Source organism: Ammospiza caudacuta, chromosome Z (genome assembly GCF_027887145.1).
Source record: "Ammospiza caudacuta isolate bAmmCau1 chromosome Z, bAmmCau1.pri, whole genome shotgun sequence".
NCBI classification, from domain to species: Eukaryota; Metazoa; Chordata; class Aves; order Passeriformes; family Passerellidae; genus Ammospiza; species Ammospiza caudacuta.
The window spans coordinates 53,801,349-54,089,706 of record NC_080632.1 but is presented as its reverse complement, the minus strand read 5'-3'; the positions used below and the strand labels follow the sequence as shown (position 1 = coordinate 54,089,706).

The 288,358-nt window shown below is 40.1% G+C and overlaps 1 protein-coding gene across 2 annotated transcripts; it reads left to right on the top strand.

The window, feature by feature from the left end:
• Positions 1-102,217: 102,217 nt before the first annotated feature.
• On the top strand, positions 102,218-218,715 carry PARP8 (poly(ADP-ribose) polymerase family member 8). 2 transcript variants are annotated; one of them, XM_058823769.1, is made up of 27 exons: positions 102,218-102,433; positions 103,135-103,189; positions 156,977-157,014; positions 162,017-162,106; positions 163,477-163,547; positions 165,921-165,998; positions 170,576-170,670; positions 173,932-173,992; positions 175,041-175,131; positions 177,979-178,045; positions 179,425-179,550; positions 180,076-180,180; positions 181,762-182,326; positions 184,651-184,704; positions 184,808-184,903; positions 197,063-197,155; positions 203,075-203,200; positions 204,835-204,900; positions 206,189-206,256; positions 206,560-206,608; positions 207,309-207,421; positions 207,591-207,663; positions 208,593-208,662; positions 210,674-210,750; positions 211,707-211,776; positions 215,284-215,368; positions 215,986-218,715. In XM_058823769.1, exons 1-27 carry the CDS (start codon positions 102,343-102,345, stop codon positions 216,086-216,088), a joined length of 2,676 nt encoding a protein of 891 aa, XP_058679752.1. In that variant the 5' UTR covers positions 102,218-102,342; the 3' UTR covers positions 216,089-218,715. The 2 variants fall into 2 exon arrangements, with proteins under 2 accessions (XP_058679752.1, XP_058679753.1); XM_058823770.1 differs by lacking the exon at positions 180,076-180,180.
• Positions 218,716-288,358: the final 69,643 nt, after the last annotated feature.

The window sequence follows — 288,358 nt, the reverse complement described above, 5'->3', positions numbered from 1 at the left end:
TCCTTCCTTCCTTCCTTCCGACACTTCCTTCCTTCCTTCCGACACTTCCTTCCTTCCTTCCTTCCGACACTTCCTTCCGACACTTCCTTCCGACACTTCCTTCCGACACTTCCTTCCTTCCTTTCTTTTAAAGGGTCTCCCTATTTGTAGGCTGTTATAAGATCTTTGGATTTTACCTGAGGAAATGTGTGTGTTTCTGAACCTGCAAGGGTTGTGGAATTAGAGAAAAGACCCATTTCATCACCTGCCTGACTCTGGCAGAGTGAAATTTTGAGTGATCTCTTTCAGCAGGAGCCATATGCTGGAGGCAGAAATCTGGAACTGACTCAGCGGACATAATTTGCCACAAGTCTCTCTGATGGCAGCTAAAAAATAGCCTTTTTATCTTGCTACAGCTCTCTGTACAGTTAAGAACTGAATTCCTGCCCAAGTTTGACATGCCTGTGGATCAACTCTGTAGCTTGATGGTTACTGCTATTCCTACCTACTTACTGTTCTGCTTAAAGACAGTGGAGCAAAGGGAGGAAAACTGCCCCTAATTAATATCAGAAAAGTCTGACTATGAAAATATTTTAGTTATTTTTCCTTAAATGGTTATATAAAACTGTATATGTGGATAACAAAGTTTTTCAAGACTGAAACCTACATGTTGCAATCAATTTTGATGTCTGTCACTTTTAAGGAGGTGGTAGAGTGACAATGTTATTGAGGGAAATTAGTCTATTGGAGCACTTTGATTTCAGTCATCTTGTTTTCTTCAGGCTGCTTTCATGAGTATGTCCTATCACTATCACCAGGTCCTGATCTTCTTGCCAGAATTATTTTGTTACTGATCTCATTCAGATTTCCTGGCATCTTGAAATATATAATTAATTCTGTAGGTATGAAAACTAAAAGAAACCCCAATATAGATAAACATGAATACACCAAAATAAATGTAATTCAACAAAAACTTAATTTCAGACCACTATAAAGTGCCAAAATGGGCTAAAATGGGCATGTATTTGAAATTGGCACGATATAATTAGCAGGGCACGTCAACATAATTGGTGTCCTTATGATTTTTGCTGATTTCATCAGAATATTTTAAATTTTTATAATCACCAAGAGTAAATAGAAAATTAATCCTAAAAATTATGATGAAATGCCTCTTTTCTATTCTTGACCTTCAAAATGTTAAAGAGAGAAAGAAGTTATAAATTATTTTAAGGAGGCTCTAGAAGACCACGGATCTGAACACTTCCATTATTTTTGCAGAAACCTTTTTATAAGATGCTCTTTCTCACTCTCTCTCTGTATACTTGCCTATGTGTTTCTCATATTCAGGGATTATTCAGAATTAATCCCATAGAGAAATTAGTGCTCTGGAAACTGGGTTTGTGCAGATCAACTTTCAATTTTAAAGAAATTCAGACAGCAACTAATTGTGACAGTACAGTAGCATGTACTTGGGGCATTACTAAGCCCTCTTGATAACCTTTTCAAAAGTACCATGTGATTTCTCCTGAATGCATGATGAGCTTATCCTAATTATGTGAGAAATTACTGAACTACTCAAAAATATTTAAAATATTGTCCTGAAATTGACTGCAGAAAATGCTGATGGGCCCAATACTCTGATCCAATGTAAAAAAAAAAAAAAAAAAAAAAAAAAAAACACAGAAATAAAGCTTTTGAAGTTGTTGCTTTAAGAGTAGAGAAATTTGAAAGAAAATAAACCCCCTTGTAGGTTGCTTGACCTAATTCTCTTAGAGTGCATTTTTTCTAGAGATTCTTAACCAAAAAAAGATTTCCAAATTAAGATAGCTTATTCAGTACAAGGAGGTAGCGTGCCCGCTGAAAAACTGAAGGCTGAGAAAACCAAACATTTTTTGATGAGGTATGGAAATAAGTCACCTCTAACTGAAAGCACTCTACTGTATTCTAATTTTACAGAAAAATCTGTTATTTCTTAAAATTTCTCATAAAACTGAATTTTAAAAAATCACATTAAAACATTTGAGATATTTAAGTGTAATTTGTTTAAATAATCACTTTTGGTATTACATAAAAGAATCCCTTTCTTTAAAGGAGGCCTGAAATTCTAACAGGAATTTTCCTATAAAACTAAGAAACATCAGATTCATTGAAGGGATCTTGACTTACTTTACCACTTTTAAGTTTTGATGGAGATAGTAATGTGTCGAAGGAAGGGGACCAGGACACCAGCTGGTTCATCACAGGTCCAGTTTACTGAAGAAAACATCAAACACTTATACAGCAAATAATAAGCTTATGAATATTCTGTAAGCCAAGCAATCCATTGGTTAAACTATACCATCAACTCTTCCTCATTCCTTAGGGGTTACATCTCTCTTTTCTCATGTCTCTTTCACTATTTGTTATCGTACTACAGCTAGGCCCAAGGACACGCTATCTAGCAGGTGCAGGACTTGGAATTAGCCACGGCTTTGTACTTTTCCAGTCTCTAGTCAGCTAAAATCCCAACAGTAATGTGTTTGCAAACAAAGTATTTCAGCCTGAAAACTTTAATCCAGTTCTTCTGCAGTTTTTGTTTATATTTCCCCTTCTACCTGCTCTTAATATTGTTTTGAGATTTGCATAACTTTTCACAGCAGCATTGAATGATAAGTGATTTTATTTTTTTTCCCAGTGATAAGAAATGAGTTAGCAAAACTTCTGTGCTGCTTTGAAATAATATTCCATTATATTTTGCTTTGCTACTAATTACAACTGATTGTAATTTCAACTGTATTGAAAAACAGACGTAAAACATTTATTTTTCAATTCTCAGTTTTCTGTAATTACTCTTATTTGAAGCAAAGAAATGTAAATTCATTAATCTATATTTTGTTCTTCACAGACTACAAAGCGTAGATAATACATGCTTTGTGCGTATATAGATGTGCAAATGAGAAGAACTCTGTAGACATTTGGAAAGATTACCTGTCCTTCCAATGAAATTTGCATTTACTCAGTAGTCTTGCCTGTGTGGTATGCAGCTTAGCCTTTCTTATGGCTTTATGGTTTAGATATTCAAGAAATAGTATGAAAACGTTTACACAAATGCACATATGCAATCTTTTGTTCTGCCTTTTTTTTTTTTTAATCCTACAGCTCTGGGAATAGTTTCACAAAGGACATGTGAAGAGGTGATGTTCTTCCAAGTGATGTCATAGAATCACTCAGGTTGGAAAAGAACTTTAAGATCATTCAAATCTGTAATTAATACTTTGAATTTGAGCACAGATTTTAGGCTTTCCCTTGAATCTAATTTTCTTCACTAGAAAACTGCATTGGTATCTAACATATTTCTAATGTGTGTCTGAGTGGAAACTGTATCATGAAACCATGGATCTGAATAAATTTAATTACTGATTTTAATTTGTTGTATTCCAACACCCTATTTATGTATTCCTTTTCAGATGAACACCTATCTTGTTCATCTTGGGAAGAACATAAGCCTTACAAGATACTGTGGCAAGCAATAATAGCAGTTTCTTACATTTATTCATGTGCAGATAATCTGTTCCTCAGCCCCTAAGCTTTTCCATGTTAGACCTGACATTTATGGTGAAAGGTTCCCCTTTCTTGTTGTCAGCTTTCTCTAGAACTGCTTTTCCTCTTAGGAATGCTTATACTCTGGTGACGTCACTTCTGCTATCTGCCATGCAATCTTTCACAGACATTTTTTAAATGCAGAAAACATGGAAAGATTCTTTTTCTAACTTGGATGAGCATATTATACAAACAACCACACTAGGAATCTCAATAGGGTTTTAAATTATCTCATTGTTTCAGCAGACTTACTGTGAATCTTACAAAACTGTCACTTCAAAAACAAAGGTTTCCATGTCTATTTACACTGTTGCAGAATAATATTGACAAAAGTGAAGCTCAATGTACTCCAATGCTATCTATCTCTCTGGTGATGTGAACAGACAGCCACCTTCTTTGTCTTCTGCATTGCAAGGTGATGGTTTATTCACAGAGAAGTGCTTTTTCCCAACAGTCTGATGGAGATTGAAGTTCCTGAGCTGGTAGATTAGACTGGAGAGAGCTGCAAACTCCAATGCTGCATGTCTTCTAAGAGGACATGGCACAAAATCTGTGATACTTATTTAACATTTAGTTCAAAATTTCATTACTCTTTCTGTTCTGAGATTATAACATTTGTTTAGTCTATCAGCCAGGCTAACCAATTTTCTTTATATTATCTCTCTGAAAATAGTTCCAGATTATTCCAGAAGGTACCAGAGAAGCTTTGTCTTTAAGCACTGGGTAAAAATACACGTACAGATTGCTAAGACTGTTTTTCAGGCACTTAAGGAAATGTCTGGCATGGGTTGTTAAAAGTACTATGTGAAAAACACCTTGGTATTTAAATGTGTATGTGTGAACTTGTTAAATAAAACATGGATCTGAAAAATGACGGATTCTCTACATTAATGGAGCTAGAAGATGAAATTATCCTACATCAGTGTAGAAATAAAGGAAGACCAACTATGGCCCATAGAGAATGAGATAGAGAATAAGATAAGATTTTGTTTAAAAGTTCAGTGAAATGACCTTCAAAAAGTATGAAATCAAAACCAAAGACATTCCTTCCACCAAAAAAAAAAAAAAAAGAAAAAAAAGGAGAGAGAGGGAAAAAAGGGTCAAATCTATTTCCAACAAAACAGTGGTGCTATGTAGAATTGGTGCACAGCATCTTCTATCCCCCAAAAATATAATTTAGGTGAGAAAAAGACTGAAGGAAACAACCTATCCTACTAATCTACAGTGCATTCAAGGAAGAAAATTCTTTTTTACTTCTTTGGAATATTCTATTTGCAACATCTGCTTGGATAAAATCTGAGTTTGAGTGTAAAAACTTTTATTTTAAGGTTTAAATAATCTTCATTACTCTCAAGATGCTTTGAAAAAGGATAGAGGCACATCTGTCTCTAAGTTCTAGCTTGGACTTCTGACACTACTGTCATGCCTAAGAAATTGAGTGAAAAACAATACATGACCCCCCCAAGACAAGAGCAGGGGAGAAAACATTCTGTTCTTGCTTTCCTGGTATCTCTGTATGTTTTCTGTCACTATGAGAAATAGTATAAGAATCGCCTCAGACTTTCTAATCCCACTTCCTGAGACAGGTTATTGTCTGTTTCATAATAAACTGGTTCTGACCTGAAATGTGGCTTACATTTATACTGAATGTCTTTTTTCCTTCAAACTTGACAAGATTTCAGGACAACAGTACAGACACTGAGAATCTGGTTCTATATGCCACCTTGTTTGAGAAAATGGATTGTTTCAGCTCCCACAGTTAGAGAGACATAAGGTAGAGGAGGTGGAGTCCTCCTAAAAATGAAAGTACCCGAAGAGAGCACAGATGAGACCATGAAGCTCTCTCTTTCCCCCACCCCCAAAAAAAACAAAAAAAAACAAAAAAAAAAAAAGAAAAAAAAGAAAAAAAAAGAAAAAAAAGAGAAATCAAAAGTACTGTCTTTAGTATGTGTTGATGACTTGAATACATTTGAAACTTGCTTTACAGCTGGCAGAGAAAGACGTGTTGCACTGAAGTTCACATTCTGTTTTGTGCAAATATGCATTTACTCCAAAGGTGATCCTTTAGAAGAGACTGCTCCCAGACTGCTGAGCTGCCAAATTAGAAACAGGTCTCATTGAATAGTATGCAATATTAAACAGTACAAGGTTCTATATTAATATAACTGAATTGAAGGTGACATAAACAACAGTGATAGCAACATCCATGTGCAAGTAGAGAGCAAAAAATAAACTATGTCCTAACAGAAGACTTATGTTCAGCTCATAAAGGTATACATCAGCTATCACACACAAGAAATAGATAAAAGCTTCAGAAATTGCATGGTTATTTGATGACAAAAGGAGGATAATGCCAAGAAATTCAGGATAGAGTCTGGAAAAAAAAATAAGATGGCTTCTATTTGGAAATGTGGTACTGATGTCAGTTTGAAGCCCTTGGCGAGTTGCCAAGGAGAATGACCCAGGACAGAAGACACTGAGAAAGGAATTCAAATTTCCTGGAAACATGAGAGACATACAAGTTGATCTATATGCTGTTGCTACATAGCAAATTGGAATATTTTTATATGCTTTCTTTCTCAAAACCCTCCTGGGGTTAAGTTCATAAAAAATTAACAATATAAAAGGAAATAGATCAGCTCCTTGGTCTGTGTGTGTATATGTAATGTGAAATATTGTATTTCTGGCAGTTCTTATTAATGAAGCAACACCATGTAATGGTGCCACAAAGAACAGTCCTGCTCACTGAAGGAAGCAACTCATCTATACAGTTGTCTGACATGCAGCATCAGGACACAATAATTTTGCACCTTTCAAATTGCATTGCAGAAACATCATCTTTTCTTTGAGTGCTTTCTAAGTTGTCCATTGAATATTATCTGATTGCCTTACAATAAACTAATAGATTTTTCTTCCTAATCTGACAAAACAATGGGAAAGTGCCATTAATTTCCAGACGAAACCAAAGGTTAAAATGAGTTAATTGACTATATCACAAAGTATCTATGAAAATGAGCAGACAATTCTCTGAACTGCTGAATCTCAGTCCAGTGCCTTAGTCATTTTCTTTTCCAGAAGAAATTTAAATCTTAGAAAATCTGAGAAATTCTTGTAGATTCTGCAGTCGAGGGAGTTTTCAATGTTACAGAAAAGTCACTTTTCTTTTTCATGGGAAATTAAAAAAAAAAAAAGGACAGACCGGCCCTTTATAAAAAATTCAGAAAATTCTCACTAAAGCAACTTTAAATCCTAATGTGACTGGATTTGGAGATGCCAGAAAAATCCATAGTTTATCTAAAAATTACCAGGTGCTTGAGCTGAGATAGCAACATCTGAGAAAACTGGCCTAAATATATTTGCACATTGTGTCCAATCTCCCGCAGTCAACAGTGCTACGAGCTAGATCTGCCTCTGTGTTCTTCCAATGACCTCCCCAAAGAAAATGAACAGGCATAGAAGAGCAGACAGTCTTTATTAGATCATAAATTAAATTCATTAGCTTTTGTTATAGAGATGGCATAAAGAAAATTCAAAGGGAGTAAATGAGAAAAGAAATCAAAAGAGGTTATAAATAACTTCGCACTGCCCATTCCGTCCTTGCAGGGCAAATACTTGATTTCTGTCAAGGTTTTAAAAACTCAGTGGCTTTCTTTTTTTTCCAAGCTCTGCTCTTTTCTCTCTGGTTGTGGACAACTTCCTCCCATGAGGTCTGGCTATTTGCAGTCTACTCCATAGCCCATAGGGTCTGCATCAGTGCAGGCTGACAGGACTTTACAGATGTTCTTGTTTTACTTCTTCTCTTTCAGATGGTTCTATTACCATCTGAAAAAGAACCATTTCCCTCCCTCCTTTAGGAGGCTTCTAAACTGACCAACTCTGTGATAAATGGCCAACATTAGTTCTGTGTAAGAGGAATGAAAACCTCTCTTCTTCATACTGGTGGCAATGCTGGACAGAGATTTGAATGAACCTTTTCAGAGAAATTTCTTACAGAGATGATAACATCCTGGTCCCTTCTGGGGCAAAACACACTCATGAGGGCTGCTAATCAAACCTAACTATTCCATGCATTAGGCCTGTGAAAAAAAAATGTGCTTTGCTTAAACAGCATCCAAGACAATTGAAAAAGACTGAAGCTGTCCTTCTTTGACAGGGTAAAGGGCTCAATCAAAAGGGACTCATGGAATGGATTTTAGGAGCCAGTGATGAGACTTGGGGTTTGAGGAATGGGGCCTGCTGTTGTAGAGAAGTGTCACAGAAAAGCTCACAGTGGTGTGCATGGAGGATGGCAGGGACTGTTTGAGTTCAAGGAATCAGCAGGATGACCCAGCAGGGTGAGGGCAATCAGCTGGACAGTCTTGCGGTCTCTGGATAAGCAGGATTTCAGGACCATCAGCCCAGCTGCTGTTCAAAGGGCTTGGATTATGTGGCCCTGGTACAGAGAAAGGGGAGGATGAAAGCAGAAATGCCTGCTCTCCTTGACCCCTTACTTTGAAGAACATGAAAAAACACCCTGTGAAGAGCTACAGTGTATTTATAAGGCTCTCAGAAAGAAGGCCTGGATGTGCAGTGGGGGCAGTGCCAACATACAACATGTGGAGATGTGCTCTACCCCCAGGGCTGACCAGATTCCCCTGTGCTTAGGGGGTTTGCGCCAGGAAATCCCAGGCACAGATGCCTGCTGAGCAGAGGAGCTTGAGAGGCCTGCACTTCTGGCTCCACTCATTGCTTGGTTGTTCCTCCCAGGCCTCCTCCCCCAAGCTGGGATGCTGTTCCTCGTGACATACCTGGACAGGACCTAGTGCTGCTGAGGGGATCTGCTCTGGGACCTCTCCCTGGCCTCATTTCTCTGGTGGCAGGTGGAAGAGCAAGCTCTGTCCTCTTCTTCCCTGGCATCTGCCAGATATGATTGAAGGGCAGCCTGCAGAGAGGGCATGCAGCTCTCACCATGGGCCATCAATGGACACAGCCAAGGCAGGAGTGATCGAAGCACAAGGCCAAGCAGGCTGTGTTGGCCCTTTCTCCCAGACAGATGGGGCATGGGGCATCTTCTAATGCCTCTGGCTGCCCTGCCTGCTCCAGCTGGCTCCTGCTGGCCACCATGGCAGAGCACACTCCTCCAGAGCTTCCTCAGCAACAGACACCATAGCTTGCAAAGACAGACATGCCATATACTAGGCTTACATGATACTGAAGGGGAAAGTAGGAAGAACCAAAGCAAGAGGTGGGACAGGGGAGTTCCAGGTCTCCCAAAGGCTCCTTCCTTGAGAGTTGACAAGCAGCCACAGCAGCAGCAGCCCTGTGGGGCAGACAGCGCCAAGGGCTGCTTCCCTCATCTGCTCCCCCAGACATGCTGAAAACCAATCCCAGTTCACCAGCCTCATTCCACAGCTTCCAGACACACACCCATCAGGAGCCTTCCTGAAAGAGGAGGTGCTCTGTGAAGACAGAGAAATTTGCTGTCTGCCTTCAATAGGGCTTGTATCTGTGGGACAGCAGCTGGGTGGGACCCACAGCAGGAAGGGGTGGCCTTAGCACCCAGAGCTGCTGATCTCCACACACGACTCAAGCCCAAGACCAGGGTGTTGCTCAGGTGTGCCCACAGGTGCCCTGAGGACAATGTGCCAGGATGGTGGTGGGGGCTGCTAAAGAGCTGAGAGGCCACAGGCAGTCACAAGTGTGACATTCCACAGGGGCTGCCTCCCAGCTGCTGCCCTTTGCTGGTCACAATGGCTCCACGGGAAATAAGTCCTTGCTTCCCATGACTTCTGCTATTGTCACATGGCACTCATCACCTTGTCTCATGTGAGAGACTTAAAACCTGAAAGGGTTATTGTAGTCTCAGACACTTGTCAGGGGAGAACAGGAATGTTACTATGCCAGTGAGGGGAAAGTGCAGTTAAAAAGATGGGGTTGCAGAAGCAGGGTAGCACTTTTCTGGGAAAAATTCCTTATCCTGGGTAACTATCTCAAAAAACAAGTTTGAAACAGCATTGCACTTGTGTATCTGACCAGGAGAAGGGAACTGAAACCAAGAAACTCCCCAGCCTCCTTTTGAAATGTTCCAGAATATCAAAATGTGTGTGGGTAAGGACTGTTCTACAAATAGCACAACTGGGAGGGGCTGTGTGTGCACCCACCATCCATGCACCTATCATCCAGATGAACCACGCCAGAGATGATGCTGGAACCCTGGGTGGTGACCTGGGTCTTATCTCTGTTTTCCCTATCTTTCCTTCTTCCTCTCCTTAGAGTTTAAATCACTGAATCATGGGCTGTTCAGCCTGATTCACATAAAGTTCAAACTCTGAATTGCTGCTGCTACAGGCTCTTCTAAAATCATTGTTGCCACATGTTGTTCAAAAAAGTTTAAACCTCTGCTGCCGCAGGCTGTTCGAAAATGTAAATCATTGCTGCCAGAGGCTGTTCAACCTATCATAAGGTTTAAAAGTTGAAATCATTGTGGCCATAAATAAAACTTTCTAAGTATTGTTTGGCATGGTTCTGTCATAACTTCACCCAAAAGGTATCCTGAAGGTCAGCTATATCAGAGAATGCAGCCCTGGACTCTGCTCTCCAGACGGAACGTTTTGGATTGGCATCAGGGACAGGATACCATTTTTTGTGCTAAAAACAGTCGAGAGCACCAGGTTCCTTAGCACAACCCCTTCTCTGAGAAGACCCATATCCCAGGGAGCAAGAGTACTTGTAGGTTTTGTTAGTGCCTCCCCAGAAGTTCCCTACAGTGACAGGCTTTGCACTCCCCTGCTGCAGAGATTAGAGGCTCACCGTGCCCAGCCTTCTCCCCTTGTCACGACTCTGGCCCGTAGCTACACTACCATGATTCACAGGCAGTGGCTGAATTTCCATCTACTGAGTGAAGGCTGAGATGGGGAATGGGAAAACCTTCAGTCTCTGTGGTATTGGAGACTGCCTTAGTCACCACCCAGCAGAAAAAGCTCATGAGCAGACAGAACAGGCAGAACGTGGAATGGTTGAGTCATCACCAGACATGGCTAAAGCTTTACGGGAATTACTTGGAACTGAGACAGCCTTTCCCATTGGTTTGCTGGTGAACTGATATGTAGGGACTGCTGGCCACCTTTGTGGAATCATTGGACAGGTAAAAAAAAATAAAGGAATAGCTGGAGAGGGCTCATTTCCTCCTTGAGGAGGAGAGAAGAGGGTGTCTAACTTAGCATATCCATCCAATGACTCACAAAATATGAAAGAATTGCACTCCACGGTGGAAGAGGGCGCCATGTGAGGCCTGACCGAGACAGCGACTGTCACGATCAGCTCGGGAGATGTTCAGGAGGCCACCACATGCACCATCCCTTATTCCCCTAGAGATCTAGGTAAAATATTAGGAATATATAGGAAAAATATTCCCAGGGCTTCTCACAAACCTGAAACCGAATACGCGTGGATGATGTCTCTCACGGTAGGAGATAACATCCCAGCGAGGCAGGGCTGGGCAGGATGATTAGACCCCGTGGAGAAGGTCAATCCAAACACCCGCGGCGGGCCATACCCTGAGAAGCGCGCAGAGAGCAGGTGCCTGAGCTGACGGTGACCGAGCGTGCGTCCCGCAACAAGGCTCTTTCGGAGCGGGCCCGCAGGCTCCGTCCCGCGGGCAGGCCCTGACCGCCGCCTCCGCGCCGCTCGCAGGGCCGCTTCAAGCCGGCGGCGGCGCTGCTCCGCCAGGGGCCCCGGGAGCTCCGCGCTCGCCCCGCCCGGACCACGGCTGGGCCGGTGTAGGCAGCCCCGAGCGGGGCCGGCGCTCCTGGGCAGCCCCGCCTGAGGCCGGCGCTCCTGGATACCCCGAGCGGGGCCGGCGCTCCCGGGCAGCCCCGAGTGGTGCTGCTGCTCCCGGGCAGCCCCGGCTGGGGTGTCCGGCAGCCCCTCGGCAGCCCCAGTCCGGGCAGGGGTAGCGGCCGCGGGAGAGAGCGGGGACGGGAGCGCACGGCGGGCAGAGCGAATTGAAAATGCCGAGCTTCCCGTCCAAAGGTCGCCACAGCCTCTTCGGAAGCATCTGCTCGATGATAATTAATTCGTGGAAGAAGCAGTTTCTGATTTGAAAGCACCCACAATACCTTTTGCTGATTCACTTCCACAAATCAGAATAAATTGCCGTGAAAACCTATTGCTTGATGAGTGTTAGTTTCTTTAGTGGTGAAAAACAAGTCACGTAGTGTATGTACATTATTCCCCAGAGAAATGGAGGCTTTTTGATTCAAATCCATACAAATCAATTGTATCAAGCATACACATATTCCTGCATCTCCCAAAGGATATGTGTAAAATGAAACAAAGATAGATAATAAATTCACATTCAATATCTGGATGCAGTCACTATAACATATTGTTTTAAACCAAGTATTTTGATGGAGGCTTCAAACACATCTGATTCAGTCCATAAACACCAGCTAGGGATCCCAGACCTGGGAAACTTGTGTTCCCAGAATTCATTCATCTCATCAGGAGATATTTCAGCTCTGTGCTGCACTTCCAACTCATCTCTGTCTCCTGATTTCTGCCATGGCTGTGACCTTCGCCTTCCCCCATCCTGGTATTCCCCATAATGCAGGTTTTAGACACACAGCTCCACAAAGTTCTCTCTTCCTTACTATTTTTCTTGCAGGTGAATGTGGAAGGAAGTCAGAAGGAAGTTAAGTCGGAGTTCCATAATGCTGAACACCATTAATGAATGCCATCCATCAGCCATCGTCTCTATAAATCAGAAACACTTCTCTGTCCCTCATTGCCCTGATTTTTCAGTGTCTGAAACACTCTCTGAAGTCCGAGAATCAATCAGATGACACATTCAGCAGTCATTGCACTGTTCATACATGTAAGGATATCATTACTCCAGCCCACAAAAGGGACTCTGTGACAGGCTCAGGTATGATCTGATCTTTACTGTCTAGCAGTACTTCGAGGAGTCACAGCCCTAACTAAAGCTGCAAGCAAAATATAAAAGATGGAGCAACTATGGGGAAGGAGAGAGAGAGAGAGCATGTCTGGTTCTGAGAGACATCTCTGAATAACGTCAGAGGTCTGTGTTTCCTCAAATACGGGATCAAGGAATCACAAAACGGTTGAGATCAAATGGGCTGGACAGTTTACATCTCATTATGATGGTTTGTAAGGAAAACATGTTTGGATAGTTTGTGGATTGATTTTTTTTTGAAACTGCCAAGAGAATTTATGCTTAGGGCAACTCAGTAGCTCTACAGCTGTGTGCAAGTCCTAGCGATGACATGACTACTACAGCTGCTTCCTCTGAATTTGCCACTAAATACACTTTCAAAATTGGTTTTCAGGCTTCCCCTTGAACACAAGATTACAGGTGCTGCACCTGTGTTCCTTCACAGCTCCAGCCCATGGCACAAAGCTGTTATGCTTCCATGGCAGTCTTATTCCAGCATACAGTCCAGTTTCTGGGATCTGAAGCTTTGCTACACAGAGTGGACAAGATAAGTTTGGAAGCCATCAAGTCTAGTCTCCCTGCTCAAGCAGGATCCCCTAGAATGTGTAATTCAGGATTCTCACTTGTTTGATGGATTTATGATATCATGATATCATCTTGTTCTCACTTGCCCTCCCTGAGGCCTTGATTCTTAGTTCCTGCCGGCAATCCTGCAGAGATAGGGTCAGAAAAAAATATTTCCTTCTGTTTGGAGAAACCTCCTGTGTTTCAGTTTGTGTCCTATACATCTTAGCACACAGCAAGGGAAAGAGTCTGGATCTGTTGTCTTTCCACCCTCCTTTCAGTTCTGTGGAATTCTCCTAAAACTTATATGTTGAGCAGTCTGAGCTCTCTCAGCCTTTTCTATTACGAGAGATTTTCCATTCCTTTTATCATCTTAGTGGCCCTCCTTCAGACTCCATCTTCAAAATGTACATTTCTTTCTTGCACTGAATTTCCCAAAACTGAGGTGCCCTCACCAATGCCAAAGAAAGGGGAAACATCATCTCCTTCAGTCTGCTGGCAACAATCCTCCCAGTCCATTCCAGGACTCTGCTAGCCTTGTTTGAAGCAAGAGCACATTGCTGGCTTATGCTCAACTTTGTTTCCACCAGGATCTCAACATTCTTTTCTTCAGAGCCAGAATGAGTCAGCCACAAAACCTCTGTGCAGGGCTATTGTAGGCTGACAGGGGTCACTGCCTCCAGATCTGGGAGAGACTTTGCAGGATGTGAAGCAAGAGTGTTTGTAGTTGCACAAAAGTGATGGAGGGATGTTGTGAAAATGAGTGACACTCATCCACAAAAATGATTTGGGAAAGAACTAAAGGTGAGAGGAATGGGATGGGGCAGTCTGGATAGGAGAGAAAACAGTGTTGGAAGAGAGGAGTAATCGTAGATTCATAGGAAGTTTCAGACTGGAAATGACACCGGGAGGTTGCACCCTGTGCAACTATCTGCTCAAAGCAGCATCACTGAGGAGGCCACACCATGTGGCTCAGGGATTTTTCAAGTCTGGCACTGAAAATCTCCAGGGAGGCAGATTGCACAGCCTCTGGGCAGCCTGCACCACTCTGGGCTGTCCCCAGGGGAAAAATTAGTTTTCCTTTATGTCCATTCTGAAGCTGTGCTTTTTTCAATGTTTGCCAGCTGTCTCTTGTGCTGAGAGTTTGGCCTTGCCTTCGCAGCATGCAAGGTTATAGGTAGGAGATGGCTAATCTGAATTTCCCCCAAAGCCCTTCATCTCCGGGCACCCTTCAGCTCCAGTCCTTTGGCTCTCCTTGCAGAGCAGGTGCTCTAGTTCCTTCAGCATCCTGGTGGACCTCTGCTGGGCTCCCTTAATCCTGGCACTGTCTGTCCTGAACTGGAGACCCCAGCTCAGAGGACACGGTATCTACATCTGCCTTAAGTTGTGTGGAATTGAGGGGGATCATCATGTTCCTCCTGGAAGCTGTGCTCCTGTTCCTCCAGTGCTGGATACTGCTAGCCCTTCCTGCTGGCAGTTTCACAGTGGCTCCTCTGCCACTCACTGTCTCCAGGGTTCTGCCACCATTTGCAGAACTGTTATCCAGACTGACAGTGGTCAGTGCTTTACACAGAATAAGCTTATATTGTTGAACTGTTTGAGGAGTTACTTCAAGACCTGGCAATCTTCTCAACAATGTCTTTTAATAAAGCTTTGACCAGATCTTAACATTTTTTTTAATGTGTATCTGTACTATGATATATGCTCACCTTAAAATGATCAGATAACTGAGGGATCATTCACAGCCATTTAATCCAGCCCTGGCTTACAGCAAGATGTACTTCCTCATGTTAGTATCTATCTTACTAAGAGCCTTGTTCAGATGTGTTTCAGCTATCTCCAATGATGGATTGTCTTTAGTCTTTCCTCTTTTTTAAATTTTTTTTTTCTAGGTTTCATCCATCATTGTCTGTTCAGGGCTGCATCAGAAGCAGCATGGCCCAAAGGTTGAGGGAGGTAATTCTGCCCCTCTCCTCTGCTCTCATGACGCATCACCTGGATTAATGTAGCCAGCTCTTGGCCCTCCAACATAGGAAGGATGTGGAGCTTTAGAGTGGGTCCAGAGGAGGCCAGAAATCCCCAGAGGGATGGCACACCTCTCCTTTGAGGAAAGGCTGAGAAAGTTGGGATTTTCAGCCTGGAAAGGAGAAGACTCCAGGGAAACTTCACTGTGGCCTTTCAGTACTTAAAGGGGGCTGATAAGAAAGATGAGGACACATATTTCATCAGGGCCTGTTTAAATAGGACAAAGAATAGTGGTTTTAGTTAAAGGTTCACCTCCTTTCCCCTGATAGCCATGCTCCTTTTGATGTAGCCCAGAAGCACCTTGCAAGCTCACAGTGAGTTTTTCATCAACCATCACTGCCAAATCTTTCTCTGCAGGGTGGCTCTCAATCACCTCTCCTTCCAACCTTTAGATATGTCTGGGATTGCTGCAAACTCTTTATCCTGTTTGAAAAATGACTGTTGGAAACTTATTCATTTCTTTTATGAGGTTTTTTTCCCTTATTTTTCTTGCTTTGAGAAAATAAGAAGCGTAAGTTAGAAAGACAGCCAGTGAAGACTTACTGCCCCCAGGTGTCCATATGAGGATTCATTTGGTCAGGAGGCAGCAGCAATATCCTTTACCAAAATATCTTTCTTTTTCTGCCCAAGAAATAAGATTCTGTGCTTTTATCATAGATGTCTGAAGACTTTCACTTTATTTTAGGATGTAAGGTATCACCACAAGGACTAGAAAGAGATAAGATCAGGTTTTGGGCACTGATCAAATACATAAGCTGATTTTTCTCAGGAAAATTTTACTTTCTGTTTTAATTTGGAACAGGCAATTTTTTAATAAATAATTTGCTTACAGGTAATGATTTTGGACACAACAAATTAGAATCTTACCTACTAGCTTACTTTCAGTAACTAAGACAACAAAACTGAGGGTTATTTGCAGAGGAGAGACAGGGTTAAACATAAAAGCAGCAATGAAGGTTTCCATCCCTTGAAGAACCATAGGACAAAAAAAAAAAAAAAAAACCAAAAGAACAAACTAACTGACTAACTAACTGACTAAACCCCACTAAACCCCACAGAAATACAGAAAATAAGATATTCTCTAAAGGCTAGAAGGGTGATGTTCCTTAATCTGCATATCCATTGACTTAATTCTCTGGACATGACACTTCACACATTTCCTCTGAGGCACATTGGTCACTGAGTAAGGAAATACTACTGTGTGACTGGAGCAGGTCAACTCCTGGTGGGATCCTGTGCTCCTTGGAAAGCTCATATAAGTTTGATTTTAATGGCAGCTGCCTGTTAGTACCTCAGGACTCTTTCATCTTCCTGATGTGTGTCCTGTTACAATTCAGTACGCTGATGTGCCTTTGCTTGGTCTCATGCAAACTTTCAAAAACTGCTTGAATATTTATGGCTTCTGTTCAACTTTGTGCCCACCAGGATCCCCAGGCAGTCTCCTGAAAAGTAATTTTCCAGCCACTAGGTCCCTATCATATAGGAGTGTAGGGAAAGAAAACAAAGAGCTTTTAATTAGAAAGGAAAAGACTATTCAGTCAAGGCAGGAAAGATGTAATAATATTTCTAAAATGTAACAAGTAGCAGAAGCACAGTAGTTTTGCAGAAGAAATTGTCATACAAGCACTTGTCTTAGGGAAAAAAGCTGATGTTGCCATTAGGGAATCAATCATGTATATTATTGGTTAGCAGACAGCTGAACATACCAAACCATTTCTCCTTGGTATCTTTCCATCAGGAAGCTTGGAAAATGCCCAGTATGCAGTGCATGATTGATATTTTTGCCCTCTGTACAGAGGTAATAAATTTTTACATTTGGCATGTGTCTTCTACATTGTTATGAGAAAATCAGCATAGATTTTCTGACTGAATTTGAGATTTGCTGGTGATTTTTATGTCTGTGTTTGTGTGTGCACTCGCATGTGACTTTTTCATAACCTGTACATGCAAAAGTTAAAAATTATTCTCTGTGGTTTGGCAATTGCTTGGATATGTTAAGGAATCTTGATGTCAGAATTACATAATCTATTGATGCTTTTGTGAAATGGTTTAGAGAGCAAACTTGTTCCCAGCAAGATAGCCAAGTAGATTATCAAAATCTTTTTTCAGTGATACAGAAAAATGTAGATAGATTTAAAAATATATATTTAATTATATTTTTACATATTAAATTTATATTGTTTTTGTTGTAAAAAAATAGGTTATTCAGTTATGAAAAGGGAGTTAGGGATGAAACAGATAAATATACTTATAAAGCAATTCATACACCTATGAAATACATGATCTTAACTTGATCATTCTATTGTTTAACACAATTATGTTTGCAATTAATACTTCTCTTACACAGTTTGCCTTCAGTACCAATTGCTTGTTGCAATATGTAACACTTTTGGCATAGTTTTGTAAGATTTTTTCTTTTCCTTCAAAATTACTTAAAAATACCTGTATCCTTAGAAAATATGATTGTGAGATAAAGATGAGTATTATCTAGAAACTATGTGAATTTGTGACAAAAGCTCTGTTAATACTTAAGGTGAATATTTCAGAATATTCATGAGACTATGTAAAACCTTTTTTTTTCCTTTTTTTTTTTTTTAAATAAGGCCATGCCTCCTTATTTCTCTTGAGTGAATCTAACCTGGATTATTCAGAGTTGATCTCTGGCTTTTCTATAGCTTTTTTGTCACCTGACATCTTTCCTTCACTTTCTTACATATTTTAGTCCCTGTGTGTTCATCTTCACACTTAATATTATAGTTATAACGTTACTGCATTTCTAAAGTTCATGCAGTTTTTCTGTATTTCAGAAATATTTTTAGTTATGCTGTCTTTCCACAGAAAGCCTTCAGCCTTTACAGTCTATTTCAGTATTGCTTCTTTTAGCAGAAGCTTCAGCCGTTTATGTTTGACCATTAATCTGTTCAGTGTAAATCATGGTAATTCTATTTCAGTCTATTAAGGGGATAAATTGAAAATTAATTATATTGTTATTATATTTTTTCCTATCAGATAGACCTTTTCAATATAAATTGCATTGTATGTTATTTATTTTACTTCAAATAAATAAACAATGGCAGTGGTCACACCTAGATTATTTACCTGTTGCTGACCCCTGCGAAACTATGGGAGAAAAATTCTTAATTTGATATGAAAAATAATTGATATTTTGATATTTTATTTGTCATTTAGACAAATTTTTTTCTGAAGTGGCATTCTCTTCTTTGCATTTTTTTTTTATGGTAAGACTATACATGTCTTTGCAAGGACAAGTAATCATCAATAGTCTTCCCCTCAGATTTCTTACCTCATAATCTTATACTTCCAAATAAAAGAGAACATAACAGTACAGTCTTATTAAAATACTTAGTTCTGAAGAATTATTAGATGTGTTTGTAGTACATTCTATCTGTTTCTCAAAAACAAGACAAAAAATATGACTCAGTTTCTATAAATCATCATTCTTTAAACAGGTCTTTCATTTGAAGAAGCTTGCTTCTGCTTTTGAGTTTGAGTCACACAGTAATGTTAAAAGAAAGACAGAAAAAATGTACCTGTCTAGACAATTTGCTGCCCTAGTTGCAGAACTGTAAGGAAAGATAAAATTAAGATTTACCCTTTCTTTGTTTTGTTTTGCAAATAACATCAAAATACTGTCTGCCCCTCAAAGTGTGTAAGTCTAACCTTCATGCTGAAAGGAATTAAAATTGAAAGAAAGAAATTGAAAAGAAGACTTAAGGGTTATGTTTACAATCCTTATTATATAACTTCTCCACTACCTTTCAATCTGTAAGAACTATCTGGTCACCCAATGATTCAGTAGCGATATATAAAAAGAAAGCTCTGGCATAAACCTTTCGAGGGAGGAAAGATCTCCCTCCTACTGAGATAAACTTTATAAGACAGAATGTACACTGTAGATAGAACTTAATTTTCAACTTATTTGCTTTATTATTTTTCAACTTTATTGATTTTTTGCCTAGCATTCTCAAAAATGAGCAAGAAGATTATGATGCATTAGGCCCTGACCTTTATGACCCTTGATAAGTTAATCAGTGCTTTTGCTCCATGCCTGTCTTGGTTTACCATACTTTAGTAATGGAAGGCAAGAGAAAATCAGTCAAAATTAATTGCTGTTTACTAAACTCATATGAATTGTTCAAAATTATTTGAGGGCCCGAAGAGCCCATAACTCTGAAACACAGGTTATCAAAAGGTTTTTCTTTCTCGAAAGAAATGACTGTTTGAGAGAATTTGCCTGACTGACAGGCAAACAACCACAGAACATACAAGTTTATCTTTCTGTCTCAGAAACTTCCATCTTTTGACAAAGTAATAAATCCTGGCAAATACAGAGCAGAGTGAAGGAGAAGGGAATGAAGACTGTGTAGCAATTCTCCAGGGTGTAGTCCAAGTGTTCATAACTAAAGGTCCATCTGTTTCAGATATACCATCTTCATGTATTTTTCTTGGACGAATGTTTGTTCACTTCTTACAGATCCTGCATAAGCTTTTAACATCTGCAGTATTCTGAATCAAGAAATCTGAAAGCTCAACTGCAATTGCCTAAAGTGACCCTGGAAGAAACTACAAACAGTTGTTCTGTATTTGCCTTCTTTGTGCCACTCATAATTCAACTTTCACGTATAGGTTGCCAGCAAATCCTATACCAGCCACTTGTGGGCTGAAGTGTAAATACCTCTCCTGAAAATACTTTCTTAGTTGTAGAAATCCAGAATGGGTGTACCAAGAAACAGCTAAGTAGCCTGAAATTCTCCAGCCTATGGAGAGCATGTGGTGAACTTGTGAAATCAGGAGAGAGGGTGAATTGTGTGAAAATATAGTACATGTTTTCCAATGTACATGCTAGAAAGCATTGGATGAAGCTATTGTGCAAAGGCTGAGAACAAACCAAAGGTGGAGGTATTTCTCATGATGTTCAGTTAAACTATGGGACTTTGCTGCCATGAGCTGCTATGGAGAGAGAAAATTTGCATGGATTCAATAAGTTTATGATCAAATGATGGGAAGAAAATCGTCTGCAAGTTATTAGTACAGAGGTATTGCATTCAGTCAGTAAGCCCAAGACCTGCATGGTTTTGAAGATTACAAGGGCATTTGAAAAACCTACAGTATGCTCATTCTGTTCTAATTTTTCTACTTAAGCATCCGCTGCAACCAGGTATTAGAGCGTGCATAATGCGTTGGATGGGCCACGATCTATGCAGCCCTTGGGATCTGCACTCTTGTGGGCTTGCTTTGTCACTTCAGTTTGTCTGCCTTTACTTTCTCTAAGATATTGCAAAAATGAAGAAAACATAAAAACTGAGATTAGCATCATAGTCCTTTATCAGGGAGATCTTGGATGATGATTGCCTTCTAAAGGCTGCAGAATTTTTTGGACTGTTGACCCCTAAAGTGGGCATATTCCTCCAGCTGATTTAGGAGCTGCCAGCACAGTTAATTTGAGTTCTCTTAACTGAAAAATCCCTTTAGCAACATGTGCTCCTCTCTCTGCCAGGTCACTTGCTTGTGAAGCATAGATGCTGACAGTAATGTCTTTGAAAAAAACCTGCCCTTTGGAATTACTGCAGCAAACGTTGCCTTTTCTTAAAATGAGAATTTTCCACAGTAGAATGTCTCATCTGGCAAATACAGTTTGCCATTAGTATTATTTCTACCATGATTTTGAAGCAAATGGTAACATTTTAACCTATCTAGCAAGAACTAGAATATGTACAAATCTAGATACAAATGCTGTTTCTCAATATACAGAAAAATCCCTTTTCTTTCTACCCACCTAATAGTATTATTTCTTAGGTTTTGCTAGATATTTTTGTAGGTATTTGTCCCTTTTTTCACCTTTAGCTTTCTAGAGAATTATTTGCCTGGCATTTACAATTCCAGCTGAAATTTTCAGGTAGAAATTTACATTTGTAAAATGCTGTGAAGCCATGAAGCAGATTTTTACCTTATTATGTCTTCTGCAGTTTGTATGGTGATTCCTTCAGTCCAATTATTAAACATAACTCAAGAGAATAACATCTGTAAGCATTGTAAGCATTGTATCATTGTCCATTTAAAATCAGATCTCTGATCCTGTAACTACAGTCACCCTAAGTGTAGTAGATCCAGGCCAGAGAGGAGAGAATGATAATGTGTAATCACATAGGTGCATGTGATCTGAAGCCTGAAAGCTTTAAACAAACATCATGTTTTTAGAAATAAAGGTGCATTTGAAAGCCTTGGAGTTTTTGGACTTTTTTTTTTTGTTGTCTTTTATTTTTTTTAATTCTGCTGACCTCACTGAGAAGAGGATGTCGTGGGTGACTGTCACAATTGAGGACTGATTTTACCAGCTGCTGTTAAGAGGGGTGCCAGCACTTCCACATGGGTTTTACCCTCATTGCTCAGATTTTTCATCAACTGATTCTGTAATGCAGCAGTCTTCAAAATGTTTTGATCACACACTCCATCATTAAAATGATTTTCAGCGCACTTCCTATATATTTTTAATGTTATACATATTTACTGTTGAGCTATTATGCACACTATAAAGCATGCACAAAACCAGAGATTAACAAAGATGAGATTAAGTTAAATTTTGAGGTGGTTTTCTAAAATCTCTTTTATTGACAACATAAAAAATCTGAAAACCAGGACTTTCCTGTGCATGCACCACACCTTGGAGACCAGTGAATCATTTCAGACACTTTAGAAAAGAAATGCTGCAAAAAAAAAAAAAAAAGATTGCTGTATGAACTCTCTGAATAATCTTTCTGAGAGCTCACAGAACACCTGGGAGATCAGGAGGTGACACAGGGAGGTGTGACTATCCCAGTTGTAGCAGCTGGATCATCAGAGCCAGAGCTTCATCTCCTGCCTTACTGCAGTAGCCCAGAGTGTCAGGCTCCCTTCCATGTTTTTCTCATTTGCAAACTGGTTGAGTTAACCCTTCTCAGAACAAAATTACCTGTTAGGCACCCTGTGTTGTGATTATTGCAGCCTTAGTCCTTGAACCCTTACTTCAAGGAAGCTTGAATGCAGATTTTTTCAGCCACTTAAAAAAAAATTTACCCTGAGAATAATAAAAGATAACTTTATGTACTGAGCTCCCTAGGAAAAAAAAAGTGTGCATTACAGACTAGTTTTAAAAGCATATAATAAATATTTTCTATCAAGGTAAAGGTTAAGAACATCATTACTCATTGTAGAACTAGAGTGTAGGCAGACTCATTTGACTTGTTTCTATCATCTTTATTTTCATCTTCCTGCACAGAGAAGCAGACAGCTCTATATATCATCGTGTAAGCCAGAGCTCCTCTTTCCCTTCTCCCTGTACTTGCATGAGCTTTCTGCCCTGCCCCAGCAGTCAGGGACAGAGACATCACAAACAAATGACCAGGACATGGCATCTCCTCACAGGATCACATCATGTCTCAGCATCCCTCCACGGCAGCACGTCCTGGTGTCACAGCTCCTGCTGCCTTCACAGACAGACGTGCAGGCAGCTTGGGCCTGCAGGAGGGTTTAGCACTCACAGCACTGGATACTGCAATGGCTCCTTTTTTGTTACATGCCTCAAAGAAACTTACAGAAAAATTCATTGTGATGTGCTGGGAACCACCAATACTTCCATAGGGCACATTAAGGTTTCTGCTAGGAATTACTGAAGAGTGATGCCTGTAAACTTGCTGCTATCATATTCAAAATGCGTAACTGCAAGAGCTGTCAATGAGATGAGCTCAGACATCCATTTAAACTAAGTTAATCTGTTTAATTTGGGCAGAAGCAAATAAGGGAAAAGAAGCCTCTGCCTTTGGGAACTGATACTATCCACAGTCTAATTCTTCTTCCTGACCTGTAATAAGACATACCTGTTCTTACTGCCCTATCTACACTGAGATAATATGATGTTTCTCATGGAGACAAAGCTTCATTTTTCATGGACTAGAAAATATAATGGTGAAATGGAAGTACAAACAGCAAAAATACAGACAGATAACTTGATCTGGACATTTAGAAGTATTCTAACTGAACTCTTTTTGATGAAATGTATCTCTCTCGGCTGATCATACTTCTTTGATTCGGCAGTCATAAAATAATGTCCTTGTCCCGATATTTCAACTTCCTGTCACAGCTCATGCTTTTCAGATTCATTTGGATTGAGGAAGTTATCAATCCTGTGGTGTAATCAATGTACCCTCCTCCTTGCAGCTGTCAGTGCTACCTGAAGGGAGTCTCATGCATATTAATGCTGAAATTTTATTAAAGCTTTTGTACAGAGAATATGATACCTGGTGGGACACTAAGGAAGAGAATACAAGACATCAGGACTTATAACTGAGAGTGGTGCAAATGACAGAATGCTGGTGAAAGTCCTTTATTCGTTGCTCAATTTCTGTTTCTTGATGGAGAGACAACTGAACCAAAAAAACCCAAAAAACCAAAACCCAAAAAACCCCAAAACCTCAAGTCTGTGAATAACTTCAGTTTCTCTTCAATAAATGATTACTAATTTGATATTTCCCTCTTTAATTTCTAATGAATCATATAAAATATTAATTGCCCCTCTTGTATATTAGGCTGGACATCTGTGAGTCAGTTACAAACACACTGCTGCAATATTTGATACTGCTGTAAGATCAGGGTCATTTTGAAAAGCGGTCTCTGGGGATGAGGAGGAGTTTTTCTGAACTGCTGGTAAATTGGAGAAGACAGCAGAAATTAGAGTGATTTCATTGGTTAGGTCAGCAGAGAGAGGTGGCTTGCAGGCTGCACTCTAATGTCTATGCTGCCTTCAGGTCTGTCAGCTAAAATTAATGATTCACTGCAAACTAGAAAGGACTGCTTTCTGTGAGCTGCTGGGGGATAAAACAGCTTTGCAAGGTCACATTCTGTGCACACTGTTCCTCATTAACCTCCGCCTGGCCTAATCACCAGTGAAAAACAAAATCCTCGTGTAGACATATGATAAAAGGCAGTAATATCTGATTATATTTGGGAGACCAACAGGAGGTCGGAGAGCTTATTCTGTGAACAATGTATTTAGCAAGATAAGACCTGGCAGAGCAAACCTGGGTTTTAGTGGAACTAATGGAAACAAAATATTAATATATTTTATATCTAAGAACAGAGTATGGTCCTACAATATTCACTTTATAATATGCATTTCTTTATTTAAAAATGCATTTCAGCTTGCTTTCTCAATTTTCCACTATTCATCAATATTAGCTACAAATAAATATTTTCTGTATCTAAAGTGATAGACATCTAAATTATCTAAATGTCTGAAACTACCATTTTTTAAATTCCACTGAGGTTACTACAAGAGAGTTTGTAATAGGAGGGAGGAAAGGAAAAGGTGGAGACTATCAATTCTTAGCTAGAAAACAGTATATTTTGCCTTCTATCCAGGATACTCTTCCCAAACAAAATCAAAATCTGGATTAAAAAAAATAGACACATTTTGCTTTCATTTCTTCCAGAAATTTAGAGATGGTGTTAAAGATCTTCAGATAGGAAGGGAATTGTGTATCCCTCAAGGGACTGAGAAGAAAGCACATAAAGCAAACTTTAGAAAAAAGTCCATAAATACTTTAGAACTAGAGATCTTGAAGCCTTAAAAAAGCCCAAATAAAGCTAAAATAATCAAGAATTATTTCAAATACACATGCTTAGTAGAAAATATATTCTGTTCACACGCTATAGATTGACATAATGGTATTTCAAATACCACATTCTTAGCCAACAAATTAGAAAATGTATACAGTTCACATGACATACATTGGTATAATGATGTTGCCCAGTTGTCAGCAAATTAAGCCAGGCACTGAACACACAGTAACAGCCCATTTTCCAGTGAACTCAGACTGCTGCCACTTTTTTTTTTTTTTTTTTTTTTTTTTTTTTTTTTTTTTTTTTTTTTTTTTGGCAGCCCCTTGGAGCTGCTATCTTTCCCAGAAAGGAGGAACTTCCTGAGTGCTCATCAGGAACTTCTGGCTTTCTCAGTTTACAGCCTCCCTAGTCAGATGCTCTAGGCTCTAAATACATTTTTAGTATGCTGATGGGAATTTTTTATTTGACCTATTGTACCTTATAAAATAGATGACCTCATTGTCCCCAGAAAAGTAACAAGAATCTGGTATTTAGTATGATGTGTAAGAGCAATGCCTTCCTTTTATTTTTTACACACTTTTTAAGATTTCCATAAAACATTATTTAAGATAAATAGTGAATTACAAGAGGTTCCTGATATGTTTTTAATATAGGTATGAATTAGAGAAATAATCTGCCACTCTTTCTATCACAGTGGAAAGGATCAAACATACTAAATGAACTTTATTGTTATCTCTAAAATGAAATATAGGGAGCCATTTTGTTGTGATGTATCGCAAGTGAAAACATACCACGCAGTGATTTTCTGCATATATTATACTTGTTACATATTTCTGCTTTTATAGAATTACTGTGCTTGCCTAATGCTTCATTAACTCCATTCTGGAAGGTCATGTCTTTTGTACTGGCACAGCACGTTGTGAACTAACATGGTTGACAACAGTGAGTTATGATGTTGGAATAACACAGCAGTGTTATTCACAATGATTCTAATAGGCTCTGACAGGGAGAGTGTGTGAAGGCTGTGCAGAAGGTGATTATCTAAAAACTGCTACTCCACAGAACATTTGCAAGGATGTTTGCATAGATCTGCTACTCACAGAGTGTTTCTTTTGAATAAAATCTGTGATGCTGAAAAACAGTTGTGGAAACAAGTAGAGCCTTGCCAGGGAAAAAGAGATCTATACCTTTTACTGCTGATATAAATCAATGCTTCAAGCATTGCATCCTTGTCCTTCCTTGTTGGAAAAAGCCAGTGAAGAAGAGGTGGCCCAGACTCATCCTGGTGCTATCTTCCAGCATTTTACTGTGATGCTGAGCTAGGGGGAGTCCTTTAGCTCAGAAAGCTTTTCAGATAGAGGGCAGCTTTATGGCTACATTAACTCTGAGTTGCTACTGGACCCATCTTCTCTGTGTCTTCATGAAATCCAGATGGACTGTGATAAATAGAGCTGGGAGGCTGATTGAAGTGCCCAGCATTAGGAAAGAAAACATCAGGTCTGAGAATCCACTGCTGTTCTTCCCTCCCCTCCCACTCACTTCTCAGTAACATTGCTGCCTTTGGTCTCATGCTCCCCCATCATCTGTTAGTTGTCAGAAGCAGTACTGGCTCTGGTAGTTTAAAACAAAACAAAATAGTTCAGAAACTTAATTCTTTGAACAGAAGGCAGTCGTGTCTCCTGTGATGAACATGTTGCCAAATGCTGGCAGAAAGAAAACTAATTAAATGGGTGCAGAAATTCAGGGATGTTACCGAATTTGGGGATAGAAAACAGTAACACTCCTTAAAAGCACCAGGAATAAGAATGCTGGGCACACTTGTGGTATGAGTGCCATTTTGTCTTTGCTGTCAGGAGGCCCAGCTGAGAGCCTTGGCTTGGTGGCTGCAGCCACAGTGCTCAGCACATCCCTGTGTTCAGGCCATCCCTGTGTCCAGGCCATCCCTGTGTCCAGGCCATCCCTGTGCTCAGCACATCCCTGTGCTCAGGCCATCCCTGTGCTCAGCACATCCCTGTGCTCAGACATCCCTGTGCTCAGCACATCCCTGTGCTCAGGCCATCCCTGTGTCCAGCACATCCCTGTGCTCAGACATCCTTGTGCTCAGCACATCCCTGTACTCAGCACATCCCTGTGCTCAGCACATCCCTGTGCTCAGGCCATCCCTGTGTCCAGCACATCCCTGTGCTCAGCACATCCCTGTGCTCAGGCCATCCCTGTGCTCAGGCCATCCCTGTGCTCAGACATCCCTGTGCTCAGCACATCCCTGTGCTCAGACATCCCTGTGCTCAGCACATCCTGTGCTCAGGCCATCCCTGTGTCCAGCACATCCCTGTGCTCAGACATCCTTGTGCTCAGCACATCCCTGTACTCAGCACATCCCTGTGCTCAGGCCATCCCTGTGTGCAGGCCATCCCTGTGCTCAGGCCATCCCTGTGCTCAGCACATCCCTTTGCTCAGGCCATCCCTGTGCTCAGCACATCCCTGTGCTCAGGCCATCCCTGTGCTCAGACATCCCTGTGCTCAGGCCATCCCTGTGCTCAGCACATCCCTGTGCTCAGCACATCCCTGTGCTCAGGCCATCCCTGTGTCCAGGCCATCCCTGTGCTCAGCACATCCCTGTGCTCAGGCCATCCCTGTGCTCAGGCCATCCCTGTGTCCAGGCCATCCCTGTGCTCAGACATCCCTTTGTTCAGGCCATCCCTGTGTCCAGGCCATCCCTGTGCGGCCGCGGCTCTCCATTCGCGGGGCTCTGGGCACTGCGGCGCTCTGCGCACCGACAGCAGTTCGTCCCAAACCTTCAAACGACGGTGACAAAGTGACACCTTCCGGCCAAAGGGAAGATTTGCAAACGCCCCAAACACTTCCGTAGCTCGGGTAGGGCAGGCGTGGAGAGAGACCAATTATTGTCTCTCCCGCAGCCTCTGTTTTCTTTTAAAATATTGGTAGCTAATTGCTTTCTGCCGATACCATTCAACCGCCTAATGCTGGTAATCGAAATACCCTACGGCTGGTATTTGACCAGTGATGTTTTCGAATTGGGCTGAACTAAATAAATCAACGCCAATCAATTTTTTAAATTCTTATGAATATTCATTCAAAACCTAGTGAATATTCATTACTCAAGGGAACGAAGAATGTGACGATCTCTGGAGATATGTGGTAATGTGTCATCATTCCCTTGTCCTAACGCTGTGAGGCAGGCACAGAAGCGTTCCATGGGACACACACTGAACTTCTCAAGCAATGTGGGGCTCCACAGATTGTGACACAGCTGCCAAACAACAGCATGCAGTTTCTTTCACAGTCTGAAAATGGAAGGACAGGTAAGGCTGCTGAGTGTCTGAAGCATTCCAGGATTAACTAGTTAATAAAATCCTTATATTATTCCTTCTATGTACTGAATTTGCTAGAAGTCTTCAGAAAGTCTGCCCTTGATTGAAACGCTGCCTATCATAATGGCCATTGATGAACAGGATTGGTGGTGAGAGCAGGGGGATTAGCACAAGAAGGGGTTTTGGCTGGTGGACTCAACCGTGCCAGTTCTGTACCTTTAGACCAACTGAGAGCTTATGAACTACCATAACATAAAAATACTATTCTTTTAAGCATGACCTGGAACTTAGTATCTCAGCCAAATTACTTCAACTTGACTTGTAATAAGTCAAGGGGTGAAGTGAAATAGACTAGAACCTCATTTTCTCCTAATTTTTGTGCTCGGGCTGGTCAGTAGTTAAAAATATTCCCCAAAAGAAAGCAATCAATGTTAGTAGCATATGGAGAACCAAGTAAGAGACTATGGTCATGTTCTGATTGAATATGTTGATGCTTTGCTATTGCCCATAATTTTAACCAGGCATACCTTATAGATCTTCCCCTTTGGGAATCTTCAATTATTTAACAAACCACTGTATGGAAACCTCACTTCCACTTATGATTTTTTTCAAATGCTATGTTAATATTTCTGCTTGCAGAAATCTTTTCTGTTGTATTCTTTTCAGCAACAATCTCTGTCTGTAGTTGTTCAGTAAAACTACTCCACCATGTCTCATCATAGGCTGCATTTTTGCCTTCTAATCATATTTATGTGATCCCTTCCATTCAGTGATGATAATCAGTAATGATAATCAGTAACTCATTGTAACTAAGTGATACTGGACAGTTTCAATAAGAAATTGAATGACAGCATGTGCTATTTCTTCATTGTCATTAGAGCTATAGCAATGAGAAGGAAGCAGTATTTTAATTTCAGTTATCAAGTTTTGATAAACAGGACATAGACTTTCTTTCATTGTTACTTTTTGTTTAATTGACCAGTAGTTTAAATAAATAATTTCCTGACAAATTCACATCAAGTGTCATATAATGTTTCCTGCCTGGCTTTCCACTGTTAAAATAACTTTACAGCCTCACCGTGTCCCTTCTTTTGGGGTACAGATTTTACCATGTAAACTTTTTGTAGCTTTCAGTATTTTGCTGCAAGAATTTTCTTTTCAGAGTCTGGGAGTCACTGGTTACTCAGGCTCCTGGTGAGCAGGGGAAAGGAATTTTTGTGAACTTCTAACTACTGCAGAAACAGTTCTTCCATTTCTCCGTAAGAACAATATCAAGATATTTTTTCTGGGTAAAAAAATTTAAAAATAGGCAACATTGGTCTGTGAAATCATTGGATTGACAAATGAGTCAACAGAATTACACCACCAAATTCAAGCCTGAATCAGTTTTTTGATGTCTAGGTATTTTTTGATGTCAGCAATGACCAAACACGTTGCACCAAAGCCTTCAGGTGCCTTTACTCTGATCCAACTCTATCAGATAGGGCATAAATATATACCTAGTTACAAGGTATGCCTTCAGAGCACTGTGCAATGTGAGGTAATTTGCTTTTACGAATAATTTTATTAAAGGAAATTATAATCTTGAATTTCCATTTGTGAAGTACAAAAATATGAGAAGTTTATTTTGCTTTATTTCCTCCCACATATATAGATAATTATTTAGCTCTTTTTGTGCAAATTTAGCTCTTTTTTGATTGATAGAGAGGCAGTCATGAAATTTTGCACTATATGATGGATCAAGGATCAATCTCCCAGCTTGACCTTAAAGTAAAAGATTAGATTTCATCTTCTGCTAAGATTTGTGGAAGAGAGATGAAAAGTAAATAATCTAGCATCTGACAATCTTGAAACTGACTATATTGCTGCTTCATCTTGCATGAAAAGTACTTACTTCCAGGAACACCCCAAATCTTGAAAATTACCAGTGGCAAATAAGGATTATTTGAAAAAATATATAATCCCCAAAGAAGTACATTTACCTTACCTATTGCCAACTATTGAAGGATATATGCTTTAAAGAATTATATAGTTTCCATTCAATGTTTTCAGCAAAGGTGGAGGAATTGCATTGCTTAAACAGTTGTTCTCATTATATGGCCTTTGCCTTTTTGACTCCTGCTAGAAATTTAAAGTCAATTAACTCAGTGGGAAAGAAGCTTGATAAGTTTATGAGTTATATAGAAAAAAAGATATTTTTGGACATTTTTTTTCCAGCCAGTGTTGGAAAGGAGACTCAACCTGGCAAAGTGTTGTTGTACTGGGTCTGGATGGGATGAGTCAATGTCCTTCACTGCAGCCCAAACAGTGATTGCTTCAAAATTGTGGCCAAGTGGCAGAACAGTGTTGATAACACAGCAGTGTTTTGGGCACAGGTGAACAAAACTTGCACAGTGTCAAGGGTTTATCTTCTATGCTCTGACTCCGCAGAGTAAATCCAGCATGGACAGGCATTAGAATACCAGCTAATCAGAACAACCCCCTAATTGACCAAAGGAATTTTCCACCCCAGAGAGCATCCTTATCTCAAAAAAGACTCAGAGAAAATATATGAGATATGACAGAGGACATGATATTTGCCCTCTCAAGCAGCTGTTACACAAGCTGAGGCCTTGGTTCCCAGGAAGAATTTAGACATCTGCCTACCAAAGGCAGGCTTCCCCTGTCAGAGTGTCATGTCCTGATGCTCGAGTGGCTTTGCCTGCCTTCCATTTCCTCCGTGTCTCACTGGGAAGCAGAGCGAGTGAGCAGCTCTGTGGGTTTTTGGCTGTTGGCCAGGGTCAAACCGCCCCCACAGCCAGCTACCCAACAACAGGAAAAGCACAGGGGCATGCGCCCCTAATACAGCTCTTCCAACCTAAAAAATATTATTGAGGAAAAGATAATTAATAGCCTTTCAGTTGTCTCTTCTGAAATATTTATTAACTCTCCTCATATGAAAAAGCCCAAAGTACAAAGTGACATGGGTGAAGAACAATACTTACACCAGTAAAAACATTGGTGCCTTTTGAAGGTATATAAATGGTTTCTAGATAGCATTTTTCACTAGGAAAAATTAAAAAATGGACAAACTGTACCTCAGCTTTTCTCGATCTAAATAGTCTTTTAGTCTTGAGTGGTGACTATCAATCTTGGAAAAATAAAATCTGTATTGTGAAGTTCTTTTATAATTATTGTAGCATTAATCCTGAAGTAAGGGGACAAGCAAAAACTCATATTTCTGCTCCCTTTAGCATATGAAAGGGTTTGAGAGTATGGCAGGCATACAGTGATATGCTTCAGGGATATCTGCACGATTTGACCCATCCTTGGATTAGACTATCCTTCAGACAAAGGCTCTAATCAGTACTTAATATTGGCAGACTTTTCATTTGTGAATTTACATAATTACTTTTTAAGCTTGTCTAAGCTTTGATATTCATAATATGCTGCACCAGTTAGTTCTCAGTTTAATGACATCTCATGGGAAAACTACAACCTAACAATCTCTACATAAACCAGCTATTGTTTTGTTTTTATCAACTTATCTTGCTTAAAATGTTTTTCTCCTACAACTCTGAGCACTCATTTACAGATTCATAACTATCAGTGGTCTATCAGCTAAGCACCCTTGATTTTATTACTATGTTGAACATCATGGATCTCAGTGTTGGTCCCTGCACTTTATTCAAATATTTCTGTTTCTTGTTAAATCAACTGTTGTTCTATAACAGGTCTGTTGCTTTTCCCCCATATATTTTCAGACACTGCTAGTATGGGACCTTGTAAAAAAATTTTTGGAAGTCAAATACACCATTTCACTCTTTCCATGAGTTATTTCACTCTTTCCATGAGTTTATGGTTTCCTTGGAATAACTCTTATACATTTGTGTGGTGACACTACTCCTCCTATACTGACTCTTGCTCAGTGAACCATCTATACTCTTATCTGCTGATTTTAGTTTTTACTGATGTATCAACAAGTGATAGAAAAAGCAAACTTGATCTAGAAACCATTTATATACCTTAATAAGGCACCAAAGTTTTTACTAAAGTAAGTTTGGTTTTTCACCCATGTCACTTTGTACTTTGGGCTTTTTCATATGAGGAGAGTTAATAAATATTTCAGAAGAGACAACTGAAAGGCTATTAATTATCTTTTCCTCAATAATATTTTTTAGGTTGGAAGAGCTGTATTAGGGGCGCATGCCCCTGTGCTTTTCCTGTTGTTGGGTAGCTGGCTGTGGGGGCGGTTTGACCCTGGCCAACAGCCAAAAACCCACAGAGCTGCTCACTCGCTCTGCTTCCCAGTGAGACACGGAGGAAATGGAAGGCAGGCAAAGCCACTCGAGCATCAGGACATGACACTCTGACAGGGGAAGCAAAGGCTGTTCATGTAAGCAAAGAAAAACCAGAAATTCATTCACTACCTGTTTTCAAAGCCTGCTCTTCTCTTCTTTGCACATTTTTCTTACAAGCAATGCCAGAAAGCGAGAAGCAATGTAAAACACTTCCAAAGGCAGGGAACTCTGAAGTGTTACAATATTCAGAATACTCACTAGTTCATATGTCTGCTCTGTCAAAATCTGAGGCATGGTAGAAGTGAAAATCACCTGAACAGCTTTTAAGTATCGTATCTTACTTCCTCATGATGACATCTCAGAGCATACAGACATGTGCAGATCCTTCTGTCTAGCCTGCTGGAACAAACTGATCCCACAGCTCCTTCTCCCAAGTTAACTGATCTGACAGAAATGCTTTTATTTACTTCTCCAAAAGCAGGCTTTGCTTTTGCATTGCATTGTCTAGGTAGTGTCTATATATACATGGATGCAAAAAGCCCAGTAAGAACTTTTTCATATGCTCAGTGTATGGGTTAAAAGGGTTAAACCCATAAGATTTGGTAAGGAAGAAGGAATGTCTTTCCTCAAAGTGACCTTGCAGCTGGGAATTCTAAAATTGACAGTGTGAGAAAACTCCCATTTCCTATGCCTACTGTTGCTCATCCTTTGAGAAGCAGAAATCACGGGGGATTTCTGACAGCCCCCCTGATGGGGGCTCTGTCCCTGGTGCGTCTCTGCTGCCTGCTCTTGCTACCAGGGTAATGAAATAAGTCTGCTCTCTGCTTTTTGTCAGCGGTTTAATGGTTGTCCTTGAGTATTTGTTTCTGTCAATTCACACACTCAGCTTTTCTGAATGTGTGGTTGTGTCTTCTGGGATTTGTATTTTTTTCTCACTGCTTCTTTCCTTCATTCCTGAGTCATAAAAGTTAGTGGTTGCAAAGATTTGAGTGAACTCTCTGAGCAGAACCACCTGAAACCCTAAGTTCTGACAAAACAATTGCATGCAAGGGCTGAACTATGTGGCAAATTGAGATCAGCTCACCGAGAGAAATACATCACTATAAAAAATGATCCTAATTCCCAAGTTTCAAAGAGTAACTGCATGACCTTATTTTGTCTGACAGTCTTAGAGGGACTTTAAGTAATGTAGAGGTTAATGTATTTAAAAATGTCAGACATGATTACCAGCTCTTTATCCACAGAAACAGAATTAAAGTCAGTAAATAGCAGATGTTCTGCAATACGGAAAGGCTATTGCTATTTTACCTGCACTGGGGAGATGTTTTCTTTCTAATCCAGAGTATATGTCTGAGCTGTCAAGTTGCTTGGCATTTTTAAACAATACTATTCTACATGTTTTCCTTTATGATTTTTGGAAGTAGTCATGCATTTAGAAGACTCATGATCCTTAACAGCAAAGGATACAAATTCCCTTATTCTCCTTAGTTGGAGGGACTCCAGATTTAATCTCCCTCTGCTATTATTCGTCAGTTTCTACATGATGCTTTTTAAATAGTAGACTTTTAAAAAAGAAAATAAAGAAGTATTTGGTACTTCAAACACATAGATTCACTTTTACTCTATTGCAATAACTTATCCACCAAATGCTCTTGGCTGCACATCTACCTCTGCTTAGGATTTGACCATTTTTTCACAGGGGTTAGCATTAGTCTTTCCTATTTTTGTACAGACTCGTTCTTCTGTACAGCGAACTCCCAGTGGCAGAAATGCAGGTAATGGTATTCCCTCCTCTTCCACAGGTCATCCTGCCTGGTACCTGTCTTCTGCTGGGGGGAACAAGCTCACAAACATTCAAAACAGCTGCCAAAAGAGGGACCAAATATACACATGCAATTTATCTCACTTGAGCTCTTCTGGGGAAGACAGCAATGAGCAAGGATGTGTTACTGAACACAGCACAAACAGTGCATGTACTTAACAAAATGTCATATTGTGCCTTGGAGATCATCAAAGATGACAACCTAAGAAATGCCCTTAGGTGTTCCTTCAACTGACAACTGGAATGAAAAAAACAGTGTTTAATTCAATTTCCAAGTGCAGAGATTTATGTTCATGGGAAGACAAAACCCCTGTAAATGTGTTTTGATATACTGTGCTTCATTAAAGAAACAGGACTGATACAGGGTGATACTCACCTTGCTTAATCCAGATTCTATTTAGGCTGCTATTTTCTGCTGGAAGATACCCTTTAGCACCACCTCCCATTAACAGTGAAACACTAGATATAATCAGTATGTCTAAGTTACAATCTAGGATGAATGTAGGCCACATACAGTGTGTGCATTTAAAAAGGAATTACTTGGATTTTATTTTATCTTTGGGAATTTCCATCTAGAAGGTTACAGATCTAAGTAAAGACAGTTGGGTAATCAAGAAAATGTGAAGTCTGGGTCTAAAGATCTGAGGGTATGGAGAAGTAAATAAATTTAAAAAAAAAATTACAAAAGAGGAGTTTGATTTTGTTACGGAGTTTTTGTTTCTCTATGACACCCAGGCATCAGATCACAATCACTTTATGGTCATACTTATTGAAATTATTTCAAAATACACATATCAATTCATACTATTCGTAACTATGATCCTCATTATGTGATATGTATCAAGCAAACAGGGTATTTCCATTTGCTTAAGTAATACAAGGGAACAGTCATGTGAGCACAGAATATGAAATCAGAATGTAAAATAAGGCAAGTGTGAAAGAAGCATTAGGCTTAGTAGTCCTTTACTAGACAAACAGATTTTGCTGTCAAGTTTCAGAGGAAAACTTTTAACAAACATATTGTGAAAAACAAAATTGACTATGGTAAACAAACAACTTCCTTCAAGGCACTGCTAACTTTTAGTATCTATCTGAAAATAATTCAGCAAATTAGTTGATAGAAATATACTAATTAATAAAAAACCACAAAATCTCTTTGGTTAAATATAAAGCTGAACACAAAAAAAAAGCAGATGAAGTTTCCGTAAGGAAGTTTTTGGGCAGAATTTTGGGTATGACAGAACAAACATTATACAACTACATAGGTGAACTCAATTGCCAACAGTAAATTTTGACAAATCAAGACCTCCCATTAGAAGCTGTAAAGTTTGGAACTTGGTGGTTTATTTTTTCACAAAGAATTATGCACATTCTAGCATATTGAAGTAACAAGACTACAAAACTGTTAAACTAGTAGAGAAGTATTTTCTAAGCATGTAACTTCTGGTTCTCTTTATGAGATATCTCATTTAGCTTTGTGCTTTCATCTGTCCAAGCGTTCAGCAATGGCAGATTGTTTTGAGCTGCTGTACAAAACTTCCTACACAGTCTGAGTGGTACAACTGAAAACATGTTTTCTCCTACAGATTTGCATTCAGTCTTCCCTGTACATGTCTAATTGTAAGTCACCTCAACTTCTGCTTTCTGTCCCTCAGGACCCTACACAACACCACAATGCCATTCCTTCCCATGTTCCTCAAATGTCCTCACATCTAGTTGCTTCCTCACTATCCACACCTTCCTGTTTCAGGGGAGCTTCCAGCTAGAACCGAATCATCATGCAGCTAATTGTGGTCAGACAACATGTGCTAGGTAGCTCAACACTTAGGGTGCCATGCATCTCAAAAACCTCCCCTGCCCCTAATGTACTAATCAGTTTCTTTTCAATTTTCATTGCTCAGCAATGTTTCATTGCTCAGTCAACTATTCAAAGGCTCTGAGGCACAATTTAAAGGCAGAATATAAACCTAAATTTCTGGCCGAAAAAGAGTCAGAGGCACACAGGTGCTGATTCCAGTAGCAACATCAGTACTGATGAGCTATCCCTCTCTTCCCCAGATTATGTGAATCAAAGGAACCACAGCTAATCAATTTTGCTGAACAACTGCAGGGTAATGCTTAGGTCTCCATACTAAAGAAATATTAATGCAGTTCTATTTGAACCCCCATCTTCACTAGGAATTTGGTCTCACAGCTATTTGTGTCTACTTTGGACTTAAGGGCAGGAAGAATTTGCAGTGTAGCAGCTTAAACTGTTAGAAAACAGGCCTTCAGGATTCTTTTGCAGATTTCAACCTTTTCTGCTATGAAACTGGTAAGGCTTTTGCTGGTCTAAAATCCAGTAAAATATCCCCTCTTGCAAGAAAAGGTTTTAATCCTGGAAGACAAAATTTGCCTAACAGTTGTAGTTAAGATTCAGTCTACCAATGTAAGCCTGTCAATGTTTTGTTATTAAAACCAATTCTGTGGATCCTTACACTTAGCTCCAACTGCTGTTTGAAAGAAATTTCACAATTTTTTTGGATCTTATTTGGTACCTTCTGGCTTGAATGAAGTAAAAAAAAAAAAACAACAAAAATCACTGCCTAGAGTTTTAAGGTTTTTTAAAGTTACGAAGTTTTGTTCTATTCAATGCTAAGATCATAAAGCAACTACACTGGGAATGTTTTGAACATACACAACACATACTTCTCAAAAGATAAATTTCAAGATTTCCAGAGCTTCTGGTGGTAACTGACTGGAGCAAGAAAGCAGAGGTTATGCCATTGAAGCTGATCATTAATTATGCCAATTACTTAATATTTACCATTTAATATTGTTTGTTCTTCCCCTCCACAGGGCAGCCCAGAAGGATTTAAACCTAGGAGAACATGCATAGAGTAAAACCTCTTATGAAGAAAAACTACTCACCAACCTAAAAATAAACACCAAACCTCTTAGAAAAAGCAAGGAGAACATGCTAGAGGCAGGTCAAGGCAAAGCCATAGTTTCAGCAGCCAGTCTGACCAAGCTTATATAGTCCTAAAAGATCTAAGATGTGCTGCTTCCAAAATCCACGCTTAATCCAGGTTTTCCCTGCTAATGCCAAAAAATTCTCTCTGTGTAAGTCGCCTATGTTAGCGAAAACTTTACAGCCCAACTGCAAGATCAGGTAGGAATGCTACATGAAGGCAGAAAGATTAACATTTTTGATTAACTGGCAGGTTTTTTTTCCAGACAGTATCTAGCCTCATTTCCATTGCAAAATATACTAATACTGCTTTATTCAGAATGTAATTCTTAGCTCTCTAAAGTAAAACTATCTTTTTTACTATTTAACTGCCTACAGGAAACATATTACTACAAACTCTGAAATGTGCCAAAAAATTTACAAATGTTTACCAGAAGTAAACATTTTAAAACTGCCCACACTTACTTGCTGCAATAAAAGTATCAATTATATCAATGAGAAATTAATATAAAAAACTGTAGATGCATTCTGGTTTTAATAGTGCATAGAAAGTCCAAGGCAAAATACAATAAACACAGTATCTAAGCAAGGGGAATCTTTATCAGTGTCCACTCCTTACAGTCAATCACCCCATGGTTTTATAATTCTCATTGTGCCTTATTTGGACCTTAACTTGTAGTTCTTGAAACTGGAAAATAAATTATGAAAACAAAAAAGCCTATGTCAGACTGGATTTTATCTCCTATTTCCAACACAACAGCCAATGCTAGGATTTCTGATATTTTTCAAACCCCTAAGAACAGTAAAATAGAAAAAAAAGCAAGGAAGGAAATTAAATTTGGTTTATCTATTTTTTTCTACATTCCTTTATGTTCAAAGAAAAATTACCAATACAAAGAAATACTGTGAATTTTTTTTTTCTTTCACTTTCTTATGGAGTTGCAAGTGCTGCCTTTTTCCTTACATTTTTATGGAGAAAAGATATTTTTCTGAAGACTTCCTCCTCTCAAAATTGAAGCTTCAATTACTTCAAGCAAAGACAACTGATGCAACCAACTGTCTTCTTATTAGCTAAACATTTTCAATTGCTGAATGTGTAATATAACTAAACAGTATTATGGCAACACACTCTTCTAAAGTGTGTAAGTCACATAAGATACTGTAAGTCATTAACAGCAGCGTTAAATTTTTTGTGTAAGAGTAGTAGTGGTATGTATTCATGCTGCTTCATCCTATTATCCTGAAAATTTTAGCTGCTCAAGACCCACTCTGTGCTTTGCAAGGAGTGTAAGAAACAACAGCTTGCTGAAAGAAGCAGAAGTACCAACTAGACAGTGTATGATCAGAAGCTTATACAGGTATATTCCTGAAAATTCAGCACTCCATATAAACTATAATAACCAAACTGATTTTGCAGACCCACAGAGTGCAGTTAAGTTTTTCAAGCATAAGGAATTATTCCAGTTTTAGTCTGAGAAGGTAGTTTCCTCAATACTTCTTTCATCAACTCTGAAATATCTGAGCTATATGGTACCTAAATGTTTAGCCTATTGAGGACTACAATATAGTAGAACTAAGAATAAAGCTAAGATAAATTAGAATGAACACATTTTACTGTTCACAGCAATTGCAACTCTCTCAATGTTTCATTTAAGTCCTGATAAAGATTCCCCTTTCACCATTTCTTTGGTAAAAACAGCTGCATCACATTTGCTTCATCAGCTAGTAAAAGGCATTTTCTTTGGTGGAATACTTTTTTGATTGTACATATCCAGTTTTATAACACTCAGATAATATAACCACTCTATATTAACCATTTTTCAATGAATACAACACTAGCTCAAATTTGGGAGATAAAAATCAAACAGATCAATCATAAACCAACAGCAAGCCTAATCACATAAAAAATGCCCTGCTAGTAGTAAAGTGTTACAGATAAACATCTAAATACAATACATTGTATTATCATCAGTACAAAATGAGTAGTTTCAGAGCTATTTTGAAAACATCTTGTTTCTCAAATGTAGAGGATTTTACTTCAAAATATACTGAATGTTTAAGTGGCTGCATACATCTTCTGTAACTTTATGATGATTTCTACTTCTATTGGCTTAAATCTCCTGCAATAAAAAAGAATAAATACATTTCATTATAATACAAATTCTGTTATTTTGCTGTTTAGCATTTTCCCGTATTGTTTGAAAGTAAACTTCATTCTAATCAATACATCCATTTTTTTTCAATGGTCCAATGGACCATTGCAAAATTGTTCAGGTTAGGAAAGACCTCCATGACATCAAGTCCAACCATTAACTCAGCACCACTGTATCTAACAGAAATCCATAACCCTAAGTGCCACATCCACACACCTTCTGAGCCTGGTTGAGGATTCCATCACTTCCCTGGGCAACCTTGTGCTCCCGTGCCTGACCACCCTGTCCGTGAATAAAGCTTTCCTAATACGAAACTAAACCTCCCCTGATACAACCTGGTATTTCCTCCTGTACCACCATGTGTTACTTGAACGAACAGACTCATCCCCACCTTGCTACAAGCTATTTTCAGGGAGTTACAGAGAGCAACTGGAATTTATCATTTGAAGACATTAAAACTTTTGACACGGAATAGGAAGACAAAGCAGGTGATTCTCAGAGAAGAACCATTATTTATTGACTCACTGCTATGTGTCAAAAGAACTTTGTAAGAATAGAACCTCAAATTCCAACATAAGAGAAATTCTTGTGAGCTGGTTTTGACTGGAATAATTTTTTTTCACAGCACATGCCATAGGGCTAGGTTTGGATTTGTGCTGGAAACACCATTGATAGCACAGTTATGTTTTAGGTATTGCTCTTAGGTGCTTACACTGTCACAAGGCCTTGTCCTCTCCCTCGCCAGCAAAGGAGGCTGGGGAATACAAGGAGTTGGGAAGTGATACAGCCAGAGCACCTGCCCCCAGCTGACCACAGGGATTCTCCCTCCCAGAGGGCATCATGCTCAGCAGGTAAAGCTGGGGGAAGAAAGAGAAATGGGAAGGGACACACATTCTGAGCCACAGCGCTAGTATCCCTGATTAACCCAAGCAGCTATTACACATATTCAAACATGATGAAGCCCTTCTTTCCTGGAGACAGATGAACACCTGCCTGCCCATAAGAAAGAGTGAATGAATTCTTTCCTTTGTTTCTGTGTTCAGCTTTTGTTTTCTTCTGTCAAGCTGTCTGTATCTCAGCCCCTAAGCTCACCCATTTTTACTCATCTGATTCTTCCCCCATTCCACCAGAGAGTAAAAGCAAGTGGCTACATGAGGCTGAGTTGCCAGCTGTGATTAAACCTAAGAGGAACAGAGACCATATAATCTTGGAAAACATTTGTTCTGGATAATTTTCTGAGCTTTAACTCTCTTTATGTGAACTCCACCTGACATGTTTCCTACTGTTCTTTGGTAGGGCAACAATCTTTACTCAGGTAGATGGCTTCTGGTAAGGATGAACCAGCAGCCACATGAATGAAAAGTCATTCACACCTCTCTTCTACAGATCAGAGGTTAAGGTACCAGATGCAGAAGAGAAACAACTGTGTGTAGGACTGGTCCTCAACTGACAGACTGCTCTGACAAGCACTTCCAGATGGTGGAAGCAGAAACAGTCTATAATCAGACTGTGAAGAGGGAAGAGAATCAGGAAATGCATTATATAGCTTTAGCACTACACATTGGAGGCCTGTGAGCTTACCAGGGCTGTGCCCTGGAAGGGTACCTCATAGGCTCCGGGAATTCCCCTTTAGTTAGGGTGAGAAGAAAGGAATGATGGGAGCAATTATGCAGACTAAGTTATTCCATATAAGGTTATGTTACAAAGCTTCCATATAAGGTTATGTTACAAATCTCTTACTTACCTTTAAAGGACCCTTCACTCTCTGCATAGAACTACTTGTCTTTCTCAGTTACGTTGTCTCCTGATTTACTACGAGAAAAAAAGGGTAAATTCCAAAACTGAACAGTAAGACAGCACAATCATTCCCAGTCTCCTTCTAGAATAACTGCAACTAGGTTTTATGCTGTGCATCACTAAAGAGACTTGAATTAAAAGTTCTCTTGCTAAAAAAAAGTTTGTGATTCACTAGGCTCCCATTTAAATACACTGCTGGATGTGACATTTAATTATAGCCTCATCAACCAAATACAGCTGTATTAGTCATCCCCTGATATAACAGACCAGACGTGTTCTTTAGGAGCCACTCTCTGGTACACAAATCCATCTTCTAAACAGCCATAGTTGAAATAGCTTTCATTTCTTGAGTCAGGGAAGTACATAGTTAAATAAATTTTCCTCATATATGTTTATCTAAGAATTACACAATAAAGATTAAGCAGCTGTAGAGAACTACATCCCACATTGACAAAAAAATTATTTTAGTGAACTATTCTGTTTTACCACCCTAGTATTTTCAGCATGTTTATGAGAAGAAGGCTATGCAATGAAAGCAATTTTTCAATTTTCAACTCAAGATATATCCCCAAACATTCAGCAGTATGATATAATACTATATTCCCAAGACATACTCCCACTTTATACTGTAATTTAATTAGAGCTTTAAGTCTGTTCAGATGAGTGAAAAATAACCCTAATATATTTTCAGCACTTAAAAAAGGAATGAGAAAGTGAATACAACACAGGAAAACAAAGATCGTTGCAGCAAAAAAAAAAAAAAAATCAAAGCAGGAAAGAAATTAAAGGGTCAGAAGAAAAGGGGAGACAAACACAGCAGGAGAAAAGGAAGCAAGATGACAAAAACTAGAGTAGACTGGACACATCTAAAATGACCTGTTGGGCAACTTTCCTCTTTTAAGAGGTAAACAGGTTAAATAAGGGGAACCTGGCTTCAGGGGACAGGCAGAGAGACAAGTATAGCATACTTAAGCAAGCAAGCCTGAAGAAATACATAATCCTAAGGACAGGGGAGCCAGCATGGGAGCACAGGCCCTGGAACTGCAGAACAGCAACAGAAGTGCCAACACCTGCTCATTTGGTTGCAGCAGCGCAGCCCAGGAAGCCCAAGATAGCACTGCAGTGTGAAATGTCCTGAGAGGTTGGAATTAGCCCCCAAAACAGCCAACCATGCCAGCTCCCAAGACGCCAGCAACTACAGGCTTAGATATGAGAGTTAGGGCTTTGACCACATGCAAAGTAGAGAAATGTATGTTAACATGGACAAATACACTTTGGGGGGAAAAAACCCCTGCCACAAACTGCCAAAACAAACAAACAAAAACAAAACAAAAACCAAAAACCCCAAAAAAACCAAAACCAGGACCACTTCTGATACACTTTCACCTGGAAATTATTTCCATGCAGTTACAGTCTTCTAGAATGAGCTTATAATGAGGACACATAGTGCTCTCACAAGAAGAAACAACAAAAATCCAAAACCAACACAAAACAAATAAACAAAAAACACCACCAAAAAAAAAAGTAATTTCAAAATCAACTTCCAGACAGAAAATAAGTGGAATTAGGAATTCCTAAGGAAAAGAATAAATCGTTCTTTCACATCGACCACCACCCCCCTTGCCAATGGGATCAACAACAATGTATAATTTTGTACAACACAAATACACGTAAGAACAAATACTGAACTACAGTATAGGAACTTTTTTGCTTACAGTTGTTCAATTTGGTCAAATTCTTTTTCACCTCCTGCAGAACAAAAAAAGTACTATATAGAAGTATCCATTTAATAAACAATAGAATTTTTTTTGTTTAGTACATTTAGTAATTGCTTAATCAGTACAAGATGTTATTTTTTAAATTTTCTTAGTTTTCTTAAACATTTATTTCAAATTATCTTTTTTATCTATTCAAGGGAATCACCTCCAAAGTGGTGAAGAAGCCTATTTTGATAAGGTTTTATGAGTCTGATTTTAATACAAACAATCTTTTTTATATACATAGGTTTATACATTTCAAAATACAGATAACATGCATTTATGTCTGTATTATTAGACACATGCATTTCTCCTTTTTACTAAATGTCTTTAAAGAAACTTCTCCCATCAAGGCTAGCAAGAATTTATTCCATTTCTAAGCATTCTCCTAAAAATTACAGCCTCAAAATTCTTATATTGTCAGGGAAAAAATCCCCCAGGACTTTCAAAATGTTTATGGATAAGTATTGCTTAGTGCAAGCTCTTTTCATTGCAGTGTTTTAGATGAAAGAATTTTCAGAAATACAGATGTGAAAATGACTTAACTTCATAAATGCTGCACTACAGGTCTTACTTTTCTACCTTTGGCTGTAATTTCAACAGAAAGCTAGAAATTAATTTAAAAACCCCAAATCGACCAACCAACCCCCCCCCCCCCCCCCCCCCCCCCAAACTTACCTTTTGCTTTCCTTTTCTTTGAATACACCTCATAGAGGCCAATAAGAGTTACAAGAATAGCAACTTCAGCCACAACTGCTATAAAGGGTTTGAGAGGTTCTGCGACGGACAGAACTCTAACTTCAAACCTCGCTTTACTGGGCCCTAATACAAAATCAGCTTCACACCAATATTCGCCAGTATCTGCCACAGTGAGCTTGTGTATCTCCAAACGGCTTTCACTGGCAGATCGGCTCAGAATTTCATACTTGTCTTTAGGCAAAATCTTATCAATGGAAGCCTAAAAAAAAAAATACATTGCAAGTATTAATAATGTAATGAGGAGGTATTTAATCAAACTATCATCAACATTCAGTTCTGTATAGATACATACAATGATTTAGGAACAAAAGGCACTCATGAAGCACGATTACCCCACATTAAAGGGAAGGGTTTATTTTAGCTGGACACCCGAATTCCTTCTAAACTCACTGGAAGAAAATACAAAGTTTCAGTGGGCAAATTGTCTGATCTGTTTTAGTTTATTTAAGATGAGATAAAAGGCACCTTTGGCTCTATTGACTCTCCAATGACAAAGGCATCCTTGGCTGCCAGATGTAATGCATGGGTTTCACCACAGCACAAAACATAACTTTCAAGAAGAGGGAGCTCTCCTTCGCCAGGAAATATACTGATACTCTTAAAAAGGTCAGTGCTAGTCCCCAGACATATTAAGGAGATAGATCTCTTCACCTTCTCTCAGTTGACAGTGCTCAGAAGAGGGCTAAAAGAAAGTGTTTTAGGAAACTGTGCTTTCTAGATAGGTCATAAGGCAAAGAAATAGAATTACTTGTATGTGGAGGAAGTAAAGGGTCCTACCATATCTTACATGTGAAAGCATGTTCTGCTGTAAGATGATTTTTGGATCCAGTAGCAAGATTTGAGTAGTACAACTAGTATAAATACAGTAAAAACAAGTCTCTCAAGACTCACCTTATTTGGGAGCATAGCAGGGCCTTTTTCAAAAAGAAACATACAAATCAGATCAAAAAACCACATCTCTGTAACAATGAATACTTGTAAATATTACAGACTTTTTTTTCCATTTCCATAAAGGTTTCTGCTAAAGTTAATGGAAATAGAATTTGTAGAGCTTGCAGTGAAGCATGAAGTAGCTGTACTTTTTTTTTTGGTCACACTGTTTTGCTTGCCCAACAGAGGGAGATCTTACCAGCTCGGTTCCATTGGTCATAAACCACTTCCAAGCCCTGGGATGATACTCGGTTTTACAAACCATTACACCTGTATCTCCTATATAAGCGATTACGGGTTTTTCTCTTCCATCAATAGGTGGTACTAAAAACAAGGAGAAAAAAAAAATCGAGTGAGATAAGGATTTTCATTAGTATTACAAAGAATATATTTAGGTATTCATTTATAGTACTCCACTCACTTTTTCTACTTAAAGCCCTCATGAGTCTATCATTTATGACATGAGAAGTTATTTTGGGCAGCTATTTCAGATATATCATCTGTGCAGAAGACAAGTGGAATCCTGTTTCCAGCTGCTGTGTGATCTTGTGAAGTTGCCAATCAATACCAAATGTCAAGTGAAACAAAATCATACTGTGATTTCTACTCTTGCCCATTTCCTCTTTCCCTTCCTTGGCAGCTGCAAGATACATGCTTCAGTTCTAGTACACTAGAAACAAACGTATAATTTTCCTGCAATTTCACTCTTTCTGCAGAAACTGCTGGAAGTCTATTTCAGCCACAATGAGACTACATAATGGTATCTGACAAGTTGTACATGCAGAGAATGCTTCTGTAACTGAGAAAAAAATGCAGATTGATAGAGATTTGTAGTTAAACATTTTCTGAGCTGAAGCAATGACTTTTGGGTGCATGCCAATAAAAAGGACTTTTGGTCCAGTCTTGCTGAGGACAGAATACAAGAAACAAGGCATCAGTCTAACTTCAGAGCTACTTGTCCTAGCCATTGTCACTGCTTGTGCCCCACAAACTTCCAAAAGCATGTGCCCAGAAAGGCTACTGAATATATTAAGACTATCCTACAGATACCATTAAGAGCTTAGCAAATGCATTATGCTGAAGTATTTCCACTTCCTTCCTCTCTTTATTAAGATGTTTACCAACAGACCTTCCACAGATCCACTCATTTGAAATTTTACTTCAAGTTTCTTTTGCTGTACTTTTTAAGTACAGATCCAGAACATACTTCAGATTTTATGGATCACACTAGACTAAACAGGCCAAGTATTTGCTTTCGGCAGTTATGATGAACAATCTGATACAAGCTAAGATTTTTCTTGTCCTCACCCCTTCTTGATTGGTGAACACAAATTATTTTTTCCCCAAAGAAGTCTGCTTCTCATGTGTATTCAAACTTATGCTTCCTATCCAGAAATAGCTATGAAACCAATTTGTTAGTAAGAACACTGTTTTCAGTCTCATAATTTGCTGCATCATACATCAAGACTCTTGACTAGCGAAGTTCTCTCAATGTGTATATTTTAATCATTAAACACTCTAATTTTAAAGAGTACTGGCAGTTATCTTCTCTGCTGCCATTAAAAGGGATGACCTCACCAATTACTGCTGCAATCTCCCTTGCAATTTAGAAGACATACAAGCAGGTCAGGATAAAAAAACCCTGTATACCCAGCACAACAACCTTATGTGGCAGTCAAAAAGATTTAGCCACACTGGTGAATGACAAAGGTCAGCTGTAAGCATGCCAGCAACATATGTGACCACATTAGCCATGATTAAGGATGTGAATATACATTTCAAATTCTGGGATCCGGCTCTGTAACAGCTAATCCCTGAATGCATGCAAGGCTTGTGACAGGTATTTTTGCAAGTAGATTACACACCAAATTTCATGACAAAATACTTCTGCTGCATACACAAAGCCAACTTTTGAAGAAACAAACATACAGGTAGGTGTCAGCAACAGCATGTACACAAGTCAGATTTCCACCCAGTGTTAAAAACCAGAGCTATTTCACGGTGCCCATAACTCAACTGCTGCTCTAAGGATCAAAAATTAATCTATTCTACCCTATAGATGCTAGCAGTACTTCACAATATTTTGTAACACCCATTAATGTCCTCTCTGTTTATTAACTTTAACTTTCTGTAAATATCTCATTGTTTTCTGCAAACTTGAGTAAAAACGTAACTCCTCAAAATCTGAGGGGTTATGCCAGGCCAGGAATCGGGGCGGGGGGAAGGAGAGGTAACATATGCAATAATCCCTGACTGCCTTGTGGGAAAGATATTGCTTAGTTACAGCAGTGATGACTTAAGCCACTGAGTCTAATACCAACACATTACTCATCTTTCAGTTTGAAAATTGTTCTCCCGGCATTACTGACTGGAAGATTCAAGGACTTCTCTTTCCCATTTCCTTCACTCTTGCCTTGATCTTAAAAGCATTAAGCCAGTACGTTTTATGGCATCAGAAGTGGCAGCATTCAACCATCAGGCAGCAATTCTCTCATCTTCTGATAATAAATCAACCAGTCCTATGCACTGGTCTGGAAAAGATGACTTTCCTATTGAGTCATTGCTGCCCTTACTGTAATAGTTATTTTGTACTTTAAAAAAAAATTCTGTAAAAAATTCTCCTTCAACTTCTTTCCATCTACACCAACTTGGTTAGCTATTTGATTAAACCTTACCCACATGCTGACAAGAAAAACACATAATTATTTTTTAGAGATTAAAAGGCCTGAATAAACTACAACCTCGTCCTTATTCAGCACTGCAATCTAGTCTCTCCTGGTTGAAGGTCTGAAAGCAGGTATCAATGTCTGATATTTGAACCCACGTGAGTTTCCTCAAGTCTTATTACTGGATATCCCACTGAACAAAGGCAGCTTGCAGCTTCAGAATTAGGGAGACCCACTGCTTAATTTAGCTAAGGTTAGGTAATGATTTGAATAGTTAGGTTTTCTCAGAGCCTGTTTAGTGAAAATGTCTCTGTATCTGCCTTTACAGATGCTTGCCTTGCCCTTTGCAAAATTTGGATGGTAGGAACAGAGAAAGGATTAACTCCTGTTAGAGATATTCATCAGCTCGGCAGCTTGTATTATCATTTCCACATATCTTGCATGCATCTAAATTTCACCTACTACTTCCAGGGTAGCATTATTGGAGAAGAAAACAAAACAGAAAAAAGGGCACTCATACTGCTCAATGAAGTACACTAATTGTTAATCTAAGTACTATTCTTATAGTATTACAGAATAAAAGCACTAAAGCAATAATGTAGTGTTTCAGAAATACAAATAAAATTTTAAAAATCCTGCCTCCATTTTACCAATCACTGCTTCACTTTTAACACCTAACCTCAGGCTCAAATTTCAAATTATTGGCTCTTTTTGAAGAAATTTATCTGAGACACCGTCTTGTAATCTCATGCCCCAGAAAGTGAAGTGCATTCACATCTGGAGAGGGAAGGGGAAACCAGTTAGTCAAGAAGGGTAAAAAACAGACTTGTATGCTCTTTTGGTTATTAGAATTTTTTTTAAAGCCTTTTAGTTTTTGGCTCAATATTCTTCAATCCATGCTAGAGAAATTACTTCGATAGTTACTCGCACTTAGCCTGACTGCATTAGCCATTACTTATCAAATTACATTGCCATTTTTACTGTCCAGAAAGAATATTAATACAGCTTTGCAGTAGTCAGCTGAACAAAAATGTTAAATAAACACAAATCAATTAAATTACCATTCAAATGAAACGTAGCACTGATTTCTTTTTCAGCCTTCAGAAAACAAGTGTAACTTCCCAGGTGACTGCTCTCTGAGATGGTCACTCTTAACAAAAAGGAAAAAAAAAAATCACAATTTTTTTATTGCACTACAAGTGACTGCTAATTAGCATTCCAGAAAAAAAAGTAAGAATTAGTAATGAAGCAGAGAAGATACCACCGCTGAGACACTAGGATTCAGATTTAGTGCAATGCAGAAATGGTGTAATGTGTTTAAGAAAATAGAAGAGCACAAGCACACTTTGGATCACAAACAAAATTTTCACCCTTCATGCTGACAGAAGGACACCTTTAAGCAGCATTATCTACAAATTACTGAGTTAGGATATGCTTCTTAGTTCACATGGTGAATCCACGTCTATGTAGGGCTTCAGGAAGAACAAACCATTTCAGCAATCTTTTCAACACAAAATAAATAAATACATAAATAAACAGTTTTAAAGAGCTTTCATCTAATGAAGTCCAGCATCTTCTCCACTAGCAAACTATACATTTTACTGTCACTTTGAAAAAGATTTAGGTGTCTGTATATGGATTATCAAAAAAGTGACAGTTATACTCTCATCATATTTTCTACAGAAAAAAATATAAACAAATAGATAACAATAGATGAAGATAGATAATAGATTATAATAGATAACTAATAGACAATAATAGATAAATAGAAATTTTATCTAAGTATTACTGCACTTAAAGCTATACAGAAATCAAATGGAGACCAGTCAGTTAAAATGTGTAACTGGCCTAATTCTAAAAAACAATAAATTGTACTGATTATAGAAAGGCTTCTACAACAGATTTTTGAGTTTCTGTACAAGTCTGAATGATTTAAGAAAACCTTCAAAATATCTTTACTGGAAATCTCACTTCTACCTTTTGTCACCTATGAAGGAAAGAAAATGACCATTTATGCCTCCCAGACTTGAAAAGAAGCAATGAGGAGGAAAAGAGCGTGTGGAAAATGAGGGAGTGGAAAGAGAAACTGCTACAATATTTTAATCTCAGACTGATTATTATTTCACTTACTAAACAGACTTACTAGACTTTAAGGAACTGCTTCGTTATTCTATGCTCTTTTTTAAAAACAAATTATGTGCACTAGAAGAAAAATAGGAGCTCATCTTCCAGGCTTGAGGTGCCTGCAATCTTTCTCCTTTCTGACAGGACATTATTCTCTGCATTTCTGATTAACCTCTGCATTTTTCCTTTTTCTAATATACATGTTACTAGTATTGGGCACTGTATATAAGATGATAACTCATTAGAATCTGCAAATCACAATGTCAAGAATGCTACTTACTTGATGGTCCAGCTGTTTGGAGCATTACTGGTGTGACTGATTGTTTCACTTCCCTTTTTCCATGTCACTTGAGGATTTTTCAAATTGGAATTCTCATCTAATTTGCATGTAAGATCAACTTCAGTTGGACTGGCCACAGAGATATTTTTTTCAGATGGACCTATAAGAAGTTTAAAAACATTTAATGAAAAAATGAATTTCCTCATCCTAGGTAAAGGAACTTTAGACACTGCATTTACATATGCAGGATTACAGGGGGACACAGGTGCTCTTTATACTCTCCAGGGCAAAAAAGCCCCTGCAAAATCAGAGTTTCACAGCAATTTTCTTAAGTAGTAACTGAGTTAAAATACATATCCCTTTACAAAATAACACACTCCAAATTTGTAGGTAAACTTCCTAGAGGGCTCTAACATAGAAGCACAAATACTCATTTCACTGAGAGCAAGACAGATTTAAGCTTTTACATTACTTAATCCAAACGAAAAAGATTAAATATTTAATATATATATATAAAACTATATTAATGTCAAGAAGAGTAAGACGTAAGTATCTGTAACTATTTGGATCTTAGCCAGATGTATATTTATATGATACTGTGAGATTACAGGTATATCCTATTGCTGGGGAAGCTACTGATAAAATCTGCACCCTTAACACAGCTCCTTAACACAGCTGGGTCAGGCCTTTCATGCCTATAGTTACCCAAGCTGACATCAAAACCTCTTCAAACCCCTTTAGGGCTACCTTTGCCTTCCTGGCAAGTCAGTAGAATCACAGTAGGAAAATATTACAGTACAAGAGAAAAATTTGTCAGTTTTTTGCTTTTTATGAGTATAGGCTCATAAGCATAAAATAAAGTATCAACAGCAAATATTTCTCTGATCCACAGAAACAGCCTCCTTTAAGAGAACACTTCGGATGTTTTACCCATTAGTACTGCCTTTTTTTTTCATAACTGGCCTTTTCATTCACCTATTCCTGGATAGAAGTGTGGTTTGTCATCTAAATACTCCAAGAAAATGCATGCATGCCTCACTTCAATTCTAGACATACCCTGTAGTATTTGGTGGTCAAAAACTACAGGTGCATTGCACAGCTCACACTCCTTCCAAGAGAAAATGAAGTTTCAAGGTACAGCTCACTGACCTAGTACTGAAAGTCATACATATGCAGCAGCAAAGTCTCACTGGAGTGATAGCACGAGATCCGGAGTAAGTGAACTTTACTGGGTCTGGCAGAGACATGTGCAACCTAAAGAACAGCATATTCAGAACTGCAAGTCCCAGCCAAAGTAATTCTAATCTGTTGAACTGGAGATAAACTTAGAAGCGCAACACCTCAGTCTTCCATTGCAGAGCAACATCTGTCACTGAAACTCATTTATTAGGGCAATTAGGCTGAATAAATATAAGCCAAGCATAACTCAGCTTGTTGAGGTTGTTTATTATCATAATTTCACAACTGGAATTGGTTCCACAGCAGCAGAAGTGTCACAGTCAGCCTAGTTAGACAAGCTGAAAACAGTATCTCTCCCTTATGAAATAATTTTAAAATATGAATAAGCAAAATACAGAAACGGATAATGTTGAAATCAACCAATAGCAAGACTGATGCCTGGGGCACCCCTGTACTAAGAGTGCAGATACAAGAACAGGTAACAGACAGTACTTTAAGTTTCCTGCTAGAAGAAAATGCAGCATAAATACTGCAAAATTACATCCTTAAAATATCACACCAGTACTTTGCAAATCTTCCAGAGATACTTCAGTTAGATCAGTTTCTTCAGCTATCCAAGAAATCAATTCTTGATTATTGTATGGCAACTGGGAACTTCATATGTACTTTAAGAACAGGTTTATCTTTGCTGTTCTTCACACTTCAACTCCTGCAATGTTGCTAAGCTACCACCTGCTGTTCACCAAGTACTCTAGCTTACGTGGTCTCTCCAAGTGGATAGATTCATTAGTGCAAAAAACCTATTGTTTCAATTGATTTGGAGGAAGAGTTATGAATTAGTTTTAGTTTTAATAAAAGTAGGAATCTAATTCTCCAATGCAAAATAGTTATTACCAGAACAGAGAAATTAATAGTAACATAAATGTACTTACCTTTCACTAGGCCCACTACATGCTCACTGTGAACATTTTCACTTTATCAAGAACTTGCCATTCTAGATGCTTCTACAGCTCATGTGAAAGTTTGTGTGTACTCACATTCAACAGAAAATAATTGGAAGACAAAAAGTAACACACTCACCAGGCAGGACTATCACATACTCTGAGAGATCAACGCTCAGCTTGTTTCCTGGCTTGAACTCCTGTGTGGCAGCATCTGGAGGTAACAAGGTTTGGGTGGAAACAAAGTTAAGTTATCCTATATAAATAATGACACAAGCACACAATATGGTATGGCAATTATTAGTTATAACAATCTTGAAAGGAGAAAACAGACCTTGTTTATAAGACAGGTTTATAACCTGTCTTAGCAGCCAGGACTGCGAGGTTGCTGTTATAGCAATTATGCTGTTAGATAAATGTTTCTAGCTTTATCGTAATGTTGCAGTTGTGAATGTCAGTATCTAAAACATCATCGCTGTTTTACAGCTTGACTCAAAAAGTCACTGATAGCTTACATACAGGACTACATCACCATTTAAATAGTTCTTGAAAAAGTAATAAGCTCTAGAAAGCTTTTAAAAACCCAGCCAACCAACCAACACAACTCACTCAACAAAAAAAGCCCAGAACAACAGAATGCTGCCATTCCCAAAGCTTCTACAATCTAACAACACAGCCAGGAAGTCAGAGGTAGACAATCTAATCTAAGTGCTAATTAATGAATTCAGGGGCAAGAACACCTTGTGGTCAACTACAAAATAGTAAAAGACTGCTTCTCAAAACTTCTCATGTAGAACGCAATGCCCTTCTACAAAGAAAGAATACCAATATTAACCATCATATGGCTGACCTTATAATATTCTTCTCCTTTTGTTAGGAAAACCTACATGAACGAGGTGTATGGTCACCAAACTTCCTTTTTGATGAGGCTGTGGATCACACACCCTTCAGAGAGTATGAGATCTTTTATAAGGATCTACAAAGCTTGATAAAGCAACTCTAAGTACAGTCTGTTCCCATCACTTGCTCTCATGCATTTCAAGAACACAGAAAGAAAGCAAATTAATAAGCTACAACTCTAACAGATGTAGCCCAGCTACGATAATATTCTTTTAAATAAGATGATGAAAAGAAAGAAATAGATTTCACCACCACCCCAAAAGATACACTAAATGCTTTATGCCACACATGCTTTTACATGCTTGGAAAGTATCTTTATTGTCAAGTATTTCATAATGCATTGCAGAAAAATATGAACAGTAGTTAGAGACTGATTCTGCCTAGTCACACAGCATTGTAAGAGAAAATTATTCTGGTTTTCGTAGAAGGAAAGGGGCTTGATTACATCTGCTGTTCATGGGTTGCAAAGATTCCCAATCACAATTGAGAAGATAGAGCAACTGGGCTACACTTTTAGCCTTGCCACTGAGAGATGCATTGGGTGGCAAAATTGATCACTGTAAAGTAGGAAAAGCATATCTGAAAGCCTACATCTCATCAGAATGACTCCTTCCCTTCCCTTGCATAAAACACTGAACTCTCAGGTAAAGATCTTAAATGCATGCCTCCGAGCTGCAGCTGAGAGGATCTGGCTGTGCTGAAGGAGGCCCCTGCTAGTGGTTTGCATCTAAAGGTTTAAGCAGAGGTACAGCTGCCTTTTCAAGTTGTTGGCCAGTTTCAGAAAACATCCTCTTCAGCTCACAGCACAAGGAATTCTGTGCCACTGGCAATCACCCTTCTCCTGGCTTGTTCCACCCGCATTTTCATATTTTCCCTCAAGCTTCAATCAGTTTAAGTAAAATAAACCTGTATATTAAAGTGTTTTGTATGGAAGAACAGAACTTCAGGCTATTTCATTTGGTGTTGTTAGCAGTAGGTTGTTGTCAATCTTAACTGATAGTACAAAATGGCCTTTTAAGCAGAGAAATCAAAGCTGTCTTTAGCAGTAGACAATAGTCCTGTTGGCTCTAGACAAGAACAAAACAAGCCTTGATCTCTGCCTCATGGAGAAGTAAACTAGTCCAAGTGTTTACCCAGGAAATGATATCAAGGCTGAAAAGTTCTGACAGATCTTAGCCTGCCTGCGTGCACAAACACTTGGACAGCATGCCAGGGCTGTCACAGAATAGCTGAGTTTATGTCAGTCCAGTACACACATCTTTTTCACAGAAATCCCTCGCAATGATACATTCAGAAGGCACAAGTGCTAGTTCATATGGCAGATCCAGCCAGAAAAGTGTCTTGCAACAAAGAGGATTTTCACAATGACTTTCTTCCTCAATTCATATATCAAATGAAAATATTCAGATGAGATCATACTGTATGAAACATTTTCTGTATTTCATGTATGTCTATGTGTGTTTATGTGTGTAGAGAGTTATTGAATCTATTAGCTATTGCACTCCTAGTTCTCACATTGTGCTAAAAAGCTCGGAAGATGAACACCAGAAAAATACCATTATTTCATAAAAAAACCCAACTTGTAGGTGAAATAACTTGCCAGAAATTGAGCTCACATACAAATATAACTTGGCTCATGTTTGACTTGCACTAATCAACATGAGCTTTGGCAGACAGTGCTGAAATTCTGATTCTCTGATCTTTATGGAGAAAGAAGCAGAACCCATAATCACTGGTTTCCTGTCCTGCCTGGAACTTATTCTCAGCTCCCAGTTAAAAATACAATTAATGTATAAGGGACAACAGACAGTTTTGACACAGCCATAACTAAGAAAGATGAAGCTAGCAGGCACAGTGATGCAAGAGTATTTTTTATACCTTTCACTAATACTCAGGCATAAGGAGCTCCCATATTAAAAACTTAAGGCTAGAACACAACCTCCCTGCAGTGGCACGAGCTGGGCACTGCCTGACCTCCAGGGTTATTGCCTGCTCTTAAAGCACATATTCCCAAGGGCAACAGGTCACAAAACTAGTAATTGCATAGCTTTTTCCAGTTCTGGAGATACTTATGACACTCAAGCTCTTGCAGTGGCTTGAAAAGACCTGTGCTGTATCTACTTCTGCTTCTTCCAAAAAGTCACAATCTTATCTCAAGAGACTTAAGTGTGAAAATGTTGGCTCTGTATGACAGATATCAATAGGAAAAAGGACTATAGTTTTAAGTGTACTGAAATAAGACAATTACCAGATGATTCATGTCCAGTCACGGACATCTTAGTCACAGAATTCACCTGAGTCTGATTGGAATCTTGTGTTGTCATAGCTGGATCTAAAAGAAACAAAACAAAACACCAGAAAAAGTTTAAAGAAACTTTGAGTTAGAAAAAGTTACTTCAGGAAAATAATCCCAGCAGAATGTCCTCACCTCAGCCTTTTTTCCCCAAGTTCTGAGCATACACATTAAAAAATTCACAAGAATTGTTTTTTGTTAGCTCACTTTAGGCAAGAGAAGATTAAAGAATGGAGGCAATATTTATTTGATCCCTAATTTCTGTATAGAGTTATTTTCTTGCAGTTAGCTTACCAGCTGGCAAAGCCACTCCTCAGAATGTTACAGCAACGTTTTAAGCTGTACTCATATCCTTTGTGTTCATAGGCTTAAAACACCACTTATGCCACTGACATTGGTCAATTACTTCTAATACAGATTAGCGGATTTTCCAATAGACTACAGACTTCCTTACAACTTTACAAATCTAGTGTGATGAACAAGCAATGAACACACCTCCGTTGGTTCCACTAGCACCACAGTAAACAAGAGAAAAGAAACAGTAACTTCAGCATCCCATACTAAGAATTATCTCCAGTTTACCTCAGTACCACATCAAATCTGATCCTCCACCTATAATACAGTTTTTACAAGAACCACTTAAGACTCTAGTCTGCTTTGTGTTCTTGACTGGAAAAAGAACAGCAATGGAAGAGGCAAAGGACCACTTGGTTAGTAGTTGTGTCATGCTTTTAAGAAAATCAAGATATCTAGATGTTTTACAAGAATGGAAGCATGCCCTCATTCCTTTATTCCCACCTTTCGGTGTGAGAGTTAGTGTTTATTTTGTTTATCTTCACTGACAAAGGTATTCCAAGACATATTTTAGTGCCACAGCACTCAGAGAGAGAGATTCAGCCACACACGGAAAAGACATGTATCTTGCATTTGTAATTAAAGTCTTTGGCAGGAGGGTGGAATTGGGATTATGAACTCTTCTGGATATCCAAGACAGCAAAGAACATGCACAGATCACAAAATCACAGAATATTCTGAATTGGAAGGCAAGGCTCAGTCTCAAGTGAACAGTGAAAAGCTGCGTCACATTTTAAGTGCATTCAAACTTGAGAACCACAGGCCTTCTGCAGAAGGTGAAGTCAGAACTGTGCCATTTCCTACAAATGAACATTACTAACAGTCCTACTCCATTTCAGCATCAACAGGCATAGACCAACCCATAGATGCTCCATTGGCACCTCCAGCACAGTCACTCCATCCCAGCCATGGCTGGTTTACACCATTTGCTGTCTCAATCTGCCCATACTTGATACTTCAACCACTTTGGACTACGAGTAAAACACAGTTGTCAAAAGATATTATAAGAATTAAACATTAGTGGCTCTTAACAGCAACCCACTTTTTTATCAGTCAACTGGTCCCACAGCCAGCTGCTCCTTCCCAGCCCTTCAGTTAAGAGAAGAATTTAAAAGATCTGTTCTGATGGTGTGCTGGCTTTTGAGCCAGGTGCTAAAAAGACTGAGTCTTATTCTTTGCCTGACAGAGGTACTGAGCAGAGACAGCTATTATTTTTCTGATATTCATAGTACAAAGCTTTGCACTAGATTTAATCAATAGTGTGGTAGCTTGTAGAGGTCTCTTTTCCTTGATTTTCATGCAGCAAGGAATAGGAAAGAGTACAATATAATGAATTTAGTTTTCTACACTACTTCTGCTTCATATGGCAGTTGGTATTTTGGGGCAAAAAAGTATGGAGGTGCCATGCTTACTGCTGCTAGAGTAGTTTCAGGCTTAATCTACTTGCTCTCTTCCAGCCAGAAAAGCAGCTGAGTAAGAAATGACTGAAATACAATTTGGTTTAATTTACCATCTTTATTTTACTATTTAATGTAATATCGATAATATACTTTTCAAGATCACATGCATTCAGTAGCACCCAAAACCATGCAGCAGAACCCTCCTCGTGCCCCAGAGACATCAGAGAATCAACATTAAGGTCTCCCAAATACCCTGATAAAAGCTGCACCCTCAGGTCAAACCTGAAAAACCCAACTTGGAAGCAAAGTCTGTAAGGAATGAGGTGTGTTCTGTGCTCATAGCTTCTTGAATTCTTCAGGAACAGAAACTGAGAGATGAAGGTGAGTGATGGGATGGTTTGTCCTAAATCAGTATGACAGCACTTGCTGCAACTACACTAAGACAACCACAAAGGTAACCCACACAATGCAGCAAGCTCTGAACAAGTGTTCTGACACTTGGTTAGAAGTTACCCTTAAATCAATACAAAATAAAAGCAATAGTTTAGATTCCTCCAAAACAAGCAACTAAACAGTTACATGACTAAGATAACAACATGAAGATACTATCTCAAAATAAAAATCTAATAGGGCTTTTGCAGCATCTGCATGACCAGCTTGCAGACCATGCAATTCACCTTTCCCCAACTCAGTCTGTGTGTGCAAGTGCTCCCTCTGCTTACTTTTACTATAAGCATTTCTTTTGGATGAAGCACCGTCACATCTCCAAAACAAACACAGTTTCTGGACTTCACTGGAAAACAGTTTTAAGTTTTTCTGCCTTCAGGTGTCATGAACTTCCCTTTGCTGCAGCTGTGTAGAGAGCTCCTGTGCTCAACTAGCTTCATACACATTTAGTTAATAACCGATGAAAGAGTAAACTACCGTTTTTTCACTTAAATCATCAAAGAAGTCACAGTATGATGCCTCCCTATCTAGTTCATACAGCTGTAAAAACATTTACTAGAAGTCTGGAAAACAACGCCTTCACTCTGTACAGATGAGAAGTACTAAAGCTAGTGGCTCATTTCTGAAGTCTGCTCTAAACCACAATACTCCCCACTTTAGGGAGATGGTAGATTTGCACAGTTTTTGGAAACACAAAGAAGGTTTTGCTGTTTGATCACTGGTTTATTTTGTTTCTTCCCACAAGAGGCTATAATTTCATTTCACCAATGGCTTTACATAAACTTAAAACTGCTTCAACCACCATCAGGTATGGATTTTGGCATTAACAGCTATCAAAAATAACTGTCTTATGGGAATTAGCCACATGCTAACTCACACATTTCTACAAATATCAGAGCACTTGCACTCAAAAAGCTCCTCAAGTAAACTGCTAAACTGCTAGAAATGATGTCAAGTTCTGTTTGTACATGTATTTTAAAGAAGACTTAAGAACTACTAAGTAGATTTTTGTCTGTGTACATACTTAAATACTCATTTCAAACAAGACTTGAGAAGTACAAAGTATGTTTCCTTTCACATTATGTGAAACTACTATAAATTTTAGAAAAAGTAACATCACTTAGGGAGCACTAGTGGTCTTCTCGGTACTAGGAAGTGCACCAGAGGCGGACGGAAACACACTGCTTCTATTTCACACACTGAAAATGCAGCTAAACCACAATGAGTTCAAGTCACATCATTGATGTTGACATACAAGTATGTATATGCCCACATACAGAGGACAGAACTCTTGGCCATGCCAAGACCTACTCCAAGAATCTCACCCTGGACAGCAAATACCAGCCATCTTGTAATTCCTGCTATAATAATTTTTTACTAATCTGAAATGCCTCAAAAAGAAGAAAAAAATGACAGACATCCACTAGTTTTAGGCATAAGATCGTATTTCCTGAGAAAGAACTGGCCTGCTGCTGAACTGCTGAAAGCCTCTAGAGGAGGAACAGGGCCCAGAAAGCTCAAGCCCGTCTTTCTTCATGATTTTAAATGCTATATTTAAAAACACAAAAACAAATCCAAAGGAGCACCCCTCATAATCCATGAGGCACACTGACACCCTAGTGCTTTGCGGGTTTTTTCATTTAAACACTTTACTCAGCAAGGACATAACAGAAATAAGACACAACACCACACCTTCTCAATCCTGCACCTGTGCCAAATAAACCCTTCTGTAAGTGAGGGAGAGGGTGCTGAGGCTAGGGGACGGCTGATCGCCGATACGGCTCTGCCCATCTGCGGCCGCCCACGGCCTCGGTGCTGGGGGACAGCGAGCGCGGATCGCCGCTGTCCCAAGAGAAAGAACCCCGATCTCCTGAGGGAGACGCCTCAGCCGCTCCCACAGGCAAGGCCGAGAGGCAGCTGCCGTGCTGAGGCTGCGCTACGTCCCCCGAGAACTGGGGGGATGCTGCGGAGCAAGGAGGACCTTTGCTCCCAGGCGGTGCTCCGGCGCTCCCGACACGGAGGGCGGAGGGGACCCAGCCCGGGGAGAGTTTACATTTACCTGCAGAGTTCCCGCCCGAGAGGCTGGTGCAGAGCAGCAACAGCAGCAGGCGCACCAGGCAGCGCCCGAAGAAGGTGGCAGGCATGGTGCCCCCGCCGCGCTCCCCTGCCTCGGCCCGGAGCCGCACCCCGCGGGCTGCGCTACCTGAGGAAGCCTCAAACGGGCCGGAGCGGCTCTGCAGGAGAGCCGGCTACTACAGCAGTGACGGGAGTCAAATGCAAAGCAAAGCTGCTCCAAATTCACTGGGACGAAAAAAACAGGCCAAAAAAAAAAAAAAAAAAACCCAAAAAAAACCGCCAGGAAGAGGCTGTTGCTAGAACCGCTGCTCTTCGCGTGAGGACGTGCTCCGAGGCGACCCCACCGCACTTTAAGTGACGGAGGAAGGGCGGGGGCTCCCACCGGTGGCTAATTGGACCGAGGCCCTGGGGCCTGAGCCGCCTCGGAGACCCCCAGGGCGGGGGGAGGCTGGCGGGGTGGGTAGGGACCCAGGATCGGGACTTATTTTTTGGTCTAGAGGGGCGGTGGCTGCAGGAGCAACTGGGCCGGGGTAACGCTCGGCGGCAAACGGCTCCGTTAGGGCTTGCGCGGGGAAGATCGCCTCGGGCAGAACGTGTGTGCCCCTGGCCTTTGCCTGGTGATCTTCTGCAGAGCCCAGCTTCGAGGGTCACTGCCTCCAGGACAGCTGGGTTACACTGTATGGGAGTTGCGACTATTTTGCATCCCTTTTTCTAAATCTCCCACCTTGTGCAATAGTGACCCGGGAGCACAGTTTCTGGCAAGCTCCTCAGGTTTTCGATTAGGGCTAAGTGAAATTGTTTACACGTTTTTCTATATGTGTGTGTGCTTACCTAATAAGCCCATTCACATGTGCGTGTATATATTTAGAGATGTGCTTTATATGCATTTCTGTTTATTGCTTGGTAAATAACAATACTGGTATTGTGAAATGAACTCCAGCAAGGTGGCATTCTCTGAAAGAATAACTTTGTGATGGGGTACTTCCTGCTTCTTCCTTCTTGCCAGCTTCAGCTAATGCAGAAGGTGAGTTGTGTAAGAGTTTTGTATCTATAAAAAAGGTCACTGCAAAAAAGCGTTGTTGTCATCTTAGCTCGCCATGCTGACAGAGCTGTCAGAGTTTATGCAGAGTAAATGCCCTGTATGTTGATTTTCCAGCACTAGACATGTTCATGCTTCCATCCATATTTTCCAATACCTGTACAGTAACCTTCAGAATAAAATTTTCTTTCATAAAGACTACCAGTAAACACAGCTAATGGCAAAAGACGGAACAGGACTGTTTCATTAGGCCCTTTGTTGTGTATTCAGGTGTACTCACAATGCAATGTGCTATGAGGAGAGATTGAACCCCCCATGACTGTTAATCTGCCAGTTTGCAAAAATGCACGGAGTGATGAGATTCAGAGAGAGAATCCAACTCAGATAAAGCTGTTTAGGAATGGTAGATGATCTTCAGCTTTTAATAGGAAAAAAACTGGCTAGCACTTGAAAGCTGTTTTATCTGAACCAGTTAGGACTGAAGAGACTTACCTCTTGGTAGTGGGGGAGGGTGAGGGAAAGGAGAGGAGAGAGACGGGAAGGAAAAGAGAGGGAGAGGCAGAGGAGAGGGGAGTGTCAACTGCCTAAAGATATGGAAGGACTGGCTTGTAGTTCCAGTTAGCTCTCCCTGGAATGGTGAAAAGAGAACTTTTTATTAACTTTCTTTACTGGTTGAGTATGCAGAACCTTTTGGTAAAACAGATTTTATCCACCTGGAATCAACATGGATTGGTTGGTGGAAATATATGACTAAACACTGGGGGCTGGCACAAATGGATCTGCTAGGGCAGTCCCATCTGGGACCCAGCTGTAGCTTTGTCAGCTCTTAATAAATGGAAACTGTGGAGGTTCAGATGGAGACAATTTGTTTTGAGTGACTTGGCGTTTAGTCTTGTACAGGACTGGACTGTTTTTTTCCACCAAGTTAACTTTGGTGAGCAGTCAGAAGACATGATGAACATCTTTGCAGGGTTTCATCTTAGCTCTTGTCATCTTATATCCCACACTTGCTGAATTGAAAGAAAACAATTATTAAACTGCTGCTGAGGGAGCTGGTTTTTTCTTTACTCATGGTATGAGGTACAGAAGCCATAAATGAAACAGTATGAGAATGGAACAGTAAAGAGAAAAGCAAAGGCAAGAGGAAGGATGGCAGAAGGAAGGCAAAAAAGAAGCAGAATTTAGAGGAACTGGTCAAGCAACCAAACAGCCCTCTGAGGGTTTCCATGCTCCAGTGGCTGCTTTAGCATTAGAATATGATTAGATTAGATTATCAGATTAGATTATTTACTAAGAACTACAGCTGTATTTGGTTAGATCATTGAAAAAACGAGAGGTTTCAGAAATTATAAGGTTAGTGATAACAATGGTAAAGTAGAATATTTGGGATATTAAAAAAAATCAACTATTAGCTTGCATTTGGAAACATTGTCTGGCCTGTAATTAGGAATTTCAGGAAAAGTATTTACATACCAAGTCTAATCTACTCCATTCATTCATCTGCAGTGTATTTTCCTCTTCTCTCACTTCCACAGAGAAAGTTTGATTTATTTTCACATGGTAGTTACTTGGCAAATGTGACAATTGTTTTGGAACAAGAGTTCATATGTTGCACCATACTCTGGCTTATAAAAAACCTTATATTTAATAAAATCTGTGATACAGGGAAATTGCTTGTTTATTTAGCTGATTCAGGAAGATCTTTGCTAAACATTTTCGTGGCAAAAGGAAAGTAAATTAAACTCTGAATACTGATATATGCTGATTCTTGGCTAAATAAAAATGCAGATTGTAATTTGTGCTTTGACAGTTTGTTTTCAGTAACAACCAAATCCTGTGTTCTCAAAGCCCAGTCTTTGGCATTCATTTATTTCTTTTAAAAACTGAAACAGCTAAATAACCAAAGGACATATGTGATCCAGCAGTTTTCTTGGTTGGAGGTTTGCTTTTTATAAAATCAACTCAGATTGTGCAAAGGTAACTGATGTGTATCTCAGAAGAACTGTGAAAAAAGAAGGAAACAAGCAAAATGGACTTAAAACCACTTCAGGTGGAAGTTGGCTTCAGGGACAGTGCTTAGCAGCTTTCAATGTCTAAAGCTGAATCATCAGGACCTTATTAGACTTTAGATAGACTTTTTGTTTGTTTTATGGGTATGACATTTTTAATCGTAAAACATGAGAATAAACATTAGTTAATAGGAGGCACAATTTAGAATTACTGTAGAAATAAGTCTTGCAAGCTCTCCAGGAAATAATTTTGCATGGCCAGGAGATAATGTGTTACTAAACTCTGGATTACTATCAAAAGGATGTGCTGAAATAGATGTTATGCAACACAAGCAGTGGGGAATTAGTTCTCCATTCTGTGGTAACAGTCAGATTATAATAAAATTTTTAGAAAACAGTGCAAAATGTGCATGCTTCTAAGAACCAAAGTAATATACTGAATGCAAGTACAAGACTACAAAGCAGAATTTTATTGTCTCCTTTAAACATTTATCTTTTGCTTGCTCTCTTTTAACTAAACAGAGGTCTTGTCTGGATTCAAAATTATAGTTTATGCAATCTGCATACTCTGCAGCTGCCTTCTCTGCACTGTCTGCATCCTGCTGAGTGGCTGTAAATCCAAATATCTCCTGCTACCTCTTTGAAGACAATTTGCAAGATTAAGCATATAATCTCTATTGAGAATTCTGCCATTTGTGAAATGTTTAATGTTGTGTTCTACAGTCAGAGCTGCATATGAAACAAAAATTGGTGCTATAGTGCTTTGGGATCGTATTTTTTGAAAATCCTAAGTTGCTGCCAGTACCTGATTGATATTTTTGATACTGATTATCGATTCTGTCAATACTCAGTTGTTACTGAGGCTAACAGGGTTACTGTGCAGGGTTGCAGATTAGGCAGTAGAGGCTTTGTCCACATGGTAAACCCACCATCATAAGGAACTGGCATCTAAAAATTCAAACCAGATTTTTGGCAAAGGATTCTTTCTGCCTACCAGTCCCCTGCTTTCTGATACCTGAAAAAATTTAATTTTTAAAATGGAAAATATAATGAAAAAAACAGTAATTTGTTGAAAGCACAATTTAAATTGCATCCATTATGTACAGACAAGAAATGTCCACAATCTGTTGGTTTAATGTAGAATTAAAGTTCCCTGTGATACGAATGGATGCCACCTCATCACAGGGTTTGCTCTGCAAGCTGTGCTTCAAAATTTGCAGAAGATATTTTAAGTGACTCAAACAGGATCAGACTTCAAAGGAGGAAGGGAGGCAGTATCCTTCATTGCAGTAAAAATGTCAAAAGTACATGTCAGAAGTATAAAAGCAGCCTTTAATCTGAATGCAAATTGAGAACAATTACTCTAATTGTAATTATGATGAAGGCACACAGGTGAGTCTCACCTACTGCTTTAATATCAGCATGAAGATCACCTTTGGTAAGTCTGTCTTTATCACAAACTCTCCATTTTCTAACCTTTCAGATTTATAAACAGCCTCTCTTTTATGGCAACAATAAAAAATCATGAGAATTTTACATATAATATAAATTATAACTAAAGGTATCCTCCATTCTGCTGCTCAATTATCACCAAGTATTTGCTCAATTATCACCAAGAAGCAGGAGCACTAAACTGCCTGAAGAATCAGGCCTTACTTGATTGAATTTGGGCTACGTGGGGCTCGGCTATGGGGTAGTCAATGTGTGAATGCTTTCTGTTTCTTGTGGGTATGGCGACAGAATGTAGACTTTTTCTCATCCAAATTACGTGTTTTATGGTTTTCCATTGCTGAGGAGGTTTTGTAATTTGTTTGGGGTTTTTTTGGGGTTTTGTTTTTTTAAGTTGACAGAAACTCAGTTCCAGCTTTTCTTTTTGTTTTCTTCTATTTTTTTTACTTTTTTTTTTAAATTTGGAAATATGTTTGTAATTCTGAAGATGAAACCTGAAGATAAGGCAGCATAAAATAAGTAACAAGTCAAGTGGCATAAGCCTTCCCTGGTGGGAAGTAATCAAGTTAAATGCCACTCCATTTATTTATGAACAAACTTCAGTAAACTTTAGAAAGTCTGACAGCATCCTTTTACTTAGAACATCTTTTCCTTTAGTTTTTATGTATTACTTTCGAAGGGGAAAAGAGGGCTTCAGTGAAAAAGGTGAAGAAAGCTATGTAGCTAGAAGTATTATTTGTAATTCCAAAGCCCTGAGACTTTAAGCAGCTTCTATTAGTCTTTTGCCATTTAATTATTTTGTCTACTAAATGAAAGGTAAGCATTTTGTTTTTTGCTCTAATGACAGGATTTCTGCTCTCAATAAGAGAGCAGAAATAAGAAAGATGAAAAAGGTTTGAAAACCATAAGACAATCTTCAGCACTTTTACTATGGAGCCATCATAACCAAAACCAAAGAACTGAAATTAAAACTTTGCAGAAGGCAGGTAAGAAATGCCCCTGTCCTCATCAGCACAGAGGCACAGCTCTCAGTCTGTGTGCATTGGACATATCTAAGAGTAGAGAATCTGAATGAATGTGCATATTCACTCTCCTAAATTTTAAGAATACATATACATGATGGTAGAAAAACACCATCCAAGACAGCGCAAGCAAATGTACCCTGGAATTTCCACGTTACAGGAATATATCCATGCTTATTGTACCATACTCTTCCTGTTAAAGAGAAAATTCAGTTTTGAGGCTTACTAGAATGATAATTCAGCCAGTTTTTAGTTCACCCAAACTCAACATTTATGTAACAGATACAGAACTATTGAAACACTCACTGAAATGATGCATACTTAGAACTGAACAGTAGTATTCTGTACAGTTCAGAGCTGTAGCAGTACTGTACAGTACAGAACTTAGTACTTTTAATAAAAAGAAGTATGTTAGAGGTGGTCTTGGATAATTATCTTCATATGAGAAGGAAAGCACGATTTTAATACAGAACTGTCTGCAAACATTTCTAGTTCTTTGCATATGGGCTGCTTTCCAGTCTGCAAATATTTTCTTTGGATAAGTGGAAAAATGCCATGCAATAGAGTTCAGACGAAGGCAAGCCATATGAGCCTCAATATTAAGGAAATTACTTGCCTGCTGCTGTAAGAGTGATTATCAGGACTCAGGTTTTGCATGCCAAGAATCTGTGGAATACTTATTTTTCCCTTGTTTGTTTTTGCAGGCTGAATATACATCACAATCCTACTGTTCTTCTGGTGCCTAAAGTGATATGTACTCTGTACTTCTGCAGGGGATTAATTTTCATCAAGAGGTGTAAACCACTTGATTAGAAGCATCCAGTGGGATCAATGACAGGAGCTCCTCCACTATGAGTTGTCTCATGTATCTTTTTAGTCCTCTAATTACATCAATTTTATTTGACACTGGTAATAATAGAGTTAAAAATGGATTTTTCAGCTGAGATTATGTCACACCAGAGGAGTTCAAAGATGAACTTCTGAGTGTGACTTTTTAACAGCAGATTTGTTCTGCAAGGCATTTCCGCAAAAGATTCATCAGGGTTATATTACAACTTGGGTAATATTTCCAGAGGCGAAACACATACATACATTTAGAAGTGAAAGTAGCTTAAAATATATTGGTGTATAGAATGAGAATTTCAAAGTGAAAAAGAATAATCATAAGTAGTTTTTAATTTTAGTTATGATTCAGCAATTGTTAATATATTTCCAAATACTTCTGGTCTTTGTAAACTGTGGGAGGATTATACAAAGATAACATTCTCTTATACAAAGATAACTTACTCTATACAAAGATAACTTATTTTACCTTTCAATATAAAAATAAATTTTAAATTATTAATGTATAGAAGAATGTGCACAGCATATCAGTAGTGAAAAATCTACAGAGCTAAAATAAAATTTTTCCAACAATAACTGATACCAACTTATCCTGATAAGTTGATCTATGAATTTTATTTCCAGTTTTGTAAACCTCAGAAATGCCGGCAGAAAAAATGGCATATCTTCATTTTTCATTGTTCCAGCTTCCTCTGTACTGTGTTTTGCCTTCTTTTGGTTGTGAGAGTTACTGGAACCAATGCTTAACTGTACTGCAGCATCTCAACTTCTAATGTAAGAATTAATTTAATTATTGAATTTTGATTGATTAAGCTACAAATTAGAGTTAGTGCCACTAAGACAGTCCTTTATAAGAAAAAGAAATTATTTGATGTTTAAATAACTCATATAAGAAGAACAATAAATTGTATCTGACAGTGGTAGGGCTTTAGACAACATTCTGCTAAGGTTTACATAGTTACTTACTGGAAAATTATGTTTCAGATAAAAATGTTGAACATTCTAATTTGAGGATATTGGATCATTCTGACTATTAAGTTTACTTGTATTCCTCACAGGGTTAAAACAAGTCTGTCAGACGGAAATGTGATCTCTCCACATGGAGCCTTTTCCCATGCTTGACAACATTTAATGTGTTTGTCTTACATCAGCCTCGTGGGTAGTGTGAAGTCCAGTGAAACACAAAGTGGCTCACCCGAGATAACCCAGGAAAAGGGTTACATTTAACTATTCTTTTTAGTTTTTTCTGCCCCGTGCCAGGTTATTTTTGATTCCAAGGATAAAGCTGAGTAGATAAAAAAGGCTACTTGGCGTGCACTGGAAAAGTCAGAGACATTCCCTGCTGACCTTTATTACTCTTCTTTCTTTCAGGAGAGAGCACACCATGCCCTTTGTACAGACAGCATGTTTGGACTTGTTTGGGAAGGATGAGAGCTGCAGTCTGCAGCACACAGCGCAGATTGCAGGTGAGCATCTGTGGCAGCAGATAGCTCTGTGAGCACAGCCATTTTGATGAAAACAAATGTTTAAGCACTTTTATACATTGGTACTGTTGGAAATTAGATTCCAAGTATGAGTGACCCAAAAATTGCTGTTCAATTTTTTTTATCTGCTAGGACTTCTGCAAAGAATTTTATTGTTTGTAGATCTCTAGGGGCTTTGTGGTTACAGATCTCGATTTGTAGATAGTCTGTCAACTACAAAAACTGCTTTCCTTTTAAGGAAAAACTTCTTACAGAGTTGTCTTTTCTAGGTTTACGAAAAATACCGTCCAGCTTTACTGTAAAAGTGGTGTGCTCACTTCTACATTTTAACTGTCTTGGGATTTTCAGACCAGAAATAAAATTTCAGTTATAGTTTCATATTGATACACACTTCTTTTAAATATGCTTGAAAGTTTCATAAAATTATTTCAAGCTTTTCATAAAGTTGTAAAGACAAAGCTTATTAATTCTAAATTACATTGAGTCTTTTTCGTCTCTCAGTTACACACTCTTGAGGATGGTGGAGCTTCACTAGTATGATGCATCAAGCCAGGGGCAGTGCAGGTGTTAATTACATTTTAAAAAGCAATAATTAAATAGTTTTTACTTCACACAGAGACCATGAACTCCATGAAATAAATTAATTGAATTAGGAGTAGGAAAATAAGGTAACAGTTCTGGATTGCAGAAGGCACTACCAGAAATCTGTGACTAGAGTGGTTGGAAAATAAATGATACTCTTTTCACACACCTTTTTTAATCACTGTTTCATTTAATTTTGATAAGGGAGGTTGGATTAGATGTCCTTTTATAATTCTCTTCCAAACCAACCCATTCTGTGATGATTCTGTATAGGCATGGACAAGCCTGCGTCATCTAGTACATATCAGCTTTATCAGTGCAGTATAATTCATCACTATTTCTACAGCTCCTCTGCAGCCGTATCCTTGAGCAGTGAAAGAGAAAACAGTTCTCAGGAAGTTCTCATGACAGTGCACTAATTTTTCCAGCTGTTGTGTACTGCAGAAGTTGTTCTGCCCACTGAAACTCTGTGAATCATCTATTTCCCTCCTAGTAGGAAAAAAAAGTGACCCATCCATGGCCCATGAAAACCTTTGCACTATTTAACAGACCCTCAAAGCATGTTGTGTAACACCTGAGTTAGAAGCAGTACAGGTGTTAAGTTACTACTGGAGAAACAGAGAACCTTGCAAGGAAAGGACATCTCTCTATGGGATTGTAACAAGGAATATAATGTGGTCCATAAGGCACTTAGTTTTATCCTACTGGCCAAATGAGTGATGAATATGCTGGTTTTCACTGTGATTAAGTTTTTTCACAGTAGCTGGTATGGGACTGTGTTTCAGATTTGCTGAAAACAGTACTGATAATACACAGATGTTTTAGTTATCACTGAACAGTTCTTATGCAGTATCAAGCCCTTTTCTGCACCTTACCTCATCCCACAAGCCATCCTAGGGATGTCTGAATGTCTGCTTGCCAATGGAAAGCCGTGAATGAATCCTTGTTTTGCTGTGCCTGTGTGTGTGGCTTTTGCTTTCCCTATTAAACTGCTTTTATCTTGAGTCACGAGTTTTCGCACTTGTTTTCCTCTGATTCACTCCCCTGTTCTGCTGTTGGGGGAGGAATGAGCAAGCAGCTCTGAAGCTGAGTTGCCAGCTGGGGTTACACCGTGACATAACCTTTCAGGTACCTTATTTCACTTCTTTTTTTTTTTTTTTAATGAAAAAAGTACTTTTTTCATTAAAAAAAATACCAGAATAAAGGGAGAGGGTATTACTATCTACGTTTTCCTAAAACATATACTATGTAACATTGTGAACACTCAAAAAATCCACACTTGGAGATTTTCAGAAGAGAAACTTTTCAAAAAGAGACAGGATCTTGTAATGGCAACCTGAAGCCAGAAGCATCACACTTTCCAATTCTTTGTCTGCCAAGTATGCAGCTTATCTGATTCACAGTATGACTGTCCACATTTAGTCCTAAACAGAAATCCTCTGTAGTTCAAAAAAATTAAAATTCTGGGCTTTTAAAAAAGGAAGTAAAGTACAAAAGGGAGATCTCTCACAAAAGGGCTGAATTTCTCTGGGAACTGAGCAAGCATTTCTTCAGAAAATTTCTACTGAGAACAGCAGGGCTATCAAATAGCACTTTTATGTCTCTTATTCAGATAAGGCCTTTGTTCACTGTTTGCTGCATTTTCCCTCTTAAAACAGAAACTAGAGAAGGTTTCTAAACTGTACATTTGTTTATTTCTGTCTTGGTGTTATCTATCTGCAATAGCTTTTGCCATTTTTTATGTGTGTGCATGTGAATATTATCTGAATGAATAAGTACAGTCATCAGTTGTAGTTCTTATTGGAAAATATGAGATAGGGAATGTGAATATCATCCATAATGCTAAGTTTATACTCTGCGTTTTTTTTTTTTTTAATCACTCTTCTTCCTTTACAGACCTAGAGGGAAAATGCTATCAGTAGAATACATTTAGAACGTGAACTACAGGCACAAAAAACTGTCTTGTTGGAAATGTGCACATTTTTTCACAGAGTGAGGTAGCAGTTTTACTGTCAGTAGGCACTGATTAGAGACCAGGCAGGATGTGCTTGGGGTCATACTGAACAGTGCTGTGTGATTTTCTGTCCTATTAGCAATGGTTGAGTCTTGCCCTAAGTCCATGTACTTTTGGCATGGATGAACTTGGACTTGTGTGCAGGTTTGGGTCTGTATCTGGAAAACAGTGTACACATATCTACACTAGTCATATTTATATAAACCCCAGCTAGCAATGAATATGCAAAATCAGGCTTAAATTGAAACAAAAATCCTTTATCCAATGCAAGATTAACTTTTTGAATGATAATGACAAATCATTACTTTACTTTCACAGATACCATTGACTGCCCTGGGGCACAACTCTGCAGGATAGAAAACCTCCTTTTTTCAGGTTCTAGATAACTTCACTGCTGATCGGGATATACTGACATGTGAGCATACAGGATTCAGGGACAGAAGAGAGTAGATGGGTGTTTAATTTTGGAAGGAAGGTGGTCTCAATTCATCTGGAAGATAAATTGGTTTTTTTCACAGTGGTCCAGTAAACATATTTTTAAATCAGTCTTTGTTTTTCAATTCAGTAAACTCTGTCAAGCTAACAATAAGTTTGCATAGCTGCAGTGAATCAGTGGTGGGTTAAATTTGTCTATAACAGAAATCACTGACACTTACTAAGAAAAAACTTTCTCTTTCAAAGATAAACAAAAATAATATATATCTTAAAATCATACTGAATTTGCCCTTCTGTGAGTTCCCACCAAATCTTGTTACAAATGTTTTATATTAGGAAATAATAAATTGGAGAATAAAATTGGAATTCTTTTGACTTTTTTTCCACTTTGGGCTGCATGTAATGTAGGGCACAGTTATGCTTTCTGGCTAAGTAAATGCATTTCTGAACCTCAGTTCTGTCTAATGAGCTAGCTGAATACCCTACTCATAGATTTAGGTTGGAAAAGACCTCTGAGATCATCAAGTCCAGTCCTTGACTGATCACTGCATTGTCAACTAAGCTGTGGCATTAAGTGACACTTCCAATCATTTGTTGAATGCCTCCAGGGATGATCACTCCACTACCTCCCTGAGCAGTCCATTCCAATGTATAACAGACCTCTCTGAGAAGAAATTTTTCCTAATGTCTCAATTCCTTTTGATGTCCAAAACTGGCACACCATCTTGCTTTCAATTTATGACACAAACCCATATTGGAAAAGAGTCAGCCCACTTGAGATAATTTGATCTTCCCCTGATACTTGTTGTAAATTGTGTCTCTCCTGAATTCCAGCTCCAAGCAACAGCACAGTGCCTGATTGCAAACATCCCTGCAGCCAGGCTGTGTTTGGACGCCACATACCAGCAGGTTAGGATCCTGGCACTCATAGCTGGTTGGATCATGCTTAGCAGGCACTGGGAACACCCTTTTAAACTGTAGTTCCCTTGTTTGTGGTTGTCTTTGAAACTGAGGAGAAATTCCTGAGACTACAATGTGTGGTACTATTTTAAACAGATGAGAATCTGATGGTGTTACAATAAATAATGTACTTTTGGTGTGTAGTTTTCAGCCAGGTTTGGAATCCTATTGTTATTACATTGGACATTCACATATTTACTTACTGCATCCTTTCATTCTAGAAGCTGTCTTCCTCCAGTAATAGATTTTAAAGGCATCCTTCTTCAAAAACAGATCAGCAGCCCAGGATAGCTTTATTTTTTCTGAGCTGTGCCTTCTTTTATGTGGGACCTGACTAAAAGTAAGTATTTCACTTGTTTTTAAAAGTGCTAAAATTATCCCTGTAGACTGCAATGTGCTTGCACTCCATATACTGCAATAAAGCTTTGGCAAAAGAGCTCAGAATGCAACAACAATTTGTAGTGCACTGTATAAAGTACTGAATACTTTCATAAAGGTAACAGCATTCACTTATGCTTAGACAAGCTTATTTTGACTGCTGACCTGTAAAATGAAAGGAGAGGTCCTCATTCTCTGTTGACACCTAAAGAATTGTATAGTTTCAAATGTAAAAAAGTGTTCTTGATCGTTGTTGGCAGATACTATATGTTTGGGTTTTTTTGAATATTTGGGTTTTTTGAGTGGAAGATTTACCACTGGTTGAGGTAAATCATACATTTAGTAAAATGCCATAGTCATAACATCAGTGTTCGCAGTAACTGAATTTTACTGACAGTATTGAATCATAGAATGATTTTGGTTGGAAGGGACCTTATACCTAGTTCCAAACCTGCCATGGGCAGGGACACCTTGCTCTAGACCAAAGTTCCATCCAACGTGTCCTTGAACACTTCCAGAGGTAGGCAGTCCACAACTTCTCTACCCAATCTGTTCCAGTACCTTCTCACCCTCACGGTAAAAAACTTTCTGATATCCAGTCTGAACCTATTCTGTTTCAGTTTGAAGCCATTTGCCCTTGTTCTGTCACTGCACACCCATGTCAAAAGTCCCTCACCAGTTCTCTTGGATTTCTTCACCAGGAACTGAAAGACCACAGTAAGGTTTCTGCAAAACTTTCCCTTCTCCAGGCTGAACAACCTCATCTCTTGGATTCCTTTGCCAGGAACGGAAAGACCACAGTAAGGTTTCTGCAAAAATTTCCCTTCTCCAGGCTGAGCAGCCTCATCTCTTGGATTCCTTCACCTGGAACTGAAGGACCACAGTAAGGTTTCTGCAAAACTTTCCTTTCTCCAGGCTGAACAACCTCACCTCTTGGCCTGCCTTCATAGGAAAAGGACTCCAGCACACTGATAACCTTGGTGGCTCTTCTCTGCTCACTCCAGCATGTCTGCATCCTTTGTGGGCTTTGGATCCCAGAGCAGATGCAGTGCTCCAGGTGGGCGCTTACAAGGGTAGAGCAGAGGGGCAGAATCACCTCCCAGCCTACTGCTACTTTTGATGCAGCCCAGGCTGGTTCTCTGGGCTGTGAATGGACATTTCCTCCTGACAGCAGGATGCAAGATGATGAACGACAGTTGCATGACTAGATTAAGAAGTGTGAATGTTGTAACATGATCTGTGTGATTTTTTGCTGTTATTTCTGATTATGGTTACATCAACTCAACATTATTCCTCTCTCATGCCTATTATAATAGTAGGTAGATGGTAACAGTATTAGGTGAATTTAAAGCACTTAGAAATCTGAGAGAATGCTGAATACTGAATGTGGCAAAGAGTTCTTTTTGTTGCAGTCAATACAAAATGAGATGGCCTTAAAAACAATGCCTTTATTCTTCCTTGTAAAGATTAAAGTGCATTATTTCAAACACTTGAGTGCTACAGTTAATCCTAGCATCCTATGTACTTAAATGCTACTGAGGATATTCCTGTAATCTAGTAATTAGTAAAGCAAAGCTTTAGTTATCTAATTGTAGTTGATAATTCCAGACTTCTAGTGATAGTGATAAATACATTGTGGAAAATGCAGTATGGGAGCTTTTGAGGGCTTTCATTTCTTTAAAGGAGGGAGAAAATGCAAATGTCTGGGTCAGATGTTTAAAGTTTGCTTGGGCACAGCATCTTGAAGTTCTGGATGCTTCATGTTGTATACAGCATCTAACAAAAAGGATATAATGGGAAAGGTAGGAAAACCATTTTTGGGGAAAAAAGTAGTTGTGTATCTCAGTATTTCTTGGTGTGCCTAATTATTTCTCTTTTATTTTTTTTCTCTTGCTGTGTCTGCCCAAACCACCCTGAATTAAATGTTTTCCACATATCTCTTCATGGTGAGAAAGGCTGAGACTTGATAAAATTGTTCCTTAAGATAAGAGTCATGTTTTCTCCTGTTTTTCTTTGACTATGTTCTCTCTCTGTTTACAATCCAATTGTTTTTCTAGATTTTGCCTCAGTTGTTTATTTTGTGGAAGCAAGGAATTTATGCACTCCCGCACATAAACATCTGCTCATCTATCATTATGCTGAATTCAGTACTACAGTCAGCACTTTGCATATGCTTTTATGCTTGTAGTCTCTCATAATTTTTATCTTCTCAGGTCTCACATTCCCTCTCTCAGGGATTGTCTTTATTCTTCCTTATTCCTCAGATTTGTCATGAGACTCTTCAGTTTTTTGTGTTTTTAATAGAGTTCTGGCTGTCCTAGGTTCAGAATGCTTTTATTTTTGTACTGTCTGGTTTTGTGGTTTTTTTTCATTGTTTTGGTAGCTATGCTTGTACAGACACTTTAGAATATTTTTCTTAAGGAAAAAGCTAAAACAAACCTGCCTTTGTCTCCCTTATATACTACTTAAAATACATAATCACATAATGCATGCTCAGGGTAGGAGTTATTGATACCAACATCACAACTAAATTGCACTTTCCATGTTTATAATTAGAGCAGATACAGAGATGTGTCCTAGGGATTGACCCTACCCTGAGTTGGTTGATGAGTAAGAAACTGGGAAATGATATCTTCTCAATGTCCAAAGTGGGATAAAATCCCAAAGTTGGATGGCACTGAAATAGTACTGGTTCTTGCACCATGTCAGGCTCCAACCCCACCCCTGTCTTTCAACCCCTTCTGAAGTAGTTTTCTTGTTTGTTACAGCATAATTGAAGATTAATTGTGTGGAAGAGGCAGACTGAAAAGGGGCATGAATCCGTGGCCACACGGTCACTGGAGAGTAACTGGAAATACTCTAAATCCTAATAATGTACTTTGTTCAGTAACAGTTCTTGAAACAGCACCAGGTATCAAATTTTTTATTTTATTTCATATTTCAAGTTTTATTTTTAGAATGAAACTGTTATCAGTGGCTGTCAACTCATGTGTTTCCTGTGGTGGAAACATTTTTCAGCCCTTTGATGGGAAGCAAAAGAAGCCCCATTAGCAGGGGAAGATGCTAAGCCCATGCACTGAGGTGTTCATGGCACTCTGGGTAATTCCAGCACCTTTGAGTGCTCCAGTCATTCCATAAGCATTTAATCTAATGACACTTTAATTAGTTACAGACCTTGAAACACAGACCAGAAGAAGGGCCTTGTGACATTAAATCCCTTTGATGTTCCTGCCAACCCCTGAATCTCAGGTGTTGAACAGGGACTTGGCAGTGGTGGGGAGCCCTCACCTGTGAGGTGAGACCCATGCTCGGGACCTTCACTGGGGGAGGAGAACCTGGAGCGGTGTCTGTGCCTCACAGGAAGGTCCTACCTGCTGATCCTTACCTCTGGCTCCTGGGACTCACTGCAGGGCTGTCCTGCGTGGAGCTGGTGTTAGCAGACTGGCTGCCCTCGGCAAGGGAGCTGGTTCTTAGCAGTGCTAAAATACCACCCTGGCACACAGAGGCACATGCAGGAGGATTACGGTGCAGTGTGAACTGGGGACACTGAGCACCTCAGTGCCAACAGAACGAACGTGTGATGCACAGAGCCCTTTTGAGTGATGCCTATCAAATGCACAGCCCGTGGCACTTTGTGCATTTGGCTGACTGCAAGGTAAGGTGCCTGCTAAATACTGTTTTCAGGCTGAGTAGATAATTCCTCTCTGAACACCTACACAAAGGACCTCTCTCTTCCCTGGATCGGGCCCAGGTTTGTATTAGCTGTTGTTTGATGGCTACGTACCTCCTAAGGGTTACATTTTCTCTAAAGGAGACACACACTAATTTATTCAGAAAAAGTAATCTTCCATTGCCTCAATACAGGCACACTCTTTTATTATTGTCCCTGTGAATCTCCTCAAAACTAAAGCGCTTTTAAGTAGCTCAGTCTTTAAATATCCTCTTTTAGTCTCATTCAAGAAATTCTGGTTTTGATAACAGTCAAGGATTTTAGTTTTTCATTTCAGCTAAAAAAAAAAAGGTCAAAGTAGAAATATGGTAGTTTTTATTCCTTTAATTATGGGGGTATTTCCTGACATGGAACAGTGAAATCTGGTTAACAACAAATAATCAAAGAAAAATAATTTTATCTTTGATTTTACCTTTTTAGTGATTCTTGAAGTAAAAATACACCTCTGTGTATGATTTTGCTCACCCACTACTTTTAAGCCTCATTAGGAGCCGCCCATGTTGTACAGTCATCAGCATTTTGCTTGTATTTTTATGCATGCAATTTGTCATCAGTTTATGCCTCTTTAAGGCTTGGCAGTGATTTCTTAAAAAGTCTCTTCTAATTGCAGTGTTCAAAGACTACTTTTTTCTTCCTGAGGCTCCTTGGTAAAAGACAGAAGAAAGCATAGTGGCAGAAGTATTATAAACTGAAGCAGATGGGATTTTGGTTTTGTAGAATATAATGAAGCTTGCACATAAAGTTAATTGTCCCATAACCAAGTACATTTCTTGAACTATGATGAAAATCAACCAGATATTTCCAGGAAGAAGGATTTTCACATAATTTAGCAAAGTGTCAGTAAATAACATGCAAATAAATAGAATCATTCCAAGCTGGGAAGAATTGGAGCGGTCAGCAAATAAGCTAATGCAAGGAGTTTGGCTGGCTGATGCTTTTAAAGACGTCTAGTCCTTTCTGATGACCATGTTTAAAATACTCATGTAAGTCAGAAACTTAAGTGAGTAATGCCAAGTACTTAAACATCAAGATTAAGAGAAGCATTGAATGGACTCATCCCCAATCACTTCTTTTGGGAGCTGTCAGTAGCTCAGATTTGACAAATATATCATGTAAATCAGATTTGAAAAATATATCATGGTCATTTGAGATTTCTCCATTGAAGGTGAAATAAGCTTTATCAGTGCAAAAATGTAAATGCCTTTTCAGATCAAAAAGTAGTTTGAGCAGGGTTTTTTAAATGATATCTAGTGTAGTGTTCTGTTCTATTTGAACAGAGAAAACTGTTTATAGTTCATTATGGAGAAGTAATAAAATATGTGCTACTGTGACAGACTAAACGGTGGTAAACTTAGTACTTACCATAATTGGCTGTAATTTTAGGGATTAAAAAGATGCTATTAGATCTGAGAACTTCTGAACAGGCATCAGAGAATATTAATATAAACTGCAGAGGCAAAATCAGTGTCTTTGGTGTAAAAAACAATAAGCATGCAAGACCTTTCTTGCTTGTTTTTATTTTTTTTTTTAATGTTCTTACTAGTCTCTGGACTGTCTTACCTCTTGCAGTCTTTCCCTTTTTTTTTTTCTGTCAACATGTTCTTGGATTATAACTCTTTGCCATGATATATATTTAAAACCTAATAATTTTTTATTCATACTTTAAGTGTGTGCTGTAAAATTGTATGCAAAATATACCATGAACCTTTTATAAAATATAGAAAGAGTTGCCAGCCATAAGTCTTGCATGTGCAAGAAGACAAAGTGTTCATATCTGATTACGCTGCCCTTCATCAATATTGGTGGAACTCTTATTATAACCCAGTAGTCTACAGTCTGTTTATACAGACGGCTCTCTTTATTAACCACAAAACAGTAGTTTACAACAAATTCACCTGCTTGGTTTTGCTTAAAATACAAGTGGTCATGTTTATGTTTTTTTTCAAATACTCAGGAGTGGTTTTTCCCCAATACAGAAAATAACACTGAGTAGTTATGATCTAATTCTGTGGAAAGAATTTTTTGAAAGAGGAAATCTCTTGTGCATATGGGATGGTAAAGTAATATCTGGAAGATATGTACATGATCTGGAACCTATATGGGGGGAAGAGGGCAGTTCCCACAGGTGCTTCCCTAAATTGAGATATGCAGTCATACTGTTTTTGAAAGGTAATATCCTTTTATCAAGGAAATACTATCAAACTAGAGGAGATTCAGATTCCATATGGTCCTCCATTGTCTATAGGAGGCTTTGCTTCCTTAATCTCAAAGCACAGATTTAGGCTGTAGCCATACAGAGTATTTGTAGGTTCTTTCTGCAACAATTCATCCAATATATTTTCTACCAGCCTGGACATTGTGTAACTGAATTTTCTAGGCCCTTGTTTCACTGTCTACTTCAGCTGTATGAACTTCATGCCTTTCAAAGGAAATCTGTCATTGCTTTTTGTTCCCTGCTCCCCATCCCTACTCCCACTGTTGAGGAAAATCTCTGCACGATGGAGTCCAAGTCTTCTGTGTGACTGGTGCAGAGCTCACAGCCTGGCTGACAGCAGCAACAGAAGAATGCATGGAACTGAAGGAGTGGCAGCCAGAAACAAACACCTCCAGCCCACAGCAGTGAAGGAAGCCCTGGGTACCTCATGACTTTTGCAACTAGTCAGAAAGGGGGGATTGGGTTTCAGAACATAGGCATGCACTTTAGCACGACAGGCAGCTTGCCTCCAGCTATAGAGAGAGTAGCCATGGGAGTCTACAGGAGCCTTATCTCTACAGTTGCTTACCCCCAGTTTTTGTCATATGGTATTACCTATAGGAGTGAGCAGAAAACTGTTGAAGAGACTAGGGGAGTGCTTCTTGTCAGAAATTATCTAGAACTCAGGCTTCTGCTATAAAAATATAGTTGCTTAGGGAAAAAAAAAAAGTGAGGCAACTTATAAATTAAATCACCAGCTTCTGCTGTCTACTTGGCTTATGTACCTGCCCCATTTCCTTTCTTGTTCACCTGTTGTGTTGAACCCCAAACACATACTTCCCAAAGCCCTCAAGTCCTCCCATGTCTTAGAAGACTCCAAGAAAAACAAAATTGTACCAATCAACCTGATGCGCAGTCCTAGAACTGAAAGAAGATGTACAGCCCAAAAGCAATTTTTAGCTTTCAAAAATAATGAATGTAAAAGGCCTCAGATATCTAACTGAAAAGTTCTGAATACATACAATTGAAGGGCTTACTCAGATGTATGTTATTTGCTATGATCTCAGAGACAGATAGGTGGGATTTAGCAAATCTTTTAGTAATGGGATAAAGTTATGAAGCACAAACTTTTCTACCAGCTATGTCTGGATGTAAATGAGAAAGTAAACACAGGGAATAATTAGAGAAAGCTGCAAACAGCTACATAAAGAGCTTTATTCTTTGTACTCACAGTGTGAAGCTTGATGCCAGTACACTGTCTTTACTATTAAAAAATATTTCAGGATAATGTAGATAAATTGACTAAATTCTATAGCTGAATACTGCAGCAGCTAAAGAATGAATACAAGTGCACAGGTCTCCACACTCATTTATTCCTGAAGAATTAGGAATGCTACATTACTTTCTTAAAACGTAATAAGGCCATAGGGCAATACATAATTTTTAAAATGTGAAGAATTTAATGGGGCATTTGCTGCTAAAGAAATTTAGTTTCTGAACTTGTGATAAAATGCTTGTAGAGCAAGTAACTATGCCTCTTTTCCCCTGCAATATTTCTTCTGAAATATATTCTTAACAAATGGTGTTTAGAACAATTTAATTGAGTAGTGTTGCCACTCCTCTGTAGATAGGAAGACAAGTGAGTGAGGGTCTTAACAATGTTTGCTTCTATGGATCATCCAGTGGGAAGCTCACATAATCAAAACTGCTGGTACCTCTTTAGATGAGACAGTGATATTTGTTATTCCAGACTGAAAGGAGGCTTGACTCAAGGATCTGTGCCCTCATAAACTGGAACATACGGATCTGTTCCCAGACTATCTGAAAAACAGAGACTGATGTTTGCATTATGAGGACCATTCCTTCCTGGGTAGTTTGTGTCCTTTCCCACTCGGCTGCCTACCCATCTCCAGAGTCCAGGTGTTCTAATCACCTGTATGTTAAGGAGGTAACTGAGACAAGTGCACCATGTTACATGGGCCGCTGTTTTCTAAAACCTCACTTTGTGATGAGTTACTTTGTCATCACATCAAATGTTTCAGCAGTACAGCTCAGCTGGCGTTTTTTAGGACTGAGGTGAAGTGACATATTCTGTACTTCTGTAGAAGGTTTATATTTTAGACCATAATGTTTATGTTCTTGTGCAAGGGGTAAGTAGACTGCTTGGCTCTTATCAGTGTTTGCACGATGACATTTGGACTTGGGAAGTGTTGTGGTTTGACACTGGCCCAGCGCCAGGCACCCACAAGAGCTGCTCATTCACCTTCCCCTCCTACAGCTGGGCAAAGGAGGGAGAAGGGAAAAAAAATTATTGAAGGCTTCATGAGTGAGACAAGGACTGGAAGAAATATTTCAAGGGCAAAACAGGCTCAACTTTAGTTGCAAAGTGAAATTTATTACTAACAGATTCAGGGGAGGATAATGAGAAGTAAAATAAGCCCATAAAACACCATTTCCCCCCAGCTCCTTCCTCCTTCTCACTGCCAGGGATATAGGGCAGGGGAATTTTGGTCAGTTCATCACCAAGACTTTCTTCCACTGCTGCGGGAGAGGAATCCTTCCCCTGTGAGGCCATGGAGTCCCTCCCATGGGAACAGTTCTCTATGAACTTGCCCAGCGTGGGTTTACTCCCACGAGCAGCAGCCAAACCACACCTGCTGCACTGTGAATCCCTCCCACGGGCAGAAACTCCTCCCAAAACTGCTGTGGTGTGGTCACTCTTCTACAGGGTGCAGGCCTGCAAGGACAGGCTGCTCCAGCCTGGAAGCTGGGCCCTTTCTCTCTGTTGGCTCTCCCACTGGATCACAGCCTCCTCCAGGCATCCACCTGCTCCTGCATGGTCACCTCCCCCATGGGCTGCAGGTGGATCTCTGCATCCCCCTTGGATCCCCACGGGCTGTGCATGGATCTCTGCATCCCTTATGGATCCCCATGGGCTGAGGGTGGATCTCTGCATCCTTAGTGGATCCCCACAGGCTGCAGAGGCACAGCTGCTTTGCCATGGTCTCATCACGGCCTGCAGAGGAATCTTGGCACCTCCTCCTCCTCCTTCTTCTTCAAAGACCTTGGTGTTTTCCAAGTTGTTTCCCTCACATGTTCTCACCTCCTCCTTTTCGCTGACTAGAAGCTGTAACCTTATGACTTTGTTTTGATTTTCTTGACATCAAGGTTTGGCTCTGCTGGACACAGTGAAAGCTTCCAACAGCTTCTCACAGGAACCACCTTTGTGGTCCCCCCACTACAAAAAACCAGGCTGTGCCAAACCAATACAGGAAACTTCTCAGGGTAGCTACAACTGGTCCGTGTGGTTTGCTCCATCCAGTCCTGTCCCCTCTCTTGAATCAGCATGTCACTTTGTGTACAGCTTTGCAAAACCCCGTTTCAAGAGTTGATCTAGCTGAAAATCACTTTTTATGTATATTTGATTTTTAGTTTCATTCTCTGCTTCAGCTCACTCTTTGCACAAGGTCAAATGGTGCACATAGGCAAAGGTAGAAGATAAGTGGACAGTGGAAGCTTGAACTGAACCGGTGAAATTTCATCATCATTTCAGGGGAGGAAGTGGGGAGGGGAAGGAAGAAACTGCTTTCTATACTATGCTGTAGTGGCTCTTGTTGACATTCACATTGAAAGTTTATTCTGGATTGTGTTTTTTTTTTTCCTTTTATCTCTTTATTATATTTTTGCAATTGCTTAAAAATAATGCTTAAAAATTTTGCATTTTACAGTGATTTTGATTGATCATATTTTGCCCTGCTGGTTGTTCTACTTCAAGGAACATGGCCTTGAGAATACTAATGACTATGTCAATCAACAAGTTTCTGAAAATTAAGGACTTCCAAATTCCAAAGGTGCTCAAATTATGCCTAATTTTCCTGGACATTCTTCTTACTTATTCCTTCTTAGTAGAAGGAATAAGAATACCACTTATTCTTGAGAGTGGGATATGAACAATTGCTCTTTTTATCAAGTAACAGAAATGCCTTCTAAGGGAGACTTAAATTTTTTTATTCTGGTTAAATGCATGAATAGGTTATTTTTTTCCCAGTAGAACATAATCTTCTCCTTCATTGAATAATGTGGCTTGTGCATTCACTCCACATATGGGAAAGTAGAACTGAGTTCCTTCCTCTTCAGGAGACAGATTTAGGGTCCTGAAAAGAGTGCCATAAATACACAGCTCTCAGATGAGTGCATTTGCTCTGAGCTTGTAAAGTTGTCTCTGTCTAAACCAAAACACTGAGCAAGGGCCTGGGGTCCTCCTGGGGGATTTCAAAACAGTGGAGCTGAAGGTTCACTGCTCCTCTGTTCCAATCAAGGCAGAAAGAAAACCAAACCTGGATTCTGCCAAGTATTCCAGCTAGGAGCTGATAGAGTTTTCTAGAGCTAGGGTCCTTTGTTGAAGCTATTTCATTTTCTGTAAAATATTTACACACATGCCAATAGGCATTCCATAAATGTGAGGCATTGACATGAGGTCTCCTCAGGCCTTGTAACCCTGTATAAAATGATGTTTCTTCATAGGGCAATTTTATGAAATTTAGTTTTTCCTCAAATGAGTGTCCCAAAACAAAACTTTTTGTTTCAGGCTTAAAAGATCAATATTTTGTTAAATGGACCAGAACTTCTCTATATCCTTTTTCAATCTCCAGAAGGGTTGACAAAAATAAGTTTAGCTTTATAAAAACCAAATATGATTTACTGTTTTTGTTGATTCAACAGCCAAGGTGTCAGATGAAATGACTTCAGAATACCAAAAACCATTGCCCTGCCATTTTCATGAATATATGTATCACTTCTTAATTTAATCACCTTTCTGTGGACATCTGTTGAGTACTATATTGCTTCAAAATAGTTCACTTTAATATTCTTAATAATTTATTTATGGTATTTTTTGTGATTATGTTACATAATACTGTGTCTTTCTAGACTATATAAACAGAAAGGAATAATTTGCTGTCTCAATGTAAATCCTAATACTGGTACCAGAATTATCATGTCTGCCTAGTCAAGGGAGGAATTTGTAAATGTCTCCATGAAGATTTTTTCCCACTATTTACTCAGTGCTGCTCTTGTGACCATGCTTAATGAAATACAGAAATCAGACCTGAATATTTTAGAAGTCTATCCATCTGTATTTCTCTTTTAGCATTCTCTTTTCAGTATGAAATACTGTGGCAAGAGCTACATCTGTGTAGCTTACAGAATTCAGATTATGTAGGAAGATGAAAATCTAATCTAATAAGGGAAAAAAAAACCCCAAAAAGCTGAGAGTATGGAAGTGTCTATAGTGGCATAAAATAAATTCACAAAGATAAGAAAACCAAGGTAAATCTCCTTTTGTAACATTTTATCAATATTTTGCCCACCCTACCTCATACAGCATATGTAAAAAACTAAAATAAAGACAACGATGAGCATATTAGTAATTAATGCAGGCAGATGCAAATGCAAAAAGAAAATTTGTTGACACATTATCAACTGATTGTTTTACCCTTGAAATATTTCACAAATGTATATGTTTTCAAGATTTGGAAGAAAAAGAAAACAAATAAGAAAAAAATGTATTTTTATATAAAAATATAAAACCCCTGAAGTTTACACCTGGAAATCATTAATAATGACCTAGTACCAATTTTGCTGCTTTTCTGTACTACTCCCACATAGCAAGAATAGTATAATTCAGTTAGACTGTTTAGACAACTAGATACTTTATGTTGTGAATGTTAAAATAAATCGGTCTTATTCTATGCAAGCTTTAGAAAAACACACTGTAAGCTTTGTAAAAGAACCTTATCAGTCACAAGACACCTCATCTGCATTTTATAATATATTTAATTAGTACTTATGGGTTTTAGATGGGACAAAGTAAAGACAAAGTTCAACCAAAACAGATGGAGCTACAGCAGGATTTGTAAAATGGGTTACTTCACTGCTGGCAGCCTAGATCTCATTTAAGAGAAAGAATCAAAGCAGAGCTGAGAAAGAAAAGGAAAGCTGAAAAGGTCATATAGAAAATCTGAAAACACACTTAATCAGAAACTTTTTTTGCATGTTTTTCCTCAATATTTTTGTGGTTTTGAATTAATATGACACCCCTCTCTATGAGCTAAGGTAGAGAAACTGCCTACAAGAGTGTATCTTTAATTTCAGGATATAACCATGGTCTTACTGCATGTTTTGTGTATCAGGGAAGAAATGGAGAAGGTAGGTAATACATACACTGCTGTAGGCTTTGCTTCATTAGTCGTTGTGCCATAGAATCAGAATCATAGAATGGTTTGGGTTGGTAGAGACCTTAAAGTTAATCCAGTTTCAGCCTGCCTGCTATGGGACATCTTCCACCAGAGCAGGTAGCTCAGAGCCCATTCCAGCCTGGCCTTAAACACTTTCAGGGATGGGGCATCCACAGCTTCTCTTGGTAAACTGGGCCACTGCCTCACCACCCTTACAGTAAAGAATTTCTTTATGAAATCTAATATAAACAAACTCTCTTTTTCCTGTCACTACATGCTGTTGTAAGTTGTCTCTCTCCATCTTTCTTGTAGGCTCTCTTCAGGTAGGTACTGGAAGGACACAAGTCACCTTCTTATCTTCAGGCTGAATATTCCCAGTTCTCTCAGCTCTTCCTCACAGGAAAGGAGCTCAATCTCTTCAACCATCTTTGTGTTCCTCCTCTGGACTGTCTCCAGAGGTCCCTGTGCCTCCTGTGCTGGGAGCCCAGCTCTGTGTGCAGTGCTCCAGGTGGGTCTCAGCAGAGCAGAGCAGAGCAGAGGGGCAGAATCCCCTCCCTGCCCTGCTGCCCACGGGGCTCTGGGTGCAGCCCAGGACACGTTTGGCTCTCTGGGCTGGGAGTGCCATGGCTGGGCCATGTGCAGCCTCTCACCCACAGCACCCCCAAGCCCTTCATATCCCAACTTCTTTTCTAAAGATATTAATGAATCTTTACAATAAGCACACTAAATTATCTTGGAATCCTTTTCAAGACTATATTGTATTTATGAGGGCTTGCTTTTAATATTAATTTAAATTAGATAGATAGATAGATAGATAGATAGATAGATAGATAGATAGATAGATACTATTACTGGAACAGATTTACAGAAAATGCCACCTTTTTTAATACACTCTTTCTTAAAAAAAAATCCAACAAAGTATGGATGTGGCACAACTATGACTTGTTAAAAACCTAATTAATAATTTCATTTTAATTCATAACTTATCTTGCTTGCATCAGTGGGACTACTCATACTGGAAGCTTAGATATGCTTTGCAAAAGCATGGTCTTCATTAATAGTTAATACCCATGGACATTAATTTATTTAATCAGAAGCTAAAGTACTGACTTTACGATCTTTAAAAAACCTGAATTACCTAAATATTTCTTTTCTTCCAAGTAAAAGCCATCTCATTTTCTTCCAGTTATTTCATGAATTTTTATTAATTTCAGTTTTTACCTCCCCTTCTTCTCTTTCCCCTGCAACATTGTACATTTCCCTGGGACAGATATTTTTGTTTTACATATTCCACATTTTCTTTTTATATTTGCTATACTTGTGGCAATCATGAGCATGGCTTGCAAACAAATTGTTTGCATAACTACCAAAAGACATGGCCAATGTGATGAATACTTTACATGTTTGCCTGTGTTTCCTAACAGCTACAGAAATAAGCAAAACCCCACACAATACACTCTCTTCCATGATTTTAATGTTAAATACAATGGCTAAGCTATTCTTTATAAAGGAGGAAAAGCTACCTTAGCTCCTGCCACATGACACAACTGTTCTTCCAGATGAGAAACAGCCATAAAAGATGGCCTGTAAACGGTTAAAAAGATAAAACCCTTAGCTGTTGAGGCACTGGATGGAGGACTGTGGGAAAGTGACCAAGGAAGACACCCTTACGGAGTCTGAAAGTTTGGCTGTTGTATACAAGCTTGGGATGCCTTTGGTAAGAGTTAGAGGAGACAGTTGCATACGCTCATTAATTATTGTAAATGTCACTTTCTTTTATGTTTAGTTCCTTAAGATTAAAGAGAGCCTTGGTTTAAGAAGACTGACTGAACATTGCATTAACTCCCGGTTCCAGTCTTCTGAAGGGAACAAATGCAGGCACCCAAATCTAATTATCTCTGTGAAGTTGTGCAGCAGTGGTCGAGCAAACACTATATGACTTTGCTTGGCTACAGGAAAGAGTATAGCTGCAGCAGCACAGAGGCTCATCTTCCCCCTTCTTCAGCCTCTCATTTAGGGTTTGGTCAGAGATCAGTACCCCACAGCCTGCAGTGTAAATGTGACATGGTCTACTGATGGAATTAGTCCTCGGTTTTTAAGGGTTAATCTTACAAGGTGCTGAATGCTTCCCACCCTATCAATTCCATCTAAATAGGAAATACTTGACAATCCCTTTCAATTTGGGGTTACAGATTCCTAGTTAAGGTGAGGCACAGGCTGGCTGCAATGGAGGTTGAAGGAAAGCATCAGCACCTGATAATAGATGGTGACTTGGTGAATGATATTTACTATAGCAGAAAATGGACTTAACTGGTTATTTTTAGCAAGGTAAGTATTATTTATGGTTTCAGTACTTTCTGGCATGACTATTTGCTATTAAGAAATTGCAATCTGGATAAGAGAACAGAGTAGATTGTTTTAAGGTTTTTAACCATGTATTTGCTCAGAAACTGAGAAATTTAACATGTAGTAAATGCTTAATGCTGCACTTAATGACCCCAGAAATAGTACAAATTTCAGGAATTGTGTACTCTTGAGCCATTCACTAAACTTTTGGGACCAGTGTGTCCCTGGGAGCAGTGTGTGAACTGGGAGCAGTGTTTACAGGTCTCAGGGTCATAAATTCAGCTATCCTGTGTGCATAGCAAAGCCATCCAGGTTCCCTGTGAAGTGACTGGAAAAAGTAAAGCCCTTGGGAAGTTTATTTGGAAGAGTTGTAAAGAGGCACAGCCTGTGGCCAGGTAAGGGAGGGACCTGAAATTCTGCCTCTCCCCTGGGCTTATCTGCACCCCTGGAGACAGGTGCCTCAGATTGATGGGGAGGCTTTGTTATGCTCAGGCAGGAGGGTGGACCTTCGGCACTGATCACTGCTTGGCCTTAGGCTGTAACTGATAAGAGGCACAGTAAGCTCAACTTAATGACAGCCTATTACACACTCAGGACTCTCAAATTCTAGAGAAATATGCTACCTATCCTGCCGCAGAGTAATCGTGAATTGACGCCCCATCACTTCCATTACAGATCATTGCCTTTGTGCAGCCAGGAATGCCCACGACTTGTAGAAATAGCAAGGTTACTGGAAAGAGGCAAATCTGTTTAGGAACTGGCAGGTACTTAAGGGCTTCCCTCTGGGCTTGATGGTGACTGACATCACAAAGTTGTGTACATAAGGTTTCGAAATATTCCTGCTTGCCTGTCTTTTAAAACTCCAGTTTCTGTAAAAAAAAGTTCAATTTCAGCCCTTTTAATGCAAGCTGCTTATGCAGTGAGATACCACGAGTGGGCTGCAAAAAGGGTACTGACTGTATGCACAGGAGTTCAGAGTTGAAAAGAGGGAATAATGAGATGCACCAGGAAAAGAAATGTCCTAATTGTGTAAGAGTTAGTGAAGAAAGAAAACAAAATAGGGGAAGTGAGGCGAACAAGCAAAGACTGAAAGCTGAGCTGATACTAGTGAAGGAGGAAAAAGAAGAACAAGTTAAAACCATCATTACAAAGTATAAAACTAAGATTTACAATGAAATGTGGTGTCATTTGGGACTCTAATTGCATGCTTTACTAAACATTGCTAGGAGCATTTATCATGCCAGCAGCCATAGGTTTAGCTACTGTGGGCCTCGGTGCCGTCTGGAAAGATGAGCATTCACTTGAATGGAATGTTAGAGATCATTGTCATAGCAATTCAGAGCAATCCACACTACATCTGTGTATAGCACCTGTACATGTTTATGGGGTTTTTTTTGAGGTGACTATTTCGGCTGTTTAATACATACACTTTTTAAAATTATAAATAAATACAGTTATTTTGGACTGAATTGAAAAAAATAAGGCTTAGTCTTCTATCACTTCAATGCTCCCCCCCGCCCCATTACTATTAAAATTTAAAAAAAAGTAATGTGAGTTTTACTCCACAAGCTATGAGATAGCTTAAAATAATTCCTCAAAACTTACTGTGTGGATGTCAAGGGACAGAGAGAGAGAAACGGCAAGTGCTTCTCACAGCGGCTTGTGAGAATTTTTAGGGAGTTGTAAGGACGTGATAACTTGTTAAGTATAAACAATCTGCAGGTGGTGTTTTTCTACTTTGTCTCTCTGTTCTTTTCAAGGATGGTGTATGAGGAAGATGTTTTTGTTAGTTAGCTAATCAAATAGAATGTATCGTATCACTAAAGAAACCGTGTGGTTCTCTTGAATAAAGCCTTCTTTGCTCTTTCTACAACACTGCCTCATGCCTGTTTCTGTGCCGTTCTCGGCGCAAGAGTCAGATTACTGAGGGCTGGACAGCTGATATATATATAAACTATTGTTTCATATTGTAATTGAAAATATTACTTTTTAAAATCAAAAATATTTGAAGTTTTTATTAAGAATTAAACCAATACTTTAGGTCATGTTATTAATTACATTTTAACTTTTTTCTTTAAAGGAAATTACTTTTATCAATGGATCAGTGCTAGCTCACTCCAAAACTCAGTAAAGATGCTTTACTTACAGTGAAATTCAGTCTGAAATCCTGTTAAGTTCACTGTGTTAGTGTGTTTTAAGCCAAGTAATCACAGACTTGCAGTGATGACCCAAAGAAGTCAATATATTTGTAGCTTCACCAGGAAAACATCACTAAGAATTGCATATACATAGAGTGCCATTGACTACTTGGATGGACAGCAGTAATGATATTAAGCACAGCTGACTTCATATCTCCCTTAAAACTCATACAGGCTTAAAGAAAATTACATAAACTCTGAGTATTATTACATCATCACATCTATTACATCAGAATAGTAGAATGTAGTTGGTAATAATGGGTGGCTAGTGAAAATTATACCAAAGATGTTTTTATGCCATGTGTCACTTCTCTGTTAGCGTGAACGGGTAAGTGTTGCTCCTACATCTCTCACACCTCAGTGTTGTGTTTTCAGGCTAATCACAAAACCAGAGCATGGGTCAGGCTGGAAGGGCTCATAGCAAGTCATCTGGTCCTCCCTGCCCAAGCAGGGCCATCCTAGACCGCATGGTACAGGATTGCACCCAGATGGATTTTTAACATCTCCAGTGAGGGAGACTCCACAACCTCTCTGGGAAATCAGAAAGCATTTCTTCCTCATGTTCAGGTGGAACTTCCTGGGCATCAGTTTCTGCCCATTCCCTCTTGTCCTATTGCTTGGAACTGCCGAGCAGAGCCTGGTCCCTGCTCTGACCCCTCCCTGCAGTCACTGACATTGATGAGGTCCTCTCTCACTTGTCTCCTCTCGAGGCTGAACAGGCCCAGCTCCTTCAGCCTGTCCTCAAAAGTTATCCCTTGGGAACTTACTAGCCTTGAGCTGGATGTGCTGCCTGGGCTCCATGTCCTTCTTGTCCTGAGGAGCCCTGAACTGGGCACATCTCTGCAGATGTGCCTCACCAGGGCTGAGCAGAGCGGGCAGGATGGCCTCCCGGACCTGCTGGCACTGCTCTTCCTAACACAGCCCAGGACACCACCAATCTTCTTGGCCACAAGGGCATATTGCTGGCTCATGGATGGCTTGCTTTAGAAATTACCATCATTTTACTGTGTTTTATGCCTTAAGAGTGCAATGGTTTTGGTCCTTTAAATGTTCTACCTCTGGAAGTCACTGTCTTAGGACACCTGAGTTTCACTCTACTGGTGACTGACAGATATTCCTGGACCTTGGAGAAAAATTAGAGGTTTGGTTTGGTTTGTACTACAGCTTTATTTGGAGCCTACCAAAGCAGAGAAAGATTTTTGTTGCTCTTTTGGAGTGTCAATAGCCATTTTGTGGTTTTGGATTATTTTTCTAGCCTCTGCCCTTTTGAATGCTCTCCCGCACTAGAGATATTAGATGCCAAATACCTCTGCCCTAAGTTGTAAGTATTCCCTACAATGGCAAGCTTTCAAGTTTGGTTTATTTTTTTAGTTTTCCCTAAGGCTTCTAGTGTGTGTTTATATGTCACATGAACATGTTTAGAAAAATATGTAAAGAGAGCTGGGGGGAGAACAGGGTGTCCTGATGCTTACTGAAATACTTCTAACAGCTTTACTAATAGGGGAGTTCATTTTCTGGCATAAAATGGAAGATATCTGCTTAGTCTAAAAAAGGCAAAACACTTTTATGAGCAGAATTTGTCTGACCTATGCATTTCCTCTCAGTCACTCTGGACACATTACTGAAACACATTCACTCTGTTGCTTCTCTTTTATTTTCCTGTGTTACATTTAGGGCCTGTCTTATCATATAAATTTTCTAATCATGTGCTTCCATTAATTTAATTTCTTTTCACTTCATTTACACCTCTGTAAATATTTTCAGGTTTCCAAATAACATAGAAGTTATTTGTGTTTCTTTTTTACTTAGCTCAGTACAATATAACTGAGCTGAGCTGAACTTGGGACAAAACTAGAAATTACATGAAACAGTTTTTAAGACTGAAAGCAACTGGACAGCCATATTCTGAATTCACTTGAGCCATGACCATTACTTTCAAGGCCAACTGTTCTATTGCTCATGAAATTACTTGTAAAGCTCTCCAGGAAGTTTCTTCATGGCTGTGTGTCTCTGCTCCAGCCAAAACCAGCACAGAGGGTACATCCCCTGTAGAGGGATCAAAGCATGCATACAGACACCTTTGCCATAACACTTAATGCAGCGGTGCGTATGTGGCCACTAAGGCGAAGTCCGGCTAGCTGATGGTCTGTGGCCGACACCCCAGCTGCATAGAACGCCAGCCCCCCTTGGCGTCTTGGCCTCGGGCTGGGCTGGATCGCGGACTGGACTCACGGCGCTGACGGGATGAGAGGAAGGAGCCGCACACCTTGCTGGGGGTGAAGGTCGGTTTATTTGATGTCACAGGAGCACCAACCAGGGGATGGCACCAACCAGCAAAATGGCCCTGAGGGGCGCGAGAAGCAGGGTTTTAAAGATGGGGGGGTGGACAAGGGAGGGATCTGCAGCAGACCAATAGGGAAGGGTATCGGGAGGAGCTTAACATAATAGGCATACAGAAGTATCCAATAAATACAAAGTAAAGGAGGGGCCCCGGGACCACAGCCAACCACAACCCCCAGAGAGAAGAAGGTTCTCGAAAACTAGGAGGAGCGGGGGGTGATTGACTGGGCCCAGGGAGGAGAAAAAGTTTACTTATAAGGAGGAATAAAGGAGGAGAAATTACATAACTTAATCGACTGACAAGACCAGGGGCAGGGGTAACCATAGCAACAAAACTGTCAGGAGGGCTATGGCGGGAAAACTGGGGAGGGCAGAACTATTTTACATTGGAAAGGGGGGAAACAATACATAAAATGGGGGAGCAATACAAAAAACTTAACAATACACAACAACATCTCCCCGTTTTTTACCAAATAAAATTAAAATGAACGGAAAAGTCCATATGAACTTAAAGCATAGGGACCCGCGGTTGGTCCGGCCAGTCCTCGCCTTCCTCAAGCTGGAGTCCGCCCGCCCATAGATGGTCGAGGGGCGGTGCGGTCGCCCCCTCCTCATCCACAGCTTCTCCAGCCTCCGAGGAGAGGTCCTCCAGCTCGATGGGCTCATTTAGTGGAACGGTGGCGTGGTTCACATTTGGCAAGGCTGTCTTGGCCATCAGTCTTTTCACCAAACCATGGATCAAGGCAACAAAAACTAAGAGTATAATTAAACTCAAAACAACCTTACATACAGATTCTATAACAGAACTGGCCCACCCGCTAAGGCCCCAACCCTTAAAGATGTCCCCCAGCCAGTCAGATGTTTCAAGCTTCACTTGATGGAGAAGGTCTTGTAGACGTTTGATGGAGTGCCTGGCGTCCTCAGCTCTCGAGGACAGGTTCAAGCAGCAGAGGCCCTCAAACTCCTCACAATGATGGTGGTGAGGCAGCAATAGAAAGTCTATTGCTGCCCTGTTTTGGAGCGTCGCCTTCCTTGTTATTTCCTCGTCTGTGAGGGGGTCGTATAGTGCAGCTGAAGTAAGATTGGCTTGTTTAGCCACCCAACACTCCAGGCGGCCCAATTCACCTAGAGATTTCGCCACTGATACCCACGGCAATAAAATGGTAAAAGCGACGGATTTTGAATGAGACCAATGCATAATTTCGTCATCACAGTCCTCAGTGAGATCTTTAAGATCTCTTTAGATCGGGCCAATTCGGATGTGATGTTAGTCCTCTTCCAATTAACAATTTGGGTAATGTTGGGGGTAAACAGCATCAGCCTGCCAAAAGCATCAGCACGGCCCTCCGACCAGACCAGAGGGGATGCCTGCCCACGCTTGGTCGCCGCAAATCAAAAACACTCCCCTGGGAAGGGCGTAAGGGGTCCATCCAGTAGTGGTGGGGCCACTGATCTTCAGCATTGCTCGACACCACTGATTCGCTTGATATTCTTTTCTGGTCTGCTGGACTACCTCACTGCCCTTCTCTATGGGGGTAATGGTGTAATCAAATTGAAAACAAATAGAAGAATTGGCAGAACCGAGAAGGTGTAACTCTGTGGGCTCGGAGGGTGCAGGACCCAGCCTGACCACTCCGTCTCTCCAGGCATTGGTGGAGTCAAAACTGGGGAGTATGGTGACGCTCCTGGCCAAAATAGGGGAAAGGGCAGACTGGAAAGCGGAAGGGAACTCGCCTGGAGAGAATGGGATCCCCACAAGGCAAGACGACATTGGGTCCTCTGCTGCACCGGTGTCAAGGCAGCTATGGTCTTGTCCCAGTGATTGAGCCAAGGCACGCCAGACATTAACCTTTGGCTGGGGGATGACCCACGGCTCCGAAGATGGTAGAAGGAGTTCGCAGGTCGTCAATATCATCAGTAGCAAGCCAGGGTTGGGAGCCAGTGATGACAGTGCGGGGGCCATTCGGGGAGATGTAACTGAAACAAAAGAAAGCAGTAAAAGTATAAAGAATTCACACAGATGGTTCTGCCTCAAACAACCAACTTAAATTTGACATTAGTGGAGAGAGAGCTGGAGCGGAGGAATAGGATGGAGCCTGCCACAAAAAGTCGAGAGGTGGGGGGGAAGAAGGAGGAGAGGGCTCCTCAGACATGGTAGAGAGTTCTGGAGAGAAAGATGGAGTTCGGTAAAAGGGTTTCCTCCGCCGCCGCCAACACGCTTGCCGGACCTGTGGTATCGCCTCCTTTTGTGTCCTCTGTTTCGGGACGAAGGGCCTGACCCATTTTGATGGTATCCACCGGGGACCTGAGGGAGTGGACATGCAAGCATATCCCCTCCCCCAGGTCACCAGGTCGAAGGGCCCCTCCATCCGCCAGGTCTCCGGATCCTTGACAAGAACCGGAGGCCTGTCTTTAGGCTGCAGCTGCTGGTGGCTGCCGAAATGCCGGACCACTGGAGGATTTTGGTTGTTGAATGAGCAGTTTAAGAAATTAAGAGTGTAGAGTGCTCTCGACAACCGGACGTGGGGGGTCTCCACCTTCACTGCCGCTTGTTGACAGGATAAGATCTTCTTAAGGCTCTGGTGGGCCCTCTCCACCATGGCTTGGCCTGTCGGGGAATAGGGGATGCCGGTCTTATGCACTACTCCCCATTGCTGCAGGAAGCTCCGCAGCTCCTTGGATGTGTATGCTGGGCCATTATCAGTTTTTATGGCCCTAGGGATGCCCAAGACAGCGAATGCCTGAAGCAGATGCTTCTGGACATCCGCGGCCTTTTCCCCTGTGTGGGCAGAAGCATAGATAGCCCCGGAGAAAGTGTCCACTGAGACATGGACGTAACACAATTGACCAAAAGACGGGATATGTGTTACGTCCATCTGCCACACCTCACACCTCGCCAAACCTCGGGGATTAGCCCCTGTGGCAATGGCGGGCATCTGATCTTTTTGGCATTGGGGACATGTGGCCACTATTGCCTTGGCCTGCTCCTGCGTCAAATTAAATTGCCGAACCAGGCCAGGCGCGTTCTGGTGGAAGAGTTGGTGGCTGATCTTAGCCTGGCCGAACACATCTGGGAGTGGGCCCTGCGTGACAGCAGCCACGGCCAAGGAATCGGCACGTCGGTTGCCTTCAGCTATAAACCCAGGCAGGTCAGTGTGCGATCTTACATGCATTACATAAAAGGGATGCTCGCGAGGGGAGACTAGATCAACGAGCCTATTAAGTAACTCAAATAATTTTTTGTTAGTGACCTCTTGTAGAACTGCGGATTGAGCTCTGGACACTACACCAGCAACATAAGCGGAATCTGTGACCAAATTGAAAGGTCCTTGGAATCTCTGGAATGCCCTGACGACTGCGTCCAACTCAGCGATTTGTGGAGAACCCTCCACAACAGCAACATCGGTCTCCCACTGCTGAGTCTGAGGATCCTTCCAAGTCATCACTGACTTGTGGGATGCTCCAGACGCGTCTGTAAAAATTGTCACAGCATCCAGTGGCTCCCTGCTCTGGACCTTTTTTAGAAATAATTTAAACTCCGAATTAAATAATTTGTGGGCCGGCCGATCTACCGCAATGCGCCCAGTGTAACTGTCCAATGCAAACTGAAGATCTTCATTAGTTTGCAGCAGTTCCTCAAAGGTCTTCAATTTTAACTGGCCCGATTCCAATTTAATTGGGATATGAATACATGCAAAATCGCATCCTGCCAGCTCCCTGATCCTTGATCTTGCTTTGAGAATCAGTTTGGCTACCAACTCCTGTGGCCTTGTCATCCTTTTGGACCGGTGGTGGCTCAGAAAGACCCACTCTATGATTAAGAGTTTATCTCCTGAGCCTTGGTCCTTTAAACTTTCGTCCCACTGATGGATGATGCCATGGAGGTGTGGCAACTTTCCCAGTACAATGAATTTGAAAGGCAGACCCGGATGGTAACGGTGGGCCTGCCTGGCCGAAATAGCCTTTTGGATTTTCTCCAAAGCTACCTGTGCCTCTGGGGTAAGAGCCCTAGGGGAACTAAGCCCCTCTCCCCCTTTCAACAAATTGAAAAGGGGGGCCAGGTCTTCGGTAGAAATGCCCAGCCAGGGTCTCACCCAATTTAAAGACCCACACAGTTGGTGGACATCCGCTAGGGTTTGGACTTTAGTCCGAATGGCCAATTTTTATGGAACAGTGGTCCGCTTTGTAATTTCCAGGCCCAGGTACTTCCAAGGCGGCATCTGTTGAATCTTTTCCTGCTGGAGCTCGAACCCTGCAGCAACCAATGCATTGGTTGTCAGGTCAAGCGCATGAGCAAGTAGACTGTGGTCGGGCGCACACACGAGAATGTCGTCCATGTAATGGTGAATCACGACGGCATCCCCGAGGGCTGTATGTATAGGGGACAACAGTGAAGCAACGTACCACTGGCAGATCACCGGGCTGTTCTTCATTCCTTGCAGAAGAACCCGCCAGTGGTAGTGCTTGGCTGGGGACTCACGGTTGATGCCTGGAACCGTGAACGCAAAACGTGGGGCATCGTCAGGGTGAAGAGGAATTTGGAAAAAGCAATCTTTTATGTCTATTACGGCCAGATTCCAATTTTGGAGGAGCATTGCTGGGGAGGGCATCCCTGGCTGGAGAGACCCCATGTCAACAATTTGATCGTTAATTTGTCTGAGGTCGGTCAGGAGCCGCCACTTATCTTTGTTGGGCTTTTTGATCACAAATACAGGAGAATTCCATGGAGACATCGTCTCCACGATGTTGCCCTTTAGCAGCTGCTCCTGAACGAGCTCACTGAGCGCCTTTAATTTTTGTTTATTAAGTGGCCACTGCAAGACCTGTACTGGTTTATCAGTCAGCCAATTCAGTTTCCAGGTTTGGCGCTCCTCAGTGGCCACTGCCCGAAAAACCTGGGGAGCCTTAGGTAAGTCAATTCTGGCTCCCCACTGGGCTAGTAGGTCTCTCTCGCAGAGAGGCTCGGTGTAATCTAATACGCACGGGCGTACAGAAGCCAATTGCCCGTCTGGCCCTGTAATTTGAACAATGCTCCTTGATTGTCTGGCCAATTGAAGCCCTCCAACACCCTGAATCGTGCCGGCGGCGTTTTGCAAGCCCCAATGTGACGGCCACTCCCGAGAGGGAATGATCGTCACATCTGCCCCCGTGTCCAATAGACCCCTCACGATCTTTCGGTCCCTGCCCAACGAAAGCTGACAAGTCAGGCGGGGCTTCTCCCTCCCCACTACCTGCGCCCAGGCCACTGTCCCACTGTTGGAGGCGATGACTGCTCCGGGGACCTCCTCCAATGATCTTCTTCTGGAACTGGAATGGCCTGGGCAATAACTTGTCCTTTGGGGAGGAAGAGTGGGGGTCGGACACAGTACAGCCCTACCGCGAAATGGTCCCAGTCAGTAGTGACCAAACCCGGGACGATGTAAATGTCTCGCGGCGTGTGCTTCGTGTCCCCGACGACGGTCCACCTGCAACGTCCTAATTTCCTTAGCGACCAGGATGTTGCAGGTCGACAGACACCAGCTGTAAATTACAATTAGGGAGATGGAGGTCCCTAGTGAGCTGCAGCCTGTAAGGAGAAACAGAGGACATGGTGTTAATGGCAGGTTTGGGCTGAATACCACAGGTATAGTGTGTCATATCCGATAGGAAGGTCAAATCCGGCAATGCGTGCGGCGGTTCTCCCATCCCTCCTCCCTCCCCGCTGTATGTTCCATTGCCCGCCACACTTCTATCGTCGCACAGGGAGGGGCTGCGCTCAGGGCCTAGTTTTTCTGGGCCTCTTTCTCGTCTCTCTCCCGCTTCCTCCTATATTCGAGATAGTCCAAACGCATGGGGCATTGGGGCATCCAATGCCCTATTTTGCCACATAAGTGGCAGGGGTGGGTGGCCGCTGATCTTCTGTTGATGGTCCAGCGACGGGGGCAGCTTCCGCTTCATAGAAATCAGGCTCCGGGCATTCGGCAAGGGCTACTGATGTTCTTTTGGGGCGCGATGTTAAAGGAACCATACTAACCACGGCCTCTATCATCGCCTCCACTGTGGGCCGGGGACTCCGAGGGAGAGTTTTGATGGCCTTCCTGCATTCAGCGTTGGCGTCGTTGTACGCCATCCTTCGCAGCATGCTCTCCCTCTCACTGTCCCCGGTCACCTGCGCCTCCACGTATCGGTAGAGGCATTCGATAAAGGCCATGTATGGCTCCTGCGCCCCTTGCCGAATTTCATCATCCTCCCACTGGGATGTCACAAGAACTAGTTTGTAGAAAGCTCTCTCAGCTGCCCTGGCGGCCTCTACCAGCTGCTGGGGGAATAGAGCCTTGGCCTGAGCTGCCCCATCTGCCCACTGCCCCTCGCCCACCAGATGGTCTTGAGAAATCACCAGACCATCCGCATCATGAGATGTTGAAGGACTCCCCCAAAGAATTGGGAGAACCTCCAAAATCTCCCTCCTCCATTCCGCCACCCAGACCCTAAACTCCATGGGTCTTGTGAGGCTGGAGAAGAGGGCCCTCAGGTCCGCTGGCACCAGATCTCCCTGCGCAAGGGCATTAGGGAGTATCCCCCGGAAGTACTCGGACTCCTGGGAGTAATCCTTCTGCGCCTTGCACAGTTCCTTGATCCGGGCCTGTGCAAACGGCACCCATTGGGCCTGGGAGCTCCCCTCTCCGCCTAGGTGGTACATGACCGGAGCAGCTTCCAATAAAGGCGCCTGCCCCGGCTTCCGGTCATCCACCCCCACCCCCCCCCACCCCCCGCCACACAAAGCGTGGGAACCAGAAGGGGGAGCGTGGGAACCGGAATAGGAGGAGGTTGAGGCGGGGTCTGACAGAGAGGTGGGACGAGGGCATGGGCGCGGCACACCACCCCACTCCGCCCCCTGGGTGTTGTTCGGAGGCGGAGCAACATGTGAAGGAGGAGCAAGGGAGGAATCGATGGGGGGCGGAACTATGGGTGGGGTAAAAGGAGGAGTCTTGGGAGGAGCAGAGGGCGGAGGAAAGGGTGGGAAAGAGGGAGGAGCCAAGGGAGGGGCAACAGGAGAAGGGGTTGAGTCAGGGGGAAGGAAGGGGTTGGCTTTGGGAAGGAAGGGATTGGGAGGAGAAGAAGGAGCCGTGGCGGGAACGACCACGTGGTCCCCGCCATTTTGGACTGCATGGGAGCCATTTTGTGTGTCATCGACAAACCGGACAACCTTTGGAGAAACAACCGGGGACTTAGGGACAGGGAGAGAGGGAGCGGGAAGAGAACTCCAAGGGGCCTGGCCAGGGTCCCTTGAAGGGGGAGGCCGAGCAGGTCGAGGGGGAGCAGGGGCAGGATGGACCCCCTGCCTCTTGTCGGCCTTCAGGATTCCCCTCGAGGGCTCCTGCCTATGGGTAGAGGGTAAGGACCGAGGGGTAAAGGCAACCGAACTGGGAAAACCAGGGACTAAACTGGAACTTGAGGGACTTTTCTTCAATCCCCCTGAGGGTCAAAGTGCAGCGTGCACTCTGCGCGCCCAGTATGCCATGGTTGCCAGGTTGGTTTCCCCAGAGTCAGCGGCATTATCTAATTTGGCCACAACAGCTGCCCAAAACCGTGGCTCCTTAACAATCTCTGGGGAAACCTCAGGGAATTGAGAAAAGACCCATTTAGTCAACAACTTCAACTCTTTCTTGGGGGCCTGGTAACCACCCCCAAGCAACAAACCTTTAACAATATTATAGACTCCTTTTTGGATTTTTTCTAAGCCAGCACCCATGGCTCTCTTCTAAGTCAGGAACAGCCGCCTTAGAAGGGGAAAAAACCACGGATGTTCTGCCACCCGCCTGGAAAGTAAGAAAAACTAAAACACTGAAACGTCCGCCGCCAGCCCCTGCTCCCCCCACTGTCCCCAAGTCTGGGGGTTCAATGAGAGGAAAGGAAGGAATTTGGGGGGTGGGTCCGGGCCCCAAGTCTGGGGAAGCCGGCCCCACAGGAGAGGAAAAATAAAAAACGCGAGGGGTGAGGACTGTCCCCAAGTCTGGGGTTTCAGCCCTCAAGGGTAGAAGGCAGGGAGTCGGTCGCCAGAGCAGGGCATGAACTCCTAGGGGGAGTTAAAAAGACAGGGGGGAAACCCTGAGAGTCCCCAGGTCAGGGCCAGGGCTTACCTGTCCAGCGGCGGCGGAAATAAAATCCAGGCGGGGTCCTCGTCCCCGAGGTCCTCCTCGATGGGTGCGGGGAGTTGCGACCTCGATCCCCAGGGAGCACTGCCCCTAAAACGGAGCCTGCTACAACCTGGGGTAGCTGGACGGCCAAAGGAAAATTGTATTTCCAATCCGCGGGGTCCGGTGGTCAACTGTCCAGAAGTCCACTTTGGGCCCCACGTTGGGCGCCAGCAGCAGCGGTGCATATGTGGCCACTAAGGCGAAGTCCGGCTAGCTGATGGTCTGTGGCCGACACCCCAGCTGCATAGAACGCCAGCCCCCCTTGGCGTCTTGGCCTCGGGCTGGGCTGGATCGCGGACTGGACTCACGGCGCTGACGGGATGAGAGGAAGGAGCCGCACACCTTGCTGGGGGTGAAGGTCGGTTTATTTGATGTCACAGGAGCACCAACCAGGGGATGGCACCAACCAGCAAAATGGCCCTGAGGGGCGCGAGAAGCAGGGTTTTAAAGATGGGGGGGTGGACAAGGGAGGGATCTGCAGCAGACCAATAGGGAAGGGTATCGGGAGGAGCTTAACATAATAGGCATACAGAAGTATCCAATAAATACAAAGTAAAGGAGGGGCCCCGGGACCACAGCCAACCACAACCCCCAGAGAGAAGAAGGTTCTCGAAAACTAGGAGGAGCGGGGGGTGATTGACTGGGCCCAGGGAGGAGAAAAAGTTTACTTATAAGGAGGAATAAAGGAGGAGAAATTACATAACTTAATCGACTGACAAGACCAGGGGCAGGGGTAACCATAGCAACAAAACTGTCAGGAGGGCTATGGCGGGAAAACTGGGGAGGGCAGAACTATTTTACATTGGAAAGGGGGGAAACAATACATAAAATGGGGGAGCAATACAAAAAACTTAACAATACACAACAACAACTTAAGGCACCTGCATGCCAACATCTTGTCAATCTTTACAAATTTAGGGATCAATTCTATGGATTCACCTTGACTTTCCAACACCTGCTTTTCAGTATTTTAATAAATGGAATGGCCTCAGGCTATGATCAAGCTTTTCCTCACTGAAGTCAGCAATTGCTGCCATAACTGTACTGAAGTCATCAGGTAAATCAATGGCCAAATCGACTTAAGAAAATAGGAATTGAAGAGCCACTAACAACAACAACAACAACAACAGAATAAATAACTGTACTTGCAGACTTCTTGTTCAATTTAGTTGATGCTGTCAAGCCAAACATACTAACTTTCTTGAACATTGTGTTTTTAGTTCGTGGATGACTTTTCAATTCACTGTTACCAAGCCTATGAAAAGAGTCTGAGGCTTAAAAAGGCAGTCAAGAATTGTGCTAATTGACATGACACTGAGAAGAACCCTGTGGTAAGAATAAACTGTAAGCAGAATTGTCAGCATATATATTCTGCAACTGGCTAATAACCTCACCTTTCCTGATCCACCTGGGAGGGATAACAGGCACCTTTCACTACAAGGTTCAGGACCAAAACCCCATCAGAATAAATCAAATTCTGATTAAGTCTTTAAACTGTGATGAAGAGGAAGGCAGCAAACATGGCTGCTGATATTCTAGATGGAAGAGGTAGAAAGACACCTCAAGAAGCAGCACTTCTTAACCAATGTTGGATCACTTGACAGAATGACAGTGTCTTACCATATTATAGTGTATTTTGGACTATAGTGACAATTTCTGTATGCCTTGGAAAAGTCTTGCTGCATAAAATCATAGACCCATAGAATGGTGTGTCTTAAAAGGGACCTTGAAGATCATCTAGCTCCAAACCTCCTGCCATAGGTTCCAGAAAAACTTCCTCATATAAATCTCCTGCTGAAAAGCATTAGCCTGGTGCCCCATCTGCTTTACCAAAGCAGAAGTAAAAAAGTATAAGCTTTTATGGTAAAAAAATTGATTCCTAACTGTATGTAAGTTTTATTCAAGGATAAACTCACATGAAAAGCAATCTTGTGCAGTTTCCACACTGAAAACTCATCTGGGAGTCTCCCTTCAAGATAAATTATTTTTATTAAGAGGCAGGAAGTCATATCATGTGATGGATTTAAAGCTCCCTTCTACTCCCTCCTATAGATAGAAAAAAATATGGAGTTAATTTTTCATAAAATACTGCTTGTGTTCTGTGTTTGAAATCAATAATACAAGATTAATAGAGACTTCCTAAATGAGAAAAAATACCCCACCCACTATGAATGAATAATCCATAGGAGCTGTTTAGAGCAGGGTGAATACATAAAACCGGAATTTTTGAATATTCTTTCAATTTTATATCAAACTCGTTTCTACTACTTTCAGACCTGATTTTATTAATTATATGTATTGCACTGGGGTGGAAGAATACACGGTTTTGCGGACTTGATGATTCCTTCCAAGTTATATTATGGTCATTACTTGTTCTGAACTAGAGCCCCAAGCCTGTACCTGGGATGAGCGCTCACTGCTAAGGACTGTACTACCCGAGCCCTCTCCCGAAGCCCTTAGGTCTGCGAGACAGTTTTGCTGAAGAATGAAGGGAGAGGAGCGCAATTAACACCGCGGTGGTCACAGAGATCCTCCTTTTACTGTTTCCATGGGCACGCACACCCGTGGGCAGGTCGGAGGGGGAGGCTGGCAGGGGACGGCACCGGGCCGAGGTGGGGCTGCCGGGCTGTCCTGCCGGCAACGGGCACGGCGGGGCACAGCCCTGCCCTGCTCCCGGCGGGCCAGGAGCGCGGCCGCCGCGGCACGGCAGAAGCGCGGAGGCGGGCGGCGGGAGAGCCGCAGCCCCGGCAGCGCAGCCCCGCCGCTCCCGGGAAGGGCGGCACGGGTCGGCATTCCCGCCGGGGGGCACGGAGAGCAGCGGGCCCCGCCGGCCGCACCCGCCCTTCTCCTCCGCCCCGCCGCCGCCGCCGGCCTTGCGCAACACGGCGCTGCCCGCTTCCTCCCGGCGCGGCCGGGGAGCCGCCCCGCCGCCCGCGGGACTCTTCCTGGCATTTCCCCGTTGCTCGGGAGGCGGCGGCAGCCTGTGCCCGGGGCCCGGGCGGGCGGAGGCGAGCGCCGGCAGCAGGGCCGGGAGCATCGCGCCCGCCGCCGCCTCCCGGGGCGCCCGCACGGCTCTGTGCATCCGCCTCTTCCTCCCCCCGCGCCGCCTCCGCCGGGGGAGCCGGCGGGGGCCGTACGTGCCGGGCCGGGAGCGAGGGGAGGGTCTGCGGCTCGGCGTCGCTGCAGCAAGCGCCGGCCCCGCCGCGCCGCCAGGGACCGAGTGCGGGTGCCGCCGCCGGCTCTCCGCGCTGTGCTGCTGCCGCTGCTGCTGCTGCGCGGCGATCGCCGCTGCTGGCGGGAGGGGCAGGGATGTGAGCGGCAGCGGCCGGGTCGGCTTGGCCCCCCCGCCCTCTTTTTTTTTTTTTCCTCCTTTTTTTTTTTTTTTTTTTTTTTCTTTTTCTCTCGCCTCCAAAAAAAGACCAAACCAGCCAACCAACCCCAAAAAACCCAGAGGGCGTGGGGGGGGGGGCAGGGGGGGGATCCCGTGTCGCCGCCGCCACCCTCCGCTGGATCCATTGTGAGGAAATTGCCATTCGCCGGCAGCGGCGGCACATCTGGGCGGGCGCATCTGGGCAAACAACATCGGCTCCCGCCGACTGCCTCCAACGTCCTCCAACCGGCCGAACGGATCTCACCGGGCCGCCGGAGAGGCTCCTGCTCGTCAGCCCCGGGCTCCTTCTTTCGGGCTGAATCTTAAAAAAACCCTGGCAGCGCGGGGGGTGGGGTGGGGTGGAAATAAAGGCTGCTATTTTTTTCCCCTGGGATTTATTTCATGGGGATGTGTTCAAGACAAGAGAGGATTCAGAAGGATATTGACGTTGTGATCCAAAAGTGCAAGGCGGAAAAGGACTGCCTGTTTGCAGGTGAGTTTGTCCCCGGGCGCCAGGTTGGCGGCGCGGAGGCTCCCGTCGCCGCCGCCGCCGCCGCGCCCGCCCCGGACCGCGCTCCCGCCGTGCCCGTGCCCTTCGCCGCCGTTCCCGGCCGCGGGGCCGCTCTCAGATCCCGTCTTCCTCCTCTCCTTCCGAGGGCATATGAGGGCAGAGGAGACCGGGCGCCGGCCGGGCAGGGGCGGGCGGGCTGGGGGGCGGCATCCCGAGGCGGGGAGCGGAGCGGCGGCCGCACGCAGCAGCCCCGGAGCGCTGGGGCGAGCCCGAGCCCGAGCCCGGCGCAGCCCGCGCGGGTTCGCATCGCGGCTGCTCCCGGGCGGCCGCCCCCGGTGCCCGGCCCCGGGCCGGGGGCACACCCAGCCGCACACGGGGCCCGGTCGGTGCCAGCGGCCCCCGGGCATCGGCGGGGCCGGCGCGGTGCCGGCGGCCGTGAGCCGTCGCGGGAGCCCGGCCGTCGGCTGCCTGTTGCCGAGTGTGACAATGGAATTCCCTGCCGTTGCCATAGCACCGGGCACTTGTTGCGAGGGGCTGGGGGGAGATGCTGCATTTCCTCTGGCTCGCCCCGACTCCCTCTCTCCACCTCCCCCGTGTCGGGAGCTGAATGCTGCTCCGTAAAGCCTCGGCTACTTCAGCCGAAGTAAAGATAAGTTGTAATAAAGCAGCTCTTTGTCTTTCAGATTTCAGGTACTCAGACTCCACCTTTACCTTCACCTATATTGGAGGCTCCAAAAGGTACTTTTTTTACAGTAATGACTCCATTTCCTGGTGGCAGTAAAATGCAGTGGTTCGATAACGTGGCAGGTTTTTTTTGTTTCCTTGTCTTTTGCAAAGGATGATTAAATCATCAGCCTTCGTGCAAACGTAAACTGAGGAAGAGGTGTGGAGGGAGGTGATGAGAAAGGTGATCCTAGTGGTGAAAGGCTCCTTCCTTAGAGTCCTGCTCTGTGAAGCTTTTTGTCTTTGTTTTTTTCCTCAATTTATGTAGAGACATAGAATTCCTGCCATATGTAGAACTATCAGAAACATTACAAAGGCATCAATGTATGGCGTAAAGTTAATTCATGTTAAAAAACTGGGAAAAGTTAAGATTGTAATGACAAGTAGGCCAAATTTCACATCAGCAGCTTACTTCAGTGCATGAGAGCCATATTTGGTCCCATGGCAGAGGCAAGGCTGTCTGCAGTTGACCAAATTAAATTCCCGAGACATTAAATGAAATGTCAGTATAACCTAGAAGGCTAAAAAAATGTCGTGTTGAATGTTTAAATAGTATTTTTAAGTGGATCCCAGCTTGTGGTCATAAATTGGATTGTACCTGTACACATTTTCAAAATATACTTCAGCATTCATTTGTTGTACTTGTCAGTTTTCAAAAGGAAATGTATGTAGAAACTTGAACACATTTTTCTGCTTTCCCTGATTGTTAGTTATAAGGTGCTAAAATAAAAGTGAATGGTAAGTTGGTCTCTTTTAACTAGATTTTTAAAATTTGATGTAGCAAGAGGTTTTGCTTTTATTTTTTGGTTCTTTTTTTTTTTTAGATAATTCAGTTTCTCTCTACCTTTGTCAGTTATTTTTCTTTTGCAGGGTTCGTCACATTAAAGTGCTGCATTCTTTTGTATTCTTTGCAAGTGAACCTGTTAGTGGAGGCAGCACTCCCACAGCCATCCATTGATGCATCAATGCTCCCTCTGTGCATACTTTGGGATCTGGCTGTAGGACCAGACTTCCAGATGGTCCCCAGGCTCCCAAGGCTGCTCAGAAAAATATTTTCCCACCTCACTATCCTACCACTTCCTACTAAAGGAAAGGACAACTTCTTTCATTTTCAGTGAAGTAGAATATTTCACCCAGTATCTGAGAACCAATATTTTTTTAGGTTGGTCATAGTATGCTTTTTCCTTCAGTATTTTAATATATACTTTGTTTTGTTGTGGTTTTAAGACAGTTTTGAAAGGATTGATACTGAAACACAGGTCTCACGTGACATAAGCACCTTAGCATAAGTATGAATTCACAAAACCTGAAAGGTGTGGCTGCTCACTTTTGCAAGCAGGGCCTAGCTGTGGTGGGCTAAGGTGATAAAGAAGGAGAGGCATGTTAATTCTCATGAAAGGCAAGAAAAATGCGAAATCATAAGTTCATAAGTTTTGTTTTAATAGATAGAAATGAGAAGAACGTAATCCATAAAGCACTGTCATGGCAAAGCATTGTATCAGTGGATAAATGTGATGAATGTGATAGGAACTATCTGCCATGTTTGTAACCCTATGATAATGAAACCACAAGTTATGTAAGATCTCAGCCCTTAAAACTGTACCTTTCAGATAAGAAAAAAAAAAAGGGGGTATGGCAGAATTGTAAAAGTATAAAAGCCTGTGTAAAATAGACCACAGTCACACATGCATATAGAGGTGCTAACCCCTGCATGTTCTCTTGACATCAATAAAGATGTGTGCTTTTCTTTACAGTATCTGCTGTGGAGTAGATTCCTCAAATCAATACAGTAAAAACTATTTAACAGAGACACCATTTATCATTTAACTAAAATGACTGAATTTGAAAGTTGCTTTGGACTGTTCTCTAAACCAAAGATCATAGAAAAAAACAGGAAGTCAAACCTGTCTATTGTTTCCATTTTCTGAGCTGAATAAAGTGAAAAGCCTAAGGGCATAACTGAGGGCAAACAAACTGGTTTATCAATGTTGAAATGAAATGTTGGCACTTGCTCAGTGAGAAACAGAACAGGGCCTTACATTCCTCAGCCTTGAATTTAAACAGGGGTCAGCATTTGCTTAGGAAATTGATGACTGTAAAGCAGTCTCAGACCTCGATGATTCAAACAGAATTGAAAAGCAATCGTAATGCTTACAGAAATTGGTGGAAGTGGGTTGTTAGTTACAGCACACTCAAATTCCACTTTCCCTTTCACATTTTAAGCACATTAAGAAAGCGTCCTTTTAGGGGAGGGTTTTGTGTTCTCTGTGTTCCCTGTGTTTGTGTTGTGATTTAGGAAGTTGTTCTGTGTTATTCCTGGTGTACAGTGGTGTGCTGAGTGGCAAGCGTGCTGAGTGGCAAGCTTACACCAGTAAGCTCTCATACATAAAAAGGGTGTAAAATGAAAGCTGTTCAGAAAATAATTTCAGCTTTGTACATCAAAGGTGTGTGAGTGGTTTCTTCTTGAGGAGGCTCTCGTGGAGCAGCAGCAGCTCTACTGCAATGTGTGCAGCATTTGGGCAAGTCTCCAGTAAGGGTCAACAGCAGTGACTTATACATGGTGACAGTTTAGGAGAGTGCAAGGTCATCCTAGGACCTTCTTTTTGGCCTTTGGGTACGAGCTTTTTCTTGCTGACACTGCTGCAGCTGTGCTCTTCCTGAGTCGTAACACCATTTTCTGGTTCTTGCTCTCAGGAGTTGTCCCAAAATGATAGAGCCTCTTTCAGATCATGGTCATCAGCCAGTGGGCCCTGTTTCAGATACTGAGCCCAATGACTTTTGTTTTTCCAGTCCACAGGAGCCACAGGCATTAGAGTAATGCCCAGAGCAGTGGATGTTCACTGAAAGGATGTTCACACTAAGAAAAGGTCTGAATGAATAAGAGTAGAGGTGGTGTGTAAGAAAGATTAAAGTATTTTAGTACTTATTATTAGCCATGCCTGTAACTAAATTTTTCATGCTTTGTTTCCTTTAAATATTTTTTTTTTTTAGGTCAGTGTGTAATACGGACTTGGTTTAGCCATGGTGGTTACATGGAAGAGCAGAAGTCCTTGAAAAAAGGCAATTTGTTTGAGAAGCAGGATTCTTTGGCAAATGATGGCACTAGCAAGTTAAATATCTCTCTGGGTTTTCCTCAGCATACTGTAGTTGCCTCTAGTGTCCATTATGTTTGTTTATCAGTGGTCTTAAATTTATAAACCCGGAGCTAGACTAACAGTACATCAGGGTAAGTCCATGGAAGTCAGCCTACAGTTGTTTGAGGACCTAAGATTTCAGTTATTATGAGGACCTAAGATTTATTTGTGCTTTTTTCCTTCAAACTGCTAAGTTTACCTGTGTGAGATTTTTTCTTGGGACCAGCTTCTCAGGTTTTATCTGATTTTTCCCTTGTTGCTTGGATTGATTGAATAGCCTCTTCCTGCACTTTTGAAATATTAAGGTAGTACATAAGCAAGCTGCAGATCCATCCAAATAGATAAGTCTGATACAGAGGACATTTATTATTGCTTATGTGGACTTAACTTGTAATCCCATAGTAAATTAGTAGTAGTTCAGACAATCCTTTTAGAGGGTATTCCTTAATGCACTGTGTTCACGCTTCCAAATTATTAGATCTGTTTGTCACTGCAGAGATGTGACCTGTTTTGGGAAGGTTGTAATTAGCAATTTATTAGTGAAAGCATGTCACCATGCATAATGTGGGCACTAAGTAGAGGGCAGATTGTTTATCAATTTAATATGTTTTTATTTCCTTGTCAGAAAGCAATAAGTAGGATGATTTCTTATAAAGAGAGGTGTTCAGCCAGGTGCTGTGACTGTGCAAGATTTATTCTCCTTTAACTATATCTAGAAGAAAATTTAAAAATTAGGTTTTTTTTCCTGCAGGATCTAAAACAGATATTAAATTGTGAACATGTGCAGTTCTCCATTTTAAAAGAATCTCTAGTGTTCTTTTTCTGTCCCTGTATGAAACACTGTTCCTCCAGAAACCAAGCAGACTGAACAGATCTGCTGATCTGTCATCTTTCAGATAAAAATGCATGCTGCCCTGAAGTTGTTTTCAGTTTATATGTCATTTGACATGCTTTACATAGAAACAGTGCTTGGTTGTCCTGAAAAAAGATATTTTCTCTTTAGTATTTTTTCCACCCTGCTCTTTTTTTTTTCCCTGAGGCTAAACAAGGACATCATATCAGTCCTGAAATACTTCTTCATTCAAATACGTTCTTAACTCTCATTGGCAGTGAAGGACAATGACGATAAGGTTGTGCATGAGAACTGATAATGAGATCTAATACTGCAGCATATTGCAACTAGGTAACACCTGAACATGCAGATTCATTTTGCCAGCAAAGTACTCATCTCCTGTTCCTGCAGTGGACTTACATTCTGCCTTCTGTACTTCAGCACAGTGATTGTAACAGCGGCAGTTCTGAAAAAGCAAGGAAGTTTTGGTCTTTTATTTTTTAAATTATTTTTGCTTAAAATAATGACAGCTTGTTATCTTATGTGGTTTTCATTTTGAATATTTGGCTTTTTGTGTTTTACTCAGGAAGTTACTGTAGAATCAGACACTCTCATGTAAAATGATGAGTTACTTTCCATTTCACTGTAGTAGTGAAGCATTTCACAGACAGGGAGCTGTGCCACTGAAAGAGTGACTAAATTACTTGTAACTTTATAGCTAGAGATGAAACCACTATCTGAAGTTCTAGCACATTATGTCCACAAGGTGTTTAAACCACTTGAAAATAAATAGGTGCAGATAACCTTTTTCTCCCCTTTTATGGTATGCTCTATTGATTCTTCTGTGGATTTATAAAACCACCTACATGAGAGATTCCATTTGGTGAATAATTTTGAAATTCTGGTGTAATAATGATAGCACTGAAGTCTTTGGTACACAAAGTTGTAAAGAAAAACATGTTTGGGTAAATGATACATATCTTAATGTTGATGCTCATTTTATGTAAAATACAGGAAAAAAGAGAAAACTGAAAAACAGTTTTTAAACTAGAACATGAAATTGTGTCCATCAGAAAATCCCAAAATGAAGCACATTTGTTTGGTTGGTTTTCTTTATTTTCAAAATCATGTAGTTTTTCCAAAATCAGTGTCTTTTGGATTGGGCTCAGCTCCTCTGTCAGGTTTGTTACATGGCAGTGTGCTTACTGGCTGTGCTAGGATTGGAAGGGCAAGGTTGGACTGTTCCTTTTGGAAACAGTGGTAGCTTACATAAGATGAAAGTATGGCTTACCAAAGTGAGAACTTGATTTTAATGGAATTCATTGCCCTGACTGATTTTAGTTTAGATGTAATGAGTTTATTGCAGAGCCTAGGAAGGGCTGGTGCAAGCACAGTTCATCTCCTGGTGCTGATGGCTGTGTATGACTTTTGTGTTCAGGTTATTAAGTAGGTAATTACATTCTCTTGCAGTAAGAGAAGGGTGAAAACTAGATACACAGCTTTTACCTAGCCATCTGTTAATTGCTGATTCAGAATACCTGGAAATTTCTACATCTTTCAGTTTTAAATTTCCTATCAAATATGGCTTAACATTTTTTGCTATTACTACACCATTTCCTACACTGTTTCCATGAGAGAGAAGTCTGTGGTATGAGATAGGAATCTAGTTCAGCTATAACATGGCAAGAATTGTGATTTTCATTTTTTCACTAAAGATTCTTTAGATAAGGTAATGTTGAATACAGCCTTGGGCACTCAAAAATAGCAGTTTTGGATCAGGCATTATTAAAACTTCGTGTTTAAAAACTCTTTCTAAGACAAGTGGTTTTTATTCTACAGCTTCTGTTAATATACCTTCATTCTAACTGTATGCTACTTCTAGTATTGTCTGTGTGCAGTACGTACATGAAACCTATCCATACATTTTTGTAGACAGTTTTTTGTTAAATGCTGCAAGTTCAGTTGGTGTGATTTAACAAATTACTCATCCTAGAAACAGATCTGGTAGAACACAATAGTAAGAGGGCATCATTAAGTCCAATGCTAAAAGGTTGTGAAAAGCAAAATTGCCACTACCATTCTACTCATGGTGATACTGAGCTCGACTTATTTTGCTGGGTTTGTGTCTGACAGCTCCTTCTTACCTTGCTATTAAAAAGTCTGAAATTAACTCTGTCCCCGTCACTGCATCATGTAATAAACATATACTTCAGGGGAGAGCATGATCTTGTGGAGATCCTGTTCAGGTTGGGTGAAGCAAGCTGCCCTCTTTCAGCTGCCTACTGTACTGATACTAAGAACAACTGCTTTACATTGTGAACCCCTTCCTTTCTGTGGGAAAAATGTGGTTTTAGGCATTTAAATTAATGGTCTAGTTTTCAGAAGTGTCAAGCTGCCTCACCACATAGCAGTCTTGGTATTACCATGGGTTGTTCAGCACATTTTAAAAGCATCACCATTTTTATTGCAAGTGTTTTTGCCATACAGATGTATGCACTGTTTTTTGAATGGTTTTCCAGCATGGAGTTGGGGAAAGTGCTTGAATGTCTTTACAGAAAACAATTTTAGTGACTTCTTTCTCTACTTTCATCACATATTTTAACATATTAGTACCTAAAAATAAACCTGTAGGGTGTCACTGTTAAAATGTTAATGTGGTACGACAAATAAATTTGAAAGCAGAGTTCACTCTGCCAAAATTAATTTAGATAATTTTCCTCTATATTGGGACTAATGCCATTTCTGCCTTTTCCTGTTAGTCTCTACTAATTTCCCATATATTTCATTGCTCATAAATAAAGATCTGAAGATACCTGTTGGCGTATTTTTTTCCGTGGATTACTTACTGTGTAGAACCTGAATTCTCATTTGAGTCAAACCACTCCCAAGTCAAAATAGTTTCAGCACCTAGAGTGAAAGTAAATTTAAACTTGCTGGAAGAGTTCACTTAAAACTAAGAAAGGGATGAAATGTGAGTAAATCTAAAAAATGTCCAATGTATAATTCTGTTTCAGCATTAAATAAATCCTATGGAAGAGGACAATTTATGTCCTCCTTGCTACGGGAGGGTGAAGATTTTTACAGGTATTTCATGGAATATGCCTCATCTGAGGAAAAGCTCCTTTTTAATGACAAAATTGACTCATAAGAGTAAACCTATTGTCCCATGTAGCAGTAGCTAGAAAGTCTTACTGAAAGAAGAGAGCCCTAGCAAGGTACAGAATTAACATCTCCTTCCCCTGACAGTCCTCTGCACGCTCACACAAGATAGCATCCATCCCACTTCTCTGGGCAGAAGAGCAAGAAAGTGCCTTGAGTAAGGAACGGGGGCAGTTGTTTCTTTGTCAAGTTAGAGTTCTCTGGGGTTTTTGCATCAGAAATTGTATTCCCCTACTGCTAGGGCATCCAAGTAAGCCATGGTCTTGCACATGCTCATGCAAGGCAGCAGCAGAAAACTGCCTTGGTCCAGTGCTTTGAGCTCCTTTCTTCTGTAGCTTGCTTGAAGGCAGAGGATTTGTGTGAGCCTGCCTTGTCTTCTCCTGTCTGTCACAGAAGATGGTGGCATATCCTGGCAATTAGGATGGAACTGAATTGTTCTGAGGGAAAGGTCTGTAATGCTCAGTGGGAGCCTGTCTGGAGCCAGGAATTAAGGGCAAAGGGGAAGCTCAAAGAAACTAGCTAACCCTTCAGATGTTTCCTTCCAGCCTCAAGGCATTGATCAGAAATAAAAAGGGCAACAGCATGTCACCTGGATAATGAAATATACTGTTTGCCAAAACAGAGTGCAAAAAATGGTCACATACCATTTGTAGAAAGGAGTATGTAATTAAAGGATAAATTCCTTTTGGATTGTGTAGCATTCTGCATTTCATCTTGTGCAGGCTCCTATCTTCAAATCATGTTGCTTTAAATAAGTGTTCCATTTTAAGCTTTTAGAGAAGAATTTTTCACATTAAGAGCCAGGCTAGAAGACAGCATTGCTTTGCACCATTAAGATGTCATCTTTCTGCCCAAAAAGGTGTTTGTGACAGACACTGGTTGTTCTCAAGTAGAAAAAATAGTCTATGGATTAGACACAGTATTTCAGATCATTAGCTTTTCAGCAAATTATTTTTTCTGTCTCTGTGTGTGTGTGTCTGTGTCTGTGTGTGTGTGTAATCACTCCTTCTTGCTTATTCTTCTTCCTTAATGCTGAAAAAGTCATCCTGGAATTCTCACCTCAGAATATTCACACACACAGTAAAATATTAAAATAATTAGGATGCTCTTCTGTCGGTCTGGAGTTGATAAAGGTGTTGAAACCAGGAAGAATTCCATTGTAATAAAAGTACCTGTTGATAGTCAGCTTCTTGGTCTGATTTACAGCTCTGAGTCTAGAGTGGTTCTGCTGATGTGATGAGGCTCACTTCTGTCCACAGTGATACTGCTGAATATTTGGCTTTGTGCTGACTACTCATAGTGAACAGTGATTTTTTTTTTTTTTTTAGTATAAGTGGGGGAAATTCTGAAGACCAGAATTCTGTTTTCTGTCACCTTTGCAGATGTTTTCTCATTTTTGTGTACTTTTGTGGATTGGAGAGCTGCAATCTATCCATGGAAAAAACTCTGTTTCATGCATGCTCACCAGGTTGCTGATGTTGCTGAGGGCATGGACAGATGGCCAGTTGTCAAACTCGTGCTCCTCTGTCTTTCTAGCCCTAGCATGTGAAAACCTGGTTGTCACAGAGTCATCTTTTAAGAATGTAATCTTCTGGGACACATAAAAAGCCTCTTTACCTGTCATTCAGTCAGAATCAGTATCAATTCTTAAGCTGAGTCTGGAAATGGTTCAAGATCTTCTTGTAGGTATAACCCATTAGTTAAAAGAGAATTGATGAGTTCTTCTCAAGGACAATTCAGTGAAAAAAACTAAAAGGATCACACTGATTTTGTCTATATTGAAACTGTGTGAAATCTGGTCATTTCAATATATATTTTTGCTGCAATGGAAACATAGGAAAAGAAAATTGTACAGTATTTCAGACCAAAAAGAAAGACATTCAAGTATTAAAATCTTCTGGAAAACCTACTTGGTTTATACTGTAGAGCAGAAGTTATGGGCACTATCAGTAGTCTTCTGTTACAGACAGGGACTTATATGGAGTAGTTTACTGTTTTAATGCAGTTCTGTGAATTTTTCATGAACTCTTTCATGCATGGTTGTAGCTATAGTAGAGTTACAGCTGAAAACTGGACATGCTAATTCTGCTCTTTTAAGAAAGAATAATGTTAAAGAATTATTTTGCTGTGAAGACTTTTAACCATTCTGTAGGAGAAAGCTTTTTAGACTTGGCATAAAAATTTCAGTGCTAGGATTTTGTAGGCTCATGCTGAAGTAGGACTACTATTTTATCAGTGGGTGACAAGAATAGTGAAGTTGGATATGAAGTGGCAACATGGGGAACATAACCTTTGCCTTTGGTATGCAGTCCTGCTTTCTACATGTTCTCTGTGCCAGATTTAGCTGTTGATGGAATTTTTGCAGAAAACTTCAGTGTTGATTAAAGCATTAAGTAAAATAAAGTGGGGGTTAGCACCTACCGGTTCAGTTTTTGTTAAACTATTTTGCTGTGTAATCTGAGGACATTTACAGTTCCATGTTTTAGCTGTTCCATTTTATTTGTTCATTTTGGTGTTCTATTTTTAAATTATGTGTTGTGAGTGATTCTAATACTTGCTTGGTTTTAGCTAGATACAGTGAATTAGAAGAATTGCATTCTCCCTGTGAATCATAGATGGGGAGGAGGCAAGTACAGGGAGACTCCAGGCTCTTTTTGTATCTGAATTTGCATCTCATTCATAATCATTTACTTGCTGTGGTTTGTCCCTCTTGTGATGAATAATTGCTTATTATGCTGTTTCTGTGTTAAAATATCAATGATTAGGTATTAAAAAATATTACTTCACTAAAATGTATGCCTTTATTTAAGACATGAAGAAACACATTGATTCCACAGTTCAGCAGAAAACTGACCTTTGCCAAGGGCAGCAATCATAAAGAGATATGTTGGGTAAATATATATCTTCTATATCTAGCTCTGTCTGGCTTCAAGGCAGATGTGGATGTGTGGAAGATGCTGGCCTCCCAGGGGGCTCCTAAGGATTAGGCACTGCTGTCTGTGAAGAGAACAGGAGTTGTAGTTAAATGAGTCAGGATAAAAATTACAAAAGCTATTGGTTTTATGGAGCACATAAATTGATCACCATTTGGTATCAAGAAAAGCTGGATACAGTCTTTACTTATTTACCCTATTAAAAAGTCATGATCAGCCAGCAGCACAGTGAGTCGAGTCTTTGACTGGAAGACCACTGTGAAAGGTGGCCTGTCTTGTGTGGCATGGCAATTTCTAAAGCAAATTTCCAGCATATCTCAGCGTGTGTAAGTTGCAGAGCTTTTGACATAAGTACTGAGCAGATCATCATATATTGCTGGCATTAATAAGTGTTTTGTCCTTCTTGTTGCTGCTTAGAAGATATTCCTGTCTTTATTTTGTTACAAGTTAACTTCTCTGTTGTACTTTTTGTGACATAACATTATTACCATATTCTCAGCTAATTGAAATTGACAAATTGCCATGGAATTTGGTGAAGTCATGCCAATTTGCAGCATTGCGGACCTGTCTATAATTGTATTTGTCTTGTTAAGGAAGTGTAAGTAGAGCAAAGCTAAATATAAATGTTATCTTCTTTGACTTCTAATAGAAAAGTTTAGTATATTCATGATTAGTTACATACCAAAGTGAAATTGCACATTATTTGTGTTTGCATTTAGGTGACAAGTAAGGACAAGTTGCATCGAGGCTGATGAAGTGAGATACAAAGTATGGTTTTTAGGAATGGCTTGAAGTGGGAAGGACCAAAATGATGCAGAGATGCCTGAAGTGACAGGGACTTCAGATGTTCTCCCACACAGGAAACAAGTGTTCCCAGCAGTGTGGTATTTGAGTCTCAGGTTTGCATGTGCTCCAACTTGTAGGCAAAGGCCAAGATACCACAGTAGTCTCTTTGTCTCTTTTTTGGTTTTTAGTGCTAAGCTGAACTTGGCAAAGCACTGACCAGTTTGTTTATAATGTTGGTGGTCCCATGGGATACCCCTGGCACAAGGAAGAGTTTATCCCACAGAAAATACCACCTCTGCATTCCCCCTTGGGCAGTAATGATGACTTCAGTCTGCAGAGATTAGAGAAAGTTTGACACCAACTCTGGCTATTTTCATTTTGGCTGTGCCACTGGGGAGCATAATCTCCTTGCAATTGTCTTCCTAATTCTTCCCAACTTGTAATTTTCCACCTTCTTTCTTACAGCCTTTTGTTTTCCAGAAAGAAGTGATTTATTCTAACATACTGATTAATTAATTATATATATACATACATATATATATAGAGAGAGAGAGCATTCTGATTACTGATTTATTCTAACAAAAACTTCTGGTTGTTGCCATTCATATTGTTGAAGCAGACAGACAAAACAGACATGAAACAGTTACAGAAGTGTGTAAGCCACAAAGGTTAACAGCACAGAGCAGCTCTAGACCATGCATCTCCCAGTTCTTTTCAGTTTAGATTTAAATTCTGAAATGCTTGTTTCCTTTCTTTGGAAGTTTCACCAGAACAGCGGATGCACATGTTAGTTCCTGTATGGCTAGGAAAAAAATCCCCCAGAAATCACTGCTGAAATAATTGCAGCTGCTGTCTGAGTTGTTTGCTGGTTTAGGTTTAAAAGTCCTTTTAAGCTGGGGTGTTTTTCTGCACCTAAGTAAGTCTAAACTTACTTAGATGTTCAGAAGTAGTATTTATTTCAGATCTTTAACTGTAGATGCTGCACAAGTGTAAGAGGGAATTTTAGCTTGAACCAGTAGAAGCTGCATGCTCTTAGCATGATAGAAATTGTAAAATAGAATGGCAAAGGAAATGAACCCAATGTTGCCTACATGGTTTCCCATTTTTCACATTACAGGCTCCTTATGCTTTAACAAGCAACCTCTGTAGACCTTTGTGAATCTCTCTCCAGTAACTATTTTTTAATTCAGTTTCCCTAAATAAAGACAATCTGATATTTTGATCAGTAACAATGCATGGTTCATTAGGTACATGGTGCTCTTAATTGTCACTTTGGATGTAGAAATGTTCACTCATAGTACTCACTTTGGCAATCATGACAAATGTTCTTTTCATGTATTTGGTCAGTAATAGAACTGCTTGATAGTGACTTTTTATTCACTGTAATGTCTGAGCTTTTCCTTGGTTGGATTCTGCTTTGATTTATAATAGTGTAAGTCACAGATGAATTACTTGTCCTGTTAGTGGAGTCCTGATAGTGGAGTTTGACTAGTGTGAACAGCACACCTTGGGTATGTCTGTGATTTCTTTAAGGGTCAGGCTTGAAAACCAGGTTTGCCTGTTGTGCAGATCACCAGCCCCAAAGGCAGAGGGTGGATGAGGGGTGCCCTGCACACACAGGACCTGTAGTGCCCAGGAAAACTGCTGGGGGTGTACCAGTGTGTACAGCTGGAGGGGTGAGCCACGGAAATGGTGAGAGTGTAAAACTCCTTTCTGTGCGTACGCCCTCCGCAAAGGCTGCTCTGTCACACCTGCCTTAGTGCACTGCCATCCACCTGCAGGGACTGTCTCTTTCAGAGCTTTCAGAGCAGGACAGGGAGCTGCCCCAGGGGAGCCCTGCGGTCTGTGGGACAGAGCCTAGCAGTTTGCCAGGGGAGCCTGCACTTCCAAAAGGCTGCTCTCCTCCATTCCCTGGGCAAGTGGGACTTGAGGACTAGCGGCAGGCTGGCAGACAGCAAAACCCTGCAGGGCAGCTTGGTGGAAGTTGCGTCAAGTAAAGTAAAAATTAACTTCTGAAAAATAGTATTGAGGCTGGGGGAAACCTTTTGTTGTCAGCAAAAAGCTTGCCAGGCAAATAGAAGGAATTCTGTAAGTTCAGTATCAGTGAAATCTGGGAAGAAAGGAGCTGAAGAAGGATCACAGACTCTTTTTATTGCCTCTGCTTCCCAGAGGTCTTGGAGTCCTTCAAGTTAAGCATAAAATATTTGCTACTGAAGAGGAACTCTGCAGAAAGTATCTCTTTGGCATTGCTAATCTTATGCCATAATCCAGCATGAACCAACCTGCAGCACATGCAGCTACTCCAGACCATATCCAGTGTGTGCACACACATTGATTTTTGGCAAGTGGTGTCAGCTTTCTTGTTAGTATTCTGTCCTTTCTCAGAGGATTTATAGATCTGAATACATCTGAACTCTTCATAATAAGTATTTTTTCCCTTTAATCTTTTTTTCTGGTTCAAATCTGTGGTTTTTTTTAAATACTCATGCAAATGAGTTTTGCCCTTAATTTCCCTCCTAAGTTGTCACAGTGGCCCTGAGGCTGGCAGAGGTTCTGCAACATTGCTCAGGGTGTTGCTAATGTGTGGCTGAAGGTGGAAGATCCTTGTCACAGGAAGAGGTTCACTGTTTCCTCTTTGTTGCTGCTGCTGTTGCATGAAGGACTACAGAAGTGAAATCAGGAGGAAGTAGAGCAAAGAAAGACCACAGGTTGATATTTAGCTCTGTTACACCAGTTTAAGGTGCAAGCCTGCCTGTGTGGGGAAGGCATCTTTATTAAAGAGATTGTGTTACACAGCAAAGACAGAGTAAGATGCACTTTCCTCTACAATTAATATATGTTAAAGGACAATAAGGACAATGAAAATATCTGTTTTCTCATTATCTGTTTACCTCTTATCTTCTTTGAGTTATTTTAAATTTATTTTTAATGGCAGTAAATAATTCTGGCCAGAGTTTGAAGCCGGATGTATTACGAGCTATAGCAGTGTTATTTCCTTAAGAGATACAATGCCAGGCTTTGTATTATTTTAATGTGAAGGGCTGGGCATGACTAATACCACTCTTCGTTCAAACTTTCTACCTAAAATTCAAAAAGTAATATTTTTGCATCTGACTGATGTGTATTCAAGGCTCGGATAGGTAAAACAGTTGAGCTGTATTATCTACCCCTAATATCCTTAAGCTCCTTGTTGGGTGCAGCCTGTAGCTCTGCAGTAGCACATTATGCCGGTGATGGGGACATTAACTGCTACTGACTGAGAATCCTTTACAGCTCTCAAACTTCAGTGATTTCAATGTCTAATGATTGCAATATGCTTATGATGAACTAACTACATAATTGAAAAAATACTTGGTTGGTGAGGTGAAGGCTGAGTGGGCTGGGGTGGTGTTGGAACTTTCCTACCTAGATTGTTTCAATTTGAAGTCAATTGGTCAGAACTGCTGAGGTTTTTATTATTGTACTTGATAAGTTTCAGGAGATTATCACAGAAACATTTTCATTTTGCTGCTGATCAGTGTGTTGATTGAAATAGAATATATAGAAGGTATCTTCATTTAGCCTGATCCTCTCCACCTCTGGACTATGAAAGGAAACTGATGAGATGACATAAGATTAACTAAAGAGAAAGCACAGTTTAATTTCTTTTATATGGTCATTTTTTACCTTTAATGTTCCATTTTTTTCAGTTAAAATTTATTGGAGTAATTCAGGAAAATATTTAACTTCTGCCCAAATTTAATTTAGAAATAATCTCATTTACAGTTTAAATTTCTTTGATTATTTCTGTTGCTGCAATCATCTGCATAAAGCTGAAGCAATGATACTGTCTTTATTTACACTCCAAGAACCTAACCCAGTGTATCTATGTGTGTATCTTGGCCATCTGTCTAGCTAACCACCACCCACCCTGCCTTATGTTTAAGCGTAACATATATGTATTTACAGAGCTCAAAGTACTCTCTGATTCCTTAATATAATTTTCATTAAGATTGACCGTATCACATGGTCAATGTCATCAATAGCATTTTGAGTAATTCAGTTTGCATTATTTCATAACCAGCTGTTTCACAGTTACGTTTAGTAAGGTGGCAAATGAGCCTGCAGAGATGTCTTACAAAACAACGTGGTAGAAACATCCACCTTTTGAAATAAAATCTAGAACTTTATTTTCCACTGACAGCGAAGATGGATGAACATGCCATCAAGTGCCCGTGTGCTAGTAAGAGGGCAGTGGACATTTGGTCAGAAAAGCTTACACTTGTTGGTCTTTTGAATGATTTGAAAAGTAACTTACTCAGGTCTTGGAGCACCTGTCTCGTGAGGTGTACTGGAAACCTTTCTGTGGTTCCCTGTGCCCTGGATCTGACAGTATGGGCACCCAGCTCTGGGTGGCACTGTCAGGGTGCTGAGGAGAGGCTTTGCAAAGTTGTCCAGTAGGAAAAGCCGACAGACAGCCTTGTGTCAGGACTTGCACTCCCAGGGAGTTTAGGTGGGTACTTGGCTCCTGTCTAGAGTCATGTAGTGTGGATGTCAAGGGACAGAGAGAGAGAGACGGCAAGCGCTTCTCACAGCGGCTGGTGAGAATTTTTAGGGAGTTGTAAGGACGTGATAACTTGTTAAGTATAAACAATCTGCAGGTGGTGTTTTTCTACTTTGTCTCTCTGTTCTTTTCAAGGATGGTGTATGAGGAAGATGTTTTTGTTAGTTAGCTAATCAAATAGAATGTATCGTATCACTAAAGAAACCGTGTGGTTCTCTTGAATAAAGCCTTCTTTGCTCTTTCTACAACACTGCCTCATGCCTGTTCCTGTGCTGTTCTCGGCGCAAGAGTGACAATGTAGCATTAGGTATCTGTGCAGGCCCTTTTTGTTTCAAAATATGACTACAGGTTTTGTCCTAGTGGTTGCCCTCCATTCACTGGTGTATAATCTGATCTGTTCCCAGGGGTAGAGGTGTCAGGGTGCTCAACTGTGAGACAGCACAATCCAGCCCCACAATTAGGCTGTACCACAATGAAAATAGAGCCTAAATATTTCTTAAAACCTCTTCATTGTCAGGTCCTTTCTCATTTTTTACCTTTTACTTTTTCTAAGCGTAGGTCTCAGGATCCTAAATCCTTTTGTAAGGATTTTTGGGTGTGAGTAATTGTGCAGGGCTGGTTGGATGCTGGCAGCTTGGATGAATGCTTTGGAGCAACAGCATAGGTGCTTGGTGGAGAGAGCTGGTTAGGAATGGAGATGTCAAAGACATCTTTTTAATGAGCATTCAGTCTTTTGTCTCCTGGGTCATCTAAAGAGTTCTGTTGGTGAGGTGAAACTCAGCTGAGTCAGTCGACATGGGTTCCTGCATTTTTCAATGGGATTTTGCTCTAAGTCCATCTTTTAATACAAAGCAGTTGTGAGTTTCATGCCTTACTGTGGTGTTTTGAGTAAAATGACGGTGCATGTCCAGCATACTCTCTGTGTGAGATTCAGGTGCCCCTGAATTGTGACATCAGGCCTTTGACATCCTAAGATATATTTCACAGGTGACAGAATTTTCTGGGTTGAAAGGGTTTTCTACCACAAACATGGTAGAAACATGCTTGATCCACAAGGATCCTCAAGTCCAGCTCATAAGTGAATGGCCCATATGGCGACTGTATTTAATCATTACAGAAAAATAAGAGTTGATTTTTTTCCCCTCCCCACAGCAGTAAAGTCTGTGCATTGTGATCGCCAAATCTATATATTTCATTCTGCAGCTTCACCTCAGGCTGCCTTGGTACAGTGTGGTTTATAACCTGTTTCTGCTCTTGCATGTTCTCGTCTTCTGATGGTATGTTTTAAAAAGGTTAGAGATAATGGAGGAGAAGGTCTGGATGACTTTGTCTTTCACAGCTGGGTATTGCACTGAGGATATAATGTAGCTTATGAACTCAAGCATCTATATGAATGCATATAGTTGCGTTCAGGTACTTGAAATTAATGTTTCAAGTGGTGTCTAATAGCATGGGGAAAAGTGACATTGCATCAGCACGAATGTCTGTGGCTCTCGATGAGAAGTGCTGTTGTACCAGTTTTAAAGCAATATGATTATGCAGGTCTTGTCCTAATGTAGCTTTGGTGAATGTCTCATGGCTCAGTGAATGCTGTTGTCTTGTTACAAAATCTACAGATGAAAAGGTTTAGTGACATTAGGGGGGTGTCCTTGGCTTTACTGGAATGCTTTGGGATATTTCAGGAATTATGATCTTTCATTGCCTTTCATGTCCTCACACCTTTTGGCAGCTAGGCAGATTGGAAATGTGAAGTGGCAGCATAGCTCAGACTAGACACACAAAACCAGTGCTCAGGTGGGTGTGGTGGAGCTGCCCTACTGACTGGGAGCCAGGTATGGGTGCACAGAAAGGGTTAATTAGGAGACAGCACTGGAGAAACTGAGGGAAGGAAGATGGCTGGCTATTAGTAGAAAGGGCAGGGGGAGCCAGAGGAGATAAGCATGTGATTTGGAAGGGGAAATGGAAAGATAGGTGTGAGAGCTTGAGTCAGAGAGAAAATGACGCCAGTGTGAGAGCATGTGAAGAAAGACGGTGTCTCTGGGGAAAAGAAAAGTAACACTCTTGAGAAAAAAGGAGAGGAATGTATTATATTCTAAGAACACGTAGCATTCCATATTGATACGCTAGAAATAAAGGGAAGAATAAAGTTGATGCTTTAGGGAGAAAATGGACTAAACAACAAAATGGAGTAAAAATCAGAATCTGTAAGTGCATATGTACTCAGTGCTGCTCTGTAGGATAAGACAGGTTTTTTTACCATGTATTATGGAGAGAAGCCTGTATGGATAGATACCTGGAACATCATCTTGCTCTTAATATCATGTTCTTGATCTAAAGCTTGAGGCCTCCACATCTGGCAAATAAGTATATATTTTTTTCATTTGAGTAAAAGGAAAGTCTTAATTAGTCTCGTTCTTAGAAATAATTGGCCCATTTTAGATTTTACTTTTTTAAAAAAGAAAACTAAAGATAATCTGTTGGAGGAAGTGCCCCCTAAACATCACAGTTTGATAAAATCATAGGATATTTTTAATGGTGGCCATGATCAGATTCAAAATTGGATTTAATTTAATTTGTGTCCCTATAACTTGTAAGTGTGATTGCAAACTGTAATATAATCACTAGATGTAACTCCTGGCTGAACAAACATTTTCATTTCAGGCAAACAAAGTTGAGTTAATTATACAAAACCATTTGGATGTATATAGTGTAGGTTTCTTATTAAAATACTTTACTTTCTTGTCTTCAGTCTGAAAACAAAATACTTGCATATTTGCATGCATAAAGTTGAAGCATTTGTAGTGTTTGTAACATCTGTCAGTGGGATTGTAAATAAGGACTGTAATCCAGATTCACATAAATTTACTCATATAACAGGTTACTGCAGGGAATGATCAGGTAAGGGTTTGCAATGAGGCCTGTGGTGATTGGTGATGCCTTAGGATTTTAGCTTTTATATTTTTCATGTATTTGTTATGCTCCAGTTCTTTAGTGTATAACTAAAATCCATATCAAGTGTTAGCTACTGCTTTCCCATTTTGGTCAGACAAAACAACTCCTCTCTAGGCCTGGGAATCAAGGACACCTCACTCTCTCAGGCCCTGAGAAATGCAAACAAAAGTGATTTGGGGGGGAGCAAACTTGGAAGTAAATGACTGCATTACCTGAAGCTGTAATTGGAAAATTAACTCCCAATATGCAAATGGACTGAACTTATGAAAGTGTGAAAACCTGTGACCCACCATCCATTTTAGGGTGTAGCCCCTGGGTGGGCTCTGTCTGCCCTAAATGTACCTCAAGGCCCTTCAATAAGTATTACTGCTTTTTATGCTCTTATTTTTGTCTGGCCTCTGGTTTTAGGTAGTCCCAAAAAGGCACCAGCAGTAGTACATGGGAAATATGGTGAGCCACCTGGGGTGTGGGTCTGTTGCTGGTGTGTTATGTGTATTTTAAAAGAAGCTATCACAGTATTCCAAAAGTAACACCTGATACAAGCCTGGTTATTGTTGAAAAGATGTTATCCTTAATGGTTTTCAAAGTTCCTTCAAAGCTGAAGGTGCACGGTCGTTCTTGGACCTGCATGAGTTAAAATGGAGAAGGGAGATAAGAAAAGCACGTCGGCATGTCTTTGAAATTTTACATAAGTACTTACACAAGTGCTGTATGAAGTGCTGCTGTATGAAATCCAAGCTCACAGCATATACTCTTAGGAGCATCCTCCTTTTGCTGTCCCAGTGAATGCCACGGGGCAGCTCAGCCCCACAGGGCACTGCCAGTCACTTGGTGGCCCCAGCCAGAGTGACCCGGGGTTGGCTGTGCTGGCTGGGCCCTCTCCCAGACCCTTGCCCACCCCCAGCACTTGGTGCTGTATGAGCTCTGCACAGCAGTGCCTAGAAGAGCCCTGTGTTACCAGCGCTGGTTATATCAGAATCATGGAATGGTTTGGGCTGGAATGGACCTTAAATATCATCTTGTTCCAAGATGGGTAGGGACACTATCCTCTACAGCAGTTTACTCAAAGCCACACCCAACCTGGTGTTGAAAACTAGGAGGGATGGGGCATCCACCTCCTCTCTAGGCAACCTGTGCCAGTGCCTCACCACTCTCATAGTGAAGAATTTCTTCCCAGTAACTAATCTAAACCCACTGTCTTTTAGTTTGAAGGCATTCTCCTTGTCCTGTTCCTATCTGCCAATGTAAAAAATCATTTTTTGTCTTTTTCATAGGCCCCCTTCAGGTACTGGAAGGCTACAGTGGGGTCTCCCCAGAGCCTTCTCTTCTCCAGGCTGACCTCTCAAATCGCTCAGCCCACACTCATATGAGAGGCTGAGAGGTGCTCCTAGCCCTGTGATGAGTTTTGTGACCTTCTCTGGACCAGTCCAACAGGTCCACATCTTTGTTGTGCAGATGGTTCTTCAACATCTTTCCAAGGAACATGAATTCCCTGTTGATGTTTTGCCATCTCCTTGCTGCACTCTCCTTCAACCCTACATGAAGGAGTTGGACTGGTCTCTTCTGGTCACATACCCAAAACAGCATTGTACAAGGTGTTGTGAAGAAAATTGACTCGAGCCCAGCCAAAAAATGTACAAGGCCATGCTTTCACATGTGCAATTCAAGTAATAGGTAACACATAAGCTAATAGGATATGTGTCAGTCTGCACTGACACTGGCATTTGTGGGAGTTTCTCTTCCTCCCAGAAGGAAATAATTTGGAAATTATTCCCAGCTCAGCAAGTCCCTTTCTGCCCTCACTTACAACATGTGAATTATGAACTGTTTCCTTGGAAATCAATAAAGTTTGGAGGAATTATAACAAAGCAAAAAGAATAAACTTCTTTCACCTTCTGTGCTTTCTTTCCCACATCTTAGACTGCAGATCAGTGATCCTTAATTGAAACCATTGCTACATATCTATTTTTGCATAAAATCCTTAAAATGTTTTAAAGTGAATTGAGGCATATTGAACATTTACTTATATCTGTTCCTAAGATTGCTTTAATTTCTATCCCTCATGTTTCATATAGGTCTAGCCACTAAATCTGCATGAAATTAAACTCTGGTGAAATGAGACACCAAATGCACTTTTCTGGGTTCAGGGAAATGAAGTCAGGTTGGGACATCATTGCGCATTTTATTCTTCAGAGGATTTGTTCATGTGACCAAGAGCTATTTTCCTTACTGATTCACTTTAAATTAAATGTTAGATCACTTCTGTTCAATAGACGTAGCAAAGAATATGTCTGAGAATATTATTTAATTCAGATCTTCTTTCTTACTTCAAGACTTCTGGTGGCAATGGCAACCGAGAGTTGCATAGCACACCTGAAGGAAAGATGATTGACATTTTTATGTCGTGCATTTAATCCATCAAAGCTGAGACACTTCAGAATTAAAATATATGGTCCCATTATCTGTTTATGTTTCCTAAAGAAAAGAAGTGTCTGCTGCGCATCTTTAGAGCATTGACAGGCTGTGGGTTAGAAACAGCATCTGTCTCTGGAGGTAGCGTTGGGAATATCAACCCCCTAGCTCCTATCCTTTGAAGAGTTTCCTGTTTTCTGCAAGAGGAATAAGGTGTATGTAACTGGCAGCTGCCAGTGCTTTTTTTAACAGCATCCCTTCCAAACTGTTAAAAATCTGCGGCTGAAACTGCGTGATCAGTGAGGTCTGTAGGTAGTGACATTTGCAGGCAGAGCAGCAGCTCTGTTCCAGCTGTGCAGAATGCTGCATCTGAAGGGGAGGGAGGGTGTAATGGTCATGCTCTTAGTGTGCTCTCTGCTTGCATAGGAGTCCCAGATGTATATTTCCTGTACCAAATGTTAAACTCCTAACCTTTCTCCCATTTAACCGTAAGTGCTCAAATTCTGCTGGGAATGTGGCCTCTGTCTATCTGTAGATAGATATATGTTACTAAGTCTTTGGGTTTTTTAAATACTGCACATATTTGGCTACTCTTCCTGTGGAAGCTGAGGCCCTTCTTCACAAAGTAGTTCTCAATATTGAATACTTCTCCTTTCATGAAAACTGTTTCTACTGCCACCTTTTCTGCACAGAAGGCATTTTGTGTTGTAAATGTTGTTTTGGATAGAAATAGAAAATAGTGTTAGAAATACTTTGTCAGGAACAGATTATTGTATATCCTGGACATGCTCAGAATGGGGATTTAGCTGATCTTCCTTAGAGAAGTGAAATGTTCCCAAGTTATTATTTTGTCCTTGTCTTTCATAAAGAAGTCTACCTGGTCATCCGTGGTGGTTTTGAAATGCACTCTTGGCTCACCTTTGACCCAGCAGTGTCTCCCTAGCTGGATCAGGATCTTTCAGACAAGCAGTGTCTTGGCCATGTGCTTTAATTCAGAAGAGGTCTTTTGGAAACAGGTCAGGTGTGGTACTAGCTTCAACTCTTGGCTGGTGTGAGTGCTCTTCCAAAAGCAAGGTAGTGGGGGTGGCAGTGAGAAAATGGTAAACCAGGACAGTGAGTTGGATTCCAGGATGAAACAAGGAAAGCTGCAGGGCTGCTGTTAGCTCTGCTTGGTACTGTACAGACAGTAGGAGATAGTGTTTGGGTCATATAATAATAGCTTCTGCCTTTCTTTGGGTTTTGTAGAGGCTGCCACTCTTTTTTTAATTTACTGTGTTCCCTGGGAATGGCCACTCTGTAGTGACCGTTCCACATTTGGAACCAGCTAGCCTACAGGTCATGGAGCACCTGCTGATGCCTCAGACCCTGCACTGCTGATTAACATCTGTTTCCAGACCTTCATTACCAGGGAATTTTTATGCTTTAATAGGTAGCTGTCGAGTGAGAGGTGAAGAAGCAAGTAGAAGGTAGGTTTAACATGGGTTTCTTGTCTCATTTTGTCTAAATTTAGCCCATATTATACACAGGGGCTCATTGTCTTGTTTTCTTTGCTGCTGTGAACATCCTGTGGCCTTGAATCAGGGTCAGGTTCTTTGCTGATGTATAAACTACCTTCCCAGATTCCAGACTGATCTTGAAACTTGGAGCTTACTGGCTTGCTGGAAAACCCTACTTCAGCCTGACTTTGGCTTGGCACTTCTGTCCATGTGTCCGTCTCCTCAGTCTCCAGAGACCGCAGAGTACAACATTGGAGCCTGGACTCTTTATGCTGTTTGCAAATGATTTATTTCCAGACTTAACACTTTTTCCAGAGAAATCAGAAAAGCCATTGTGTGTTGAAGTAACCATGCTCATTACTTATTAGCTCTTAATTACTGTATTGGCTATTTTTTTCTCCCTGACAAATTAGTAGTTGTCATTTCTCTTCTTTTAGTGGAAGGAGCACAGGTCAGTGTATTTTGAGAGTGAAAAGCAGCTTAGACATAAAAATCTAGGCAGTTCATAAAGGCAGAACAGAGTTCTTATATTTTATGCACACAGATTCACCCACAGCACTGCAGACAGCATTTTCAATTTTCACTTGTGCCCTCTCCTTCCTTCTTTCTTTGCCATTTTTGCCATGCTTTCAGTTTTTGTGCATTTTTTTTATCTGTAAAAAACTACAGGCTTAAGATGCCCAGTGCAGATACTCTTTTTTCCTCACGCTATCTCTCTTGCGTGTTGCCTCTGCCATCTTGTCCTCCTTTGGATTTTATGTGCCTGCATGGAGACTGTAAATTTGGAGGGGGGTATTCCTAATACTGTGCAGTGCTCACTTCCTCTAGCTGCAATAATTGTCACCCACACAGCCAACCCCACTCGGAATCACAGAGGTCCTGGGTCTGTGGGCTAAAAAGAGGGCTGAAACACTTGTTGGGGAAGGTGATAGCTCTGTGTAGCAGTTTTGAGGAAGGAAACTATCAGTTTCAAAGGCATGTATGGGCAGGACCTGTGTTGCCAGAATTAATGTGATGAACTCAGAAGATGTGTAGTTGTTTACATGACTTCACAACTGAGATTTGGCTGAAAGATTAGTATGTTCTAAGCAGCAGAGTTCCTGTTTTGTAGCACATGATATACAACTGTGTTGGTAAAATATTGTATCTCTTTTTTTTTTGTGCCTCTCTGCTGTCATACCCTTAACCTTTGTTTGGTCACACACCAAATGATAAGTCTGGTGAATTCAGTTTGTTGCAGAAAATATTTGTTCTCCCAAAAGCAAGACTAGACTATATGCCTGGTGGCCAGGCATGTTTTAAGTATCAGTTAGTACTTCAGTTTCACCAGTATTGCATGGGAATAATTTGATTTTACTTCATAGTAGTATTCTGAGATTAATTAGGTTATTTTGTTAATACAAAACCCTGACTGTTATAACTTGTCATTGTTGTGATATCTGAGGTTCAGGCAGCAAGAGCAGTTGCAGTTTCAGCACCAGATGATCTCAGTTTCTCCAGCTGAACACTGGACTCTCCTGCTGTGGCTATTGTGAGAATTGTAAGGTAGTCCATTTATTTGTCTAGCAAACTTTTCTTTTTCTTTTTTTTTTTTTTCCTGTCTTTCCTTGAGCAACATTTGCATTCCTTTTTTTTTTTTCTTTGGGAATATCTACGAACTACATATGCAGTTGGTACTTTAAATCTCTGTGGATATATTCCTTAGGACCTGACATTTCAGGGCTTAGCTTTTCGATGACTTATAAGGAGAAAATTTCACAGTTCATGCTTGTGGCCATGCAAGTTATTCTCTCAGGGGTTCTGACATTCCTTGATACATCTGAAAGCTTTTTGTTGCAGTTTTGATACCAGATGGGGAAAACATCTTCATAACCAAGATGGTCTCTCATGTGTACAGCTCCCCAGATTGGAAAATTTAAGGCAGATAATGCAAATACAAGGTTGAAATTAATGTAGTATTTAGGGAAATGTGGGTGCCGAGGCTGTGCAGTTTCAGAGTGTGGTTTCTCATTGTACGCAATCGAGCCTAACCCCAGACTGCTGCCCAAAGGGAGCCTTTTCATTACCTCCTGGTAAAGAGGAGTATACAGCTATATTAATTCTCCTTCACTTCCTCCAGTGCCTTGATTTGCTAGAGAACTGGTGATTATGGCTGCACAGTTGTTATATGCAGTACAAGGGAGAGATTAAATAGGTTGCTGGTTCTTGGGAACAGTGAGAGTGATGAGGGGAGAGAAGGGAGACTCTCTTTTTGGTGGCAGCCCAGTGTTTAGGTCAGATTAACCACAGTACAAAACTGCTCTCTTGGGTGTCTAATATTTAATAATATGTGAGATGTTTTAGTAGTACTGTAACTCACTGCCCTTGCTTACTTATCTCCCCTGTCAGTCAGACCATTTCATTCTCCCTTGGTTTCAGCTCGCTTTGCCTCGTCTGTTATATTTATATATTTGTCATTGCAGACATAGCTGTATGCCGCACACATTCTGATAGAGAAAGCCATGAGCCTCTTGCCTTGCTCCCCTGTGGTCTGGTTTGGATTTCATTAGGCATACACCTTCTGGTCCCTCCGATGCCCGGGATGTGATGCCTGCTGTAACATCTGCTCCCTCAGACTCGTGCGTTTGTGCAGAGAGCACATTCAGACAATCTCTCACTGTCATGCTGCAGCAGCAGGACCAGGCACGTCCTTGCTGCACACAGACCAGTTAAGGATTCAGGATCAGTTCTCCCACTAGGCTCTGGTTATAGCTGTTGGGGTGAGAATTAGCTATCAAAAATTTTCATACTCTTCATATTAATCACTGTAGGGCAGCAGTGCTGGCAATATGACTTCCAGCTATTTGTTTGTGTTTGTAAGGCAGGTAATTATGTGAAAACTAGGCAGGCATGTGAAGAGAGAACTGGGAAAGGAGAGGGCACGTTTTATTGATGTGCTTTGGATTTTCCTAATTATAATACTGCTGAGAATGGGATGGACTTTCTGAAGATAATGTGTACTGGTGAGAGATCTGGCTGGAGCTTTGAATGTAAGATTGAAAAGATTCTGTAACACTGAATCCAGCCTATTTCTGAGCAACTCTTTTGTGGTAATCCACTTGGTAAATGTATAAATCTCCAGAGAGAAATTGGTGACATGGGGAGATAGTTTTAGACACTTTCCTTTTAACATTAGATTATTTTCTAATTTCTGACCACACTGTAGTTAGTGAACCAGTATCTCTCTTGTTATTGCAAAAACATATTCCTTACATTAAATAGTTGCTCTTCCTTTTGCAATTTTGCCAGACCCAAGCTACACTCATCACTGCTTTGTTTTTGCTTGGCCTTCCTGGTTAGATCCCTCTACATCATTGTTCAGTTTGGAAACGGCTGTGAAGAGCCTTGACATCTTATTTCAGGCTGCAAAATAAACTCTGATCTTTGTCTTTGTACTTTGGGTTAGTATGTTTTTTGCTTTGGGTTATTGTGTTAGGGCCTGTTAAATCAGTAGTAAATGTTTGTTAACTGCACCTTTGACGAGTGTATATGATTAAATGAAAGCGACTCCTAAATGAGAGGGTTGTAACTGAAAGACGTAACTTCTTGTTCATGGTTGCTTTTAATTTATTCTGCTCAGTCTGAAAGAATTCAGCAGTTTAAAAAGTGGCAGCCATTAATGCTGTGGCATCTTAGTGTTTGCATTTTCTGTTGAACCATCCATTCTTAGTATTAGCAAATAGTGTAAATGCAGGAACTCAGTGTTCCCTAACATTGTGTAACATTATTGTTTCTTGGACCTGGCTGTTCCATTCTGAGAGCTAATTTATAGTACAGTTTAATGTATTGTACATCCACATACAGTAGGAGTGGGAGCGAGAACCTGTGGAGAGAAGTTTCTCAGTACTTTAAAGAAAGTATGTCTTGCACAGGGTTCTGCTAATAAAAATTGGATGAAAAATTTACTGTGGTGATTAAGGGCATGGCTGTCTTTTTATATAAAAATTGGAAATGTTAGGATAAAATTAAAACAAGTGTAAGTATGTAAGAATACGTGATAATCTATGTAGTTTGTTTTCAGACCTTACTGGAAAGTATCAATACATGGAATGTAGACACAGCTCCAAAATGGCAGTAGAAGTGCTTCCTTTTATCACAAGGCAAAAAAAAAAAAAAAAAAAAAAAGGCACACTGGCATATTTTTTTTTTCATTGGTGTCTGTTTTGTACTTGCCTCTGATACACTATGCCTGATAGACCTATACTTGAATTTATATTTGAATTTATATTTACAGGTTACCAGCTTCTACTTTGCATATTAAAGAGTGCAGTGTACCCAGCTGCAGGCTGGGCCCTTAGCCAAGACTCTTTTCACATGTGTGTGCCTTTCTGCAAGGGCGTGCCTTCACTTCTCAATGCACATCTTCAGATTTGGGTTTCTGTATAACACAGTTGTATTCTTTCTAAAGTCAGCTACTTGCTTATAGCAGATGCTCCAATGAGTGGAAATTATTGAAAGGTGTATTATTTAATATAATTCTCTTAATATAGTATTTTTTTCTTTCCTGTATTTTCTGTCTCATATTTGAGATGTTTGATTATGTAAACAGTGAATGTTCAGAATAAGCAGTTTTCCTCCATGCATTCTCTTCTCAACTGTTCTGTTTTACTCATGGAAAAATAACCTGTTTCCCATCTCTGTGCATTTTAGAGAAAGCAAGGATTACAAATCTCCTTTGTGTCTTTCAATACCTGTATTAAATCAATAGGTGCTCTTGCGTTTGAAATCCATTATTTCTGGACTGTTTATTGAAGTGGGACCATTTAGACTGTCATACTCTATCATATGGTGCACTGCTGTAGTTTTTCTTTCAGTTATGAATTGCTGTGAAGATAATTTAGCATTTTTGACATAGTCTATACTTCTGTTTGATTTGTCAGTAAAATATTACCATGTGTAGAAAGATTCATTAAGAAAGGAATTTCAATAATGCATGGAGAAGGTAGGGGTTCTGCTAATGAACAGACTCCAAAGCAACAAAACCAATTATTTAGCTAGGATCCATTTTAATGTATCTGTAAGTAGGCAAAATGTTAAAGTTGTTTGGAACTCTGGGATGTTAGTATTTATTCGCCTTAATAGCTTTGCTCTAATATAATTCAGTTATTATGGAGACAGTGGGATTTGAGTTGTGTGCTTAATTTCCTCACTTGACCAGTATAGCCTGTGTTCAAAGTCTTAGGGGATATACCTCCTGTATCCTTGGTTGTGATGAGATTCCTTTGCTTGCACTAGCATCATCATCATCATCATCATCATCATCATCATCATCATCATTATTATTATTGTTGTTATTATTATTATCAACAACAATAACCACTGGCACTTCAATTGGAATTGTTAATTTGGTGTCCTGATTTGAATTAAGAAAAGAGGGAGAATATTAATTTCATACAGAAGTCTGTGTGTTCTCTAATGAGGCTCATGCATCTCGTCCCTGTTAGTGCTTGTGTGTAAAAACTCTCGAGTACTTGGAAGTATAACCCAGAGAGGATTTTAATTGTCAAGTGCAGTTTTCAGCCAAATTTTGTTTTTGTTCTCCCGTGAAGAGGCAAAGAAGTCCCCTGTTATAGTGGTGCTGACGCCAATCTTAGAGGGACTGACTAAACTGAGGGGATGGAGCACTACTAGGCCTCCCTCACAACTCAGATCAGCCCTGCTTTGCCAAATACTTTGTTTTGTTTTTCAGTCATTGGCATTGACTGAAAAGTTGTGCAGGACTGATCTTACTTGCCTGGAAGTTTTTGTTTTACAGAAATAGTCATGCAAAGCCATTATGTTTCTTTTCACTGTTCAGTCTCCAATGGTATTAGGTATTGTAGTGAGGCTTTATCAGCGATTATCTGCAGGAGATTGAAATGATCGTCTTAGTGCCTCCTACCAGAACATAGAATAGGACTGCTGAATTTTACGTCTGTCACCTCTAGGTCATGTATCCTAGCAGGATGGAAAATAATTGAAAGGTCTAGATCAGTTATCTGTCCAGTGTATGTAGGTGAACCTACATTAAAGTCAGAAAAGGCACATCATTATATGCCTTGTGTATTTGCCAAATCCTGGTATGGCCATTCCCTTCCTGTTTGCCTTCAGTAATTCACACCTAAATCCACAAATTTTAGTCCAGTTTTGCTGTGTATTTGTGTGTTCAAATAAGAGACCTTGACTGAATGAGGTTGTAGCTTGGCTTGGATAGATAGTCTTGAAATATATATATCTATGAAAGACACAGGGAGCCCCATTTTTCACTGAGTTAGTTATTGCTGAAGTGTTTAATTTAGACTCTTCATAATAAAACTCACTTAAAGTGATTTTTAATAATAAATTGTCTAATTATAAAAGTTTGTAAACGTTTCAGTTCAAATACTGGCCCAATATTATGTCTTTTCTTCCTTACTTGTTGTTGTTGACAAGGAAATGACAAAGCAAACAAATGTCACTGTTCTGGTGACCCCTGGACTTTTACTGCTGCACCCTTTGCGCTTGGTCTACCTGGCAGCTGAAGGCAGAAAAGTTTAAAATTCTTATTTCAGCCCAAGACATTTTGCACTTTGTCTCCTGTGAGGCTTCTGTGCCTTTTGTCCCTCTAGTGTTCCTTTTATTATCTCTTTGCAGTGAAATGTGGGGTTGGTTGGTTGGTTGGTTGGTTGGTTGGTTGGTTGGTTGGTTGTTTGCCTGGGGTGATGGACCCTGTGCAAGGGGGACTGACACGGTGTTAAATGTGGGATGCTTACTCTGTTCAGGCCACAAAGGACATGAGGTTTCTCAGCTCCAGTTTCCAGGATTCACTAAGGCTATATAAATGCATTTCAGCTGTAAGATATTTGCCATTTTGATCAAAAACTCATCTGCATGGAGGGTGTGTTTCTCATGAAATTTTTTGTTCTTCTGCAGACATAATTTTCTGTGGTTAAATAAATGATGGGGAGTTTTAAAATCCATTCCATTTTGCATGATAAACTACAGCCCTTTTACAGCTCTGTGCAGATAATGAGAAAAGAAATGGATATAAAGAAAAGGTGAGAAAATAAAATGCAGAAGAAAATTGGAAAGAAGGAGAGAATCTGATATGCAAATCAGGAAGAAAGATTTCATAGAGGAGTGAGGGAAAGCAGAACTTGACAGTCATTATAGTAGACTGAAATGAAGTTTGTATGTTATTAAGTGATTAACATAACATAACAAAGAGAAAAATGCCTAAGTAGTATTAAAGCAATGCAATTTTAAATGCACAAATCCTTAGCAAAATTAGTTTTGGTAATTTAATAAGTGAATGTGTATACTTTAAAATTATAAATGTGAACTATTAAAAAATGCATTGGAAATCTTCATTTTCTACAAAACTGGTAAACTCCTATTTGCATGGCCAGCAATGGTTTCCTAATGTTATTTTGTATTTGAAATTCAGTCTTTAGAAACTGTCAAATTAATGCTACCAGATTTTATTTTTATGCTAAAAATATAGTAACTTACACATTTTTAAGTTAAAATTAGTTAGCCTTGAATTTATTGCCACTTTATGGGAATTTTTTACAAGATAGAGAAACAAATTGGCATGAGATATGAACAGTATGTTTTTGGGCTGCTCAGTCCTGAGAATTAAATTGGTAGGGGAAGTGATAAACAAGTAATCTTTTGTTTGCTGGCTGTGGGTGGCAGAAGCCCCAAGTTGCCCAGGCAGAGCCCAACTGGAATTCTTCTCATCAAACTAAATGTTGCACTTCATCTAAACATTCTGCTTGTGCGGGAGAGGGACAAGGACTTTTTTCTTTATTCTTAAAAATAATCTCCTACACCCTGACAGGATCGTGTGCCATGTTTGCTATTGGCTTCTTCTGGTTTTCTTTCCAATGACTTTCCCCCTCTGCCACCTTTTCCTCCTATTAATCATTGTGAAATACACGTCAGCAAAGATGTCTCTGCCAGACTTCTGACCTCACCATATCTAAATGGGGTGTCAAGGGTGAAAAGTTTATCTCTCTGCAAAGGAGATAACAAGCTATCACTGAAAGTACAGGATTGTCATCCTGATCAGTTTGAAATTGAGGGGATGAGAAATAAGCTATTCTCCATTCTTGTTTGTGTTGGGGTGTAGGGGCATGAACGATTAAAAACCCTCTGAGACATGGATGTGGGGATCTTTCATATTCAGCAGAAGGGTTCTGTTCTGACCTGCTATTAAGAGAAATAAAGTATAATACAATACCTTGAAAGAATGATAAATCTTTAAACCCTATGCAGACAAATAGTTCTTCAGTGATAAATTGTTTTGGAAGTTCTCAGCTAAGGAGAGATTTGTTATGCCTGCAAGTATTTCAGATGAGTTATGACTACTCATGACTAATACAAAATCTGGACCCCGAATGAAGACATAGTTGGACAGTGGTCCAGTGACACCCAAGTTCTACTGATCTTCAGAAAATAGTTGTTTCTTATCTCTTGTTTAGCAGAGGATAAGTGCTTCATTATTATTTCTGTACTACAAACTCAAACAGATATGGTCTGTGTTTTTAATTACAGATTTACATGGTGGACGTGTTCCATTTATTGTGGCTTTATTCCTAATCCTGGGAGATACACGAAGAGTAATTTCTTCTGTAAGGTCAATATAGAACAGTAACTCAAACTACATTTTCTTGGTTTCGCACCTGCATTTGTCAAGATTTCAGAAATTAAAAGGTTCACCAGGAGTGATAAAGCCTCCATATATAACAGCTGTCAGTTATTTTACTGTGTCAGGAGTTTCAAGAACATCATGGATGTTTTGGAAATGCAGTGAACTTAGAAAGCCTTAGTACTTCTGATTTGTATTTACTTACAAAGCATAGGATCCCTTGAGGTAATCTGAATTTGGATAGCCTGCTCTATGAAGAGAGTAACTTTGCCTGTTGCCACACCCAGAAGTATTTCTTTTCAATGCTTGCTCCTTCCATGGTGACAGAGAACAAAGTGTACTGGCCTGCCCCTTGTCCAGCCTTATCCTCTCTTTTCTGTGACAGCTTCGTACTTCTGATGCACTAGTTTGCAGTTTGGAACTTCTCATGTGCCTCTGTTGTTTCTTTCTTGCTGTTGCTTGTTTGTTTGTTTAGTTTTGTTTAGTTCCTTCATCGTATCATGCACAGACATTAGTCTGTTTGGTGTTACCCACTTTTAGGACTGCATATAGTAAGAAATCCCTAGTTTATTCTCATGTTCTCTCTGGGAAGTAATCTATGGATGTGTATTTGGTAGTGACATGAGAGATGAAGAGTATGAAAAGGCATTTTGAGATCTGTGCTCAGATCAGCAGTCGCTGGGCTGAGGAGTTTATGCACACAAGAGACTGATTATTCTGTCAACATTTTTAGGGCTGCTCACCCAAGTGCTCCCTAAGAGCACTGCTCTTTTGGGTGTACCTGTGCTTGCTTCTGAACATTTTTGTCTCTGCCTGAAAGCACCTGTCCTCTCTCTTTGTATGATCAGACTTTGATCTTTCCCCCTTATAACTGTAAAATCACAGGCTGAAAGACTGTACTATCTCAGAGAGACATCTATGAACCATGTCAAATATTTGTTATCAAACAGGTTTAGCTGGACACCTGTGTTTTCAGTTGTTTTAACAGAGAATGGACTTGGTGCTGTGTAATGTTTAAACTTGATTAAATAAATACGTTTATCTAGTAAGTAAAGAGAGAACATGGAAAGGAATTCCTGCATTGTCACAGACACCCTTAGAAAGCAGTGACTTTGCAACACAGCAAAGCACTAGAGAAAATTGTCTCAAAGTAACAAACAAGAGGTACTTCAGTAAAATTAATGTATATTCTTATTGCATTGAAAATGAGCATATGTGGCTTCCCTCTTAAGCTAAGAATAAGGCAGATCTTGATTTATCAAGAAGTGTAGGACCCAGGATAGCCTGCTCAATGAAGAGCGTAACTTTGCGTCTTGCCACACCCAGAAGTATTTCTATTTGATGCTTGCTCCTTCCACAGTGGCAGGCAGCATAGTGTACTGGCCTGCCCCTTGTCTGGCCTTGTCCTCTCCTGCCTGTGGCAGCAGGGAGGCACCCAGGGTGATGGCAGAAGGGATGCTAGGTGTGCAGGATGCAGCGTGGCTCTCCAGGTTCTGCTGCAGGGATACTGCATTCTGGAGGTGTTTAATAAAGGGGTACTGGAGAGGAAGCTGTGCCCAGTCCCTCTTATAACCATCTGATGAGCTTTCTGATCCCCCCTGAGACAAGCTTCCTCTGCACCCCCGCCTTTCAAAAAAACTCTGTCACCCTTTACAACTCACTAGAATTTCATTACTGCCCCTGCAGAATGCTTTGCTATTGCTGGGAAAGACTGAGCCTGTGCTGCTGAGAAACCATGAGTCAGCTTGCTCAAGGGAAGGAGGAGGAGGCAAGGAAATCTCCTTTTATGATGAATCTTCCCACACTTCCTGCTGTTTCTGTTTTGGGCACACTGGTTCAGAAGCTGTGGGCTGTTTTCTGCCTGGCTCTCAGTGTGTGAAAATTGTTCCTTTCCTAAGAGGGATCACCTACTTGTCCTGATATGAGGTGACAGTATCCCACGCCTTTCTCCATCTAGAACAAAAGGGATAATCTTTCATCTCCACTCGAAGCGAAGCACGGTGTCATGGGGGAACTAGGGCAGGAGAAAGCCCTTGCTGAGCTCTGTAGAGTTTCAGAGTCCAGCAATGTTAGAGAGGTTTTCTGAGTCACTCTTTACTCTGAGAGGCTGTTGTTTAGTCTAATCCTGTGGGATAAATATATTCTCATTAAATTCACAGGGGCTCACATCCTAACTTAACTAAGGCGTGACTGGACTCACAACACTTAACAGCAAAGAGTTATTTTGCAAATAGTATACCATACATTTGTGTAGGTTATTCAGTAAAAAACCGAACTTCTGCCTCTTTGCTTGGAAGGTCATATTCTGAGGGTGAGTACAACAGTGCTGAAATGGTTTTAATATAATATGATTCTGGATAAAAATGATGACAAAGAGGTAGCAAAACAGTGCAGTTCACTTGCTGGAAACATCTTGCAAGTGCTTCAATTATATTTCATGCTCGAGTTGAGAGCTGCTACAATAGTGACAGGAGGAGAAAAATAGAGTTGCTTCATTTCTTTTCTCCCACCCACGGACATTTCTCAGTGTGGAAAATGAGTCATCAAGAAGAGGTATTTTTACTTTGCAACAGACATTAGAGAAATGTTGATCTTCAGACAAGCTGTGTGTCAATTGATCTACTAGGCAAGAGGTCTGATCCTGCTTGCACAGACTTTATTTCTTTTGGAACCAAGGAGCAGCCAGCAGAGACTCCCCAGGATTCACAGTCAGCTCAGGTGTGGCTCCCACTGTGGCAGCTGTGTGGCATGGCTGATCTGCGGACTGGGCCAAGTGGCTGGGGTCTGAGTCTGCTTTGACAAAGCTGGGGTAGATCCTCAGCAGAAGCTGATGGTCGCAGGCGCCTCTGCAAGCCCTGCCCCAGCCCATTGGCAGTGCCATGGTGGGTGTGCCAGCACAGGGCCTGCTTGCCAGCTCTGCCTCAGCTCTGTCAGATATGGCCAGGGACATCTGTTACTTTTGGAGATGTAGACTGATGTATCACAGCTTTCAAGAAGGTTTTTAGAAGTCTCCTGTCACAAGTGAAAAGTTAGCATCAACTAAATCATGAGGTGGCCTCTTGGTTTGAGAATATAATCATATGGGATGTCTGGGCATGCTGCTTTTTGCCATCTGAGAATTTGAGCACTTAATCTACTTTTAATTTGTATCTTATTTTGGTGTGGAAGGCTTCAATATAATGTGTAACAAACACAGGGATTTTATCTGTCATTGCTAAAGCATTTTGCAGAAGGGGAATAGGAAACTTGAGGCTCAAAGCCATGTAAGGGAGTTAATCAAATCGATCTGCAAAGCGCAGATCTCATCCTCATTGCTTCTCACTAGACCACACTTGGATTCCTCTAAGCTCTTCAGAGGTGCTGGTGGCTCAGAGGATTGTAAAACAACAAACCTGCAACCACAAACTAGTATTTCTCACACCCAAGCTAGTATTTATCACCCAAAATAAGTTTTTCTGGCAAGCCAGTGTTACTGTTGAACTAATGTTTTTCCCTTTTGCTACCTTGAACTTTTGTTAATATTTACTCTCAGTCACCAAGTTTGCACACATCTGGAGGGCTTTCTGTGTTGTTCTGTCGGGTTTGCACAGTCACGTTTTGGTAGCAGGCAGATTACTAGGGGGGGCTTCTGTGAGCAGCTGGCAGCAGTCCAAGATGAATGTGCTGCTGGTCTATGATGGGCTTATCAGAAAAGGTATTAATACCTCTGTGATATTTAAGAAGGGAAAAAAAAGTTATTGCATAGATGTAATTGCAGCCAGAGAAGAGAGGAGTAAGAAGATGAGAGAGGAACAGCTCTGCAGGCCAAGGTCAGTGCAGAAGGAGGGGCAGGAGGTGCTCCAGGTGCCAGAGCTGAGAGTCCCCTGCAGCCTGTGGTACAGACTGTGGTGAGGCTGCTGTGCCCCTGCAGCCCATGAAGGAATCCAGGTATTCAGAGATCCATCTGCAGCCTGTGAAAAAGACCTGCAGTGAAGGAAATGGGTACCTGGGAGACGAGGAGGCTGTGACCCCATGGGAAAGCTCTGCAGGAGCAGAGTCTAGGCAGACCCGTGGAGAGAGGAGCCCACGCTGGAGCAGGTTTCCTGGTAGGATTTATGACCTTTGGGGGACCCACCCTGGAGCAGCCTGTCCTTGAAGGACTGCACCCCATGGTAGAGAACTTGCCCATGGGATGGACTCATGTTAAAGAAGTTCATGGACAATTATCTCCCACGGGAGGGACCCATGCTGGACCAGGGGAAGGACTCCTCTCCCTGAGCAGTGGCAGGAGCAATGTGTGATGAACTGACTTAATCCCCACTTCCCTCTGCACCATTATGAGGGAGGAGGTAGACCCTTCCTCGTAGGAGGAGGGAGAGGTGGAGGAAAGGTGTTCTTAATTTTATTTTAAATACTGTGGTCTGATTTTGATTAATAATGGAATTAATTTAATTTCCCCAGTGCGAGTCTGTTTTGCCCATGATAGCATTTGGTGGGTGATCTCTCTCCCTGTACTTATCTCATGAACCTTTCCTTACATTTTCTCTCCCCTCTTCTCTTGTGGAGGGGAGCGATGGAGAGGTGTTGGTGGGCACCTGGCATCCAGCCGGGGCTAACTCACCATGATAACTGATTTTTGGAAGTTTGTGAGCTGTGAGGATTATAGTAAGGATATCCTTAACCACGCTTTGGTGGCTATATAGTTCTTTTTTGGGTATCACATAAAGAGTTGACACTTACTTGTGTAGATCCAGTGCAAAGACTGTGTCTGCCAGTAGCCAGTAGTTAATTGTGGTAGCCTGCCAAAGGTGAGGCTGACACAGCTTGGTGTCACTAAGTCCAGCAGGTAGTGGGGTTGGGCATGTACAGGTCTACATCTCTCTATGACTGCCCCCCATCCTGCTCACCAGCTAGGCCAGCTTGCTGCTCATGAGAGGCTTGCTGCTCATGCTTACCCAGTGCAGGGCAAGAAAACAGCAGTTCTGATGGCACAGGGCCACCCTCTTTTATTCCCTCGTCCCTCTGTTTCCCCATGCTTGTTGCTGTTACCCTGTTGCTCTGTTTTGTTGCCTTCCTTTGGTCGTTACCATTGCAGGACTTCAGGAGTTCCCAAGTGCACTTCCCAGGAGCCTGGTGAAGTGTCCCCTGCCCTGGCAGTAACCTTGCACTTTGGAAGATAGTGCAGGAAACACGTCCCAGTGACCCATGGTGTTGGGTGCCAGCCCCCAGCCGTGGAGCCAGCAATCCCTGGCTCAGCTGTGGCTGCCCTGGTACTGCCCTGGTCAGAGCAGCTGCTGGCCTGCCTTCCCTGGCTGGTGTCACTGTGAATGGCCATGGTCACCCAACTGGCCAGCAGCCCGAGCCCATTGCCAGTACATCTGCTCAGAGCTCCCCCAGGGAGCTGCATGTTGCCACCAGTGGCTTTAGCTCTAGATCTTGTCATAGGTGTCCATGGTGTGTGAAAGCTGTGGGGATTTCCCTCAGCTGCCGAGTTGTACTGACTCATTAGGCTGTTTCCATATGTTTTTATTTTTCTATTAATAACTTTTATTAATAACTTCTAATAATAGCTTTAATTTTTTCCTAGGCAGAACTGAACTCCTTGAACCCTTGCGTCAGTGTATTTAAATTGTGATTTGAGTGCAAACTGAATTTTTTTCCTCCTTTTTTTTTTTTTTTTTTTTTTTTACTTCTTCTTTGGCTAGATCTCAATAGATTGTAGAGAAGACAGCTCGCTTGCATTTCTTGTCCTGTACTTTCACTTACTGAGACATCCCCTTGCCTGATCCTCTGTGAAGCTTTGTAACCACATAGAAGCAGTTTTTCCCTGTGGAAATGGATGTCAGGGCTCGCACTGGATTTAGGAAGAGCTCTATTTAGAAATGTAATTGCTAGGCTTTCCCATTTCATATTACTCTCCATGTCTTTCAGTCTCACATGTTCTCTGGGTTAAAGCATATCCTTTCCTTGCCCCCCCTGTTACAGAAGAGGGGCCAGCAGGGTGTACTCAGCTCTTTCTTTATGAAAGGACGTTAATTTCTCTCTGTGGATTTGAAAGAAGAGGTGCAAATAGAGAGACAAAACAACTTTTGCCTTAGAATTCTGTTTTTCTGAGGTCACTGAAGGGATTGCATGACCCTGAAGAGAAGAATGGAGTCCTGTTAAGTACTTTATATGCCTATAGACCTCCAGTTTCCTGAATCAGCTGTTCCCTTTTTTTCATATTCACATTTAGGTTTAGACTGTAGTTTTTGCTTGCACAAATACTTTGATGAGAACAAATACAGCTCAGTGGAAATACATTGTGAGAGTAGTTGTTGCCTATGTTTTCCTACTTTATTAGGCACATTTACAGTATGCTGCATTCTTGTTTCTCTTCTGATCTAATAAAGTAAAAATAGTACATCAAATTAAATTAGCTTCATTCTATACTTACTCAGTAGTAGATGAAGTGTCTTGCAGGATCTGCTTTTTATTTTTAAAACAAATAAAACAAATGAAATGCAGTTATTTCTCAGTAATTTCATTTCTTTCTAATTATAATTTTCAGAGGCAAGTGGTTTTGATATTAGAAAGATTATGCTGATGTTCACTAGGTTAGAATGACATGGTGAATTCACAGAAGGGGAGGAACAACAAATTGTTTGAGAGATTGAATTTGAATTACCGTAATTTCTCATTAAAGCCTGGATTCATTAGTGAAGTATATCAAACAAGGGCAGTTTTCTTTCTCACATTTCAGTGTGATCTGTGTTGCAAAGAATGTTTTCAAAAGAAATAGAACTAATTGTGTAAAGCGAAGGATTTGTTTTTCTTTAGATTAAAGTCACACAGTCACTCTGTATGATCTTTTTCTTTCAATTTTGCCTACCAGTTTTCTATAGCATTGCTACATCTGTGAGCTCTGTGTTGGCTTTGCTGCTGCTGCAGAGCATTTGGCAATGTTGGGATGGTGGCTGGGGAAGTGTGCTCAAATTCAGTAAAGTCTTGTGTGATTGCGCTGTCCCAGTTGCAAGAGAGGTATAGCTATGCCTCTTCTTCCAGTGGAATCACTTCTTGCTCCCATTGCCTCTTACGCTCTTTACAGACATAACATTACTAAAATGTCAATCTTTTAAAAATACAAACTAGTTACCACACATCTGGCTCTCTTTGCAGTTTAGTAAATGTGAGGACAGCAAAATCCCCTTGCTGTGAGACGCAGTGGCAGTTGCATGATCAGCTGTCGTGACCTGATGTTTAGTGGAAGTTTGGTAAAAATGCAGGAGTGTTCTGAAGGTAAAGCTCAAAGTCTTTATTTTATTGAAAGTGGAGTCGCTTCCATGTGAGCCTTTTCACTCTTCTGAAAAATGGAAGTGGCAGGATTTTGCAGTGTGTGGAGGAACAAAGCTGTGTTGTCTGCATTACGTGGATTTTATTTTCATTGCATAATGTACTCATGGGTGGATACACCTAGCTAAAGTAGGCAAGTGGTCAATGTAACATTCTGGTTGGGTGTCTGATGATTCAAAAACTGTAGCAAAAGTCAGCCAACCTACCTATTGGGAAATGGGTAGTAAATCACCTACTGGGATTGAAAGTATCTGTATTTGGCAGGAGACTATCAATGTGAAAGACTGGTACCCTGTGGATAACAATAGTTTTGGTGTCATTGAGGAACGTACTGTGGGGAAGGATGGTTTCTATCTTGTACCTGTGATGGAAGAGATCTTTTGTAATCTATCACAGACTGTCTGTGGGGCTTACGCAATTGGGTGTCATTGCTGAGTATTTGTTTCCCACTTGGAAAACAGAACCATCAAGGAAAATACCTCCAGGTAGAGGCCCAACCAACAGCACAGCACTCAGAAGGTTACAACCAGGCCACATCCCATGTGCCACATCCGTGTGCACCCTACATCTCTCCAGAGATGGCAGCCCTACCATCCCACAGGGCAGCTGCGGCTGTCCCATCGAGGTGTTGTCCCAACACCTTTGATAGTGTTTCCCCAAGGGCAGAGGCCCAGAGAGAATGCAGCTGCAAGAACAAGAGCTGTGTCCTCTGGTGGTCCACCAGCTACAGAAGTTGGGAGGAGTAGGGGAGGAAAAGTTTATTTCTGTTCCCTTTGACTCAGAGTTTTGGATCTGAGTAACTTGGGGTGAAATAGTCAGGGGTTTGTGTGGTGGTGGTTGTAGTTTGGGGTTTTGGGTTTTTTTTTGTAAAACTTGAAATTTATTTGCATATACTACTAACTCCATTGTTATTGAATGTTGTTAAATAAAGCTTTTTATCTGATTGAGTAATTTAGGTTAAATTTTGTTTGACTTTTCCTTTGAGCACTGGGGATCTTGCCCTGGAAGGTGCTGAATAACCTTATGCTCCCACAGCCTTCTCAGTAGGAGCTGAGAGCACTGCACTGCCCCAGGAGGTGGCTGGATCTTCATGAGGCCAGGTCACACATAGTCTAGCATAATTTAAAAATAGGATGAAGGTTTTCAAATGTTTTTTAGTTAATGCGTCATGGCCCTCCTACAGTAATAGTTTCTATGGCTTAATATATCACCGTAAGTATTTTGTTTATTAGTAAAATCTTGCTAAATTTTTCAGGCTCTTTGTTACTCATGTCCTTTTGTGAAAGAAGGCTGCTATTTTTCCTTTTAATTTTGCTGGTGCAAATAAGTGGTACTGCTTTACTGTTCCATTTCACCACAGGCAATAATTTCAAATGGTTACACCACTTCTTTTGGGCTTAATGACACTGTCAGATGATGGAAAGTGAGTGACCTTTCAAAATGGAGTGAACTATAATCACTCTGCCACTGAGTTCCTGGTTTTCTGTTCTGGAAGAAACAGCCCCCACAGTGACCTTCTAGCACCCGAGGGGGCTGTGGGAGAGAGGGGGGAGTTTATTGATCAGGTGCTGGCATGACTCACATCACCAGTGCCTCTGTAATAAACAGTCCTGTAAGCAGGTGAGCAGTTTGACCCCTGCATGTCTGCTTGTCACTTCTCCAGGGGAATTCATTTGAGGTGAAAATGTGGTGTACCCACCACAGGTGCCAGTATACTTGACACTATGTTAACAATACTTGTGCCAGCATTACCTGAAGGTTTTTTCATGTGAATTCTCTTTCCTCAGGACCCCAAGCCTCAGATTTGAAAAACAGCCTTCACATGTGCTGATACTTAGGTTATTTGGGCTCTTCCTACTCGTAACTCTTTGTGGTTGGGTGTTTGTATGTTTTGTGTGTCCTGATGTGCCTGAGGTGACAGTCTGTATCTTGGCAAAACTGACCCAGATTTTAAGATGTAGATGGCTGAATCAGATTTTTTTAATCTCTATATTTAGGTTCCTCTGTACAATGGCCTCAGTAAAAACAGGATGACAAGCACTTGCAACTGCATTACTGTTTCCACTGATGCTTTCTGTGGAGTCTGGGCCACTGCTAGCTGAGCAGTCCTTCAAGTCACTGCAAATGTGTGTGGTGTCAGTGAGACATCCATCTTAGTGTCTGATCCTTCCTTCTTTCATTCTGTTGGTTAATTGGTTTTGTTCTCTTCAAGCCATCTAATTTTTCTTTACATTAATTCTTCATAGCTCTGTCTTTATTAAAGGCTCTGAGGAGATCTTCAGATTAAGAGCTCTGTGTTAGTGAAAGGCTTACTGGTCTTAATCTCACATTAGCAGAAGACTGACATTTTCTGGCTGTGTTTGCTTTCATTCTCTAAACTTACTAGAAATGCTTAATAATAGAATGCCTGATTACAAAACTTACACTTTACAGGTTGTTTCTCATCTTTTGGATGCTTTCCATATTTTGGTGATAATTTTGGTGGGTGAATGTGCTAAATAGTACAGTCAGAGCAAAGAGTAAGGAAGATGAAGGGAGTGCATCATCATGTTTGACAATTTTAAATTGCAAATTTGCTCATGAAGAAGAAGAGAGAAGGATAAACTTTCACTTTTTTTCCTGAGGGTTTTGCCTGTGAAGTTTCATGGGACCAGGATTTCATTGTGTGTTTTAAAAAGCATGTACCAAGTTTGAGTACCTTAGGATGAGTTCTGTTTTGCAATTTTCTCAAAGGTATTTAAATGCTGGTCTCATAAAAGGTGCTTAGGTAGCCATATCCCTTTTCAGATACTTGAATTTCTACTGAAATCTGCAACAGAATGGAAATTTTTGTACCTTAGTGAGTACATTGCATTATCTAAAATGGTGGGTATGTACTGATGGTATTTTCAAGGGAATATGAAGTTTAGTTTTCTAACTGCCTTTTCTGCACAATTATTGTTGACCAATTATTTTTAAAATCTGGACTCTAAGCCTTTTTTTTTCAAAACTGCTGATGGTTCCTGCTGATTTCTCTTGGAGATGTAGTGGTTCAGCACACATGAAAGGTAAATCAATGACTATAAGGCTTTGTAGTTACAGATCGCTTTTTGAGAAAGTGTGCATTTTTTCTTGCTGGGAGGCATATAACAAGACACAGCTGGGAATAGAACTATCTCTGCCTTTGCAAGAATACAGGGGCTTCCTAAACCATTGCTTCATCTGGCATGTAATTAGTTTTTTGAGAAGACAGGGATCTAATTAAGACTGGTAGAGAGTTTTATTAATTTTATCTTTACAAATTAAAATGGTATTTAAAATCTTAACTACATGTTGGGGTAGGGTACCAGTGTTACCTGTTGTTTTTTGTTCTATAGTTTGCTTAGCATTTTCTGTAGGAATGTCTGCCAGGCAATATTCAAATATGGTATGTTTGGATATAGTATAAAATTATAATTCTATGAACAATCATGCGTCTTGAAGCATTCTTTGGCTCAAGAACAGCCCATATATTTAAAATTGTTATTTATTAGATGAGCTGCTACTAAATATAGCTACATTAAAAAAAAAATTCTGTATGCTCCTATTGCTTTCTGTCAGGAAGAAGAAACAGATTGTGTGATATTCAGGATTAGCTAAAATTTGTGAGAAGGTGGAAGAACTGTTTCAGATCCTCGCCAATGCTGCCACTTCAAATGTATAAAAAGCTCTTGAACTGAAATTCCCTGCTGCCGTTATTCTGCACCCTCTTGAAATATAGTACTGGGTTATGCTTTGAATTTTTTCCCTGAGTCACATTGAGAGTTGTCAATGTCGTATTCAACCTACAACTTTGCTCTCTGAGCTACTAGTGAGAAAGAGAGGTAGCGTTTTGCTCATTAACATTTTACTCATGGAAATTAGCAAAGGAAACACAGTTGTTAGTTACCTTGCAATTGCAAAATGTTTCCATTAATTTTACTTAAATTCCTTCTCCATCTTGGCTTTAAATGGTTATGTGATTAGCCCTCTACCCATTCCCTGGAAGACTAACTCAAAATTTAACGGGGTTCTCCATTTCTGATGCTCAGTCAAGTTATACCTTCTCCCCTAATTTCACATGGGTACGGCTTGCCATTTTTCCCTGGGCCGTTGTGTAAAAATTACACCCATCTTCATGCTGGCATACTGCAGAAGGTGCTGCAGTAGTCATGACATTTCCTACCATGCTTGCTCAGTGATTTGCCACACTCTGTTGACCCGGCTGTCTGGACCCACATAAATATTTTTGATCACTGTCCGTTCTTCCACATTTGTGGTTGTTTCTTGATGTTGGCTGTATTCCCCTCAATTTACTGACATCTTTCTAATTTTAAGGATATCAGGACTGAATATCGTGTTAGAAGTGTATCTGTGCCCTCAGACTGAAACTCTCGTACCTGAAAAGAAAGGAATAAAACCAATATTTCCTTGTCATCTCATACTGAATTTTCATTTTATTTGCTGTTTGTGAGTGCATGCTCTTCCATGACCATGGTATAGTGGCGGAGATAGGTATCCCAGTGAGGCTCCAAGTGTGAGGAGTGACCTACTCTGCTTTTCACGTTGCACCTTTCATCCCTGTAATTCTTGAGTCTTTTGGGCAGAGGAGACAAACTCCACTGGCATTGCCCCAGCCATGTAGCCCGTCCTTTTGTGTCTCTAACCACAGGAAACAGAAAGGCTTTGACCATGTTAGTGTAATGGGACAGGAGGATGAGCCAACCCCTCAGGTTTGCAAGCAGTCCTTGCATCTGTGAGCAGGAACAGCAGCTGTTGCCTTGGATTTAAATGCGTGCTGGATATGGGACAGTGCTGTACCACAATATAGACATTTTCAGAGATGCTGGACTTCATCATAATGATCTGAAGATGGGACTCTGTGTAACTGTAAGCAATAAGCAATAGAAAAATTACTGGCTGTAAATTTGCCAGTGGTCCTGAATTATGTGAATGGATTGTATTGGCATAAATGAATTACTATGGACAATTCCACAGGTAACATGTATTAGAACTCTTGCTCTATAGGATTTTGTCATGTTGAATGTGTGCACTTTTGGTTTAGAATCGTTTTAAAAGCAATAGTTTGACATTCAAGTAATATATTTGGAAGTTAAACATTAAATTTGTACTAAGGATAATAGAACCTGAAAGCATGGAAAATAGAGAAAAGAATAATTTTAGTTCATAAATACAGTGTTTCAGCTCTACCAAGAAGTATTCATGTTTGACTTTAGAGGTGAGGGGAAAAGTTTGAGTTCTGTGAGATATATCAAAAATGGATAAGAAAGAGTGTTTAAATTTGTTACTTTTTCCTTGCAAGCAGTGCCTACTGCACACCTCATTAGATAAATGAGCAAAATGCCAACTAATTAATGAATGTGTAGAGTGTTCAAAGGACAATGCCTTAGACTTTCCTCCTTTTCTGAGCACTGCATGCAAAGGAAAGGAGCTCTTCTGCATGTCAGGGATATAATGAAGTTAAACAGTGAATATCTCCAGGGATTTATATGGGCTTAATTTTTGGTTTTCATTACTGCTAAGATGCTGAAAATATAAAATTATCTGGTAAAATTTCCTATGTCAAGATTTTCTCTTCTTGGATAACTATAACCTGTTCAGTTTGTAGTTTACCTTGTGCTTTGGGTTTCTTTGGTGGTTGTTTCTTTTTTGTGTCCTTCTATTTTAGTTTGAAAAATAACAACATAAAGGCTTTGTACAGGGGCTGGACAGGGTGTTACTTGTCAATTGATCTGAATTGAAAATCTGATTACTTGAATTACAACCATAGGACCCTCAAAACAGACTTCTAGTGGGATCAATGTAGATTAAGCCCTTATGGCTTTAAAATAAGTCTTAACTGGCTTCAAAAAGAGCATATCACAGTGTCTTCTAACAGCAGTGCTCTAAAATTAAAAGGTGGAAGCTGAAAAGAGAAAAAACTTTCTTCTCGAAAACCACTCCCAAAAAACCACCCACAAAACCATGAAGAGCAGCAAAAAAAAACCCCTGAAACCCCCCAAAAACCTTAACTAAAACAAAATCAGCCTCTAGAAAGGACATGGTGGAAGAAAATGGACCCCGTGATGTAAATAAGGTGGCCAAAGGCACATGATGCTATGTGATGCTCTGGCTGCTGCAGAGCTGGGCCAAGAATTTGCTGTCCTGAGCTGTTTTTAGTGCTCTGTTTCCTGAGGAAGACTGAAATTGGATGAAGAGCTAATGGGGAATACGCAGGAAGAATGCAAACCCACAGGATCTGTGGAGAGAAAGAATACAGACCCCACAAGTACAAAAAGCATCCACGCTGGGAGGAGGGAGCTGCACCTGGTCAAACAGGGCAGCTTTACAAACGGAAGGCTTTAGTAGTTCTCAGTGAAATGGTCAGATTCTGGTGCAGTCTGGTTGTGGGCAACCTGGTTTTGCACATGCAGACATACTTGTGTCACTACAGGACACGAAATAACACGATGCGAACACGGGACTCTCCAAGGTAAAAATAAGAGCATTCCATTTCGGACTACAGCATTTATGGATTTCTAAAAGTGACAGTGGATTGGAGGGTAACAGTGACACTGGACAAACTAACTCCATCAAATTTCTCCTGCTCCATAAAAGAATGCAAAACAATAAGTTATTTACATAAAGTATGTGAGAAAGTTCGTTACAAGAATGCAAACATCAGAAGGCTTAGAAAAACTTTAAAAAACAGAGCAACATACTTTATTGTACCTCCTTCCAAATGACACACAGCACATACATTTCTCCCCCCTCAAAGTGTTCCTGATTTCCTAATTTTACTTTTGAAAGTCCCCTCACGTTTGCTAAAGTAATGATCAATCATGTAGAGTTTGATGTAGTTACTAGAAGTTTTTGTGCCTTCTTCATTGGAGGCTTTGCTAAAGGGGAATTTTGGAGCTGCAGTTTTCTGTGCCCCCTTTATTTGAATGACATGCTAAATCCAGCAGGGCTTTGTGAGTAACATTCCCCATTTGATTCAGGTGCAATTCAGTTTCATGAGAAGACCACTAGCTGAATTATTCTTAGTGACAAATGCAAACTATAATAATTTTGACTCACTGACACTGCTCATCTCTCTTTGGAGTAGGTCTGATCTGTCATCAATAGATGTGCTTGGGACTTTTTGTATGTCACCACACACGCATATTCTCCATCATCCAGAGGAAAAGATTACTCAGAATCACTTGTTGTTCTTTTCTGTATAATTGGTGGTGCATCATGGGGAGTTACGATGTGTGGTGAAGGGGGCTTGTGCACAAATTTCAATTCTTTATGGGTATCTGTCTATATCTAGCAGCAAAAAATAGCTGTGACTAATGCTGGGTCATCAGCTGTTGGATCACAAAGAATACGGAAACTCATTGAACTGCAGTGTTTCAGGAGATCTAAAGTGGCCTGAATATCTGTAAAAAAAATTGCTGAGATGCAGACATGTGCATTCAAAACATTTTAAAGAGTACTTCAAAAAGTGTTTTAGAAATCCATGAAGATTGTTTCAATAAAGAATCTAGAAAATGGTATGGATGTGAAATAGTTGGCAATCCAGTTGTGTAGCAATATGCAAATACTAATGAAAAAAAAAGAAAAAGAGTGCTCAAAAAGGTTTGCATCCTTTGGAATACATACCAAAATTCTTAGCAAAGCAAGGAAGTACTTGTTTCTAGAAAATAACAGAAGTGTGGTAGGGGGCCAGAAGTCTCTTATTTTCTGTGCAACTTGCCTGTAATCTTCTTTGACAAGTACTATAGTCTCCCTTGGACTTCAGTGGGATTTAGTTCAAGTTCTAAATTCTGTAAAAGAAAATAAACCAGTCTTTAATATTGTGAGATTATTCTTTCTGTGCTTGACTGACAGTCACTTTTTTCATAGCTGTGCAAATGTATGCATGAAAACCCAAGTCCACCTCCTTTTAATTTTTGTCTCATTTGTGGCTTCTGATGCTTTCTCCCAGAATATAAAGTTGTTTTTCGCTAATCATTAATGTATTTAATGGCATCAGTTTTAAAATCACTGCTTTCAAAAAAGGTAGAAGTCCTGTGCCTTGGTAGCTATTTCCCCATGTGAAAGAACAAAAGCCTGTATAATTATTTGTATTTTAAAAAAACCTTCTGCAAATTTTTATTTCCAGAAGCGTATTATGAGATAGGCTGTCTTGTATGTTTCTAACGGTCGTGACTCTAACATTGTTTGTCTGTCAGTGTGTTTGGAGATGCACATCACTTTGTGCTTAGTGTTTTATGCATCTGAAACATTTACTTAGTGCTGTTTATGGTTTTGTCACATTACTGAGACTTTATTGTAAGGGTATTGTGAGTGAGTGGAGTGCAGCACACACTGATTTGTACTGCCTAAGAGTATTCGTGGATTCACTAAGTGTTGTGAACTTTTTTTATTATTTCCCTCAGCTTTAGCAAGGCTTTGGCCACTGTCTCTCCCAATACCTTCGTGGCAAGGTCAGGGAGTGTGGGCTGGACGGGAGAACTGGCTGATTGAGGGCTGGCTGAAGAGCTGATCCCAGAGGGTTGTGATCAGTGCCACAGTGTGCTGTCACCAGCGGGGTACGCAGGGGTCAGTACAGGGCTCGGTAGTGTTTAATGTCATCGGTGGCTTCGAGGAAGGGCAGATGCCTCCCCAGGGAGTTTGCTGATGACACAAAGCTGGGGGGGAGTGGCTGATACCCCAGAGAGCTCTGCAGCCCTTCAGAGGGACCCCAACAGGTTGAAGAGGTAGGCAGAGAAGAACAATCCAAAATTCAGCAGGGTCCTGCACCGGTGGGAGGAATAACCCCAGGTGTCAGTACAGGCTCAGGGCTGACCTGCTGGTCACCTTCATCTCCTGTGGAGAAGGACCTGGGGGTCCTGGTGTCCACAAGCCAGCAAGGCAGTGTGTCCTTGTAGCCAAAAATGACAATGGTAACCTAGGGTGCTTTAGGAAAAACATTGTCAGCAGATTAGGGAGGTGATTCTGCCTCTCTTCTCAGCCCTGGTGAGGCGCATCTGGAGAGCTGTGCTGAGTTCTGTGCTCTTCAGGACAAGAGAGACAAAGTGGGGACCCTTTTGAGAGACTCCTGGGGCTGCTCCAGTGGAAGATGACAGAGATGATCAAGGCATCTCTGTTATGAGGACAGACTGAGAAGGCTGGGCCTGTTGAGCCTTGAGAAGAGACCCCATCAGTGCCTGTCAGTGTCCGCAGGCTGGGGTCAGAGCAGGTCCAGGCAACAGGACAAGAGGCAACGGGGCAGGAACTGATGCCCAGGAAATTCCACCTGAAAATGAGAAAGATCTTTTCTGTGCTGGTTACCAGGCACTGGCACAGGTTGCTCAGAGAGGCTGTGTAGTCTCCTATAAAGGAGATGTTCAAGGGCCATTTGGACACAATCCTGTGCCTTGTACTTTGGGGTGATCCTGCTTGGCCAGGGAGGTTGGACCAGATGACCCACTGTGGTCCCCTCTGGTCTGGCCCCTGCTGTGACTCTATGATATGTAACAGACTAATAGCACAGCTGAGGTTTGAAAAGGCCTCTAAGATCATCAAGCTCAACTCTTAACACATTACCACCATGTTCACTAGTAAACCATATTCCCAAGTGCCATATCCGTACACTTTTTGAATACTTCTGAGGATGGTGCTTCCACCACTTGCCTGGGAAGTCTGTTCCAGTGCTTAATCACCCTTTTAATGAAGAAGCAGAACAAAATTTGTGTTATATAATTGTAAATGTACATTTATAAATACATTCTAAAAGTCTCCATATTTTTTTGCTGGAGACAAAAGTGAATACTAGCAAGAGTTGTTTACAAAATCTGCCAGGTAAGAAAATGCAAAATGCTGCCATGGTTCTGTTTCTGAATATGAGCTTCAGTGGACCACTTCCTCAGCTGATGTGTGCCAAGTGAGATACAATCTTTTAAAAGCTCCAGAGTAGAAATCAAGATTATTTTTCCCATACTTCTATTTTTTTAAGAGCTCCACTGAAATGTAATGAAGTGTTTCTCAGCACAGCACTCATATATATCAAGTGATGGAGTATCTTGCTAATTTACTTGTTCATAAGCTATTGAAAAACCTGACATTTATCTTTCACTCATACTTGCAGCAGGTGAACACCAAATGGAGAGGTTTCATTAAGTTTCTTTGTCATAGCTATAGTAATTTTCCCTTATTTATCATTTATTGTTAAAGTTATTTTGTTTGCTCTGTTTTCAACATAAAATGAAATGGTTTTCTCCAGGCTACGACTTTATAAGACTTGTCTTTTGGTGGTGCCCATCAAACAGGAGATACCTTTTTGCCATTGAAAATTGGTGCTTCTGGCTTGTAAGTCTCTTCTGCTGTTATTTGCATGCATGTAATCTACACACAAATTGGAAGAATGGCTTGACATTGGTGTCTTTTGCAGTGTGTTTAAATATTAGTTTTGAATTGTACTTCTCTTCACATAGTCTAATTCACCTAAGGTCAGTTACAACAAAAAAAAATTGGGTTTTTTTCTCTGTTAACGAATCCCATTTTTTGTGTAAATAGTATACCCTAATGTTCATCTGGTCAATACCTAAATACCTTCATCTGCCGGTTCTCAAGGCATTTCTTCAAAGGTCATCTATTTCAGAAATGCTATTTGAAAGTTTTGTTTGGGTGCAATCCCACAGTTTGTCTTCCAAAAATCATAATTTCTACCCTGTATTTGTGATGTGATTTATTGTCAGGTTATAAGGTTTCAAAGTGGATCTCAGAATAGAGAGTGTTGAGAGTGGCTTGTGTTCATGGTGAAAGGCTTTTTGGAACCAGTTTTATTTTGTTTGAGGACAAAGGCTGGTCAGAAGTAAAGCAATATGAATGGTCTGGTTTCAGGATCAAATGCTGGTCTTATTGAAGTAGAAAAGGACACTAAAGGCTGTGACAGTAACAGGAATCCCCTGAAGAATTTGTAAGCATTTTCAAAGATAAGAAAACAAAAACTTGAAGATAGAAGTATTTACTGTATAATTATTGAGCGTTCATGCAATGTTGCTCTGCTGTGGCATGTTGTGTGCAGATACTGAAAATGTAAGAATCTTGTGAGTTCATAGCTAGTAAGTGGTGAAAGAATACAATTCCACTTGCATCTTCTGAGCTATATCTTATTCCTTTCTACAGTTTCACCCAGAAAAGAGTAAAAGCATGTTGTGTGTATGATGTACTTTCAGAAATAGTATGTAGATCATTAAAGAGGTCCTTTGGCCCAAAGTTGTCACCAGCATAATTTTTTTTTCTTTTGTATGAAAGTTTCAGTCATATTTTTTTCATTTCACCAACTTGTTCAAAACCTGACTCTGGCATATAATCAATACCACAGTAACATTTCTTATTTCAGGTTTATCCATAGCTTGCTTTGCTGAGCTTTAGTATCCTTCTTTAGTGATAAAATTTTGTGCTGATTGCATTACATCATTGATGAGCTAGATCTAAGATTTTGATGTATCATAAACAAAATCTCTTCTGAATTCTGTAGCTTCGGATGTATTATGGTTAAGTCCTATTTACTCCTTCTTTTGTATTTTGTTATAGATTGGCATTACCATCAGATTCCACATGAAAAATAATCTTGTTTTCTTTCTTCATCAAGTTTGCTAGAAAAAATATTAGGACATAAAGATCTGGCTCTAATAGAGATGACTAAAACTGGAATAGAAACTAGATCACAATTTCCACACTTAATAAGGCAGTAAGTCAGTTGTTGCCATGGGACAGAGCTGGTTGAATTGTCATGACTATTCCATAGTCATAAATCTTAGACTTGCACCAGATGCTTCACACTGTTCCTGCTGTGCAAAACAGCTGGAAGTTCAGCTTAAAGGATTTCTTTCTTAGAGAGAAACAATGGGTAGCATGGAGCTGATAACCCGAAACTGATGGGAAGCTGCATCCCAGAGGCAGCATTGCTGTTATGGCTTTAGGATGTGTATCTGATTATGGGGTTCGTATCATGATGGGTAAAACTGCAGTTCAAGGCTCAGGAAGCAATCTTACAGATGGATATAGGGAGGTGAAGCTGGTCGGTTTCCCTTTTATGAATGTGCTTTGCTGCAGTAACTTTCGCTTTGCTCTCTTTTTCGGTTTTCCTGAGTATTTTTCTTTGCCCTGGAGATGCAGTTTTGGGGTAACATTTTGCCTGGGAGTATAATCAATTAAGACTTTCTACTCCTTTTTAACTAGCTTTGAGAAATGGTAGTAATGTCAGATGAAGATGAATCTGCTTATTTTGTATTCAGTTGGGAAAGATTAATTTAAAAAATAGCAATTACATGGCGCATACCCATCTGGTTGATGAATTAGTTCTCCAGTGGAGATGAACTCTTGCATAATAATTTTTCTGTAGAAGAAATAGATATGGTTAAAACACATTGGAAAATTCTTGCAATGAGACCCCTGTGAGTAAAATTGTTACTAAGCCAAGGCTGTCGATGTTAATACTATTTCAAGCAATAAGAAGTCTACATTAAAAACATGAAACATGACAGTTCCCACTAATTTCTCTTGTAGTACTTTACTATTGTCAAATAACAAAAAATTTTACTAGGCCATTTCGAGTATGAAGCTTGTTCTAAGCTTAGGGGTTCAGAAATATATGTATTGCAGGATGTCTTCTGTAGAGGGTCAGAGTAAAACAGAAACAGCACCATCATGGAGGCTTTGTTTACACCCAGGAATTTAACTGTTCCTGTAGCTAAAGCAATATAACTGAATGAGCAATGGTGAACGTGTTTATGGGAATAGGAATAAATTATACTGCTGTAAGCTGTATTTAGTGACTGCAATAAGGGTGTGCTGAGGAGCTGCATTGCCAGAAGGAAAAATCATTTCCCTCACTGGAATAATCATGTTGTACTTCTATGTGAGGGCCAGGCCTAAATTAATTCCAGTTGCATTTGTGAGTTCTTAAATGAAAAAGCTGCTTCAAGAAAGGCTTTCTTTGGCTTTGGGAGGATTTGACACTGAGAGGTGTTGAACATCTGCATCTTCGCTGAAGTCTGTGCTGTTTAAGGTGCTGTAAGTCATCACAGTCGTGTGTTTGTGGCTTGGTTCTAAATCTTGTTCAAGTCAGTGGGAAAATGCTTGGGTGGCTGGAGGACAGGAAACCCTTGGGAGACCTTTGTTTGCCTGGCATATCTTGTTCTCTGACAACCAGGTGTGCAGGCAATAGGAAGCAGTTTATCCTGAGAGCAGAAAAATGTGCTGAAGGGTGACCGTATGTAACAATCGCAGAGGAGAGCTCAGACAAAAATCCAAGTTTTGTTTTGTTCAGTAGTTTCATTTCCACTTTTTGCTTCCATGATCCACATATAACTAAGAGGAGTTGACAAGCTGAAGCAAAACACTACCACCTCTCTCTGGGGGAGGTGGAGTGGATTTATTCTCCCCGTTGCTGGATTCACTGGGCTCTGGGTCAGATCCCAAGTTTGAACAGTCAGGTTTGAGCCTATTTCTAGCTTGCATTTTCCTTAACCTTTTAATTTATTCCTCCTCACAAGACAAACAGTTATGTTGTTTGGTCACTAGTTTCCGTTTGGCAGCACCACAGCTGCTGCTGGCAGAGCTAACCACATGATGAAGAAAAAGGAAGAGAAAACTCAGTTCCATTGGGTTTCTGCACATGAAGACATTGACCAAGCAGAAGTTAGCTTTGAAATCAAATCCAGCTTCAAAGTTAGGTTAGTTTGCTGATGTCTTTTCCCAGCTGAATTTTGAGTATCTGCACTCAAGAGGTTGGGAAACCCTTCAGTCCCTGTTCTTGTTCTCAGTATTGGGACAAACCCATACCCAGAAATTCTGGAGGCAGCAAAGAGGTGTGCAAGCAGCCAGTCAAAAAAAGTAAGGCTCTTTCACTACCTCTTTCAGTAGTAGAAGGAAGAAGTCATGGTTACAAATGTTTCTAGAAGCTGGGGTTTGCTGAGAACAGGCATGCAGCTAAGTTCTCAGGAATTTTTTTGGGGTATTCTGGCTTTTTATCTGCATCACAGAGCAAAATTCTCTATATATGACTGCACTGAGATATAACATTTCCTTATTTTGGAATATCTCCTTATTTAAAATAGTGATACTATACATGGTGACAGATTATTTAGATTTAAATAACCCAGTCCTTAGGAAAAATACTCCAATATGAGGAGATACAGATGCTGCCTATTCAAAATATCTAAAACATAATTAAACCAGAGAAGTGATAAAATGTTGAATTTTTACAGTGATGGGATTTTAACCAGCAGTTGTGTGGCAAAATCCGTGGTCAGCTGTAATAAATGCTCCTTCTGCTTCAATTTGTGAGAACATTTGCAGCTGTTGAAGAAACAGGCATCTTTGTGTCTTAGTCAAACAATACATAAAATATTCCAGAATAGATGGTGTGCAGAAACAGGTGAGAGAGCTGTGTGTTAATAGATTGACTTGCAGAAGGAAGTGTGAGGGAATTGATGGCCTCTTACAGTCACTGGATTGTGAAAGTGGAACTCATTTAATGGAAATCCTTGAGAGAGAAACATTAAAAATCATACCTGGCTTCAGTTTCTTGTCTACATGGAAGCTGTATTCATGTCATTTAGAAAGATTGTATGAACCAATTTTCAACAATTTTTCAGCAAGTGCAATGCATACCAAAATTTCTCAAGAAGACTGTACTATCCTGCTTTGACTTAACTCACTACAGAGATGAGCCCACACCATATATTATTTAAATGTGTAAGTTGACACAATATATAGGATTTAGAATTGGAGAGAATATGAATTATACAACAGAAACCTTTCAGTGGGCTTCATAGTTGAATGTTTTTATTCCAGAAATTAAGACGGACACTAAACTTAAAATCAGAAGGACTTGGTGGGTAGTTAGATGGCTGAGCAAATCATCACGCCTATTTGTCCTGCTCTCAGCTGCGAGTTGAGTGAAGATCTCATTGGAACATAGGGAAAGCAGATGTAACTGAGCTGCAGAATCAGGATGGTGGTTTTGAGTGGCTGTTTTCTGATGAAACAGATTCAGGGAATCCACGTAGTGAAGTTGCTCTTCAGTGTGACTGTGGCTCTCTCAAATTTTAATTTGAACACAGATTGACAAAAGATATAGATACTATGTAAAATAAAGAGTTTTGATGGAAGGAAGGAGCCCAAGACATCCAGATCCTTGTACAACAATGAGAAAGACTCCTGCTGAGTCTTGAGTCAACTACAGAAACCAGATAGAGGAAAAACTGGGCTTTACGAGTTCTCTCGTTCTGGTGTTCAAAGAGTGACCTTTTTTTTTAAATCAGAAGTGAAATGTTACTCTAAAGGGAATATAATGCAGCCTTGATACTCCTTTTAAGAACACTGAAATCAGGATATGCCAGTTTAGCAAAGTAAGCTTTCAAAATGGGCATGACGCTTTTTATTTTCAGCTGAGCACTTCAAAAGCCATCAAAATAGATGTTACTTCTGTTCTGGAAACTGTCAGGAAGCTATAAATAAGCATAAAATAATACAGGAGCAGGAAAAAGTGTTGTGCCAGCAGTTAATGTTGTTGTTTCTAATTTTGTTGTTGTTTTTTTTTCTTCTTTTTTACAGTGTGTCCTATTCAGTGCATGTCTCTGAGGATTACCCAGGTACAGTGCAACATCCTTGCCCGTGACACATGCATATACATGTTACCACAGTTTGCTATATACAAATGAGAATATCTGAAAGGGTGTTGATGTCTTCCGGGTGCATCTTGTACTAATCATTTTCCATTAGTTAAGATTATTTTCACGGCCACTTCCCCTTTTCAGGCATCATTTATCACCTGGGTCAGGGTGAGAACACAGGTTCACAGGTTGTAGCTTGGGGTGCTGGTGCCAACGGGGGTAGGAGTGAGAAAGTGCCTAGCTTCTCTTTGGCATGCTGGATGAAGCTGTATCTCTGAGGAGCCTGAGGAGGCTGGCGCAGGGCCAGCAGAGCAGTTCCTTGTGCTGGAGGCCCTGAGGAGGCTGCTGGGGCTCTCCAGGTTAAGCCTGCAGCTCTGTGCCTTCGGGGTCAGCCCGAGCCAAGCGCTCATGTGCAGCTCCTTGGTAGGACTGGCTCACAGAGGGGCTCCCAGCTGCCCAGCACAGCCCCCCTTCAGCGCTTTGAGCTGGGCTGGCAAAGGTGTTTGTGTACCCACGTGGCCAGTCTCCATGTGGTGTGTTATTCTTAGGAGACAGAAGCAGGTAAGGACAAAAGCAAGCTCTCCGGGAGCCTATTTCCCCGGTTTCCTTCACAAAGACACTGCACAGATACTACAGGCAGCACAGGCTATCAGAAGCAGAAGAGGGAAGTGGGGATGACCGGTGCTGTGCAAGTAAAGGTTTATGGTAGTACTGTTGGACTGCAGCACATTGTGCACCTGTGATTATTTAACACTGTAAGTACTGTGAATGATATGAAACCCTCTGGCCTTTTTTGGTCTTTATCTGTCACTTTTCTGAAATGTTTCTCAAAGTATTGTTTCGTTTAGAAACTCTAAAAAAGTGTGACTTTGATCTTCTTCACTGATAAGCAGCAGATTATGTCTCATCAAAACACCAGTGTTTGAAGCAGATAGACAAAGAAATCAACAGTGGTGCCAAATAAATGGATTCTGTGAAAGAATGCTAAAACCTCTATTAGATTTATTTTTCTTACCAGTAAAAACTGTGGAGGGGAATATTATTAGTCTATTCAACATTTAGAAATGGGAGAAACTGAGATTCATAAAATGCGCAGTCATACCAGTGATAAATGGATTTACAGTTTACTGCATTGAGCTGACAATGAACAGAGGGACAAATAGTTGAAAAAAATCTTCACCGTGTGTTATTAACAGTTTATTCCATTAAATATCACAAAATTTGACCTCTGGGAACTTCTAAGTAAATGGTAAGCTGAACCACTGAAACAGCAACAGTTACTTGCACAGCACATGGGAGCTCATTTCCTGGCCAACTCTTCTGTCTGATAGACCTCAGAATTTCCTTCTGAGTGTTATTTGCAGCATGTCCTGATAGCCAACAAGCTTGAGTGACTTTAGTGTCCCTAAAACCTGATGAATATTCTGTGCCATCAGGCCCTGTATTTTAAAGGCAGATAGCAATTGAATATTTCACACTGTAGTTAGTTTGGAGCAGAGAGTAAATCAGTACATGTTTACTGATTAAAATCCAGCCCTTCAGGCCTTTAGAAGAGCTGACTTCATTCACATCTCAAGCTTTTGCAGGATATATGTGTGCTTTATGATGATGATATGTTCAGTGTGTTGGGAGCAATAAGGACTTTCTGCCATTTTGCAGCTTTGATCATAAAAAAAACTCATTCTGACTCAATGAGCCCAAATATTTGTCACTTTTTTTTGTCCTAAATTTCTAACCTAATGTTATTGCTGACTGTGTCTTCCTTCTCTGACATGTGTCTTAAGGAAGGTTTCAGGAATATATCAGGGTGTGATGGTGTCAAGTCTAGGAAGCTCTGTGCTGATGTCCTCAGCTGGAAGGTGTTCTTCAAGTACTGCTGCAAGGTGATAGAGTTCAGAGCAGCATGTGCTCTCAAATTAAATTTCTCACAGGATAAACCTTTACAGATTAAGGTTTAAGTCCATTAGTGCATAGCCACAGCAAACTTTTATCCTGTGTAGATTAAGACTGTGTAGTACAGAGTGGATCAGATTTGTAAATCCAAGACAAGGCTGCCAGAGTTGATCATCTGATAAATTGCTAATGTGTGCAATAAAGATATGAAAGTAGGTGACATTAGGCCATGATGCAATTGATGCAATTCAGCTAAAATGCTACGACCAAAAGTAAATTTGGATACTAAATGAAGAGCCTTGGGTAGTATACATACTCCCACAGCCTGCTTTGCTGTAATGTATGCAGCATCACCACTTTGGTACTGACAACAGTGTGTAGCTGTTGCTGAATTACTTATTGAAGCATCAAAAAGAAGCAGCTGGGTTTTAAATTGTACCTATGGAAACCGTAATGTGATGTGACAACTTTCAATAATGGGAGGTATTTGAATGTTTCATATTTAAGAGTGAAAGCTAAAAATGTGCTCACAAAGGCTGACTGAGGACTTAACGGTAATAGTGCTGGGACAGTAATGTCTGAAAGTTACATATCTATTGCTGGAATTGTGAAAACATAACTGAAAAGTTTAGAGCCAGGTAATAACAGTTTCAGCAAAGTATCACTGTAACAATTTTCTCATAACATTGACACAACTGGAGAAAATAATCCTTCTAAGGAGCAGTATAACATCCATGAGTAGACTGCAGTCCCACTTGCATGAGTGTATCATGACTCCTGTGGGAACCAGCAGTGCAGCAAGCATTTTGCTAATGAATTTATGTTCAGAATTATTTGTGTTGGCTGACAGAAACTTGTAGAACTGCTATAGTCTTTTATCCCAGTGATTTGTGGGTTACACACCTTTTTAGACATTGCAGCAGAGATGGAGAGAACCAGTTTGGCAGCTCATAGTTTGCTGCATTCCTCTGCTAGGTCCAGACACTGTGTCCTCCAGTGAAGAGGGTAAGTAGTCCTAGGTGTCAAGTGTTAGAAACAGGTTGTTGAAGAAAGCAAATCAAAGCTATTATCTTAATTTCAAGTCTCATCATATCGATGGAAGGAAAAAAAAACCCAAATAGCTGCTGAAAAGCAAAAGAAAAAAACCAGCTTGGCAGTGAAAGTCATGTTATCCAGCTGCCAAGAAAAAATTACAATGGATGTAAAAATACAGTTAAAATCTATAAAACCTGTAGCTGAGCAGTCCTTTTCCATATATGTATGTCTGTTCTGTACAGAACATACTCTGTTCCTAGTTTTCTGTACAGCAACAGGCTGTAGCACAATGATTCCCACTCTCCCTTCCATGTATGTGGTGTTAGGTCTTTTTAGAGCCAAATGATGGCCTCAGTTATCTCAGCTCATTAGACTCTATAGCAGTAACTTACACTCCCAAAACTGGGAAACAGATGTGCTTGTGTGGTATGTGCAAGGTGGACACGGATGTGATGGTGACGAGATGGAGAATACAGAGTCACGGCAGGGCTTCTTGCAGAGGGCAAGCTGCAGCTCTCCTGTGGCTGTAGCTCACAGCCCCTGCTGCCAATGGACAGAAGTGGGAGAAGGAATGAATGCTGACACAAGGCACCCTGCTTTGTTCACACAGTGCCATGGCTGTAAAACATGTCCCCGTGGCCAGTGTGTAGCTGAGCAGCCCCAGATGTTTTGTTGCGCCCACAGGAGTGCAGGCCTTGGGCCTCAGTGGTGTTGGCCTCCTGCAGCATTGCCTGCACACCGCCTGTGTGTGTGGAGCCAGCCCCAGATGCCTCGGATTGCCTCGCAGGACAGCATGGGCGTGGGAGTAGGCGAAGGTGTGGGGCAGGGTCAGGGCTGGTGGATGTGTGTGAATGTGGCAGAAAGGCTGTTTTACAGTGGCAGCCAGGAAAACCCATCTGTGCGCAGGGTGTAGCTGCTGCCCTGCCCGGCCTGGCGCACCGTGCGAGGAATGGCCGCAGCCCCGTGCTCCCTCTTGAGAAAGGTGGCCAAGAGCTGCTGTGATGCAAAGGATTATATTATAATGCTTTGCTCCCAAGTAATGTTAACACCTGCAACATTTCACTGGGAGCACTCAAAAGCTTTTGGGCTGCAGCAGTATGCCTAAAATTGCGTGTGATTTCGTGCACGTTGCTGGTGTGGGACACAAGTGTTTAAAATTATAATATGTAAGTCACTTTATCTGTGATTATCCTAATTGTTGGCCTTTTTGCTCTAGAGCATAGGTTTCAATTCAGCCCAGACCATTAGAAAACAAAGTATCATTACTTTCATAACCACTTCAGCAATACATACAAAATTAGCTCCTGCAGACAGTACAGAAGACCCCGCTGCTTCTTGGTGTTTGTTAGGAAACATTAAGTTGGAAAGAGAAAAAAGAAACCAAAAACAAAACAAAACAAACCAAAAAAAATAACCAAACCCAACAGACACATTCCTTGGTCTAATCCCTACATTTTTAAAGAAAATCTGGTGAAATAGTTATAATATTCATACATACCAATGTTTAGGTTAAGTGGGAGGGATTTCTGTTCTCCCTGAATCAGGGTGAAGAAAGGTTATCCACAGATTTGAAGACACTTCAAATTACCTTTATGAGACTAGGCAAAATGAGGCACAGGTATTTGGCATAATTGGCTGTTAACACCCAGCTCTCAGTGCAGCTTTCACTCTGCTTATTAGATCTAGCTTGAGTTTTGGTGTCAGACATAGCAAAAACCATAGAACAAGTATTAATTTTGGGAAAAGTTGGCCACCCTAAGCCTTATGGGTTGGTTCAGAGTAGAGTTTGGTGTGATTCACAAAAGCCATGACATCACACTCTATGGTTTTGCTTTATAAAGTTTGGGTCTGAATCTCCTGTACTTATAATATTTTTCTTTTTGTTAACAATTTCAAGGGATGAAATCCAAACACACCAGGAAGGTGGTAGTGCTCAGCTTCCCTAAGCATCTGGGGAGTGGTTCCTTGTGACAAAAATCTGGGATAGGAAACATTGGAAGGGGCTGACAAAACACAATGGAACTTCACCATGCAAAGTGTTTTTCTTTTGTAGATAACACTTATGTTTCCAGTTCTGATAACGATGAAGATGTGTTAGTTACAACAGAGCCAATTCCAGTAATTTTCCACCAAATTGCTACAGGTAATCCTATATCTATGGAGTTTTATCAAATTCATAATTTTGGAGGAAAGCAAAGATGTTGTCTGAATGTAGAGGGAGATATGATGTTAAAGGGTTCAGCTGTACAGTTTGCTGTTTTCTCCGGGCTTGTTCTAGTAAGTTGTCCAACATTTTAGAATAGAAGAAATGAAAATATTTCTTCTGGGGATCACTACAATTGTGTGCAGAATGTATTTTTTGCTTTTAATGTCTTGCAGCCTGTGCTAGAGCAATTCCCCTTGAATACAGCTAGAGATGCTGAATACTTTCCAATTATGAGTTTTCATGATCACTTGCTTAAAACTTCATTAAATCTTCACCACTGCAGATGAAACAGTCTGTAACTGCTACTGCCTCTGGTGAATTACTTCAGGAAATGGTTCAGCTGCTTCACTAAATTCCGCTATAGAAAAATTTTTTGTTTTTTCCCAATGATTTTGGGGACCTTCTCATTATAAATTATTTCCTTATTTTCAAAAAGGTACATGAAAGGGTACATGTCTTGATATATGAAAGGGTATGCTTGTCAGACATACAGACACATTTTTATTGTATTTAATAAAGATTTGTGCGCACACTTCGTGGAGGCAGTTTAGATTCTAGCAGAAAAATTCTCTGATTATTTCAGGCTGCAGAATAAACTGCAACAGCACTCTTAATTCTGGCAGGTCTTCAGATAGGAACACTTGACTTTGTACTAATATTATTATTATTATTATTATTATTAGTAGTAGTAGTAGTAGTAGTAGTAGTAGTATTTAGGACATTTTTTTCATAACAGATAATTATTTTGAATTCTACTGTGGGACCAGTATGATCTTCACTCTCTATCTCATTAATACTGATGTAAATCAAGAATAATCTTACTGAAGTTATTGCAGGGGAGCACACAATCTTGCTATTATCATCAGAAATTTGTGATAAATTTTACTTGCAAATATTTCTTTACTTTGAATAGAAATTAAGCCTGTAATTTACAATACAGTAAAAACCTATCTTTTATATAGAAGGTTTTGTTTTCCTGAGGGGTTTGATTTCTCATTCTTTTATAAATTATATTAAATTAATGAATGACACTAAATTGTAAATCACGAATTGGGAAAAACAAAAATCCTATATGGATCAGCTGAGTTTCTATTCACACTTTAAAGAAGTCTTCTGGGAAGTAGAGGCTTCCTAATTTTAGACTGTTGCATTGTCAACTCTTTGATGCATTTCATATCTGTAACTTTTTGTTCCTTAATTACTCTACTACTGCAACTAAGGATTCCTAGTCTGCATACATATGCAAAACTATTTTCACTTTTTTTTCCACACATATGTTCCTTGTTTTCCTTTTTTCTTTTTTCAAGAATTAAGAAAAACCAATGATGTCAACTATTGCTTATCCATAAAGTCAAAATTACAGAGGGAGAATGGAGAGGTATGTATTTCTTGTATGTATATTTAAACAGAAATTATTTTAAGGAACAAAAGAAAATAATTGAATATGAATATTTAGCATAGACTTCCTATCAAAATGTGCTTGTTCAATCTGTGCATGTTTACATATTTTAGAATGTTACCATATTTCTCTGGGTTTCATAAATGGATTAACCAGCAATTCACTTAGTTGGGATAGAGATTCTCCTTCTATCCTAGGAAATATGTTTTTGGTGTTTCATTTTTTTGTCCAACAGTGTTATAGACTCTTTTGGCCCTAAATATACAGCTGTCCTGGAAAGATGGATAGTGATTCCATTACCTTTTACCCTACTCTGGCACATAAGACCACATCTCAATTACTTCCTCCTGGGTGCTCCTTCAAATATCCGCCAGCAATCCCACTGCAGACTCTAGACCTCTGTAGGACTCCTCTCACCACGAGCAGGGTCTTGAGTGTTAGAGTCTTCCAGGCATGGTGGCATTTGCCCTGTGCCTCTCGCACAGCTCTCTGGCCAGTCTCACTGAGGAAGAAGAGGCACAACGGGGAAACCCACACTTGGGGCTTGGCCGTGTCATGGCCTCAGAGAAGGCACCCAAGTGCTCCTGCCTCAGGTGAGGGGTTGGGCGTTTCAGGCCTTCAGGTGCTTGACCTAAAGTCTTCCTTTGGTAAGAGTGGGTGCTGAGTTTCTTAGCCTGGAAATGGGAGGTGAGCACGCCTGGGTGCTATGTGTATCGGGTTTTTTAGTAAATGAAATGTCATTTGACGTGAAAAGCTGCACTGAAAATACTTTGCTTCTTCTGCCTCATCGTTGTATTCATTGTATGCTCTGTGAACATAAGAAAAACAAGTGTGGGAAGAATTTACCCATGTCCTTAAAAGCCTGAAATATAGTTAGCTTCTGTGGGACTGAGTTTGAGCTTCTATTTTGTTTCTAGTTGAATGAGGGTACTTAAATGTGAAAGTACTGAGAAAAACACATTTATAAAAGAATCTCTTAACACTGATGATTTCTGTTGGCTAGACAGTTCAAGGTTTGGTTAGGATATGATGGGCTTGTCACTATTCTAATGTGAGAGTTCTGTGTGGAATTTTTGTTCAGTTGATTTCTGTTTTGAAACATACTTCCCTCTGAAGTAATTTTGGTATAAAACAAAGAAGACTTAAAGTTTTTTTTTCTATTTTCAGTGAAGTAGAAGCAGAAATTATTTTTCATGTCTTGACAGAAATTGCCATGAGATTGGGTGAATATACCTTTGCACTGTACGTATACATACAGTGAATAGAGCAGGAATTTAGAGGCAGAGGTAGTAAGTGGGATTACAATATCTGACCACAGAAATTGGTGATAAGTGTGTATACCTACTGACGTTTATGGATATGGAATTTAAGGGTAACTTCTGCTTTTTTGATTCATATTTCTGATTTCTATTCCATTATGGCATGTCTGTGTAGAACATGAGTAAGAAAAAAGGGGTTGAATGCATTATGTTCAGGTTGAAGTGAAGAATGATGATTTTACTAGGTGTTCTTTGGGGGCTACTAGTCACCATAGGGCCTAGAAATAACACGTGCATTGTGGGAAACAAGAATTACTCTCTCAAGCAATTTTATAGTTATAAGTAAAGGTTCTAGTGGTGGGAAACAGAATATAACATTTTATCTCATGCTGAGTTGCAGTCAGTACCAGGATCAGTTCAGTTTACTTGATATTATTCACAAAGCAGCCTATTTGGAGCAGGCTTTACTTAGGTAAGCATAGGACTCTCTAATCCTTACTTTTCACTGTTTCAGAGAAGAGCTACTCAGAAAATTAAGTTTGAAACTTTCCCTGCAACAGGATGGAACTTCTGTTAAAAATAATAATTAAGCAGCAGAGTGTCAGGTTTTCACAGAAGGAACCATAAGATATTCCATGTTTGGACTTGTTTCCTGAAACTAGTAGGGTTTAATTATGAGAATAAAGTAAAATAAAGTTGTAGTAGGTTGCTGACACACCAAAAGATCTATGTCCAGAACCAGCCTTGATGAGAAAGTTAGGCTTCGTTTAGCAAAAGCACAGAGTAAAGTATCCCCACAAAGTCTGCTGAATTATCCAGTTCTTTAAAATACCATGCTGTGTTTCTAACCACACAAGTATTATTTCTCCAACATATATTCAAGGTGTTTTTATGTACCCTTTATTAGGTGCTTTTTTTATGTGATATTTCGTTATTCTTAAAATGGGTCCTCTGGAAAAATTATATTAAAAGATCTCCTAAGAAAGGATGCTGTGGGCTTATTCATAAAAGCATAATTCCTGTAGTTACATTTAGATCTGTACATGCAAGGTCAGCATATTGTTTCTATCATTAACTTTCCTTTTCCATTAAGGAGTCACGTCACAGCAGCACAGTTGAAGAAGACTCTGAAGGAGATAATGACTCTGAGGAATTTTATTATGGAGGACAGGTAATGCAGGAAATTTTTTGCACAAGTTCCAGGAAAGTAATATTTGAGAGTTCTTATGCTCATTCCATTACAAATTTATGATATTTATTTTCTTATGTTTTTTTCAGTGTTGAGTAGAGCGGCATGTGTATGTATGTACAAAACATAGCATTTTATGGCATAAATATTGAATGTGTTCAAAGTTATAATTGCAACATTTTCAAAATAACATTACTTGCTTTTGCAAAGCTATAAAAATGGAAAAAGCAAATACCCTCAGAAAGCTTGAAAGTAGAAGCTACTTGCTTACTTCCAGGAAGCAGATAACTGACTCTGTAACTGCTTTCACCCCATTATTAATACAAATGGGAAGTCAGACTGGATCCAGATCTGTTTCCTTTTTGGAGAATGGCCATTTTTTAAAGTAAAGAGCACTGCATTTTTATGGTGAAAATCGTTATTACAAAACAATTTAGGTCTAGGCAACAGTCCATTCTTTTTCTGAGCTCTAGAGTAAAATTCACCTTGAAAAATGCTGCATATTTTAGATGATTGCACTGCTCTGTGTCTTTCCTTCTTATTCCCTCAGCAGAATTAATTCTTACATTCTCTTGTGTATTGGGCAATAAAATCTTTTCATGCCTTTTTCTTTTGCAGTGTGCTTTGCCCTGCTAATCTCTTTATTCAGATTTCTCTTGTTTTTTAGCCTCAATGTTGCCCCAAGGAGTCATTCCTCGCTGATGTTTATTAGAACTGTTTATTTCGATGAGCGCTTTAGTGAATTACGGTCGCTGTGGGTGAAGGTTGTCCCTTACCTCAGCCTTGAGGCTGAAGCCATCCATGCCCTGGGTGCAGAGCCAAGGCTGCAGGATCACGGCAGCCGTGCCAGCGGGGTGGGTCGGTGCAGAGAGCGTGGGATGCTGACGGGCAGGACATCGCTGAGCCTCCTCTCCTGCAGAGCCAACAGTGCGCTGGGGCTAGCACACAAAATTCATGTTGAGGTGCTGTACAGTTCAAAAAAACCAAACCAACAAAGCCCCACAAACAAACAAACAAACAAGCAAACAAACAAACAAACACCATGCCCTCGAAAAGCTATTAAAAGTTATATTGAAGCTTGAACTGAAACAATTTATTTTCATTGTTTGAAATAGCCAACATGGGGAATTGGCTCATGTTCGCTTTAGAAATGACTGCAGGAATTGCCTCCCTTCAGCTGCTGACTCCTACAGCCCCATGCTGGGGAGTGCTGGGGAGGACCATACACATAATTCACTGCAAAGAGAGATGTTTTATTTTAATCTGCCTGAGAGGAAAAAGCTTCTGATCTTGTCCTGTAGTGATGAGTTGTGTGTACTCGCTTCATTTTTCAACTCTGAAGGAAGGGCAGTAACCTCAAGGTGAAGGAAAAGGCAGAAAACAGCTGGGAGTGCTTATTTCTTGAACCAGGGCTGATACATTTGGTGAAGGATGCCTGGCAGCACCCAAATGGATTAGTAAATATTAGCACTGCCTGTGAGATACGAACACAGATAGCAGTACAGCATTTTGCAAGGCATAAAAGACCTGTGTAATAGACAAGACTGGTTAGAATTTAAGTGCCTGATATTAAAATGGAAACTAGATTATATTGCATTGTCTTCACTAGGAGGTAATACATTTAATGGAAGGAATGGCAAAAAAGAAAATCAGGTCTGCAATAAAAATAAAATATCAGTTGATTATTACTGTTTTGAATATAAAATATCCATAAACAAAATACAGTGAACAAGAAAATAAAAAAGGCCTCACAGAAAGTGTATTTAAAAAGAGGGAAAAAAGACATGTCTAATTTAAAATTTCATGGTCAAAAAGATAAAAGTCTAATGAAGATATTTGGAGTTAAAAAATAACACTGAGGACTCAGAAAATAAATAGGAAATCAGGTAATGAGCAAAGTTCCTTGAAAGACAAAAAAGAACAGTCCTTTCTCAAGCAGAGGGATTGTAGGAGTTACCAAGTGAGCACCAGGTGTATTGGGTAGACAAAAGATTTGACCATATACATGGGGAGCAAACAAGACAGGCTCCTTCCTTTGAGAGAAGTGCCCACAGAGAGAGAGGGGGCAGAAATACTGACTGTAACAAATAGAAGGGAGAGATGCCAGTGTAATTGTGTGCAGTACCGTTGGGAAGGATGGAGATCAGGATAATTCTCAGCATTTCTAAGTGGCTGCAGCTGGAAAGGCAGGAGAGCTGCTGCAGATGGAACAAGGCCCATGGAAGATGGTGTGTGGCATTTGATGGGCAGTGTAAAGAACATGCAACCTTTTGCTTGTAAATTAAATGTTTGTATCCACTTCCTAAGCACCTGCTTGTAATCCTCCCTAAGGATTTAGTGGATAAATACTTTAAAGTAGCTAAGTGGTTCAATAGTCTAAGGCCTATTGATTTTCAATGGGATTTAGGTTTGTAAATCGCTTAATCTCCTTCTAAAAAGCAACCTTTTGTAAAATAATCTGAATAAGGTCTTAGATAAAAAACAGAGACTTTCTGAACATAGACCTTTCAGTCACAGCAGAGTTACCAGATTTTTTTAGCTTTTATATTCCCTTTTTCTGCAACTCTGCTAATTCTTTCTTTGAATCACTATCTTCTACATTTGCAAAAAAGAACAGGACATGAAAACAGAAATACTACTGCCTTTGGCTCTCTCTCTGCATGTCTGTTGTGCTTCTGCTACAAGACATACTTGAAAATGCAGAAATACAAAACCCTGACAGCCTCCTCTGTGTACATCAATATGTCTGTGGCACTAATTCAGGGGTGGGAGGTACCATACTGTGGTCTTAAAATTTGCCAGAACAGTGTTTTATTTCCTTTTTGAGTTCATAGCCTCTTGCCATGAGAAAATAGATTAGAAAAACATTATTTTAAGCAGTGTGGTGTTCTGCATAATGTTACTTTTGTATTTTACTATTATTGAAACATAAGACTGATTTAAAAATCTGGTTTAGAACCGACTAAGGTGGCAAGTGCACCACTGCTACGATTTGTGAAATGATTGCTGTGCTTTCTTTGGAAGCAGGACAGCAATTATTTACGCATCTTTAAAGAATTCTTCTTTGAGTAATGAGCATGGAAAAAGGATTGGTTTCCCCCTACCTAAAGTGAAAAAAATTGCAATAACAATTTTCTTCCCATGCTCTTCTACTTGGAAAATTGTTCTGACATGCCTGCCCAAACCAAAGAAGAATACTTTTTTATAATCTTCTGGTTATGGATAGCATTTATATCTCTGACAAATACATGTCTGTTCCATACTGATGAATTTTGTGCCTTATACTTAAAGAATTCTAGGTATAAGTCTAATCAAATTGCTCTCTGCTGATTTTCAAATGTAAAAAGGTGATCATCTGATTATTATTTGAATACTACTGACATTTAATTAAATTGAAAAGCACATCCCTAAATATCAGAGCTGAGAGTGTCATAGAACTGGTTTCCTATAGATTTGGGTGTACAAATGGAAGAAATAGTACTGCATGTGGGTATGGCTCTGCAATTGCAAGAATTCTCTGCAGGATTCCTGTATAAGTTTATATATATAATGTGTGGGTCTAAAGGGATAAATTGTATTCTGCTGCTTTGCTTTCTGAATTTGTCAATGCTACAGACCAAATCCTACGCTCATTTCTGAATCTGTTCAAATCTAGGGAGTTCATTGACTTCTATGGAATTACTGTCATTCTAATTGTTCTTAAGACATAGATTTAAGTTCACACAATCAGGATCATTTTGCTTGAGAAGAAGGTAATAATAGATGATGAATAGATTGTTACATGCTCAAAGAGGTATTTTGGACCTTGTAGAAGGTAGAAGGATATTAATTATTTTGACTAAATACAGTCCAACCAAACCATTTCACAAGTTTTGCTTTTTGTTATAAGCACAAAGATAGCTTTCTCCATTTTTCATGTAGAGTTTGAAAAAAAAAAGGGAGGGGTTGGTGTTTAGATGTATAGTTCTTTATACCTTCTCTGGTGTAATACTTAACACGATAAAGTGTTCTTTTAATTTTACTTTTTTCATCTGATATTATTGCACTGGTGGGCAGAATGTAGCCAGTGAGTAACCTAAAAATGTAATTTAGATGCTGAGGTGCGGGTATAGAAAATAGTTTCATGCTTCTCTTGTGCCCAAGCCATTCTGTATCTAGTATATTTGAGAGTGTGACAACAAAGCAAGAGTGAGCAAACCTTTGTGCTGTAGTGGTTGGACTAGGATGACAAGACTGGGGACATCTGGTCCTTACCCTACTTAACATTTTTAAAATACACAAGAACAAACCCTGGGACAAAATAGGACAGATGGATGAGTCCTTTGCAGCTTCTTTTCCCACCAACAGGAAGACAACCCTCTAAACACTTCAAGGCAAAGGTGCCTGCTTTGAAAATCTTACTGCTTTAGCAGATGAGGTGGCCTCAGGGCTTCAACTCGTCTTTCTAAGTGTGGCATTAAAGAATCTTAATGCAGTGTATTTTACAGAGAGTAAATAGTCTGAATCAGGTGCCAGAAATGAAATACAGAACTCTCAAGATATTTTTCTTTCCCCAACAGGTTAGCTATGATGGAGAACTTCACAAGCACCCACAGCTGGAGGCTGATTTAACAGCAGTGAGAGAGATCTATGGACCTAATGCAGTATCTCTCAGGTATGGCACTGGCCTTTCTGTATTGTGGAACCTTGAATGTTTTGGACTTTGAGTTCTCTATGGACCTTCCCTGACTGCCAAAGCACAAGTCTTTTCTGATCATCTCTGCACGTTGTGTGACAAAGGAGGAAGCACCGCAAACCAGCATCAGTGCTGGGTTTTTGGGGGTTCTTTTGTTGTTCAGCCTGGTTGCAAGTAGCTGTGCTGAGAACAGCCCTGTTCTAAAACATCGTTGTCTTTTGCAGTTCTAGTCAGGCAGCTGTGTTTTGTTGTAAACTACTATTCAACATTTCTCTAAACCCTTGTTAAACTCTTCTTCTGTCATATTCTGTATTTTGCCCTGGAGGTGAACAAGAGGAAGGGTAAGAGATTTAATAAATACTTTCCCTAGGGAACAACTGAAGGAATTGGATTTATCTAGTCTAGAAGAAAAAGAGAGAGAGAAGACACAATAACAGTTTTTCTTCTTCAAAAAAGCTGTTTGCAGGTAGAATGAGTGATCAAATACTCTGTATTGTCATCATGAGAGAGACAGTAAGAAGCTAGGATTTGATCAGAGATTAGGGAAATTTTCAGATTGTGGGGATCTAAAGTACCCTACACAGGGAAGCAGTAGAACCTTGGTCAGATGTGAATTGCTAAGAGTAATTACACACTGATTCTGTTGGGCACATATGAATATGCACGATTCTGCCATAGTGCATGTCACATATGTATTTTAATAAGCATCAGGTAGTTTATAACTTCATTTCCATAAATGTAATCTTAATAATTCCATGAAAACAATAGGTAGGTAGGATGTAACAGACTTGTCCTGTATTGCAAGGAAAATACTGAAGCTATCATACAAACCAAGTAAGAAGAAGAGAGACCCTACCTACAGCTGTGGTGTACTATACCTTTTGAAATTAAATGGAAATTTATCACATGTCAAAAACCTGAGGAATCGAAATCTGAATAGCTGTATATAGGTTTAGGAAACGGATAAATGTGTATTTGCTAAACTGATAACTATGAAATTCCTTCAAGTTCCTAAAATGGAAACATTATGTGTAACCTTTCGAAAACTTAAATGCATATATTTTATTGAATCAGCTGTTTCACTGGAAACACTGTGGTCCCCCTGGGCTCACTCTAGTAGAAACTGGTACCTGTGGCTGCTTTTGGCATGTGTAAAACTTTAATGCTTTATCCACTCTATTGCAGCTGAAAATATTTACAAATTCTTGGAAATACACCCCACAGCTTTAAGTGTTCCTTTTCATCCTCCTTGTGCAGCTCCACTTCTCTAAGAAGAGACAAGTTTGTCTGACAAGGGTATTGACTGAGAGTGGATATTTCCTAGACAGTGGACCCTCCTTTCAGTAATCTTTTGCTGTCACAGAGTCAGTTTTACATGCAAAAGCGAAGTTTCTGTATTTGCACACTTTTCACCACTGCCCTTAGAAATCTGGCCACAAAAGCCCTGAGAAAGTGATCCATGCAGCTGATCTCTTTACATTGCTTATTCATTTATGAGCAGAGGACCTCTGGGAGCTTCAAACTCAAGATGTGTTGATCAAGCTATTGTAGAAAGCAGATCATAAGATGCAAGTGTTCGAATAAAACAAGATTTCCTCCTCATGTCAGCTTGGGAAACTAAAACTTGTATCATGTGTCTAAGATTGGTAGTGGGGTGGGGGCAAAGAGATTTCAAGTGAATATGGAAATGTCACTGTTAAAACTAATTTTTATCTTATTCATTCTTCACTAATCTTTCTATTCCATTAGTTTAACCATTCCTCAGTTTTGTTTATAAAATTTTTCTTGTTTACAGCCTTTTGAATCTCAGTTTTGTGAGTAACACCAGCCTGCATTCATAAAAAATTACTTAAGATACCATAACAATGTTTGGATCTTCTGGAAAGTGAACAAAAATTATGCCACTGGTGGGTAGGGTAGTGGCTAAGCCATTTAGTAGGCTTCCCTGGAGAGCTTCCCTGTTTCAAAGCCAGGTTTTCAGTGAGCTGTAGGTCACCTCTGGGTGAGGTGACGCTGGAGCAGCCAGCCCTGAAGGTGGCTGGGAAGTCTCCTGTAATACAGGAGGTCCTGTCCTGCTGTTCACCTGCCCTGTGTGTGCAATGTGTGGGCAGACCTGATCCAGAGAGTGATCTTGGGTTTTCCCTGACCAGAGAGAACCATTGGGTTACTGAATTTTGGTGGAAGGGGCTCCCTTCATCAAACTGTGCAAGAGCTCAAGCGATTTCTAGTGCAAACTCAGCCCTACCACAGCCGAGAGGTCACTTTGGTAGGAAACAGTTGCATTTTACTGTTTCAAAACTGCCTTATTGACTGATTTATGCACAACTGCTGCTGTTCTGCACTTAGTCAAGTTTAATAAATAAGCATGAAAGTCGCTGTGACAAGAAGCAGAGAAATGGAGTTTTAAAGTTAAAAACATCCTAGTGTCTGGAAGCTAATCTGCGAAAATTTGAGAGATAGTACTTTTACAACATTGCCCACTTAAGTAATGTAAATGAAAAGGAAAACAGATTTTTGTTTAAATGCATGAATAAGTATTTTCTAGCTCTGTTTTTCAGAAGTCTTCAAGTACGTTGGGGAAGGGCTGTCAGAGTGAGTCAGAAAATAAGAGACAGAAAAGTTGCAGTTTAAATGTAAGATTGCAGATGGCAATGAAATACCTGTTAAATCTGAATCTTGCAATATTACACATAACAGATAAAAAAGGTAACTATTGCCTGGAGCACATTACAGGGCAGTCTTTATTTTTGACAAACAAATGCTTGAATGTATGAAGCAATCCCCCAGGTGTATCATGCCATCCTCTAGGCTATGTTGTATTTGTCTACAGTGGTTTATCTGAAGCCTGTTCTTAGGTTACTGGCTGTTAACCCAAAATAGTTTTGAAAATTAACAAGGGTTTTCTTGTGTCATAAATGGGAGTAGCATGTGACTATTAGTTTTTCTTTGTTTATCTGCACAATAAGTGAGACAGAAATACATAACAGCAATAGAGAGATATTTTGGAGGAATCAGTGGAAAAGCAAGCCTGTTAAAGCAAGATCCTCTGAAAAAAGCTTTTAAGTGCAGGAGATGGTCACCCACTGGGAATATTGATCCAATCTATGTAAAATGTGTATTTTATAACTATTCTGATTTTACAGATAAGATAATCCTTTATAAAATCTTCCATGTTGTAAGTACTCCTGGATTGAGGAGTATCTTAAAGAGCTCTAATGTAATGTAATTATTTCCTTTCAGGGAATATGGAGCCATTGATGATGTAGATATTGATCTACATATTGATGTTAGCTTCCTTGATGTAAGTAATCTGATCACAGAATTACGTAATGAACATTAATACCCCTTTAATTTCGCTACACATCAGACTCTCTAGACAACCACTGATACTGTCCCTTTTTTTGGGAGACTTGATCTTCGCAAGTTGGTGTCACATTATTGATTGATACACGGCGGAAAGGTTTTCTTCCCTTTTATGACCACATTGTTAAAATGCTGTGTTAGGCTTTTATTTGCCATGTGTGTATTTCCTTCCAAACATTTTTTGTGAATGGTAAATGTTTTAATAAATATGAATGAAACACCATTATTTTTATGTTAACCTAGGCATGAGTCAGGAGGAAGCACTTCTTACACTCCTGAAGGGAGGAGGACTCTATCAGGAGTGCTCCTGTACAGTGATTAGAGCGAGGGTTGACTGGCAAAGGGACAGTAGTGCTGTTTCTTGGTTGGCAACGTGGCTTCTCTAGCTGTTGTGCTGGCATTCAGCTTCACACCTCCTCACCTCATCTGTGCAGCAACTTGCTGGCCTCTATATAAAGAACAAAAATGAGAACTTTTAAGGTCATCATTAGCTTCTGCACAGGTATGTCTTATTTGCAGGCCCACACAGCACATAAGACAGTTACTGAGCCTTACTAAATTTTTAAGAAAATTTGATCATAGCTTGAATTATTTAGACCAGTTTTAAGGAGCTAAAGTTTCCTTAGCCCTTAGTTATGGGGCTAGTTTCTGTTCTGGTTTTTTTGGCTCCTTTGCTTCTCAGCTTTGAAGCAGTACCTGTTGGTAGATGGGAGTGTCTCTGCCTGTATGTGCAGTGTTGTGTATAAACCTCTGCTTGGTTTAAATGAGCTCAGCCAAGAACTGGAGTAGTCTGACTCTGCTTTTCGGGGGGTGTTGATGTGCCATAATTTGTCCTGAGTCTGATGTGTTAGGTTGGAGTAGATGCTAAACAACTGGGTGAATGGATGGATGGTGTTTATTTAGCAACCCTAAGGCAGACTGACAAAAAGCAGTGGTTCTTCACAATGGCTAATGATGTCTGTTGTTTTCTTTTTGTCTTACACTAGGAGGAGATTGCTGTGGCCTGGGATGTAATTCGCACAGAGCCTATAATAGTGCGACTGCACTGCTCACTTACACAGTACCTAAATGGTCCAGGTGGGTCAATTTTGTGTTACTCTTGTGCCTTGTGTGGTGCCCAGTCAGAGCCATGGGGCAGACACTTACTCACTACCACCAGATCTTTGACCCTGCTTGTGCTCGCTTCTACTGCTGAGAGGAGTCCTATTGATTTGAAATCAGGCTTATGTGTATTTGCGTGGCTGGGCCCTTCCTAGTGACACAGGCATCTAATTTAAAGTTTCATAGGTTGATTTTGGGAACTTGTTTTCCTGATATCCTTTGAGATGCAACTGCTTCCCCTAGGAACCAGGGTTAAGCAGTAAAGATTGAGAGTTTCTAATACATGATTTCCTCAATTTTGAAATAAAACATCATCTGCACCGATGAGATATGACTGGCAATGAAGACATACACAGACCTGTGCAGCACATTAACGTGCCCTTCTTCATGCAGCTCTAAAGAGTCAGGCCATGGTAATTGCCCTTTCAGCTTCTGATTTCTACATAAGTATGTGAACTCTGGAAATCTTCAGATTTGAAAGAATTTTTAAGTGAGTAAAGTTTCCTCTTTAGAGAAAAATGGTCAAGCTCATGAAGAATGAACTGGTTTTGAAGATTTGGAAGCATTCATGTATGAGAGTGAGCTCCAGATATTTTTTTACAGTGCAAGTCAGACTCAGTTTGGATAATAACTTGCCCGCCCTCGGAGACTTGCAGTGCAGGCTGTCAGTTCATGCTTTTATCTGTGGGAGAATTCTGCCTCTGGAAAATGAATAGATATTTCCAGTCCTGTTTAGCAAAATCCGTCCCAATGAGCTTTTTCTATAGGATATGTTGTCCAGAAATTCTAACTATAAGCTATATTCTGTTCATTCAAATAAGCATTTCATTATACCAATCTTTTTTTTCCCCTTGACTGTGGTCTTTTTGTCAGTGGTTTATTACTTCAATCATTTTTGTTAATATAGGGATCTTAAAGTACGCATTTGTGATAGCATTAAGCAGTGTTAGTGTTCAGAACATTCCTCTCAAAATGTAATTTAAAAAATAAAGACGTACAGCAAATATGAGAAGGTGAAGTGTATAGAGCAGCGTGCAGTGAGAAATGAGGAGTAACAAGAATATCTATTCTGCATCACTGGCAAGGTTAAGGTGGCAAGCGTAGTTCCCAGTGCTGCAGCTGGCTGCTTGTGGGAGTGCCGGTGTTCTGAGAAAGGCAGGAGCAGGGCCACAGGCAAGAGCTTTGCTGACGTTGGCTTTATGAGCTCAGCTGCTGTTGCAGCCATGTCTCTTTATTTACTAGCAAAGCACAGTGAGATCCACCGTCTTTTGTGTTAATTATGTGAATTCCTCTTCTGTTTTCTTGAGAATACAGAGCCAGAATTTTGTGCTGTATCTGTTTCTGCTGTACAAGGTTCTATTGATTGAGAAACTGGAACACAGTACATTGCAAGGCACACTGGGGGATATGAGCACCACCCTGTAGCTGTGTAATGTACCGATTTTAGGTGGCTCTTCTAGTTAATAGCTTGTCTTAGCAGTGTCTGCGTGGGCAGCTTGTCCCTCATGCCTTAGAAACCTGTCTTAGAGAGGATGAATCAGCCAGTGGAGGTATTGGCATGTCTCATCTGATTGTGGAGTCTAGACAAAAATTTTGGTCTAGATGTCAGATTTTAAGAATGTTGATTGTAGGTGTAATAATATTTAAAGTATTCCCCATCCCCCCAGCCCCCTGTAGAGTGTCTGAAATTTGACAATCCAGAGATATTGCTATACTTAATGAAATCATTCATCCCTTTTGAAAAAAGTCATTGGTTTGTTTTTAAAAGATGAGTTTATGTTTTGATGTTATTTGAATAATAACTTTAGAGGAGAGGAACTACTGACCTTTGAACTAAGTTAAATTGCATGGCAAACTTAGATATATTGTATTTTATTATCAAATTTAATCTATTAAAGCAAAACTAAAGTGCAACTTGGATATTCTGAATAAAATTCTGCTGAATGGTCAAAATAATACCAAAATATTGATTTTCCATTTCTAAAAAAATTTGAACAAACTCCAAATTTTTGTTTTAATTTCTTTTTTATTTTACCTTGGTCATTATCACCTTATGCGATACAAAGTATGCAGTTTGTTTGTGCTTGTAATATGCTTTGGTTGTTGTCCTGCCTTGAGGCCCTGTGGCTCTCAACAAGTACTGGCTTCCATCTGCCACTTCTATCTAGCAACTGTTATTGAAGGATTTTAGTAATGCCACTAGCTAATTGCCGTCCTTTACCCTGAACGTTTGCCATTTCTGACGTGAATATGGATATACCAGTGTTAGGACAGGCCTTGAGGACATTTCAGGGTAATCCTTAGCCACTGGAATTCACATATCAGGCACTTGTATGATGGTTTTTGATCTTTATTAAAACACCCTCAAAAACAAAAGCCAGATACAAATGAATTCAGTTTCAGTTTGGACTTTCTTTGTAGCCACAGGAATTCTGCTGCGTATAGACTACTTACTTGGGAAAAGAGTTTAAAATATTGGGTGAGATGAACTGCCAGTCCGTATACATTTAATCTGATGCTGCTTGCCACTTGCATAGTGTATATGTATAAAACGACATATTTTTGTAAATAAAATGAGCGGGAAGACATACATTTGGGAGAATTCCATGTGTAAAATTTTAAATTATATTGGCTGAGGTTTCAAAAAGGACCATTCCTTTCTTAATATGCTTAGACGACATGTCCACCCTTGCCATTGCTTCAATTTAATTGTCTGTAGTCAAGCTCCACAAGGAAGAAGGTCCTTAAATAAGAGTTAGGTGGTCACCAGTTTGTCATTACTGCTGTAAATTCATGTATCAACGAAATATCCTTTTTCCCTAGTGCCAACTGTGGATGTATTTCAGATTTCTACTAAGGAAAGATTTGGGCTGGGACATCAGCTGAAAAAGTAAGTCTAGAAAAGTACAAACCCACGTTTATAGGCAAATATTGCACTCTTTTAGTTACTGGAGCATGTCAAGTAGAATAAAATTCATATTGTCAGGTTTGTTTTTGGATCAAAGTATCTTGAAGTTGTTTATCTTTAAATAAAAGTCAACATTTGCCATACTGAGTTTGGATTTGACAGCTGTTGATGAGAACCTGATTTGTGTTACTTGCCAGGGTTTTCTGTCACTTTGGTACCTTTTAGGAGGTAAGCTATAAAAGGTATAAATACCATATCTGGGAATGTTCAGTTTCATGTTTCTGCTTAGATGGTGAAGCCTCTGGAACAGGAGTATTTTTGAGCCCCGTGCATACCCTGAGGGGGCTATGCTTTCATGGTTACCTCTAGGATATACCACAGAAATTAGGCCATCCCTGTTTTGAGGACAAGGTGGCAGGATAGTCCAAAAACCTGGCAGTTTCATGTGGTTATAGTACAACTCTTTTTAATACAATTTTGCTGAGTCATCTCTTTGCATATGCTTTTATACATGTGATAAATTTTTAAGTATATAGGCTTTAGTATCTCACCATTACAACGTTAAGAAGCCCCTGAGGGGGAAAAAAATCCTGTTTAGTGTTTTAAGAAATTCAGTGCAGCATTTTCATATTCTTACAAATGAAGCAAGTTATTAAAATCTCTATGGTACATGACTTTGAAGAAAAAAAAAAGAAATGCTTCCTCAAAATGTTCTCTTAAAATGTTTTGCTGTTTACCCTGTCTGTGATTTTTGCACCAGGTAATTACTAAAAGTTCCCATGTGACATTTTCAAGAACATAGCTGCACAGTTCACAACTGAGCAGGAGTAAAAATTCCTGTGAGCCCAGTGGTCCCTCATGTCTCTGGCAATGGGATATTTCTTTTTTTCACCAAATTCAGCCTTGACTTTTATCCCCATTAAGACCCCCACTGCCAGATTAGTCAGAGAACAAGGTTCTGCTTAGCCATGCAGATGCAGTAGCCTGTGGTCATGTGAGAGGTAGAACCCTGTAGCTGGATTTGATGCCCTTGACTCAGTTTGTCTCTAAACCTCCATGATAGGAATAGTCTGCATAAATTTTGCAGTTGCAGTGGCTTTTTACACAGACTGTATTCTCATTAGGAGTCCCATATTAAATTAGTTCTATGTGTAAAAAAAAAGCTTTTTGAGGATCTGGGGCACCCAATCACTAGTCTAACTAACACTGTTAGTGTTCTGCCACATAGATGAAGGAAAATTCCAGCTGTAGAGTGAGAGCACTGCATTGTCACCTGCGTGGTGACCACTGAGACCATAGTGTTAAAATGAGTATGTCCTGGCTGGGATAAGAAAACCTTTCTTTTCTATCCTAATTTGCAGAATCATGCAGACATTTGTTACACAACAGTGGAAGAACAGTAAAGAAAAATCTAACTGTACGCACAATAAGAAGGTGTCTGACAAAAAGGTGAAATCCCCTCTGCACATCTTTTCTACATTGCGCAGGTAATAGCAAGAAAAATGGGCTTTTATTACCATAAACTGTTCAAAATCCACAGCAGACTTCACAAGGTGAAATCTTGACTTTTCTCCACAGAGAAGTTCTCTATTTATATCTTACCTCATGGGTTTCCTGTCCTTGCATTGCATCACATCAGGAGTGAACTAGGTACTGTTGCAGCTTCTAAGATTATTAGAAGCCAGAGCATTTCAGTGCCCTGCTGTCTGAAACAGCCATGTTACAACTGGAACTGGAAATAAGTAATTTTATTTTAACTTGTGCTGGAATTTTTATTTTTATCTTTACTTGAATAGCAAGAATAAAAATACAAGTCATACATATGTATAGCATATGTTATGTATATTTTAAAAAACTTTGTTTTTCCAGCTCTTCTTTATACAGCAGTTTGTATATTTAGGTTTTTTTTAAACTGGAATGATCATAATTGAAAGAATGATTTTTAAAGATGCTGAGCACCCTGCCCTCTCCAGTATTTGACTACATTAATGTTTTCCACTTCTGAAATGCAGGCACAGAATTTCAAAGAGAAAAGGCATTACAAAGCGTAAGAAAGAGTTTATGAATAGTTTGAATGAATTTGAATTTAATACGATTTCTGCCAGTTGCTCATACTCGTAAGTATATGTAGAATCAGGCTCTGATTTTACCTCTTTCAGGGTTGTGACTATTTACTCTAGTGTGTTTTCCTGATTGTGGAGGGTTGACAGATCACTCCTTCAATTCAGTTACTGAATTTGAATCGAATGCTTCTTTGAATATTCCTTCTTTTTGATGAATTTTACTGTTCTGAATTCAGAGTATGAAAAACAGATAGAATAGAGCAATTGCTCAGATTGAAAAAGGAGGGAATGCCCAAAGTGACAAAACATTGTTTATACAAAGGTAGAGGAGGAAAGCGTTTTGAGTAGAAGTCTTTTCCATTCCCTACCAACCAACACACCGCTGCCAAGCACAGGCTGTAGCTTGGGGCTTGTTTTTATTCAGAATACAAAATCAGCTCATTCTTTTTCCTCTTGGTTTGGGAGCTTAAGTCTAGAGACTTCAGACTTGGCTCAGCCCAAGCGCAGGGGTCCTCTCTGTCCCATCTGAGAGGGCCAGCTGCTTACAGTGAATCAGCAGCCGCCACCTGCATCCTCCACTGTCAACACTTGCTAACAGGGTGGGGAAACGTGCCAGCCTCTCCCCTTGGGTTTTGACTTCTCTATTTGATGCAAAAAAAAACCCACCAAAACCCCCTACCCAAAAAAACAACAACAACAAAAAAAAAAACAACAAAAAAAAAAAAACAAACAAACCAAAAACCCACTCAGCAAAAGAAACCAAAAAAAAAAAAAAAACAAAGAAAAGCAAAACAAAACAAACAACAACAACAAAAAAACCAAAACAAAGAAAAAACCTCCTAAGATTGGTGTTGCTTATAAAACATAGGAAAATGATTCAGCATACCTGTTACAGGTTCTTTGCAAGGACGGGGAATGTTAACCTCACAGAAATGTGACAGTTTGTGTGAATGTTGTTTCATTAAAACCTTTTGTTCTTTACTTCCTGCATTTGTAATTTAGGTCTCTCACATTCTCATTTCTGGTGGTACAGGTGTAGAATTTGTCTATAACCAGAAAGAAGGGTAAATTTGTCTTTCACAAAGTGCCCAGATTATTAGGATGGTTTTAAAATAATATACTTTTCATCTGAATTAAGTTTAATGTCTCCAAGTTTCACTGGTACTTCATTGTATCTTCCATTGGATCTGAACATAGAATTTCTTATGCTGCTTCCAGAATGCAATAACTTTCATGGGATCATGCTGTGATCATTACATAGAAAATACAGATTTTGATAAGGAAAATCTGTTATAAGAGGTGGATTTCATTTTGAAGATAATTTCCTGAATAATTGGTTTGTTTTGAGACACAGAAAACCTTACAAAAAGCTGTAAGGTCACAGATCTAACTTCTACTTGAATAGTTGATTGTCTTTTTGATTGATGAGCTCATGTGTAAATAGGAGTAAGTTGTTTGTTTTGATATTCGAAGATGTTTTATATACATTTTTTTATTAAAAGTCTGGGTTGCCTTTATCACTAGTGAAAAACATAAACCCAGGTGACACTTAGAAGTCTTTGCATTTGTGTGATCTTGCTTGATTTGCCCAGGATTTTGATTATTCTCCAACTTTTCCATGTTCTTTATGCTAAGGTCGCCAAGTTATCCTCCACCTGGCTGTGGTAAAAATAAATCAAAACTGAAGTCAGAACAGGATGGCATCTCCAAGACCCACAAACTACTGAGAAGGACTTGCTCTAGCACAGTGAAGGCGGAGGATGTGTGTGCCACAAAATCCCACCGAACCTTTGGTCGCTCGTTGTCGAGTGACCCGAGGGCTGAACAGACAATGGCTCTCAGATCGCACAAACTGCTGAGCCGTGCTTGCTCTGCAGCTGTCAAGCAGGAGGAGTGCATCTCTTTAAAGCCCCATAAGGTGTTAAATAGGTCGTGCTCTGGGGATCCTCGATGTGAGCACAACAGCACCTTGAAGCCCCACAAACTTTTAAGCAGATCCTACTCCAGTAACCTTAGAATGGAAGAATTGGATGGGTTGAAGAACCACAAGTTGCTCAGCAAGACTTACTCCAATGCCCCTAAATCATCCAAAATGGAGCCTTTCAAGGAGTCCACCATGGCAGAGAGCAGGAGGCTCTCTCTTACCTCAGGGCTTATTGGTATCTTAACACCATCCTCATCATCACCTTCACAAGCTGCTGTGCGTAATATTTTTTTTTTGTATTTTGCTCATTTTCCTCCTATTATTTTCCAAGTGTGCTATTATGCTTTTTGTGTGAAGGCATTAATACTTAGGATATATGATAGTGACTATATTAGATATACTTGGAGACAAGAGCAATGAAGTCAGCTTTTTAAGGAGGATTCAAACAGCTGTGCATACACGTATACTTAAGTTACAAAATCAGAATCTGCTGGGGTCAGGACAGAGATTTTATGTGTCGTGTTGAAATGCAGCTCAACGCACAGCTGTTGGCCATGGGAAAAATTCAGTCACCCACTTCTTCCCTGCATCCTTCCTGCAGGAAGAAGGGAGAGTGTGCACTGCTGTGCTGCAGAATTATGCTGGTTGCAGAGCAGAGGACTTTTATCATTTCCCTGCTTGTTTCATGAGAGAAACAACTGTCCATTATATGGTTTGAGTGCCACGTCACCTCTCCTTCTAGTCTTTGCATCTGCCATCATCATCATCATCATCATCACCACCATCATACTGGAACGAGCTCAGTCATGGTTCCACTCACCTCTTGCACATTTGTGATTTGTGAAGGGTTAAACTTAAACCTTCAAATGTGCTGGGGGACCACGCAAGGAACTGGGCCCATGCTCGTCCTCTTATTTTCCTCAGACACATGATCAATTGGGAAAACAAAGGGCAGCATATACTCTTGCATTTAAGAAAGACCTTTCAAAATCAATTATTCTACCTATACCTCTTCAAAGATGGCTTTTTACTTTAGAAGGAAGAGTGGGTTTGTTTGCAGTCTTTCAAGGCAACAGCCTGTTTTTTGTGTTTGATGTGGGGAGAAGTATTTAGAAAATAGTTCTCTCTACTCCTTTTGCCTGGTGGTACCTTGGAAGCTGATTCTTCCTTCAGATGTCATACATACATTTAAAATAGGGCATTCTAAATAATGAAATTACATTGAATGTGCTATATTTCATGGTAATTTAGTTTAGTAAGATTTAAGCTGTACTCTTCAGATCTAAAGTCAGGGATACACTTTCATAAGATCATTTATATGTACGCCGTGTGTGGTTGATTTATGTGATGTGCACAGCAAAATTAATTTAAGATGAACCATCAGACTTTATTCTTGTTGCAGTTTAGACATGCAATTTTTTTCTGATTCAGCAGAGAATGTATTACCGTAACAAGACTTTTCTCTCCTGACATTGATAGGAAAAGTCCCTTTGGTTTTTTAAGATAATGAAAAGCTGACCAGGTTTCATTACTGATGCTATCACCTGGTAAAGAAAAAAGGCAAGCCCTGTTTGGCAGCCTATAAAAACTACCCATAATTTATTGCTTCAATGCACTTACTTTGAGGGGAGATCATCACATACATGGTCAGATGTAGTTTGACTTTAGTGGAAGGGCATCAAGTGTCTTATTTCACATTTTATATGCAGGCATCAGATATATGGGTCATCTAGGTGCCTAGCTGCAATTTGAAGTCAGTTGAATATAGGAGTGATGAATTAAGATACTGAGTTCCCTTCAATTCTCAGCTAAAATGTGAGTCTCATATATGAATACAAGGAGGATTGTTTCCCAGAAGAAAAATGAAAAAGCAGTTAAAAATTAAACAGTAGAAAAATGAAAGGAAATAACCCTATTTAAAAAAACCTGCCAAAACACTGTAAGTGGAGCTGATGTAACTCTGTTCAAAACAATGTTTGATTGAAATAGGTTTCATTTATAGATAGATGCCTCCACAATAGATGCCTCCCTTCTGGAGGGAAGTCTGAACCTTACTGACTCTTGTTAACAGAATAACAGAAGTTACTTCTAATTTATGTTGTTGTGTGCTGAAAGAAAAATGATTTGAGTAGTATCTGAGCCTAAAGATCTGTTAGTGCAGTGTTGCAGAAGTGAGACCTTAGTACATATAATATAAAAAGGTTTTCAGCCTTACTGAGAGTTACAGAAGTCTTTCAAGCCTTAACATACAGCCCATGTTTGGATAGGCAATACGCAGTGAAAACGCAATGGAAGTTGCCAAACTTTAGTTTATTAGGATGGAGTGAAGGCACTGGTGTTTTCATTTGAGATTAAAGTTACTCAGGTGGTGAGATACAAATCTTCATTAGATTTAAGAACTAGAAAGAAATACTAGAAACCTACGCCATACTCAGTAAACAGTAAAAGGATTGATTATTTGTAATGCATGGTTCACAAGTGAGAGATCTCTTTAGACGCAAATTGTTTACATATTTACATGCAAAAACTTACAGATGCTTTTACCATTCCCTTATAATTAGTCTGCCAGCACTGAAATTGCCTCAACTTTTTCCTTGCAGCAAAATTATGGTGCAAAATGCATTCCAGTGCGAGACCGTGGCTTTCTTGTGCAGGTAGGATGTCATATCCTATTCATATATGAAACACTGTGTAGCATGAGCTGACTGTTAATTATTTTTAAACAGATGCTGTTATTCTCATTTTCATTGTTCTCAGACTATTGAATTTGCTGAGCAGCGGATACCAGTATTGAATGAATACTGTGTGGTTTGTGATGAACCTCATGTGTTCCAGAATGGCCCTATGCTGAGGGTAAGTGGTGTGCTGGTAAAACAATGCATTTTATAGTGCCTTGAATAGCTGTGGACCATACAAACCTGTTGGAAAACCATTAAATTATTTCAGATGGGTTTCATCCTAATTCTCTTTTGAGATGCAGAAATATGAAGCATATTAACTAGACTTTGCTGTAAATTTGGAAACAAAAAAAGTCTTACAAGGAAGGGAGAGAGAAATTAGGCTTGTATCATACCACCGAAGGGGTATGTGTTTCACTGAACACTATTGTGCTGCAGTAGTCACAGCCAGATAACACAGAGAACTGCATTAAAGTGTTTTTCCCAGTGCTCTGGCATTCTTCTGAAAGCTTAGGGCACCTCATCCTTGAGCTTTTATCAAGCCATGACCACGGTATTTGCATACACTGGTGTTAATGCCAGCGCTCTGCAAAATTCTTCTGACCTTGTTTTGCTCACAGGCTGCTGGAATGAACCATTCTCAAATGTGATAAAAAAGGCAGTAGAAGGAGATGTTCTGTGAAGTGCCTGATCTAGCAGTGACCCAGCCTAGGAGCGCTGTTGTGGCTCAGTATGCCCCAGTCTGGCCAGTTAGGCAGCTCTTCCTTTCATTCCTCTATGACTGGGAACAGAATTTTGCCTGCTGGTCATTGTAGCCTCTCTCATGCTGTTGGTGGAACAGTGGAAAAAAGTAAGATTGGTCATGAGGGACACGCTGCGTGGAGCTGCTGGATCAGTGCAGCTTTGTGAAAGAGTATATTAACAGAATACCGTTCTTAGTTTAGGACTGGTCTTGCAGTTTAGAATCCTCTTGTTTCACCTGCCCTTTTTCCAGTAATGAAACATGAGTAACCTAAAAAGATTAAAGCCATGGAAAACTAACTCCAGTGAATAAGTGGTCTGATACAAGGCAATTTCTCCACAGTGTGGCCAGCAGCTCTGCATAAGCTGAAGCAGACCTTGTCTATGATAGTTCCATGGAACTAAATTCATGAGGACTATTGCTCTAGCTGGTAGCAGAAGTCACTTCAGTGTCACTCCCCATGGCACTGACTGGCACCAGGGTCAGGCATTCTGACTGCATGCAGGGTGTGCAAATGGGCTGCTGGTAGCATTCAAAAAAGCATATACATACCCAGTTAACACTGTTTAAGTAATTGGATATCCAAACCTCTATAGTTTTGGATATCCAGTCAGAATTACTTTTGCCTCTTCAAGCTCATATCTATCTTTTAAAAGCAAGGCTTTCTGATAGGTTTATCAATAGCCAAAACTGATTAGAAGCCTGTAAAAAATGCATCAGTTCCTCACTGTTTGTCTTTGAATACACTGCTATGTATATTACCCACGACAGAAAGAGATAAGACAAATTCAGCAATATTTGGAGAGTGATTAAAGTTTGGAAAACATAATTATTTATGTTATTGGACATAATATAATTATTATGTTATCTATTATCAAAACAAACGTAATTATTATGTTATCTATTATCTATAGGTCAAAGCAAAGAGTAGGATTTATTCTACTAAAAAGAACCAGAATGTAAAGTTATCTGCTCTAAATGAAAAAAATCTAAATTCCTTCTTTCCCACCATAAAGATTAAAATCTCTCAGAATTACTCTTTTGTATCTTCAATTTAAAGGATAATTTTATAGCTATCTGTTAAAGAGTTTGTCAGCATTTCACAACAGAATAAGCTGCAACCATCTTTGCTTCTGAACATATATTCATCAGTGTCTTTGAAGTAGCATAACCTGACAAGCTTGGCAAAAACGAAAGAGTGTCTTATATAACCTAGGAAAAATTAGATACCAGGAAGAAATCTAGCATACTCTGTGTATGCTTGAATGACTCAATAAGCAATATAGAGCCATTAATGAGTTTGCACTTTTGTAGAAGGTGAGAAAGGATCTCAGTGTGAATTGAGCACTAGCTTGCCCTGGAGTGTGTTAAGGAAATTTATCTTTCATTCTACTGAGAGCTCTGGTCAGGGGCAGCTTGAAGAAGTCAGTTTGTGGGGTTTATGTATACATGCTTCAGCTGAACACACACATACACATACATGCATACATATATATGTGTATATAAATAACAAGTATGAGGAGAAAGAGCATTTTCTTTTTAGTACTGCTGCCAGAGCGGATCTCAGAAATTGAGTACTTTTGTTACAAGAATGCAGCAAGCTTTCATTTAAGCCAAGGCTGCACGCAGTGTAGTTTTATTGAGGATCCCTGATCTTTGTAAGGGTTCTCTCTTTGGATACCACAGTAACCTCACCAGGTTTCAGAATGGTGGGTGCCTTGCCATGGTGTGCTTAGGAAGAGTGTCCAGATCTCCTTTTCTACAGATGCCTGCATCCCAAGGGCATCACATGAAAGGCTCAGGTTGTGTCACAAGGCGCACCACAGGCTGTGTAATTCTGGGTCATTCACCAGTTTCCCCCATTAAAATTTAGCTCCTCCACACAGACACACATGAATTCTTGTCTAGGTGTGGCTACTCTTAATGGTGATTTTCCCCTCTACATTTTGGACCTTTTTTTCAACAGCAAAGAAGACCTATGAAATTATAAAAGCATAATAAAGTTACTGCTTGAAAAGTTACTTTAATATGTATATAGGTTTGATTTTCTAATATTTTATGGAGTTTTATGCAGTTATAAAGAAGCTGCAGAGAAATTTGATTCTCTGTAGCTCCCATATGTCAGCCCCGTGCCTTTCCTGAACTTTAGTGTATTTATTAATTGTCTTAAATGCAGTTAAAAAAATTGAACAATTGCCATCACACAACAATTACAGTCTTTTAATACTATGAAGTGCTATACCTACTCACAAACTCTTACGCTATAGTTTTTTGTGCTAGTTATTACTGACTTGGGAAGTTCAGATGTCTCATCCTCACAACAGCTGAAGAAACCATCTGAAACTGAGAGATAAAGCTTTTTTCTTTCTGCAGGCTATCATTTTATCTTAGTTGTAAAGTATCTTTCAATCAATCTCTCTCAGCAAGCTTTCTTCTCAGTATTATGTTTCATTTGCCTAAATAAATTTTTCTGGGGGAGTAGTCTGGCTTTAATATCTATTTCAATTTAAGCTACTTTTTAAAAATCCCGACATGTTTTTTCCCATAAGATAACAACCATTTGATGACAACAAGATGTTTCATTTTGTATGGCTTTGTTTAGGCACTAGATCCACATGGCAGACATATGAGTGTGTGGAAGATTCTGTTGCAGAACAGCTGCATGACACGATTGCATATGTTTGACTTGATGATTTTACAGTGGACATCTGTCTTGGTCCAGAGCCCTCAAAAATTATCTGATCATGCAAATGTTCCCTGCTGGTTCAGGGATCCTTGTTGTACATTGAAATCTTGTTTTTAGGCCTTCTTAGTCCTTTATTGAGGATAAATAAAGGGGCTGCTTTATTGGCTTACTGAAGACGAATAAGTAAGAAATTCTTATATTTCTCTTAGGAATTTCTTTACAGAGCGAAGTGAGTATCTGTGAGAATAACCAGCTTTCTTTTGAGATCCAAGATTCCCTGAAATTTGGAAGACCAGACTTAAATACTGAGTTCCTCTGTGTACTCCACAAGTTTGTGTGTGTGGAAAACAAAACAGATTGGGTAGATGGGGTGATCTTAGAACATGCCCAAACCTAATGCCCTCATGAGGAGCTGCACCTGTATTACTGTGAAGGAGAAGAAAACAGGTTCTCTTGAATGGAAGAAGGAATCTTGGAAAAGTACTATAACACATCATGAAGTTGTAGCACTCTTCTTTATAAAGGCTGATGGTCTGCTGCTTCATTCCATCTGCTTAAAAAAAAAAACAGTAGTAAAGCAGGCAATGTTTTCCCGTAAGTATTCACACTTTCCCCAGATAAGATGGGGATGAATGAAAGTTCTCATCATGGCATGTTTCTTTTGTATTTATTTCAAAAGCACAGTGAGATCTAAGTATTATTTGCAGCGCACCAGAAGTTATAAAAGCCAAATTGGATGTTTTGGTGGTACATAGAGTACCACCAAAATTGGAAAATTATTTGAAATCACTGCGTGGAATGATTTGCAGTTGTTCTGCAAAGCAGAAGAAAAATGCAGTGAATCCTAAGAATAAAAAATATTATTTAAGTTCTTACATAACATGGACCAATGCTATTTCATGCAGTCATTTCTAAGGATGATCAGAATCCCACATGTTTCACTTTTCACAGAAAGGTTAAGAAACAGTTTTAAAATCATTAGCAAATGTTGGGACTGCAGTCTGTACATCCAAACAACTCCCTTAACTTGTATGAAGAATGACAGTGCATCTTCTTGCAAGGCACCCTGTGCTACAGAGCTCTCAGGAGCTCTGCCATCTTCTGAAGTAGCTCCATGCTCTGTTTTGAAAAAGGGGGAAGTGAAAGGTCAAACAGAGTTTGATGGAGGAGACACACAGAAGGCAGACATGGCAAATCTACTGAAAAAAGTAAGGGTCTGGTAATTTGAATTATTAGCCTCATGTTCCCATCTTTGTTTTCAACAGAGAAGTTGTTTAGGTGAGTGAGAATGGACTATTATGTGTTTGTAATAAATGGCTAGATTTGAATTGTCTCAATAGCACTGTGAAATGCTTTTTTTCCCCTAGCATTTTCAAACAGTTCGTATTTCATTCACATCTGTGTTGTTTAAATAGTTACATAGGTTATCCTGATTTCCGTCAAACTACAATACTAGATTAAATATTAAAAACTAACCTAGGAAAGTTGAATGACTTCCACAAAACCCATTATGAAGTACTGACAGATTCTTGCATGGGGCATGTGTCTCTAGTGAAAAATTTCTGAAACTGGAATTTGTGTCATCCACTGCCTTACACTGGCTTTTGAAGATCTCCAAGGATGGAGACTGCACAGACACATTGAGCAGCCTTTTACATTGCTTAAAAAAGCTTTAGGAAAAACTTATTTTAGCTTTATCTAAAATTTTGGCAAAGTTTAGATAAAGTTAGTCCTGTATGAGAGAATAAAAGTACTGACTGACCTCTAAAGGTCCTTTTCAACCATCTGATTTGGTTCATCTATCTCAAAAATGTATTTTCCAAAGCAGATTTAAGAATGTAATAAAGAAACCTAAGGATTATTTGATTCAATGTTAGAAGGCTATTAACTTCTTTTAATGCTGTATGAAAGTCTTCCTTTTATTATTACTAGAATATTCTAGGGAAGGACTAAGTTGCATTTTAATAATGCAACAGTTTTGCTGCTGTAGCAGTAGAGAATAAGTTGTTTAAGGAATTCAGTTCTGTTACAAACATTTCATGTAATGAGATCACGAGTCCTTAACAAAAGTGGTTATTATATTTAAAGATCTGATTAAAAGAAGTGCAGTGAAAAATGTGATATCATATTTGAAGACTGGAGTTAAGAAAATGTCAGTCCTCTCTTAAAGAAGGGCAAGAAGGAGAGGATCCAGAGAACTCCATCCTCACCTTCATCTCTAGGAAGGTGATGAAGCATCTAACCCTCAAAACCATCTCCAGGCACATCCAGGACAAGAAAATGTTCACAAAGAGTCAGCATGGTTTCCCCCTGGGAATCCATACTTGAATGACTTGGTTAAACTTGTTTGAGGAAGCGACTGGTCAGGTACATGAGGAGAGAGCAGTGGATATTGTCTGCTTGGACGTGAATAAGGCTTTTGGCAGTGTCTGCCATAAGATCCTTTTAGACAAGTTGTTGATGTGGCCTAAATGAGGAGATGGTGAGGTGGGATTGTCTGGGCCTCAAGTGTGATGTTCAGGGTAAAGTTACTTAGAGGTCAGCAGCTCACAGTGTACCCCAGGGATCAGCAGTGGGTCCAGTCCTGTTTAGGACCTTCATTAATCACCCAGATGATGGTGCAGAGTGTATCCTCAGAGAGTTTGCAGATGATGGAAAAAATTGAGAAGTGTGCAGTACTCCTGGGCAATGGGCACCGTTCAGGGGGACCTCAACAGGCTGGAGCAGTGGGATGCCAGGAATATAATGCAGTTCAAGAAGGAGAAGTGCAAAGTCCTGGAGCTGGTGAGGAACAAACCCAGGCACCCATGTATGCTGAGGGCCACCCAGCTGACAGCAACTTGGCTTGGGCAGGAAAGGACACCAGCTTGGACAGGAGAAATCAATGTGCACTTGTGGTATGGAAGGCTGCTGGTGTTCTGGGCTGCACTGAACAGTAGGATTGTCTGTGTTTGTGGAGGGATGTGATGCTGCCCCTGCACACAGCCCTGGTGAGGCCACTCTGTGCCTGCTCTGTGCTCCTGAGCACAAGACAGGGACGGTGCTACTGGGGAAAGCCCAGTGAAGGGTCACTAAGATGATTAAAGGGGCTGGAGCACATCACATAGGAGGAAAGGCTGAGAGCCTGGAAGAGAGAAGGCACAGAAGGGATCTTACTAATGTCTGTAAATATTTGAAGGAAGGGAGCAAAAAGGACGGGGCCAGGCCCTTTAGGGTGGTATTCTGTGGCATGACAAGGGGCAGAGCATATAACCTAACACACAGGAAGTTTCAGTGGAACAAGAAACACTCCTTACCTTTTTCACCTTTTCTGAAGGTGACTGAGCATGGGAATAAGTTGTCCAGAGAGGCTGTGGAGTTCACATCCATGGAGAAATTCAAAAGCTGTCTGTTCAGGGCAGCTGGCTCCAGGTGACCGTGCTTGAGCAGGGATGTTGGACTAGATGACCTGTGGAGATCCTTGCCAACCTCAATCTTTCTGTAATTCTTTGATCTTATTCAGCTTTTACATAATGTAATTTGTAAAGCTAATGTCCATCTTGCTGTTCTGTGCCTTCCCAAATTCCTCATCTGCAAATACCAAGGCCATTGACAGAACAGTGTGAGTGAATGAGTTTTAAAGACCTGTGAGACAATTATACAGAACAAAATAATCTCAGAATATATTCACCAAGGTTAATAAAAGACCATCTGTGTACCAGTTTTGTTGTTTTTAGGAAAGAAGTTTCTGTAGAGTGCCATCTTGTGTTGAAAGCTCAGACTGAGACCTCCTTTGAACAAAGAAAGGATTAGTAAAAAAAATCAACAAAATTAAGTATTACAACTAGTTTCTTTGAAATTTGTACCCTGGTGCATACATTTCTGCTGTTTAATGTTTTTCCCATCAAGTATGAACAGTAAAATACCATTAAGTAATATTTGAAATACCCGCTCATATTATTTAGCTGTAAAAGTAAGTGCAGTCTTGTAATTCTGATATATTTCTTCCATTAGTAAGCTTAAATTTTTTAAATGTTTTTCATCCCAAAGTGCTCCCAGTTATGTTTTATTTACTATGGGTGAAATCTTGACCTTGGAGGGTTCTTGTTGACTTAAAGAGATCTTGGATTTCTCTGTGCTTTGAATACAAGGGTCTTAGATGCTACTGAAAACACAGGAGCATTGAGTATGCTGCTTAATCATGGGAAATTTCTTGAACAAAATAAACATCACTGAACTGTGGAGAAAAGTGTAGGTGTACAAATATGTTTAGTCAGACTGGAGTTGAGCCAAGATGCTTATGGAATTCCAAGATTTTTGTGGAATAACACTGTGGTCTTTCTAATCCTTATGCCACAAAATAGGCTAGCTTTATCTCTTTTTATGAAAAAAGCCTTTCCAGCTACAACCTGTATTTTAATAGAATAGATTTAAATTAATTTATATTTTACTGACAGAGTAAAATGACTGCAGTATAGCTTTTCCTGTTGCCAACAAGTTACCAAGTGCATCATGCCCATCTAGCATTCTATAAAGCTTGTTTGTGCACCATTTTTTTCTGTATCTGTGAAGTAAAAATGTATTTTTTGAAAGTGTGTAAGGTGCAGAAAAAAAAAAACCAAAAACAAAAAGCCCAGAAAATAAAATTTAAATCACTAAATTTAAATCACTAAACAAAGCCAAACAGAACAAGTGGCATTTCTCACTCAGTTACAGACTACTCTCATCTTTCTTCAGGTTGTATCTGATCACTACTGTAGTATCTCCCATGTCTTTGAGCAGTGAGTTCCATGTAACACATGATTATTGAGAGACTGTTCAGAGTTTACCTTACAGTAAAACTAAAACTTGGCATGGTGGAAAGTAGGAAGCAGAACAGAGATTTGAAGTTCCAATTTGTCTCCTTGTCTGTTGCTTTCATTAGGAAAAGTGGGGTGATTGCTAATGGTTTCACCTTCACCATTTATTACATTTGCTGTATGTCAGGCAGTCAGCCTTGCCTGAAGCATCTCATGTTAGATCAATAGTTTTTAGGTGTGTCAGTCATGTTACAGCCTCTTTAGTGTCTGTGTGATATCCCTGAGAATGCAGGAAAGGGTGACACATTGCTCTGAGCACAGCTGCAGCCCACATTAGAAAGTTGCTAGATCGATATAGACTATGAAACTTTCAGTTTTTTGAAATTGAAAGAATGTCTAGAAAACATTTTACGTAGTGTATTAGTCCAGGAACCAGGATATGTCCTAGTGTGTAAGTGGTTTGTGTGTCTGCCTGTCTCAGTCACTGCAGAAAGAAACCACACTTGCATTGTAACACGCGGGAACTCGGTGCTGCTTTCACCACAGCAGCAGTTGGGTGGGAGCTACTGATGATGCAAAGAATGGGGTGGCTAAAGGAGAAATCTGAAGACTTCAAGCATTTAGAAGATGCTGTCTGGTTCTGTCATTGTCGTCCGCCTCCAAGCATTTGCAGTCTCAGGTTAACGGCCCATTATTTTTTTAACGGTTTTATTTTTTTATGTTTTTTTCCCACTGGAATAATGATCCTCATAACGGTGTTTCAGCACCCAGTGATCTTCACTTAGCTAATAGTTCTGAGAAGACCAATGGCTTTATATTAATTTTCTATTTTCAAGAGAAAAAATAAAGTCTGTGTGAGACCCTGGTAGCTGCTCTTTCTGAGAAGAATTACAGTTGCCTTGTTCAGGAAGCAACAAAGTTCCCCAGCCAGTCAGCTCATATCCTCAAAGTGGTTGTTGTAATCTGTGGAACTATGTGCACCGAGGATGAAACTCAAATTCAGAAATAAATGTTTAAGTGTCTAAGCCCTATTTTGTTGTGTATTTTCCCCTTGAAAACAATGGGAGATAGTAATCCAGGAAGAGGTGATTAATCTGCACATGTGTGGCTGTGAATTTCGCATCAGTAAGAACATATTTATTGAGTATTTCAGGTACAGACACAAAAATTCTTGGAAAGTTTAGCTGGATGAGTGTTACGTATAAATGAACTAAAGTGAGAGTATCCAAAGATGACATTGGAACAACGTAGCTTTTATAAATGTGTCAGTTCTTGTTTTTTTAGTGTGGCTGGGGACATTTCTCATATTTATGATCTGAAGTCAGAACAATACTGTTCCCACCCCAAATCCTCACATCCTATGACAAGAGAAGAGTGGATGCCATATAAAGGGAAACACACTATCAATATGCAAAACATTAACAGCAGAGTAGGATCAGCCTTGAATCCCAGTTTCCCCATAAAGCTTGTGGTTTTCTTTAAACTCTGCTTTCTAGAATTGATTTATTAACTTAGTTTTCATATGTTTTCATTGGTTCTAGCATGCACAATTGCAGGCAAAACATAAGGAAGGAAATGTAACACTGAATAGGTAAGGCAGAGTGTGACAAACAAGAGTCCCTGAAACATTTGCTTCCTAATTGCAAGGTAGTTTTTTCATTTGGTAGGGATTTAAACAATACAAATGATTGAGCTTAACTAGTGACTGGAGTAGAGGATACTGAAATGGCCATACCAATGTCTCTTGGAATACATTGCTAACACCTGTGGGAAATTTAAGTTAAAAACATCTTATTTTGATAAATTGAGACAATTCCAGAAGCAGAAATCAAAAGTACTTTTAAAATGACTGTAGGGTGGGCTGAAAGGCATTCAGACTAGATAAATGAGACAGACTGTTGAAATGTCCCTTTAGCTGCAGGGTTGGGATTATTTTTCCCATTTTATTGTATTGACAGAATACGTAGTGGACAGAAAGCTTTGCCAAAATGAGAATAATTGTATAGATCCTAACAGAAGTATCTGTTCCACTTCAGGGCTGAAATTCTGCTGTCCTGCTTGTCAGTATATCTATAGTTGTCCAGTGTCAGCCTGAGGCAAAAAAACCCAACCATCCTCCCCCCCACAAAAGAACCCCAAAACCAAAACAAAGCAAAAAAGCCACCACCACTCCCCTCAAAAAAAAAAAAAAAAAAACCAAACAAAAACCCTACCATAAAGACAAAAAATTTTCCAAAGTCAAGCATAAATGCAATGTCTATTTTCCTAACATCCTTCTCCAGATGCTCAGACACTTCTGGGATCATAACAGAGGGGCAGGAAAAAGAGAAATGGTGACAAAATGTGTGTTCCTTTACCATCATTAAGTTTCAGGATAAATTACTTTGCTGAGACTGTAAACAAAATATCAAAAATAAATATCTTCTTACAAGTTTTCTTCATGACAAGCATGGCCAAATTTAGATTGCTTAGTTATTCCAGAGTTATTCCTTGCTTTGAAATAAAGGAAGTCTGTATATTCTGTTGATTATGATAGTTGCCCCACTGAACAAATGATTTAACCATCTTCTAAATGTGAAAATCCCAAGAATAATGACGGCGGTAGATACCTCTTGTCCAGCTTGCCATGGCACAATGAATTTGATCATGTTTGGCTTCATCTGCTGCCTAATGCAATGTAACATGACAGATAAACTAAATCAAATGGGTGACATTATCAGATTTGAAATATGATAGCTCTTGTAAAGCAAATGAAGTGAGACTGTATCAGTCCAGAAGATTTGAGATGCTTATTGAGGTATTGAATCTTTGAAACGTAGCAAGTGAATGTTTTAAGTTCTGCAAAGCAAGTGACTGCAAGGACAACAGTATGCTTATTACTGGCAAAGCTGTTGCCTGAAATAGAATTCAGCTAAATTTTAGGTTTCCTTTGTGTGTTTAATTAATTTTTTCATTTTTGCAAGTGCTTTGTAGAGGCAATGGCTTGAACTTCAAAGCATAGTACTACAAATACTCTTGTATTTGTTGTGATTACTAGACTCAGAACTTTCAGTTACAAAGATGAGTTTAAGTTTCAGTGAGCTGGGATTTAATACTGTGCATTCAAATAAGTAGTATCCAGGAAGTATTTTTGATTGTTTTTAGCGTTGTCATAGCGGCTTGTGTTTATTGGGTAGTTTTAAGGAAGGTTTTAATTCATATTTCTTTCATCTGTTTGTTCATTTTGAATACTTGCAACAATTCACGGTGTGATGTTACTTGAGCCTTTATAAAGTTGGTCTACTAATTATCTTTCAGTAAATAATATGGAGTTGCTGTAAGGATTGTAAACAGTTAGGAAGCCCATGAAGACATGCCTATTTTCATTACCTAAAGCTGTCTTCCTATTTGTTTCTGCTTTGTTTGCCTTATGAAGGCAAAATGTTCCATTCTCAATTTGTGGTTTAGATAACGTTTTTTTATTTGTGATTACATCATTAATTACTTTTTAATAGGCAAAAGCTGGTTCAACAAGAAGGGGGTTTTTATTATTTAATACCTGAAAAAAGACTTGGAATATCTTTATTTCTTAAAATAAGTAGGTTTCAAAATAGTCTTTATGCTGTAAAAATTTAATGGATTTTCTTACAGTCTACCAATAATTTGTTAAACTGTCAAAAAACTAAAAATAACCTCTTCAAAAAATTGTTTTCCAGATCAGATTTTTATGTGTGTTCTGAACAGCAGTGTAAGAAGCTCTGAAGAATAAACCTGCTCCCATTAGCTTCATGATTAGTTCTCCATTAAGTTTAATTATGTAGGAAGTTTTCAGATAGATAGTCTTAAGAACATTTGAGTACTATGCCTGTAATTTTGGTTTTGTAACAGTGCTGGGATTTCTTTTAAATTTAGCCTCTCTGAGTACTTAGGAGTTTTAGAATTCTTCACTTTTGCTCTTCAGGTTATTAAAATGTTTCTCTAATGTATCTTCCTCAATAATTGATATGTATTTATTATTTAAAATCAATCTTGCAGTTAAAATATGAAGAATTAGAATTAATTGTGTGGGTTTTCTCATAGCTCATAACACGCTAAAAGCAAGAATTCAAATTAGAACAGAAGTAAAATTAACTTTCTTTCTTTGTATAGCCCACTGTTTGTGAACGGGAACTCTGTGTATTTGCTTTCCAAACATTAGGAGTGATGAACGAAGCTGCTGATGAAATTGCAACTGGGGCACAGGTAGGATTATCTAAAGTTTTCTGTAGTTTACTCAGTCCTCTCTGTCTCTTCTAGTATGTGTTTTGACTTGCATGCACCATATGAGTACTGTTTGGTAAGTATTATTTATTTGTCCACTGTTATAGCTGTAAATGCACTGGATTTATGCACAGTGTATTCAAATAGTACTAATGAGGTGTTTCCATTGTTTTGCTTCCTTGTAATTAGAGTAACTGTGGTTTTGTGCCCTGTTGTATTCAATTAGGTCACCTGGGTTGTTAATAAAGGCAGCCATTGTAATTTGGAGATAATTTACATTTATTTTCACCTAATGAGCCATTACTACTCTCATGCAATTAATAAGTTACTTCCTGTTCATGGTCTTGGGATGCAGGGGTCCACTGAGCATCTGTTGTTTCCATCATTAGGTAGCAGTGGGAAAGTCCTTACTGATATTGCTACATAGGGTTCTTTCTTCTTCTCAAGGATCAGGAATTTAATATAAGCCTGCTTCCTAACTCTAAATTCAGTTATTGATGTAGTTACAACCCTCTCATTGTTTTCTTAAAGTATTTTAAATTACGCTTCCAAATCACTAACCTAATGTTTCATTAGGAAAAAAAAAAGTTAAAAGATTTTACATTTAAGTTCCCTTTAAGATCTCATGGTAAATGCCTGCACATCTTAAGGAAAAGTGCATTTGTGTCCCGTTTTCTGGTTACTGTGTTTCTACATAGTAAGCAGCATGGGTTTTTTGGAAGAACAAACCTTCAATTTATTTAACTTTAACTAGCACTAGTGAGTATAGTCACTGGAAATAAACTATTCAGGTAGGTGCCTGAATACAACCATGAGCATATCCTCAAAGGTAAAAATTGCAGCAGTGTAGATTAGCTTCCTCACTGAGAATATGACTGGAATCAGAACAGCAGCTCTTCATCTGTTGTCTGAAGACCACTGGATTTGTAATATATAGATACTGAACAGTGGGATAACAGTTTAGGCTTGTAAGAAATGGAAGGAGGTGTGCAGATGAAGCCCCACCTCTTTATCAGCCTGAAGTTCTGTGAGCATTTAGTTTTTTTAATTCAGGCACATGTTACATTACTTGTACATTTAGAATCATAGAATCATTGGAGTTGTAAGGGAGCTGTGAATGTCATGTAGTCCTGTGCCCTGCCATGAGCCAGGACAACTTCAACTAGATCAAAGCCCTGTCTGACTTGACCTTGAATGTTTCCAAGGATGGGGCGTTTACCATGTGTTTCGTCAGTGTTTCATCACCCACAGTGTAAAAGTCTTCTTTATATCTAGTCTGTATCTCCCTCCTTTAGTATAAAACCTTTACCTCTGGTCCTATCACAGCAGGTTCTGCAAAAATATTTTCCCTATCTTGTCATCCCGCTTTAAGTAGTGAAAGGCTGCAGTAAGGCTTCCTAAAAGCCTTCTCGTCTACAGGCTGAACACACCCAGCTGTTTCAGCCTGTCTTCATCAGGGAGGCATTCCAGTCTTCTGATCATTTTTGTGGCCTTCCTCCGGACTTGCTCCAACAGGTGTTGGAGCTCTTTCCTATGTTGGGGACCCTAGAGCTGGACACAGTACTCAGGTGGACTCTCATGAGGGCAGAGGGGCAGAATCCCCTCCCTGCCCTGCTGCCCACGGGGCTCTGGGTGCAGCCCAGGACACGTTTGGCTCTCTGGGCTGGGAGTGCCATGGCTGGGCCATGTGCAGCCTCTCACCCACAGCACCCTCAAGCCCTTCTGGGCAGGGCTGCTCTGGGGCTGCTCATGCCCTGCCTGTGCTGGTACCTGGAGTTATCATGACCCAGGTGCAGCACCTTGCCCTTGGATTTGTTGAACTTGGCGAGATTCCCATGGGCCCATTTCTCCAGCTTCTACAGGTCCCTCTGGATGGTTTCCCATCCTTCAGGGACATCAGCTGCACCACTCAGCTTGTGTAATGTGCAAATTGTGGAAAGAGCACTTGAACTCACTCTCTATGTCCTTAAAGAGCACTGGTCCCAGTATTGCTCCCTGGGGGACACCAGTCATCATCAGTGGCCATCAGGACATTGACCTCTACCATCTGGATGCAGCTAGGCAACCAGTTCCTTATCCACAGAACTGCCCATCCATCTAATTGATCTCTCTCCAATTTAGAGGAAAGGATATTGGGAGAGGTTGTTTTAAAGAATATAAATGACATCTGTAGCCTTTCCCTTATCCACTGATGTGGTCACTCCATCACAGAAGGCCACTGGGCTGGTCAGGCAGGACTTGCCCTCAGTGAAGCAGTCGTGGCTGTCATGAATCTCCTCACTGTCCTCCATGTGCCTTAGCACAGCTTCCAGGAGAAGCTGTTCTATGATCTTCCCAGGCACAGAGGTGAGGCTGACAGGTTGGTAGTTTCTAGGGCCCTCGTTTCTACCCTTTTTAAAAATAGGTGCAATATTTCCCTTTTTCCAGTCACCTGTGACTTCACCTGGCTGCCATGCCTTTTGAGTTAGCATGGAGAGTAGTAGCTTGGCAACTTTATCTGCCAGTTCCCTCAGGATTATGGGATGCATCTTATCAGGTCCCATAGACCTTTCTATGTTCACATTCCTCAGGGACTCTAAATGTAATCTTCACTGACAGTGGGAAGCACTTTGCTTCCGTACTTTCTGTCTTGAGTTTCATCAACTCGAGAGGTGTGTGAAGGGGAGACTGCCAGTGAAGTCAAGCAAAGAACTGTCAAGTTCCTTGGCTTTCTCATTGTCTGCAGTTACCATTTTCCCAGTCGTGTTCAAAGAGGGGTGAACTTTCTTTGACCTTCCCTTTCTGTCTCACATGCCTTCAGAAGCCTCTTCATTATTCTTTGCATCTCTTGTCGAGTTGATCTCCAGTTGCACCTTGGCCTCCCTCACCCCATTCTGACACAAGCTGGCTGTGTCTCTATATTCTTCCTAGAATATCTATCCCTGCATCCCTTGCCTGTGCATTTCCTTCTTTCCTTTTAGTCTTACCATCAGATCTGGAGACATCCATGCCGACATCTTGTCTTCCTTTCCTAATTTCCTACACATGGGTATTGAGAACTCTTGCACTCTCTGGAAGGCATTCTTAAAGATCTGCCATCACTGATCTGCTCCCTCCTCTTGAAAACAGTTTTCCAGGGGATCCTATTGAATAGCTCTTTGAATAGCTGGAAGATTGCTTTCCTAAAATGAGTAAAGAATTAGGTATGAGCCTTTTTAAGTAGAGCTGACTAAGCTGAGGAGAGGTGGCCCTGGTTAGCTCTCACTCTGTTTTGTATACGTGTCAGTGGTGCAGGCATGTGCAGAGCTTGCTGTAGATCTCTGGAGTACCTCTACATTTACAGAGCTTTACTGTAGAATTCTGAAGCAATTGCAGCCTTAAGAGTACTTAAAAGAGTTAGATAAGGGTTTTTTTCTGTTGTCCCATTGGACCTAGGTAGCTAAATTATGCTGTTTCTAGTGATAACATTGCAGCCAGCTCACTATATTGGATCTGACTGAGCACCATGTTCCTGTTTGCAGAAAAAAAATCATCAGTTCTAGAGCTTGATTCATCTGAGTTCTTTTTGTCATTAGTTTAGGACAGTATGAATCACAGCATAGACTGTCAGCACAGTGGTTATTTCTCCAAGAGTCTAGCAAGCTTAGGCTGACTAGTAAAAGGTAAGTGTTCACATTTTGTCTGATTAATCCTCTTCCAAACCATTTTGTCTAGTGAGGAATCCTAAATACAGCTTCCCATCATTAGAAATCATATCCCGTTTTGTCTTTTGTGCTTTCAGCTCGTTTCCTGAGGTGCACAACCCTACTTTGTCACTCTAAATAATCCGATGGCTTCTCAATAATAAATGCTTGTGCTTTCTAAAACTTTCCATCCTGAACTCAGGTTGCCTTGTGTTAGTCATGTAGGCAAAATGCTTGAAAATTAGATGACTGATTTCTTGATAGTTCCAACTCCCTATAAAGAGTCTCTTGAGAGTGAGAGGCCCTGTCTGAGGGATTGATGTCATAAGAGGAATTGTCATCAGCAAGTGTGGTATTGTCCTTCACACAGCTATTTTAATCCTTACTTACTTCAGTACCTCCAATTGAGGAGTTCACATCCAGTTTTAAGGACATCTGCTTGATCCACAGCATCTCCTATTCCCAAGGAATGCATATGCACGGCTCTATTATAGGGTTTCTATTAGATTTACCTCCCAGTTTGTTTTGCATTGCATCAACTCAAAACAGTGACCTCAGGGGAAATCAAGTGTAAAAAAAAAGCAGAGTAGGAAACAATCTAGGAGTCAACAGTTTGTTTAAAGGAGGGCTAGGGATGATGCTGTCTGAGTAGAACTGTGCCAGTTTTAAGACAGTGTCCCATCATGCAAATCATAAGGCAATACAACTTTGAATCTCTGCATTTAAAGATCTGGGGACTCAAAAAGCTCTTCCCTAGGAGTGTTTTGTGACAGCAGACTAAGAAGCGCTTCTCAGAAGCAGGGTGAGCTCATGCTCAATTTCACGGTAATCCATTAACACAAGGGCAAGTTTGCTGCCTGATCTGGCTGCTGATCTCCTTTGTAAATGCCAGTGCATATGCCCTATTTCAAAACATTGATCTCACATACAGATAGTATAAACTGGAAAGTAATCAGAGAAGCATTGGGGAAGGAAGGGATCATTATTTAAGTAATTTCATTTTTCAGTATATGTGAGATATTTAGTAACTGGAACTAACAGAATATATTAAAACTGATGGAGAAAATTGTCCATTAATACTGAAGGAGCAGAGGAGGAGAATGGCAGCTATATGACTCACCACAGCACAGTTCTTTTTCCCCTTTCATCATTATTCTTATTTTCATTCTGGTTCTCTAAAAGACTGTAATTTTTTTCCATCCAAATGATCAGTTATAATGACAGATGTAGAAAATCTTCTAGATGAATATGAGCTGTGAGATGAGATCTGATCCATGTGGACTTGTGGGGGGAACCAGGAATACCTATTAAGTCAGCTTGTCTCAGCTTTTCCTTTCTTTTGTGGAAAAGTCGTTTTCACAGAGGAATGTTTTCAGAAGGCACATAAAAACATGAGGAAATGAGTTAATCTGCAGCTACTTTTTAATGTAGCAATTTTGGATTTCATTATGAGCTGAATTTACATTTCACAGCTGCCAGAAAGCTGCATTCTCTCATTTTTGTTATTTGCTGAATTCTATTTTTAACCTCTGAATTACGTATTTTGACACAATTGCTTGGGGAATCTGTATCTAAGTGGTGTATTTACTTACATACACCTGTCTATGTGCACATTACATGCACAATCCTGTGGGGAAATTGTGAAAATCAAAGATAATCCATGAAGTGTTGTAATTTTGTATAACAGGAAGGAAAGAAGAGAATGCCCTAGTGTGAGCTGTGCAGATGACTGTTAAACCATTGCAGTATTATGGGTTTAGCAGAAACAATATTTTCAAGTGTTTCTGTGATTACAGTCTTCAGGAAAAGAGCAGAAAGTGGTACAAATTTGATAGACTATTCCTTGTTCTTGAGCAAAGTTTTTACTGGTGTGTCTATACAGAGATACACTAGTTTAATTTCCTTAATGAATAAATTTGATACAGGAATTCACATGTGTGCGCAAGAGAAAGCAATACTTCAAGCAATATATTTGATGTTATAATACTTTTAGGACCAGAAACTGGTCCTAAAAGTGTATATGCACATGGAATAATACACCATGGCTGACCCCAAACTCTGTTGAGGTCCGTGAAAAAATTTAGTCCTGAACTATCTCCTTGGATAACACAGTTTCGGCAATATAGGTATCAATGAAATACAATATATCTATAATGTGTAAAAAAGGCAGATTGGAAAATATACTATAAAAACGTTTATTTTGAATAAACATAATAAATATGTCTTTCTTTATCCCCAGGTAGTTGATCTGTTGGTATCTATGTGTCGGTTTGCATTAGAGTCACCTAGGAAAGTTGTCATTTTTGAGCCATATCCTTCTGTAGTCGATCCTAATGATCCTCAGATGCTGGCCTTTAACCCCAGGGTAAGTAGTTACCTTTAATTTTGTCATCACTTGGTTTTAATAATACATGAGATTTCAAAGCAAAGATTTCTCATGGAGGAGTCTCTTTTATTATGTGATACAGCTCCAGAATATAGCACAAGTGTGTTTTCAAAACTTTGCATCTTTTTTTTATTGTCTCTGAGAAAGTACTTGAATACAGACTTGTCCTGGTTCTTGCCAGGACAGTGTTAATTGCTGCAGTAGCCAGAATGGGGTATGGCTAAGACCCAGAGGTTATTCTATACCACCTCACATCATTTCTGGGAGCAGGGGGAGTATCTTCCAGGGAAAAGCGGGAAAAGAATTCACATTTTACTTGGCAGAGGGAGCATTTGGATGTTGTTTGTGGCTGGTTTTCTTATCTCATTGCTGTTTCCAGCTGATTGTTCTTACCTTGACCCGTGATCTTTACCTTTGTCCTCCCAATTCTCTATCCCACAGCAGGGGGGAAGTGTAAGGAAGAGAGGGAGGAGGACAGTGAGCAGTGCTATGTCTCAATGGGAACAGTAAATTGGAGAATACCATCCCTAAACCATGACAAAAGTGTAGGTTATGTTAAAGCCAAGAAACTCTTCTAAGGAACAAATTCTGGACACAAAATTTTATATTCTAAGTGTTTTTCTGTCAATGTGCACATTGGACACAAAAAGAAAGATGGCTTTTGAGAGATAGAGGTCATGTAAGCCAGGGGATTTCCAGTCCATCTTTTCATTCTTAGAAGTGTCATTGCTGTCATCTCATTTTCTCACTGCAAGCAGTTATTTCCTGGTATGTAATTTTATTAACTGGTTAATAGGTTAATAGGTGAGTTTTTTACAAGCATCAATTTTGAAATAAAGAAAATTGTGCTTGTGTTACCTGCTCCTTGGGCTCCAAATGCTGCCTTTCAGGAATGCCCTCAGGCTGTGAATATTCCATCTCCCTGAAGCCATTTCCCCAAAGGCATAGAGGAGAACTTGGCTTGTCCTGCACTGGGATGCATCTCACTCTGAACAAAGGCCAGCTAGCAGGAGTTCTTTGTCAGGAGAGGCTGAGGTGTTCTGTAATGTGTTGGCAAGACCCCAAGATGGGGAGCAGTGGAGCTGCTGTGGAGTGGTGGAGCATGGACTGTTTAGCCTGTTCACTCAGGTGGAGCTGCCTGGTAGTGGCTCCCAAGCAGCAGGTCAGCAAAGATCCGGGTGAGGCAGAGGGACCACTGAAGGATCTATGAAGTTTTATAGAACTGCTAGCAAAGGAAACACATCTGTTTATATGCATTTTTTTTAAAATCTGTTTGGGTCACTGCATTATTTACCTCAAGAGCATGTTGTCCAAATAATTTAGTTACATTTAGTTACAAGTATTTGTTGAAAAATAATCTGATTTTTGGAGTGTTTTGGAGATCCCTGTCAGCTTCAAAGAAGAAAGATCATAACAATATTTTTTCAAGGATTTTTTCTGGATGATGAATGACAGTCTGTGGAAGACAGCTAATGGTTTGAAATGTTTGAAAGAATTTATTTGCCCAACATTTCTCCTAGCTTTCGTTTTATACACACTCAAAGAATTCACGTTTTTTTAGAGCCAAATACTAATACTCTTTGAACTTATTTGTGTATTTTATGCCACATTAGAAGAAGAACTATGACCGAGTCATGAAAGCATTGGACAGTATCACTTCCATCAGAGAGATGACACAGGTAAATGTAAAAATACTTACCTAATTAATCACTGTTTCTAGAACTTGAAAGATGTTTGCATTGCCTGCCTATCATGGGTTGGGAAGTCAATAGTATAATCTCTTTCCTATATAACTGTAATGATATTGAAATGTTTGCTCAAAATAACAAACCTATCCCTAATGCCAATTAAATAAAAGTAATGAAGTATAACTCAGATTTTTTGAAGTTTAAATAAGAGATAATAACAATAGAGTGATGAGACCTTGTAATGAGGTAATCACCAGCTGCTACCTTTCTGGAAATGTTCAAAGCCAGAGACTTTACTTCCAAAGCAAAAGAAATTGATCATGTGTCAATGTTCTGAATGGTATTCTGAATGACATGATATTTATCTCTATTATAGCAAAATTCTTGATCAACTAAGTATAGTTGGGGACTTGGATTTACTGTCATATTATTTCTCATGGCATATCTGATGGTTGTATTTCTGTTATTTTTATGTTCCTTTATATCTGTTTACTTTTATGTTACTTTTCCAAACAACACCACTGATTATAAGTTGTTGTTTAAATCTATTCCATATATCTTCCTTTTCCAACTGCTATTTAAATGCATCCTCAGAACAGTTTTCTATCTTGCTCTGTGTATTAACAAAATACCTTGGGATTCTTGAGTGAAGAACATACAGAAAGGAATAAAATAAATGGAAAATTAAAATTCACCTTTTTTGTTAATTTGTGTAACATTTTGTAAAAATTTTAAAAATCAGGCATTTCTGTGATTTCTTATGATGTCTTTTAAAAATAAAAAATAATTACCATTCTGCTTTTTTAAAATGTTAAAACACTTCTTGACTAATGAATTTTAAAGGGATGCTTTGCATTGTGATTGAAATCAAGAACAGTTTTAAAGGAAATTATAATATGACATGGTACTTATACATTGAAACAGTTGAAAATACCAAATGGATTATTTTGGGTTTCTTTGAGAACCTTGATTTTGTAAAGTCCCAGTTTCTTAATCAAAAGCCACACAAAAATAGATGTCTTCTTCTTTCTTCCCTGTGATCACCAGTGTTTGCTATAATATAGTAATTTTTATGCTAATTATATGCTTATTATCTTACCCTAGGGAAAATAATCGCTATATTAATTCTTGTTGTCAAAACACATTTATAACTCTACTATGCTGTGTGTCAGTAAAGCTGTGATTTCAACCTAATAATGTATTCATTTTAATAGATGAAATCATGGGCAATGTAACATATAAAATTCAACCTAGAAATAACATAATTACTCTTTTCTAGGCACCTTACTTGGAAATAAAGAAGCAGATGGATAAACAAGACCCGCTTGCACATCCTCTTCTACAATGGTATAAAGTTGATTCACATGAGATAATAATTATTAAATTATCATTTGTAATGAATAATCACTTGACCAGTGTAATGTGATATAAGGTCAGCCTAATAATTAACATTGGTATTCTCAACTGCAGCTATTCTGAACTGTTTCTGGACCTCATCTGGGTCATCTGATCTAATTTTCTAGTTAATTTTTGGCCTACTTCCATCTAATAGGTTTAGAGGCCTGCAGCTGGGTGCTTTGTGATGGCCATTCATAACATATTTTTAAGTTTGGTTTGGTTACTACGTCTAATACATGTTTCTTATTTTAGGGTTATATCTAGTAATAGATCGCATATTGTGAAGCTACCGGTGAATAGAGTAAGTGTCTGTGTGTTTTCTTATTATTTTCTGGTCTTTTTTATGCATTAGCATTTTAGGTGGGAGTTTACTAGCAAAACGTAGGTGTATGCATTTTAACTGATTGCATGGTGTCCTTTAATAAACAAGGCAGTTTTAGGTCCTGATTTTTAGAAACATGAATATCTGAAACAGGTCAAGTTCATAAAAAAACCTATGAGGTGAGTAGCTCAAATTCAGGTGTCTACCTTGTAATCATCTAGAATTAGGTGAGAGAAACATCACCTTTTGGTTTTTCACCATATAGAATATTAGATGCAGAATTGTACAGAAAACAGTGCACACAAACATTCTGTATCAGGAGATCCACATATAAGTAACTTCTGATTAAGGGCGCAGTAATATGCAGCCTTCCAAATAACCTTAATTCAAAGTCAGCTCTGATAGAATACTATGATGAAATTGTTCAGTTTAATTACTAAAGCCATTTAAAATTTTCCAAAAACTTCCATATGTTTCATAAACTGAAAGTCATTCTTACTGTTTGATTTCAGCTTGAAACTGTGGAAGTGAGACCAGTTTCAACTTAGTTCATGTAGTTATTTAGATGCAGTCATGTGTGGTGTGGAAAAGCATGATATCTTAAGGATTGCCATCAGAGAATTACAATACTTTCATATTAATCAACTTCTCTTCACATGTGCACTCTTACATTTGACAGCAACTGAAGTTTATGCACACTCCCCACCAGTTCCTTCTTCTCAGCAGTCCACCAGCCAAAGAATCCAATTTCCGAGCTGCTAAAAATCTATACGGAAGTACCTTTGCATTTCAGTGAGTACATATATTCCTAATAACCAAAGGTTATTGAAATGCCATGCTATATTTTTTACTTCTGGCATTTGAGGTTTGCAGCTGTGAATCTACTGTCTTAAAGGATTTCTGATGTAATTTTTGCATTTTACACTGTGAATTTTATGGCTTTCTTTTTCATTTTATTCAGTGGTTCACACATTGAAAATTGGCATTCCATCCTGAGGAACGGCTTAGTTGTTGCTTCCAATACGAGGCTGCAGGTAAATAAACAAAATAGATTTTAGCTAACCTGTGCATACTTGGTTACATACTAGCTTTGACAAGTTTTCAAGGGGTTTCATTCTGGTAGCCATATATAGCTAGAAAAAGAGATAATTTCAAATACTATCTTGTTTCCTGTGAAAAGTACTTTTCTGATGCAATTAAGATGAAGTAATGTTCTGCTAAAACGTCTAGAAAATCTCTGTGGGAATCAGTGTTTCAGTTTTATGTTGCAGAGCAGCACCTCTAGGAGGCTTCACTCGGTACTGCTTAAAAGCAGTTGCAAGTGAAAGTCAGAGCTGCCTAAACTGTCTTGGTGTCTTGGGATCCAGAAACATGCTAGAGTTACAGGAACTGGGCTTGCAGCACTTTGTCTGCCTCTCTGATTTCTTTGGCAGTGGAAGCATGAAGTGTGCTGGCCATAAGGGATCTAATGCAAACTTCTCAGACCGAATCATCAGAACACCACTATTGCAGAGCAAAGTAGGCACTACAGAGGGACTGGGGAGCTCTAATGCAGAGTATTTTAGCATTGTGCTTAGCAGCTCTCCCCAGAGCTGAGTCCATGTACCTTGGAAGAGCATCCCAGGGCAAGTACAGAAACACTCTTTGGTCAAGTACAGAAACACTCTTTGTAGACATCCTCCATCGTAATATTAGATTTAAAAATAGAAACCACAATTTTATGTATAAGTCTTATGTAAAATTGTGGGCATCTGGTTTTTTGTTTGGACATGATTTCCAGGATATATTTATAAAATAATTTTATACTCAGGGCATGATTTTTAAAAACACTTATTTGAACACTGTTAATTAACTGAAATAAATTAGTAGGGTGGGTAAGCATGCTATGACCTATTCCTGTAATTATTATTATTTTGTCCAGGTAACCAAATTAATGCTAAGTAATCACTCTTCTCTTTTTCAGCTCCATGGTGCAATGTTTGGAAGTGGAATCTACCTTAGTCCATTGTCAAGCATATCATTTGGTTACTCAGGTGATATTTATAGATCACTCTAAAGGTGGACAAATATAGGGGCATATCTTATTCTGCTGTTTCTTCGTACAGTCTTGCTGTTTAAAACATTATATTCAATTTAATCTTCATTGACCATGATTAAATTTATTCCAAAAAGATAATTTTTTTAAATAAATAAGAAGAAAATAGAAAATTACTTTGTTAAACACTGTCCTTATTTTTCAATGTGCTTAGAATTCTTAAGCTGTGCTTGAAGTAAATATTAGCTAATACTGAATGCTATATGTAGTCGGTCTTGATGATTCAGCTGAAATCCAACTTTGTGATTTTTGTCAATATCTGCCTAAGTTCCATCTAACTTTACCCATGAGTTCATGATCTTTTATGACTTTATCTGACAAAACAAGTATTGATCAACAGACATGTTCAAAACTGTATATTTAAGAGTATTCCCAAGTATCACCATGTCAAGATTACATTAGAAAGTACAGTTCAGTGTGTTTATTTTAGCCTGAGAAGGAACATAATTTGTTCCACTATTGAATCCTAAAGTCAGTTGTGCCGAGTTTTCCATGTAAGAATTAAATAATAAACAAAAGCATATTAAAACAAGACAATGGATATGTACATTGAGAAATTAAAGGGATTTTAAAATATGGTGGCTTTCTTCTTTAGGTGTGTAGTATTTACCATTTCCTCACATATGAAAGTGCAGGTATATAGTTTAATGTGTGTTCATGTGCATGTAGATGATTCTGAGAATTTTGGTTTGCTCTCTGATATTCAGGGTTTCTAGCTCATGTTTTAGGAGCTCAGCTTTTTGAGCTACTATTTGAGGAACTTCAACTTCAATTATGTCTAGATGTACTTTTAGCTTGTCAGAGGTTACATGAGTACAAAGGCTTCTTAGGTCTCAATAATTGTGCTGGTTGAAGTATCCATATTTAACAAAGTGTCTTTCCTTTTGGACAATACTGCTTTGTCACCTTCAATGTGCTATTGCTCCTCTCTCTGCCTGTCTTGGCCTCTTCCATCCTGTCTCCTCCAGAAAGGAGGCTTGTGTTCCACTGAAGTGTGTAATCCTTGCCAATAAAAACCATGAAGGAGTCCTGCACATTCACATTGATGCAGGAGTTCCTACACATTCCTTCAAAGAGTTAAGCTTTGCCACAATTCAGTCGTATTTGTAAAGTGCCAGATAATGGAAGTGTTCAAGGCCAGGTTAGATGGGGCTCAGAGCCACCAGGTCTAGCAGAAGATGGGTGTCCTTACCCATGGCAGAGGGGTTGGAATGAGATGATCTTTCAGGACCCCTCCCAACCCAAACTATTCCATGATTCTGTGAAATACAGGATGCTGGAAACTCAGGGAAGCCCATAGTATCATGCAAAACAGGAATTTTATATAAACCAACGTGAGGGATATGAATGAAATCTGAGGCACGAATGTAGATGTTTCAGTTTCTGAGATGGATTTGGATCAAATGTGACTAATAATTTAATATTTTGTGTGTAGATAAGGAGATCAAACCAAGGTGGATTTCAAAACTTAAATTGCCTACTCATACAAATTAATTAGACTTTTAATAAAGTTCCATTAAGTGCTAAAGATGTATATCTAAAGTTCTTTCTGTCATAATTTTTGCCTTCCCACCCACAGTAATCAGAATTTACTTCAGCCTGAATAGGGTAAAGTGGACTGAGCACATGCTGACCTACAACGCCATTAAGTCACCACATCAGAATATTCCTGATCTGAATTCAGTAGCATTTAAGCTCAGGTTTATCTGCTTTTGCACCTACTCAATGCTAACTTGACTTTGCTAAAGTCTTTGCAATACATGCAGAGGTACCTGTAATTTACAGGATTTATATTGTGATGTGCTGTGACAGAGTTAACCAGCTTTTTGAGTGCCATGCAAAGGACAGACTGTGATTCTCACTGTGCTACCTCTTCCATTCTCATACTGAACTCTGCTTTGTATGGTATTTGTAGGCCAGGGTACCTTACATGTTTTTAATATTCCTAGGGATGAACAAGAAGCAGCAGAAGGTGTCAGCTAAAGATGAACCAGCTTCAGGCAGTAAGGGCAGTAATACATCACAGGTATGGTACATCAACCGTCTCTGGAAGACTTGTGGGATTTATTATTGGGAACTCAGTAGCTGAAAGAGAGGTAATATTTCCTTTGTGCAACTTACCAGTGTTATTGCATTGAATTAAATCAACAGCTTCAGAGACTGCAAATATCAAATACAGTTCAACTGCTCTAGTAAAAATTTGCAGGGCATATTGCAGACCTTGTGCCGTTCTTTTCCAAGCAGAAGAATTTAGGAAGAGAATGAAGATGAAATACAGGTTGCATTATGGCTCCTAGCAACCCCCTGCCTTCTGAGTTTTAGACTTCCAGAACAATGACGCAAAAGAAATTGAGAATGATTTTTGCTGGGAAATGAGCAGAATTTAACTTATAGCAAGTAATTTTTTCCTTTTCACAAATTTTACATGTTGAACCATTACAATTCTGCTGTATCTAAAGCAAACTCACAGCATCTGTGCACAGGGCTAAATTTCAACAAACTATCTTATATCTGTCTCCATGATTAGCACATAGAAATTACAGAATAATCTGGCTTTAAAGGTAGTTTGGCATGTCCCAGTAGAAGCTCTCAGAAGTAGGAAGGAAAATAAAATATCAGGGTAGTGACCAAAGAATTAGTGACTATTTACCTTTTCTTTCTTTTTTTTTTCCTGATATTAATTTGTTTTTCAGTAACACTGATATTTCTGATAATATTTTAATTTTGCAATAATTAGGCAGTTTTGGATATTATTTTTCTGGATAAAAGAGTTCCAATATCTCCTACAATAATGCAAATAAGTAATAGGGTTTTTTTTATAAATTCTATCGCATTTAGAAATAAAATAGAGACATTTTAGAAAAACTGCCTCTACTTTTTTCATTAATAAATCACTGAAAATAGCAGCTGTCTCTTTTGTTGCTTTTTGTCTCTGTTCGGTTTACTGTGCTAATTCTATTTTCTCACTTTTTTACATCTCAGTCCCAGAAGAAAGGACAGCAGTCGCAATTTTTGCAAAGCCGTAACTTAAAATGCATAGCCTTATGTGAAGGTAAGCTGAAAGCCCTTGTGAAGGTGCTTTAGTCATGGCCACAGGATGCACACGTTACAGGCTGCAAATCAGTGGGAGCTTTAGTTGGTTGTTTAGGTAAGAAAGCACTGGTAGGTGTAGGAGTACCTGCTCAGCAGCTGACCTTTATGCTCCAGTAAGGACATTTCCCCTCTTTGAACAGAATGTGTAGCAGATGCTGAAATGTCATGGAATATCATATACATATAGTGACTGATCATCCGGTCTGTGTTTCAAATGTGATCCTCTTCCTAAACCATCAGAAAAACCAAAGTCACGTCCTTTATTTGAAGCACTGACTTCTTGCACGCTCTTGACAAACACCTTAAACACATGAAAGTCAGGAAAAAAACACCTTTTATATAGAATTTCCAAACAATTTTTCGCTGTTCAAGCAAGCATACTGATCATCTGGCAACCAGTATGTTCTCTTTGTTTGCTTCAGAAATTTTGGGAAGTTAAATCTAATGCTTGAGTACAGTCATTCTTGAAAGAATTGGCTGTTTTGTTAATAACTAGTGAAACCTCAGCAGGTTTTAAGAACAAATTGTGGCATTTGAGTAAGAAGTGCGCCTGTAGTTAGGAGCTAGTCTCAGAAATTACATTAACCCAATTTGTCTATCATTTGGAGCATTTGTTTGTTTTAAAAAGTGAAAATTAAGAATGTGGAAAATGTAGTATTTAAAAATAGAATCAGTGCCTCACAACTGTCACCCAAGTCCAATCCTGACCAATTCAGGGTTCCCCAAACTTAAAGGCATATCATTAAGAGCATTGTTTAAATGCCTCTTAAACACTGACAGGTTGGGCACACCAACCACTCTGTAGGAAGCCAGAGTTTGACCAGCTGTTACGGTTAACCCCAGCCAGCATCCAAGCCCCCCAGCCTTTCCCCCAGCAGGGCTGGGGAGAGTCCAAAGGGTAGAAGCCCGAAAGCTCATGTGTTAAAGATAAAGAGATAAAGATGTGTTAATAGGGAAAGTAAAAGCCATGCATGCAAGCAAAGCAAAACAAGAAATTAATTCACTGCTTCCAAAAGAGCTGTTCAGCCATCTCCAGGAGACCCTGGCCCCATCACATGTAGAGGTTACTTGGGAAGACCAGCACCATCTCTCCCATTTCCTTCTTCTTTCCCTCGCTTTGAATGCTGAGCATGATGTCACATGGTCTGGAATATCCCTTTGGTCAGTTTGGGTCACCGGTCCCAGCTGTGTCACCTCCCAACCTCTCATTAATCCCCAGCTTTCCTGGAGTGTGGCAGTATGAGAATCAGAAAAGGCCTTGGCCTTTTCTGTGTAAGCCCTGTTCAGCAATAACAAAAACATGTCTATACTATCAATGCTGTGTTCAGCACAAATCCAAAAACTGCCCCCTGCCAGTCACTGGGAAGAAAATTAATTCTACCCCAGTCCAACCCAGCATGCCATCCTCTCAATTAAGAAATGCTTTGAAATGTCCAGTCTAAACCTCCACTAGCACAGCTTTGAATCATTCCCACACTGTGCCCTTGCCCTCCTCAGGAAGCTGCACAGTTGTGAGGTCACCCCTCAGCCTCCTTTTCTCCGAACCAGACAAGCCAAACCCCTCCATTAGCCCCCTCCATTAGTGTCCAGGACATGTTTTCCAGCCCTCCCACCTGCTGTTTCCCTCCTCAGGAAGCACTGAAAGACCTTCCCATCCTTCTCCATCTGCAGGGCCCAGCAGGCTCCAGGCGAGGCCCATCTCCTCCCTGGGCCGGCTCTGCCCCGCTCGGTGCTGTGGGATGGGCTTTGGCCGTGCCCCACTCGGTGCTCCGGGATGGGCTTTGGCCGTTCCCCACTCGGTGATCTGGGATGGGCTTTTGGCTGTGCCCTGCTCGGTGCTGTGGGATGGGCTTTGGCCGTGCTCCGCTTGGTGCTCTGGGATGGGCTTTGGCTGTGCCCTGCTCGGTGCTCCGGGATGGGCTTTGGCTGGGCCCCGCTCGGTGTTGTGGGATGGGCTTTGGCCGTGCCCCGCTTGGTGCTCCGGGATGGGCTTTGGCTGTGCCCCGCTCAGTGCTCCGGGATGGGCTTTGGTCGTGCCCCGCTCGGTGCTGTGGGATGGGCTTTGGCTGTGCCCTGCTCGGTGCTGTAGGATGGGCTTTGGCAGTGCCCCGCTCGGTGCTCCGGGATGGGCTTTGGCCGTGCCCTGCTCAGTGCTGTGGGATGGGCTTTGGCCGTGCCCCGCTCGGTGCTGTGGGATGGGCTTTGGCCGTGCCCCGCTCTGTGCTCCGGGATGGGCTTTGGCCGTGCCCCGCTCGGTGCTGTGGGATGGGCTTTGGCTGGGCCCCGCTCGGTGCTGTGGGATGGGCTTTGGCTGTGCCCCGCTCGGTGCTCCGGGATGGGCTTTGGCTGTGCCCCGCTCGGTGCTGTGGGATGGGCTTTGGCTGTGCCCTGCTCGGTGCTGTAGGATGGGCTTTGGCCTCAGGGCTGCCCGGGCACTGCTCATCCACCCTGAGCCACCCCTCTCCCACTTCACCACTGTGCCCGGTGTCACTCCTTCCCAGCTGCACAATCCACCATTTGGACTTGACAAATTTCACCCCATTTAAGATTTCTCAGTGCTCCAGTCTATCTAGATCCCTCTGCACAACCCTCTTGTACCTCAAAAGAATCCACAGCACCTCCCAGTCTGGATCACCAGCAAACCTGCTACTGGTGCACTCACCTCCAGCACTGATACAGAACTGGCCCTGGAATGGAGCCCTGAGGACACCACTGGTGTGACCAGTCACCAACCAGATGTTACCCCATCACTACAACCCTTTAGGCTCAGTCCCTCAGCCAGTTCTTCACCCACCACTCCATGAACCTGCTCATCACACAGCTCAACAACTTGCTGAGAAGGATGCTCTTCAAATGCATTTAGATATCTTCCAATGTGGATTGATGGTAATAGCTTCTAGTTAGCAATGGAAAGCTTTCTCTCCTGTGCTGTCCTCGTTCTGCTGGTAAAAAACCTATCGTCAAATCTGTAGAGCAAGCTTTGGCAAGCTTTTTGAACCTCTTGAGTCATAATTGCTTTTGTTTTAAATATTCGGTAGTATTGCACATCCCATGTATAGCAATTTCAGGCTTTGTCTTAAGCATCTTAATTTCAGATCAACCATCACTAAACGCAAGTATCTGTTCCAAGTGCTGATTAGATGTCTCAGACCATCTTTAACAGCCCTATGGCTTTTTAAATTCAGGTTTTAATAAGTGCATTTTTAAGCTTTCATTCAATTTAACAACTTTGTCCCATACACCAAACATCTATTTTTTCAGAAAAGTATATTTTGGAAACAAGAATCAAGTTCATCTCCCTTCTTGCACTAGCAGCCAATTCAAAATCTGCACTGCAGCACAGACATGTAGAGGAAAGCTACACATTCCCAAAAGACCATTTATGATATATAAAACTCAAAATCTTTTAGAGCAGTGTTTTCCAGGCATGTTTTCATCACTATGAAATTTGTTCTTTCTCTGATAGTGATAACCTCACCTGATCTGCACAAACATGGGGAGGTATGGGTAGTTCCCAACACGGATCACGTGTGTACAAGATTTTTCTTTGTGTGAGTACAAAGCTTTTCTTAACATTCAACTTCATACTGGACCTTTTTCTTATGTTTCCTCCAATAGCTGTAATTAAAGTAGATAAAAGACATTTCTTCCTAATTCTGTTCAGTATTCCTTCATTTTTTATCTTTTACTGTACTTACTTGTGCTAGAAATGTATGGATAAGCTAGTGTCAGAAGTTTAGTAAATGTCATTAATACAAATGAACGGAGAGTTCATTATTTTTCCTGTTCAATTGCATTACTTCATGTTATAGTAAGTCTGTCCATGTATTGTGAAGCACAATTTTTGTTTGGCTGTCTGTATTTAAGCTGAGGAATTCATTAAAGGCTTCCTGTCTGTGCTGTGAGCATTTCCCCTTTCACCTAATATTTTTCCCCTTTGGGTCCTAGTGGCTAATTCAGCCTCGGGGTTTCAGTGACAATGGCAGCCTTACCACCTCCTAAACTCTTCAGAGTTTAGGATCTGCATAAAGATGAAGCATGGCAGAGCACCTCAGTAGAAACATGTGAACATACAGAATAAGCACTCAGAGAATGAGATTTTTTGATGTTTTTACATAGATTAATAAAACACTAATGTGATATTATTTTCTGTACCTTTTTTTTTTAGTTATGAAGATGGTCAAGTGGGTGATACAAGTATAAATACACAGGAACCAAACATTCATAAAGAGATTCTTCGAGTCATTGGCAATCAAACTGCTACTGGTTAAAAGGACCACTCTTATTTAATTGATGTGAAGCCTTCCTCAGTCTCAAAGCTGGATTTTGAACTGAAGAAGATGCAAAAAACTAATTTATTATTACTGCACTAAGCAAATTAACCATTTGAATACTTACTTTTTTCTTACTTAGTATTTCGTATCTCATCAAAATACCTGAGATGATATCAATTAGCAACTGTAGGGGTGCAAAGTCTATTATTATACTAAAACAATTAATAATTAAATAGGCAATTGGTTTGCTCACGATAAACAGACATTAAAAAGGACTTTTGTGCTGATATTTTTATACTAAACTTCAATTGGAAGTTTTAGTACTGTATACTGGTATTTTAAATTTAGAATGACTGAATTACAAGTAAGAGAGAAGATTTTATAGCGGAGCACCTGTATTATGCAGGATACTTTGCAATAAGTAAAATATTCTCGTATTAAAACACAATAAAAGGTTGTCTGGAATATGTAAAATTGAAGAGATTGGTTACCTGCAGCTGTCTTTGATTCTTTTTATTTTACTCAAATGCAGTTAGAATTTAGACTCAAAGGTGAAAACAACAATGCATTTTTTATTTACTGGGTGCAACAAAGCAAAATGAATGTGATGGTATATGTTAATCTTTCTTTATTTTTTCTGGAACACTGTCTTACCCATTAAGCAGCTCAGTTGCATTTTTTAATTATACAAGCCTCAGAAACACCTGGAAAACCTAAAGCTGTTAATTTTCGTTTTAGAATTTTTGAGTTTATATACTAGATTTTACAATTTCATTAGATCAACAAGGCATCTTAACTTCAGTGAAATTGCTCTGTGATGAAATTTATCCACATATTTTAAAGTATGTGCTGAGTTAAGGCTTTTACATGGTTGAGTTGATTGTTGGTACATCAGAAAATATATACAAATGCAAAATTCTACTGATTTTTGTCTTGGTGAAATAGTTTTATTAGGTAATTTCTAAGCTATAAGAAATCAATTTAAATATCTCTGTCTTTTAAATTAACTACTGTTTTTTCCAAGTGAGTACGATGGCAACACAGATAGAGAAGGGTCCAGTCTCCAAGACAAAAAGCATACCCTGTGCCCTGATGGATGCCATTGGCAGCCCTCATGGTGGCTATCCTGAAGCATCAATCACACCCTTGAATAAGGAGAGCAGTTGAAATTTCCCATCTGTGCAACTACTGTGAGCCACCTCAGAAGGCAAAAACAGACTGAAACCTCTCTTATGTTACTTTCATAATAAAGATACTAAAGCACCAAATAACAGCACAAGAGAGCACAGCTGTGTTTGTTTCTTTTAAAGAGAACTGAATTAGATATGCTGTAATGGATGATTCCTTCTTTCTAGTTCATGCTACACTCCTGTATTACTTGCTGCAGTTGAAGTGCCCTACAAGTTAATAGTGGTATTTGGTCTAGGAGCATATATGGGATGTATTTTAGCATTCTACACTTATTTGCTTTAGTGTTAATTTTTCTGGGTTCATATCCAGACTTGTAAAGCAAATTCTGTTTGCATATCCCCATTTTGCTGTTAGTTCTATTGACTTGGGCTCTCTTTTGGTGGACCTCTAAATTAGAGAAACTACTCCAATTGTTGTCTTTCATGTTGGGACACAGGTTTACTTCTTGAAACAAAGAGGTTTCCAGAAATTTGTCTGTCTACATAACGACTGCCATAGGTTGTGTAACTGCAAAAAGTCAACATAATTCAGAAGTGGAGCTGAAACCCTGGCGTGACCATCTCTGTAATGGTGCTGCCATATGTGTCTGAATCATTCTGTTTTGCCTAACAAAAAGAAACTGGGAAGCAAGTCCACAAAGATGTTCTATGATTATTTCATGAGCTGGTAGTCCACCACTCTGGGATGCCTTTTGTCGAAAACAACAGGAGAAAAGAGAGTTGAGAATGAGTGAACTGGAGAAGCCAAGTAAACAGTCATCTTCCCCATCCCCTCAAGTTTATAGCAGGGTCAGAAATTAAACCCTTGAAGAAAGGAATCTGAAATGTAGCTAATGAGTTGACCTCTGTTTGCATTGTGGGGTTGTGATACTGGTCATGCATGGTGCCATCATAAGTAAAACCCCAGGAAAGGGAAGAGAAAAATACATTGCTGCCAAATTTTAAGACTGCTTTAAAGGTTTGCTTTAAATGGATGAGCCACAGCAAGGGACAATGTGGGGGAAAGCAGGACTCCAAGTTGTGTGGAGGCCTTGCTGTTGTGCCTGTCTCGGGGAGAACTTTGGTGACTGACTTTAGAGGGGAGAAGAATAGTGAACAAAAGGTAGAATGTGACAAGCACAGGGGTTACAAACCAGTTGAAGAGGGCAAAGCCTTTCAGGGAGAAAGGTAGTTCTGAAGGGACAAGATGGCATTAGCAGGTCAGGTCCCACGTGGTGCATGGCAGGAAAAGGGACTGGCAGAACCAAGCTGCAGCGTGGGGATACACAGCCCATAGCAGTATGAGGCAGTCCAGGCATGCCCCAGCATCGTGCTTGGGGCAACAGTGCCACTTGAAAAGCTGTCACTAGGCTACAGTGCAGAGACATAAGCCTGGTGTCACACATAAACAGCAATTGAGCTAGAACAAAATTCTTTGGCCAGAAACTCAGTCACATTTTTCATTAGCCAGTATATTAATGAGAAACTTCCAAGGCTTTGTATTAATTTTTCATTAGCCAGTATATTAATGAGAAACTTCCAAGGCTTTGTATTATTTGCAGGGGAATTTGAATCTTCAGATCATTTAACAAAGTATTAGTTCTCATTATTTTCAAAAGATATGGAGAAGGAGGCATGTTCATTTGGCATCTGTTACTCCTTATATAGGAAACCTCAAAGCCAAAAGACTTTATCACCAAGAACTGGAATGAAAAAGCCTGAGGATAAGATTTTCTTTGAAGGATTTTCCTTTGAGGTTTTTTGCAAAGGTGGCAGTTGCATGTAGCCAAATGCTTCCAAATAACTTGCATTAACATGGAATCCAGGGGATGAAAAATAAAAATCTTAGAGCAGGACCCTGTGTTATGCCCAGAGCCCTTGCATTTTCCTTCCTCGCTTACCATGCTCACATATTAGTGACACACCAGTCATTGTAACTCCTGCTGTAAAAGATGCAGGCTTTCCAAAGATGGCTTTTAATCAAAGCAAGTAGAGCCCCAGGCTCTGCCATCTCTCTTGATAGAAATTTCCATGAAGTCATTGCTGTCACTATACCCAGTATGGAGCAACCAAGGGAGTTATAGGTAAATAACTTTCTAACTTCTTGCTACATCCTACAACAAAATGCAAGCACTCCTCACAGTAGAAAGGTTTGACAAAAAAATTGTGTTAGTCATTTGATGTTGCACCCTAATTATGAATTGCTGTATTTATACTGCTGAGTATTTAAATATTGTGAAAGGAATTCAGAAATTGCTTTCAGAAAGTGCTTTTAAATCTTCCTTGAGATTCAGGCAAATATTGAGCATTCAAAGGCTGAATTAAGCAATTTGAAGTATCTTTCTCTATGATATGAATCAACCTGGCCCTGTTGTCTTCAACAGTACTACACTGCTTTGATAACCAAATCTTTGGCTTCCTATTACTTACCATAAAATGGCCACGTTGTGTAATATCTCGGTTGATGTTTTGCAGGAACTAATCAATGACACCGGAAATTTTTAGGCTTAAATTTTTATTTCTACAGCCCTTGAAAAAATTCTAAATGAAGCCGAATGATTTTAACATATAGCTTTTGGTACTAAAAATGCATCTGATGAATTATGCTAAGATTGTCCTTTGTTAATAAAAATAAAAAGTCACTCCAAATTAAGACTTTGTGCATAGATCAATTAAACTTTGCTTATAATCACTTACTACTGTGAAAACAATTAGCTTGATTCCTACAAGGATAAATACAAAATGGTAAAAGAAATCCAAAAGGGAACAACTGAATGAAGAGATTCATGGTTAAGAAGGAGATACAAAAAAAACCCCCCAAAACCTAAGCAAATGCAAAAGTAGTATCTAGTTACTTAAGAATTATAATAATTTAGACAGATTTTTTTCTTGGCTCTGGGAAATGAAAGTGAGATACAAAGAATATGAGCCATGACTCACCCCATGCAGCCTCTGCTGGCAGTGCTGCTGCAGCTGGAATGGCCTTGGCCACCCATTCTCTTCTCTCCTGTGGCACACAGCATCCTGTCGTGTTTTATTTGCAAAATTCAGGTGTTAATCTGGTGTCTGTGCAATTTCTTCATTACAAATACCACCTCAAGGTGAAGGATGAGCCTGTTGAGTAAACCGAGCAACGTCTGTTGCTTGTAGAGCAGTTAGGATTCTGTGAAGCACCTGAAGTTGTCCAGAAAGGGTCTTGAGTACAGTCAGATTAATTTATTCCTTAAAAAAAATTCCACTCAGGAGTGGAGTGACATGTGCTTCAGAAGGGGATAAATAAAAGGGGATAAATAAAAGGGGATAAATAAAAATGGGAAAGTTTGCTCCAAGCAGAGCGTCATTCAGTGTGCACTGTTCTGTGTGAAGTGCACAAGGATGTCGCCAGGAGTTTGAATTTCCCGATTTGTGTTTGGAAACCGGTCTGAAAGCACTGACATCCTCTGTCTGTCCTGGCATGTGAGTGTTGTACTCCTGCTCACTGGCTGCAGCAACAGCCACTGACAAGAGCCGAAGGAATAAGACAGCTTGAACTGCTGTTCCATAGCGTTTTGATTGCATGCTCGTGCTAAGTTTCAGTCTGACACAGAATAGCTAGGGTGTAAACTACTGCCCATTACACTTTGCATTGGGATTTTGTACATGTACTAGGCATAAGGCTTTTGTAAAGGGGAAAAAAAGATTAGTTTTTAGATGAACATATCTACTGTGCTAAAAACCTATTGAAAAGATTGCATTGATCATTTATCACAAAGTCAGTAAAAATATTCCTTATACACAGACATTTAATTTAATGTTCTAAAAATAATTTTTGAGCTTACCTAGTATATATTGTATCTTTGAACTTTAACAAACAGCCAATGTTTTATGTAAGCATAAAATATGCCAATGTTTCTTTTAACACCATTTTTAACAGCCTTTTTTTCTCCAAATAAATTTATTAAATTTTGTGCACAAAAATCATACTGCAGCCTGCTATTTAGCCTATGGTGCCTTAGAGTTACTCAAATATTTAACAAAATGGAGATAATGTAAATACTGCCAGAAGATCACTAAGGCCAAATATTTTCTCTATTCACTTTTTACTGCACTTGCTTTTTATTGCTATTTAAGCCTCTTTTATTCAGCTTTGTAACAGCTATAGCATTGTAGCCAATGTAAATGTTTACCTTCAATAAATCAGAATTTGTTCAACAAGCACTGGGCATTTGGGCACTATTTTGAGAACTCTGTTGGAAGTTAAAACAGCCATCTAAGAATTAAACTGCATCTGAAGCAGTTTCTTGACTTTTGCTAATCTCAATGACATCTAAAAGTTATGCCATGCTTTTACACATGTTTTTGAAGTAAAATTTTTTTGCAGTGATCTTTTTAAAAACACTTAGATGAACAGTAAAACCAGCTTTTCTTGCTATGTTTATCTGAATGGGTTACCCAACTATAATAAAAACATTATTTTGCATGTACAGTATCATAAAATGCATAAAGATGTCTCAAGATGCTTTTTATAATTGCTTTTAAAGAAGTTCTCTGTGTTTCTGTAGAGCTGTTTTTGTCATGAAAACACAGCAAATATATGACAAATTGTGTCATACTTTAATGTGGCTATGTTTAAAGTATAAATACACATCTGCAACTCATAAAATATGCAGATGTTCGTGGGACTGGTTATTAATTTAGTGAGTGTGCTGTTTTTTTCACTGCCTGTGAGCTCATTTTAATTATATGGGTGGATGTAGCTTGAAACTTTTGAGAGTTTTACCTTTTGTTTGTTAAATTTGTTATTTTGTGATTGCAGATTTTGGATGGAAAGAGTCAAAGGGGTGCTTACTATTATTTTGATTGCTGTGAAGCGTATTACACAAGTATGACTGTCAGAGAGACAAAAAGACACATCATTGCTTCTCTAAATGACTGATAGTTTTCCTTTGATTTAAAAATTCTCTAATGGAAGAGATATTTCAAATTTTGGGGATCTTGAATGTGGAAGCAGTAACCTCCAAACTCACAAAAGAAGAGCTGAATCAGTGGGGAAGTCTCAGATCTCTCTAGAATTGGTACCCATAGAGAGCACAAGGGACAGAATTTATATTTGCTTTGGTTGAATTTACTTCATTTCCAAGTGGCTGCATCACAAGTTCTTTCAATATGCACCAATATTAAGTTTTCCACTGAGAAGCTCTTTGGTACATTGAATTCACCTCTTGAACAGTTCCATGTGGGACCCAAGAGATTAATAATCCAAACAGTAATTGACAGCAGTAAAAAAAAAAATATTGCAATGGATAAGAGCCACAAATGCACACATTGCATTTTTAACAGGAGGAAGATCATAGTATCTTCTAAGAAAACATCACCATTGCAAAAAAGGACTTTAAAGGATATTAAGCCGTGTTTGCACAATTGACCAGCTTCTCTATTTTGGAATTAGTGTGCAGTGCAGATTGAAGCAAGTAATTTTGCACAGGGGTCACAGCCTTGGCCCTCTCCAAGAGGGATTTGTCCACCTGAGGCAGGTTAAATAGAGCTGCATCAATTGAATGAAGCCAGTAGTAGCTGAGGGCCACAACTTTGCTGTGCCCAGCTCTCAGCACAGTGTAAGCACTTTAAGAGAAGAAAACTTAAGGAATGAAGCAAAGGGCTCAGTGCCTTGCAAAAATCTAGTGTCAAAGCAGATGAAAAAAAGAACAGCACTTGGAAAAAATACTAAATTGGCATTTTTATTAAACAACATTATCGATCCCTCAGGCTGATTTTCTTAAATGTTGCAAACATTTTCCATTCACAGTTAAGGGAGAGAAGTGTAATTCAAAACACAGAAATTGAAGCCTCTGAACAGGACATAAGACCCTTTTAGCATCAGCACTGTTTGTAGCAAACCCATGTGCAAGGTGTCAGCTATTGGATTCCAGCCAGTTCCAAAACTGGCATTTTGCGAAATGCTGAAGCTGTGGGAATTACACTAGCAGCAGGAACAGTGACTGCTGCAGAAGCAAGAACAGCACAAGTCTCCAGGGATTGTGTCTGGAGCAAAATGCAGGAACTCCTGGCTTATGGTTTGCTCAACAAAAGCCAGAGCTTATCATCAGCAAAGCAATTCTAATTCATAACTTTTAAAGAGAAAGCTTTCCATTGTTTGGGAGAAATGGGAAGGAAAAAAAGAGTAGTTTTCTTCAACCTGCTGTACTGTAGCTGGATAGTTCAGTCTAGTACCATGTCTGGGGCAGTGTCCCACTGTACGTGCATGTAGCAGGTTACTTACAGCACTAGTTAGCAACTTGCTTAGAGATCTCAGGCAGAAGGAGGAATGTCTCAATTAGCTGACAGTTCCTTGGAGCCAGTCATATTTTATATATAGTCTAATGGAGTCCAGAAAAGGAATAGGTAGGTGACACTGTCCTTGATGGTTTTCAAGTCTGATCAGACTCTTCTTCCCATGAGCTGCTGAAAAAACAATTTTGCTGATTGTTTAAAAAAAACCCTTAATCTCTCCTGATCTTTCCATCTCTCCTAGACAATAGCTTGGAGTTTGTGTGTATTTCTATTCACAAACATCTACCAAGGTTTATTCAGTATAAAGAGTTTCAAAGATGAGAGGAGTCACAGGCCAAACTAATTGGAATAGGTATAAATGTAATTAGAATGTATATAGATAAAAATATGTAAGTATATATTTAAAATTTTGCATCTATTTGTGGGAGTGTAAGTTGAAACAGAACTTTTGACTCAAAACCAAGGATCAAAATTTCACTGTTTACAACACTTCTGAAAAATGCAGTGTATTAGAAACAAGTTTTAACTACCCTAATGTGATAGGTTTTGGTAGATCTGACTTGCTGAATTTTTGTCAAGGACATGTTTTGCTAGAGGCTTTTAAATTTTTGCCTGTGGGGAATTCAGTCACTCCTCCTCTGTATGTGTTATCACGTAGCTGGCATGTTGTGCTTCATGCGGTATTCCATATGTGTGAAATTGTATTATTCCACTCTTTGGCTTTTTATTGTCTTACGCAAACTTTGATTTCATGCTTGTCATTCTGGTCAGTAGTACTGAGTATCAAAAATCCCTAGATCTTCTAGCAGCAGTCTCATTTCAGATTCCTGCTGATACTTTATGCCTTGGAACTTTGCAGCTTTTTTTTTCAGCTGCATCTCTCCATTTTATGCCCTGGTTACAAAAGTTTTTGGGTGGTTGCTAAACACCTTGCTAAACCTGAGAGGTGGCACTTCTGTCTCTCTGAGAGTTGATTTATATTTTTTTCAAAGATCTCCTTTCTTTTTAAGTCTCCAGTGGTCTTCTCCACTACCAAAAATTACAAAAAAATTAGAGGACTTGTTGGGGAGATGATTTTACTATTTGTTATGTTGTTCAATGACTTCACATTCTGTATATCTGTGCTAATGTGAGCTGAATTCTGATTCATTGAATTTCTGGTTCTTTCCTGTTGCTTTAATTGCTCACAGAGCTAGCCTTTAGAAGAGCATCAGATATGAGCATTAATGGACAATACTGAGTATATTTCAGTTAAAATGCAAAAATATGCAGCCATTAATAGTAAAAAAAGTATTGAAATTATGGTCCTTCGATATAAAAAGCATGTGTACAAACTATTAACTTGCACATGAAAACAAGAATGTGTGACCAGATAGGTATGCCAAAAAGGATGCTATTAAAAGCTAAAGAGTTTTATAAATACTATTCCCTGTCATAATTTCCTTTCATCTAAGCAAATTTGGCAGTGTAAGTTCAAAATACTCCCTACCTTACTTCTTGCTCTGTCTTTAAACAGGGTTCAAATTGAACTGCTGGTCATTCCTTCACAGATTCATTTTTTTCCATGTTTTTATGAGGATAGCTTACTGGGGTCTTAATTACTTTAAAGAGTGTTACTGATCTCCTAAATTAATCTGCTTGAAAAATTTCCATAGATTGGTTTGAAATGGGCTTTTTCATCAATAAGCTACCATAGGCATTTGCTTCCTTTCCATGGAGATTTCTTTTATGTTTGTAAACCTCAAGTCTTGAGTTTTTACTTGAACAAATCTTTTCTTAAGGGGATTGAAAGACTTGATGGTATGTGTGCATGAGATTTATTATGAAAAAATTACTTTTGTCTTTGTAAGTGGTGTCTCAGTGGCCTGGGCAGCAGATTCTTGGTGTAGTGCAGCAATTGATGAATTGGTCCCAATGAGGACTGATTTTGATTTTGGCTTTTAGGGTATCATTGACCCACTGGATAAAGCTAAAAATTCTGACTATTCTTATCAAATTCTGTTGTCTGTAAATTATGTTACTTTGTGTAAACTGTTCCTTTACATTATCTGCTCTGTGAATCTCTATTCATATATATTCCTGCCAACTCTACTATGCATGAATGCAAAGAAAGAAACAAAGGTACAATAAAGATGTGGTTCATGGTCCCTGCTGACTGGAAATTGTGTGTGGGTTCATGTAGGATAAAATATTGCAAAGGGTCACCCTCACAGTTCTGTGAGTTGATCAGTTGCCTTTCATGCCCATCAGTGTTCTTGGGCCTGTTCATTTTGCTTGTATAGGCACAGCCATGCTGGTCAGACTTGATCTGTTTGTTTGTCTGGATCAAGATCTTTGCTCTGAAGAGACAAGGTGTTCCTTGGTAGAAGGTTACATTTGTTTGGGCACTACTGTGCTTGCTTTTCATTTTGTACAGTTTTCTGTGACAAAAACAAGTGCAAAATGGATAAAGGATGCTATTATTTTGATTTGTAGCATTATTCCTACCTCACGAGTAAGTAAAAGTGATTCCATAGCATTCAGGCCTCTACATACACTTCAGTATCCACAATAATAGATTTTCTCTGACTAATATATATCTATACATGCTTGTATCCTTTTTAATTTGGATATTTTCATTGCCAAGTAGGTCTTTGAATACAAGAAAGTGGGCACCATTGTTTTATATACACAGAGATTTTCTAGACTTGCTAAGAAAGCTGAGCAAGTAGAACTCAGTTATAAACAATGATTTATTTCAGTCCTCTGCTAAACAGAGACTACTGAATCCTGTGGGTGGTTTTATGAAAAAATGTGAGCAAACATCTACTGGAAAACTAATTCACTCTGATCAGAACAGATTCAGAACAAAGCTTCTTGAATTGCAAGGCTTGTTGTTCAGTGTATTCCATCCCACCAGCCCCAAAACAAGGATTTGATTAAATACTTGTACTTGCTCTTTTTTTTTTTTCCCCTTTCCTTTTCTTTTTTTTTTTTCCTCCCCACCAGAAACTTTCTCTGGGAAAATAACTATATCCCAAAACTTTTCTAACTGTAAAAGCCATTGCTGGTTAATCACAGCTATGTCAGTTTTAGGATGTGATTTCCACAAGTTAGTCCCTTAGATTTATGGTGCTCTCTATGATTTTTATTTCCCCCCCACATTATGAATGCCTCATTCCTCTTGAGGGTCATAAAAACTTGAAAGGTATAGTAGCAATATACAATGCAGACTTCCTTGCACCCTCTTGCTGGTCTGCATAAAACCTGAATTGAGGTACTCATTTCCTGCAGTGATTAATCAACATAATGTGATCACTTGATGAAAATCAGGTTATAGTAGTTAGATACTTTGAAGAGGAATGTTGAGCTTGAGGTTTTGGTTTCACAGAGCCCTTTCAGCATTGAGTGAAATTTATTCTTTCTCTTGTTATATGAGCTCATCTCTATATCTTTAATTTGTTTTTATTTCTTTATGTAAGGATGAGTCAATCAACTGAGGGCTACATAACTGAGAAAGCAATTTTGTTTACAGCATTGTTCCTCCAATGCCCATACTAGACCAAACTGCTGGTATGAAATGCCTTTCCACTGTGTTTCTTGGTGGGCAGGTTTGGCTTCTGCAGGGTGTACCAGGCAGTGGGCCTTAAAATTTGTCCATTCCTACAAATTCTCTCAGAACTGAGTGCTATCTTAGTTGCACCAGAAACATGGCATCCTCCACCTTCTCCAACTAGCCCAAATGCATTTTATTTGTCAAAACAAAAACTTTTTTCTTTTTTTTTAAATCAGCTCCAGCTGCTCCAAAGGCTCACTTACAGTAGAACACATATTCTTGCCCAAGAATAGTTCTTAGATTAGTTCTGTTCTCACATTTTAGGCATTTGCATAAATGCTGTCTTGGAGCTATAACTCTGTTGTTGCCACAAAAAGTATCAGAGGGTCAGAGGACCCCTGCCAAGAGGACAGGCCAAGAGAGCCTGGGGCTGTTCTGTCTGGAAAATAGAAGGGTCTAGGGAGACCTTACTGCAGTTTTCCAGTACCTGCAGGAGACTTAAAAGGAAGACGGAAAACTTTTTTTATCTGGGCCTGTTGCAATAGGACAGTGGATAAGGGTCTTAAAATAAAAGGGAATTGATTCAGACTAGATATAAGGAAGAAATTATCTACAATGAGGACATTGAAACACTGCAACAGATTGTCCAGAGGGGTAGTGAATGCATATCCCTGGGAATATTCCAGACTGGATGGAGCTCTGAGCAACTTGATCTAGTTGAGGCTGATTACAAGGAGTTGGACGAGGCAGCCTTTACAGATCCCCTCCAACCCAAATCATTCTATGATTTTGTGGAGAACCTTTACCAGAATGTAATCGCCTGGCTATCTCCTGGCCAATCTCTGAAGGCTGGAAGCCTGTTTCCTCTCTTTTCCCCCTACTGGCTAGACAGTATTGCCTCTGTCTTTATTGTATACACGTACAGGAGTTTCAAAGGAAAAGTGGCCACGGCCCTGGACCAGCAACAGAAAATCTGGCTTTTCTACTGGCTTTCCACATTACCAGACACACAGATTTGTTCAAGTGATTCTTCTCCTGTGTAAACAAGATCAGCTGGTAGAAAAATAAAACAAAAATAACAATGGACTTAGGGAGTGATACTTTTGAGATCTAATGCTAGTGGTGCAGTAGCAAAAATATAACAGCCTGAGCTTCCAAACACTTGTCAAACTCTCTGCTTACCTCAGTATGATCAGATTTGGATTCTCATCAATGCTATGTGAGATGAATGCACTCTACCCTTTCCTCCACAATCCCATTAATGGGTGTGCATGCTAAATTCAAGTCAGAGCCTGTCTTCTACACAGCAGTCCTGAGAGAGATTAGCTGCAAAAACTACAGAAATGCATACAGTGTGTCATACCTAAGGGGAAATAGTGCTACCAATCTGTAACTATGAGGGTAGAAACTTCTTTCTGAACAGGAAAAAAAAGCCTTGTGTCAAAGACGTAGGAACAGATGGTAGTGATTTATCCTAAGTAGGATGTGGGATTTGGGTTCTTCCCTCTGTTCCAAGAACCCCTTTTCCATTATCCTCCTTGTGGTGCAGGGCAGCAGTTCTCAGTTCATAACTCATGGAAAACCAGGCACACCCAACACACAACAACAAAAGAAGAGGACAGTGGCATAAAACCACACACATAATATACACCAAAAACAACTGAAACCACAAAGAGTGCATCTTTTACAAAATGCAATGTGTTCTTCAGCTTATAAAACTAGTACAGTAAAAGCAAATATTTTCTGAGTTACGTCATTGGTTGCATGGGCAGAGGGAGGAAAGCTCTTCCTCAGCAACACTGACAGTGCAAGCATTCCCTGAGGAAATCTGGCTCAAGCACTATGCTGAGCTCGTCCTCTTCCTTCCGCCCTTCACTGTGGACTCCAGACAGAAAGTCTCAGCCAACACCAGCTGTCAGTAGAAAATTCCAGGAGAGAGGGAGGTTAATCTGTGAAAGGTAAAACCATAATTTACCAGAACAAGATCTGCAGAAAAGTGGGTGTGTGGGCAACATGTTTTCTACCAGAAATACCAGTGAACAAATGGATACTCGGCAGTGTTCAGCGGGTAGAGAAATGTGTGTGCCATGATATATTCCCACTCATTTTCCAAATAAATGGCAGGGCTATCTTTATTGTTGTCCTTTTCTCATAAAACTAACTCAAATAAATCATTCTCTTAAGACTTTCCTTAGTCCTGCTTCTAAAATTTGTAAGTATCCTAAACTGAGAAAACTGGCTGCTAGAATTTCTATAGAAGACTGGATAGCAAGACATTTCCCAAAGCTTGGAGAAGAAATCAGTCATGTCAAAGAAAAGGTGATGCAGCAGGGTGTGTTCCTCACAATTGGGTCTCTTCTTCCTGGCGGAGTAGATATGAAATTTAATTATCTCAATCTAAGTAAGCAAGTCATAGAACTGAGTTTTCTACTAGTGAAAAACTATATTTTTCTTTTATAAAAGCCAATGCCTTCTTTGGCAATCATTAATAAGGAAAAGAAGATGAAAAATCTCTGTTTTTCCTAAAAGAATATATATAATTCACTTGCCTTCTCTCCTAATTGTAGAAGTATTTGCCTGCAGCTGCCCAGCAGGTATCTAATCTCTATAAAAGTGCTATCTAGTTCATGTTTTCTGAATTTTATGTGAATATTCGCTTGAATAGGGATTTATACTGTCATGGGCAAAACAGACTCATCTTCAGGATACTGACTGAATTTATTATTAACAAAATGAGAGCAGGGCAATGAGAAATAACATAACCCTTAGATAACACCTTTCCCCCACCCCTCAATCCTTCCCAACCCTACCTCCTCCCCCACAGCAGTGCAGGGAGACAGGGAATGGGGATTACAGTCAGTTCATCACACATTGCTCCTGCCACTGCTCAGGGAGAGGAGTCCTTCCCCTGGTCCAGCATGGGTCCCTCCCGTGGGAGATAATTGTCCATGAACTTCTTTAACATGAGTCCATCCCATGGGCAAGTTCTCTACCATGGGGTGCAGTCCTTCAAGGACAGGCTGCTCCAGGGTGGGTCCCCCAAAGGTCATAAATCCTACCAGGAAACCTGCTCCAGCGTGGGCTCCTCTCTCCACGGGTCTTCAGGTCCCTGTGAGGGCCCTGCTCCAGCAGAGTTTTCCCATGGGGCCACTGCCTCCTCCCAGGCATCCCCTTGCTCTGGCATGGGTCTCCTCCAGGGGCTGCAGGTGGATCTTTGCCCCTCCTTGCACCTCCAGGGGCTGCAGGGGCACAGCAGCCTCACCACGGTCTGCAGCAGGGTTTGCAGGGGAATCTCAGCTCTGGAGCCTGGAGCACCTCTTGTCCCTCCTTCTCCACTGACCTTGGCCTGCAGAGCTGTTCCTCTCTCATATTCTCATCCCTCTCTTCTCTGGCCACAGTTACAACTGTGCAATAAATTTTTTACCTTCTCTAAATTTGTTATCCCAGAGAAGTTACTACAGTTCCTGATGTGCTTGGCTTTGGCCAGCATCAAGTCTGTCTTGGAATTGTCTGGAATTGGCTCTGTTGGACATGGAGTAAGCTTCTGGCAGCTTCTCACAGAAGCCACCCCTGTAGACCCCTCACTACCAAGAACCTGGCCAGGCAAACCCAATTCATCAATACATCTTCTTGACTGGAGTAGGATAAAATAATTTATCTCTGTGAATAGCTGAATATTTACATTTTTTGTCTGTGAAATGTGCAGTCCAAAAATGTGTAATGTTTATACATATTCCTTCACGAGACTTAAGAGATTTGATTCTCTTGAATATGATATTGTTTGCTTTCTGTGTTCTTTTGGTGTGAGAATAAGGGTTGTCTTTTCACTGAGATGTCATCTGCAGAAGTATACCACTTAAGGTTCACAACATGGCCTATAATTTTCACATTTGTTTTTTATATTATTTACACTTTAGAATAAGGATTATTTAATAAGATTTTTTAAAAATTTTATTTTACTTGGAAAGAACGCTAGCAACAGTCTTTAAAAAATAAAGACGTATATTGGCATGCCAGCAACTCTTAAATGAGTACACATTTGTATATATTAAATCCTGGCAAAGAAGAGCAAGGGTTTTGCCATGGAAAGATTGGCCCTGACATCAGCATGAGAAGTACACATGAGATACACATACAAACCTGACTTGCCAAAATGTACTAACATCTCATGGGGTAACTAAAGGGTAGTGATATAAAATACAGCCACTCCCAAGCACTCTCTGGATGGTCCTGCTCCTGTGTTTCCTCTGATTTATTGCTTTTTCTCGTCACACATACATGGGTGAAGTGTTAAATGTACCAAAGGATAGGAAAGCTAGACTGACAGCAAAAGTGACTAAAACCAAAAATTATCTTTAGCTGCTGGGAACTGATATGCAAGGCATAAGAGTAGACATACCTGTTCATTTTAAACATTTGCTTGTCTGGAGCTTTTGCAGAGACCATGTACTTTCTTCTGCATATTTTAAAGGATGCTGATTTAGCCAGGTGTTCTTGTTGGAATGGTGGTAATAAAAATTATTTCCAAACACAGTGACTGTGGTTAAATACTTTGTATAAACAGGTGAGGAAAATCCCTAACATATATTTTTCTCTCATCTGTTTTAATTAGAAATTATTGCTGCCTACTAGGATGCCCTCATTGTGGCAATGCTTTGATTGACTGTAATGTCTTGTTCATGAGTAAAATTTCCTCTGGTGTGAAAATTCCAGCATATATGCTGTTCCATAGAAGGACAGTACATCCAGGCAATAAGTGTGAGTAGTGCAAAGGTGGAGGTAGCAGTAGGCAGGTAGGAGGGACACAAAAGGAGGGTGCAGTGGCCAGCTTGTGGTTCAGGGCATCTGCCATGTCTGACACAATAATGTTTCATTTGTGGCAGAGATTTCTATATGCTGGCACTGGACAATTAAATTACATAATTATGTAGCCTAGCAAAATTCCAGTGTGTTCTCCTGCCTCCAGACTGAGCAGCAAGGGAGCTTCAGAATTCTCTACTGGGGCACAGGCATTTGGGCCGGAGCTCCTTACCATTTATCACAAGATAAGCAGCAGAACAGACTTTTCTGGCACATCACAGCAAATTTAGGTCCTTCACTAAAACATGTATTTAAATAATCTTTGAAATGACACTAAGGTCATCAGTTCTCATTTATTACTTTATTCCTAAATAAGGTATTGAATTCACATAAAAGTAAGGGAAAGAAAGAGAAAAACCAGCAAGGTTTGTCTTTCCTCTCTTTTTTTTTTTTTCCTGGCAATGACTGAAAGGAACCATTTCCTCAGAAAAAGAGCCAAAATGTCAGGGTTTGCCATGTGCAGTGGGTAGGTGCTGCCACCTGGGGAGCAGGCTTAGCTGCCTAGCCAGTTGGCTCTGAGGGAGGGGTAGAGTATCACTTGGATACTTAGGTCTCCTTGCAAAACACATTTTCTGGTTGTGCAGGTAGAATGAAATGGAGGCAACAACATTTCATCTTGAAAAGTGTGCTGAGAAGCAGCAGGACACCCTAATGGAAGATGTGCAAATACAGGAAGAGGGCATTTCTTAGACTTGTTTTTCAGCTTAATTTATATGTCAAAAGGGTGTCCTCCTGTTGGTGGCACAGCAAGCTCCATGCACTGCCTGAATATCCATGACCAGGGATAGACTGCTTCCAACTACTTCTTTAGCAAGAAAAGATCTGCAGCCTGTCCAAAGATCAAGGGTGAAGTTTTCATAAGCATTTGATGTGTAGGAACTTTAAATTCCATGTTAAAAAACCCTTTTTGCTTAGAGTACTTCTGTAACTGCTTTACTACTTCAGCATATTGATTTCCAGCAGAACCGAATTTCTAAACTTTTATAATTTCTGGGCACAAACATGGACAGCTGCAGCCAGTTAGGTGCTGAGGTACATAATGATATCTGATTTCTCATTGCCCCAGAAACAAGACTACACAGGAATATTTGAAAGAAAAAGCAACTTTATTGGGAAGCAGCAATTCAGTAAAGTTTAATAATGCTTTCTGGATGCCCCATCCATGGAAATGTACAAGGCCAGGCTGATGGGGCTTTGGGCAACCTGGTTTAGTGTCCCTGCCCATGGTAATTCAATTCTATGAGTCTGTGTTCCTACGTATTCTCTTCTGTGAGTTAATATTAAATAGAGAGAAGCAGTAGTGCCAATGCACAGCTGAGGAGGCTATGTTCCCAAATTTCTGTCTGCTGGGCAGTCGGCCAGCCCCCAGCAGTGCTAAGGATCTCTGCTTCCAAGGATACTCAAGGATTCCTGGGACTCTGTCAGGGCATTAGGAAAATAAGAACTGGGGAGGATTTTAGGGTGCAGATGGTTAGTGTCCTGAATTGTGCTACAGCACGTTAAGCTGCCCTTGAGAATCATTGAAACTGCTCACCTCTAAGGTTTTATTTCAGAGCTTTTTTTGTGTCAGATTTTCCACTCTCATAGCAGTTCTGTAATGCTTTTATTTCACTCTAAGAAATAGGACTTCTTCTCAAAGAGCTTAATGCTGAGTGCAAACTCAGACTTTGAACCAGAACCTATTCTTGAGTTTGGTAGGTGCCCATAAAAATGTTGGACCAAACTTGACCATCTATGGTGCAGCTCAGAGCTTTGTGAGAAGGACACCCAAGCACTGTAATAGCTCCGTTACTGCCACTTGTACAGCCAATACTCATGAGAGTTAAACTTGTGCCTCTGGTAATTCATACCTGATTAATATTGCACTCAGAGTGTTTTATTTTCCCTTCCTGCCTGCTCAGGTCTTCTGAGGATCAATTATACTAATCTTCATAAACCAATTAATATACCACATTCTCATGCCACCCAAAGTCATCTTTTCTTTTGTTTTTTCTGCCCCAAATAGTAGTGTAAGTTAATATAATGTACCACCAGCAAACTCTTCAGGAGGTATTCTAATTTGTGTTGCATTCATTTGTAGGCATATTTCTAGCCTACAAAAATCACATTTCCTTTCCTACTACAAACCTCTTATTTTACAAATATATTGTTTTTCTGGGGAAAAAACCAAAACAACTACTCTGAGCTTACAGCTGATTTTTGCACTGCAGGTTATTTCAACACATATTAAAAGAAAATTATCTCCAAGCTTAGTGTCTTGGGATCTGAGTCTCTGTTACTTCCTCTTCCATAGTCATCCATGCATTGTTTTGTATTCCATCTTCTGTCCTTGTACCTGATCTGCATATGATAGTATGAAAAATATGTGGTATAGGTGAGAACTATTAAAAAAAAAATTGGAGTTATTGTTGTTTGACAAATTTTTTCCAGATGTATTGCAGAGAGAAGCAGAGAAGCCTGTTCTATTTATAGAGTTGACTAAATTAGTTAGGAGATAAATTGACATAAAGCTGGTTTTGAAAAATTTCTTAGGAACAAAACCAGTAATTCTTGTAACAGATTTTAAAGCCTGGTCCCTTTTCTTCCTCTAGACATTCTTGCCACTGTTTCCTCCATTTTGAAATCTGTGCTGATTTTTGAAGGATTTTGTAAAATATAGCCGCTAACTTCACATGATTCCATAACATCAGCTGCAACGTGTTTGAAAGCAGTGATTGGACAAGTAATCCTTCCAGGGAAAAACAAATCATGTCTGGTTGTAATGGTCTGAATAGTTCTTATTTCCCATTCTGTGTAGTGTTTTGTAATATTTTGGTGGAAAGACAATTTTACCCCTAGAAGATGAACAGGATACAAAATTACACTAATTTTTTTAGCAGATGTAACCAATGGGAATGGGTTGAAGTTATCTGTAGTTTTCATCCAAAGGATATATGCTTTCCTAAAAGACATCTGTGGGGCTTAAAAGACTTACAAGGGGAAACATAATCAGTTGTCCTGTGCAGGAACTGAGATAAGATAGCTATGTCTATTTTTCACAGTATTAATTATATAAAACTCTTCATTAGCCTTTCCTCTTCTTATCTGTTTAGACAAGTAGTAAAATTGCTATCTCACAAATTTACTACCACAGACATCTGCCTAGAAGTAATTGATAACTATTCAAATGTACAAAACTTGCCCAGTAGGGCCATTCCAAGTCCATTGACTATAAAGCAGAATCTTTAGGGGGACTGCAAATATGGTAATACCAAAATTAATGAAAATATTCCCATACATGGCTAATTCCCATAGGTAACAAATTCTATAAAAGTAACTTAATTTGTTTTTCACAGGAGAATTTGCACTTAATGAGACAAGGTTTTCCCCAAAGATGAAAAAAGGTGAGAAAATAAACCATTATTTGCAAATTATTTTCAACAAGAAAGAAACTACAGGGTAATTGTGGATATTCTTTTGAGAATATGAGGTCTGTATTCAGGGTCCAGAAGACAAATTGAATTTTAGGAGTTACTAGGAAGGAATTTCAGAGTGAAACCTGTAGTCTGTATACTGTTCAGATACTTAGTTCTACATATTTTACAATATAAATATATAATTATTTATTATGATAATTAGATATTGCAGGAAGATGGATATGTGGCTACATACTCTAAATAAAAAATAAAACAGGCATTAACTCTTCAGCTTGCAGAAAAAGTGTCCTTAAGGACAAAAGCTATGTAAAGTTGGCACTGTAGAGAAGGTGAATAGAAATGATTCATCATTATTATAAAAAAAGAACCGCAAGGCACACAATAAAATATACAAAATCAAATGTAAAAAAATGAGGTGCTTTCCTCATGACTAACAATGACATTATGAAATGCATTGCCACAGGGTGTTGTAGAGGCTAAAAAATAAATAGGATTAGATAGTTAAGAGAGGGTGAATCCATCAAATGATATGATCCTACTTCAATCTGTAGTTCATCCGATCATTGTTGTTGTAGCCAGAAGTCAGTGGGGGTAAATCAGGAAAGAATCACAAATCTCTTTTCAATATAGGTGCTATATTTTTGCTATAGGTGCTAAGACTTTGCTATACAGACAGTCTACTGATAAAAACATGAACTTGTGTCAGGTCACACTTTTCTTACCAAGTTATACATCTGCTTTCAAATGCATCTAACTTTCTGGTGATATCAGTCTTTACAATTATTTTCCTTTGAGTCATAGCAGGAAGAAATATTTTCAATACCCATTATATATCTAAGTTTTTCTGTTCAGTATACAAGAGGAATAATTTAAGAGTTTTGCTTGTAAGTTTATTTATAACTCTATATTTTACTTGTTACATACTTTTTGAATGGAATGTAGAGAGGGAAACCTAACAGGTAAAGGAAGGAAGCAGGTAGCTGCTGCCTTGATAAATTGATGTGGCTTTATTAGAAATGTTGGGTCCTATGCACACTTTGAAAACAATTATTTTATATGCTGGCTCAAAGTTACATTAGATTTTAAATTGTAAAATAAAAAGAAAACAGATAGTATATTTCAGAGAAAATGAGTTCCTGAAGTATCACGTGGATATATCAGGTGTGCATCCATTAGGAGTAGGCTTCTTGGCAATCATATGAATACAATTCCTTTGCTTATGTTTTTTATAATAATCTTTTTACAATAAAACAACCAGTCAGTTTCCATGTCCTGCCTTTTAATTCTCCTTGCAGGTCTAATGTTGCTAATAGAAAGCAAGATCCTGACTGATTCACATCCAAATTTGATGTCTTCCTCCATCCTTTTATCTACTCTAATTCACTTCTTTCCCTTTTTTTTTTTTTTTTTTATTTCTCTTTCTCTCTCTTCCTTGCTCTGTACTCTGCTCAATCTCAAAATAAAACATAACTTGATCAAGTAAAGATACCATCATGGTATGCTTAAGGAAACTGTAAATATAGAAGTGAATACAAACCTAGAGGCTGCATATCTGATAAAGTTCCAGCCCTTCTGCTCAGGAACACAATGTCTGGTACTTGTTTTCAGCATTGTGTAAAAATCAAGCAGGCTTTGATATGCCTTATCAAATAATTGTTTTGAAAGAGCAAGCTCACATGTCTTCTAAAGACATTAATCCTACATTCACATTAAATCATGGGATGAGAGAGAGAAATACAGACTGTAATTTGATATCAATTATATAGAGTATGTCTCAGTTGCACTTGGAGATAAGAATGTAGATAGAGGAGGAGTTTGCAGATGATCAGGAAAATGGTTCAGGGTTTTAAGCCAATATTAGAGGAAGAGTGAAAATACCTATTCTAAAATAACAGAAACCATGAAACAGGCATCATTATAAATTGCAAAAAAACCCCCTGATTCTAAATCTCCACATGAACATGCACAAACTGGATCCCAGCAGACCAAAATGAAATGTCTAAATCAGCAGTGTACTCCTGGGTTTTCATAATACATACACTGAGAGAATATGAAACAGCAGGGTGATTTCACAACTCTGTCCAGTCAAAACAATGGAAAATATTGTGAATGCTCCTAAGCAGTTGTTGCTCAGCTACTGCCAAACACCTGAGACACATTACAAAAAGGACTAGACATTCTCTGTTAAAACATGGAAAATATGAATGATTAAGATGGCAGAGTGCATTTGATCTCTGTAGCCTCAGCTGAAGCGCCTCAAGCACTGCCTGAAGTTTTGCAGGGCAGGAGGAACTGCAGTATGCTGGTAGCTGCCAAGTCCTTGCCTTTGCAGAAGGAGTTTGGTGATGACTTGAATTGTTTGTACAGTAGCTAGCACAATAAGATAGTTGTTGAGAGATGGAACAGTATATAATAACAGCATGACAATAAAATAATTATACTGCACTTAAGTTTCAGACCTTAGAGCCAGGAACAAAAATTCTTACAGTTACTATCAAATAATACCTATAGTAGTACAAATAATATCATCAGTTCCCAGTTCTCCTCAGAACACACTTACGCCTTGAGGATTTTAAAAGTATCCACCAAAACACCCAGTGGCAAAATAATAAATAGCTCTGATAATCTAAAACAGAAATGGAGAGTTCTAATATTAGAGTATGTGTCTTCCTTTGCTTTGGTAAGGACAATCACTATGAACTTCAGCTCACATAAGACAGACCCTGAATAGTGTCCAATAAAAAATCAAGAATTGCACTACAAATTTCCTCCTAGACCACTGGAGTTCTAGAACAATAAACTTTGCAGTTGGTGATGACTTCAGTAGTGATAGTGGATTTACCCATGAAGCGCCACGCAGCTGCCCTAAGTACAGCCATGACTGCTGGCACTTTGCCTACTAAGTTGCTGCACAGTCTAAAATCTTGGCATTTTCAGTGTCATTTCTGTGTCATTTCAAAACAGTTGAATTTTCTTTAGAGAAAAGTAGATAATTCTGATCACAATCCCATAAAAATTCATACTTTAGAAACACTGTTTCAAATTATTTTTTCCATATTAGTTCTGATTAGCTGCATTCATGTCTGCACTACCTGGATATTTTTTGATAGTCAAAATAGGTTGCTTGTATAAAGACTGTAGCATTTCTTCTTTCTTTATATTTTTCTATTTCAATCTAGCTGGGATGGACCAGCTAAATTGAAATACAAATGCAACATTTCTGCAGGAAAATTGACAGTAGAAGGGAAATGCTGATAATACTGTCTTGGTGTTGACTGTATTCTGTAGTGATGTTTCCTGTGTGGACCTCAGCTGCAAATACTACAGATTATTTTCTTCCATGTGGCCCACCAAATCTGCATGGATTATGTTTTAGTCCCTTAGGGTAAGAAGAAGCTTCTTCATAAAACCAAACAACCCAGCCCTGTAGGATCCCCTGTCTCCTCTATTATTCCTACCCAGCAGCTTGCATCTGTGTATTTAACATACATCTAAGGCAAGTAAGCATAATTCTGCCAACATGAACAGCTGCTGATATTTTGTGATTCAATGTTATGATATGAGTCATTGTAAAACATCCCATTTCTTCAGAAATCATCAAATTCTACTATCAAAGACAATATTATCTGCTTTTGTATTTATATATACACTCTTTGATAAAGCATTTACAAAACCTCTTATCTCTAACTCTGCTCACTCACCTTTGCAGAGTAGTCCATGCTCTATAAATCAGTTTTTTAAAATCATTCTTATGTTCTGTCAACACTACTCACACAACAAATCTGGATGTATCTGTAGTGACCTCCAGATTCTTGCTTTTATCTGCTTTGGTTCCATAGGCCTGCAATGGGTAAATGCCACAAGCCAGCAGTGGTTATTTGGTACACAGATGTTCTGAAATCTGTAACTGATAGAATTTTTATTAGTTTTTTACAGATGCTTTTGTCACAATGTTTTTTGCTAACACATGCTCTGTTATTATCGTCTAACCCTGACACAATGTTCTGAGATAATTTGATATGCCTGTTTAGATACAGTCTATTGATATGCCTGTTTAGATACAGCCTAATACTTTTTGTACTATCATTTCTGTAATACTGATCATCACATTTGATTTGCTTTGTATTCTGTCTTCCACAAGATTTAGTGCTGTTTTGGGACTACTGATGTTTTGCCATTAACTCTGGGTGAGGCATACATTATGTGCAGCTTAGAAAGGAACCTAATGCTGTCCATTTTGAATTTTAGATTCTCTCACTGTGGGAGTCCTGCAGCTTTCTGTTGTCTATTCCACTATACAAGAAATGTTACAAGGCAAGATTCTAATTAACAAGTCTGGAAAATGTTGTATGAGCCAAGAAGGTTTTCACTAGATGAAGGAGTCAAAGACTAACTTCTCAGATATTGAAGGTTGTGTCTACTGTCTTCATTGTATTTTCAAATCTGTACTTGGAACATATTAACTAGCTTATTAATATACTAATATGGTTTGCTGCACTTTTAGGCCTAAAATCTCTACCTATGGCATTAATAGTCTTGCTTAAAGGATTTTGCATAAATTTCTGTCCTTTTAAAATACTATTATAACAGCAACGTAAGGTATCATGGAATGCTGGAATGGTTTGGGTTGGAAGGGACCTTATAAATCCATTAAAGATCTAATAGTGAATAATTGCACAAAACATTCATTTTGGAACATCTGCAACAGTTAAATTACTTGCAGTCTTTTAAGCAGTTTGTTAAAATGTGGACCCTTGAAAAATTATTTTTTTTATCTCTGTCAATATGAGCTAAACTAACACATATGAAACGTGCTTGTTGCTCTGGAGAAGGGGAAGTCAATTTCACTATTCTGTTATGTGAGATGTTGCTTCTGTAATTTTCTTGAGCACCTAAACATTTTGGAAGACCGCACTGCTCTGAATGGTCATGTGATGGTGTTCAAGCGTGACAGAACTGGAACCCGACCAAATTTGCAATGAACTATTGCCACCAGAAAACATCTACTACCCCATTGCATGGGGACTTAAACAAGAAGGTTTCTGGGTCACTGAAAGCAGGTCATGCAAAAAGAAATTTTGCTGGCGGAGGCAAGTCAGAACTTGCTGACTATGATCATGTTCACAGTGTGCCCTCTTTGGTGGATCGCATGTTGGCAAGTCTTTGAGTAATATGTTAATCACTTCTGCAGGAAATGGGCAAAATCTAACTTTGTGGGCTACTTCAAATGTTGACAATATTCATGGCATATATTTTGGACCTCCTGTGTAACAAGCTCTGAAAATCTCTGCTGAGGGGGATCTTTCTGGTTTGCTCATTTTCATAAAGTTATTACTGAGATTTTTTGAGATTGAGTTTTAGAAACCCAGCATCACAGTTATGGTGTGGTAACAAATCCTGATATTACTCTGTAATATTTCAGCTACTCAAGCTAGCAGTCACATATATGTCATTCTCTCAGAGTGCTTTCTACACTGCAAATGAATTGTGTAAAGTTATTCTGATGTCATGATATCCCTTCATTGCTCACAGCCACAAAGAGAAATTTCCATAGATTGATCTCTGTTCCTGTCAAGAAAATCAATTTCTGTGATTATGCAATGTAGTTTACTACCGTCAGTGAGACTTTAGTGAAGTTATTTATGGCCCTGATGTGCCAGTAGATAAGTATAAACTATTAAGTTCTGTGAACTGAAAATTGACCCAATTCCTTCCTCTTTTGCCATGAATTACCCTTCCCAAATGAAACTGGTTGTGGAAACCATTGCTTTTGACAAATGAATTCAGAAAGCACGTTAATTTATTTTGCTTGTGTTTCTGGGTGTTACATGTCTGTCATTAAAACTCTAGCAATTTAGTGTGAGGAAGTAGCTTCAGCTCTTTGCAAGATGTCACACCACTGCAAATGTGCTTGTCTTTTTCACCCTTATCACTTTTAGTGCTGGAGATGTTACATTTATAGCAGTTTGGAAGATGGCATCCACCACTCCCAAATATCCCTCACTTCATGGTGGTGCCATCAGTAATTTTAAAAGTCATTCCCAAGGCTGCCAGTGACAAAAATACCAACTGAGAGTCTAAGGAGGGATATAAGGGTATCTTCTGAGGAAAGAGCTGACACAAACCAGCCAAGAAATCAGGGCTGAAGACTCTCCTTCTTGCATAAAGAATAACATTGTACTTGGTCATGGGGTTGTTTGTTCATTTTGGGGCATGAAGGAAATGTTGACATGTTCCCATGGAGTAGAGAAACTGAATTATGACTAGTGCCATCAAAACCAGAAGAGCAAGGATGGAAAGATTTTCCTATAAATTGAGCAATCATTTTAAGAGGCAGTAAAGAGTGAGACAGTGTGGTGCCATTTCATGCCTCTAGAGGCTGCATTTAAATCTTTTATTTCAGTTTTAATTGCATTATTTCATGCATAATTTGCCTCTAAGAGGCTAGGACATTTCTAGAATAAATACTAAAATTTAGATTGCTTTGTGACAGGAAGGAAAAAAATAGTCCTATAGCTGGTTATTTATTTCTTTGTTTAGTACTTCACATAATTCATCACTTTCCATCTGCATCTGCAGTATATTATAAAGTAAAAGCTTTTTTTTTTTTTTTTTTTTCCAGAAAATGCCCTTAGTAGATGGTCCCATGTTGTAAGAGACCTTCTTAAATAACAAAGATGCTGTCATCTGTCAGGTGCTCTGACTACTCACAACATTATTGATTGAGATAAAAGTGTAAGACAGTTATCAGAAAATGGGAAACTGAATCAGAGGATGGGGAAAAAAGGGAGAATTCATTTACAATTCTTAAACTGAATCATTAGGACTTTTCTATAACATATAAGTCTGGGGAACTGTGACCTATTCAAGGTTATTCCTAGTGTCAGCTATGAAAATAGCAGAACTGATTAATGGCACCAGGTGCTGTCCTGTAGTCTGGATTAGGTCTGAGGAAGAGTATTTTCATATACTTTTTTAAAACAATGCATCAATGTACATATCAACTTGTTATTCTTCTCTGCTAAAATTTTAACATAAATTGGACCAAATTTTCAGTGGTTTTAGTCCTCTTTGTCCAGCAGTCAGAACAAAACCCTGCCTGCCACTCCTGCTCTTTGCCTCTCCTTGCCTCAGCATGTGAGATGAGCCTGAGGACTGAGGCTGTGCGGAGCCATGCACACAGACAGCTCTGTCGTGACCATAGACTCTTCAAATTTTTGTGACAATAAAATCTAAGTCATTTATACAATTTTCTCTTCTTGTCTTTTGCATTTGGATCTGTTCTGCCTTTCCAAAAGAGTATCTTCCTGAAGAATATTCTTTCTTAGGATCTGTCATAATCTTTATATCTCCTGAGGATATCCAGGAAATAATCTAATACTAGAATTCCTCTTCTGGTAATGAGTAGTCAGATTAATTTTTAGGTTAGTACGACTCCTGAGGCAATTTTTGGGCGTGTGGAGTAGTTATATAAGGTCATTTAATGTGAGCGGCATGTTAAGAGTTTATGTGATTACCTACTTTCTTCTGTTAAGGTAAAAAGGTAAGAACCTCTATAGAATAATTTAGCCCATCCTAAGCTACACACATTTAAGGGAATAAGCATCTGGAGGTGCTGTTTGCAGGTAGGAATAATATTGAATTCCAGGTGGGAGTTGGATGCTCAGCTAAGTAATCAAAGCTTTCAGCTGTATCTAGGCACCTTAATAGCATAAATAAAAACAATTAAAAGAAATTTAAAAGAAGTTGAGATCCAAGTCTGACTTTCCTCTCTTGAACCCACTGTGTACTTTGGAGGCTTTTTAAGTTCTCCCTTTGACTTTGCAAATTTTATCTTACAGTTTATTTTTAGAAGTGAGCCGGACATTTTGACCTAATTTTTTTAATGCATTTGAGCATCTTTCTGCTGAAGGCATGACAGAGAATAAGAAGCATTTTCCAAGCCCCCAGCTAAGTTCAAGTAGCTTCACTAATGTCTTAAATCCAGTGTACTGGTGTTCTAGGTGCTTAGCTAGTTCTAGGTCTCCAGCCAGTAGTGAGCACTTGGGTCATGGACTCCAGAACAAGCTCCTTATAGTCTTAGAATCATAGAAGCATTAAGGGGGAAAAACACCTCCAAGATCAATGAGTCCCACCTTTGAATTATCATCAACTTGTCAACTAAAATGTAGCACTTCACATTTAGTGCCACGTCTAGTCTTTTCTCAAATATATCCAGGTATGGTGATTTCACCACTTCCATGGGCAGTCCATTCCAATGCTTTTCAAGACTTTTGGAAAAGAAAATCTTCCTGAACACCAAACTGAACCTCCCCTGGCACAGCTTGAGGACATGTCCTGTTGTCCTGTCACTGGTTGCAGGAGAAGAGGCCAACCCCCACTCAGCCAGAGCCTCCTTTCAGGCAGTTGTGGAGAGTGATAAGGTCTCCCCTGAGCCTTCTTTCTTCCAGGATAGACGCCCCCAGCTCCCTCATTTGATGGCTGCTCCTCATTTGACTTATTTTCTAGACCCCCTAGGTCACTCTGTCCTCTGGTTCTTTGAGTCGTAGGTGTCAGTAGCTTTTATGCAGGCTGAAAGAAACATTTTTGTTGTTCATTTGTTGGGCTGGGGTTTTTTAAATTACAAGTTGAAAGTTACGTTTAGTTTGGGAGTTCCTCATGATAAAGTCAGAAATTATTATAAATCCTTCAGTCTGGATGTACAGTTTGCCTGAGAAACACTTGCTGGTTCAGAGGGGAGGCAGTGACAGAGGGGTCCCGAGAGGGAGGAGCAGCTGTACCAGTTTCTGGGAGCAGTGTCTCTGGGGGTGCTCGGGGCTGCAGCTCACGGTGGTGTTGGGCTCTCACTGCCCTGCATTGGGCTCTCACTGCCCTGCAGCAGCAGACCTGCAGCGGTGCCAGCTGCGCTGCCAAGCCAGCGCTGCCTGCACAAGGGTGAGCTCAGCCCCGCGGGCAAGGGCGGTTGGGATGGTTTGTTGTTAACTCTATAATCTTTCCAAATTCACTCACTCTTTCACTTGGTTGGTTCACATGTACTTTGTCAGGCTTGCTCTGGCTTTACAATGCAGTAACAGTTCACTGGTCCCTCCTTTTAATAAAAAAACCCCCCGTTTTTACAGGGTATTGGAGTTAAATACCAATATCGCTGGATGGAACGTGCCTGGCTCGCCTGGCCCTTGCTGCTTGACCAAAGGCGGCAGCTGTGGTGATTTCACCTCAGAGACACCTTTGGCTGGCTGGATATTGCCGCTGGCACTTGGGACAAGTCCAGGCATGCAGGAGCTCAGGTTTACCTCTGGTGGAGAGGCTTTAGGCGAGGTGAAGGAAAGGAGTCGGGTTCTGCTGGAGGGCTTCGATCCAGAGCTTTATTCCTGGCACACAGATCTCTGAATGCAGCAACAGCTCCAAGAGAACTGAAGAACCACGTGGTTGCTGTGGCTTTTAACCCCAGGGAGAGGGGGAAGGAAGGGGTAGGAATCCCACCAACCAGGTAAGGGTGGGGGGGAGTCTTAGGGAACAAATGACACCTAGATAGCCCAATGTCCCCCAGGGCTGAGAGGCATCTTTTGAACTTTGCCAATCACACAATGCCCTTTCTGGAATGCCAAGATTGATGGACAGCACTCAGCAGAGGGCAAGGGGAGGGAAAGGGAGAGGTTATTGGCACACCTGGGCAAAGAACCGGGATGGACAGGCTATTACATCACACCGCAACAACAGGGGATGCTATTGTAAATCAAAGGCGACTCGGACGAACGGGAGAGAGAATGATGCATCTGAGTCCATCATCAGAAGGCTAAAGAATTACTTTATTATACTATACTATGTACATTTCATCTAAACTGAATCTACCATGCACTCACTCTTGCTCACAACTGCTCACACTGCACTCATCTCTGATTCTCCCGTGACTGTCCTGTGACACACACACACACCTCTTGATAGGCCTGATAGGCCAAGGGAACAAAACATCCTCACTTTGGGTAAACAATCTCCATATTGCATTCTACTTTAGCACAACAGAGGCACAGCAAGCAAGATAAGAATTGTGTTTTCCTTCTTCTCTGCTTGTCTCACAGCTTCTCTCTGTTCAGAGACATGTGAATACCACAGGATGTCCCATACACAGAGGGTGAAAAATGTGCAGACACGTGTCTTGATTTTATTTTTTATTCAAAATATAGTAAGTGAGTATAATGCACCTCTCGTCTCGCTATTTGCAGACAACCCCCCTTCCTCAAAATTCCTTTTTTTGAGTTCCAAACCATCAACAACCTTCATTCTCTTACCTGTCATACACCTTCTCAAACAAGAATAGCAAAAGTCTGGAAAGATCCTGTGGAATGTTCCTTGCTGTGTCCAGCTCTAGCCACACAGGACCTCAATGAATCTACTTGCTACTAGGCACAGTTAAGTATATACATATGTGCTTTGCTTCTTCATGAGTGTAGCATGATTTCAGTGATCACACTGGAGCAATGAATATAATTGTTTGAGAAAGCCTATTTTAAAACTAGCCAACAGATAACAGTGCAGATATAAAGAAAGAAATAATATATGGAGTGGAGCTAAATGTTGAGATCTAGGATGCCTTACAGCATTTAAGCCAGTGCTCTTTATAAATGCCCTATGTATTATGCCAGGCAGTGTGCAAATGCATTTATTTTGATGAATATTTAGTATTATGCATATCTCTGGGTTAAACAGCCATGTTAGAAGACACCCTGTAAATACATATTTTGTTTATGAAATAGCAAGGCCTTTCAAAGTTTATTTCCATTTTTCATGTTACTTTCAGGACTGATACAGTAAAAGAGAGTCAATACTTGACAAGGGCTTAAATAAGATTTTAATTTTTTAAAATACTACATTTTAAATTAACTTCGACTTCCCCTTGTCTTTGTGCTCATTTGGTGAAGCTCACACTGTCATGACAGTGGTTGACAATAATAGATAAAGTGCTGTAGATAAAAATGAGGTTGATACATTTTACATGAAAGCCCTAAAGCAACTGGGTTTTTAAATCGACTATCTAGCTGGGATTGCTTTCACTTTCCTTTTTAGCACCTCATTAGGCTTACTGCAATTTTCCTGCAGTACTGAACTGCTGCCCCAGTCACAGTTCATTTTCCTCCTCTAATGTCCAATTACTCTCTATACTGAAAATTATCATATTTTAATTACACAATAATTTAATTAAAATATTTCATTCTAGAATATAAATTGGCAACATAGAGCAGCATCATGCTGCATTCTTTCTGTTACAGCTCTGTGGCATCCTGGGAAACAGCACAGCTGTCACAGCTTGCAGGGAACACCAGGAGAGTTTTGTGCCATCCCTTTCTTTTTAAATATCACTGAGTGCCCTATAACATTCTTAGGCTTCTAATGTCCCAGGGCAGTAGCAGCGCCTCTGCAGTGTGCCCTGAAATCCTAGATGAACACCAAGTTTCTTCTCACTGATACTGCTTTTGTGCTGGGCTTCCTTTAGAATTGTGGTGCCTCTCTTGAGCGCAGCCTCTCAGTGTTCTGCTTCCTACCTGTCTTCCCCAGCTCCAGACACCATGGAAAAAGAAATTTTAGCAATCTTCAGTACAAATGCCTGGGTTTTGCAAACACCTACTAGCACACTCAAATGGAGAAAGATATGGAATTACTTAGCCATTGAGAGCTACCTTACTAAAAGTAGTGGAAATTCTTGTGTAAAGATTTCAGCACAGTGGAGGAATATAATTATTCCTGTTTGGAATAATTTTCCTTGACATTAAAAATGACCCCTGTTCCTTGGGATAAAGAACTATTTAAAAACTGGGATGAGCTGCCAAGCCAAGGTCCGGGGTTGCACACCTTGGTGGACGATGAGGTAGCACATGTGGTCAGCTCACAGACCTCTACACTAATAAGTTTCATAGGCACAAAATGAACATTTGTGAGGCCTCTGAAAAAAAAGCTAAAATGAAATCTTTTGAAAAATGGTACTTAGGAGAAGCTCAATGCCAGAGTATTTCAATGAATATTTTTTTTGTAAGGAAAAAGAAAATGTGAACTAGAATGTTAAGTCCCTCATAGGAATCTTCACCCACGAAGAGCTCCAGTACTTGAATGTACAAGATCCTGAGGAATCTCATTGTACTTTCAAGTTATCCCAGCCTTAGGGAAGACATGAACTATCACATCTAGATAACCCTTTTAAACTAGACTCATATTATGATTTGGTGAATAGGTAAAGTGTGTTATGTTTCATAATACCACTAGGCCTGACCAGGTTGTGTTCTGATTTTTCTCCTCTTATTTTCTTCAGTAAGGTAATTGTCTTTCTTTTTCCATATTTTTTAATTGAATATAGGACAGAAATCCATGCCCCTTCAGAACAGATATGCTTTCATTTGTGAATTTGCCCGCATTCATTTAAAATATTTGCCTAACTCAAAAGGATGTTGCCCTGCAGGACAGTGTTCTTGACTTTATAGGCACTAACTTTGGCTTGGGCAGACACCCTCAGGCTGCTAAGACAGCTACCTCATAGCTAGGATACACTTGGGCTACGGCCAAAGATGCAAGATCTGCACAATATGACAAGTATTTTTCTCAGAAGTGAGCAAATTCTTTGAAATCTCTGTTTCTTGTTGTCAACTAATCAAGTTTTTTTCCTTCAAATATGGCTGGGATGTAGAGGCCAGTAAGAATGAACCAATTTACTGGCAGCAATCCATTAGGGAGGAAAATGCTTCTGTTTCCTGGCGCTCCCAGTAATCATGATACAGTCTGATAAGATAGAGCAAGATTCACTAAAGAAGGAAAAGTCTTTCCATGTTACATGAATATCAGATCTCCTCAAGGCAGCTACAAAACCAAGGTTAACTAGGGGAAATGATATTTTGTGGGAGGCTGTAACTATGGAGAAATGGGGTGGAATGCAGTTTCTGAATCCGTGGTCTTCTTACATATACTTTTTATGTATATATGGCTCTATATATTCTTGCCTCATGTGTACTTATTTATTAAGCATACTTATTATTTCTTGTCAAAAGTAGGTGAGATATTCACAAAAGAATGCAAGAGCATTTGTGTATCTGAATTTCAATGCTTTTGTTGAACATATTTATAAAATTGTTTTTCATAATATGAGTAGGTGTTCTTTGACACTGGAAATAACTTAAGCTATAATCAGAGTAACTCTGCTGGTTCTTACTCACAGGAACAATGACTATGGATAAGAACTAAAGTTCTGTATGCAAAGTTCATTTCTGTATAGGATGCCAGTACATTAAAAATATAATTTTTCCATCCATTAATGCCTTTGAAGAAAGAAAACCATTCTTTCTAATAAGTAGGGATTTTTTTTTAAGAAACAAACCTATTTTATAAAATCAGATTACATCATCTATTCATACTATATATTTGTTCATAATCCAGGTGATCTTTTTTGGGGGGGAGTATGTGCTCTTTTTTTACCTAGGTTAACGTAAGGTCCTAAATTTATTAAACTCAATTTGTGTGGAATACTTTTCATTGGCAATATAAATTTTTATTATTTTTGTCCTCTTTTCCCTTATTTTTAATCTAGGTGTCCATGATGGAAACAAATCCTTAAGAACAGGTAGGTGATGAATAGAACTGCTCAGTAATTGCCCAAGGCAGAGGTCAAAATCCAGAGTACCAAATCAGGACACTGCAGGGATGGTTAGCACGCTATGATATTGTTGATTGATGAGCCCCTTCTATTCTTAAACTCCAGCACAACATGACATTTCCTAAAACTGGGGTAATTGAAATAGGAGACTGTAGAGTGAACTTGGCACGTAGGGGAAGGTGCATGCAGGAAAGAATGGAACAGAAAGAAGTAACCAGGAGTGTCGTGATTAGGTGCGTGAGAACTGTAGTGCATGATACAGGTAGTGGTTATTTTCTGGTACCCAGAACTGAAGTTAACAGGATGCAATCTGAACCTTAGTTGCTGGTAAGCTTCCAGTTGCATACATGACAGAAGATCTCCATACAAAAAAGAGTTTGTAGTCCTCTTTAGTGTAACATTTTAAGTCCCCCAAGTACTCAAACTCACAAAAACCATGGTTTCATAACCAATTTTTCAAAGGATTTTGAACTTCCACTGTACCAAGCAGCTCAGTTTTAGCCTGGGACTGCCCTTTAGCAGCCCCAAGAGTACAAGATGGGCAGATGGTTCCCTTTTGGAAGGTAAAACCCATGTCACTAGCAATCCTGCACCTTACTACCATTTCACTTGACTTTCTAAGTTTCTATGGCCACCAAAATCGCCTCAGAAAAAATTACAGCTCTGTAAAAATTACTGTGAATTGCATTACGTATTCAGTTATTTTCAGGTTAAATAACATTATTAGTAAGTGGGTGGAATTACAGGAACCCCATGACTCTGATATTGGTAATAAGGCAGAGACCACAGAGAAATCTCCTTATTAAGCTACATAAAAATCTGTCAGGAACTAGAACTTTCCAGTGCTACTGAGATGGAAATCTCATTCGTAACTGTAAGCATTGCAGCATCTTGAATTGACATTAAATTAAATAATACTTCACATGGCTGAGGTATTTATTCATAAAACAGAAGTTATTGGTTGAATGTTTAATGTCGTCTCTCCAGCACTCTAGTGCTTCCTCTTGCTTTTTGGCACATAAGCCTAGCTCAAAAAGCAAACCTGTTTTGGTTAACCAGCATGTGTGCTTCCTTTCATGTAGTTTTGTCAAAGAGATACATGGGTAGAAACCAAAAATCTTACACAAAAACTATTGCAAAGAGAAAGGTTTGTATTCTGTATCTTTTGAGAGAGGGCAAGGGCTTATTCAAATATACTAATAACTAAAGGAAAATGGAAATTGTGCCTATGAAAAATATTTGCCTTCTACTGAAAGGAGCAGAGGTTGCAGAGAAGACTGAACACTCATTTTGCTTCAGTCTTCACTGATGTGGCCAGTCCTCAGGAATCCCTGGCTCAGGAGACCAGGAAGAAGGGCTGTAGAAAAGTAGACCCCACCTATGGATTGCATTTATTGCAATTTTTCTAATAAATTGTAACTCTGAAATGCCTCTCAGAGGTAATGTGTGGGACTCATTTCTCCTGATGGTTTACTTTCAAACCAGCATGATTACTATTCCATCAGACTATTCCATCTGTTCCTTTGGGTCAAGGTACCAGTCCTCTTGCAGTTCAGTAGTTTTTTGATTGCTACCTATCCTGTAATCTTTAATTATTTCTGCAGAGTGAAGCTATGCCATCTAAAATTCCTAAAAGATGGGATGAGAAAGGTCCATGTACAACTTTTATTTGTGTCAAAGGAGACAATCCCATTTTTTAACTTCAGAAATGTGACTGAGTCCTTAAGTCATAGATTTCAGACTGTGTAATTGCATTCTGGACATACAGCTGCAGCTCTTATGCTCAAGAGGCAGATACACACGTGTAAGTCAAACATTACAAGCACAAATATGTCTCCTGTAAAACTCCAATCCAGTAGAAATCTGTTTCCAGGCCTTTGCTAGGCAAAATTTCTCCTGCTATCCTTTGATTTATGTTTTAAAAGTTGGCAGAAAGCATTTGAAATTATGGTACAGAGAAGGCAAGATTAGAAGTGTTTGACAAATCCTTTACCATTTGGAGAGAAAAGGTATTTTCTGAGCCAAGATGGCTCTCAAGAAGAAAAAAATTGTAGTTCTGTACTTGATTTGCTTTCTGTAAAGTATCATCCAAGCACACACACTTAGGTACAATAATCTGCAATGTAATGTACTGTTTTGTTTAGCAGCAAATAAAATGTGACCTCTTCACTTTAATGAAGAGACATCTGGAAAACTTCCCATAAATGCATCTTTTCTTGTAGACAAATGTAAGGAGAATACAGTACCTAGCTAATCAAGAACCTTAAGCAATAATTCAAAGCTCCTGGCTTTTAAATCATTACTACTGCTCTTCTAGTGACATAAAAAGAAAATGCTGCCAACATCACTCTTTAGCAGATAATAAAAAACTCTTAAGAGTGGAAAATTTTGGACCCAGTGGATGTTAACCAACATCTTTTAAGCAGGTGCCTATCCCACTTGTGAAAATTACTCTCAGTGGGAGGTTTAGAGGTGCTGCTGCTTTGAACAGCCTCAAGAATGTTGTAATTGGATGACCCAAAACCTAGAACCAAATATCCTGACTGAGGATCCTCATGGCTCATATGCAGAGAAGAATCTTGTTTTGAGGTTTATAGCTTTGTCTTTAAAAAATACAAAGGATAAAAACCTCCCAAAACAAAACAAAAATTGCAAGAGTTCTCTGCAATGCATTGGGATGGGAAAAGTTTCAATGTTTGTATCAGTTTCTGACTCTACCCAAGACACTGTTTTGCCTTTTTTGCATTTATTAAAATCCCAATGAAGCATGACAAATTGTCAACTGTTTGACAGGTGGTGGGGTTTACCCCCAGCCAGCAACAAAGGCCCACACAGCCTCTCACTCGGTCTCCCACTATTGGGCTGGGGAAGAGAATCAGAGGGGTAAAAGCTGGAAAATTTGTGGTTCAGCTAAAGAAAGTTGATATAGCAGGCAAAAGCTGCACACACAAGGAAAGCAGAGCAAGGAATTGATTCACCACTTCCATGTTTGGGTAGGCATTCAGCCATCTTCAGGATAGTCAGGCCCCACCACAGTCAACTTACGAAGGCAAATTCCAACACTCCAAATGTCCCCTCCTTTCTCCTTTTTCCGTCCGCTATAAATACTGACCATGATGTCATATCTTTGGAATATCCCTTTGGTCAGTTCTATTAGTGTTGGTGTACTTATTTTACCTCAAAAAAAGATGGAGAAAGAATAGGGGCAGGAATTCAAGTCCTGGTTCAGGTCTGCAAAGTTCCCATGCAGGCAATGTATCACTCAGAATTAAGATTCTGTTCAGGGGCAAGCATACAGGAAAATGAATTTCAGTTGGTCCCAGTGGCCAGGCAAGGCGTGTCAGCAATGGAGAAATAGGGTGATGCAACCAGAGATTTGGTATACAGGATGGGGACTTCCAGACTGGCACCAAGCAGCAAGGAAAGGAGAAACACGGTTCTCCTTCCAGCCAAACCCTGGCACTCACCCTGACTGTTACTGACTTAATACCAGGTTCTCATGTACTCTGCGTTCAGCAGAGACCCAGGTTTGATTTTCTCCCCACAGTCCCTGCAGGCAGCTTGTTTCCATGTTCTCCCCTCAGCTGACCAGGGCTGTGCTGCCCAGGCTGAGTTCCCTTTTTTCTCACCTGCCTCCTTTTTAACCTTGGGAATGTCACAAAGGAAAGTGATCCTGATCCTCAGGTTTAGGAGGCTAATTCTCACTCTCTCTGTTTCTTTACATGTGCTAAAGTCTGTCAGTCTTGTCAATACAGACCAGCTTGGTCTCATGCCAAAGCCAGAAACACTAGGTGCCTTGTAATGAGCCTCACACATGCCAAGCGGATGGGTGGAGGATCAAAGTGAAATGCTGATGTCAGGGGCATTTTATGTCTGACTCAAAGGCTTCAGCACTCAGCTCTGGGATGGTCACAAGCTAAAACACTAACCCACACATTATTTATTCTGCAGTTTCTCAGAGCACTACTTTGTGTGAGAACATCCCTTTTGTACTTCAAAAGGGATGAAAGAAATATTAAAGGAGTTGTCCTTAGGATTGTTATTGGTGAGACAGACTCTTAAAATAAGGTAACTAGAATGATGTTTCAATGGTGGCTGTTTGTCTGGAGAAGATGATGTTGATGCTGGCTATATGAAGTCTTAAGGTATAAGAGAGACTGAGCTGGCCCTTAGGCTGAGTTGACATCTAGGCAACCTAGTTGATATCTAGTAGAATGCAGACATCTAGGCAAGCAGAAAGAAAGTGCTGTACCTATTTGTATTTCTATTCACAGTAGAAATGGTGATGGGGTTGTCAGTTCTTTCAGATATTCTGGAGATTGCCCACTTCCAAACAAAGCTTATTAGCTATTTACCACTCACAGCTGGGTGTATCCTGTGGTCAAATTTTTACAATAATCTTCTCTTTGTATTCATAAAAACCTTTTATCTGGGATATATATGGTACTTCACAGTCTGAATATTTTAACATGTTGCTTTTAAAGATGCTGCTTGGTCTCAGTGTTCTCTGTAGTCCAAGTTGTGTTTCTGGACTGTGATTCCAGAGCACTACCTTCTCGTGTTGGTGCTTTTTTATGTCCTACATAGACTTTGACTTGAATTTGTACTGTTCAAGAGTACTGGAAAGTTTTCCACTCAGATATACCATTTTGCAGCCCTTTTAGTTACTTTCTTCAAGGATAGTAATAACCTATACTATTCTAGCATAGGTTATTCTATAGTAATTTACCTTGAAATGCACATTTATTGACTTGACCCAAAGGAACAGCTCTTTTCCTTCCAGGAAAATGGCTGCCAACATACGGAATCAATTTGTATTAGTTGAAAGAGTTACTAAGAAGAAATTGTGAGATTTTTTTTTTTTTTTTTTAACACCACAACCACTCTGCACTAAACAGCTTTAACAGGCACTCTTAATGATTACCCCACATTTAAGGCTGATGAATACAAACTGTATTTAGGCATAGTTTTTTTACACTTTGTGGGAGTTTCACTAGGTCTGCTGTTTTTATGTACTTTTTGTGAGGGGAAGACTCACTTAGCCTTAAAGCAGCTCTCTGCGAATGTTGGAGTGCTGTGAAATTCAGCACAAGATGAAAAACCTCCTGTGGACAAACACTAGGACAGTCAGTGTCCTGTGCAATTTTAGCCCCTGGTCTATCTGTAGTTGGGACCAAAGCACAGACATTACTTACTAACTCAGTGGTGATGCTGTCAGCTCTCTCCCGTCTTCCTCCTAGAGACAAATTTGTAGTAATTGAATTTTCTCTTGGGTTCATTAGATCCTGCTCATATACGCATAAAACAAACCAAGCCTTACCTCACAGGTAATTCAGTGTTAAGACAGTCTATGAAAAAGCTGCAGTCAGTGGAGGTACCATGGGTTTCCTTCTTTGCACAGCAACTCTTTTATACAGCAGTAACCTCCATCACAAGCATGTTGCAGCTATTAATGGTTTAATTTATATGCAAATTTAGAGTTACATAATTGATTCTCTTCATGGAAACATCTATACAACAAAAAACTGGTGTTTTTCTTGTTTTATTCTACCTGTGTCTCAGTTATCCTGCTGGTTGAGAAGTATGTCACTGGGCATACAGCAATAAAGTAGGAATATTTTGACTTTTTAAGAAGACTGTAATCCTCTGATTTTTTTGTTGTTGTTGTTTTGCTTTGTTTTGTTATTTATTCACATGGGCAATGCACTGATTTTGTTTGGGCTTATTTAAACTCCATAAGGAAGCTAAAAGTAGAGGTTTTTATGATGTAATAGTTATATCTTGAGAAATACCCTACCTGAGCAAATGCCACATGACAGGGATCCCTATTACCTTGTGTAACTCCCCACTTCACAGTTCTCCTTAGCTATTGACTCTGGATTTGGAATTACAAGAAATGCCAAGATCTGCCCCAACATTGTCAAAAAGAGAAAGCACAAAAAAGCCCATGAAGACACAAGAGACTTCATATGTCGATTATGATAATTAACTGCAGGTGATCAAGTGATTCTCAAAGGTGTTTTTCGTGCAGTTGTGATGCTATGCATAACGCCTAATACTTTTGCAGCTTTTGATATCTTTTATCCTGAATCCTGAAATAAGTACCTGTTTTGTTACCCCCAACGGTCTCCAGGCAGGCTCCACACCTGCACAAACACAGGTGGCACTTGCCTCAGAAACTTTGTAATGTAATGAAATGCCCATAGTACTGTTGGAGGATACAGATGCAGACACTGTACTAAGCTGAGGTTTGATATTTTATGCAGAATAGCTTTGCTTCTTGGTAAAGGAAGTCTTTTTCTTTTCTCCTCATCTTTGCATATTTCATGGAGAGCAGATGCTCTGGGCTTGCGTGCACACTGCTTCTTTCTAACTGGCCTGATCCCAAGCACTCTTCATTTTTATGAAGCCACATCCTTCTCAGTCTCTCCATTATGAGAGTGCTCTTGTCACTTCCTCCCTGGTTATCCCGCTGCATTTAGCTTCTGCCCCCACCTGCGGAAAGGTTGTCTCTTCATGATCTGCTCTCTCTAAGTCTTGTTCAGGGAATTGTCTCAGGAGCAAAACTGACAAGACAGCAATGGAAAGGGGGTAGGAACCCCTGTGAGGATTCTCCCACTATGCTCTTTCCCAGGGTAAAAAAAGAACATGGATAAAAGTAAATGATGTAATAGCCTCTTCTGCCACAGAGCACAAGGTGTAACTAAGCCTAGGGACATAGAAGTAATGTTGAAAATGCTAATGCCTTAGTGGACTTTTGACCCATCTTGATAAAAATTAGTGGCTAAAGCAGAAATGTTGCAGAGTGGAAATGTCAGTGATACGGGGCAATCCAAGTGTAAAGAGAGCAGGTGAGGCATAAGCTTGCACTTGAATTAAGCAGGTGTGTTGGCTGAATTAATTTCTGCTGGAATAGCATACAAAACATCAGCTCTCCAGCTGCTGAATTTGTGAAGTATTTCGAATTGCAACAGATATGAAAGCAAAAATACATATTAATGGTTATTACAATTGTTAGTATACATGTGAAAGGTGTTTTTTAGAGATTTTATTAATATTTAATTTGTGAATTAATGAATAAACCAAGGATGTATAATCCAAAGCATGGAAAAAAAGTTTGTTACTTCCATTGTAGTTGTGGTAGATGTGGTGCCAACAGCTTTTACTGTAAATATTTAATTTCTATTATAATATCTAATAATTAACAATCCAGTCACTTTAATTAACAATTTACTGATAACCTAAATGGATTAATATATTATATAACTTTTATACATTTACAAACAAATTTTATATAGACACATAAATGTATATGCGCATATATGTGTGATAGGCACATATATATTATATATACTCTTTTTTTCTTTTTCTCCTAGGGAACTGATGAAATGATCATACAAATAGTTGAATAGTGTAATTTTTTTTCAGCAGTTTCAATAGAAGGAAAAGAAGAAGTAGTGATGGAAAGAAAAAAAAAGGGTCTGTTTTACATTTCATTTGATTGCTGGGAAATGACAAGTGAAATTTCTGTAGCTAATTAATTTTGTTACAGATGTTTCTAGTTCATATAGCCACATTCTGAGCAGGGGCAATTGCCCTAGTGCCATTGACTTCCCAGTTCCTAGTCCCCAATGAGTCTAATAAATTACTCCAATTTAAACGTGATTAGGAGTGATTCCTGCAGTGATACATTCCAAGAATCAAGGAATACATTCAAGATTTCCTAGACTCCTGCAGTAATAATGAAGAAAACATTCACCTCATTGTTTTGTCAGCTGGGATCCTTGTCTTGCCTGTGGAAAGAATCTGTGTGGAATTTCTGGGGTCAATAAAATTCTTTATTTAAAAAGGGATGATGAGGGATGTAACAGGATGGATAAAAGAGCTATCAGTCTTTGAAGGACAGAATGTCATTTGCACTCATCTTGGTAACTTATTGACAGTCAGTATGGCTCTGTGTGAAATTTACATGTCAGACACAAATTTTGCAGTACTTCAGTGTAAGAATATTTGATCCATAAATCCCCATGAGCCATGAATTTCTAATAGTATCTGGAAATAAATGTAAATGTTATGAGCATGCTTTGTCCCTATTTATGTATGAATCCCTCATCTAAAATTTTAGCAAAGAGTTAATGAAAGGACATAAATATATTTACCTAGCAGAGGAAGGCATGGGTTAAACTCAAAGTCCACAGGATTTGTACAGTGGATTGGTGGCTAGTGAGTACTTCAGATATACCATCAGTTAAAACGGGTTGTGTCATTTGCTTACACAGTAATGGAAGCAAGAATTATGGCTTTTTGTTCTGCCACAGAAAAAAAATCTTCTCAGGTTGGATTATACCAAGCTAATGATAACTAACCATATCAAACTAATTATTAGGCAAGACAATCACAAGATTGTGCTGCAAATGTCCTTAGGATACCAGTTGTGGCCTGGGATCCATTGAGACCTGGTTGCCATCAGGATCTGCACTGTTGCACAGCAATGTGTCTGACTGGTGAGGTGTAGTTTAAACACAGTGATTTACCAGACACCCATCTTGGGCCCTGCTGGAAGTGACCAGTGACTCCTTAATAGCTTAAAGGGCTCATAAAATGGGCTCGTGTTCAGGTCCTGGATCAGTAATTGCTGAGGAATTCTATCCTGGTATTCATTTAACACAACAGAGTGAGATGAGCTTATGCACAGACAGACCCCCACCTTGGCTGTGGTCTACAACTGGTTCTTCTGAAAGGACCAGCTCACGGAAAGATGTAAGAAGTAGAAATAACTAATCTCAGACTAGTACAGATACTGAAGGCATGCAGAAGATCGTTTCCTTAAAAGAAAAATTGTATTTTTTTCATTTTAGATATTAGTTAATATTGAAGTTAGTCTCAAGTCATTTAGCGCAAGTCTTAAGCAAAATTTTGAAAGGAAGACTATTCTACTGAAAATTCATGTCTTTTTAGTCCTCTTACTCTGCAATCTTCATACATCAGATTATTCAAGAGAGGACTGTATGGGTGCTGAGGCAGTAGGGGTGATGTTTCCTCTGCTCTTGTCCCTATCCTGATCCCTACCCTTCATCACAGTTACAGTTCATAATGTGACGCTGTGCATTCCTCCAAAACCATGAAGGAGAAAACACTGCCTTGGACAAACGCTCCACTTGGTAGTAAGCACGATGCGCCAAATCTGGTCACCGAAAACGGAGGCAGAAGAAAATAGCTTGCACTACACCTCCTGAAACAGGGGCTGTCGCGTTTTCCCTCGGTCCCTCTCTTTTGTCGACACCGTTGCGCAGGGCCTCCTGGACCTTCTCCAAAGAGGCAGCCTGCCCTCAGGAGCCCTGCGACCGCTCGCTAAATCACGGCCCAGTCTCGGGCAGGGCCGGGGGCCCCCGCAGAAGCTCCCCGGGGAGCGGGAGGGGCGTGCAGCCGGCGGCGCTCGGTGGCGGCCCGCCAGGTGGCAGCAGGAGCCCGCGGGACAGGCGGGGCCGGGCCGGGCCGGGCAGGGCCGGGCTGTGCCCGCCGCCGCCGCGGGGCCGCGCTGCTGCTCCGCCGCCCGCCCCGGGCACGGGGCTCCCCCCGGGCACCGCGGCACGGCCTGGCTGACCGCGGGGGCTCCGCGGCGGGGCACAGCCCGGAGCTGCCCGGGGAAACCGGGCTCAGGAGCGCTGGGGAGGGCGAGGCGCTGGCCAGTGTGGTGCAATTAGCGGTGTAACCTGCGCCCGAGCAACCCGCGGTAAAGACAAAGCTGTATGCAAATCGCCCTCCCCTTCCCCATCCCCCGCTCCCGGGGGCTGACGCCGTTCCCCGGACTGTTTTTAATGATGCGGTACGCGGAGTAACTTGAAATTAATTACAAGGTTCCTGACTAAAAGGCGGGGGGAGGCGGTGTCATCCGGTGGGCTCGGTGCTCGGGGCTTTGGCCACCTGCTCGTGGCGGCGGTGGCCGCGCTGTGGAGGCTCCGCAGCCCCGCTTGTCGGGCACCCCCGGGCCGGGAGCCCGCCACGGAGAGCGGCCACAGCTTCGCCCGGCCAAGGTACGGCCCGGGGCGGCAGGGGCAGGGGCAGGGGGATGCCGGGCAACGGGATGGATGGTGGCGGGCTGGGGAAAACCCGGGCGGGGGCGGTCTCTGCCTCTTTCCAGCTGGAGAAGCGCTTTTTGGTTCGGAGTGCGTGTGTGTGTGTGTGTGTGTGTGTGTGTGTGTGTGCGCGCGTGTGTCTGTGTGTCTGTGTGTGTGTGTGTGTGTGTGTGTGTGTGTGTGTCTGTGTGTCTGTGTGTCTGTGGGGGGGTTGTAGGTGTTCCGGCTGGGGCTCCGAATTTTCGTCTGCAGACTCTACTTTTTCTGAAGACCTACATGATTTCTTCCCCTAGAAGGCGGCTTGTTGCTTTCTGGCATATACTTATCTAACTCCCACCCCCGAAGATAAATGTTTCAAAATACTGAGAAGACATGACCACAAAAATCGCTGTGCTGTCGGGAGGACTGGAGGATGTGAGGGCTAGGGAAATTCTTAAAAATACGGCAACTGACATGAGTGTTAGTTTCTGTAAATATATATGATAAATACGTATATAATGCAGAGTTCTGTGTAAGCTAGTAACAGGGAAAAATAATAAGAAGTCTTTTTGACAGGACTTTTATTTGCATCTCTTCTCCCTCTCTCTCTTACACATCTTTCTGTTTGTCTCCTCTATATTCTGCTTTTATTACAAGAAGTTTGTTAATACGACATGTCAACGTTGCTGGCTTCAGACTGCAGCACTTTTTTACAAAACCAGACTGAAAAAATTTCCCCAAACCTCCACTTAATGGCACAACTGGTATGTATAAATAAAATCTTCATTATTTAAAGTGACCTGGATGTGGTTTACTCTATAGCCTCAGTAATTTAAACAGCACCTATCTCCTACAGATAGAGTTGCTATGCACCTCTCTACTAGTGAGTTTGAAAATTCGAACCCGGCTTTGATTTATTTCCTCTCTATCAGTGATTAATGCGCCATAATTAGCTAATCTCAAAGCCATTATTTACAACCGGGGCAGACAAAGGGAAAAACTGATGATCCAGCACTTAACTCGGTTTGAAATTATGAAACTGAAAAAAATGTTTAGGTCTCGTCTCGGAACCGGACAGCCACTCCGATAACAACAACAACAACAACAATAACAACGGGAAAAACTTAATCCGTTAATTATATCTGATTCTTTTTTCGGCCGAGAATGTACTTGTACCATCTCTGACTTTTAAAAAAGTAAGCTGTCAGTCCTCTGTCTGTCTCCTCCTTTGTTGCTGTCTCAAGGAGAGGACCTAAATCTGCGCTGCCTAAACGCGCGGGCGGCGGGCACGGGCACCGAGGAGGAAAAGCCCACGGCCACAGGGGCAGGGAGTGCTCGCCATTCCCGCCGCCCCTCCCCGCCCAGCCGGGTGCGCGCTAGCCCGGTGCTAGCCCGGTGTTAGCCCGGTGTTAGCCCGGTGTTAGCCCGGTGCTAGCCCGGTGCTAGCCCGGTGTTAGCCCGGTGTTAGCCCGGTGCTAGCCCGGTGTTAGCCCGGTGTTAGCCCGGTGCTAGCCCGGTGTTAGCCCGGTGTTAGCCCGGTGCTAGCCCGGTGTTAGCCCGGTGTTAGCCCGGTGTTAGCCCGGTGCTAGCCCGGTACTAGCCCGGTGTTAGCCCGGTGTTAGCCCGGTGCTAGCCCGGTGCTAGCCCGGTGCTAGCCCGGTGTTAGCCCGGTGCTAGCTCGGTGTTGGCCCGGTGCTAGCCCGGTGCTAGCCCGGTGTTAGCCCGGTGATAGCCCCGGTGTTAGCCCGGTGCTAGCCCAGTGTTAGCCCGGTGTTAGCCCCGTGGTAGCCCGGTGGCAGCGGGGCAGGTGCCCGTGTGAACAGCGGCCGGGGGGCAGCGGGGCCCCCGCAGCAGCGGCCGCCCGTGGGCGCCGAGGTCGCCGTGCGCCGGCTGGGGCTGCCCGCCGATGTCCCCCAATTTCCTCAACGTTTTGCGTTAAATCCTGAAATTCTTCCCTTTCTCTTCCTTTCTGAGTGTAGGAATATGGCTTTCTAATAATATCTTAATCCCCCGACCCTCGCCAGCTCGGGAAGATAGGCAGGATTCGTTTGATCTGGAAATGAGAGGGAAGACGGGAAGTATAATAACCATGAAAATATCAAGGAGGGAATGAAGAAATTTGATTAAGAAATTTAAATTAAAAAAAAAAAAAACAAAATAGAAGAGAAGAAAAACAAAACGCGGGGGGTGTTGGAGTAGGGGCAGAGCAAAGGTGCTTGGTGTGAGCAGGCGCTGATTGTCCAGGAGAAGAGATGCAAACGTTCTTTGTTCCAATATGCCTTGTCAGGGGCGCACACAAGTCATCCTTATAGCGAAAAAATATTAGCACATTGAAAAAGAATAAATGAAAAGGAAGAAGAAGAAGGAAAAAGAGAATCCATCAAAACCTCCCCATCCTGTTTATCCTTCCTGGGGTATAAAAACCCAAAACCAAACCAACACAAAACAACATAATCTGTAACCTTTCCAGTTGCTACTCGCTCTTGCCCTGGCTCTCTACTCTTCTCTCCCTCCCAAACAAACAATGCATTAGAGATGATCGCCCCTGCCCGCTGTAATGCGGCGACATGGAACAAACCGGGATGGACCGGGCAGGGGAGGGAAGTGAGGAGCTTCAGGGATGAACACCCAGGGCAGTGCGGGACTACTCCCCTCCAACAGGGCCAAAATCTCCTCCTCGCTTTTCTTCTTCGTCTCCCTCCTCTTCTTGTCTAATGAAGGATTGATCGAGACATATGAGTAATGTCTGATGCTACTTAGCCCTGGAAAAAAATAGTCCAGGCTCTGAACTCCAAAGAATTTTGCATGGGATTTTGGTTCTGAGAAATGCCCCTGTTTGTCCTAAATCCAGCCACAAGGGAGGGGGTTGGGCGAGGGGACATCTGTTTAATTTGAAGCAATAAATACGCCGGATCTGTGGCTGTTTGGGTGTTTCCATTTTTAAAGATGATTAATCCCACCTCCACCCCCCCTTTCCAATTCGACTGTAAAGAAATGGATTAGGAATGGTATCAAGAAGGATTATTCATTTATATCAGGCAGATGGAGCTGTACAGTAGGGTTTCAAAGAAACAAAGAAAATGGTTTCTAAATGGTTGTTTGGCATGAATTATTTGGTGGATTTGCAAACAAGCAAGGAGAAGCACTGTACAGCAAGATGTAGAGGAAACCCATCTGGCACCTTTCCCATCCTTGTCTGGGGCTGGAGGGGTTTCCAGACAGGTAGCGGAGGAGTCGCTGAGCAGACCTGGCCCGAAGGGAGCGGGCCAGGGAGCGTGAGGCTGCTCTTCCCTCCGCCTGCCCGAGCTGCCCGGGGCTCGGCTGGCCTGGGCATTGCTGGCCTTCGCTGCACCTGCGGGGCACAGCCGGACCCCTGCGGGCTCTGGGGCACCACGACACAAAAGCCGGTGGGGTCCTGCGTGCCCTCCCCGCTTCCCCACCCAGCTCTCCTCCTCCCCACCTGGCCCTCTCGGCTCAGCCGGCCGCAGAACTCAGGGCTGAGGCAGGAGGCGGGGAAAGGGACGAGGGCAAACAATAAAGAAGCAACAAACTTTCGGAAGTGTTTTCGTCGCGACCTGCCCCTCCGCGCATTTCTGTTTCTCTCGGAATTTTTCAGTCAGCCCCGCGTTGAAATCTCCGGCTATTTCAGACAATTAAAAATGTGATTGACACTTATGTTAATAGTTTGTTTTTGTGCAAAGCAGATCTGCAAATTTCCAACACAAACACACGGTGTAGATCAGATGTTGGGTATAAAAATGGTTTATTGATTGAAATAATAGAAGCATTATTTTGATTTGTCCTGACATGCTGACTGATTTATAGATTCCTACCCCATTGATTTCTTCTTGTCCGGGCAGAAGGAAATGATCAAATCTCATGAAAATGCCCTGTTGTACTAATTAAGAAGCTGAGGTGCATTTCTTTCTTTTTCTTTCTTTCCTTTCTTTCTCTTTCTTTCTTTCTTTCTTTCTTTCTTTCTTTCTTTCTTTCTTTCTCTTTCTTTCTTTCTTTCTTTCTTTCTTTCTTTCTTTCTTTCTTTCTTTCTTTCTTTCTTTCTTTCTTTCTTTCTTTCTTTCTTTCTTTCTTTCTTTCTTTCTTTCTTTCTTTCTTTCTTTCTTTCTTTCTTTCTTTCTTTCTTTCTTTCTTTCTTTCTTTCTCTTTCTCTCTCTCTCTCTTTCTCTCTCTTTCCCTCCCTTCCTTCCTTCCTTCCTTCCTTCCTTCCTTCCTTCCTTCCTTCCTTCCTTCCTTCCTTCCTTCCTTCCTTCCTTCCTTCCTTCCTTCCTTCCTTCCTTCCTTCCTTCCTTCCTTCCTTCCTTCCTTCCTTCCTTCCTTCCTTCCTTCCTTCCTTCCTTCCTTCCTTCCTTCCTTCCTTCCTTCCTTCCTTCCTTCCTTCCTTCCTTCCTTCCTTCCTTCCTTCCTTCCTTTTCTTTTTCTCTCTTTCTCTCTCTCTCTTTTTCTTTCTTCCTCTTCTATCTTTCTTTCTTTTTCTCCCTCTTTCTCTCTGCTGGGATTTATCAGATTTATTCTCTGCTCCATGGACTTGGTGCATGTATATTTTTTTTATCTTTTATACATCTGTTTTCACTTTGCACTTTCAATGAGCTGTAGCAGACAATAGTGAGAGAAACATCTGAAAATGCAAGGAGACAGAGTTGCATATGTGTTTCATTTCTGCGGGTTAGTTGAAGAAAACAACAAAAGGACACCTGGAGGGGGTGTGCGTGGAATAAAACACACAGTTACAAAGAGGATTGTGACCCTGTAAGAGGGAAAGGCGAATACAACGAAAAAGGACTGCAAAAAGTAAGGAAGAGCAGTAGAAGTGAAGCAGGAAAGAGTGTCAAGGAACATTGATCCAGAGCAAGAAAATGAAGTCAAAAACCCGTTCGGCTGGATGTTCCCTAACTTTTTTTAAAAAGAAGAGTTAGAGAAAAGACGTGTCAGTCCGGATAAACAAACTGGGAAGACGCACCTGCTGAAAATGTGTATCTGATCTATTTAAACAAATGTGTGTCTGTTTATCCATCTGTGCATTTGTACAGGGAGATCTAAAGCATCCCAACAATAATTGCAATCCTGCATCGAAGAGGTAAGTCTCACAATTCTCTCTTTTATGAACGTGGAATCAAATCCTCTGAGTATCCAGCAGCAGTAACATCCCAGGCAGTATTAGTTTGGCTGGACTTTGTCTGTGTGTTGGCTTGTTTTCTTGGGTTTTGGTACCCTTTTTCTTTTTTTTTTTTTTTTTTTTTTTTTTTTTTTTTTTTTTTTTTTTTTTTTTTTTTTTTTTTTTTTTGTTGTTGTTGTGGAGGAAACAGGGTTCAGTGGGAGACAACCATATGGGGAGGGAGGGCAATCCCATTGTCTGCTCGCCAGAGGATCTCGTTTTGCCCTGGAAAAGACGAGCAAACGGAGCCAGGGTCCACTCAGGAAAGTAAAAGGGATGACGGGGGTGGGGAGAGGAGGGGTGGCGGGAGGAGGGAATAAGAGTGGGTGCATGTGGATTTAATACGAGTGAAAGTATTACAGGGGGATCAGATTTAGCGAGCGAGCGAGAGGGAGCTTTTGAACATCTGTCTAATGCAGCTAATAGAAGTGACATTAGTGATATTGGAGAGAGAGAGACACCATCGCCGATCGGGCTGGGATTACGCGAGTCTACCCAATCCGATTAGCCGCTGGCCCTCTCCTGCCAGCGGCCGAGCCCGGGCCCCTCCGCGCCCTGCGAGCCCCGCGCAGCCCCGGCCCGGCTGCTCTCCCTCTTGCCAGCAGCCGCGGCTCAGACCCTCCGCAAAACGACGCTGAAGGGCAGAGCCGCAGCTCGGCGATGGCGATCAAGCCGCTCGGGTTTAATATTCATCAATACACCGCGATGAAATTCCACCCCGCTCCCGAGGAAACCTTTATTCTCCGGCTAATTGTAATTTACAATTACGCTTTACGCCTTATCACGTAGGAGGTTAGGAAACAAGATTCTTCCATATAATTATTAACCTCCTTAATCCTATTCCACTGCATATCACCTCGCCCCGCAAAGTCCTATTGTTCCCTCCTACCCATTGTACCAGTCATTTAAACTAGTGCTTTAAAAAACCCCAGTCTGCATAATTTTAGACATCACACCCACGCACGCCTCTGAGCCCGAAGCAGAAGGCATGAATGGGTTATAACTCCGGCAGAAGGAGCGGCCGGCTGCTGAACCGGGCAGGGTCGCACAGCGCCGGGCTCCCCTCGCTGGGCGGGCGGGCAGCCACCGGGGCCGCCGCGCCACGATGCACTCTGATTTTGGGTGGGTTAGTAGATATTTTCCCTCTAGTTTGCTTGTCGAGTGGAATAATTTAAAAGCTTTCCTTGATTATAATAGCAGGCAATTTACACAAAAACATACACTTGTGAACTCCTTGCACCTAAGCAAGTATCTCCTGCCCACACACACCATATGTATGCCTTACAATCCTTGTTTAACCGTGACTGTAGCCTTCAAAGTAAAGTGCGTCTCTCTAGCTCTCCAGTGCAGAGAAAATGCCTGCAGTTTGTACCTCCAGGCATTACAACATGCCTCAGCCCAGCTGAAAACAACACTGCAGCTGGAGTTCAGCCGGCCGCAGAGGAGTGTCACTGCCGGCAGCTCTGCCAGGGATGCTGCCAGGGGCTGCCGTGGGGCTCTCGAGTACTATCAGGTTCAGCCTTGTGCCTGACTCTTCGCAAGCTGTTTTACCACCCGGTAGGAGCTACCCGAAGCATGACTCAAAGGCTGACTAGCATCCAACTCATGAATTACAGAAAATTGATGCCCTGCTTAAAATTCACAGCAGTGAATTTGTAACGTTCACATTTCTACGTGACAGTCATCTTGCAGAGAGATAACATCTAACAGCTCCCGAGTTTCCCCTTGTATCACTGTGGGAATAACATAGCAAAGGCCAAAAAGTCTCTCTGTTGCTCATTCAAACACAGTGCACACACCGGAGTATTGTGCAGCAGTTTCATGATTTGTAGCACACCAATATAATATCTATCCCTGAGAAACTACACTGGTGGGTTTGATTTTGTTGTTTATTTTTTTGTTTGTTTGACTGGCTGGGAGTTTGTTGAATAGACATTAAAATCTTTCTTATAAACTTTTCTTGACCAGGTGATCAAATTTTACTAATCTTTCATGTGTACATGTCAGGCACCAAAGCTGTTATAAATTAAAACATCCCAAATTTTAATAGTAACAATCTAGTCTGCATCAGCTTCTTAATTAGACATAGTTGGGGCAGAGACCTGATGTTAGAATTAGGAGTTATCACCATCGAGAAGGTATATAATGAGGTATATAAAGTCTTGGTTTGCCACCCATTCATCTCTGAACCTTTGTCATTTAAACAAGGAAAAAACCCCAAAAACATTCTCCAGCTCCTAACAATCTTTATTTTCCATAATCTTCACCATTTATTTTCATAATAAAAGTTCATAAACTTAATGTGGGACTCCAAATAGTCTTAGAAAAACAAATTCTGTCCTACCCTCGGGCCCTATGTTCATTTCATTCTTGTATTTCTGTTGGTTGCATTGCTGTGTTGTGACACACTCCTGAGTTACTTTTTTCTTATTAACCCTCTGATGTTCCTAATAAAACAAGTAGCTTGCATCATCCAGGTCATTCTTTGTTCTGGAACAGAGGGTTTTATGCCAGGTGGATGTTGGATATATTCAGAGGCTGGCCAGTAGGAGACAGCGACAGTTAGGGGATCATAGCGTGTCTCTACTATGTGCACATGCAGTTCAAAACACTAGAGAATTTTAGCACAAATTTGTGCTTCTGTAGTGAGAAAGATGATCACAATGTCTTGAATCCTGTTTTCTGGATCCCCAAACTTCATATGAATTATGTTTATAGATTAACATGAGGTGCCCTAAATCGATTTCCTCCATTTTAGTGTTTCATAATATTCCATTGGAGTTTTTTAACCATATATATTTCTAAGTTTTAACACATACTTAAAGTAATATATTGAAATAAAATTAATTTTGTGACAGATTCAATTTATAGGAAGAGAATGGTAAAAACATACACATCTACTATTTAATATGATGCTGGATTTTTACCCTGCGGTAGACAGCAAGCATTTTTTCCTAGTATTTTCCATTATTCTTACTAGGCTTTATTTATACAGTGCAGTTTTTGAAAAATATGTCTAATACATTCCATATGAGCATGTAGTGAATTCCAAAATGGACCCACTCTGATGTAGAATAATACCCATTTTAAAGCTCTTTTGTGAAGTGCTCAAATTCCTCCTTACATCCCTGACACTTCAGAATGGCACATGCCTTGTACTGGAAACTCTGGGGCTGAGAAAATGAATATGATATTGAATATCAAAATATCCAGAGCAGAAACCACTACTCTATAAGGGTAATTTTAAGTTACCAACACAGAGAGTACCTACATGCAATTGTCTGCAGATGTGACCGAGCCAGGCTGCAGGATTCTCTATTTAGATGAATTTTCTCATCATGAAAGAAGAGGTTTTTTTGCTCCTATTAGCTGAAGACCAGCAGCATATAATACACAAATTCTAGAGCAGTCATGGACAAGTGGAGTGGCTTTTAGAGAACAATTAATTGGCAGATTATCTTTTAGATGTTATTACAGCTGTTCTAGATGATTATGTCAGAGGCCAAACCCTGATGGGCTACACACTAGTCAAACCTGGAATCAGAATGCTGGTCCCTGCTTGGAGTTTCTTTCATAAGTTGAAACCCCATCTTCTGTTTTGGTTTGTTTCCTTGTGACTCTGGTGCTAAGAACACCCCTGCACCTGAGCTTTAAGTAAAGTGGTACTACCTAAAATGTCACAGATTGGATAAAATATCTGAGGTAAAGTGTAGGAAAAAATATAGAGAAATGCAAGAGGAAAGACAGAGAGAAAAAGGATGTGTTACAGGAAAAAAGGATACGATGAAAAATATGGATCAGAGAGGAGGCAGGAGAACTTGATATATTTTTCTTTTACCAAGCAGTATTTTCCAGTAATTCTTTGGAAGAGATAATTCTTTGTCACACCATTCCCTCTTGTCTCTTAAATATTTATGTATTCCCCAGGCTACCACAGCCATGAACAAAGGGACCGGGAGACCTAAGAAAATCTCAACATAGAGAAGGAAGAGAACAGATTCAAGAAGAAATTACATGGTCTGCATTCTTACCTCTGCAGGATCATCTTTCAGTCTCGTCTGTGCATCAATGCATGTGCACACAGGCACACCACATATGTCCTTTGAACTGCTTCTCAGAAGATATTGCTTAAACAGCCAATTGTGCCAACATATCATATCAGTAACTCAACTAGTGCCAGGAGGGAAGAGTGAAGGACCGAGATGGAGGAGTATTATCAACATGTACATTTGACTGCCTATAAACCAACCAGGTAAACCTCAACAGGGCTGTCTTTATACACCACAAGGTGTAACCTGTTGGTAATCATGGCTGGAGTGTGTTAGAACGGGACTGACCAGCTAATGGGGATGGATTCTTGATGGTGATTCTTTGTATGCTTTTTAAAATAAGAAATAAGATTTGAAGACTTGTGAAGAATGCAAAGCAGATGACATGGGTAGCATTTAGCATTGCTGTGGGCAAGGCACTCTTAGATAGCTGATGCACCCTTGCTCATATTGCTCTGCCATAGCAGCCCCTTAACTTGGAAAGTAGCTGCTGCTTCTTGCTTACATTGGAGTGAATTGAATATACCTCAGTAAAAATCCATGCAGTTCCACTGGTGCAAGCCTGCTGTGTAAGTGATGTGAGACTCAAGCCCTATTTCACCAGCCATTGCAAAAGGATAATTTATGATTTTGGCTGCTCAGCTGGTGCCACAATGCTTCAGCCTGGGATCAATGGTGCTTAGAAATTAGTGCACCTTGTGCCACACACAGAGGTGAGAAGAGGACTGGGTTGGGGTTTGTATTCCTGTTAACATCAGGGAGTGAGTGGGCATTTCTCACAGATTGTGGCATGGTGCAAGTGGAGGACAGCTCTGAGCCTAGAGGAGTTGCCTGGGATGCTAGGCAGTGTTTCTCCACCCTCTACTAGGCAGGCCATGTGAAACACTATGAAAGCCAAGATTTTTATTATTTACTTAGTGAAAAGGTGTATCAATACTTTGTGATGGTTATAGTAGCTGAAAACATGATCTTTGCTGTCTTGTCTGAACTCCTTTCACCTGCTTACTATTACTTGTCACCACGGATAGCTTTTCAGTTCTCTTTCCTGGATCTTGATTTCACTGTTTGGATATATTCGTCTGAATGTTTGCAGGAGATTGTATCTTCATCAACTAAAAGGAGAAATAAATAACAGAGTGAGAAGCTTGCTTTGCTGAGCAATTAAACTCTTAATTTTTGCAGCATAATTCTGAAAATAGGTCTGGCTTTGCGTGCATTGGTCTAAATGCAATTTTAATTTCATTGTGTGTCTAAATGGGGAAAGGATGACGAGGGGATGTGACATCATACTTAGCAGTATGATGCAAGACACAGCCATTCATTTGGAACATCATGATCTGTGCTAAAAAGGAAGAACTTGTTTTTAAGTAAATTGTGTTTTAGGTATTCCTGAGTTTTGGCAGGAGAATGAGGAGCACCCAAGTGAGATCATTCCAAGCTTCCCATGCCTCCTTCAGTTTGGAATTCACTCATCAGCAAATAGAAACCAAGTCTTGATTGTGGCAGCACTGCATATAAGTAACTGCTTGGCCACCCATTGCAAAAATCATGTCCTACACTTTCTGCTGGTTTCATTCCCACAAATTTCGACCCACACAATTGAAAGGAATTATCTGTTTCTAACAAAAACCCAGGCATTTGGCAAAACAAAAAGTCCCATTTAATCAGGTATATTCTTAATCTCACTACGTTTTTGTTCTCTTAAATTGTTCTCTGTTCAGTACTAGTGCTATTATTTGACTGTAGAAATAGCAGGGCTTTGTTTGTTATTTTCTGCAAATGTTTGTATCTTGAGTGCTTCTGTCTCAGACATATTCAGGGGTTGACTTTGCCTGTTGTGCTTTCAAAATTCAGGAGATTAGTATTAAGCTTTGGCAACGATTTATGCTGTTATCAAAGATCTTTGGACAAATGTGGAGTTAGAAAAATGAATCCGATGCTAATGACGTATGTAGGCCAAATTCAACTACGTCATAAATTACAGAAAAAGTTGCATGCATTGTTGATTAGAGAATAACGAGGCATATATGCTTACAACAGGGTCCCTTTTCTAAGGCTGGCCTTGAATCTGTAAAAAGGGGGTAACTCAAGCTGGTGTGTGCATACATGGTGCGTGAGTGTGTGCATATTGGAGAAAGTAAAGCTTTATCCCACGCTGGCTGTAGGAAAAAGCCTTAATCTGGATTTACTTGTATTTCATTCCCAGAGCGACGTAAAAGAGTCTTAGAGCCAATCTGTGCACCACAAGGGAGTCAGGTGCAGAGATGTGTGTGTCAGCCAGAGAGCTCTGTGCTCTGTGCAGGGGGAGGCTCTTGGCTCCAGTACAGCAAAGCTTGGCTGCTTGGCCCCAGCTTGTGGAGAGGGGCTCCAGTGTCACGCCCACACCAGTCCTTCTCCCACCTGCCTTCACACAGCCATCACTTCTTCCTTTTGCCATCAGTCTCCACAGTTTGAGCTCCTTGACCAGTTTCAGTTTTCACTTCCAAGCTCTAGATGTAGCTTTTGGATACACTATTGCTTTCTTTTCTTCCTGGATTGTTGTAACCCTCCTAACCCATCTGTGTTACAAGACTGACCTACCACCTTCTATCTACCCCAGATACCTGATGTTTCCAGGGCTTTGCTGCTCCTACCTGTGCAGTCCTGGTGTGTAGAATGCACAGTTCCCATTTTGTGACTCCAGCCTTTACTAACAAATGAGAAGAGGGACATGTTCAATGTTTTCTCCTGATAAAAAAACCTTCAGATTGGCTGAGGCAATGAAATACTTATTTCTTTAATTAAAACCAACTTCTCTATTCACTGTAGAGCTTTCCCATTGCCCTAGCAGTGATTAAGACAGATACCACATGAACCTTTGAACTGTGGGCAAACAGCAGAATGTGTTAAGACCAGCAGATGGGTTAAAACTCTTTCCTTCTGGTGAAATGAAAGTGTCTAGTTATGGAATAGCTGTAGACACTAGAAGCCACAACTGGGGGTATATAGACCTGAGCAAAGGACTGTTAGAGGAAGATTGAGTGAGCCTGTAATAAGATGCAAATTGAAGCTGCTGCTGCCATGAAAATTCTGTCCATTCTTCCAGCCTTTTATTCACACCCTTGCACCTCTCCTCTGCTCTGTGCTGACCTGTATGTTTGTGTAGTGCACTGGCAGCTGAAACAGGGAACATCATGGCTAAAAATTACCTAGTGAAAAAATACCCTACATTTATGACAGTAGTTCAGCTGCATAAAGTCACTGAATAGCCATCACTGTGAAGATATAGCTAGCAGAATCCCTGGCCCTAGTCTAAAATCCAAGGGAATAGGCAGTCATTTGGTGTTCCATGTGCAGGTGGGAGAATGAGAGAGAAGTATAACTCTGGGTAGAAGCAAGAAAAGGGCATTTTCAGTGCAAGGTTGACTAAGAAAGCATACAGGTGGGGAAACAAAACAGCTTTATGCTTCTGAGTTGTGTGATGCACTGATGCCTCACACTGATGCATGAACTTGATTGCAGCAATGAAAAGTTTGTTTTGTAGAATACATTTCCTCAGCCACCACAAACTATTTTATAAGAACTTGATATTGTATAACTGCTCGTGTCCTAGCATTCAAGCTAGGCTACATATTTTTAAAGCACATAATCTTTCATGTGTGCTCCCACAGAGGCTGTCCTCAGCGCTAGTATCAGAGTAGAGACCTTTTTATGACCCCTGTGACATCTATCTTTGTATGACTTGGGAAGTGGTCTGAGACCAGAATATAAATGCCTCCAAGACTCTGCTTCCTTCTGCATACAGTGCTTAAGATGAGATTTATTCTGTTTCAGTATATATTTAAATATAAATTACTTAATGTTAATGTACAAAAATACAACGAAAAATAAATATGCATGCTTTGACAAATATCAGTTATATATAAATATATGAGGACACTTTTCTAAATCTTTCCAGAAGCAATTAAATTCTAGCATGCCTTATAGATCATGGAATGAGATAAAACAAGTGCTATTATGAAATCATGCGGGTGATGCTGTTTTCTAAGGAGCTATAGTCAAGATTATCCAGTTATTCTTATTTTTAACTATGTCCTGCTCTGGGTTGTTTTCTGTGAGATTTCTAGAAGACATTTTTCCCTTAATAAAATAAATTAATATTCATTTACCATAGTGAAATTCAAAGTAACTTTAAATTCAGGGTTTTAGCTTCTGATAACAATTTCTTATGTAAAGCAGATGCTATTTTAAGTCTTTCTCTATTGCTTGCTCAAGGAAGAGTGTAATGGGCTTTGCTGGCTATATATAGTAACTCTAGAATGTTTGGCTTTTTTATTTTAGCACACTGCAATTTAATTAATTTACAATATATAAGATGTTAACAACAAAATCCATCTGATAAAATGATTTTTATGTATTATTTATGGGGAGGACACAAGGATTTCAGTAATTCTTAAAAACATTCACATTTTATTTCTTCTGACTTTTTGTTTTACTCTATATTTTATAGGTCTTCATTTGTATTTGATGTAGGTTTTGAACTTCAGATTTATGTCTCAACACCTTGCAACAAATTTTGTAAATATTCTGTGAGGGCTTGGTCCTGAAACATAAACACTTCTTCTTATTGAGGCACTGAAGAAAAACAGATCCCCTCATTTATTATGGGATATCCAGGAGGCTAAGGAGATTTTGATCTCCTTTTTTTCAGGAACATCTTCTTCAGTAAGAATAATGAAATGTCATCATGCTAAGGTGAATCATAATAAATGTTATGTCTTGGTTGACACTGAAAAATAAATCAAAGAAAGTTGTGAGAAATATTGGTGACTTTTTTCCACAGAGATTTGGACCAGCTCTATAAATTAAACAGTACGCGATGACAGCCTTGAGGCGGTAAGTAAACCATTCAGTAGATAATCTCCATAGTAACAAAAAAAAGTTTAACCATCTCAAACCAAAATAGCACATCTGGACCTGGCTGTGTCATATGGCAATAGGGAACATTATATTGTTGTCAAAAGTCACAGCACACAAGAAAACTGCACAGCTTAATCCTTGTTGGTAGAAATCAGTGAAGTACAAGCATTGTTTTGGGAGGACTCTGATCCTGTAAGAAATTATATATTTGCTCACCTTTATGCTGTGTAAGGATTCTGTTGTGATCCATCTGGTGTTTGCAAGTTAGCAGTAAAACCAGGCTCTTCCTTAATGAGTATGGAATTCAGTCCTGAGAATTCTTGCTCATGAGAGTAGTCCTAAATCATGAACAGAATGCATTTGCGTTATAACTGATTCACTGCATTCCTAATTAGCAGTGTTTTATTTTAATTGTACTAAACTTCAAAGCTGAAGACCTATTTTACAAGACAAATACTTTAGTGCTAAAGATGGAATAATTTAATTGGTGTGGGTGCAGAAACTTGGAGATAATGACTGAACTGCTGAAGGGAATGCAAATTTTTCTTCAGTAAGGACAAGGCTGTATGTGACATCCATATCTCTCCCTGAGAACAAAAAGGAGCAGGGGCTCCACTTTTCATCTTGTTCAAGCTGCATAAACTTTGGGTCAAGCCATGCTAAACTAGTGCATAGCTGATGGTAGGAGACATCCACAGAGTGCTTTTTAGGAGCTGTGTGGGGTTCAATTGCTCTCTTATCAAAACCCTCATGTTTGGGTGTAAATTTTCCCCTTTCTAAGCCTGCAAGTAATCAGGGAAGGAAACAGGTATAACCTTCATTCTGTCTTTCGGTGAAATTGCCATTTTGCCAAGTGAAATGGCACGAGTGTATGTAGCAATTTGTGGGCATGGGATATAGTAGAAATTGTGTCTCTGAACTAAACTGTTCCAGAGCTTGTGCTTCCTGAGACTTTTGCTGGTCTGGGGTGCTTATGTATCTCCTATTGCTCAGGCCTAAGCCTGCCCTCAAAGGCACACTTTCAGTCCCAAAACTATAAAAAACTGTGTTACTGATCAGCTCTCTGGGACTCTGTGAGAGCTCTGCATCCAGTCTTGACAAGAAGGCAGTCAGCTCTGACAGACTTCCCTAATATTCTTTCAGCTCATCCTCGTCCACACCTCGATCCATACAGTTAAAGCTACAACACCCAGGAGGTAGCCCTCAGTCTAATTTGTCAATTCAATCCTTTTCATCCATTGAAATGTGCCAGGAGAGCTAAAAAGGACCAATGTGGGTTCCTGAAGAAGAAGTAGAGAGATTTCTAAATTTATGCCCGTAACAGTAACGCACAGAGATTTTCACACAGCCTCCTTCCTCATGGTGCCACAGCATGGTTTATGTTTCTGTCCTTCTGTACAAACCTGTTCTTCCTAAGCTCTACCAGTTCACTTTTAGTACTGGGACAGGTCCCTGGACAGACCTAGCATTAGAAAGTCCCATGTATGGGGATGTCCCTGTGTGAGTGGATTCATCTTCCCTTGCTTAAAAAGGACAGAGCAAAGCCTCCCTGTGTAGTAACCTTTAAGTATAATTCAGATTTCTCTGAAAAAGAGTTTAGTTTGAAGGGAGAGTCATGTTTGTTTCCACTGAATGTAATGAAAATATTCCATAATCCTGACCTAAAAGAACAGCTGCAGTCACAAGCCAGGATTTGCAAAGTCTTGGTACAACAATGTATGTGATAACAAATGATTTGACATAAATCCTTGCAAGACAAAAAAGACATGCGGGATAGAGACAGGTTTATAAAGCTGGGTGATGAAGAAAGGTCAGTACCTCTAATCTAAATGCAACAATACTCATGTTGTATCACAAGAAACCTCTGAAGCAACCTATCCACAGCTCAGTGAAAGCATGTACTTCACCATCTTCCCTTTAATGTTCCTTTTTGAAATAATTTGGTAGGGATATTTTGGATGGGATTCTGATATGCATATGTTTATCTTTTAACAGAAATGTTTCCATCATCTATGCCCTCTCCCTTTGGCTGTGTGAGTGTGCTGGGCATTGTTTTTGACTGGAGTGGAGAGCATCTGGGTAATTAATTATTGCATTGCACAACAACTTCCTTTACAATTTAAGGTTGCCAGTGCTTCAGCAGCTCTGAGATTCCAGCTGAGAATTTAACAATGTGTTGCTAAAAAATGGGGTTAAATGTTGTTTACACATTACATTTCTGGACAAAGCAAATTTCACTTGCACCTGCCAATGGCCAACTGATAAATATACACTGGTAGAAGTTCAACAGCAGTGGGCCAGTGAATTAGATAAATACCACAAGGCACCATAAGCATTGAAGGCTAGTGTTTAATCAGCTCTCACACTCCAGTAAATAAAAACTCTTTTCTTAAAAAAGATTAAAAATAAATAAATCCTCTTTGCAAGATAAAAAAAACCCCAATTAAATGCATATTCAAAGCACAAAATAAATTCCTCTCTGAGTCTATTGCAGTTATCTGCTAAGTTTCCTCTCAGATGTTAATTATGATTTAATCAAAATTTGTGGTCAATTTTTAAGTATAAAAGCATCTCATATGACTGGTTGCCAATTCTGAAGTCTAAAGGCCTTGCTTTATATTGCTGTAGTAGAACAGAAAATATAATCAAAGTTTGACCTTCAACTTTAATCCTATAAACAGAGAATTTGCTTACTTTACCTTGGAAACGGATGTGATTCATCACAGTAGCCCATAAATAACATGTCAAACTGTTAGACCGATCAATGAAAATAAGTTATTGAAAAATAATGTGATTGTAAAGTTTCTATGTAAACTAGCTTAGTGTTATTTTAAAATGAGGAGGGCTTTCAGATTGAGGTAAATATTTTTTTAAGGAGAATAGTTACTATGTAATAAATGCAGTAAACATTAAACATATTTGCCCTACACAAGATATTCTTTTTCACGAAAAGTACCTTAATGTAAATAAGCATTAAAGCTCCAGAGGAAGAATTGGGGTCCACTTAGATCAAGACTGCAAATGACAGGTTACCTAAACTGTCTGTTGCTTATCACCATGCCTGAAAGAAAAACAGAGGGTGAACTCTTGTCCACATGGGAGCCCACAGGAATGGTTCAGTCATGAAAAACCTGCATTTGAGACCTCAAAGCTGAAAGCCGAAGTTCATGTGGACTGGATGAATTAAGTCTCCACTATTTATTTGTGGGTATTGACTCTGAAGTCTGACAAGAGCAATTTAAATACGGGAACGTATCGAAGCTGCTGTTTTGTGGCTTATGTTTCCAGCAGGAATATCCAGAAAATGAAGTATTTCACAAAAAAAAAGTATCTTTTTGGATGCAAAAGTCTACAAAAATTTTAAAATTCTTTGATGTAGTAGCGCAGCACAGATTTAAGCAATATGACTATATGGGGATATTGAAATGAACTGAATATCAAAATGAATAACCTAAATTTCCTTCATATGTATTAGCAAGTTTAACTGTTCAGGTAACGAGAAAGTTATTTTACTGAACAGAGGGTTGAAGCTGATTAGTTTGCTGTGTCCGAATCAGACCTTGACTGGCATTTAGATCTACCAGCTGAAGTTTGTTTGCACTCCTTGTGTCAGTCATAGTGGAGATAGGCAAGGTATTGTGATGCCAAAATATAAATAACATTTTTCATCCAACTTTATTACAAAGCATTTGTTTGTACATGATGGAGTCTTTCAATGTAAATAATTAATGTGTGGATAGATTGCCTTGCTGTACAATGAGACAGGGAGGTAATGGAGTTATACCTGCATGACAGGTATGTACCTTCCTTTTTACCTTTCATTGGTGCCATAAAAAGAATTGAAAAATTCTCTTTTTAACTTACACAGGAATCACTTTGCTGAGATCACACTGTAAATATATAAAGAAAGAATATAACATAAACAATGATAGTTTTGTGAATAATTTTCTGACAGAACATCTCTTTAGTATTTTTTGCACAAATGTCACTTTGTGTTTTAATTTGTTGATATAAATGGAATATAGCTGCAGTCAAAAGCATTCTGGATTTGCATGATGACAGCCGGAACCCTCTCCTGGCCTTTCTCCTTGTCATTTGCAGTTTATTTATTTACTTGAACCTCAGACCTGGTGGGAGGAAATGAGGAAATGTCAGGAATCCCACGTGGACTCAGCAAACCTCTGCCAATAAGAAGCAACTCCACAAACTGCTCACTGGAAACTCTGCCCCCAGTGAAGCATCACCTTCCTCACCTTTCACAGTGCCTCACTCTGTGCACAGCCCCTGCCTGCCTTGGTGCATAGCTGTGGCTCCCCCCGTGTGACAAGTGGGACCTTCAGAGCTGGAGGGGTCACTGGGGGCCCACTGAGAACAGGCTGCTGTTTCAGAGGCATCGTGTCCTGTCACAGTAGCAAAGCCAAGAGAACGCCTCTGCTTGTGTACTCAGCATTACCAGAGTGCAGAAGAGCAGCTGCTGAGGTGTGAGCATGCAGGACCCTGAAGAGAAGAGCCCATCCTGAGTGACTCTTAGCTAAAGCAGGAAACCAAAGGTGGCACAAGGGCAGAGTAGAGGAGCAGAGGGAGGGTGGGGGAACTGGGTGTTGCACATCTCTCTGAAGCAGCTGCATTTCCACCCAAGCCCAGCTGCCCCTTGTAGATTGAGAGGCTCCTGTGGGCTGTGACCCACTCCACATGCAGAGGGAGGTTGCTGTGGCCCTGCACTGTGACATCTCCCACAGCCAGCTGCCCCACAGCCAGAGTAGCCCAGGGGAACAGGAGATTGATTTCCATCATGCCCCATTAAGGGAATGTAGCGAAAGACTATTTTGAGGAGGTTGGAGTAATGATAATGAAAGAATTTTCAAACTTCCTGAAATGTGCAAGACAGAAAGAAAGAGAGCACAAAGGTGCCTTCCTGATGATTTAGAAAATGCCGTTGCCTTTCTCATCTGCCTGGGATCTACACTTCCAGCTTTCATGTCTTGGTTGTAAAATCAACTTAGTACTGCAGTCAGCATTTGCAGACATGCTTCAATATATTGTAATTGAAAGAACCTTTTAAAGAGTAATTTCCATAGACAACAAAGCTTACTTTCTACTTCCTTTTTATGGACTACTATTTTAGACAACTGAGTGTTAAAAATCATCTGTATGCTCACAAAACTTTTTAATGGGATCCCTTCATAACATGGCTTAAAGCAAACAGCGCATAATTCTCTATGTTCTGCTTTGATATTGCTTTTGATTTTACAGATTTTTATTCTGTGTTTGATGATTTATTTGTGGACAGACTTCTGATAGGAATACTGTAGTATTAATTCTTCAGTCAATGCTGGACAGATTTAAGTAAATAAATTCCACTCAAGGTAGAGTGAAAATTTAAATTGATCAGCCTGGGAACAGAGGAGAGACTTCTTTAAAATGTTTTCATTTCCCAAAGGAACTTTTTTTTAAAGGAAAGAATAGTGATCTCTAAACAACTTTTTGTTTTTGTGGTTACTATTCTTGTTTGATTAAAAGAAACATCTGTTTTAAGATGGAGTAGCAGTATTATGTCATTACTGCTTTCTCTTGCATCTTTCTCCTCTCACCCAAACATATGTTATGGGTCAGAAAACTTTTTTGTCATTTATAGTGATAATGCAACTAATTCACCCATGCATGCTGTGCTAGTCTCATAACACATGCCAGTTTATCTCACACATTACTCATCATGTTGTGGAAAAGAGAGCCTGAAATATCAGAAAGAAATTTGAAGAACATACTACTGTGGCTGAGCCAAGAGAAGTGGCGCTGGGGTTTATAGATGCTGTTAATACTACTGTGAGCAGTGCTATTGCTGGCAATCCTGACAGTTTAAAAAAAAAAGTCACTTACAGAGTTCCTTGTGCTGGGTTGAGCAACTCACTAAAAATAAATCATCCATTCCTTTCTACTGCCAAGAAATAGAGGAGAAATATAAGCGTTGTAGTTAGCAGAAAGGTTGACCTTAGAGATTCTGTTGCCCCAGAGCCGACGAGATTATAGGGAAGGGAGAGTTTATAGCAGAGATTTTAGAAACAAATGCTTTAGGATTTCATTCCACATTTGGGAAAAAAAAAACACTGAAAAACATTCAGTCCTTTGGGACATTTTTCATGACTTGTTTATCTTCCTCTATCAAGATTCAGTACTCATAAAATCTCATGCTGTGTTTGTATTGCTTTGTTGCAAGCTCTTATTATTTTGCAGCAACACTGAAAATAACTCATACTGGAGTAAGGTTGCTACTTGGCCATCTAATTTTTCACAAAAGGCAGCAAAAAATAGATATACTGCTCATAGGGCAGTAGGCAAGATTGCTGCTCATGCTGACTCCAAAAGACAAAGCAATTAATTACATTGTTTATAAAATCTAATCATTAATTGTTTTTTGTGTTATTTTTCAAGCACATTGTGAATGGAAAGTACAAAAACATCAAGCATCTATTGTTCTTTCATCAGAAGGATGACACAGGCAAAGTACTTTAACGGGCCTGCTAACAAAACTTCAAGTATTTCTACCCTAAAAGTAAATTTCTGCTGTCTTTGAATGTACAATCGAGCTGTGACATACCACAGCACTGAGTAGATTCTATATAATTAAGTTTGGTTGGTTTGGGGTTTTTTTTTTTCCCAGAAAGGAGTTAATGAAATTATTTGCATCTTAAATTAGAACTAAATTTATTTGGGAATTGACAATCAATTTGGTATTTGGTGGGTTTCTCTGACCTATCTTAATATGTTTGCTAAAGGAAAATAAATACTTTATTTATATTGATGAATCTAAAGTGTGCATAACATACTCCATAAGTTTTAAAAAGATCTCTAGAACTACAGCATGACAAGGCATCATTACACATATTCACATCATACTCGTTGGTGGAAGAAAGGTCGAACAGCCCATGGAATTTAACAATATGTTACATTAATCTTAAAATTCCTCAGTCTTCATCCAAGTTTTTGTCATGTTTCAAGCCTTCATTAATGTTACTGTTTTCTGGAAAGTTTGGATTCTTTTAGATGAAGCAGCAGTATTGGCCTTCAGTAATTTGTTTGATGGAAAATGATTCGAAAGTATATGAGAGGTAATAAATAAAACTGAACTTTCATTCCCTATTTCAGCTTTGCTGTGATGTATTTTTTGGAATAGATTTACATTTATGACTAAGGATAGTGTCATCAATAATTTATCCTTCAGCAAAATGCATTATGTTATAAATTTAATCACACACCCGATCAGACTATTCTAATTTTAAGACTGTGTCATTAAAAAAACCCCCACCTTTTTACTGAGAGAGATGCCATATTCATCTGTGAGAAGTGCCTTAGCACTCACCCTTAAAGTACTAAGCTATTTCAACAGGCCAGATAAAATACTAAAGTAATTTTTGGTGTGTTGGAAAACATTTTGGAGTTTGTTCCTCTGATTCTGTTTTAATTGAAAGGTATATATATATAAAAATAAATTTTTTGTTCTATATCTCATAATTTTCATTTATTTAAGATGTACATAAAGATATACCCTATAAGACTTTGAAACTATCTTGACAGATGGGAAAAAAGGACTTGAAATTAAAATAAACAAAACATTTTAAATAGAAAGAATGAGATAACTGAACAATTAGCAGGAAATAATTTTCATTATCCGTTAATTTAAAAAAAAAGTCTACCTGGTAGAGCTGTCACTATAATTTGTGAATAAAAACTTTTGAACTTTTAAATTTTAATATACATTTTGCATTTGAAAATATTTTAAATTTCATTTCATGTTATTAAAATGATGAAAAGAAAAGAAAAGATAACAATTTGTTCCCTTTTCTCTCTCCCGTAGCAAAGGATTCCCATAAATAATTTTTTTTCTAGAGTTTTAAGCATCAGCGATGACAGGAGATAAATATATCCCTCTCAATCAATTCTTTAATTGTTTCTCCACTTATAGGAAGAAACAATACACTGATGGCAATATAGAAAAAATTAATATAGGCACTCTAGCTATAAGTGAATCTTGTGGAACAACACTTTCATTTGATGTTGTAGTTAATGAAATACCCCACTATTCCTTCTGCAGAAGCCATCTTGCAGATCTCTGAGTTCCTGACCAATTAAAACAATCAACAAAACAATTGCACATTACAAATAATTCAGTACTTTCGCTCTTCGATGCTGTGATAAAATTACATTTATGACTAATTCAATTTTCATATTTCCTTTCATCATGCCAGGTGACAGGCATTTTTGAGTGATTTATTTTGCATAAACGCCAGTCAGCCTTGCAGTAATTATCCTTATGAAAATCTTTGTTCACTTGTTTTAGAAAATGTAAAACCGCTTCTTCTGCAGTGGAGAACTTGTCTTGTTTATAGACTGCTATCATGGGAATTTTTGTCACTGCCATGATTTACTTGGAACTGCAGCTTAATCATGCTTGTATCATGATCATTGCTTGGCAGTTGTGTGGTTGTATGTATATTCCAGATCTGTTTCCTATGTAATCCATTACCAAGCTGAAGACAATCAACAATTGCTTACTGTGGTGCAGCTTCAAAAGCTTAACTGATTGTTTTTTTTTCTATCCTTACATATATTATAAATGATTAAGTAAAGGATATTTCCTCTGAGTTAGAGCAAGTTATCTTCCAAGAAAATCCTTTCTGTGGTGAGTGATTGTAGTGTATTCAAAGCAAGAATGTGTCAGTCTTCCTCGTGAATGTTTGGTGCTACTGTAATATAAAAGAGAATTTCTGTATTACTGTAATATAAACCAGAATTTCATACTATTCTTGTTCTATTTTCTGTGAGATTTATCTTGAAACAGTTATCAGATCTGATCACATTCTATTGATATTGTTTATGTGTTGTCAGTGATCTCTTAGTTGCATTTCATTTTTGACAAGGATTTTGACATTGCAATCCTAATTGCAAACCACTAAATTTTAACATTCTTGTAACCATATAGAAAGAACTCCAACCCTAGGATATAGACCCACAAAAGCCAGAGAGGAGAAATGAACTGTCAGTAGGAAGATCAAGAATATACCTGAATTTGGAGGTGAAAGAGAAACTTCTGAGGCTTTTTGAGCTACGGACCCTCTTCTAGCAAAAGACTACTAAGACAAAGCAGTTTGTTCTCGTTTCTGCCTTCTTTTCAAAAAATGTCCACACTTAATGAAATCTCTCCCTGTTACTGTTCCTGACCAGGTGAGAACATAGTATAAAGGACCAGGAGAGAACACTGACTGAGAGCAGCAGATGGGAATCATCCAAAAGAAATATCTTACTATTTTTGCATAGAAATACTATCTCTGTGTGGTTTGTGCCTGGGAAAAGCAACCTCTCTTTCTTTTTAAGCTACTTTTTTTTTTTTTTTTTTTTTTTCCTAAAAGAATTAAGGTTTTTTCAGAAGGACAATGGGACTTTCCTCCTGTCTCAATGTGTTGGTGTTCAATAACTGTCCTGCTATCTATGAAGGGCAGCATGATTTCTGCTGTCATGGTTTAATCCAAGCTGACAACACACAGCCACACATTCATGCTCCCACAACAAATGGGGAGGAGAATCAGAAGAGCAAACCTGAGAGAACTCATGGGTGGAGATATGGACATTTTAATAGGGAAGCAACAGCTGTGAACACATGCAGAGCAAAGCAAGGGATTCATTCACTGCTTCCCATGGGCAGGGAGGTGTCAGCCATCCTCAGGGCAGCAGGGCCTCATCACGTGTAACAGTGGTCCCTGTGATTGTCCCAACCTTTCTCCTCCTTCCTTCAGCTTTCTGTACTAAGCACGACATCTCATGGAACACCATGTCCCTGTGGCCAGCTGGGTCAGTTATCCTCACTGTGTCCTCATTTCCCCATCCTACTCAGTGGTGGGAGGGGATAAGGAACAGGTGGCCTTGACTCTGTCTAAGACCTGCTTAGCAATAACAAAATCATCCCAATATGTTCAACACATTCCAACACCAAAAACAGGGCTCCGTACAAGCTAATATAGAAAAAATTAATTCTAAGGAAAAAATTGCTTTTGTCCTTAATTCCTATTTTGTTGATGTCTCTTCAACTGCCAGCAATATTTCAGAGCTAATTTAGGAAGATCCAAAACCAAAACTCAACTTTTGGTCTGTTTTGATGGATGTCTTCCATTCAATATCTATTGAACATACTAAATCCACTCTAATTCCATTAACCAGAATAAGTCTCCCTTAGGAGAGAAGTGGTTGTAGTACTCTAATTTGTGGGGGGTTATTCCAGAAATTTTGTAGCTTGTGACAGATCTGATCTACTCCTTCAAGGCATGGCCTTGTGTACTTTTCTGAACCATGGGATCAAGACCTTCATCATGAGCTGATTGTTGGGGGGCTATATGTCCTCCACTCCAATGTCTCTTAGGAAAGAATTGCCAGCTGAGTTTTCATGTTAAATTGCAGCTGACATGTGCTGCAGTTGTTTGTTACTTGATTGTGATTGGCTTCCAGAGCAGTTTCCAACACTTAAAGTAAAATTTTTAATTTTCATCCCTGAACTTCCAATTTATTCAAGATATTAAGTAAATTTGAAAATTTTCCTATATATTTCTTTCTGATTCTGAGAAAAACACACTAAAAATTTAATGAATTCTCCTCTTGCCCTGAAGTGGAAAGCCAATAACAATACATTATACATTTAAAAAGCATTTCATTAAAGTTAACTTCAGAATATACTACTAGTTATAGATCATTTAATTGTTATGTATTAGCATAAGATATGCTTAACATTCTTTTCAAGCTTTCATATTCTTGAAATTTATTATGTCAATCGTAATGCTATGACATCACAAGATGAATTCAAAGCAATGATTACTTTAGTATTTAAAATGCTTGGAGCGTACCAATTATTCAGACTGCTAAGTGAAAGTAAAAATGTCAGCTTAGCTCTCTATAATCCCATAATGTTTAAAGGTTCATGAATTACACATAGACCAGAGAGGAGAGAAGTTAGTTTGAGTAAAAGACATTTTCTCTGCAAAATATGCTGAAACCAGATCCTTTAAAATATTCTAGTGATTAATCAGAGTGATTTAAAACACTTGATTACTTAAGTCCTTGTGCTTGAATTTACTTTCAGCATAAAGCTTTCCTTATTTATTATGAACTGTAAGTAAACAGTGTGTGCAATGCTTTATAGATATTCATCTGTAAAATGTACGGGATACGGGATTTGTATTTTCCTGCTATTTAAACCAAGCTGAGATGCAGACACAAAAAGCATGTGTCTGAGTCTCACAATTTATTTTGTTTGTTTTTAAATGCTATGTCATCATACTACTTCTGAAGATCTTAGCCAAATATTGAGGTCCTTCAGAAGTAAGGTTTTGTTTCCTCTGCTGGTACCAGGTAATGGAAGTAGAAGAAAACAATCTTGAGAGTAAACTCAGTCCTGGAAACTGCTGCAGAAAAACATTACTATAGGCCGATAACGGAAGTAGAAGAAAACAAGCTTGAGACTAGACTCAGTTCAAGAAACTGCTGAAGAAAAACATTACTATAGGCTGATAAAGAACCAGGGGGCCAAGTGGTACATTCACAGAATCACAGTATCATTTAGATTGGAAAAGACCTCTGAAGTCATCTAACCCAATTGTTGACCTAAACTGCCAAGGTCAACATTAAACCATGCCATGAAGTGCCACATCTACGTATCTTTTAAATACCCTTATGGATGGTGACTCAACCACTCCTTTGGGCAGCCTGTTAAAATTTCCATGAAGAAATTTCCACTAGCATCCGGCCTGAATCTCCTCTGGCTCAACTTGTTTTCTGAGAGAAGAGACTGAACCCCTCCCACCCCTCCACCCCACCCCCCCACCTCCCCCCCCCCCTCCCCAATTGCAACCTCTTTTCAGCTAGTTCTAGAGAAATAAAATTCTCTCTCTATACACCTTTTCTCCTGGCTTAACACTCCCAGCTTTCTTACTCACCCACAGCACTTGTGCCCCAGAGCCTGCCCCAGCTCCATTGCCCTTCTCTGGGCTCTCTCCAGCCCCTCAGGGCCTTTCCTGCAGTGAGGGCCCAGCCCTGGACACAGCACTGGAGGTGTGGCCTCAGCAGGGCCCAGCACAGGGGGACAATCCCTGCCCTGGCCCTGCTGGCCCCTGCATTGCTGATCCAGGCCAGGATGCCATTGGCCTTCTTGGCCCCCTGGGCACGGCCTGCCTCATGTCCAGCTGCTGTCACCAGCACCCCCAGCTCCTTTCCAGCCACTCTGCCCCAGCCTGTGGCGCTGCCTGGGGCTGTTGTGACCCCAGGGCAGCACTCAGGACCCAGCACTTGGCCTTGTTGAACCTCACTCCACTGGACTCAGCCCATGATCCAGCCTGCCCAGATCCCTCTGCAGAGCCTTCCTGCCCTCCAGCAGAACAACACTCTCACCCAGTGAGTGGTGTCACCTGCAAACTGAGTGAGGGTGCACTTGATGCCCTCATCCAGCTCATCAGCAAAGACATTAAACAGGACTGTCCCCAGTACAGAGCCCAGCAGAGCCCCACTGGTGGCTGGCCACCAACTGGATTTATCTGCATTCACCACACTCTGGACCTGGCCATCCATTGAGTTTTTAACCAAATGAAAATGGCATCTGTGCAAGACATGAGTAGGCTGTTTCTCCAGGAAAATGCTGTGTAAACATTTTTGGAAGCTTAACAAATGTCCAGGCAGACATTATTCATAGCCTCTTCCTCATAAAGTGAGTTGGTCAGTCTGTCATAGAGGGAGATCATGTTAGCTAAGCAGGACTTGCCTTTCATAAACTCATCTGGCTGGGCCTGATCCCCTGGGTGTGCTGCATGTGTCATTTGATGGCATTTGAGATGACCTCTCCCCAGCCTTGCTGCAGTACCAGGGTCAGAGTGACAGGCTTGCAGTTCTCTTGATTCTCCTTCCTGTCCTTCTTGTGGGTGGGTCACATTTGCCAACCTCTGGTCAACTGAAGCCCCCCAGTGAACCAGAACTGCTGATAAATGATGGGAAGAGGCTCAGTGAGAACTTCCACCAGCTCCCTCAGTACCCATGAGAGGATCTCATCTGGCCCCAAAGATCTCTGTGTGTCTAGGTGGTGTAGGAGATCACTGACTGTGTAGTCTTGGATTATGGAACTTCATTTGCTCCCTGTCCCTGACTTCCAGCTTAGGGGGCCTAGTACTCAAACCCCAGTTGGTTTTACTATTGAAAAGTGAGGTAAAGAAGACATTTTCTCTGTGTTTTCTTCATCCTTTTTCACTGTTTTCCCCCATGTCCAATAAACAGGGATTCAATTAAAAGGAATTTCTCCAAAATTCCTTTTAAAGCAACAAAGGGGAAGGATTGGTACTTTGTTCTTTTATACTCTCCCTTTTAACAATGTGGGATAAGTATTATTAAGCTTGTATTTGTAGTGACAGGAATAAAAAATATTCAGTATTAAACTATCTATTTAAATAGTCAGAAAAAGTTCAGGACCAATTTTCACATTCACTTATAGCTCATATATAGTTTTAAGAATGAAATCAGTCCCTTCCCCTGTGTGGGTTTGAAAATACTTTCATCTTCATGCCTACCTTTCAATTGTTTTCTGTCAGAAATCCTAGATTAACTTTGTTACTTGGTAATGGGCATTTCATACAGGGAACTGCCAACCCAAGTAGTTGAAGAAAAAGATAAAACTTCTGTTTTGCAGTTTTGCAACACTTCTGGAGAGCTCTACTGAAGCAGCATAACTCGAAGTGAATTCAACAATCTCTCTGTCTGGATATAAAAAGTAGGGTCTAACTCAATTACAGCTAAAATAACCTATGCATTGGATGTATCAGGTATGTAAACTTTAATCTGTGAAGGTTTGATTTAGTTTCTCTTCAGATATATGGGTAGTATGGTGACAGATCTGGTTGAGCTTAGAAATCCTTAATGAGTGTGCATTTGTATTTCTATATCTCAGAATAAAAATTCCATCATGAAAGAATCACACTGTCTTTTATTATGAAGGATTATTAATTTTTCTTAAAGATCTTATCTGGTTACAGTAAATTGTTCTGGGTCTCAGAAAGAATTTCACATTTTTATCTGAAAAGTCTTTTCTGGCAAAATGTTGAAGAAGCATTAGTGGCAAGAGTGACTAGCTTGTAGAGTCTCTGGTTTGAGAAATTCTGAGATGTAAGCAACTGCAATGCATCCACTGATGATATGTAAAGTATTGTGATGCACCTGGTCTTTAATTCTTTCATAACCTCAACAAAATTGAAAATTTTGTTGAGAGCTATGCATTGAATGTGATTAAGGGCCGAGAAATATTATTGTTCTATCCTGTGCGGACTTTCAAATGTCTTTAAAATAACATTGATGATATTATGACATCCAGACTTATAATAAAAATAATAAAGATTATACCTACTATTTCCTAGGGAAATATTCATAGTTTTCAGGTGAAAAGGTATCACTCTCCAAGTAATTTCATTGACCAACAAGATTTCGTTCTCCTTTAATTCATATTATCAAGGTTATTGGTTGGTGATGATTTTTGAATACTTTTGATGGTTTCCAAGTTCAACTCTATTTCCTCAGGCATATTCTAAATCTTCTTTGAAGAAGGAACAGGAGGCTATGAGAAGGAGAATCTTTTCCCAGGTTATGAGTCACACTAAGATCATTGTCTTCTTTCATTCAAGGTCAGAAATCAGTGTGACTTTTGGTAAGATAGATGGTTTTATAAAGATTTGACTGTATAAAAGAATAAATTTTTTGCTGTTCAAATCTCTCTGCTGCTGATTATCATAATTAAAAATACAATTCAACTATCCAGAATTATTTGCTTATTGATTTTCTTAAAATACCTTTCCAAAATCTTATGAAAAATTAAAATCTCAGTTAAATTTTAAAATGCACTTGTCTTGGTTTACAATGCTTTATACTATATTAAGCTCTTATAAAAATGTTCAATTCACTCATATTGTGAACCAGATCCTACACTTAGTATTTCTCTTTGAAGTTATTCATTAAAGACTGGAATCTTACATAGCTACATTATTTTCAGTAGGCCTTATTATCGTTAGGTGACGTTGCTGACTGATGATGATATAAAAAATTACCTGTGTTTCCAGCACATTTGTGATGTATACTAGGAAGACAGATTTATCATATTCTTACAACCTATGAGGTGTAAAAGAAATGCTCAAAAGTATCATTA

Bases quoted from the DNA above. Each gene is read 5' to 3' on its own strand.
- PARP8 (XM_058823769.1), top strand. From the start codon at position 102,343: ATGGGGATGTGTTCAAGACAAGAGAGGATTCAGAAGGATATTGACGTT. The intron at 102,434-103,134 runs GTGAGTTTGTCC...TTTGTCTTTCAG, and splicing joins AAAGGACTGCCTGTTTGCAG to ATTTCAGGTACTCAGACTCC. The intron at 203,201-204,834 runs GTAAGTAGTTAC...ATGCCACATTAG, and splicing joins TGCTGGCCTTTAACCCCAGG to AAGAAGAACTATGACCGAGT.